Source organism: Sander vitreus, chromosome 24, assembly GCF_031162955.1.
Source record: "Sander vitreus isolate 19-12246 chromosome 24, sanVit1, whole genome shotgun sequence".
NCBI classification, from domain to species: Eukaryota; Metazoa; Chordata; class Actinopteri; order Perciformes; family Percidae; genus Sander; species Sander vitreus.
Window position 1 is genome coordinate 4,141,264 of NC_135878.1, and position 273,930 is coordinate 4,415,193.

At 40.3% G+C, this 273,930-nt stretch overlaps 9 protein-coding genes across 25 annotated transcripts; 3 read left to right on the plus strand and 6 right to left on the minus strand.

Annotated features, from left to right (window-relative positions):
- Nucleotides 1-5,109: 5,109 nt before the first annotated feature.
- Nucleotides 5,110-17,497, minus strand: pspc1 (paraspeckle component 1). Its single transcript, XM_078243835.1, has 10 exons — nt 17,051-17,497; nt 16,308-16,457; nt 16,014-16,165; nt 15,688-15,783; nt 14,900-15,096; nt 14,330-14,414; nt 14,105-14,210; nt 8,843-8,900; nt 6,504-6,640; nt 5,110-6,003 (listed from the first exon to the last, which is right to left on the minus strand). The coding sequence occupies exons 1-10, from the start codon at nt 17,429-17,431 to the stop codon at nt 5,791-5,793; spliced, it is 1,575 nt and encodes a 524-aa protein (XP_078099961.1). The 5' UTR covers nt 17,432-17,497; the 3' UTR covers nt 5,110-5,790.
- A 6,724-nt stretch (nt 17,498-24,221) lies between these two features.
- lypd6 (LY6/PLAUR domain containing 6) lies at nt 24,222-25,982 on the plus strand. Its single transcript, XM_078243831.1, has 4 exons — nt 24,222-24,349; nt 25,247-25,345; nt 25,579-25,709; nt 25,815-25,982. Exons 1-4 carry the CDS (start codon nt 24,229-24,231, stop codon nt 25,980-25,982), a joined length of 519 nt encoding a protein of 172 aa, XP_078099957.1. The 5' UTR covers nt 24,222-24,228.
- Nucleotides 25,983-27,652: 1,670 nt separating this feature from the next.
- Nucleotides 27,653-32,460, minus strand: mmadhca (metabolism of cobalamin associated Da). Of its 2 annotated transcripts, none has more exons than XM_078243907.1 (8): nt 32,400-32,460; nt 31,839-31,880; nt 31,494-31,629; nt 31,028-31,245; nt 30,437-30,542; nt 30,192-30,310; nt 30,016-30,102; nt 27,653-28,875 (listed from the first exon to the last, which is right to left on the minus strand). In XM_078243907.1, exons 2-8 carry the CDS (start codon nt 31,848-31,850, stop codon nt 28,657-28,659), a joined length of 897 nt encoding a protein of 298 aa, XP_078100033.1. In that variant the 5' UTR covers nt 31,851-31,880; nt 32,400-32,460; the 3' UTR covers nt 27,653-28,656. The 2 variants fall into 2 exon arrangements, with proteins under 2 accessions (XP_078100033.1, XP_078100034.1); XM_078243908.1 differs by lacking the exon at nt 32,400-32,460 and adding an exon at nt 32,274-32,370.
- A 41,888-nt stretch (nt 32,461-74,348) lies between these two features.
- rnd3a (Rho family GTPase 3a) lies at nt 74,349-87,636 on the minus strand. The gene is made up of 5 exons (XM_078243792.1): nt 87,366-87,636; nt 86,906-86,993; nt 78,630-78,739; nt 77,280-77,414; nt 74,349-77,027 (listed from the first exon to the last, which is right to left on the minus strand). Exons 1-5 carry the CDS (start codon nt 87,513-87,515, stop codon nt 76,779-76,781), a joined length of 732 nt encoding a protein of 243 aa, XP_078099918.1. The 5' UTR covers nt 87,516-87,636; the 3' UTR covers nt 74,349-76,778.
- Nucleotides 87,637-106,874: 19,238 nt separating this feature from the next.
- LOC144512735 (uncharacterized) lies at nt 106,875-110,125 on the minus strand. Its single transcript, XM_078243634.1, has 3 exons — nt 109,747-110,125; nt 108,778-108,872; nt 106,875-108,644 (listed from the first exon to the last, which is right to left on the minus strand). The coding sequence occupies exons 1-3, from the start codon at nt 109,979-109,981 to the stop codon at nt 107,712-107,714; spliced, it is 1,263 nt and encodes a 420-aa protein (XP_078099760.1). The 5' UTR covers nt 109,982-110,125; the 3' UTR covers nt 106,875-107,711.
- Nucleotides 110,126-110,544: 419 nt separating this feature from the next.
- On the minus strand, nt 110,545-157,015 carry LOC144512732 (R3H domain-containing protein 1-like). 9 transcript variants are annotated; one of them, XM_078243620.1, is made up of 26 exons: nt 156,858-157,015; nt 148,387-148,546; nt 141,848-142,046; nt 137,972-138,061; nt 134,085-134,208; nt 132,583-132,661; nt 131,962-132,021; nt 130,724-130,864; nt 130,346-130,454; nt 130,097-130,192; nt 129,631-129,656; nt 129,287-129,340; nt 128,205-128,437; nt 126,278-126,547; nt 125,572-125,726; nt 125,059-125,172; nt 123,785-124,132; nt 123,472-123,598; nt 120,428-120,585; nt 119,946-120,124; nt 117,226-117,329; nt 114,926-115,107; nt 114,107-114,266; nt 113,028-113,125; nt 112,729-112,813; nt 110,545-111,789 (listed from the first exon to the last, which is right to left on the minus strand). In XM_078243620.1, exons 3-26 carry the CDS (start codon nt 142,004-142,006, stop codon nt 111,473-111,475), a joined length of 3,468 nt encoding a protein of 1,155 aa, XP_078099746.1. In that variant the 5' UTR covers nt 142,007-142,046; nt 148,387-148,546; nt 156,858-157,015; the 3' UTR covers nt 110,545-111,472. The 9 variants fall into 9 exon arrangements, with proteins under 9 accessions (XP_078099746.1, XP_078099748.1, XP_078099747.1 ...); XM_078243622.1 differs by having other exon boundaries at nt 119,994-120,127; XM_078243621.1 differs by having other exon boundaries at nt 119,982-120,127.
- Nucleotides 157,016-157,103: 88 nt separating this feature from the next.
- zranb3 (zinc finger, RAN-binding domain containing 3) lies at nt 157,104-228,836 on the plus strand. 5 transcript variants are annotated; one of them, XM_078243630.1, is made up of 23 exons: nt 157,104-157,312; nt 158,203-158,272; nt 158,539-158,727; nt 165,690-165,708; nt 165,984-166,162; nt 168,960-169,191; nt 173,471-173,556; nt 175,285-175,456; nt 180,777-180,911; nt 184,992-185,111; nt 188,083-188,202; nt 188,833-189,012; nt 190,423-190,596; nt 191,199-191,673; nt 196,753-197,028; nt 202,150-202,304; nt 209,247-209,351; nt 212,619-212,761; nt 218,794-218,934; nt 221,602-221,760; nt 222,776-222,968; nt 225,446-225,577; nt 226,265-228,836. In XM_078243630.1, the coding sequence occupies exons 3-23, from the start codon at nt 158,582-158,584 to the stop codon at nt 226,361-226,363; spliced, it is 3,441 nt and encodes a 1,146-aa protein (XP_078099756.1). In that variant the 5' UTR covers nt 157,104-157,312; nt 158,203-158,272; nt 158,539-158,581; the 3' UTR covers nt 226,364-228,836. The 5 variants fall into 5 exon arrangements, with proteins under 5 accessions (XP_078099756.1, XP_078099759.1, XP_078099755.1 ...); XM_078243629.1 differs by lacking the exon at nt 157,104-157,312 and adding an exon at nt 157,625-157,697; XM_078243633.1 differs by lacking the exon at nt 158,203-158,272.
- Nucleotides 228,837-241,326: 12,490 nt separating this feature from the next.
- ccnt2b (cyclin T2b) lies at nt 241,327-249,297 on the minus strand. Of its 4 annotated transcripts, XM_078243397.1 has the most exons (9): nt 249,064-249,296; nt 248,427-248,508; nt 248,208-248,336; nt 247,236-247,296; nt 246,863-246,925; nt 246,465-246,510; nt 244,366-244,529; nt 243,502-243,572; nt 241,327-243,388 (listed from the first exon to the last, which is right to left on the minus strand). In XM_078243397.1, the coding sequence occupies exons 1-9, from the start codon at nt 249,219-249,221 to the stop codon at nt 242,345-242,347; spliced, it is 1,818 nt and encodes a 605-aa protein (XP_078099523.1). In that variant the 5' UTR covers nt 249,222-249,296; the 3' UTR covers nt 241,327-242,344. The 4 variants fall into 4 exon arrangements, 1 of the variants encoding a protein (XP_078099523.1); XR_013501020.1 differs by lacking the exons at nt 241,327-243,388; nt 243,502-243,572 and adding an exon at nt 244,931-245,027 and having other exon boundaries at nt 244,438-244,529; nt 246,136-246,510; nt 249,064-249,297; XR_013501018.1 differs by lacking the exons at nt 241,327-243,388; nt 243,502-243,572 and adding an exon at nt 245,749-245,802 and having other exon boundaries at nt 244,440-244,529; nt 246,136-246,510; nt 249,064-249,297.
- Nucleotides 249,298-249,382: 85 nt separating this feature from the next.
- LOC144512590 (transmembrane protein 163a) lies at nt 249,383-269,933 on the plus strand. Its single transcript, XM_078243398.1, has 8 exons — nt 249,383-251,967; nt 253,328-253,447; nt 258,742-258,785; nt 258,897-258,988; nt 262,525-262,621; nt 267,500-267,611; nt 268,062-268,203; nt 269,033-269,933. Exons 1-8 carry the CDS (start codon nt 251,775-251,777, stop codon nt 269,091-269,093), a joined length of 861 nt encoding a protein of 286 aa, XP_078099524.1. The 5' UTR covers nt 249,383-251,774; the 3' UTR covers nt 269,094-269,933.
- Nucleotides 269,934-273,930: the final 3,997 nt, after the last annotated feature.

Here is a 273,930-nt window from a genome sequence, read left to right on the forward strand (position 1 = left end):
TGTTCTACATATTGGGCATTAGGGGCAAAAGGTTTACACATTTTGTGGCAGCCCAAACTACAATAAAAAACACAAGGGTTCAAATCAGTGCCGATAAACAAACTAAAGGGAATCCTGTGAAGATTCTCTAAGCTAAAAGAATTTATTTAGATCCGTTATCAGATTATGGGTCTGATGCTCACTGTCAGTACAGTAGCTTCAGGCTCTCCATCAGTCTGAAGACACATTATTAGATTCCAGTGTCTCTGGGAAACTGTCAGGAATAGTACTGACTGCAATGTAGGCCGTAAGGTTGTAATGTAGGACACATTCAAACTTTAAATAAATTGATAATCTGTCAATTAACTCTACAAAGAGACATCATTTTTGATCTGTAAAGCAGATATTAATGCCCCAAAAGCTGTAATAAAACACTTAAAGTAAGTAATTATTCATTTAGGTCTATACAAAATTGATAAAAGTAAACCTGACCATATGGAGGGAGGAAATCTGGACAAAGAGATTTTTTAAAGGACATATTCATAAGGAAAAGAATGTTGCCCCAAAATCGATTGTCCTTCTAGAAACAGAAGTGGGCCAAAAACTGGGCTAAAGCAGAACAAGGCCAGAACGTGAAAGACACAAAGTATTCATTCCCCAAATTGGCCACAATCAGCCCCGTTAAAACTGGATCACTTTAATGATTACGTTCCCTTGTGTTGATAATGAACAGCCCTCGGCATGGCAAAGAAAAGCAGCGCGCCCCTCCTCTCTGACTCCCAACCTTCCTGCTACAAACACACTATTACCACCCTTAAAGCATCAGTCTGTTTGCTTTGATTGTATCAAACAGGCAGTCCAAATGTTGGAGGGAAAGGTTATCATTCATGTCTCACTGCAACCTATACACAATCATCCTCTAAGAGCCCAGTGAGTTTGAAGGATGAAATGCCGATTGATTAAATAAAAACAAAAATAAGATGGTTAGTGATCAATGACCTTCACCGGAAGAAAGAAGAAACTTTATTATTTGTCACATACAATCAGTACAGTACAACTATACCTCTGAGCCGCAGCCATCCAACCGACATCGGCTGTTGCCCCAAATACTTTGGTTTTTTTTACAACTTTTGCTTGCTAATAAATATAACACAATACAAGTTGTTCTGTTTCTACAAATGGACCAAAAACTCTGAAAAAAAGATCCTGCCACGATATAACAATTATCTTTGTTCATCAATTACAGACATGACCCAATTAACAAATCAAATGTTTGAGGGTTTCATCTAGTTTACTGGTACAGCATCCAATCTCTTTATCTGTTATCGGTTTATTATTACACGTTTAATAGGGCAGGAAAAAGTGATCTACAAACAAGAAATGTTTTAACAAACTCAGGAATTACATAAAATCAATTAGCAAATCATTTACATCAGTAACAGGACAAAAGGTCAAAATCAGAGGCATCAGAGACATGGTTTTTATAAATCTTTATTTAATGTGGATACAATACAATGTTTAAAAACCTACCTGTGGAATTACATTATGTCTTGTATAAATGTCATCTACTTGAACTACGGATTCCTCTTCTTTTAATAACGATTTGTACTTATGAACAACAGAGATTAACAGCAGTGGAACACTGAACGTTGAATGCGGAATGCCAACTGCTACTATTTATGAGCTGCTAGGAACCACAATGACAAAAAATGTCTTAATTTCGTGGTGATTTATTGTATCAAAATGTAACAAAACAGTACAGGGAACTGACGATGGTCCTTGACTTTTCCGGGACAGTTTGTCGGTGCTGACTCGTCTCTACTCTCTACTGAAATTATGTTCAAAGACTCATACATACAGTACATATGCTCTGACTTTGCTTAAAGTTTTGAAAGATTTCATCCCGTATGCACTAGTGAATATTCAATATGAGATCTGCCTAAAGGTTTGTGTAAAAGTGATTATGTACCTTCTGAGGTTCTTTATGGCTGCAAGTAAAAAAAACCAATAAAAAAAAAACCTAATGAGCCCCTCTCCAACTATACTTCATGGAAAATATGACTTACAATGTTTAACTATAGTGAGACAAGGGTGAAAAATACTGGATGAAATTGTTACTCTCAGGAAATAGACACTGACTTTAACCATTTTTCTTCATTACCTCCACCAAGGAGGTCATGTTTTCGGCTCGGTTTGTCTGTTTGTTTGTCAGTCCGTAAGATTACGGAAAACCTACTGCAGCGGATCTGAATCCCGGGGCGGATACACAAATTATTTTTCACTTTCATTAACACTAGGCTCGTTCCAGATGAGCCAAGTCTGTGCAGAATCGATCACCGGTGATTGCCGCCCAATGCATGCCGGTTAGATTTGTGTCCGACTTGATCCCGACGTCATGCAACGTGGGCAACGATAACCTCACGAGATCAAGGAGGCCGCAGTTCTGAGACGCAGGCAGCGCAGTTGTTTTTCACCAACTGCAAGACCCAGGCGGACCCAGGGCATGCTGGGAAACGCCGGCCTCTCAGCTGATCTAACAGCTGATTGGTTCAGAATCGACTCAACATGATGACATTTTATATAAACTTTTTATTGATTTTGAATTGGAGGGATTTTAACTGCTATTTGTCTGATTTAAAGGCTTATTCTGTACAGAACACATGTGTGGCTGATGTATGTTTAGAAGTCAGAGAGACTAAATCTGTTCAGATTACAGATCATCTACAGTGTGTTGTTAATTAAAATCAGCAACAGATCACATGTAGAGCCATTTTGAGAGCTACTCTGTCACAATTAAAACTGGAGACTGTGTACAAGCTGATATATGGGTCTGATAACATTTAATTAAATCGGACTCGGACTACAGTGTTTCTGTGACCTCCTGTTCAGCCTGAAGGCTGCTAGAATCCATAGGAATCGGCTGGAAACTGTCCAACTTGACAGCCGATTTTTGTCACCGCCCCCGGCTGCTGCCGCCTGCTCTCATCCACTGTACAGGCGGGGCGCAGTTCATCTCGAACGAGCCTATTGTGAGATAGGGCATTTGTGCTGCACTCATGTGGTGTTGGAATTATTGGAAAAATGAGTTCCAGACTGGGAAAATACACACTGCATTAACATTGTGAGATAGATTATGCCTTGGCGGAGGTCTACGCTCTCCGAGTGCCCTTCTGGTTTCTTTTTTGTAATACCAAGAGGTAACGTTGACGAAATCCCTGTGTATCTGTACCTGTGTATTTGTCTGTTTCATTGATGACCTCATCCTAGCCCTACTGTTCTTGTTCTGCATGTCACGTTTACTTTCAAATTACAAGAAAAAAAAAAATACATACACATTTTATATTTATTAATCATTGTCTGCTGTCTGTAGGCCAAATTGGCATTTGAGGACAATAGCTTTTGTATCAACCCTAGGTATTTATTAATGGGGTCTGAGGCTGCGGTACAAAATTATATCTTATTAAAAATATTGATGTCCACATCATTTAAAATACAATACAATGGACCTGCAGAGTTGTAAACACTGTGTGTGTGTGTGTGTGTGTGTTTACCTATTCCTTCACTGGAGGCAGGACACAAACAGGACCTATAGCAGATGAGAAAGAAGACCATTTCAAACAAATATTCTGTTGAATATTCTGAGCATCAAACTAAAAGTGACATTTCATAAACTGTTATTCAAATAGCCTCTCAAATATATATTTGTGCAAAACCTGTAATGAGCAATAACAAATAAAACCAAAACTGGCTCATCAGATGATGCAAATCATATTTTGGTAATTACAAAATATTAACGATCAAACTATGCTTCAGCAAACAATGCATTTGATACCAAACAGTGATTTCCAGGAACCAGTGGAGCAATTCCTGACAAAAGACCAGCTATTCCAAATGATCAAAAGATATGATTTACAAAATCCAGTGGCAATTAAACCTGGCCAATTTCTCAAAGGCTGCTCTTGTTAAGACATACAGCCTACAAGATCAACTTTTCTTGACTCAATAAGCAATAAGCTCAAGTCTAAAAGTCTAAAAGTGCAAATAAGATCAAGTCTTACTTGCTCTTCTATCCACAATATCTCAAATATTTGCCTTTTGGCTGGCGTGACATCCTTGAAATTACTTAAAAAATACACAGCCTTCTAACTTCCAACTGAGCAGCAATAGAAAGCACTAAATTCTTTTTGAAGTTATTCATGGTTTACCAAATAAAAGTAGCCTACATATGTGGTTATGGATGAAATCTATAAACTGCCTTTGCAGTACAAATAACTTGAGCCTTTAGATTATCATGATGTGAGTGACCCAGCTTTGGTAATGGGCACATCTCAGTCCGTAGTCTGAAATTGACTCACGACACGATTTGCTTCACAGAAATACCTTATAAAAACAAATATAACTTATACATGTCACATACATACACTCCAAAACATCCCACAGCAGTTTTCTCTCATTTTATCATTTAGCCTTTCTGGCTGCACATCATTAGGCTTGCAGAAGTGCTTTGTGCATGTGTGTGTGTGTGTGTGTGTGTGTGTGTGTGTGTGTGTGTGTGTGTGTGTGTGTGTGTGTGTGTGTTTTACAATGCAAAGATACAAGAGAGGAAGAAATTAAATGTAATTACCTGTTATAAAACTATTCTTAGAATCTGACACCTGGTTAGTGTATATCACATTTCTCAGATCCAGTGAAATGAAGATCTTGTTTGGTCACGCACACAGAAACCCACGTCACACACAGCAAATATATCTGGACACTCACATAAACACTATGGAGATACCATAATGTCTTCTTATTATTTGTTTAACATATTTTGTGATCACCTGATTAGACAAAGTAAAATATTGTTCATATAAAAAGGTGACCACACCTTGGTGGTGGGGACATTTGTGGCATTTGATCAGCAAGTCATAAAATTTGCATGTGCAATGTGTGTCAAGTGCATTATTTTCCAGATAATACACTGATAAACACAAATGTTTGCGTATGCTGTCAAATACAGTTATTAGAAAGAAAGAAAATCAGAAAGGGCCAATATCGGAATTGGCAGGTCAGACGTAAAAAAACGTATTATTCAGTCAAGAAAATTGTCAGAAAATGACAATTCTTTCAAATGACAAAGAGACAGAACCTACTACAAATGTTTTATTTCTCTTAACCATCAAATACAGGATGCACTGAAGCTTCAGAAACATTCACTTACTGTATGATTGAACATCCAATTAGCTAAGAGTAACAGTATTTTTAATGTGAGGACCACAAACTACTACCTACTCCCAGGAAAGTATTTTTAGGTTTACTCTACTAATCAGTTTCAGAGATTAGCAATCTTGTTTTGACTCTAATCAATGTCCAAACTAATTCATCTTAATTTAAATTTAACACTCCCATACAGCAGCTTAATAGAGTGTATCCAAGACAATAGTAACCACCACCAACTGCAAAGTTGTCTACCCACAAAGGGCTTCTTGACATGCTTTGAAACTTGTTTGCACACTTAATATTCAGCAGACAAAAAGCACAAACCGTGTCATTTAAAAAACAGAGGGGAAACGTATGCTGGGAAAAATATTGTGTATAAATGTTGCAAATAAGTGTACCTACAAACCATTTCTCTGTAGTTTTATCAATCACAAAATAGATGCCTCTCAGTGACAACTTTCCTTACAGGAAAAATAAAACTGGCAAAAAAAAACATATCAAACATTTCCCACAGGGAGGGAAGTGGGTCGATGTAACACAGAAAAAGATGATCGGCTTGGGGCAGTAACAAAGATCCACGAGAACTGTGTCTCCATGATCAGAAGTATCTTAGTATCTGCGGCGTTTGTTATTTGGCCCATCAAAGACTCCCCCTACTGGACTCCCCCTTCCGAATCCTGGGGCTGGTCCAACTTGAGGGCCTAATGGCGGCTGCTGCTGCTGCGGCGGCGGCTGCTGCTGCTGCTGCGGCTGCTGCTGCTTTGGGGACTCAACTTCTGGTCGCCCCCCCACTGATCCACCCTGCAGGTATCTATCGTTTTGCTGGGGTGTCATGGAGTCAGGGAAACAAAAAAGACGGAAATGGTGTCCGGGGGTCAGACACGAATACAGTGTATCCAGAAAAGCAATTTCAGTGTTCATCAGTCAGGGTTTGATCCAAGTGTCGCCATCCGAAAGTAAAAGGGAGTGAGGTGAACCAAGCAGACAAAGGGAGACACAGGAATAAGACTATTAGTTAAGTCTACAGTTTTGAGATAAATTGTCAAAGCTTAATATAGGTTTTTACAAATATAGTAATAGTTTACTTCTGCTTCAAAATAAGGCTAAAGGGAGGCCTTTGCTCAAATTCAAGAACTACTTTTTTTTAGGAATTCCTTAGAAGCCAAACAATGACTTTTAATTACTAAACAGACGGTTTGACTAATGTGCTGTTATTAGGCCACGTTCTCGTAGTATGGTCTATAAAGAAAATGGCATTCAAGTTGAAGATAGACTAATTGAGAGACAAGCTATATCTTCCTAATTCTTTCCTGATACATTACCATGGCTCCATTCTCTGACATCAATGGTGTCCCCATATTTGCAGTTCCCTCTGGGCCAACGGCTCCTCCCCTTCCACTCATGCCCATCATTTGACCCTGGTTACCACTGGGTCCCGGAGACCCCTGGTTATAGCCATCTACACGCAAAACAACGGAGCATTGGTTTGTTATTTGGTGGGTCAGTTAAATGTACCCCAACGCCCCGCAAGACCTGTGGTAGCTGAACACTACAACTAATCTCAATGACTTCAAAGAAAAATTTAACGTTGGCTTTTGGTCGACAGCTTATAGGATTTCTGTCATCTGATGAGGACTATTATTTTATTACTTTGCTACTCATTTAAAAAACACATTAACAGTACATTCAATTTATCAGTATGAAGTAAGACCTTTACAAAACCGTTCTGTAAATCAACATTTATATTTATATATATATATGCTAGGGGTGCACAATTCAGAAAATGTCACGGTTCGATATCGCGGTTCAGACTCACAGTATGTAAATGTAGTTACTTTTCCCATGTGATTGCAGTAGACATACAATTAAAAACAAATAAAAAAATATTAAAACGATTTTTTGAATTCTATGAATCGATTTTGAATCGGTAGAGCTTGAATCGCGATTCGAATGTGAATCGATTTTTTTGCACACCCCTAATATATGCCAACACAACTAAAAACCAACGTTCATTTAAAGTAGTAAACAGGTCATATATTATGTTGAAGTAGACATTACAGACAGAATAGACCGAGACAGCAGATTGTGTAATTAATAATGAGAGGTTCTTACTTTGACACCTAAACTTTAAGGCCAAGTGCCAACATCCACATCTTTTGCTAACTAAACCTTGGATTGCACATCATCTTAGTCGTGAAGCGTTCAGAGTTGTAAGGAAAAAACCGTCAGACCGGGACAGACATCAAAGGTTATATCCCATTCAAACAACAGAATTCTCCACTTCCATTCAGATCTTCAAATGTTAAATAATACAATCCCGACGTGTTGCAACATGACGACTGATGTAAAACTATCATTTGAACTGTAATTACAAGCAGCCTCCGACTTCGAGTCAGAGATATTGGAAATTTCTCAAACCAACGATATCTCCCACTTTGTGAAAAGCGCTACAGACATAACACACTATACAGTGTTGGATATTAACATTTTATAACATAGGAAGGAATAAGGAATGAGGTAAGAGTTTGGATTCCATCCACCTGTTTTTATGTGCATTTTCAATTTGCACTTTAAAAAAAACGGAAGTGGGGTGTAAATAATAAAAAGTTGAAAAAAAGTTGAAATATCACAAAAAGGTTTTCATGCTTGGCTGAGGTTAAAAAATAAATAAATAAAAAAAGGTTGCTGCAATGGAAACAGATTTAGCAAATAAATCATGACATAAATGAAGTATGTGGCTTAAATGTCCACTGAGGCAATGAAAAATCACAGCAGAGGGAAAACCTCTGAAGATCTGTGTGGCGCAATGAGACTGTAACCTTCCTGAGAAATTATTACATGACACAAACAGCAATGCCATATCTCCCTCTCACATTTTAAGTAAAAATGGGATGCTACTGTTTGTGCAACAACAACAAAAATACAAATGGAACAGAGCAGTTTTGTTTATATAGATGATGTGCAATCCTAGGTAATAATGTATGGTGAAGAACCACCATGAATATCTAACAATCTGTCCTACATTATAGACCAAAACCTCAGTCCCCAGCCCCTCATCCTGCACTCCGCACATCAACATTTACTTTACAATTTTCATACCCGATCAAAGTCAACAGACGTTTGTCTTTACTTGTTGATTTTTGTTTATTTCCAGCTATGATTCACTTAAAAATCATAAGCGCTAAATAAATGCTGCAGCCTTTAGGTTTCTTCCTGAAAATGTACTGTAAAAACAAACTCAAAAGGCCACAACAGTTAATAAATATCACAGTTAAATAATTCAATTTCAATTCAGGATGAGAGCTCAGGGACCAAATATTTCTCAAACTATAAAAACCTCGCCCCAACAAAAACAACCCCGTTCAGTACACTGTATATTCTGTGAGTACAGACATTATGTTGTCATGGGGTGTATTATGGTTTTGTTTTTCTTTTGCATTGCATCCCCTGTAAGTCCATTTTACACCAAAAAAGAAGTCAAAACATACAAAGTATTACTTTAGTCATTACAAACATGTGAATACATCTTGTTGAAAAGGAGCCACTGGGGATGCAAAACAAATAATAGTGATAAATGACATTAAGGCAGTAATAATTTACTCATTATCGTCACTTGATCTGGCTTTTGAATCAACCAGTCTTTACACAATCATGCCCGTACCTCCCATATTAATGGCTCCACGAGGGCCCAGCTCACCCACTCTCATTTCCTGTTCTCTCTGGAAGAAGTGAAAAGGAGCCTTCAGAACAAAACTGCTAAAGTACAATTCTTCAGTGGATAGGCTTTCTGAAAAAGTATTAATTTTCTACACAAAACTGATGATAGAAATTGCCCGTGGCATTTAAAGAATTTAACAGTGATGGAAAGGGTGAACTTAAGGTTCAGCTTCAATGCTTCTTCGCCTCTACTCAAACTTTGGCAATGCAGAAACATTTTCCATCCTCCTGCTGGTCTGTAGACTTACTGGTCTCAGACAAGCTTAATGCACACTGACACTTTGCAAATTGAGGCTACTAATCAAATCAGCTGGAGCAAGCATATCAGGCTATTTAATTCACATGTTTTTTTAGGAGTTTAAAGCATGTACTTTTGTCAGCCTCTAGACCCAACCCAAATTAAAAGTTGTGTAAAACAATCTGTACAACATTCGCCCAGGATCCTGAACCACCAAGTTGAACTAGATATTAGCGACTTTTAAGATACTTTTAAAACGGTGCCTGAACCGAAATATATATCATATATTTATAATGTATATAACATAAAATATAAAAAAGGAGCACAAAACGACAGTTGGCGACATTAAAGAACGGCTTGTTTATTGCTAAGGCCATATGGTCAAAATGAAATGATTGATTAATAATGTAATAACAATGACTTATTTCACCAGTAAATTGCTGGTAAACGACAAAAACAACCACCAGATGGGAAAAGGGTATTTTACAATAATGTAAAATGCACCACAAGGCTGGCGAGTTTCAAGTGAACGCACCGTTTGTGTTGTTTTTCCGACAACGGCAGCTGCTGACTGTTACGTCCTGGTGTTGGAAATCTCTACAGGGAAATACAGTCACACTTTACACCGCTTAATGCAAGCTGTCAGCATTTTAACCATTGTGTTTAATCCAGCTACTAGCTAACGGTAACGTAGCGTCCCGTGCAGCGATGCTTCTGAAAAAAAAAAAAAAGTCAGGCACCGAAACGAGGAACCGAAATGTTCGTTCTTATTCGGTCTCGGTACTACCGTTTACGTCAGAACCGGTGCCCTTTTGGCACCGCGTTCAGTACCCAACCCTAGCAACAACAAACAAAACAACCTCATAGCAAAGACTACAGCTGACCACCAGAATGCATCTGTTAATCTATTTTAATGTACTTGTTTTACTCTTGAATACATAAACAGTAGTATTATGTCTGTTCTTGTGAAGAAGGAAAGGGTGAAGGCAAAAAAAAGATAAAGATAAAAAACACTAAATTAGTGACGGCCTCTGATGCAGATTCAACATGCATTAGCCCCACGTGTGCTGATAATGGTTAACTATAGTAAATGGTGCTGGGAATAACGCAACTGCTGAATGACGCCTGTCAGCTTGGTGTTTCAGGACCCAAACACAAAACCAGAGATGCTCCATCATCTGGTCATTCATTCATTCTCACAATAAACACAGTTATGAATACATTTCATTCACACACACAAACTGACACACAATCCTCTCTCTCCGTTTCACACATACAAAATCTTGCAAACACACAAAGTGAATACAGTTCAACAATATTTCACTGACCTGTATTGAGTCTGCTTTAGGACTAACGTTTTTTTTAAAGAAAATGAACCAATTAAAACATCTAGACAATGCGTAATCCATATCATTGAAACCTACTGGACATCAATGACCAAATAAACTATTTTTAAGAAAAATTATAAACTCACTATAATGGGTCAGTGAATGTTATCACCACAGTATACATTTCACCATCTTATCACAAAGAATAATGGTGGATTGAATTTTGCACAGTTACAACCTCTACCTTCTAAAATGTGTATATACTCTTATGTTGGAGGTAGAAAATGTAGACATATCACAGAGATCAAATTGGTAACCCATGGTCAGGTATGGAACTTTAATTTGGTGGGCCAAAACTATACAGTTACAGAAATGGCAGAAATTGTCCCACACAAACCTTAAGGAAAATTGGGACACTATGTTAAATTACTGTGCAAATATTGAGATGCTCGACCTTTGTATCCTTAATATACTTACCTGTTTAATGGTCAATATGCTGCAATTAAAATAAGTAGTAATGTGAATGTGCTCAAAGTGTGATAACACCTTATATCATTGTTCCACTTACATTTATGACATGGCAGATTCAAATGTGTCTGTGGGCAGTAATGCATGAGCTGCAGCTAATGGAAGCAGTAGATTGCAGCAGATAGCATTTATATTTTGGGAGTCATCAGTCTTTAACAATTATCCTGCACAAACTAGTATAACGCCAGAAAGAGCAGGTTGTGCTCTAACAATTAGTTAACAGCCCATGATAAACCATGTATATATATTTTTATTATACCAAAGTGGTCTACCAATGTGTAAAATACACCTTTAAATTACATTTTATGATTGACAGGACGGCAAAGGAAACTAATGTAGAGTTCATAGTATCACTGTTAGGGAGGTCAAATTTGACATGTACTCTATTAATATATCAATCCACACCAACTGTATGAGACAACACACATGCCACTTCAGTTTAAAAGAAAACAATACAAATGAAACTTCTCATGTATCTTACTCAAAACTATGTGTGTTAATTGATAAGACTAATCATTAGTGTTAGATGGGGGCCATAAAGGAGTTGGTATGAATTGGACAGATGGTCCTAGATGAAAGTTCTGAGTGTGTGCGTGTGTTACATGCATGTAAAGATGCAGACTCCAACAGGACCTCTAAACAGAGCAAAGGATTTGAAGAGAAAAGTTATCACACAGAAATCAACAAGATATCACACCAACAGACACTCATACTGACAGATAAGGCACCTGGAATTCACTCAAACTTTTTTTTTTTTATCAAATAAAATCATACAGATTACATACTGCCTTTTTCTCACTGCAAATCCACTTGTATGAACTAGCACTTGAATCCTTTTTGTTTGTTTTTTTACAAACCTGCTCATTGATCTTAGAGCACTGTGCCAGTAAATTAATTACCTGTTCCATTAATCATTATTTATAAATTTATTAATTACTAGGCCCTAAGCGAGATGCTAGAAATGATCTAGGGTCAGAAGCCAAACTGTTATTTGTAAATATTTTTAGTGTGACAGCAAAACATTCCACTCTCATCCACGTAATCAAAGCTCCATCGTTTTTGTTTCCTTATCTGTTGGAGTGGCTGGTTCTATTCATATATCCCACCATGTTCCTGTCAAATTAACAGGTAAAGCTGGCAATACAAGAGATCTATACTATCATTATTTAAGGGTAACTATGAATGTTCATCAAGGAAAATAATGAATACAGAGTCCTCAAACTTACACAGAGAGGACAACTGCAGCTACTATAAAAGGTGCAGTCACATCACAACTCAGAAAAACACATTTATAGAAAAGAAACTACACACAAGACTGTAGAATTCTAAGCCATGAATAACCTGCTTTACCAGCATGCATAAAAGTGCTGTTCCAATCACTGATCTTTGATTATGACCTTGCATTGGTTTGTTTCTTTTATTTGTTCAGGGGGTGGAAACAAAAGCAACACCTGTAAAAGGTGGTGTGCATAAGCATACAGTTCTGAAAGATTCTGAAAAAACAGGATCATGAAAAGAAGAGGCCTAATATTGATTTAGTATTCAACTTACAGATAATAGTAATATATTACTAATAAATAAATAAATAAATAGTCAAAGTGAAACAATATAATATCTGTGGTTAGTGGAGATCCCATGCATTGTTTGACACAATGAACTACAGTATTACAGTGATGTGTTACTATGGCAGCCTGACTATTACAAACTATTACAAAACCATAACAAATAATCAACAAGATGGAAAATGTTGTCTATATAGACATGACTGAAAGCTGCTACAAAACTATGAGGAAATAAGAAAATCCTGCACAGGCAACACAATTCAGTCAAGGTGCTGCTAAAATGTAGGAAATGCAAAAGAAACAAAAATGAAGAAATGGGGCTGCTGCTAACCTAACACTGGGCTCTGGACCAAGTTAAATCATTTTCGGCAAGTGGTTCTTGTGTACTACACGTTTAAAAAAAATCCCCAAGATATGCCTCAATGAAATAGATTTATAGATTCAGACTAAAAACTGCTAGAAAAAAATAAACTCTGCAGCTACTGTAATACCAAAGACCAATAACTGAGGATGCTGCCGTAACTTACAAACGACACTGCTAAAGTATGTACACTATACAGGCTGTTGAGATCCATTTCACACTATGGTGCATAGTATATGTATATACTGTATGTATATGCTAAATATCATAGTATATACTATGATATGTAGCATACCAAGGCAAATAGGAGGCAAGTATGCTTAATTATGTATTTCTACTTTCTTTTGATTTCTATCTAAAAGCTCTTTATCGAGATGAATTGTAGATGAGAATTTGTTGTTTGAGTGTGGTGTGTGTGTGTGTACGTGTATATACATATATGTATGTGTATATATGTATATATTTGTATTCATGTATTTCTCCGAATGATTTGTATATGCGACAGGAAGATGTTTATTAAATAAGTAAATTTGTGGTGTCTTGTAATCCCATGTGGGATGGGCCAAAATGTTTGGCATGACACAGAAATAAAACAAACTAAAAACTCTATCTAGAATTAAAAAGATCAGTGTGTGCTAAGGCGATGTGCAAAGTAGAGAGAAAGGGCATGTACGCATTTGTTGAATAATAAAGTATTAACCCAACTTTTACTCTTTGATTGGTGTGATTCTTGATTGTTTGCGTGTGCACAATACTTTAATATGTATCAAAAGTGCAAATAGGGCTGGACAATATATCAATATTATATTGTGATATCATGATATGAGAGTAGATATCTTCTTAGATTTTGGATATCATAATATAAGTGTTTTCCTTTCCTGGTTTTAAAGGCTGCATTACAGTAGTACATTACAGAAGTGATGTCATTTTGTTCTAGCTGTTCTTATAATTGCCTTTAACCACTTAGTCATTATATCCACATTCCTGATGATTATTTATCACAAAAATCATTGTGTAAAAATGTGTGAATTGTCAACCCTACAATATTGATATTGAGGTATTTGGTCAAAAACATTGTGATATTGGATTTGCTCCATATCGCCCAGCCCTAGGTGAAAATGTAACTGGACAGTCTTTAGTGTGTTTCTAAGTGTGTTTGACAGCATATATGTATTCCAGCTGTACTCACATTGTCCAGGTAGTTTGGTTTGAAGCCATCTGGGTGGCGTCTCAGGTCCTCCTGTTCTCTGTGTCGCATCATCTCCTCCTCTCTCCTTCTCCGCTCCTCTTCATGCCTGCAGCCAGACAGAGTAAAGACAGAATAGTCAAATAAAATACAACCAAATCAAACAAGAGGGACTCTCAACAGCTCTCTCACTCTGTCCTAATGGTTTGCTTAAGAAAGGAAACACACCTCATCTCTATCTGCTTTCGCCTCTGCAGCTCCTGGTTGCGGAGCTCCTCCAGTCTCCTCAGCTCCTCCTGACGTCTCATTAGATCTGGAAGAAGGGAGGAAGACAACATGAGTAACACGAACTGGCAGAGGAATGGATATATAAGGAATAATAAATGCGAAAACACAAAACAAAAGGGCAACATGCATGAGGCAGTATTTCCTATAACTCAGAGATCACAATGAGCAACACGACATAAGCAACCAAATTCTAACATTTATTCAATTGAGGCGACATAACCCATTCCCCCTTTTCACCCATCATTACTCTCTAAAACAAAATGAATGAGAGAAGGTAAAGATGATTACCTTGGGTATATAATAAAAGCATAACACTGCCGGATATTATATATGTATAAAACATCCATAAAGAGTCAGCTGGCTAAATCCTACGCTGACCTACAGTTTAAATCAATCACCATAGGCAGCTACACTGCAAACAGGTATTGTTTTGATTTCCCACCTGAACAAATGTGAGATATCAAGTACACTAAAGTACATAGTACAGTAAAGCGGGCCCACAGCCCCTACCTTGTCTCATTAACATGAGCTGATGTTCATGTTTGGCCGCTTCTAGCTCAGCCTCCAGTTTCTCTTTGGCCTCTTTAATGTTCTTGTCCACCTGTTCTCTTTGCTGTTTCTCCATCTCATGAAGAGCTTTCCAGCGAGACGAATATTCAAACTCGAATGTCCCCGGCTGGGCAAAATGCGGCATCTGCTCTCGTTCCCTGGCGGAAAAAAAGATAATACAAAAATAAACAACAACTCCAGTGGATTACGGTCAGCCACCCTAGACCAAGAGACAGAATGAGCATTGTGGAGTTCAAAATGTTCAAAAACCAACAAACCACAGTATGAACAAACTGAAGCACATTTTAATGTAACAAAAATCTATGCATGAATTTGCACTAGGGCTGGACGATATGGAGAAAATCAGATATCACGATATTCTTGACCAAATACCTCGGTATCGATATTGCTGCGATATTCTAGGGTTGACAATTGGTGCTTTAACAAAATATCTTCACACTTAGATTTTAGATAAATAATCATCAGTAATGTGGACATAATGTCCAAGTGAGGTAAAGGCAAATAAAAAATCAGCTAGAACAGTTTGGTAAGTTCAGAAAAGTACATCACTTTACTGTAATGCAGCCTTTAAAACCAGGAAAAGACAAGACTTCTGTCATATCACGATATTACGATATCCAAAATCTAAGACAATATGTAGTCTCATATCATGGTATCGATATAATATTGATATATTGCCCAGCCCTAATTTGCACTATAAGATAACTACAAATAACTTGTTGACTTACTTGTAGTACTTTGGAGTCTTCTGCAGCAGTTTTTCAGGCTGTCCATCTTCATCATCAAAGTGCTCCGAGGGCTCCACAATGGCTGGACAAGGTGTGCTGAAGAAACAGAAACAACACTGAATTAAACCTGTGATATTACAAGAAAGATGATGCAGTAGAAAAGGACAAAATGCCTCATAAGTAATTAGTTTTTGTACAAGCATAAGGTTTAACTGATTTGGGATGAGTAGGTAAAAACTAAACCTTCATTATGCAACTAAAACACCAAAACCACAAAGTCATTCAACCCCAGCCAGTTCTGTGTTCACCATGCCCACACTCCTTACGTGGTCAGCAGCAGCGCTCCCTCTTTGCAGCGCTCCAGGGCCTTACGTGCAGCTGCTTTGCTTGCAAACTCCACAATGCCTCTCCCAGTGGGACGACCACGGTCATCTGTCACAACAATAGCCCGTTCCACTGGCCCAAACTCAGAAAACGCCTGATGGTAGAGGGTGGATTTCAGATTACTTATCACTGCAAAGAAATCAGCAATTCCACAGAGCAGCAGACACAGGAAGTACAATTGACAAACATCCCAATCTGTTGAGTTTCTGAGATTTTATAGCTTTTGTCCAGTATACCTGTTCAAGCAGTTCATTTGTTACTACAGGCAACAGGTTGCGCACTGTAAGCGCAGCACCGTGTGTAGCGAAGCGGATCCTGATTGGTCGATTATTCAAAATAGTCCCATCCAGCTCAGCTTTAGCAATCTCTGCCAGCGTCCGGGTTTCCTGAAGACAAGAGAGGGGGGGGGATGATGACATTATGGCATTTGTTAGGGCTGCAGATAAACTGTATTCAAATTGTTATCCTAAAGATATTTGACAGTCCAGAATTTGCACCCATGTAGGGCTGGGTGATAATTCAATATGATATTTTCTTTTTCGCCTTTCAATAGAATCGTATCGTGATGAAATCATATATTGAGACATCGTGATACACAATTAAGTCACTTCAACTGATAATAACCAGCATATACTAACTCCAAGTTTATAGAAAATCTAATGTGAAATATTTTGAGCAAATATTTAAAGATTGCAGTTTGTTTTTACATCACATTTTACGGATGAATGTAAGATGAATGGTTATTATAATATGGGTGTCAAGCATATGGTGTCAAGTCGTGACAAATAACTTGATCGATTTAAAGTGCTGGTTGATAAGTCAACCAGCACTTTGTGTGTTTGCTAACATAGCAGCTTAGTTCGCTCCTCTTAGCCACGAAATGTCGGTCCACATATTAAAACCAAAAACATATACTGACGTTAACGTTAGTTAGGGGAGGTAAGTTTCAGAATAAAAAAACAACACACACAGGACTTACCAAGCGAACGAAGCCGAAACCCCGGTCTCTGTTGATGAAAACCTCGCCAATGTTCCCATACTTAGCAAACATGTTTTTGAACTCCTCCTCCGGGATATCCACCGGGAGGTTTCCGACAAAAAGACGTGAGCGCTGGGTGAACGTCTTCTCACCGGGCTTCCGAAAACTCGTAATATCCAGAGTCATTTCCTCCCGGCCTTCTTCGCTTCCTTCTCCGGCTACTTCCCCTTGTTCGGCCGCGGGTGACTGCTGCTGCTGCGGCGTTGGGCTGTCTTTGTTCGCCGGTGACTGCTCCGGGGCCGGGGAGTCGGTCCCGCGCTTCGCTTGTTGAGGAGAATTACAGCTTTGCATGTTTGCTTGCTGCATATTTCGGTTAGCCATGTTCGGACAAAGTTGTTTATGTAACGTTATCTTAATTAAACTAACTTTGGGGAGAAGGATTGTGGACCGCTGATGCTGTGCTGTGCACACACACACCTCCTGATTTTCAAAGATGGCGGTGGTTGCGCGCGCAACGTCCTATTTTGATCCAGCCAAGGGCGTAAATACGTTCTCTTAATACCTCCAATGGTAAATACCTCCAATGGTAAATACCTCCAATGGTAAATACCAACTGGAAGTTTTGTGACCCCCTTCCAGCCATGGGAAGCTAGAAGAATCATCATCAACCTCCACCCTTCAACACACTCATTAAAATTAAGGGCTTCAACTAATGATGATTTATTTTTCCTTAACAATAAATGTGCCAATCTTTTCAATCAAAGGCAGCAAGTCCTCACTAGAAGTGGGAGAGTTGCTTTAAAAATTAGTGACAGGATAAATCGGTTTTAAAAGTAATTGCTGATTAATGTTGTGTCGATGGACTCATTGATTAATCAACTACAACATTGCAGCTCTAAATCCTGCTATTGTAAACGCCTCATAGCTTGAAAAGGGTGCCTCTCCAGTAGTGTCAAGTCATTTTTTATTTATATAGCCTAAAATCACAAATTTGGCTCAATGAACTTTGCAATTTGTTAAGTGTACAACACCCTCAAACCCTAGAGCCACTTCTCCAACACACACTCTCTCACTCAGTGAGTTATTACAATTTGCACAATGGGATCCAATATATAGCCTAAATTAAAGCCCCCATGGCTGAACAAAACCAGGAGACCTGTTACAGCCCCTTAATCCCTTATATCCAACATGAGCATAGCCTACATTTGACTGATCCTTTACACAACAGGTGTCTTTTTCTGTCCGTTTTTGTCATCTGAGCAGTGCAAGTTTCTGAGGTGCTTGCTGAAAGCTTTTCTCATGATCGACCAGCCATCTGTCCAGATATCATGGCACATCTGTGTGCAAATGCTTAAATTCCTCTGTTTGACAAGGGTAGTTATCGTCCTCATTGCTCTCCTGTCAGGGATCCCATATCCAGACAGGTCAGAGGGCTGCTGCCTGTCGCTGATAAGTTGCATGAGTCTGTCCACACAGGCAGCGTAATGTTTCACTCAGGGAATGTGAATAAGCAAGCGGTTTGAAGGGTCTTGTTGTAATTTGCCTACAGGAATAATGCATGCTCATTATAGTTCTCTTTTGATCCTGAGCAATATCCCTTAAGCATTCATTTTACATATCTGAAAGACCCTGATTTTAGCCTTAAAATGAAAAACGTTGATGTTTGTTAAACATGTATTGGTTGCATCACTCAATGTTGTGTGTTGTAGAAGCAAACTTAAACTCTAAAAAGGTGAATTGCAGAGTGTTAGGCCTATATCATATATTATGTTTGTGGTTCATAGGCTTTGTTAATTATTAAAACAATATGATTGTATTTTTAATGTGTATTATTTTCTAGTATGGGCCCCTTTAAACAAGCTTTAAATAGCTTACCAGGGTGTCCGATTTCACATACAGTATGTGCATATTGTCTTGTGATTGTACTTGTCTTTTAACTTTTGTGAATAAATTGAATCTGAAGGTGAGGAACCTGAAGGATAGTTAGCCTAATACTGATGCATTAACATCAGTGTGTAAGAAGACTATTAAGGTTACAGCTGGTAGAGGTGGAGCAATTTCTAAGCCTAGCGTTGGATAGTTTAATCTAAAAAGATGTTTTAAACAGTGATCACATGTTTTGTGTGTAAAGTATCAATGCGCCAAGTAACATCAGATACATGTAGTTGAATAAGAAGTACAATATTTGCCTCGGTAATGTAGTAAAGTAGAAATATAAACTAGCAAAAGGGAAACAATTAAACTCAGGTATAGTACTTCAAAAAAAAACGGCTTTGCTACATGACACCACTGGATTATAAAGACAATGTCAGTTCACTTCTTACTGATGGAATCCATAAAAAGTGTAGAAAACGTAAGCAGCATCTCTGATCCAGCTGCATTGTTGCTGATGGGAGTAGTAATGACGTGCCAGTGACGTTGCAGCACCCTCCTCTCTCAGGTCGGAGCAGTACAGTAGTTTCTGATTTTCATCTGCGCTGCAAGTCGTCTGCGGGCTTATCGAGGAAATAAAGCCGGTGAGTTGTATTATAAAGTTCCATAGAGTGGCTATGTAAGCATATTAAGTCAGTGTTAATGCGTTAGTAAATGTCACGCTTCGGTTTAATTAAGCGCGCTAATTTAAGATGAATCGAGGATATTATGTTTGGGATCCACTTATGAATTGATCGTGGGATTCAATTCTGTTTGCAGTCATATTTCTGAGAATAATTATTAGGTTTAATAATCGTCATGTATGATATATTACATTACATCATTAGTGTGAACATCAAATGCAGTTTAATTGTACTATTTAATAGCGCTCGGGTAGTCACATAAATAGACTTTATTAATTATTTAGGCTGATTTCATTTATGTGTAGAGTAGTAGAGATTTGGAGCGCAGTTTGAGTAGGCATCTTTAATCACATGAACGCTGACACAAGAGTGCATAGAGTGTATTTTTCTAAAATTAGTTCCATTTAAATGTAGTTGACACACATTTGTATATGTAGCCTACAGTATATTTACACTGTGCATTGATTGTGAGGTTGTTCATTAGGACTTTGTGTCAAAGACTTATTTATAATGAGTAGATGTAACTAAGTACTGTAAGACACATTTATACGAATCTTGTACTTGATTTCCATTTTATTCTACTTCATACTTTATCTCCCCTACAATTCAGAGGAAAATATTTTTATATTTTCCACTACATTTACTCGACAACAAGCTACTTGTTACTTTGCAGATTCAGAATTTACATAAAACACGTGCACCCTATAGAATATGATTCAACTACCCAGCAGTATAAAAATACTTTTTGTACAGTAGCCTTATCTCCAACTACATCAAAATACTGCTTACACTGTAACACTAATAGCCTATAGTATATAATAATATAACACTAAGAGGACATTCTGCTGCATAATTAGCAGTTTTTACGTTTTTATAACTTCTACTTCAGTGCATAAATTCAGGACTATCATTTGTTGCAGTATTTTTACATTGTAGTGTTGCTACTACAGTCTGTGTATTTGTGTGTACGTTGGGAGGCTTGACTTCACTAGCTAACACTTTAACCACAGGTCTGAATAAATCTTGGGTTAGGGTTAGTTATCATACACTGTACTGTGGTGTTTCAGTCAACAGTGAAGTGTTAAACAGCTTAAGACAGGAGAATTCAGCAACACTTACTGTCATTTCTCTGGTGCAGTCATGTATCTCTGACCTCAGTGTCTAAGTGGAAAAAACATGAGCAGTTGTATCACAGAAGTTAAGCCCCTGCCATATGAGAGCTGCTGATCGGCTGAACTTCAAAGGCAACCCTGGTGGCCTAAATCTTGTATTCTTTTGACACGCATGACCAACATGGAGCAATTTTACATCATCAAAGGAATGAAATAGTTCACATTTGTCATTTTGTTTTACCGTCTAGATCACTTTTTAGTGATCTTTGCTCTGTTGGTAGGGTCTAACCAAAGCTACCAACGTATTTTACTCTACAGTTATGTGATGCATTCAACTTTGACAGAATGAGTTTGAACAACTACAGAGGCCTCAGGGTATTTTAACCCATTTATCTGTTTCTCTGTGTGGTCCATCAGTAAACCTGCCTTTATCAATTCCTTATATATTCCTAACACCATACCTTCTAAGTTGTAAACATGTGTTTCTGCACATTTAAATGGTTTCCATTTCTAAGTGAGACAAAATGCACACAAGGGCAACTGATGTCTAATAAACGTATTCCCCAAATATTCCCAAATACGAGCAATTAACACAAATAACACCTCAGCATCCATGCAAAAAGAGTCAAGAATTGGACGAAGAGGACTTACCCAGTAATATTTACAATGTTTTGGGTTATTCATGTGTGTTTCAGTCATAAATATGATATCTCTGACAGCACTTGAAGGCATAGCATTGGACTTGGCAGATAAGCCTATAACTTATCTCTGGTATGAAGAGGTTACAGGCGGGGTCATGAGTCAAACAGCAGTTTAAATCACATTCTTGGTTCTTATTTTCTGGATAAAAGAACAAAATGTGACACTGAGATTGCTGCATCACCACCAAACTGAAACTACAGTAAAGAGCAACTTTTCAGATATTATTGCAGTAGTGTCTGCAAAATGCCATCAATGTGTCAGCCACACTCATCACTTTTACACTCACAATCTGCAGACTTTATCCCCCGTTGTCAGGGGTGACAGAGAGATTTAAAACCTGCTCTCCTTCAGATTCTTTCAGTCCTGCGACCCAAAGGAGTTGGTCGGTGCCGATTGAACCCTGAGTGATATAAACCCTCTCCATCCCTCTCCAGTCGTTACAGGGAGCTATTGTACCTAATCCCCGCACTCCAAATTTACTACAGGCAAGACCCGGCATCTCTCAGACAGCTCAAAGTTAGAGAGCTAATCTCAAGTTTTCCTTTCAGCGTACAGAATATCATTATGAGCTATACAGTAGCACTGGTGCTCTGAGGAGCTTAATGAATGCAAGCCCATGGACTGAAATACTTCTCTGAATACCGTATCATGTATTTTACGTTTCCAGAACTCAACTTCTGTAATGCAAGGTAGATAAAAAAAAATGTGATTAATTTTTTTCAATACTGCAATTAATAAAAATGTATTCCAACAAGTGACACAGACATCAACTTACTTAAGCTTTCAATGAAAAAGTTATTATACATGTGTTTATACATTCATTCCCCTCAGGTGCTGGGTTGTTTATTTTCTCGATAAGTCGATTCATTATTTGATCTATAAAACGTCAGAAAAATGTGAAAAAATGCAAATCCCAAGTTTCCAAAGCCCAAGTTAACCTATTGAAATGTCTTGTTTTTCGGTCCAAACCGCAATATTGTCATACACTAAGAAACCAGCAACTCTTCATTTTTGCTTAAAAAAATATGAATATGAATTGATTAATCTCTTCAGCTCTAGATACTATCAAGCTGTCTTCCTGAATATACGGTGGTTTTCTGTGTTCATTATAGTCCAATTCATTTGCATAGCATTCAAAGTCATTTAACTATTAAATATTATGTATTGTGTAAAATTCTTCAATGTGGTTGAACTGATTATTTTATAATCAGAGCCTTTGATACCAGAATTTAGAGTATGCCGTGTGCAGCACATACAGTGTGGTTATTCTGTCTGCAGAAAAGACATGGATCAACGTTATTGGGGCATGTATAATGCTAAGAAAACAAGTATTTACAACCACACAGCCAGCACAACGCCTGAGGACAAAACATAAAATGGAGTCAGAGGCATCTGAACTTGCTGATCTTACGCTACCGATCTCAATTCAGAGGCAAAACCAGGTCATCTGGTATTTAATTAATTGATTGACGTCTCAGTGAATCTAGAAAGAGCATTTTTTTATAGAGAGTGTTCTGCCTGGACTGTGACTGAATACTATTAGATGTTATCAATGAATATAGAATATAAAATAGCCTGTGTATGTCTAATAATCTGTTAATAATAATGAAAAGAGTTGCTGAAGCATGTACCAAAGCTAATTTTGATTACATTCCAATTGTACATCAATAACAGACACTTTTTTTTCTTGCATACAAACAAATACTGCTTTTAATCTTTATAAATCAAGGGCACATGACTGTATGTGAATTATTTCTCATATGGTCACAAAGCATGCACATATTTGCGAACAGGAATGCCACCTCTTAAAGTGTATTTGATCTGCCGGCGTTGAAATGATACTTTATACTGTTTGAAGTAATAAGCTGTTAGATGTTCTGAATGTGGTTCACACCTTTAGGCTATGGAGAGACGTTTACGTTAGGGAGGTAGTCGTTACACAGTGCATGTTTGTCACTGACTTGTCAAATCCTTCTTTGGATTCTGGAATTAAAAACAAATTGTTTCCTGCCGAATAAAGATGGGCATAGTTGCACCTGATTTAGTGATGTTTCAAAGGATTACCATGGCAGCTTAGAGGATATTTCTTGAATCCCTCAACAAAGTCAGTCTCAGAATAAGGGATGTGGGCATTTTATTAATGGAGCAGTGAATCTGTTTGGCTAAGTAACCGATTTGGACGTAAAGAAGGTCTAGAATAGGACGATTTTTCTTTAGCAGACCTGCTGTTGTGATCTCCAGTTTAAAAGGAGTCAGAGTAAAAGATAATAAACATGCTGACTCGGTTTTACCAATAAATGACCCATTGCATGACAGAAAAAAAAAACCATCTGGCAAGCAAGGACTAATGGCTAAATTCCCAGAGGGCAAAAAGGTCTTGTAATTGAAACATAACTCACATTTGTGTCAGAAGTGACAGTGTTAATAACAGTTATAATAGATGTCTTTCTGTCATTTGTCTGTAGACTGGCAGGGTTCCTTTTGACATTTAAATAATAAAGCGAGCTCACAGCATGAGCAGCACACACAGCTGATCACTTTTATAGACTAATTCCTTCTATTATTAGATGTTGGCTTCGCTTTTCTCTCAAGAAGACATTTGTTTTCATATTCTCCATTCAGTGTAACTATGAAATTATAACAAAAACACATCTTTTTTTTTTTAAATTAGTTTTTAGTTATATTTATTATTATACTGTTCCTGAGGATGTATTTAAAACCATTTCTGTGATGTATTTCAGCTGCTCATGGTCCCTTCTCTCCCATATTTTGCCTAAAACAGAAAAGTGCATGAAGGAACTTTAGGACAATGATGGAGGCCTGGCTAACAGTGGCCTGGGTCCTGCTAATGACCAACATTGCTGATTGGCTGAAAACTGTCCAGTCACGGGACTTCACCATGACGGACATCATCCTGCTGCATCCCTCAAGTAGGAGCATAATATTACTATGTGCATCATGTGTGTTTTGAATGTAAAACATTTGTTCAAATCTGCCTCCAACAGGACCATGAGACAAAACATTTGGGAACTGAAAGTGATAAAGATGTGTGTGTGTATGTGCGTGCGTGCCATGGCTTTGTCCTGTGATTGAAAAGTGGCTGACCCCGAGACCTATAGCTGTCCCAGATGAAACAGTACCCAGTACAGATGTGATTCTTGCCAAAGGGAAGGCCAAACAACTCCTTGTTGGATCACTGTGTCGGAGCAGTACAGTAAACAGATGATCATTCAGAGATACTGTCTGGAAAACAAATATTTTATGTAAGAATTTGACATGTTACGTGGGGCATGAGAATAGTTAACAGCGTCTTGTTATTGTCCCAGAGCATGGAGACAGTCACAGCGTCACGCCAGCAATCCCATTAATAAAGAGCAAAGAAAACAATAGTGCCATTGAGCAATCACACTAATGAAACAGTCCTCACAACTATAAGCTAGTTTGTATAGTTCTTTTCCTGCCAGGGGGCCCCTGCTCGTCACACAGATTTGCAGAGCCCAGGTGTGGCAGGATCGTAAATCACAATTATAAAATCACAATTATAAAGTCAGACAACTGAGAGGAGGTCCTGAGGTGGAACTTTCAGTTTGCCCACAATACCTTTCACTCATTATTAAAGGCTATTTACATTTCTTTTGCACATCTGTTAGCAAGCAAACACATATAGTGAGCAGTTTCTGGTGAGCTTACGTTTTGTAACACACATGTAAATATACTCGTTTCAGAAGGGCTCGAAAATGTTCAATGAAGACATCACAAATGTTTAAAATCAAACCCTGAATGTCGCTATCAGACATCATAAACTCTGAGAACTCTGTTCTCCACAGCTACACCTCATCCTGGTGGCTTTAAGTGCTTCACGTGTGAAGACGCTGCAGATAACTATGAGTGTAATCGCTGGGCACCGGATGTTTACTGTCCAAAAGGTACGTTAGCGCTTTCTCATTTACTTCTATGTGTGCATAGTGGGATTACCAGAATGGAATTTTGGGACATCAAACTCTACAATTTTTCTAAAATATGAAGGAGAGTGTAATCTGAATATATGACATTTTAGAGGGGTTTGATTTTCTAAATCCACATCACTATGTTCTGATACTGTCTGAGTGACATGAGGTAGTAAAATAATCCTCAAATAAAGGCGTGTCATGTCTTCCAGATGCCAGATACTGTCACACACGCCACATGATGGATAACCATGGCGACAGTGTGTCTGTGACAAAGCGCTGTGTGACCCTGAAGGACTGTCTGTTTACTGGCTGTGCTGATGTCACCGATAATGGCTATCAGGTATGTAGATTAAGATTAAGCTGCATTAACAACCTCATATTGATGTTGCGAAAAAATATATTCGAATATTTTACGCAATCCGAACATTTAAATCTCATCCCTCAGATGTGCTCATCCTGCTGTGAGGGGAACATCTGTAACATGTTGGCGCCAAGGAATGCGAGCAACGCCATCTTCTCCTCGACTTCTCCCCTGGTCAGCTCGAGCAGAGGGTTTCTTCCTGCAAAGCTGAGCTACATCATCATCGGCATCTTTACAGCTGGACATGTTTGATAGGGAAACTGCATCTGTGAGACATAGTGCACATCAGACCCAGCTTTATAAAGGACACTTTTTGTGAAACTGAAAAATTTGCTAAAAGTGAAGAACAGTAATAAATGGATTTCCTAATCTCATGGTATTTTTTTTTTACAACCCCGGTATAATTAGCATCTGGGATTCATGTTTATTTTATTTTTATAGGATGTTTGAACAAATAAAAGACTGAAAACCTGTGTCCAGGACTGTCACTACTGCACCATGTTTCCTTCAAATTAGGTTTCCTTCCTCCTCTCAGACACTTTTACAATTTGTTGAAGCTTTTTTGTTAATTTATTTACGCTAAGTTTTTTAAGTTGTATTAATGTGACTGTGTTGTTTAACAATGTCAATGTGTATTTTTTGAGGTTTTGTCAATATTAAATTGCTTGTGATTCAATTAAATTGCTACAGGAGTACATACAAAATGGAGATGGTATAACTGCACTGAACTGTTTGGCAGTGGGGACCCAAGGGGTGACCTAGCCCCCCTGGAATCTGATTGGCCCCTACCAGAATCAGAAGGTGATAGGTAGTTGGCTTGTTAGAATGGATTAAATAGGGCCTACTGCATGCAGGCCCAGGGCCACCAGACTAAACATCTGTATGAAGAGACATTTCTTGTTGTAAAGCTGGTCAAAATGTCCACAAAGAGAAAAAAAATGACTACAAACGATAGATCATTTGTGTGTGTGTGTATATATATATACACAGTAGAATCTATACAGGCTAGATTGATAGTTTGACAAAGTAGAGCTGAAGCTTGTGAGTTTCAGCTCTATTTTGTCAATCAAGTCTGGTATGTCCTAAAACAATGTCCCTTTTAAGAGCATTGTGGCTCAGTGTGGTCAGTTGAGGGTCCCGTTTATGGCTGTGGCCTTTTCTGTGTGGAATTTGAATGTTCTCCCAGTGTTGACATGGGTTTTCTCCAGGTGCTCCTGTTTCCTCCCACATTCCAAAGACATGCAATCAGAAGCTCTAAATCATTCACAGCTCTGCATTTGATTCTTGATGTGAACTGCATTCAAATTAAAACCAAATGGTTGTCTTTTTTTCCATCATGTATTATCAGAGGTAGAATAGGAGTCAAAGAACATTTGTCAAGTTGAAGGTAAATGAGTCAGCCTGTCTGCAGTAAATCTAATCAACCACTAGATGGCAACAAAATAACTATCGCCATATCTGCATACTCCAGTCACATTATGACACTACATTGTGACATACACGATCTCAATTTACAGGCACGGCAGGCAGGTCCCCAAAAAACAAACTGGGGAAGGACATACAACAGTCACTGGTTGTGTGGTTGCAGATTCTATAAAATCCTCATCAAGGCAAATGTCTTACTGGATATTTTGCAAAATCAAAAATGTATTTCTGTAGATCAGTACATCTTGTAAAAAAGACTAATCAGTTGTGCCTTGCTGCAACCAGCAGTCAAATTCAACCATTCAACCAAAGTACAATTCTCCCCTGAAGAGAACAATTGGTCATTTGTTGACATCCATTTTCTATATGTGATATATCTGATAATGATGATATGATAATATCTTTGCATTGCATAAAAAAAGACATCACTTTGATAGAGAAACATTTGGGTCTATAGCCTCAACACACTGGCAATTTAAAAAACAGTGATGCCCAAATAATGTAAATAAATAATTTTATTTATATAGCCCAATATAACATATTTGCCTGTGTTAGATACAAAAGTTGCAAGGGTTTGGATGAGGCATTTGGTAAAACTGCCTCTTGACTGGGTCTGATCTGTGTGTGCGCCAGGCAAATTAAATGCCTGGCTTCATTGTCAGAATATTTTTGTTGAGTTTGTCTTTTTTTCTTACAGTATCTCAAAGTATTTTTAGATTGTTTTTGAATCTACAAACTATTTTATTTTGTTGTATTTCCATTTTGGTAACTTCATTATGAAAAATACATTTCAATTTCAGTAATTCGGTTATCCATGTACGACGAATGGGGTTGAACATTTGGGAAACATTTCTGTGAAGGAGCCCACACTCACAGCTACAGGTGATAGTGTCACTGCAGCCTGATGAAGTCAGTTCATTTATTCAGCAGTTCTGACTGCCTCAACTGTAGTGCTTCAACTGAAAAAGTATCCATATTTCTTTAGATTATGTACAACAGATAAGAAGAGAAAAAAGTTAGTTAGTATGAAAAGTTATTGTCCTGATATACAGGGTTTCCATTTAAAATCTATGGTTCCAAAAAACAATATCTTTAATAAAAGTGAGGTGATGTCATCCTCAAGTGTTAACAGTCTACCAACTTTTCAAACAGCAGATATTACATGTTGAAATGTCTTTTATTTGTAGTCCGAACCCTTGCCACTGCATTGACTGTGTGTGTGTGTGTGTGTGTGTGTGTGTGTGTGTGTGTGTGTGTGTGTGTTTCTCCCTGGATGCAGTGCAGGGTAAGCTGGGTTGGTTTCCTGTCAGTCAGGCACAGCATGGAGGTCTACATTAGAGTCTCAGTCCAGTCCTTGTTACAGTAAGACAAACTTTGCACAACCTTTCACTGATACAACCATGTGCCAACACTACCATATACCATATATATGTTCCAAGCTTCTTCAAACCATAAATAGAGGCCTTGTTTGGATTGAGTTCTGTGGAATATTTAGAAAAGCCTATTCGTCATCAGCAAGTACATTTGAAAGTCCTTGTAGTCTTGCGATAGCAGCACTGTGAGTGGGTGCATTGGTGAAAACAGTCCCCACAAACAAAGGCGTTCCTCTCAGGATGTGGCGAATAACTGTGCAGGAGCCTGACACTTCGATGTGGAAGCCCAAATCTCTTAGTTCCTCCTCTGTCTGCAGTTTGGTTTGACTTGATGGAGATGCAAAGAACTGTTGGGACACATAAGGTGATGGTGATGTACTGGAACGCATTATACTGGGGTGTTTCTAATAATCTGCCCCCTCATGTATGTAAATAAGGCTGACAAAAAAATTGAAAAACTCCTAAATATACAAAGCATTCAGAAATAGGTATGGGTATCGAGATCCGGACCAGTCAGTACTGAAAACGATAGCCATCCCTATTCAGAAAGTATTCAGACCCTTAACTTATGTTGATGCCTTATGCCAAAATCATTTAAATTAATTGTTTCCCTCATCCATCTTAGGGCTGGGCTGTATATCGACTTTTTAAGGTATATCGATATATTTTTCAAATGAGCTTTGGGATGAAAAAAAATACCGTTTATATTGATATAGGTTTGATTTTGCGTTACAAAGCCATGCCTGTGTTTGCATCTCTCCTCTACCACTCTCCGGGCAACCCCGCCCCCACTTGCTCACAGGCTCTCCTGCAACATGGAGGAAGACACAGCACCACATTTACCTATAGTTTTGATTGTTATTTGCACGGCTGCATATTTTATTAAAGCAAGAGAGGAAAACCTGTAAAAAGTGTATCGCTGGTAATGTTCTGTCACCACGGCTTTAAAGCGAGTGAGACGGACTCTGGATGCGGGCGAGAGATGTGACCCATGACCGGATTATCATAGTTCATAAAAATGCCCCGCAGTGACGATACAGACGTAACGCCGCTGACATGCGATTGTGCACACAACTTGTGCTGGACCAGTTCATATGAGCAGCCGTCACTCTGTTAGTAGAGAATCCATTATCACTAATAAACCAGAGAAGTGTACAGTAAGTGTTTTAAGTACAGTATGTGTTGCAGCTGTATATGTTCAAACAGGGAAGGAAACCCTGTCTTTGCATTTTATTTTGATTAGTCTGTTTTCATAAAAGCGCTCTCAGATGTGACATATAACTGAACATTTAGCCCACTTTGTAGAAAATATCGAGATATATATCGTGTCTCGCCATTTAGCCGAAAAACTCAGAGAAACGATTTTTGGTCAATATCGCCCAGCCCTAATCCATCTACACTCAATACTCCATAATAAAAAAATGCCTAAAATTCCCTGGTATTCACTGTTAATACAATACATCACTACTACAAACAACATAACTTACAGGTGCTCCTGTTGTTGGGTCAATAAAGTCTGCCCAGTAGCCTGCAGTCCACAGAGCGAAGCACATTTCCTTTGCTCCACTTACAAACTGCAGTCGGGAGAAAACACAATCAGCAGCTGTTCCTAACATTAGGTCATATCTCCAAACTTCTAACAATAAAATATCACAGGACTCACTTTGTGGAGCAGCTGGTCTCTGTCCTGGTCTACTGCCTCCTTCCTCTGACTGTTACTCTGTGTGACCGTCACAACCGTGATGGAGGTGGTGGGCGCTGCAGGGAACATGAGCTCAAGATCTGACACACACACACACACACACACACACACACACACACACACACACACACACACGTTATTTCATGTTATAACTGTATAACACAACACTGTAAAAGATGAGTTAAAGTTAATTAACCGTCCCTTACCTTTCCTTAACAGCTCAGGGCAGGAATTTATGGAGCAGTCTGCATCCGTCTGATTAAAGTACTGTTCAGCTTTGTGGACTCTCATGTCTATAGTACCGCGGTTTCCCTGATGAACAAACACACAATGACGAAGCAGCTTTGAGGCTGGAAATTTTATTCTGACTGATAATATGAATACCTTTGTGAATTATACCTGAGATAAAAATGTGGATACATGCAGCGTACAAAGCTGTTTTGGAGATTGTTTTGAATAGTTTGCGTTATTGAAAAGTGGCTGTACTGAGCAGCATACCACTCCACTAGTTTCACTAGTGGCATAACATCAACCACTTTTTGATCTCAGCGCTACTGATTGATGTGCTAACTGTCAATCAATTGAATAATCTATCCAAATGAAATAGCGTTAAATGGCTAAAAAAGTATTGGTAAATGTACCTTGTGTACATTAAATGTGAACACCCATGCTTATTCTTAGAGAAAAACCTACAAATTCACAAATAAATAAATAAACAAACGGAAACATAACCTTACTGTAGTTACAGCCCTGCCGAAAGTAAAAAAAAGAAATACTTGAAATACTGAAATACTTACTTGGAACTCATTAACAAACTGGGCCAGTATGAACTGGTGTCTCTCTATGCAGCTTGGGGCCGTCAGTACATCAGGCACCGTTCTGTGAACTGGAGTTTTCTTTTGGTCCTCCATGCCCTCAAGGTGGCAGTCAAACCCAGCGTTACCCGGTAACTGAAATCGCTGGTCCTGAGGTCCGAATGGTCCCATGTTCTCATCAGGCCACACAGTCCTGGGGCCTGGAGGGGGATGTGACAAAGAAATTTGAATGTGTGTGTTTGCTCTTTCATGTTTGTCTTTGCTTTATCTTCCCTCACGTCCATCATCTTGTCTCTCTGTACATGTTGTTTTGGAAACACAAACAGACAACAAACTAAAATCTAAGTCATAAACTCCCTTCAGATCTAGATCAGAACCTTTTGTAAACTGTAGACTACGGTCACATTTACCAGTAACTGGTGGCTAATTCATTTACTACTTGACTCACCTGAGTCTCTGGGTGATACAGCTATGTAAGGCTCATCTGAGCTTGCAGCAGAGAAGGTTCTGCAGACATGGAGAGCCCCTAATGCTTGATGGCCAGTGGTCTTATATAGGACCAACCTGCCTCGACCACACAGCACCTACATACAGCAGAAACAAAGGCAAACTCAGAAAGTCACACAGCTTACTACAAGTGGGATATAATTCGTGAAATGTTGAAGAAAAAGTGAAAAGATAGAAGACATTTAATGCTTGATGCACTGAACAAATTTGTATGAAAATTTGCCTGATTTGTACATTGGAGACAATCGCATACAGTACAGAGGTTACAAGTTGTTATGTCACTTACACTAGTGGACATTGTGGTTGGTCTCCTGCTTTTAACTTCAACCTGTTGGATATAAACAACAACAATTGGTACAACAGAGGACACCCCAAACTGTGTGTAGTAAGCTTGCTAGCTAACTTAGTTGTCTAGCCAGTTAGTTAACATATGCTAGCTGACATGATGTAACTTCTTGATTGCATGTGTCATTCACGGGGAAGCAAAAGCATCAGGGGTCGAGTCTATCAAACATTTGCATCAAAAGCGGTAAACTTGTAACGGATATAAATCGTCACAAAATGTGACAGGTTCAACACATGGATGTATGGTTCAACACAAACAAAACAGCTAATTAGCTAGCTACCGTTACTACCGTTAGCAGTTTGTTTGCTAGCCCATATGTCAGCTGATATTCTATTTTGACACTCCCTTTTCAGACAGTATTGTATACTTCCTTACTTGATATCACCTTGCAAAAAAATTCCTGACAACGTGCACAATGCACGTGTTAATTTTCGTTATAAAAAAGGACAAATATACATCTGTTAATGGGATTACATTATGAAAAGTACATGTTGTTCTTACCTGTCAACTTGCACGTCCGCTGCTCTGCGCAATAGCAAAACAACGACGGAAAGTGACGAGGGACAAACAGTTACGCAAACTCCTGCGGTTTACATAACTGACATTTTAGCGTATGTGATGTAACCTATGTTTGTAACGTTAAGTGATAATTGTGCTTTTAAAAATGGCTTCAACAACACCATTATCTGCCAGAAATTGCATTATTGAGACAATATTCATTTTATAATAATTCAGCCTTTCTCCTTAGTGCTGAACATAAATATATCAGGCCGTGTTTTCCATGACTCGCCACAAGATGGTAGCAAATTAACAGATAACACAACCACGGATTTTATTACAACAGCAGTACTGCCCTTCTTGCAGTGTGCCCTTAAAGTAGGCTAGGTAGTGTTTATGACTTTGAATTTAGTGTTTAAAGTTTTCATTATGTTGACTTTCATGTTATTTGTTCTCTAGCTTGCTTTAAAATGCAACATAATGCTGTTGTAATACTGTAGCTTGTAAAAAGAGTTATTAGGCCTACATTAAGACTTACTTTTGTTGATATGTATGTGTAGAGGAAACAGCAGCTAATCAATACCAGGTGTGACAGGCCGATTGCTCAGCTGCATTGATAAGGCTGATGATATATGATATCTATCAACACCCAGTGCTCTCAAGATCATGTAAACAACTTCAGAGGACAGCCCCCTGTGTAAATTATAACAACCAGGGCAGGGAAAGTGCATTAATAGCACTTACACTTAAGGTTGTATAGAACTCCCTTTAATACTATTTAACTTTACCTTGGCTAATCTTTAAATAGTATCCAGAATCAAAGTCTAAGTGTGTTTGTACTGGACAGTTCCCAGGTGGGAAAGTGTGACAAAAATGGTACACATGCTCAGCAAAATCCTCTCCCTTGATCAATAAAGTTAAAAACTAGAATAGAGGAATTGTCCTGGCAAGAACAGTGTTTTCTGCTGTCAGAAGTCGTGAAGGACAGCTAGTAAATTAGACTATATTGTGCTGGCGTAGACACATCTCTTTAGCTGACTTGGGCAAGCTGATTGACACTTTCTCTGAACTGACAGAATATGCACTGGGAGTTTACCCTGGGACCAACATGCTTCACTCACTGGGGGCTGCTCCAGCAACGTCTTATGCGCGTGTGTGTGTGTGTGTGTGTGTGTGTGTGCATCACGCAGGGGCTCCATCTAGGGTGAATGCTGCGTGGCTGTTACAAATGATCCTGTGGGAGACTTGTTTACAGTCAAGCTCTGTGAGGACACACACACACACACACACACACACACACACACACACACACACACACACACACACACACACACACAAGCAGCTAACAAATTAATTCTTCACCTCAGGCTCTCTCAACAGTGTTGTTATTTATATTATTATATTGTGAAAAGCAATGAATGAATCAAGATGAGTTGAGTCTGGTGGAAATTCAATATTCTGTGTTTCAGTGAGATAATATGCAGCTTTACTGACATTAAAGCTGCAGCTTATGATTTTTTGAATTATTATTATTATTATTATTATTATTATTATTATTATTATTACTTGTTCATTGTGTTTAAAATGAATCCATTTGTCAGTAAAAAAAAAAATCAGAAAATAGTCAAACCATAAATCACAAGTTCCCAAAGCCTAAGGTGTCTTCAAATAGCTTGTTTTTGTCCAACCAACAATCCACATTCAAAGATTAATTTACAAAAATTTAAATAGGCAAATGGATACAATTCACTGTGTATTTTTCAGTCTATTTATCTGTGGCTGTGTAAAACAATAGTCCATTATCAGTCTCTAATTGTTTCTATGAAACACTTTTCCCTGGACAGCAGTGACTGGTTCACGAGAAGAATTCCTAAGTGCAACTAAGCCTTAAGACCTCCAGACAAAGCCATGAGTCAGTCAAGGTCTTTTTATTGCTGCGTTGTCAGGCCACATCAGCTTGTCTGGGATCAGCACTTTTCTACCATTTCATCCAACGACAAAAAAAAACACATTTCCATCTCACACATTTTGAGCTACCTGCTGTGTCAGCACATTAACTGTGCTCACTCCTAAACTAATGGTATAGTGAGCGCCATTAAAGGTCTATTTCCCATCTTCTTGGCATGTGAGGATGACAAACCTGTTAGGATTGCAGAGTTACAGGTTATGGTCATGTTTCCCACCCCCACCACCTCCACCTGACTGCTAGATTGTGCTGGATTTAAAACCAGGCAACCAGACAAAATAAGGCATTAAATCCTGTATATCTTCAGGCTGCTGTCCAGTCCTCCATTTCAGCCCTTATTTTGTTCTTCACCACAACTAGAAACTTAGACCCTATGGCACTGACATTTACATTCCTAAGTTAACAGTCTTTCCTAAAGTCTCCTGGCTGTAGGTTCATATTTAGCATACAGACATGAGAGAGATATCAATCATCTCATCTAACCCTCAAGAAAGCAAACAATTGTCAGTATGCATTTTAAGCTATGGTTCCAAGAATTATATTTTATATGAACCAATTACATTCTTAATCATTTAAAAAGCCAGACAGGTTAACACATGTCTACAGAGTCTTAGCCGCTGTGGAGCATCACCATCTGGACCCCAACTGCCTGCTAACACCACAGTGAATGTTTTTTAGCTGACTGAATATATTAAGTGTCTCTGTATCTGGGTAAATGGTAAAAACATATATAAACTGATTTAATTGTTGGTGGTAATCTTTTAATTATTAAACCCAACATCCATTTTCTTTCTTGTGGTGTCTTCCCTGTTTGACCTAACTTTGTGAGCATGGTCACAGTGGCATTCATGTAAAATGCATGAACAGCCCCTCCTGAAACATGCATAATTATATGAATACAGAATAACAGCTCATACACAGCGCTACCTCATTAGAGACCGTAAACCCCAGGCTTGCACACAGAAAATAATTGAAGAGTTCAGCACTACTGACAACACTCTTTTTGGAATCCATTTTTAGGAAGAAGCACCAGGTGCAATATATGATAATATTTCAAGAAAATCGCACAGAGGGGTTAAACAAGCAAGTGCAATAAAAGACGATTTCTGGTTTAATTCAACATGCCAGCTGATTAATGTTGCCAAAACACCATGGTGACCTCACATGATCTACAGCCATGCTAGCAGCTCCGTGAGGCTCCACATAGGCAAAGCAGTGCTTAGAGCCACCAGCATGCTAACATGCTGATGTTTAGCAGGTATAATTGAATTAAATTATATTCATAATTGCGAATAACGTATTTGAAGAACATCCGCAAAGTGACTGCCACCTAATCAGTCCAACTTGACTTGTTCACTCTCTAGTGAGCTTTGTCTTGTCCCTTTGTGCTCCAGAAACTTCCAGTGATGCAGTATGAGCTTAACTTGGTAGTTTCAACTGTGACAGGTATTGTCAAAAATAACAGAATATTACTGTAGGTGCTTGCACCTGATGCTCATTTGTTGAAGTCTGTTCCAAAACGCTCTGAGCGCTGTCAGTGCTGCTGAACTGTGCAATTAGGCTTTTTCCCATTTGTAAGCCTGGGGGCTGCAGTCACTAATGAGGTAGCGGTTGGTGTGTGTCTGCTGTTGCACCGTGCGCATAAAATTATGTATATGTATAGAGCACCCCGGGCTATAGATGCACATCCAGCACCAACCGATGCGCGACTGGTGACTGGGGGTAGTTTAAGGCCAATTCTGATGGTAAATCCCTGAGAGCCCTGATCACTGTTTGCTAAGTTCTACTTTGTTCTGACGTCATACCTGCAAACAGCTCCTTAATGCAGCAAAGGGTTCATTAAAATTCAGGCGAGTGGTAATTATGAGGAAGATAATTACTACACAGTTTGCATATGAGAACACTCAAGCATGTGGAACCCTGATCATTTAGGCCATTTTACATATCATGAATGCAAGCCTACAGAGCAAAGGCTCACAAAGTGCTCTAATGGCATTCTAGTTCAAATGATCTTGCCAAAACGGTTCCTTCTCTCGTCAGGCTGAAAAGATGAAAGTAGCCGTAACAAATAGAAATATGGTTGTATTTCTGACCATCCTGATAAGCGGTTGTGCTGGATGCTGGTTGGAAAACTATTATTGAACAGTGGAATATAAGTGTGTGGAAGGCCCCAAGGTTCACACCTCATATGTGTGCATAAAATTAGAGCTTGAAAGGTACAGAGCAAAATGTAATCAAAATGTATGAATGCAGTTTTATTTAGTAGTGAGAACAGCATCCCTGGTCGTGGAAGGTCAGCAGGAGCCTTTGGTAACAAAAGCTACTACAGCAAGATGAAACACTGGTCAGCCAAGTAAAGTAGCAGGATAATTTATTACAGACTGTATGCTTGCAGTTTGAAGCAACAGTGCTTGACTTCTTATTTCCTCCTCTCTTATCTCTTGCCTTTTAACCAGGCCTCAATCCAACATTTTCTTAGTTGGAGAGACTGTGCTTCAGTCCACTGATATTTAAATCAGGCAATGAGATTACTACTGCCTCCGGATCAGCTAAGCCCGCAAGAAATGTTTGTATAACTAAAACTCCTATTCTCATGTACATCCGCATGGCATCTGGGCAAGTATGTGTCGGCGCTCATCATTTTTCAGGGGCCGGAGGTAGGGTGACATTTCTGAAGGCACGTAAAACCTTGCCACTGTCTCACAGCACTGTCTGTTCGGATTACAGCAGCAGTGTGCGCAGTGTGGACAGGGAAAGCTCTCTGAAAGTGTGTAAAAATCCCCAACTTCTGTCATGTCTGATACACAGAAAATGAAAATAGACAAAATGACTTCATTGCGTATTAAAAAGGGGCTGGTGAGTACCAGCTTATGTTAAATTGTGTATGCTTCATATGCTATCTAAATACAGGAAAACAGCTTGAATGCTAATGAAGTGATTATCCACAATTTGACAGTTATGGCATATTTTCTTCATGCTTAACTGTAATGTCAGCCTTTGAAGCAATCTTTTGGAATAGCACTGGAATAACAAGATAACTTGTTTCACAAAAAGTTAAAGCATCACTTGGACTAAACACTGGTGCACTGCCATTAAGTCTCTAAAAGTCATGTCATACTGTTTGTTCAATGTAAATTAACATGTTTCAGATATCTTATACTATCAAGTTTAACTTTTTCTGTTCTAATTCTTTCTTGTTTCAAGATCAGTCACTAATTTCTAGAATTTCCTGAGTTGATTTATATTTGAAACAAGTTTTTTTTCTTTTTAAATATTGTGACTTAATTTTTAAATATTGTGACTATTCTGACTTTTCTCAAAATTACAGCTTTATTCTCAAAGATTCTTTTCCTAACATGCCCCTCACACCTTGATTAACAAATATCTTTTTGCACATCTGTGTCTAATAATGCAGAATGTTTTGGTGTTAAGTGCTGAGGTTTTAAGATATCTGTCTATCAGGCAGCAGAAATCGGAGGAATACAGTACAGGAGTGTAATCCAACAACATCCACCCAGGCCATGTGAGAAACCCCTCCACACCTTCAGGCTGAATGACACAAGACGGCATTGTGATGACTGCACGGTGCACAAAGGGTGTAGATGGGGCTCGGCTCAAAATGCCCTTCTAACCTGTGCTTTCAGTTTCCATTCAAAACAACAGAAGATCTGGCATCCCAGTGCGAAAGGCGACGACCCTGTAACTGTAATACAGTTTGATAGAGGGGATGGGTTTTCAAACTTAATGCCCAACGGTAATGTATTAGCTAATCTCAGTGTACAATGCTGCTGTTTGTCAACCCTTTGGAGGGTGAAACAATTCCTCATAGAAACAAATCTCTGATAGATTTGTGCCCAAAAAAACCATTTTTCTCAAGACAATAATAGCACGAGAAAGGCCATATTATAAAAGATTCATTTGATGCATACACATCAGAGCAAGAAGCTAAACAAGTTCACAGTATGGAGCCTAATGTGTATTGATGTGTTCATGTCAGCTGTCTCTTTGGCTTTGTCACACGCTCTGATGATCGCCTCCATGCCTGAGAGCCACCTACACAGACCAAATGGGGCTTTGAGACAATAGTTAGCTTATACAATGTATAGGAGGATGTGGCAGTGTTAGGGTTTCACCACTAAGCTATCTCTGATTAATAATTATTGTTGGTTGTTTAGAAAGGTCTACAAGGAAGGCCATGGTCTAAGGTTTTTCTGCAGCTGGATGGAAAGACTGTGTGAAATGTATCCGTGACACACATTTGCACTCACACCAACCAGGTAGCGCTAAAACAATTAAATGCACAAATTAGCCTCCAGAAAGCTGACCAACATTATTAAACAGCAAGGTGGATAATGGTGGCAGACAGCTGGACGTAATCCAATGAGTTCATCACACAACAGGCACCCCAGGGCTGATTTAACTCTTCATGGTTGGATTAAACACAGCAGCATGATACTGTACTGAGGGGCAAAGCACCTTTGAGAAACACTGAGTGACCACGTGAACTGAGACAGATCTCTGAAAGGTCAAGGGTTGGAAGGAAGTTTTCTACACGTGTTTGCATTTCAGGTCAAATAAAAAGGTCAAAGAGAATGCTAGTGTACACAAAGAATACTTTTTACTCAATTCAATTCATTCTTTTTTTGTTTTCTTTTAGCAGGTATAATGATTACCATGTTAATCATCTTAGTTCATTGTGTAAACTGGAAGAATACAAACATCCGAGGGTGAAGGAGAAGGGTCATTTACACAAAGACGGCAATGAAAATGTCTCACTGGAGAGAAGACAGGATTTGGGATCTTCTGTCGGTCAGGGCCGAGATCGTCAGACAAATCCAAAGAATGACAAGAGGTTGTTTATGACCAAATGACGAACGGGGTATGTGACCGCGGTGTGAATACGCGCCATGTTCTTCCTCCTCTACCCAGGCGCCACCCCTCACCTAAACCAAAGAGATTTATTTATCTTTTTCCAGTAGATGAGAACGTATCTGACACGTACAATCTCCCTTTTAGTGCAAATCCATCCAGTAGATGTTGAAATATTTCACAGTATAGGTGAAAACTTTGACCTGCTGGTGGTGCTAGAAGAAAAGTCAAGGGATCACTAAAAGGATTAATCCTCTGGGCACCATGAATGTTAGTACCACATCCTGTCCTTCCAAATGGTGGAGCGACCAGCCAACGTTGCCATCCCTAGAGCCACATCACTGAAATGAGAAACACAGAAAAACGTTAATGTTGGGAAACAGGGATGAGGGACATAGGAGGGAAGCAGCCTTTTCATAGGTAGACACTTCACAAAATGTAAATAAATCAGAGTTAGCCAAGATTTTCTCATGCAGTAGCTTGCCAGAATGTTTAATGAAGCGGTCTCATATTAGTTACAATTACACTCACTGCATATACATGACACATTAGAAAGTAACAGTAAAACAGATATACCAGAAAAGGAATTACAAACAAATGTAATATAATGTAGAGATGACATGTTCAAAGACAGAACATTGTTTCCTGAAGTTTCCAAAGACATTCAATACAAATCCATACATATTGTACAAAGTACAAAGTGAAGGGAACTGCAGAGTTGGGTGCCATGTCTCTGTAGGTTCGACACTACCTTCAAGCCTTTTCCCATTTCATATAGTCATTTGATTCATTGTACCCTAAACCCAATGTTTTTTAATGCAGAAGAAAAGGCTGGCAATCAAACACAGGTCCAACTTATATCTTTGTAGTTGTAATGATCTCCACTGCGTGCTTCACTGTTTGCTGCCCTGTAGTCCTGGTAACCTTTGCTCTGTCTGCAGCATCATTAAATAAAAGCCTTGTGACATATCAAAGTGTGCACATGTCCTTTCCTCTTTTAATGACTCACACTATAAACCAGAACTCCGCCACACTTCACTAGGTTTTGTGTTTTCCAGTCTGCGGGCAGGGTTACAGTGGCGAGCGTTGAAGCGTGAGCATATTGCTCTGCTATTGCTGACTTTGTCTCCTGGCTTCGTGCCTGTGTACAGTGCAGGAATGTGCATGTGTGTGGCGCGCCAGACAAGGTGAGAGCGATGACGACTCTCAATCAGACAGGGGCAATGATCCAACAAGCGCTGACCTAATTTGGTGGGGTATCTCTGATCTGCTCATGTTACCTTCAGCAAACTAGGTGCCGTTTAAATCCCCTGCAGCTGTTAGTCGTGACAGGTGGAAAGAAATCAGGATGGTGTGTTAGCTGATCCAGGTCAGTGTTGTAGCTTTTCTATAATATCTTTTTGTTGTCATGTTGTCAAATGAAATTGCTATAATGTTTTAATTCCTATTTCAATGCAAACACCAAACAGATGCTGTATGAAGTCTAAGTCATTTAAGGGAAATAAATCTGCTCAACACACTCTTACTTTGTTGTAAATTCAAGTATCAAGGAAGGAAGAAGGAAAGTTAACTATGCATATGAAAGTAATCTTTACAATGTAATTCACAAGCCGTTAAAAACATTAAGTTTGATTTTTGAGACATTTAGGAGCTTACCAGGCAGGGAGAGTCGAATGAAAAGATGGTATTAAGATGCATTGTGTAGGATCCAGTTTTTTGGAGCTTAACTCATAAAAGGGACCAAAATCCATGACCTACAGTATGTAGCATTGATTTTGACAAATTATTTTAGCCATGCTGGTTCTAGTGATGGCATTGTTGGTCTGTAGATTCTGCAGACTGAAAAATCTCAACAATTACTGGATGGATCTCCATGACATTTAGTACAGACATTCATGGTCCCCAGAGGACGGATACTCATTTTGCAAAACTACTATTCCCATGCCTCAGCTGTGCTTTGTGTTAAGTGCTAAATCAAAAATGACCATGCTAACATGCTTAAGTAAAGTTCCTTTTTAAATGACATCATTGGCTAACATTTTGACTAATTCCTGAAGGTACGGTCGATTAGATTTGTTGTCACATTGTAAAAGAATGTGTACTAACCTTCACATTACAGACACACAACGCAAAAAACCACATTTAAGACTCTAAAGCCATTTTATTAAATGTTATGTGCATTAATTGTTATACAATGGTCAGACTACAATAGGCTAACGTACAATACTATGCACAGGGCTGCTCCTTCACTATTTGGGGGCCTTGTGAATAAAGATGAACTGTATCTATTATGGTATTGATTGAGCAGTCCTTTTAAAAGGTCAAAATATCCATCTTGAACAGGTGTACACTGAATGAATCTGACTAAATAGACAAGTGGATACGATAAGATTATTTGAGTGCCAGAAAGACAGGACATGTATGTCCAACAATTACCCAGTCAAAATCATTTCCAACTTATCAATTAAAACATAAAAAATAAGAGAATAGATCAACCACAGAAACAGAAATTACTTTTAACAAAATCCTATATTAATTACACATGTGTTATTGTGTCACATAACACTAAACTAGAGGATATTTTGGGACCAGTCCTCTCATTCTTTACTTCTCCCACTGGATTAAAACCATTGATTCACCCTGTGCACTTCAAGGTCAAAAATTGGCTGTTTGCCCAATCAATGGTCACCTTACCGCCGTCTATCGGCCAATCAATAGGCCAATCAATAGGCCTACCTGCTTTAATCATCCCACAGCTCCCACTCAACATGTAACCCAGCATCTCTCCTCGATATAGCACTGCATCCTCACCAGCAGCGAAAACTCATAACGGAGCTCAAAGTGGTCAGGATCAAATACAATGAGAGAGAGAGAGAAGCTGTGATGAGGATTGTTATGATTCCCTTCCAGTGAGACAATCATAATCCCATCGCTGTTGCGGATGTTGTGGTGGTTATGTGGAAAGTTGATTGCAGAGAGATCCAATGGACTAAATCTGAAATCTGATGGATAGAAATCTCCTGCAGCAGGCGCAAACATTATTTTGAGACGTTACAAAATACTTGGTTCTCTACAAGAAACTCTCATTGTCTTGTAAGTCTGTAATGTTGACTGGACTAGGACGACTTACCCCTAAATTCCACCAGGCACGTCCATTGTTATATAAAAATATTAACTAGAGCAGCCTGTTTTGCTCCCTGCTATGACTGATGGAACAATAGGAAGCTTTTTTAGTTGTTTTACAGGAAGTGATGTGTTTTGTTTGGAGAGGAACAGGGTAGTATTAGGAATGACAGTCAGAACCAGCCACAAACTCAAACTAAATACATTTGATTTGACAAACGATCTCTGGGAATAAGAAACACTGCAGCAATAAACAGCTTTACTAGCAACGATGGAGTCAAAAAAGAAGAAAAACGATCTTGTGTATTACCACACAGTGAGAGACAATGACAGATAGTAGCCTACCAAGCCCACCACCCCCACCGTGCACTTGTGGTGCGGCAACATAGCCAGATGAAGGAGGTAAATAGGTTTTGACAGCACATTACAAAGCCTCTCTGCTGGGCTCGGCGCGCAGCATCGTGTGTTTTAAAGGATGGTGAAGGACACACACAGAGACATATTCAGGGTCTCTCTATAATCCAGATACAGTGAGTATAAGCAGGTACAGGTGCAGCATGATGCCAAGCTAGGGACACTTCAGCAGGAGATGAGGGCTGTGAGCGTGTAGCCATTTATTTAAAGATGCTACATATAGTATGGTTTTCAGGAATGTAAAACATTGTTATCTTTTAAAGAAATAATTATACAGCTTATTCATTTTCTTGCCCAGAGTTAGATAAGATTAATACCACTCTCACTCTGTCTGTATACCAAATACATAGAGCCAGGAGTTGATTAGCTTAATTTAGCTTAGCATAAAGACTGGAAACAGAGGGAAACCGCTAGCCTGGCTCCTTCCATAAGTTAATAATCAGTCTACCAGTATCTCTAAAGCTAAATACTGTATATCTTTATCAATCTTCTCATCTAACTTTTGGGGGGGAAGCACCTAACTGTATTTACAATAATGTGGAACTATTACCCTAACACATTCAAAACACAGTACACTTTTTATGGATAGTATATAATTTCAAAGAAATTCCAACTCTCTGCCAGCACAGGACGTGCAGGCATGTGTTAATATTTTCCTCTCTGAGGGACCTTGAAAGATTGTTGGTGTAAATTCTGTGATGCAAAGCTCCTCCATCTTCTACAATCTCTTTGAACCAACCAGGATTCAGCTGCTTTTTCATTCACTCTGCTCTGCAAAGGTTAATAAAACTCTAGCCTTTACCTCTACACACAATGTCACCCTCCATTGCTTATTCATACACACACAGAGACAAGCAAACACACACACTGACAGCAGAAGATGAGGGTCAAGGACAGGTGGGACCTCAGAGAGACATTTTTGAAAGCTGATGGCCTCTCCAAAACAAACACAGAGGCTGGATGCAAAGAAAGAGAGGGAGAAAGAGGGAGCGGTAAATGAAAGAAAGCTATCAGAAGTAGCAGCTGGATTGGTTGTGACAAGGCACTGATGGGATAGAGAGGCTTCTGCAATATAGAAAGCCCTGCCATCAGCAGTTCTGTGCCTCCAGGTAATGGACAAATAACATGAATTCACTTCCTTGCTGATGCACTCTCTGCGACAGTATGGCACTTTGGTTCCTGTGAGAGTGCTTTCCTTTGTCGCCTTGCAAAGCAACAAGGGTTGGTGGGAGAAGCAGCAGCAGCATCTGGTCGCATCATTCCTCCCAGCAGATAAACTTCCATCTTTGTCTTCCTTAATGTTGCTGCATGTTTTTGCTGAACATCCAAAATGGAAAAAAAAAACTCTGTAATTTCAGGCTGCTTCTGTTCCCCACTACACAAAACCAGCCTTGATATGAAATAGCTCTGATTAATTCCCCCCCCACAGATGAAGGTGAAGCGCCTTTTTCGATTTGCAGCTACCAGCCGAGCTTCACTCAATTACCCAGTGGCATTTTTGTGACCTTGCACAAGATGATAATGACCTCGCCGTCCTGCTGAGCTCTTTTTTTCCTCTCTCCTTTTTTTCCAAGGGGACAGCAAGTTCTCCATCACATCACGAGCTGATTGATGCCTTCGGTGCATGACCTGATGTTAGACTCGGATGACGGCAAATCCATTCTTCTTTTTTTTCTTTTTTTTTTGATGCAGAGCAAGTAGTTTTTTAAGGGCCAGAGATTTCTACTTTTTTATTTAGAAAAATGTTCACATCCTAAATCGATTTAACTCAGTAAGTAACTGAGATTTTTCCAGTTTAACATTAACCAAACCACACATTTGCTCTCCCTGAGTCTAAAAAAAACACCATCTGGTTGGATAATCAGAAACATAAGAAGATACTAAAGCCCTGATTTGCAAAAGACGACATGCAAACTGCTCTGCTCAGATGTTTTACAAAGAATAAAGCTCTGTCTAATTAACACTGAAAGCAATAACCAAAGATCATGCAACAACAGAACTGCAGACAGGATCATTTAAACATGCTAAATTGGTGTGATCATGCAAAACATGTCACATTCAAGAAACTGCACAGTTAAACTGAAACTAATGGTACACAGGGAACAGAACATCATATATGTAGGGTGGCTAGGATGCATATTAGCACTATGCATGTATAATCATAACATACCGCTGCTGAGTTTGTATCATCATTGTAAGGCTTGCAGCATTCACTAAAAAATCCTTACAATTTAAACAATGACAATGGAAGAAGTCACATATTGTTGCATGCCAAGCACTTATTCTAATAAGATTAGCTACCACGCAGAATAAATCGCATTTTGCATCTTTCATTGTCTCATTATAACAATTTGTTCTAGCTCTGAGATGAAACACTGCCCTGCATACAGTCACGGAAAAAAACCTTGACATGAACAGATGAAATTCAAGCGTTTGTGAAAAATACTTTTTGACTTTGTCCGTTATCATACAGAACGTTCTCTTTTTTTATGCTGTTGGAGGAGGAGAAAATCATTCGGAGGTCATGATGCATGAGCATGACGGAGGTCACATGATCTTTGATCTGGTTTGAAGTCAGCTGAAGCTGCAACAACACAACAGCTGATTTTTCTCCTCAAAAAAACATGATGCTATGCTAACAATGGGAAGTTGTTTACATGACAGCAAGTAATTCACTGATATTTTTCTAGTATCTGAAGCACCTCATCGTTTCCTTAGTGGTTGGACTCTGAACAGTTGTGGGGTCATGCTCCACCACCTGTGCCTCAAAATAGAATCACATTGATTAATGAAGGTGAACTCGGGACAAAAAACATCCATGCACCCAAAGTCATTTGGAGCACATATGGTTTCATCCTGACACCTGCAACTGTGTCATTCTGTCTCAGCGAGTACAGAATATAGGATTTGTATTAAGAAATCATAATCATATTGAATATTCAATGTGTTTGACTGATTATGTCCACACAAATGTGATATTTATGCACACAAGTAAAACAATGACCAATATCTTATATATGTTTAAAACCTTGTTAAATAGGCAGTTATCCATCTAATTAGAACAAATGTCTCCTTATTAACCTTTTATTCAATACTTGATTTCCCAAGAAGTGGAAAAATGACATAATTAAATGCTAATCAAAGGGAAAATAGAGACAATGTTCTGAGACAGTATAGAAAATACCCGCTAACTTATGAGTTTGCAAGAAAGAAACAACAAATATGCTTGCATGTAGACACATTACATGTTGCATGTTCAGCTGGCCTGCTGTGAACTTAAAAATGACTATCTATGTTATGTTTGCAATTAATTGGAATTAATTATTTGAAAGTATATATTAGTTACACTGTCCATTTAATCCGACCACATAAATGCTGTTAGATGGACTTCGTTACTACTTCATCCTCCTCACATTACTGCACACCAAATAGCTCCGAGCTGCACCAACATTAGACCATGATGCCTTGATGTGTGGTGACAGTGATCAGATTGCAGCATCTGATCCACACACGTAACCGTTGAGGAGCAGCGATATGAGCAGTGACAGTCATTGCTGTGTACAGTCTAATGAAGTATCCGTATTTAATATGCCAGCTGCGTGTGTGTCAGTCTGGGAGTAAACGGCTGTGAATCTGAATACGGAGCCCTGATACAGCAGCTGTTGAGCAGCGCAGCACTGACACCCTGAGGCCTTTGTGTCACTCGCTCTCTGCACCATGATGAAGTCATTCATAGAGTAGATCACAGCTATGTCTTGTATGACATCACTGTTCAAAAAAGTTTGCTATACATGAACTAAATGTCTTTAAGTTTTGAAAATGCAGATGCAATTTGGAATAAGAAAACAAATATCACTTCACATTTGGTATAAAAAAATATGATATTGTTTTCATGTAGGGCAATAAAGCAGTGCATGCACCAAATTCACTCTGTACTGATGAAACTAATTCATTTAAAAGCAATAAGCGGCCTTATCAACATTTTACAGAGTCTGCAGAACGTTGGCTCAGTGAGATATTTTCAGTTTCCTGGGGGAATATGCCACTGTTCATTTAATCTGTGGCTCCCTGCAACACTTCCCTCAAAGAGGCAGAAAACATAGGGAGCTGAGAGAAAGGAAAACACAACTCATTGTTTCATTAAATCAGTAGGAAACCAGAAAGCAATCAATGCAGCACACTTTGCCATTTTCTTATCCATTGACTCAGAAATCAAAGAATAGGGAGTCATTTGAAAGCTTTATCTGAATCCTGTTTGAGTGACAGCTGCTGCAGTTTGTACGTATACAGTATATGAACCCATACATGCGTGTAAAAGCGCACTTCATTCATCAATATTGTGTCAAAGGTGATTATGTATTACCATTTTGTCCACATTCAAAGAATAAACACACTGTCTTATTGATTAATTCAATTCAATTACATTACATTTTTCAATTCAATTTTATTTATAGCATCAAATCATAACAAGAGTTATCTCGAGACACTTTACAGATAGAGTAGGTCTAGACCACACAATTCCAGTAATTCCCCCAAGAGCAAGCATTAGCAGGGAAAAACTCCCTTTTAGGAAGAAACCTCGGCAGACCCAGGCTCTTGGTAGGCGGTGTCTGATGGTGCTGGTTGGGGATGTGATGAACAGTGGCAATTATAGTCACAATAAAGACAATGGAACAGTGACTACAAATGGTAGTCGTAGTAGTTCATGTCATAGCAGGGCACTGCAGGGCGTTACAGGGTGTAGCGTGGCACAGCAGAGCATGGGTGGACGTAGCAGGACGCAGCCGGACACTGCAGGGCATCTCAGAGTGTAGCAGGGTGTAGCAGGACCACAGCGACAGCTGCAACCAAGGTCTTGGTGCCACCCTAATCCAAGGAAATATTCTGGGCGAAAAAAGAAACATAAGGACTCCGGGGAGTAAACTCCCCAGAGCTAGGTTAGTAACAAGCATTTCTAGGACAAGGATGCACACAAATGGAAACAAATGGAAAGAGAGAGGAGAGAGCAGCTCAGTGTGTCACAGGAAGGAAGGAACTTCCCCGGCAGTCTAGAACTATAACAGCATAACTAAGAGAGACAGGTTAAGGAGCGGAGCCTGGTCGGGCTAGAACTCTCCCCAACCGGATCGGGCTGTACTGGCCTGCCTCCCTCTACTTTTATGATATTATTGATTATATTTATCAAAGAGGAGGGTTTTCAGTTTATTCTTAAATGTGGTGACGGTGTCTGACCCCCGAACCCAGACTTGGAGCTGGTTCCACAGGAGAGGAGCCTGATAGATTAAAAGCCACATCGGTGAGAGGCAGCTCTACTAAACACTATAATGTATTTTTATCTTTTTTCGACTGGAACTTGATAGATTTAGGAGATTATGAGAAATAGGTGTCAAATCATTTTAAAGTTCTGAAATGGAAAAAAAGAAAAAATATGTAAACCCTATGTTTTTCTGCTTTTCTGCTTTTTGTGCACCATTTCGTTTCAAATCAGGCTGGGATGGGTTTATTTAATTTTAAATTTAGAATGATGGAGCAGTAATATTACTGTATATATTCGGAATATTTCAAAGACATCTCTGCTTTGCAGCATCTACTGAGTGTCACAGGATGTGACAGGAGGCTGCATAGACCACGGTGCTCTGCAGTGACACTCTGTCCACTCGCATCAACAGCATTGTTCCCCACAGTGGCATGCCACTATTCTGCCTTTAACCACATGCACAGGGGGGGAAATAAAGCAGCTATGGCAACACCTGCCCACATCTGGCGCATCTGCAGCCACCCGGTCACTGTTTTTATGGGTCACGAGATGATCGCTGGTCATTTTTCTGATGGCCGGGTACAAAATGCTGGCAGGCTCTTGATGTGGAGCAGGGGTTGGTTTTAGGAATGCTGTATGTGCACTTGCACTTAGAAAATGTTTTGAATGATCGAAGAAAAGGACTTTATTACTCAGTGAAGATGGTTTCCTTGAAAATAGTGCGTCAAAGCTACGATAAAACCCTTGACAAAACAGTTTTGACATTTTGAGAAATACACTTGATCGCTTTCTTGTCAAAAGCTAGATGAGAAGATTGATACCACTCCCATGTTTGTATGCTAAATATGAAGCTAGAGCCAGGAGATGATTAGCTTAGCTTAGCATAAAGACTGTAGGCAGGGGGAAACCGCTTGCCTGGCTCTGTAAAATAAATCCTCCTTCCAGCACCTCTAAAGCTTATACTGTAATTAACATGTTATATCTCTGTACAAAACTGAAATGTAAAAACAACAAGCTTTATGGAGAGTTATGTGCTCGAAATCTTGGCCGTGCCAATACCTCTCTGCCACAGCTTGAACGAAAATCCTACATTTAAGCTGCTCTAATCAAAATGGTCATATCAACAATGAGTCAGGTGACTATGTGGCATTTGAAAGGGGTCACTCGTAGTGACAATTCTACAGAAAATCAACATCAACTCTGCAGCTTCCCTCCCCTGTACGGAGTGTTCTAACATCTTTCAGCTCATTATTTTGGTCCGTGGCTAACTGGTGAACATAGTGGAGCATTTAGCAGCTAAATGGCCAGATGATTCCTCAAGAGCTGGTTGAAACCGAGCAAAAAAGGAGAGTGAATATTCGACATCTACTCGTCAGGTGGCCAGAAACACGACCCCAGATGAGTAAGTAAGGAAAGTTTAGCACTTATCACAGACCGAGTCACAAAGTGCTTCACAAGCAAAAAACTAAAATACAATAAAACAAATCGATAATCATAAAAAACAACAAAAAAAACACAATAAATCACAGTAAAACACAAAAGCATAAGATACAAAGTAATACAGTGAACAATGTGGCTAAACGAACATCTGACTAAAAAGATACGTCTTTTGCTTTTTAAAGATCAACGTCACTCTTAAAAACATGTGGCAAAGCGTTCCACAGTCTAGGAGCAACTGTTTGAAAAGCTCTGTCACATGAGGCAAATAAAAAGAGAATTACAGTAATCCAAACGTGAAAAAACAAAGGCCTAAGGTCTACCTCAGCATAGGATACAACACGCCTGGGTTTTGCAGTGTTTCTGAGGTGGAAAACAGTGCGGGTTAAAGGGGCGCTATGCAGTTTTGGCCATTTCTTCGCTGTTTTCTCGTTTTTTGCTCGCAGGTTTCTCTATAGAGCTCCCCCTACAGCTCCAGAATAGATATTTGGCAGCTCTTATGTTTACTTGTGTCTGACTCCTCGCTTGGTCAGTCTGCCGTTTCCTCTTTCTCTGTTCTTCTGACAATGCTTTCCTAGCTTTCTGTTTCTTTTCTTGGGCTCGCCGGCCCAAAGTTGCAAGGGTGTTTTTTTCCGCTCACAAGCGAGACGACCACCATTCAATCGAAAAAAGTCATATAACCATTCCAATCACTCCGAAGCTGTTCAGTTAAGGTAAATTAATCTAAAAGAACTGCATAGTTCCCCTTTAAGGACTTCACATGTTTGTCAAGGCTCACAGCCTGGACTAAAGTCCCACCAAGAATGAGTGCTAATATTGCTTTGTGTCTGCTGGATGTTCCATCCCTCTCTTCAATTGTTATTGTATATTTCTTGTAAATTCTACTGTATTGTTATACTGTATACCTAACAGTATTTTTTTATATTTCTTACTGTCCTTTCTGTTTTTTTTTTCTTTATATGCTAAGTGAGTGTTGTACTTTGAGAGCAAATAATAAAGCTGATTCTGATTCTGATGTGTTAATAGGCAACTGTTTGCTAACACATTAGCCACATCAACTTCATAAGGCGATGGATAATATGTCAATGTTGTAGCTAAGGTGTTAAATTGCATTACATTGTCAGGTACTCCTGTTATCTTGACACAAAACATTTTTGATGTTGCCCGATAAGCCTCTTGTTTGCGTGTGATCACTGCAGTGGGTGATGGTGATTAAATTACAACTCCTATCTTTATCATTACTATCACAGTTGTGGCTCGCATTTATCAGAAGACTCAATCAATTTAAATGTGAACTGATCTAACTGCAGAGAATAGATATCAGTCTGCCGTGTTGTCAGACACACACAGAATCAGACGCTGGGAGATAAAAAGCGTAACATGAACTGATTTACTTTGTAATGAACTGGGATATATTGAGTGTTGTATTTATCAAGTCAGATCGTCTCTGCGGTATCTTTCATGTTCAAATATGTGAACAATAACAGAAAAGAACAAAAAAAATGTGTGTACATATACTTCCACAGCTGTCACTTGGATGACCTGAAACAGTCTGAAGCTCTGTAATCATTTTTAGCCAGATGACGTTTCTTTTTTTAATTACAGTTTTGTCTATCACGTGGGGGAATTAAAGCATCAAATAAACTAATTGCGCAGCAGTGTGTCCTGAATTTGTATTCAATATTGAGTGGAAGTAATATCTACTTGTTTATATTGACAAAAATAAAATGCTGCCAGTTTTTAGAGGAGGAGTTTCAGCATTCATTTAAAGGTCCCATGGCATGAACATTTCACTTTATGAGGTTTTTTTAACATTAATATTCGTTCCCCCAGCCTGCCTATGGTCCCCCAGTGACTAGAAATGGCGATAGATGTAAACCGAGCCCTGGGTATCCTGCTCTGCCTTTGAGAAAATGAAAGCTCAGATGGGCCGATCTGGAATCTTGCTCCTTATGAGGTCATAAGGAGGAAGGTTACCTCCCCTTTCTCTGCTTTGCCCACCCAGAGAATTTGGCCCACCCATGAGAGAAGCATCATGGCTTTCAAACGAGCAAAGTGGCAGTTGGTCAAGGCCACACCCCCCCCTCCACCTCCCCCCCCTCTCTCCTCCTCAATAGCTACAGACACAGAAATGGCACATACTAAGGAAAGCTCATTGTGGGACTGGCTCTAGTGGCTGTAATTCTGCACCAAGGCTGAATTTTGGGAAAGAGACTTCAGATACAGTATTAGGGGACCACTAAGGTCTATATAAAAGAGACCTCAGATACAGTATTAGGGGACCACTAAGGTCTATATAAAAGAGACTTCAGATATAGTATTAGGGGACCACTAAGGCCTATATAAAAGAGACTTCAGATACAGTATTAGGGGACCACTAAGGCCTATATAAAAGCATCCAAAAAGCAGCATGTCATAGGACCTTTAAACACACAGAGGACTTCATTTATTTGGAGCACGTGTGTTGCTGGGGAGTGCCTTGGTAGCCGAGTGGTTACAGTGCTTGCCATATATAACCGTTACGTACTGGGGTCGATTCAGGCCTTGGGACCTCCCATGTATGCCGAAAATGTACACAAAAAAAGTAATTGTGTTGCTGGAAGTATGCTTTGGACCAACACATCTCTCTAAAAGTTTCCAAAGTTTTGTGCTTAAGAAAGAAGTTAAGAAAATTCCATAAAGAAAAGTTCCACTGCAAAATCTGCAGTTGGCTATAAAATGTCAAAAGACAAATCTAAGTTCTAGTAATATCCAAACTATGAATGCTATGAAGCAATGTAGAATAAAGGCAGGGAACAATATACTGTATGATGTCTCGGGATCATAAAACTTTCAGGCAAACATTGCCAGAGTATATTTAATTTAAAACTTTTCCAATTGCAGAATGTAAGTGCACTACGGGTTTTGGAGGCAGGTAAAGAGACAGAAACAGGAAAAGGTCCAAAGTTGCACTTACACACAAAAAAAAACATGGTTACATATTTGAGAGTTACCCTGCTTTCCATTGTTGTGTTGATAGGATGGAGAAGGCAGTGGTTGTGCAGCACTTTAATTAATGCACTATATTTGCTCGTCAACCTTCATACCACTTCAGCATCTGGCTGCTCCCCCAGTTAATATCATGAAGACGAGAAAGTGAACAACTGGGACTTCCACACTTCAGATTCTGCAATTTCACATGTAGTTTGAAGAAGAAATTCATGAAATCTAATTTCCAAATCTAATTTGCTTTAATGGCACTCAACTGACCGGTGACAAGAACAGATTAAATGGAGCCAAACCAGATGTACAGCAATAAAGTAGAAAATCATGGAGATTAAATTCACTCCTGAAGTTGCACAGCAGTAAATTACTTTTTAAGCTTTGGTAAAGTTTAATTGGTAAAAACACAACCCATTTTAAAGTTGAAGTAATAGTAATTAAATTTACTTTTGGCCACACAGGCACAGTTAACTGGCTCCAGACCAAGGTTGTTACTACTTTGCACATTACGCCGCACGTTACGCCGCACTCTGCAAGTTACTCAGAGGGTTGAAGCTTAGACGCTGTTCCACTAATGTCCAAAAACAATTGTATTCCCTTTTGAAAACTGGAAACATATGCACAATATATTTACTTTCACAAAAAGTGTGAATTCAAATTTCAGTTCAACTTTACACATCGGTCACAAAAAGTGCAAATACACAGGTGAAGTCAAGAACCGTGTTTAAAGTGTGTCAATTCCTTATGTAAATACACTACACTGGAAAAAATGACTTCTGCAATGGCCAAGTGGTTACTGGTTATTACCGGTTTGGCAAACAGCAGCAGCAGAAATCAGCAGATCACACTGAGCTGCAGCCGCCTCACTGATAACAGCCTTGTAACACCACACTTTGTCTTTTCTGTGTGCATCTCCTCATCAGACTGTGTGTGGCTCTTCTTTCCTCCAGGGCACCCAACAGGTTAATAATGAGTTTGTTATTAAAAGCCTGGGAGCTTTTATGTGCAAAAAAGGATAGGGACATTCACGAGCCTGGAGACAGAAGCCTGCTGCCTCTGCAGAGCTGCAGGAGAAAATAATCTGGAAGCTTGTTTGACTAAGCTAAAATGTCATAACAGTTTAGGAGAAAGCTAAAGGTCTTGTATGATTATGTGGCAACTGATGGGCACATTTCTGTAGTTTTTTTTTGTTTGTTGCATGTATGAATTTTATCTTATCCTACACAGTAAACAAGAGTCTAGAACACCTCCAGATGCCAAAACACTGGAGGTGAAAAGCACCGAAACATGTCATTCTGTAAGATGCTTAACTCCCACACAGCACCTGTTCTTTCTGTGACTCAGCCAATCGGCTGGCTCTGTTCTATCTGCTGTGTGTCTCTCTGAGGAGCCGTATAGGTACGTATGCCTGATACACACATGATCAACACACAGAGCTGGGTGAACCCTCTCTCTCTGACTTAATCCTGGTTCTTTTGCTTGCAGAAAACAAGCCATACTGATGACTTGAGAGATGTGCGTTGTGCTTTAGGTAATCCTTTGCCTGTACCCGAAAAACATGCTATTTTGCCTGAAACTACAAAAAGAAAATACCAAAAGAAGAAAACCACAAAGATTCTGAAGCGTTGCTGGTTGCTTTTATCATTAAAAGGCTGTGTCTGGACTTGAAACAGAGACACATTCAGGTATTATGGATGACAATGCTGACAAAGTACAACTAACTTCTTTTTTCCCCTTGATCACAATGAGTCATAGCTTTGTGCCTGTCTGTCTTTTCACCGCCAGTCTTTGCCACCATGTGAAAGAAATAAGCACATTAATTCTGCATTCAGTTTACCATTGATGCCGGCACTAGACTTTTGTTCAACTTTTGAGTTTCATATGCTTAGAAACTTCAAGGGAAATAAGAGGTTTTTTTTTTGCACTTTTGCATAAGTGCCAAATATAAGTGTCATGACTGCAGGCCATACCATTTTATTCTTATTTACAAAAGGAATGGGTACTTCAATAGGACTTGCCACCATGTTTTTTGTCTGCACACCTTGAAATAATTAGATACAAATATTTTCAAAAATATATTACGTTGTGTCATCACAGAAAAAAAACTCCTTGGCGAGCGTAGAAGATAAGATTTAGCTGTCCCTCCTCATTGGCCAAGTACATCAGTAAAAAAAACACCACATTCACTGTTAATGATACATCTGGTGCTAATGGATGGATTATGAGACAATGGGTCCCTGTGCACAGTCGCATGCATTAATCTCAGTCATTTTGTGCCTTTTACTCTGCTGCTTTCCAGGTCAACCATCACACTGAAGTTCTGTTGGTGAAAAAACATCTCCCGGACCTGAGTATGTTGTTTACTTTAGAGATAAAGAAATACATCTCTCCATAGATATCATACATAAAGGATAAGGCTTGTGATATTCTATAAATCCCATGAAAACACTAAAACTACTGATCAAAATAATCAAGCAAGACGAGACAATAGAAGTAACTGATAATATAATACAACACGTGTAAAACACGCACAGCATTTTTTTCCCTTTGCACTTCAGAAGATGTTAGCTTAGACATGGTGGTTAGGCTGAATGTTCTTGAGAGACCCATAGACAGATTCTGCAAAGAAGACACAAATCACACAAATCAACTATAATTGACTATAATCAAATATTGCAGAAATTTAAAAAAAAAAAAAGGCACACAACACGTGGCTGAAGTCAAAGAAAGAACAGAAAGGAGGGATGCAACATATATACCAAGGCCCAGATTAGAATAAGGTGAAGTATATGAATAAGGTAAAAGTCTAAAAATAGATCTCAACATACTGCATTCCTCTACTCTACTTAGACACATTAATATATATGTACTACAGTAGAGGTACGCACACACACGCACGCACACGCCCATCCAATGACATTGTCTACAATAACCAAAGGGCAAAGTGTGTGTGTGTGTGTGTGTGTGTGTGTGTGTGTGTGTGTGTGTGTGTGTGTGTGTGTGTGTGTGTGTGTGTGTGAGGAGAGGAGGACGTCATGTTTACACAATCTGACATGCAAATCTATGGCGAAGGAAAAATGCTCAGCCACTGGAGTAAAAGTCTGCAGCTTTAGAATTTGAAAAGATAAATCTTCTTCAAAACACATCATAGATATGACATATCTGGGTCCCCACCAGCGTGGAAAAAGTGTCTCAGACTCGCACAAGTGAAGTCACAACAACTCGCTGTCATACTTCTGCTCTGTGCCGGCATCAGTGAGTCAGTTGTGTTCAGGATTTCAGGTTTAAATTAGTCAAGCAGCTATTTCTAGACATAAACAGTTACTATGCAACACACCAGTCTGTATCCAGTCTTTCGGTTTGAAAGCTTTTACTTGATTCATAGTTTAGCTTTGTTAAGTTTAGTAATCATTTACAACCTCCCTGAATTCAAAAACGCAAAAAGCCAGATGTGTCAATGCCGATGACAGGCTCAGATTGTTATTATAAGTGGCTGACAACAAAATGGAAAGAACATACAGAGAAATACGAAAAATACACTTAAACACTTAGACACTTAAAATAACAATCTGAGTCAGTGGCAAAAACAAGTACTTTTAATAGACACACATTGACGATTGCCCCATAGGATTACATTGCAGCCTGTTTCGTGGCTGCAGGGCTCTTGCTGAATACTGGACCAATTTTAAAAAATGTGTCCATATTAGTCACTTAGACACAAAAAAAGGGAAAATAGTGCCTAGGTTGAAAAATACAGAAGTTCCTCTTTAAGGTTTGGGAAAAATAATGATTATGGATAATAAAAAGGCAAACATTAAATCACGAGGTACAGAATTATAGACTTCATTTCCATGTATACTGGACTGAGGTCAAAAAGTATTGGGAGATGGACTAACACATGGTTTTTGACTTTTCATGGGAACAAAAATATAGTTGTGTTATATAAAGAACAAATGTCCTCACAAAAAAAGTTAAAGATGTGAGACAGACTCAGGCCTGCTCTGTTTTAACAGCCACCAAACTGATTTTAAAAACACCCTCAAAGTGTATTCCCAATGGTCCTTTTGCTTATTCAACTCTGCCAATGCACACTTTTCCAACATGTCAGCAAGTTTGCCCGTCGCCGCTCTATCGAGAGTAACCTGAAAGAAGCGACTGACTGCGACTTTGCTCGCTAAGCCTCTGGATAGACTCCCACTGCCATTCTCTGGCTTTCACATCCACACAGAGAGAGGGAGGGCTTCTTGTCCCCCTCCCCCCCCCCCCACCCACCCCTCGCCTTAACAGTGTGTAGGAAGCCTGTGGAAAACACACAGGAGATAATAACTAATGTGTCAAACCTGGAGCGAGATCAAAGCAGCCCGGCTGACAAGAAAACCTTCTTACCAACACTGCAGCAGTACGTAGGGGTGGGGGGGAATTGAAATTGTTATGCAATGCAATAGAAAGCAGTGGCTGTCGATTTTACATTCAAAACATCCCCAGAAGTTCTCAGTGAAATGTTCCCCTTCCCTTAAAATCCTTCCACATCAGTAATTCAGCATTGTGGGAAAGATGCAATCTGTCCGCAACAGTATTAAGAGATGTTATTTCCAAAAGCCACTTGCTTTTCAGTTTGCTCTCTGCAACTGAAGACGTAACTGTTTGTTCATCAGAGCAGAGGGAATAGCCGAAACGCACCTGCAGCATTTTTTTAATTAAGTAACTTTTCTGAGGCAATAATAAAAAGACTAACCTATGGAGTCTCATTATGTTTGCCTCCTCACTCCCACATGGGTTTATACAGAGAATGTGAGGTAAATAAAGTGTAAAGGTAGAGGGATGGAAGAATGACAGCATGCCAGATGTTTTTTTCCTTTACTTTGGCACACGCCACATTAGTCCCACTTCATCTGAATGAAGTTTTTGTATTACAGTTTCACGGAAACCAAATCAAGGTATCTCAGAGTATCTCAGCAACTTCTAATTTTTTTCTGAAAGTCTCACAACCTTCCCTTTTTCCTATATTCAAATGTATCAGTATGGACAACATTGTTTTCTTTAAACTTGTATTATCTATTATTAATTCTTGGTACTATTCTGTCAGTGAATTTAATGTTGTGCATTGTGTAAAAAGGAGCCAGCATGCTTAATCACAAATATACATTATATGTCGTTTAGCTGACGTTTTATCAAAAGCAACTTACAATTGGTATATATCAGAGGTTGCACACCTCTGGAGCAATTAGGGGCTAAGTGGCTTGCTCAGGGACACGTTGACTGATGTATCTTAGTGGGAATTGAACCCAGATCTCCCACACCAAAGGCATGTCGCATATCCACTGCACCATCATCACCCAACCACAACACAGAATTTTTTGAGTTCTAAACATGGACGTTGTGGCAAGATGACTGACATAGGACAGGTGTTTCAAATAAGGAGCTCTCAGGGTAATCAACTTGAAGGACATAGAAACAGAGGCCCTAGAAAGGCTATTCATAACCAAGATTGGCCTGCACAAAAACATATCCACATATCTAGACTCACAATGAAATCAACAATAAACATTTTAGTGCAATGAATCCATGAAATACAAATCTATATCCACACATAAAATGTTTACATTTAATTTACAATGTCCAGTAATTAAACAGTGACATTGATTTTAAATGTCAAGTTAATGTATGAAACAAAAATACAATATAAAAAAAATGGTATTTATATTTGGCATTTACAGGAGGAGGAATAAAGGTCTAACATTCTGAGCTATGCACTAAACATCTTGTGCAGTTTGGCAAGTATGTAGCATCATCGAGTGAGGCTTCAGTGACAGAAATGATGTTTCATCAATGCCAAAGTCGAGCACAGTTGACGCAAAGAGGAGTCATTGTTTCAGCAAATCAAAAGATATATCATTTGATTGATTGTTTGCGAGTATTCATATCAGGAATCAAATGTATTTTAAAGGGAAGTCAGCTATCAGGATGTTTAGAGAGACCAGCCCTCTCCTCTCTGTCTCTGTTTCCTCTTTGAGCTCCGCCAGTTTCAGTACCAGCTGAGAGGAAGGAAAGACGAAAGGAGAGAAGAGGAAAGAGAACGGAGAAGGAAGATGGGAGGGACGGTGGGAAACCTTCAGCAGTTAAGGATCTGAGAGGAGATGAGCTCAGTTCACAGAGTGAGCTCCTTCACACAGCGAACACACACACACACACACACACACACACACACACACACACACACACACACACACACCGCTGCAAAGTCTCATTACACATAAGGTCAGAGTGTAAAAAACACATCCTCCGTCTACAACAGGGGTCTTAAAGTTATACATCCAGTTTGTAGGAGATTGGACTGGTAAGTAACAAGAACAAGAATGGACAAGGCTGCTCCATGATAACTGTTGTGAATATGTTACATTCTGTTCTGTAAAAACTATAAACAAAGCCTCTCTCATGTTTTAATTGGTATCATAAATTGTTACACTGAAGATGTATCTGAGTGAGCCTACCTTGAATCCATCCTCCCTTCCTCTAGTGCCATTTTCCTATCAATCTGCTCTCACGTTATCAAGGTGAATGAAGCGTTTGTTAGAAAAAGTACCGGCATATATTCCTGTGTGTCTCATTAAACCTTTAGAAACAACATTTCACTTCTTCTGAACATGCAAGTACTCAGTGAAATGACACATAAAGTGAATTGAATGGAATTAGAACACTGTGAGCTATAAAGTAAAGTCACACAGGTCGAGCATGTGGCTGGTTGTGAACCACAAATTGTGAATTTCCCCATTGTGGGATTAATAAAGGATATTGAATCTTGAATCTTTTGAAAACAACTGTTTCTTACTGTACTTCATAACACTAACATGAAACAATTGTTTATGTTAGTGTCAGATTATAATATATTAGAGATATTATTCTTGTCGTTGGTTTTCAGATTTACTATCCAGTGAACACATATTGATAATATGCTTTAGCAAAAGATAAAATGAGTCTAGGCAGGATGTGGTCAAACCACTGTCATCTGAGACAGGAGATGGTCGGAGGAAATACCTGTATTGATTCCTCTGTGTGTGTGTGTGTGTGTGTGTGTGTGTGTGTGTGTGTGTGTGTGTGTGTGTGTGTGTGACTGAACCGTCATACTGAAACGAATACTTCAGACAATTCTAATATCCATTAATATAACAGCTCGGCTTTGCTAGGGCTTTCACACAGATGGGTGGTAGAAACAGTCTGAACACTTACATCAAATAATGTTAATATGCAGTATATGCTGTATGCTGTATGTAAGTTGATTGTAGTATTGTTTTCTTCACAAAAATACGTTTTAAATTCAGTTTGACTTAAATTCAACCACATGACAATGAAAGAATGGATGTGAAATTTTGAATGCAAGCTGGTAAGCTGGTTTTTTGCTTGTTTTTTTCATCAGCAGAGCCTAATATGGCATTTCATAACTTGTCAAAGGCCTCCAGGGTTTGTTTCTATCAGGAATAAATGTAACCTTTAATTTTATGACTAAATAAAATCCAAGAATGAAAACCAATCATGCAGCTTTTGTGCTTTATGTCTATTTAATTTGATGCATTGGAGAACAAGTCATACATGTCACGACACACGCCAATTCTTTAGTGTGGACTCAATGGATCAATGTCGAATATGAGATGATCTTTGTCCAATCCACAAGGTCACGTATCAGTGCTCCTCATGCACCAAATGCTTCACATGGATCAATGTAAAGCCAACGTGGACGACTTCCGGGGTTACATGGTCTCCTTTGATCCATTATTAATAATGCTGAGGTACTGCTTTTTGGTGTGTTCTGAGTGTGTGTGAGAGAGATTCCTCAGAGGAATATTTGGTGCACACAGCATATATTACTGGCAGTAGCTACGAGACAAATTGTCCTTGGCAAATTTCCTGGAAATAGTTTTTAGTGTCATCATTTTGGCTTGTTATTAATGTAATTGTTGATTAATGTTGCAGCCTTTAAAGTCGTCATCAATATCGTTGTTGTCATCAACCTCCTCGTCTTACGCCAGGAGGAAAACGCGTTGTCCTTTTGTGTCATCGTGATGTTTTTTTTTAATTAGCACAGTTAAAATAAGGAAACATTTTAGCAAAAAATAATTTAAAAAGAAACTCAACAAAATTAAATGAGTCATTTTAAGTTCACTGCTATTAGGCTAGACTGTAGTCTCTTCAAAATAAAAGCCTTGACCTCCACATTGAGTCAAATCAAAACTCCTCTTATGCTCATTCACATAAAGAACTAATTCCTTTTAAAATATGACATGGATGTGACTCCTAGATTTAAAAAAAAGTTTTAAGTATTTTGCATAGATGTGAAAAATCAGTGCTGACAAAAAAAAAACCTTGACCAGTTTATCCTTGTGTTTAAAGCAGGTAAAAACAAGCTGGTGAATTAATTTTAAACAATAGCCTAGGATTAGCTCTATGCCTGCAGATGCGCTGCGGTCAACATGTTTGTTGTCCTCTCTCACGTGTTGCCCCACGCAGCAGATGGATACGTTGCCTATTACGTGTTACGTAGGTTAGGGGGTTATGCAGAGAGGGGAATAAGATTCAACGTCAGCTCATCAGACGTTTCCTAAAAATAAAGATTGTCCCGCATCTTAAGTCCCAGTTGAGTCTGAAGTCTTTTGAGGGCGAGTCTCAAGTCAAGTCTAAGGTCACTGTGTGTGGGACTTAAGTGCGACTCGAGTCCCAGTCTCAAACTCGGGTTCCCATCTCTGCTAAATAAAGAGCAGGACATAGCCTTTAACGTTGAACTGTGATAGTAACATGTAGTAGAAGAAAAAAGGGTGAATTTGGATATAAAAACACAAGAACATGTTTTTGGTTTTCCTCATACTGGGTTCAGTAAATGCAACCATTTACCCAGGAACACAGGGTAACAACACAAAAAGGCATTTTTCATTTAATGGGACCATTAAGGGATCGCTAAAGGGACCTCTTTGAATATCTGACATAAAAGCAGCGCAAGGCAATTTCACATACTGGCAGCTGCAAATGGAAGCAAGAGATAAGTGCTTGAAATGTAATGAGTTTAGTCGCCAGAAATCCAACACTGTGACTTCAGTAAACTGCACTCTGTATGCCCATGTTAACCTGTACAGTACCAGAGCAAACTCAAGGACAATCGAGGTCCAACGTTGGTCCAGCTTTCTCAGAAAGAACTCTTACTGTACTTCCTGTAGGCTTCATTCAACATTCACCATAGAAAGAAAGATTCTCGATGCTGTTCAAGGCAAGCTCACACTTCTGTGGCCCCAAGTGGCAGCCAGAAGACGCCCTTTGAAACCCAGAAATCATGTAATATTAAAGTGACTATATGTAACTTTTAAATGTCTCTGAAACTGTGTAATTTTTCATCTGAGGATCATAAATGACCTGCAACAGGAAACGAGACTTACAGTGAAAAGAACGCTGTTTTTATATAGTTTTTATTAATGCCTTTGCGCGGGTCTGATTTTTCCCACGAAGTCACAAAATGATTTACGGCAGGTAGACGGCGCTACAGAGCACACATTCTGACGGGTTACAGATTTTGCTGTAACACCGTACAGTACATTTCATTTTTGAGGTTTCCTTTGTGGCTTCTTCTGAGTGGAGACCATTTCCCATCACTGTCCATATTCATCACTTAAATTGAATTAAAACAAACAGTCCAAATCTGCTTTTAAAAAAACATTATGTTACCTGATTAGATGATGATGTAGGATGTTCTAAAACGGCTTCAGGATTCCAGATGGTGGGGAAAACCCCCAGAGTTTGCCTTGAAATATGCAGAATGACAGCGGAGGTACAGTGTTCCGCTTGTTTAATTGAGTTTCAGTTTTTGGGCCCCCACCTCGCAGGGACTTTAAGTCATCCATAACCTCGCTGAGGTTTAATTGCTTTTGGCTGTCGAGCACCTCTGGGAGAAAAGCGGCAGCTGAACAGGATTCCTGTGTTAGGACGTACTCTGGCACATTTTCACTGAACTTAAAAGGCTTTTTTACACCACCATCTCTTTATTCACGTAAGAGTGTCAAAATGTGTTAATTTACCAATTAAAGAGTTCAGTCAAACCCTATACCTCTCCTTCTGTTCACGAGTGTATGTGACAACAAATTAAAAAGGCAAATATGTTACATTTCTAACCAATGTAATCTGTCATGATTTCATAAGAGAAAAGCTATGTGCTAACAAATGTCATCTTACTCACACATTCACTTTCTTCTCCAATGAATTGCTGCTTTAACAAAGGAAGCTGCTTCACGTCTGTGTGTGCCAATGTTAAAAGATGCCAATGCCTAGCATACTCTTTTCTGCACCGATGCCGTCAACAGAGGTATCTCTTCAAATACACAAAGGACTATTTTCTTCTTTCACCTTGATTCGAATGAGCACTCTTGTTAAAAAAACTAACATTGCAAAAAGCAAAGATGAACTCTGGTTTCCTCTCTGCTCAGCAAGCTGCTGGCTGCCATCTGGTAGCATGCATGCGACTGTTTCTAATAAGGTTTCTAATAATGGTGTTGCTGTGTGTGGCTTCTTCCATCTGAGAGCCATCCTCAATCATTGGCTTTGCTAAGAGATGACTGATATGTGAAGAGTTGGGAGGCTGTACACAGCTGATAAGCTGCACAACCCTTACCTCTAATCTCCACACACAGTTTGATTCCAGAGGTTTCTGTGTGTGTGCAAGATGTGTGAGTGTGTGTGTGTGTGTGTGTGTGTGTGTGTGTGTGTGTGTGTGTGTGTGTGTGTCTAGGCAACCTAACCTTGGCAGTTTCATTTTTGAAAGGCTGAAGAGATATTATCTAGCTAGCTTAAAGTGGAAGAGCATAGACAGACCTACGGGGTGTACACTTTGACCCTTCAAACCGCTAAATGTTAACAGCAATGGCTTCAGAAAAAAAAATCTTCAGTGCATTAGTAGCATTTGCTTTAGCCCTACTGATGGAACAGATCAATGTATTGCTTGTTAATTAACATGTTGTTACCATGTGCATGTAAGAGCAAACAGCTTTCAGAGTAAAGAGAAACTTCACCTGCCTACAGCCATGCTTGCAGCTGTGAGGCTGTGTTTAGTCACATGCGCTTTGAGCTCAAAGCTACGCTAACATTCTGACGTTTAGCAGGTATAATGTTCACAATGTTTAATTCAATTCAATACAACTTTATTTGAGGGCAATCATATGCAGCAGCTCAGATACAGTAGATAGGAAAAACACAATCACACAACTAAAAACATTCAAAGGCTTTGAGCTTAAAAATAAAACTGCATGTAGCCTAACAATAAATATCTAGAAACAATCTAAAAAGGATACCCAATGTAATGCCGTACAAAAGCATACCATAATGAAAATAAAAAAAACACCCTATGAGGAACTAGAAGGCAGACAGCAGCGGGGATAATGGACTTAGAGTAACGATTTGTTTTAGAGCCAGGCAGAGCGTAGCAACGTCCTGAAGGCAGCAATGAGATTTCACCAGCTAAGACGTGCTCAGGTAGCTTCACTGGACTCGCTGATTTCCTCATTGGTCACAAAAAAAACTTGGATTACTCTGTGTCTCTCCTTTCATTTTCAATATTGTTCAGGCTGTTTCCGTTCCAAAGTACTAGACAATTGCTGCTCCAAAGAGCTGACAATTCCCACTCTCTTGTCATGTATGATGCACAAAAATCTGTGCCATGGAAATAAAACAATATCATTCAGAGATTCAAACCAGATTGGTCCGTATCTGACCTTGGCAGGAGGTTGATCGGCTTAGCTAACATTAATGCTAATGATGCAGCATCTCCACCCGCTGCTCCATCAGCAAATGGAGAATCCCAGAGGAGTTCTCCTCCCCTCTACCCCACCGCTGAGACACCAGTCCCCCAAAGTTTAAAGGCGGGTGGAGATGCTGCTAGCTTTCTACCAAGCTGTAATCAACTATCTAACTATTTGTGTGTGTACTTTCAAAGTCAGGAATGTGTGTGGCTTGGACTGAAAAGTCTCCCCTCTCTCATTCAAAAACAATTTAAGAGGCTCTCTGCTGAGCTAATGCATCTGAATACGTTACAGTCATTTAACAAACAGCTGCTGCAGGGATGTAATTGTGATTTAATAGGCTGAGACAGGAGAGGTACCAAATGGACAAGACAAGTTTGAATAAGAAGATGATGTGTGAACCATCTTTGAAATGTGCATAAATAGTATGTTAAGATGACGTTTGGCTTCAGCTCAAGCTTTTCCAACAAATCCAAACAAATCCTAACAAATGTTCTGACTCAGATGTTTCTCTAATCTCATAAAAGCGTGATTTCCTTATTTTTTTCTGTATACAGCTCACACTTGAGTTGACAATGAGCCTGTTTGCACGGTACTTGAGGCAGCATTTTCATCCTGTGACAAGGAAAACTTGTCATAGTTTCCATTTCATTACTAACAAAATTGAGATCTTAAGACATCAACTCATCAGAACATAATGTCAATGAAGTGAAAATAAGATTTAGAAGCAAATTGAGTTACAGCTCTGCAAAACAAACGCACAGCGGGGTTTCAGCAACGCACCAGGAGTGGCTGACAACTGATAAGCGTCTCTGGCTCAATGTAGCATCAGTGGCGCAGTAGGGGGTTTGTGGGGAGGGTTGTTGATGGGTGGCAGGGACCCAAACGTTGCTGATTCATGCTAATCGGGGCAGGTGGGACTCCTGGGTGTTTTTTTGTTATTGGTGAAGTAAACACACTCAGCAGGAGGGGGGGGTCTCACTCTCTGTGTGTGTCTCTCTCTCGCGCGCGCACACACACACACACACACACACACACACACACACGCACACACACACAATTTTGTGATGCTCCAGTTTCTTTAATCTTTAGGGGGTCTTTGGCTCATGCAGATACTGTAAATGAACTAATAAATTAACAAAAACACACTCAAAGGCGTTAATGCTTCATTGAGAACAGCTGGAATTCGGATTAGTTGTGACCCAAGTGTGTGTGTGCGTGTGTGTGTTCTTGTTTAACTACATTTGTGGGGTCCAAAAACCAGGAATACAGTATACTTGTGGGGTCTGGACAGCTTTGTGGGGCCAAAATGCTGGACCCCAGAACTTTAAAGGGCTGTTTGAGGGTTAAGACTTGGTTTTAGGATTAGGGTTAGAATTAGGTCAGGGTAAGGGTTAAGGTTAGGCATTTAGTTATGATGGTTAAGGTTAGGGTAAGGGGCTAGGGAATACATTATGTCAATGACGGGTCCCCACAAAGATAGTGAGACGCCCTATGTGTGTGTGTGTGTGTGTGTGTGTGTGTGTGTGTGTGTGTGTGTGTGTGTGTATGTGTGTGTGTGTGTGTGTGTGTGTGTGTGTGTGTGTGTTTAACAAGGTTAAAGCCCGGAGGAGAGGCTGCTTATAAAGATGGAAAGAAGAGAAGAGACACTGTGTAAATGGCTTTGCCGGCTGAATCATCAAATACATATTTGTCTAGCTAATGAAAAAGACACAAGTGCTGCGCAATCATATACCTGAATTAATCGTGTTTACTTTCTTTCATTCACAGTAAAAGAGCAACGGATTTTAAGGAGGAGAAAGTTTGCTCTGGGAATGGCTTCGCTAGATCTTTGCTAGATCACTTTACCTGAAAAGGTAAAGGTAACTTCTGTCGGAATTGGAAATGTGTCGGAGATCCCAAGCTGATGTTTTTCATTGGACTTAAGATGTAAAATTGTCCTGTCGGTTATATTGCATGTTACAGGAGATGAACACAGAAACAATTGTTTATATGTCCCTAATGGATTTTTGGCTCCAGCCCACAGTAGCTCTATATCCACAGCGTTCCACTTCCGGGATTGCTCTGGTGCAGATGGAAATTCCGATAGATGTCCTTCTTTTCGGCCTGGATGTCCTTTTCCTTCCGCTTTCTTTGTGTTGGCATTCTAAACTCCAGTTGATTTCTGAGGACTATGGTTAACTGCTCCTCAGATCTCTGCAGGGTAAATCCAGACAGCTAGCTAGACTATCTGTCCAATCTGAGTTTTCTGTTGCACGACTAAAACTACTTTTGAACGTACACATGTTCCACCAAAACAAGTTCCTTCCAGAGGCTATTTTGCAGAGGCACCGGGACTCCGTTGGGGGCTTAGCGCCGCCCAAGACGATTGTGATTGTTTAAAGACATGCCAATAAGCCAGAGCACGTTTTTCTCCCATCCCGGAATTCTGTGTGGACTAGCCAGACCCTCCTCCGTGGCGCTGTGGAGGAAGGTCTGGCAATGCGAGACGAACATGATGTTAACTGATATTATTGCTATGAAGAAGATCAATTTAGAGCTTAAGCAGGCGATGAGGACTCTCCCCTGACAACATGCTCAGACATGTGTTGAGTTTGGCCCCTAACCAAAAAGGCCGAGCCGGGGAGCAGATGGAAAGGAGAAGCGAGACAGAGGAGGTCAGTGGTCTGGATGTAGCCCACGGTGAGGATCAGACATATGGCAAACCAGACCGGAGAAGAGAGGATGTTGAAGAAAGAGGGGGGAGTCCAGTTCACTGGAATATAAGACTCTGTTGTTTGGAAAGGTCAAAATAGTTTTGAGCTCAATTCGTGCCAAAATCCACAGAAAAATCTGGCTCTAGCAAACTGTATCTAGTAAAACATGAGTCAGGAACTTTTCTGGTGATTTGGCAGCTACTCTGCTGTTCACCGCAGAAACATTCTACCAAGAAGCATGAAAAGCTTCTCCTGTCGTTGCTGTTCCCACAGTCTTCTCCAAACACAATCCCCCATGGAGGGCAGCAGTGAGCCAATGTGAAAAGGTTTTCGGTTTTCATTGAAATAAGAACTGATTGGTGGATTTCATAATGCTGAAATGAAAAGTGGTACTTATAAGTACAGTGTCTTTACTAATTTACAACAATTACACACTATCAGGTAATGCTCCAGGCTGAAATAACATATTTTCATTGTATTAAAAGTTCTTAGTTTCTTTTTTTTAAGTGTTTATTTTTTTTTTCTTCTTCCAAAAAATAAAACGTTTAACTCATAAGCAATAAAACTAACCATTGCTTAGTTTAAAATACTGCCACTACTACGTCTTATTTGGTCTGGTATGACCAGTAGGTTACGGTGGCTAATGTTACAAACATTACAACTCATTTTAAAGTCTTAATTAATTATAAATAAGGATGCTTTTTAAAACTTTAACTTTGACTGTTGCTTATTCAGTCACGAAAAGGTAATTTTATAGAGAAAGACTGAAGATTTGAAACTACGTTTTAGTTGTTTTTTTGCTTCATAAACTTCAGCTAAAGCATTATCTGACTATACTCTTGTAAAGGCTCTACACTGTTACTTTGCCTAGCTGTGTCAGCATTTTAGATTAAGCCACATCTTTCCCATGTTGCACCAGTTCATTCATAATGAACCAAAAGCTTGTCATTAAGCTCAAGCCGTCTGCACGCCTCAGAGCCACAAGGAAACACGTTCTTCTCTTCATCCTCTTTTCTCAAGACCTTCAGCCCGAGTGGGGCACAAGCTTATTCTGTAAAAAGTCTATTGTTTTGCTTTCAGCCTGTCTCTATTTTACAGCTGTGCATGACTGATTGTCTGAGGCAGAAGGATTTGGGGGGAAACAATGCACCACCAGTTTAGACCTATTGATCTACACGCTCCCAGTCTGTGTCCGTCCCAGCTGGTCCTGCAGGAAAATGGAAAACTGTGGGGGGGCTGCTCTCACACACACACACACACACACACACACACACACACACACACACACACACACACACACACACACACAAACAAACAACTTGGGGAAGCTTGCATTTACATTCAGAGTACTTAGAGAGTGTGTGAGAATATTCTGTGGGCGAGCAGCGATGATGCCTGTTTTTTTTGAGCTGTTACATGAAACATAGCAGCTCATTTCCACCTAAGCCTTGACTTCACCCGGTTCAATATCAGGCAGTCGATTGCACATAAAAAGCAATATGTGGCTGATAGATGATCATTCCTGCTCAATCGAGTTGTTGCTTTTGCCAAAACAGTTAATCCAAGCAATTGTATTTCTTAATCAAGATGAAAAAAGAGCTTCTTCACTCCTACAAAGATGAATAGGGTCCATCTCTCTCTAAGCCTGTTACTGCAGACAGATTAGGAAATGTATTCTGTTTTGCACTGGAGAGTGGGAAAAGGATATTTGGCTTAATATTAAAACTATTTATCAAAACTGGACATGCAGGAAATCCTGAGTGATTTAACATTTAAAATGGTCTTGGGATAGTTTTTTCCCCCATGAATCAAAGTCAAATAAGCAATCAAAAGCTTTTTTTTCATGCTGTGATCCACTTATGTGTGTGAAACTAAGAAAAAACGGTCCAATAAGAAATGGCATCCTATAAAAAGTCTAACACCTTCCAGCTCCATTTCCAAGCACCCCGTTTGTCACCTGTCAGATTAATGCACTGGAAGGCAGGTGTAAACAAAAGAATATGATGACAAGATTCTCTAATTCTCTTTTCTTCAAACAATTTTTGTCTTTTGGGACTGAGCTACTGAAGGCTACAATGGAGCTCAACCTTTCCATGTGCCAGATAGGAGTGGCTTCTTGTCATATTTCTCTCATAAAAATGCCACCACTGTATGTATGTGTGAGTCATGTCTGTGTCAGTCAATTTTAGTTTTTTGACCTGATGATGGTGCTAGATTAACAGTTAAGGGATCTCTATATTCACCCTGTGAGGAACATTAATGTCTGAACCAAACTTCATGGCAATCTTTAGAATAGTTGACAAAATGTTTCACTTTAAACCACAAATGTCAACATCATGGTGGTGCTAGAGGATTACCTAAGTCAGTAGGATTTATCGTCTGGGAACCATGAATGTTTGTACGAAGTTTTGTGCCAATCAATCGTGTAGATGTTGAAATATTTTACAGGATAAGTTAAAACTTTTACATGCTGGTGGCACTAGAAGAAAGGCCATGGGAGGGGATTACCAAGTCATGAGGATTCATCCTCTGGGGACCATGAATGCCTGTACCATATCGCATGCCAATCCATCCAATAGTTTTGAGACATTTAACTAAAAAAACAAAAATGTCAACCTCATGGTGGTGCTAGAGAAAAAAAAAGTAAGGGGATCACCTAAGTCAGTCGGATTCATCCTCTGGGGACCATGAATGTCTGTACCAAATTCCATGGCAATCCATGCAACAGTTGTTGAAATATTTCATTCTAGACGTGGTGGACTAACCAAAATTGCCATTCCTAGAATCACAACACTAGCACAGCTAAAAAAAACATGCTCAATGAATCTGAACAGCTGCAAATCATAAGAACCCAACCTTGGGGAAACTGCGGAAATCACTAACAGCACATCTGCAATCAATGGATTAGGTCACTTCACCTCCCATACTTCTACAACATGGCTGGGTAAAATGAGGCGTTGTGGGACACATACTGTACAAGGCAGGGTGGACTGCAGACTTGCTCAAGACTGATTTTCTGCCAGTTCAGCCCACCAATAGGGAGTGTTTAAGACCAGAGGCGCTCTGCTTTAGTAGGATTCCTTACTTATTACAGTATCTGGGATAGTCTAAATACCATTACAGTCTGGACCCAGCTGTAGAATTAAGGTTACATTGCCACAGAGATGTTTTGTTCTTTGTGAGTGTCGGTGTTAGTTTACCACTGATATCATAGTGAGCAAACGGTGCACAACTTGTGTTGTAGAAGCTGCTTGGGGATAAAGTGTAATTCAGTTTCTGTGGTTTCCCTTCTTCTCCACCCTATCTCGTTCTAGCTGAATTATGTCCTACATTTGCCAAATGCATTTCAACAAGCCTCGGAGAACTTGCCTGGACATCACCATTCAAATAGGTGTGCATGCAAGAGAGAGTATGAAAAAGAACAACAATGGTGGCAATAATGGCAAGAAAGCAGGCTTTTCCAGTTGAGAAAAAACTGAGCAAGTTGTGTGCTTCACTCAAATGCTCAACATGTCAGCAGTCTGGTTTATGAGGCTACACTCTGAGTGGAGAGCATGTTATTTGATCTACAGACCACTCCCCTGTGTGTCTGGGGAAAATATAAGCAAAACCAGCTCTAGAAGAAAACCTTGCTGTTTAATAGTTATTAATTATTGTCTCCCAACTTTATTTTGCAGGAAATAATGTGATGTCACTGCAACTTCATGAAAGCAGGAACAACATCAGATAGCACCTAAGGCTAAAAGGAAAATATGGTTTTTGCTTTCTTACTGAAAGTTAGATGAGGAGATCGACCTCACTCACATGTACACTAAATATAAAACTACGGTTAGCTTAGCTTAGCATAAAGATTGTAAACGGGAAAAAGCTAGCCTGGCTGTCCAAAGGTAACGAATTATGCCTCAACAAAATATATAACATAGGTCTAGTCGCTTTTAGACCTGTTAATGCGGAAAAGTTACACATTATACTTTTAAGTCGCAACAGGAATAAACATATTTCCCAAAATGTCGCACTATTCCTTTAATTTGGCTAGTAAAAAGAATAAACTTACATACAACAGTTTTTTATTAGGGCTGTTACTCTATATGGATATTGTGGCCGCGGTATGTCAGTCCAATCAGAAATATAAGAAATGAGTCTCAAGACTATACAAATGAGGCTTAAATCTAATATGAATGGCTGCTACTTGAAAAAAAATGTTTCCTCCATGCAGAGTCTTTCATCTCTGACATTTATTTTTCACCTGACAGCCCTGTTTTCCTGCCCCTGACAACCTCATACATCTTAGACCATATATATGTGATGAAGTCATTGTGTGATATATAGTCTTGCTGTGTGAGGAAAAGCAGTTTGCATGCTAGGCAGCCCCGGGGAATTTACCACGGCCTGTACGACATTGTCTGCTTCCAGTGATATTGTAGCTTTTCAAGCCGACGGGACGATGTAGGCTGACTTACAATGAGCTTTTTGTTCCGTTAGTACAAAACCAGCTTTTCACTGACATGTCAAGACTGTCAAGGACTCAAGTCTAACTTGTTTTTCCAAAAACAAGGACATGTTGTCATACTGTAGAGCTGAAGAGGTGATAAGTTAACTCTGCTGTGTAAAAACTAAACTATTTGAACCCATTTAGTAATGCATCTACAGTTCTTTCCTGTGTGTTCAGTAAGCTGGGCCCCCCTCTTTCAGCCAACGTTACATTAGCAAGCTGAAATGATCTTGTTCACTCTTATCCACCTCATTTGGTTCTTTGAACTCAGCTCCATATTTGATTTGTTAATCTTGGATTAAGTAATCTTGAATACCAATGCACTCTTTTTTTCTCTAAATAAAGGCAACATGAGCAGAACCAAAATCAGCCCTCATGTGTTTAGCACACTTTAATGTAGCCGCACAGTAGTTCATTTAAAGCTGAGAAGGCATCTTAAACACATTTTAACTATGAAATGAAAACGCCAACATTTCTCATAAAGCTGATTAAACTTAATTTAAATTGTCAAAATCCCCAGTATGATAACATTCAAACTTTGGGTTAAATAAGCTATGTTTCTTTTTCTCATAAAAAACTAAATAAAATTTGGATTTGCTCTATTTTTTAACTGTGCTATTGTAGCCCTAACTAATGATTGTGAGAATTAAATTGTGATGATACTTTTGAAGAATTATATCATTTTTTAATTGGTATATCTGTATCTGAAAATTACTTAATGGCCAGGGTTTAAGCTGAAAAGTCTCGATCCAGCTAATTGTGAATAAACTGCACTTTTGCAGGTTTGGGCTGAAGGCGACGACAACAGGTCCATTTAAACTTTAAGCCAGTCTTGAATAATTGAAAGAAAACAGGCTTTTTTTCCCCATCAACAATAAATTAAGCTAATGCAGTGATCCATGTACAAAGAAAAGGGCATAGCAGAGGATTTACAGAATTGTTAACATGACTAATGCTCATTCTCCACCCAATTATTCCACGCCCAGGCATCAATAAACTTTCCTGTCACAAGCTCACATCTCATCTTTATTAAACTGGATCATTAAACATTTCTTTTTAAAAACACCCTAAACAGTCTGGATGAGGGCGCAAGTGAACTTGGAAAATTGGCTATATTTCTGGTTTCTAACATAATTGACTCCAGGCATGTTTGTGTAATGCACATGTAAAAAGCTGTTGTCAGAGACAGCAAACAAAGGCTAAAAACCACCATCACATTTTAGCTGCATGGCTTTGTCTGCGTGCTACAGACCAACAGGCCTTACACAGGCTGCACCTGTGTGCAATGACAATACATCACAGGTGTGTCCTTTATCCTCATGAGCCAAATTGAAGAATGAAGGAAAACTAAATATTACTCAGCCAGTATGTACCTTTTCTGAGTTCAGGTGTCTAAATTAGGTGTATAACCTCACATTCAGAATGAATAAATAATACCAAAGCCTCTTTTTGTGCATTTAATGTGAAGTAGACAACTGATGATGAAATTCTTCTCCTAAAGCAAGACTATTTTTGCAAAAGATTTCCTGTTTTAAATGAGGAAGTTGATTTTTGTCCCTTCTTCTCCTTAACTGCTGTATAGCAATTTTTTATATCCTGAGCCGGTGCAGTGGCCTTATGGAAAACATTTTGCATTCCTTCATGAGGCATTGCATGCCCAATTTTACTCTCATAAAAACCTATGTAGTATTTCTATGATTGCAAAGCTCTTTACATAAACGCACTTACAGTGTGTGTCTGGAATTAAGTTGTTTACACCACAGGTGTGTGTGATTTTTTTGTTGAGAGCATTTATTTTACCTGCTTTGACCCATATTTTTGATTCCTGTGTTTGCACAAGATCCCTATCGTTGAAACAACCTGTATGCATACACTAATTTATGTGAAGGTAGATTCAAGCCATTTCTTTCTATATGAATTCAACGTTGAGATACGAAAAAGTATCCTTGACAGCAGCCTAAACTTGTGCAGAAATGATTGCCATTACCTCAGCTCAGAGGAAAGTGTGACATCTTGTGAGAACCCAATGACGCAATGTTCAGAAGAATACGATCCGTGCCAACATCAACACAACTAATTTGCTTTAAATGGAAGACAGGTGTGCTTCCTATAAGTGAATTAGGTGCTCTGGTAAAGCGATAACGTGTGGACTGAAAGGTCGCACTACTATGGCTTCAGTTTACTACTTGACGTCATGTTTTCTTAACCTCCAGATGGTTTGGTACTCTTTGGTTCAGAACTAGGGCTGCACAATATTTAGTTTTTTTTTTATCGTCATTGCAATATCAACTGGCGCAAATATACGCAGGTTGCGACATATTGCGAAAGACACTCCGAGATTTTTTGCATTAGTTGAAAGAAAATATCAGTAGAAAATTGCACTTCATAATGTATATCTTTTTTTTTTTTTAGAGGTTCAATGTTCAATAAAAGAATGTTGTAAATGATTTCCTTTCATTAATTCAACAAGCAATTTGTTGTATTGTAGCAGAATACTGGAAGCAGCAGAAATGCAGAACTGAGTACACTTTATTAACCGTTTATTTATCCCAAGTAATATCGTTATCGCGATATTCAACGATATCACATATCCCATATTTTTCTCATGTCGTGCAGCCCTACACAGAAACATCTGAGAAGCAGTTATTGGAAACTGTTTGGAAAAGGGCCGGCACTTTCAAAAAAACACCTGGCAGGTGATTGGATGAACCATCTGTCTATCACGTATCGTCTGTCTAACGAACAGTCGCGGCGGTCATACACACCTAACCACGCCCAGAGCTGCCAGTAGCTCCTCACCGGACGCTGATTGGTTCGGTCCACTGCTGTTCAGACACAAGGTCTTTCACTTGAAGCCTGACTAGAGGGATTTTCGTGTGTATGTGATCTCGTGAAAATCCAGCTGCTGTGCAAGGTACATGTTTTCTCTCAATGAACAGAAAACACACTTCTCTTCAATTCCATTTACATTTATTCTAAAGGGAAAATATATAATTCAATAAATATTGCGGCAACAACATTGGCAAAGACATTTGAAGGGGACATCAACATTCAAGAAAACATGATACTGTACACAGGGGAGAGACAGGTCAGAAAATCAAGATAAGAGTTGGGCCACTGAGCTGCCAAATGTGACAGCACCGGCATTTGCAACAAGATTATGGGAAGTTACATTAAAAGTGCATCAATGTCTTTGATATTTAAACAGCTCCTTAATTGCAGAGGAAAGAAAACACAAATTTACACTGTAAACAACACTGTTTGTCAAGACTTTAGACAAAGTCTCATTTTCAAATTAACACCCATTTGTTGTTTACATGATGACGTATTTCAAATGAAAGTTAATGGAACCCATACACTTAAATGACCTAATTTTGAGCCACGTAAGGAAAATAAAACTAAACTACAATTTAAGCGAAGGCCCGGTCACACCAGAAAGTGAAACAGCTAAATTATTTTCCTCGTCTTCGCAAAATATGTAACCTCTCAATAGGGCTGCAACTAACGAATATTTTCACGATTAATCGATTAGTTTGGTCTATAAAATGTCAGCAAATGGTGAAACATGTAGATCAGTGGTTTTCCAAAAGCCCAAGATGACGTCCTCAAATGTCTTGCTTTTGTCCCCAACTGAAAGAAACTGAAACTAGAAAATATTCACGTTTAAAAAACTGAATCAGAAAATAGTTACAGTTTACTTAAACTGATTAATCGATCATCAAAATTGTTTGTGATTAATTTAATAGTTGACAACTAATCGATTAATCTTTGCAGCTCTAAACCGCTAACAAGCTAGCCAGACAGCTAACGCCAATCAGACACATTAGCTCCATGAGCTTCTTTTCATTTTTTGTCTGTGTCGTTTACTCCCCCTCCGCTCAGTATTGTACACCATGTCATTCAAGGAAGTAGTGCTAACGATTATTTTCAGTAACGATTAATCTGCCGATTATTTTCTCGAGTAGTCATAAACTGTTAAAAAGTAGCATAAAATGACAATTATTTGATTATCCAAATAGTTGCTGGTGTGCCCGGGCCTGGGTTAGGATTTTAGTCTGAACACTTCATGGAAATGCAAAGCAAAGAGCTCTGGTGTTTTCATAACCTAATAAACAAGCTTTAGTTGTTGTTTTCATTTACACTCCCTCCCTAAAGTGCAGTGGAAAAATGCCTCATAGCGCAAACTGGCTGTCAGCCTGTTAGGATATTCACATTTTACATAATTAGTCCATGTGTGTTGGTCAACTAAAGCTTTCCGACCCATTAAGGGTCCATTAAGGGTTTTAAAACTTGTTATGCAAGTTATTTTTCATTTCAAAACAGTGTCACTAATTAAAAGGGCCAAATTGCCTTCGTTCATCACAAGGACTTGAGAAAGTGTTGGCCATATCCTGGAGTCTGACTTCAGCTTTGAGTCATTTTGCTTACAGCTCCACAGTGATACAGAAGAGTCCACAAACGTGTCATTGTGGAGAACAGTGTGGATAATCTATCTTCAGTCTTTTTATCTATAGCTGTTGAGGTGAAATAAACGGGCACAGAATGACTGTCTGACTGCTACAAACAAGCTGTTATAAACTCAAAGAACCACTCCTAGGATTAGCTGTTCAATGGTTTAAACTCATCAGGATTAAGCTAAAATTAAACAATGATGCAATAACACAGCATTGACTTCACATTATACCGACGAGATATCAGAGACAGGGGACAAACAGCGTCAGGTTTCCTTTGTGCAGGACTGAGAAATTGCTCTTCTAATGTCCTCTGCACACAGACTACACAGTTACAGGAGCGGCGGGGGGAGAGAGAGAGAGAGAGAGAGAGAGAGAGAGAGAGAGAGAGTGAATCAGTTCTAAACTACAGTGACAAGTTGGTCTACAAGCCCTCCGAGCAAAAAGTCTCTGATCCAGCACAAACAGCAGCTCCTCATTTTTTTTCTTCTCCCAGGCAGGAAACCCCCCCCATCACCGACTTTGGCTCTCATTCAAAAGATCACATGTTCTTAAACCCATTCTTTACAAATGAGCGTCTCCTTAATGACATCACTCCTCCTGCTCATTTCCTGCTGGTGTGGAAAGCCTTGACCGCTCTGTCCTCCCAGAGGAAGCAGGTCACTTCCCCGAGCAGGTAGCTCGCTGACAGATAGCTTCCTCGTCCGGTGGGGCAGGGGGGGGCCACATGGATTGGGACGCTACTACGTATTGAGTTTTCACTGGTGCAGAGTATTCCAGTAACGTGTACATGAATTGAAGCTTATAAAACCCCTTTCTAGACAAATAAGGGGTCTTTAGCATGCAGGAAAGAGCGTTGCCCCATAGCTTCCTGCTTTCACTGTGCGCTGTCCTCATTCTCAGTCTAATCCCCCTCAGTCTGATCAGTCACATCACTGAGCAACTTTTGGCTTTGTCCTTCCGGAGGTCTGAGGCCACAGCCGCCAGGTCGGGCCTACTTGGCATGTGTGAGATCCTCTTGTTGCTGCGGGTGGCCTTACTGCGCTTGACGTTTTTGCTGTTTTTGTTGATGCAAGCCAGCGTGGCCACGTGGAAAATGTCTCTGACGCTGTTCTCCGACTGCTGAGCCGAGCACTCGATGTAAGGCGCCGAGATCTGCTTGGCCATGTTGGAACCCTGGGGAGGAAGAGGTCAAATATGGTCACCAGGGGAATAAAAGGCTTGCGGGTCAGGTTGACGCATTTTTTAAGTAGTACTCGTGTCAACAATGACAACAGGATCTTCCCTCTCAGGGATCAGACATGGCTTAAATAACAATAAGCGATTATTCATGAATGATTCCAGTCACAAAACTGCTTTGCTAATCACATGTTACATTCAAATCTGCCGTTTAAAATCTGTCATCTACAACACTTTTGATCTGCATACCTGGTCATAAGAGACTGGTGTCTGTCTGTGGTTGGAAAGCTCCACCAGTGTGCTCAGGTCGGTGCGCAGGTCTGACTTGCATCCAACCAACAACATCTTAGTGTTGGGACAAAACTCCTGGATCTCCCCTTTCCACTGTGGAGAAAGACAAAAGCTTGCATCATGCAACACTTGGAGAGAAAACTATGTTTCCTCTTAATTGATTCAACAGGATAAAGCAAAATGGTAAATTATCTAGCACTGCTGCTCAAAATGTAGCTCCATTTTCTCGATAGACCACATATGAAAAAAACCCAAGCAAAGCCAAATGTTTGAAAAGTATTATTTAACTGCAATGAAGTGTTCAAATATGCATGTTGGCCAGAATGACCTGACACAATATCCCATGAGTCCCCCCACCTCCGTCACCCGTCCTTTAAGTACAAAGGTTAAAGCTGCCACTTCCTGGAAGGGAACTACAAATAATCCCCATGTTTCCTCCCTGACAACAATAAATGCTCTGTGATCGATGGTATTTCTCCAGGGGCTTTAATCTGAGGCTCATGTGCCTCAGGGCTGGCTGGCTGGCTGGCTGGCTGGCTGGCTGGTCAGGGGATCAAGTTCATCAACATTCAAAGAGGAAGTTGCTTTGTAAAATGTGTCTGTCCCTTTCTGTCTGCACAAACACCACTTGACTAAAAGCCTATGAGACCAATGCTAATTCTAATCTAGACCCTCATTGTCTGAAACAGGACCTGTGACTAACACAACGTTACAGTAAACACAGTGAACTTGCTCATATCGTAACTTTTAAGGACAGCTACAAAAACACGCCATAAAAACAGGAAGTTCCTTACAAAATTAGAGCACTACCAGGTGCGTTTTACTGTCGAAAAACAATGATTTTACATTTTTAGCAACCTTTTTTTCTGAGTACAATCAAAGCCTTCTACCAGTCAGATGACCTGTCTGATGCTGCATGTCTTGCTTTATGTTCAGTACACACATGTGGGAGTCAGCCAGTGTGACCACAGTCATCAGACGTTAGTTCCATGTGAGTCACTGGCGGCTACACCTAAAAAGTCGGTCAGTGTGTGAGAGCGTTACTTCTATCAGCCGCTCCGGGGATTCAACCCAGCGACCCTCCAGTCACACTACGGCTTTACATCCTCACATCACAAGATCTGACGTGACTGAGGCTACAGGAAAATCTCTTGACTGTAGACGCGGCTTTTGTCAGCGGATCAAACCAAATCAAAGACTTTACAGTGGTGGAATATTTAGAGTTTAAGGGCTAAAAGACTTCTATTGAGCTTATCAAAGGCTCGATCAATGCTTCACGAATGAATGCGTCAGTAAAGAGGAACAAACCTTTTTCAGTACACTGTCGAGTGTTTCAGGGCGGCTGATGTCGAAACAGATGAGGACAGCGTCAGAGTCGGGATAGGAGAGAGGCCTCACATTGTCGTAGTACGGAGATCCTGAAACAGAGGAAGACAAGAAGCTCAAACAGTATTCACACACAATGCAGAGCAACTGGTTTGGGACATGGACACACACAAATGTACATACACCCAGGTTTAACCAGGTACAGTACTTTTGTCACAAGGATGGATTAGCACATTTCCCAATTCAAGACTGTGATAGTGGAAGAAACTTTTTTCCTGGGAGGCCTAAAAGTCTTCACTGCATTAAAGTGAGGGTCAGCAACAAAAAATCTACAGAAAACCACAAACATTCTTTTGAATGCATGAACGCAGCCAAATCATCGCTTTTAACTCTAAAGCATTTCTGACAGTTATTCTCATATGGCATGATTGCAGCTCAGCCATCCATAGTAACCATTCGAGAAAAACAAATAATGCCGCATCAGTCGAAAGAATGTGCTGACTACGACGAGATGACTTGTTGAAGAAATCCTCTCCCGAGAAACGGAGAACTTCAGAGCGAGGAAATGACTCCCATACTCAAAATTAATACCATATGTGAGGGAGACGCCCAACTCTCCGGCAGACTGAAGGGTCTCCAGAGAGGAAGGGGGGGGGGGAAGGGTGGCGTCATGTCAAGGTGAGTCTAGATCCCATGACAAGCAAGAGCTGACCACACACAAACAGCTGCCAAGAATCTGGAGAATTTTGTTTTTGGTAACTGAAGGTTCCCCTGGGAGGTCTTTTCTAAACACTGCTGTGGAGAAAAACCAGGAATGCGCCCCACACACACACACACACACACACACACACACACACACACACACATCTAGTGTTCCTAATCTAAACAGTCTGGATGGGAGACGACACCGTTTATACAATCTGCGCTTCCTTCCAGCCCTGGGCCTCGCACAACAAAGCATGACGATAGCTGATGTATGCACAATAAATGTACCGCTGCTGCATACAGAAATCTGAACCATATCTATGTCCACACATTCCCAGTGTTTGAGCCAGAGTTGTCTGGGAGGGGGTCAAATGGGCCGGTTAGGTTACTGCTCCATCCAACTGGGACAATAAACAATACTGTGAAAACTCTACACCCATTGAGTGCAACAATACTTAAATGTTATACAAATTAATATTAGACTTCTCAGTTTGATCAGGGTTGTGCATCTAACAATCAATATTTTGCCCGAAGGTCAACTGCAAAGAACTTGACAATTAATCTGAAAGTAGACAACCACACCCCACACTTTATGTACACCAATGGTGAGTTCCTAGACCCAACATCTTGATGTGGGTCTGGCTTGTCAGGCTAGGTCATTGTCTCAATTGGCTTAAACCATGAATTCAGTGTTACATTCCCAAATGTTGATACACAGGCCATGCAAGATGCAGCTAATTTCTGTTTCTTAATGCATTTTACTATTTCAAAAACTATGTATCAAAGTATGGATGCCAGGAACTACACAAAATAAATGATTTTGATGTCTTGAGTTAAACATAATGTCTTAAAGATGAGAACAGGCTTGTTATTTCCCAATGACTGTGTGCTTTCCCACTCAATCCCTGAGGATCTTTTGGAAAGCCGTCTGATAGGTGACACCACCTAAACAAAAAGACCCGACTCTGGGCTGCAATCAAACACGGCAAAGGAAGTACAAAGCGAAGAGGAATGTGGGACCCCCGCCACAAGAATTTATTTCCCATTTTTCATGGCTGTCTCACAATCAATCATGACCGCATTGCATTGTTTGAAGGTTTTTCTTTTTTTTTCTGCCTGGAACCAATCACTGGAAAAATAAGACTGCGACTGAAAGGGTAAGCTGTAGAGTCGGTTGACATTTAACAATGAATTGATTGTTTTTACCAGACCAATAAGGGGAAAACACACATATCTGAGTTGCTGGGTGCAGTGTGTGTGGTCTTGGTTTCAATGTGTCTCTGCACATATTCCTGTTAATTTACCTGGAGATTAAAGTATTTATAGCTGCAACTCCTCGGAGTGCATCTCTGCAAACCACTTCAAACTGGAAACTTTCACAGAGGATCAACATTTGCATGTGGCTTGTTGAAGAGTGTGTGTGCGCAGGTCTGTTAATGGTTTTCAGGAGACTTTTAATCCGAGACATTTTCTTTCTTGTCTGCTGTTTATAGCGGAGTCTTACTGTAACTGAATTAGGACTGCTCTGAGACTAAACTCCGCTTCAAGGTCATCTTCATGCCAACCAGAAAGATAAGAGGAAATCCCAGAGCTAGCACACACACACACATATACATATACACACATACATATATATATATATATATATATATATATATATATATATATATATATACACACACACACATACAGACAAGACCTGGTGACCGTCATCTAATTAGCTCCTGTCATTGTTCTCCCACAGGATCTCTAAATCTGGAAGGAAGACACACACCCTGTCCTCCCTGTCCGCCCTTTAAACACACATCGACACACACACTCTCCAGCCCTCTCGCCTTCTCTTAAACAGCTCCTTTGTGTCTTGCACACAGCAAATGAACGCACAATGACATGAGACGATACAGTATACTGTGAGACAATGCCAAACTTCCAATGTGGTCCTGATGAAAACCTAAAGGACTTTCCATAAAAAAAGCGGAAACTCTTCCCAAATGTAAAAATGTTCTTCCTTTCTGGTTTATTAATGTGCTTTTCCAGGCTGGTTTCCACAGCAGCTGGAATGAAAAGCCCCACTTAATGCAGTAAATGCACATGAAACAAGTTGGAAAGTACATTCTACTCTATTCATGTAATGTGACTCAGAATTCAGATTCCCAGATGTTTCCTGACTTCCACCAAAAAAAAAAAGAATCTGATATTTCCTGATGTCTGGAAAACTAGGGCTGTCCTCGATTAAAGAAATTCTTAGTCGACTAACACTGATACGATTTTGTTGACTAATTGATTAAATTGACAGAGCTGTAAAACTGAGTTTCTCCACAAAGAAGATGCAAAAGCACCATTTTAAATCTCGTTTTTGCTAGAGATGTGCTCTTAAGTTCTTGAAACTAAGTCATTCAGCATGAAAAATGACTACTTGACTAAAGAAATCATATACGACTAAGATCACAACAAGGGGGTAGTAGCCCTGTGGAATACAGTTCTAAAATATTCCATGATGTTGAAGACATCCCACTCTGTAGGAAGCCTTCTCACAAATGGCTTACAGACATGGAAATGTACAAATGCACAAAGTCCTGAGGTAAGCCAGCTGCGACTGACAGTCTGGAGGTATGGCAACAGGTCTGCAGGCCTGCTGGTTTACTACATAGCTAACATAGCTGAGCAGAAGTGAGCAGAGGGAGGCGGTGAGAGCGTGTGTGTGTGTGTGTGTGTGTGTGTGTGTGTGTGTGTGTGTGTGTGTGTGTGTGTGTGTGTGTGTGTGTGTGTGTGTGTGTGTGGAGAGGCGTTAAGCCTTCAGGGACACCTGTGGAAAGAACAAACTGCGACAGGCACGTCCAGCCATCCCACATCACTGAGCCTAAATATGTAACCTCTCACCAGCCAGACACATTTAACACAAACAGAGGAGAAGACAGAGCAATTTAAACTGAAGTAACCTGAACAAAGATCAGCTGTTGTTGCTGTGGTTACCAAGTTAATTGCTGCTGCAATCACTGCTGTGTCAAATGTGAAAAAGGTATCTAACAGCTAATATGATATGAATACAGTAAGATATGATGTGTTACATTACAATGAATTACTATGATGATAAATATTACGCTACAATATGTTACGATGTGATACGTTACCATAAGATATGTTATATGTTACTATACAATGTTACTGTAAGATAAGATATTCGTTACTATATGTACCGATACAATACAATATGTAACAATGTAATACGGTATGTACCGATACCATAATATGTAACGATGCAATACGATATGCAACGATACAATTCGATATGCAACAATACAATACATTACAATATGTAACGATACAACACGATATGCAACGATACAACACGATATGCAACAATGCAGTACGATATGCAACGATGCATTACGATATGCAACGATACAACATTTTATGATACAATATGTTATGAGTGACAGTATATGTTACAATATAATGTTATAATAAATAATCAGCAAAGTTGTGATTGATCAGGCAATATCGAAACAAAGTCTATGTAAAAAAGGAACACTCAGCCTTAGTGTAAACGGTTGTTTCTTCCATAACTCCTTGATTTATGATTTAGTAGTTACGTAACTTCAAGACAAACATTCATCTCTCAGATCTCTAACGTAAAACAAAAACCCTCCTAACATCAACATGTGAATGCACCTAAAACACTATAAAGATCTACGTAAATGAGCTCTGAGGGTGTTAATGACACTTGAGGTCACATTAACAAAGTGTGAATCAAGTACGACTCCACATTACAACACAATTGAAGTTCAACATGTGCATTCAAACAGGAACAGAAGGACACAGACGGCCAAGAGTGCAAGGTGTTCAGTGTCAACACCGGACAGAGATTTTAATGTCAGGTGTAAGATCACACAGAAAGTCCTTCCGTGACATTAGCAGACAGGAAGCCTATTAATCTCTCCCAGGATTCCACTGTCCTTTAGTTCATATACTGTATCACCACTGTTTGCTCAAGGCTCTCTCACCAGTCGGCAAATTCCAGTGTGATTCAATTTCCCTTTGGAAACGAGGTAAGGTTTTAGTGAACCACGCCACTTCTCTTTCACTCCGCTAAGGATCTGGGCCTGCTGGGTACAATAGGGGTCTTTGTAGAGGAGGAAGTAGAAACCTTTAGTCTGAGGAATGCCAGACATGCGGCTCCAATTCGCTGAGCCCAGAAATGTGATCCAATGCAACAATGGCTGCCGACACAAGAATGGAGGGGGCACAGTGTGTATGAGCAGCAAAGGGGGCTTACTGAGTGCATGAAAAAGTCCCATAGTTCAGCTCATGCAACATGCTCTAGAAGCTACAGAAGGAAATGATAATCCAGACTGCTCTATCCTCTATCATTATGTATCTTCCTTTAAAAACTCCTTTATCTGAATTTCTTCCTGTTTCTCAAAGTGGGTCATCTTTTAATGTGCAAAATTGGCAGCTGTTCAAATCAGCAATAAACAAAAAACAACAAGAACTTTCCCTTTAGGTTCCACGGGATAAATATTATCAAATGAGATCCATGGGGTCTAACACGTAGGTCTCTTTGGGATTCCTTGATGTGAAGATGCCTGAGAGTTCCTGTTTTTCTTATGAGATTTTATTGAAGCTTTTATTTGTCCTAGCTTTGGGAAAGTGCCTAAGAAAGTTGGAACAAACACCAACCTCACACTGATTTCTGGAGAACTAAGTTCTTTCGTGTAGTCCACTGCAACATAAGTACCTTGTGAATATTTCACTAGTGCAAAGGTGTCAAATCTGATTGAACCAATCTTCCATGAGCCTGGGATTAGCGCTCATACGATTAGTTGATTGACTGAAAAATTAAAGAACACCGTTTTGGTTTATTCTCACCCCTCACGTAGCGTTGTTTCCAGACGCAACAAACAGCTGTTTCCAGAGTAAACGCAGACACAGTTAGAGACTAGCTTGTGAACATAGTGGAACACATAGCAGCTAAAGAGCCAGATATTTTCCCCAGTTGCTGATGAACAACAAACCAAAGCTAAAACTAGAGTGAGTACTGGATTTACATTTATACAGTGGTCAGACACATGACCCTAAATGAATGCTAATGTTGCTCCATATCTGCTGGATGTGTAAATAAGCAACTGTTTGCTAACGCGTTAGTCATTAGCCATAAGTATGTCAGCGTTGTTTTTACAGCTTGTTGTGCTGCCCCCATTCAGCCAAACAAACGTATGCCGGTTTAAGCATCAATACATTGTAAAAAGAATTAAATTGTTGTTGCCTTCTCAAATGTGAACCTTTGTAGCTTTTCTCTGTTGTATATGACTGTAAATTAAATATCTTTGGGTTAGACCCTTGGGCTGGGAAAGTGTGATGGGTAGGTTTTATGTTGTTGATAAATGGATATTTTAATAATGGAAATAGTTGTTAGTTGCAACACTGCCTGAAATTATTTACTTACAGGTTTTGAGTTTGACTTTTGCTCATTTCAACTCAGGACAATGAGAAGAGGCCTCAGGCACACAGGTACTGGGCCATAGGGGTTGTTCTGTTTACCTTCCTGTCTTCCTATCCTCCTGTTTAACTCTTGCACAAACACCTTTGCAGCTCATTTAGACATGCAGGCAGACAGCGTAAACCGCTTCCTCTACCGCTGAAAGACATGCAAAGCATCAAAGGCTGCTCCTCGGCCCCGACGGGCCCCACCCTGAGGCCTGGGAAACAAAGCTTGCAGAGACAAGCAGGGTGGGGGACAAATGGAAGGCAATGCAACTGGCAGGCATTTACCTTAATGACCTGAATTACTCCCATCTCCCTCCCTTTTAAACACACTCACGCGCCCGCCATCTCATTAGGCCACTCATCACTGCAGAACAAAGACCACCACAGTGTGTGTAGGCGAGTGTTTGTGAGGGAGGGGGTTGGCAGTCCAGAGTGTTTGTCTTCACCTCTCTCTTGTATAAATCCTCCTGGTCTTTGTCCTAGTGCATGCTGGGATCTCACACACACACACACACACACACACACACACCCCTCCCCAGCACACCTCAGGAGATAAGGGATCGATTGGATTGGCTATGGCTGTCTCTACAAAGGGACCAGTCAAGCCAAGAGCTGTATCAATCAGTCACTGTGTGTGTGTGTGTGTGTGTGTGTGTGTGTGTGTGTGTGTGTGTGTGTGTGTGCGCGCACATGCTGGGTGGGGTTAAGGATTGAAGGGGGTGGGGGGTCTGGCTCCATCTCAGACCCACTGATCTAATAGGAATGGCGTCCCCCCCCCCCTTGCTGTTTTATGAAGCAAAGAGAAGAAGAAAAATGGCTCCAGGCAGTCGGCCAACACACTGTAATAAAACAAAATTCTCACTCTAGCCGACTTTCATTTTTTTCGCCTTTCCACTTCCACAGTACGCACATGCTGTAGGGGTGAAAGAATTTGAAATTTGACCTCCTTATTTTGCTCGCTTGTAGTGTTACTAAGCCTGGAAATAAGGGTTACTTACTCTGAAGTATAAAACACACCAAAAATGTAACTTTGTGCTGCTTTTGCTGTTTAAAGGAGGTTCAGCTGTAACATTTGTGCAAAATCATGATTTGTAAATTGACTCTGTAGTTTTGCTTCGTTTCACGTTGATCTTTAGAGTTCGACAAAGTTACTCAGACATCGCTCAGGAATTCCAGGCTAGAGACCCGCAACAGCTGGCTGTAGGCCTGTCCCCGCCCATCACACACACACACACACCACATGCTCACACACATGCAACATACGCCTCACTCACGCCTGACTGCTGTGCTTTTCACTGCTGGGCATTGATGGATGGGAATGTGGGTTTATTTACACACACACACACACACACACACACACACACACACACACACACACACACACACACACACACAGCAGCTGGTTTGGACCTTGAACATAAAGTCCAACCAACAAGCAATAAAAGCTGGGGAGCCAGTACACGTGTTGCACAACAAAACTTTCCCAAAAAACCGCAGTGGGAAGAATTTCAAAGTGTGTTCTCCAGATGTATGAATATATGCTCCATTCAGCTTATCATTATCTTTCCTTTCCGGTTTCTGCTTTAGCTTTTCTCAGCTGGGAATAATTCATAAATCAAATCCAGCACTTTGATGCATTTCTGTGTTAACACTGAACTATTATACTAAACGTTTCCATGTAGGTAAAAGGTGAACCATTTCCTAATCTGAGGGGGAACGTGCCTGGCTTGTAGGAACAGCAATTCCAGACTATGAGAAAGGATTAACCCAGCTTTATTGATTAAAATGGGTCACAGATTAATTTCATAAAATGTAAGCCTGGGTCTGTTTATATCTTATGATCTGGACATTTTAGGGAAATACCTCAGCGTTAGTGTTCAATTTGGCCTCTATTTGATCATCTCTCTAACCAGAAAGAGAGCACTTTGCATGTCCAGAGGGGTAACATGGGGTTTGTGCATGTTTGGACATGTCCGAACATTTCACCAGAACTGATTTTGCAATGACACTGTCATGAAAGACATTAACATGAAGCACACAAGAGAGGTGATGGAAGGCATAATTACCTGAGGTGTCCCACAAACTGAGCTCAATCCTCTGCGTGTCGATTTCAAAACTGGCTGTGTAGTTTTCAAACACTGTGGGGACATAGCTCTGCAGGAAACATGAATAAAACAAGTGTTTGTATCTTAACATTTTGGATGAAAAATGACCAAAATGAGGCTTATAACAGAGAAGTAATACAACAGTATTACCTTTACAATAACTAGTGTCAATGCTCAACTAGTATACAGAACTGTTGTCCCTATTTTACTGCATTTATTGTAAGCATTACAGCTACACCGCATACTAAATATACATATAAAACTCAATGCATGCCCTTCATCATTATTGGAGCACCAACCCATCTGACACATCCAGCTCCATAAAAGCATGAGCTGTTTAGTTTAGTTTAGTACCGTGTATTAATAAAACCAGGTTAATTAGCATCATGTTAATCAGTGTGCGGGCTTTGCAGGGTCTCACCTCGGGGAAACAGTCCTTGGCGAACACGTGAAGCAGGGCAGTCTTCCCGCACTGGCTGTCCCCCACCACCACTATCTTACACTTCACACTCTGACTGGGATCCATGCCGGATTTCAGAGATAGTTTTTGACACGAGCGTCTCTCCTTCATTGATTTCCGTCGGAATTAAGAATAAAAGTCCAATCCTGTGTGCATATGTGTGATTTGTCGAGATGTAAAGTGACAGAAGCGCTACCCAGCTTGACTGCCTGCCTCCTCCGGTGTCTCCGCCTGTTCTGAGCCGTTAAAGGCCATTTGCCTCTATTTATAACGTCGCAGGAGCCAATGGCAGCGGCTCTCCTCCTGTCCGGATGAGACACGCTCCATACAGCAGCCTGCAGGGCCTGTCCTCCATGATGGCGCCCCCTTTTGGACTGCTCTCTGAACACCACTTTTACATGAAATAAATGACATACAAATTAATTACAGTTTTTGACGATTGCTCAATGCTCACATACTGAAATCAAAAGTATTACACAATTATCAAAACCCTACACTCAAGAAGCAAAACATTGGCCCAGATGTGCACCTCTATAAACACAATGTCAGCTTCACACTTTTTGCAAAAAATACACAGTGATTTGCAAAACACTAAACACACTTATTCGTATACGTATTCATTAGACACAGAAGTATATAAATTCCAAAGCACTGACTGTCAAATGACCACAACTATGAGCCAATCTGTGAAACACAGTCATCAGGCGCGTAAACACATGATTACTTAATTGTAGACACACCATTCAGGTTTAAGCACTATAAAAATGCAGCAAGTAAGTTCACCTGCCTTCAACCAAAATGAAAGGAGTCAGAAGAAGAGGGAAGGTGAAAGGGGGAATCCACAGAGGAGGAGAAGGCGTTAGAGGAAGAGGTACCCCTCATTCAGGCCATGGAGGACGCCTGTGAACAGGTTGACTTGCAGCTGTGCAAGGATGGATTCGACATTACAGTAAAGACGGTTCTTCCCACGTTGTCTTGCCAATGAGGATATATCACCTGTGACGTTGATGAAATTCTCTGGCCAGATCCAGCTAGGCGAAGAGATAATGTCTAGTATTTTCTGTACTTTTTCAGATCTTTTTTTTTGTTTGTTGTATTTTACTGTAATTGTAACCTGTACTGGATACAGTATTTTATGTTTGTCTGTTGTTTGCTGAGCTAACAGTGTTATGCGTACTACTGTAGTAGCTACTGGGACATGTTTTGTTGTGATTTTCCATGTTGACATGTTGACTGATTTGGGTATATGGAGGGAAATAAATTATATTTTGCAGCATTGGTCTTGTGTAGTGTTTGGTGAACTTATTGTATATTTGCACCTTCTCTGTGTACTTCATTTACAGTACTCTAATCACTGAGAAGTAGAATTGCTAAAAGTGTTTTAGGTTAGCAACAGAAGTGTGTAACTGGTTCAAACTGAATTAAGTCATATGACACCTGTGTTTCATATGGTAACAAAATATGGTTTTTATAAATTAGTGTATAGTTTTTGCAAGAGTGTTTCATTTTGCAAAGGGTCTGAGGTGTTGTGCTAATTGTGTGTGTGTAGTTGTGCTAATTGTGTGTAGTGTTTTGAAAAATCGGTCCCTGCTTTCAAAATAGTGCGAATCGAAAAAAAAACTGTAACATCATAAGAAAGTGAATTTACTTTAATGTTTGCTGATGTGTAAAAATGAATAAAAGATACAAATGTCACGTGTTTCCACAAAAGGACCTGAAGTCAACTCATAGTGCTATAGCTTGTTTGCTTAATGGATGCTTAGAGAACCTATGTATACAGTCTATGAGCATTCATTTGAAGAAAGATTGGCGAAGAGTATACCATTATTAACCACAAAATAGTCATAGACCTGTCTTACAAATAAAGAAATGGTAACAGAATTGAAATTTTTGAAAAATTGTTTGGTTTGAGGCCCAAAGCCAAGCTAAAGTAGCATAATATTCAAAATGCCTTTTAAAAATAGCCTATTTGTTTTACACAGTATAAGTTTGAAATCATTAAAAAACATATACTCTTGATTAGATAGTATTCTTTATGTAGGCCTACGTAAATTATAAAATGGGAAGATATGATACCTAAAATCAGAATTACTCCCGGTCAGGGTCAATAGGCCTACACTAAAGCTTTTCTTTGTTGTTGTTCTTTTATTTGCAACAACGAAACCCCTAAAACTGGGATGCTTTATTTATGACCATCCTCTAGATACTTATATTATATATAACACCTTTCTTTGTAAACATACAATATTTAAATTGAGGCACATTCTCTTGTCTTACGTACATATATAGACAGACAGAATAGGATATGATTAAACATTCATGAAAATAGGCTATTTATTACATAAATAAAACTTTAAGAATGGAGTTAGAATATAGTTTTGAATTACTCATGTTAATTTACTAAAGCAATAGCTCACGCTATCAGTTTGTCAGTCTCATGTTTTTTTTTGTCAGACACAGAGTGATACTTATTGTGCAAAGTAATTTGAATCATAGCCGTTGTATATGGTTATTATATCACCAATGAACCAATCAGATTGCTTATTTTGAGATACCCGTTTTATAATCCTTAATATGTTCCCTACACTTTATACAAAATGTGCTTTAAAAACGTTTTTGCTGGGTCAGAGCACAATGAAGGGCCTGTCAAGGATCCTGCTACTCATGTGGGGTTAAATTTGATCCCAAAGTGACACGGAAACACACCTTATTATCATCATTCTTTATGTTGTATACACATTTCACCGGATTCTTACAGTGAATGAGCCCCCGGGCTCTGTATTAGCTGAACACTGTGAGCAGGTATTGATTGAGTCACACACATGGAGGTTGTTCTTTAGGAGCAATCCAATTAGGAAAACCAATAAAGCCAGTGAACCCAGTACCAAGCGCTGCTTCTTTCTAGTAAGCAGCTTTGGGAGTTCCCTCATTATCTGTGCATAATACACTTACGTATCGGGGCATACAAAGCCAGAGAAAACACATTAGCTTTCATCTAGATCCTTATGAGAAGACACAGAAAAAAAGTAAAATGAAAACTAGATTTCCCTACAGGCTCGATAATGCACCACATTCACATTTTTCTATCTTTTTCAGAGTGTGAACAGACACCTTTCTGGTCTCAAGGCCTCACCTCTCAGCCTTCAGGCTACCTCCCCAACACGGCAGCACTGCTATTTATTTATTTATTTTTTTTACAAAAATGGGAAAACAGCAGCGTTCTGCATCAGCTCTCTCCTCTGTGACAAAGTGATTGGACTCTCTGTGTTGCTGGCAGCGTTCTTTTTTTTTCTTCTTTTTTTTTTACAGTGGGACAGCTCCACCCTGCAGGCTGTGTGGTGGGAGTCCCGTCTGTTGTGTGGGAGCTCTGCCTCCAGGACACAACACTGCCAGGAGAAAAGGGACGGGGGGATTTTACACACTATAGCTCTGCTATTTGACTGCCATTTATGTACCATATGCATTTGACCTCATTTAAATTCTGGCTGAATCAGAAGGATAAGGAGATATTACCTGGTTGAAAAACAGCTATGTTGTGATTTTTGTATTTATGTGACATAGAAATATATATATATATATATATATATATATATATATATATATATATATATATACATATATGCTCATCATCATATATGCTCAATCCCTAAATCCTTTATCCTCTGATCTTTACCATTTATTTATGTCCAAATAAATGCATCTTGCTGAGACTGAAGGGGTCAAAACAAAGGAGACAGTGAGCAAAACCACATTAGCTGAGGTGTTCACACACTTTGGTCCTGTGCCCTTCTCCAGTTTTTTTAGGCTGACTACTGTGTGTGTGTGTGTGTGTGTGTGTGTGTGTGTGTGTGTGTGTGTGTGTGTGTGTGTGTGTGTGTGTGTGTGTGTGTGTGTGTGTGTGTGTGTGTGTGTGTGCTCCCTGCATGCTGCTATAGCCTGCAGCGTTGCCAATCTCACATTTGGGCCAAAGTGAGATTTTGCAGAAACATCTTAAAGGATAATTCTGCCCATTTATATATAAGATATCACAGTGTTTTGGTTTATTATGTAAAAAGAAAAGTTTGATGATGGTATGGTTTACATTTTGTACTACGTTGTAATCTGCAACTGCCTTTATCATTTCAAGTGTTAATTGTAAAAAAAAACTGACTTCCTCTCAAAATGCCTTGCAATAAACCACAGTAAAGGGGTATAAACTTGGAGGAAAGAGTCTAATAAAGAAAAGCTAAACTAGACACGTCTTGTACTGCATTCTGGTCTATTGAGTCTTATGTCAATATAGACATTGGTTCCCTGCCCCCTGCATCTACATCTATGTTTTAGATAGCTGAAATAGATAACAAAATGGACCCAGCTGAACATACAGTGTAGTGGACATTGAAATTGGTCTTTATGTTCATAGAACTGGCAGACAAGTGCAGTTGCCCAAATACTGCGCATGGTTCCCAGAATAGAAATGAGGGTACCACCTGTTTCTGGTCACATGACGCTGTCAACATCCTGCGCATGCAGACACCAACTACTTCTAATCAGAGCTTATTTTCATACTATATATTTTCATACAATATATATAGTCAATTTTATAGTGCAGGAAATCAAACCACAACAGTCTTATTTTGGAGATATGTTAACAGAACATGTAGCTTAGCATCAGTTGGGTTAGTGTCAATAAGCTCAAATACGGTATCTCTCCTTTGGGAACCCTTTCACCGTGTATGTAGCTGCCTACCATCCTCACTGCCTCTTACATAAAATATAATAATGCAGAGATGCCCTTGGAAAGTGAGGGGTTTTCTAGTAGCTAGTAGCTTTGGGTCCCTGACTGTGGGATTTTGAAGGCTAATTTATAATAACAAAATAATGATATACTGTACATTTTAATTAATAGACTCTAATCAAATTTGAAGCATACAAACTGTATGAGATGAATACTGGATGACGTTGCTCTGTATTCCCATAATGCTTTATTACACAACTAGGTCAGCACACGTCTACCTTGCAGTATTTTTTAAAGCAGTTCAATGTGTTGCACATATTTTTATAAATAATTTGAACTATTCATAGTGAAAAAAGTTCCTCAAAGCAATACTGAAGTTTCCAATGACAAACTCACATCTGTGTGTGTTTTATATGTCAAGCACCTATTTGCTATCTGTAATATCCAGCACAGTTCAGGTCTGGGTCACGCACCGGTGCACATAATTCTTCCTGTGTGCGACAGCTTCTTGGAGTACCAAATGAGAGGGATTTGTCATGTTGTTGCAATGATTTACAGAAATTTCAGGCAATCACAGTTATGATAATCATTTGAAAATGATGATTAAAAAATATGCTTTTCCAAACAGGTCACAATGGAAGAGGATTAGAGCCATATGTGGAAATTGTATTTGAGTTCTGAGTTTAAAGTCAAAATTCTGAGTTTAAGTAAAAAAAAGAAAATTCTGACTTTATGCTTAGAATTCTAAACTAAGAACTTAAATAAATTCTTCTCATGTGGCCTCTTTTGTAACAAAATGTTTAAGAATGAGTAACAAATATTACAATTTCAAGTGAATCTGAAGTGGTTTGGTTTTAGCTAGTAGGCCAGCAGTGCTGGGGGGGTGCGATGAGTGAGTCTAGGTCACTGGGCTGCTCCTCTGCCCTGACAGCATGCTGCCCCACAGTTATCTCTGTCGGCGTGCATTCAATCAGCGGAGCACTGACATTTACTGCAGCACATATTCACTTGTTTCATTTTGAGAGGGATTTCCTGGACGGTTAGTCACCGTGACTGGGAAATTAAGGGCAGATTCAAAACAGTTCAGGGAGAAATAGCATTGGACGTCTCTTTTTGTTCTTTATTAAAAAACCAGTGCAAGCACCATGGAGGGATTATAGTATATTTTTGCTGCCGTCTTGGCCTTGGTACCCATAAAAAGGAGGCTTGTCATATCAATCAAAGTTAAATATATAATAGATCATTTGTAGTGTGTGTGTGTGTGTGTGTGTGTGTGTGTGTGTGTGTGTGTGTGTGTGTGTGTGTGTGTGTGTGTGTGTGTGTGTGTGTGTGTGTGGGTGTGCATGCATGCCTGTACATGTGTTTTCACACACAAATTCATTTTGGTGGTGACATCATTAAAGAGACATAAGGTAACTGCAGTTATTAGAATGTTACTTGTGACTAATGGCGTCATTTGAAATATGTCATAATGTCAACATCACATGGGTGTCAACTGACTCTTTGCTAAACCACATCCCCCTTAGATAAGGCCACTACACCTGTCAAACTTTTGATTCTAGCACAAGCACATGCAGTAGTCTTCCAGTCAGCATCCAGTTGAGGAAACATGTAGAAGACATGGTAATAAAGAAACTGCATTGTTCTTGTTTTACAGTGTGGAGCTAGTTAGTCCTAGTCTAGGCCTAGACAGGCCTGCCATGCCAAGTTGGGGTTGCTATGATTAGCCTTCACTTTTCGGTGATGGTGGGGTGTTTACAATCAGGTGTACCTCAGACTGATCTCATGAAGTGGCATATGTATGACATGCCAATTTGTATGCCATTATTGGCGTGCCATCAAGAAGCATACTCGCTTTTTAGCGTGTTTATCAATGCCATTTGGCCTCCATTGACTTACATTACCTTGCGATTGTGTGTGAATTGACGCCGTAGCGAGTAGTATGAAAGGCCGAAAATCCGCATAGGGAGGTTAGTTGGGGTAGACATTCTGGGTTTTCACAGGACTTATGGGTAAAACACAGGACTTTCACCCAGGAGAGCAAGGATCATGTCCCGTGTGTGATGTTTCCTTTCCACGTTTGTTGGTTTCCTAAACCCAACCCAGTTGTTCTTTTCCTAAAGCCAACAGGTTCTGGCTTGCGACATTTCCTTTCCACATTTTTTCTTTTCCTAAACCCAACCCACGTGTGACGTTTCCTAAACCCAACCATAGCCCCGCGATAACACGTAGCCTCGCGATAACACGCCACGTGGCTTTAGAAAGTGGCGTGTATGTTTACTCTGTGACATTGCAGACTGCCGTCCACTGTACACAGCGTAGACATACATGCGGATAGCTCGGAATGCGTACAGATAACATACCACTTGGCTTTAGGAAAGTGCCGTGTATTGTTTTTCCGACTGCCAGCGTTCACATGGTCATCCCAACCATGTTCTTCTCTTTTCTGTTATATTGGCGTTATATTGGCGTTTGGCGTTTGGCATAACAACTTGTTGCATGACTGCCACCAACTGTCGTTGCCGTAGCCTAGAGCATCAGGTGTGTGAAAACATGGAGGCCACAATAACAAAGATTTGCTGCTGTTTTCTTATTCAAGCATACAAACAGCACATGGACAGGTGTTTGTGTAATCTGCAGGACAACGGACGGGAAAGGACAAAGATAAGGTGTTGTTTTTTTTATACATAGGCCTATTTATGAATAATTTGAAACACGTTATGTCTGTGTATGTTTCGTGGCAGAGGCGTTTGTCCACAATTAACAGTTTATTGTCATTGAAATATTTTCAGGTAACCAAAGTCGCCTACATCAAACGTCAGTTGTCAACAATGCGTCACCAACTGGGAAACTGTTAGCAAAATCTAGCCCCAGTTTCCCACCTCTGATTCCCACATGAAGGGACTGATGACGTTTTCAATGGGAAAAATGTTTTTTCTGATGCCCATGAACGCACAGTATGTTTACGTGAAGTCATGATGTCATGTTGTGTACCTACTATGACTTATCTTTAGTGATTCTTTTCATATGACATCACTTTCCAAAGTTTCACTATGAGAAACTGTTGTGATATCACTGTTGTTTCTTAGAAATCTTAGTGGAGCAATTGTCATATTTAGAACTATGCCACTGTTGTGTTATTACTCAAAATATACCATAGTGACATCACTGTAATGGTAAAATCACTGTAGTGACATCACTGTACTGTACATCATTTCGTCCATTGTGACATGTTTTTTTGGGTGTGTAGATCTGGTATAATATAAATTGAATGTGTGTTGGAACATCATGAACATCACTGAACACAACTGGGATGATTTCCAAAATTTGGAAATTTTTCCTGTTTCCAGAAAGCCTCTTAGTTCATTCTGTTCTTTCATTTTTGGCTCAAAGCTTTCATGGAGTAAAAAAGAGGTATTAGGTGAAATTAACATCAAAACCTTGTTTTACATATTGCTGATTTGTTAATTTTCTAATGTAAACTCTGTTGTGGCTAGTGTATTTTCCTTCCATTGCTAGTAATTATGAGTAATATTCACCCCCAGTCTGTTCAAACCTGTCATGGGAGTACACAGTTTTACCAAATACAGTATGAGTCACCTGCTTTCACTAAACATTGCATCAGATGGAACAGCAGAGCCAACATGTCTCATCATTTAACAGGTAAAAACATCTACACTACGACATTCTGGGTTTTCTAGTGCATGAAGCAATGGTAACTGACTGGAACACCTAATGAATCCTAATAATCCTTTTCCTCCCCCCCTTGGCTTTACTGACACATGACATTTTGTTTTAATAAACCATTAGCTTAATATCCTCCTCCACTATACTGTAGGGCAGAGAGGGCACAGCACACACACACTGTGACGGGAAAACACAGAGACATGCACACAGACAGGCAGAGGAGAAAGGCAATGGTGCATACAGTAGAGTACAGTAAGTCTGTGGAGTGTCTCCCATCAGTCATTAGGTCTGTTCAGGCATGGATACACACGCGTATGTAATGAGGCACAGTGAATGTGTTCAGTCTGTGTGTATGTTTAGATTGAAGGATGAATCATTTCAGGGATGACCTGATTGAAGTTTGAGTGTGTGTTTGTGTGTGTGTGTGTGTGTGTGTGTGTGTGTGTGTGTGTGTGTGTGTGTGTGTGTGTGTGTGTGTGTGTGTGTGTGCGTGCGTGCGTGCGTATTTGGGAGTTAATGGCGCATGAAATGATGTCTTCATTAACATCTCCTCAAGATAAACCACATGAAGGGACAATAATCATATCTGTCAGTTACATACATGACAGGAACAAAGGATATTTGGGAGTCTAATAATTACAGTAAATGACTACATTGAAAAAATTATTAAACTTTTCTGGTCTGATCGGATAACAAAAAAAGCTGCTTGAAAGTATGCTAACGTTACACCCACATACATGGCTCTATAATGGAACGTTAACATTAGCTTATCTTTTTGTGGCCTGCCTGTTTTTGTTGTTCTTTTGCCTCTTAACTATTTTTTGTGTGATTGTGAATGCATTTGGTCCGTTAATTGTTACTTTATTAGTTCCATGAAGCGCTAACGTTAGCTAACAGTACTGTAACATTACTGAAATGTAAGCTCTCAAGCATCTAAATCAGGGTGTTAAATACTAGTTTACAATTTAGGAGCTACAATGTTTTGTACAAATTTTGCGGACGCATGCATATGTAAACTATACATTACAGTTATTTTATCCATTCGTTTATCATTCACAATGTTATTTAGTTAATATCGTTGGTGAAAATTTTAACTGTAGTTTTGTTACCACATGTTACTCTTTATTTTGCTGGTTTGTTTTGTCTTGCAAAAAAAGGTTGTTAAAAAATGATTTTCGTCGATAAAAATAACACTGTAGTTTACCCCAGTTCTGGCTGTATCTTGCAGTCATGTAGTCATGCTCCAAACCAGAGCCTGCTGTAAATACCTCATGATCCTCGGAAATGTGTGGCTGCTGTGCGAGGATGTGGTTTTTTTTATTTAACAACCGTGCGCAGACCCACCACAGTCACCCCGATGAGTCAAATCACATCACAGGGCAATCCAGATCTGAAGCGGTGTGTGTCTGTGTGTGTGATGTGTGAGGTGGAGATGAGGGTGACAGCCAGGAAATAGCCTCCAGTGTCATCCAGCTCTTTATCACAGTAATGATAAATGAGAAGCTCCATATGTGTTGGGAGGATTTTAATGGCAGGACTGAAATTTGCCCTCAGATATCAAATAGGCCTACACAAAAGGCAACAAAAAAAAGGATAATGCAACCACTGCTGCCTGATCAAAATCTATGCAATATTAATAACCATTGACAATGTTGGCATGATAGTAGGGTGTGCTCTTTAATCGCTTTCAGGCGACATAATGCGCTCCTGGCTACTTTATAGAGGTAGCTGATAATCAGCTCAGCTGTTAATGACATTTAGTAACTGATTGTATTCCTTAATGACCAGGGGTATCATGCATCTAATTTATTTTTAGGTTTCAAAACCTATAATAAAGACAGTCAATTACTTAATTATACAAGATAAAACATCTTATATATATCTGGGTGGCTGTGGCTCACCTGCCTCTCCAGCTGTCTGTGCTCTGCTACAGTTTCCTGGACGCCTATATTAAAATGAAAGCTGACATAAAACATGCATCTCTCTGGCTACTTTGCATACTTCACTTAAAACAGTGTGTGCTAAGTGTTAGCATCCTTAAAGTATTATTTGTTTTCTTGCTGAGAGTAAGATGAGAGGATCGATACCACTCCCAAATACAGTAAATGTGAAGCTAGAGCCAGGAGACTGTTAGCTTAGCTCTGCATAAAGACCATAGACTATATATTAATAATATGCAGTCTATGATAAAGACTAGAGGTGGGTGGAAACAACTAGCTTGTGTCTGTCCAAATATAAAACATCCACCTACCAGCATCTCTAAAGTTCACTGATTGACAAGTTGTGTCTTGTTGTTAAATCCGTGAATGGTAAAATGACAAGCTACAGGGGGTTATGTGCTGCACTATGTTTTTGGTCGTGCAGAATGCTTCCAGTCGTCATGCTAAGCTAAGCTAACCATCTCCTGCCTGTAGCTTTATTTTTAGGGTGCAGTAACACTGCAAAACATAATGCAAAAACAACCAATTCTATCTTTCAACGGTAACTTTAGCTAACAAGAATGGCCTTGTTTTTTTGACACATTTGATTTGAGGTGTTATTAGAAGTTGGTGGTCGCTCTAAATAAGGCCTCTACATCCACACTAAAATAACCTTCTCAGATATTTCATGTTCTGGCTAAATATAGCAACAACAAGCAGGCCATCTCTCTGGCCTATATATGCATGATGTGTGTCACCTTGTAAACAGACTTAAACATTTTTCATGATACGCTTTGACAATGTTTTGCTTCGTCTTTACATTTAGTTGTACAGTAAGAATAAGAATAAAATGAGTGACGGCTGAATTCCATTTAGCTGCTTCATTTTCAGGGTCCTGCATACTGGCTCATGTTGTTTTTAATTGGGACTTAAAATGATTCTCCTTATCAATTGATAATTCTTCTTTTTGCTAAATTAATTTCATTGATTAACAGTTTGTTTGATCGTGAAACCAACGGTCAGAAATCTGAAAATTTTTGAATGATACAAAATTTCACATTTGAGGAGCTATTTTCAGCAAATATATGGCATTTTCGCTTAGTAAATAACTTAATTACTCGTTCATCTAAATAGCTTGCCTCATTCAAGTGCATGTCATGTTGAGATAAACGGTTTAATGTGAGTATGTGAGAAAGCAGAAAGTAGAGCATCACTGTCATCTGGATTCCTCACAGCGGTGTGCCACACAGTCAGATGAGAGCATCATAGAGCTTCCTAATAGCTCAGTGTCCCCTTCTCTTTGTCAGCACTGTGGTGATGTTCATGCGATCTTTGAGCTCTTCCCCAGCTCAGCCTGCAACCCCCCACCTACTGGCAAGCCTCGGCCCTGTGGCCTGGAAATCAGCACCAAACGTGGCGAGGATGCAGTGTGCGAAGCCAAACCGTAACGCTGCCCAATGTGATTGAGGGTGCTTGGAAGGGGGGGATGGGTGTAGAAGCAGGAGGTGTGATTGTGTCAGCATCTGTGAGTGCGCATTTATGTGCAGGAATATCAGGAATATGGGAATCCTGCATACAGATATGAGACTGTAATGTCCTGTATGTGCACAGAACAGCCAACCTAAATATCAAACATGTTTCATAACGGTTGGGTTATCCCAGACAAGGATGGAAATCAAATGGAGGCACGCTGACCCTCTTACAGCTGGGTCTTTCAGGGCTTCTGTTAGGGCTTCCTGAAAGGGAAAGAGTACTTAAAGCAAGAGGTGTGTTGTGGACTTACTTTGAGCCACTGTGGTGCTGGGATTTAGAGGTTTTGGGAGGCGGGGGGTTCATACCAACATTTCTTTGATCTACTGAAGTGGCCTGAGGTCTAAGCAGCCTGCTGTGAGTGGGGCGGGTGGGTGTAGGGTAAGTAGGTGGGGTGGAGGTGTGTGCGTGTATGTAATTCAACTGATAAAAGAAAGGTTACACATAAAACACTGTAGTGCATAGCCTTGTATTGAAAGGTAATTGTTTTAATGAGATTGTGTGTCGGGTGGGATTAATATGAGAGGCTGTTTAGTTCATAAATCACAGCACATACACCATTACAGTGTGGGACAGAATACTGGTGTGTATCATACAGAATCACATTGTTTTAATTAAGAATGATGGAGTGGGTAAGATGAAGAATATTTCTGTGAGAGAATAGCAGTGTGTATAAAATAGAATTATGATCTGCGTGTGTGAGACAGTATGATAATATGTATGTGTGTTTTATTGGACAGTAAGGCAGGTTCAATTCTGAGTTCCGGATTGGTTCACAGCTTAAACAGAAGTTGTTTGAATGATAGCAAGATTGTCACGTTTTTTTTTTTTAATTATGTTCCTCATTGTTTTCTCAATGTATAAGGTGTAAGTAAGCCAATCACAAAATGTTATGATTTCAATTTAAATCAACCTCACATATACTATTATCAATCACATATATTAATAAACTATGCTATGTGATACAATCAATAACATTCCACGAAACATAAAATTAAAGGTACACCGTGGAGTTTTTGACCACTTGTAGCGCTGTGGAGCAATGTTTTAGTAGTATTTTAGTAGTCAGTAGTATAAACACATGCAGAAGAACACACTAATGCAAGTAACGCCATACACATTCCTGACACCTTTTACACACTATTCTGCTGATCGACAAATGGTGGGGGTAACATGCAAAGAAGAATGGTAATGTGCCTGCAATGGCAGTTAAAAAGAAGAACATGGATGTATACAATGCGTGATTTATTTATTTATAAAAAGCCGGCTTTTGAGTGTATGAGGAAGGAAATATCTTCATCACATTTGTTACGCTTCAAGGACACACACAATGACTTTGGGTGTAAACAGTGAATTGAAATATACTGTAGCTGTGTTTGTTTTCAAGAAAACTCCAAAGGGGGGCTTTAGGTTCATATCATCCAATTCTTAAATTGTATGTATATTGTTATGGTTGCTAAGCTAACCTAGACTGGTTCTCCTAAGGACCCACAAACTAAAGGCTAGCCTAGCAGATAACATCAATAAACCTGCAGTCTCTTTTCCCTGTGAGCCACGTTTGACTTGAGAATGAGACCTAAGCTAGCCTGGGTAGAGTGAGACTCAACCCTACGTCTGAGAGGGGTTGTGCTGTGTTTGTGACTCAACCAGCCACTTCTTGTCCACGCTCCGTAACGGCCTGCTCACTCCGGTGTCTCTCAGCTGAGTCCGCCAGCCCGCTCGGAGTGTAGTTGTTCAGTTTTAAAAAGGTGTACAAATCGTTGTGGTGTGTGGGAAACAAGACCAGCTTCAGTCTTGTCTTCAACAGTATCCTCCTCCAGCGTGTCAGCCTGCAGCTTGTTGGGCTTAATTGAGTCAAACACCACACCCCTCATATGTGCACGTCAGTCAGACTCTGTCAATCAAGCTACAGCCACACCTAACCATAACACTATAGACTTAGGGCTTGTGTGTGAGAGTATAGTGGTGTATATGTGAGATCATAATACTGTGTATAATAGCAAGTATGATTTATTGGCCTCTCACAACATTACTGCACTTACTTTACTCTCATGTTGACTAAATTTGGCTGTCTACGTGCAAAACCCACCATTTGTCCAAACATGATACATTGCTTGCTATGTTGAACGCAGGACAGGACAGAGATGCTCCTTCTCTTGCAGAAGTGGTAATGCACAGAGAAAGTGCATTAATGTAATATATGGGGGAGGCAGCCTGAGCAAACAAAGAGGAATTCCTTGTAAAACAAGCGCACAAGTACATGTGACACTTCACTACTGCCATTTGCAAAGGCAGTAGAGGGTTGGTGGGCCGAGGGTGTAGCTACGAGGGAAATGTTACTTGTCTCTCCTCGATTCCAGTCTGTCTCCACTTATAATAAAACTCCCATAAAACCAATAATGTTGTGCAGATGTAGACATTTTACCCGTGAGCTAACTATATAGAAGGCGCAATATGTTGGGAATGGCTTTGATCAAAGCTTTATGAAGGAGACGGACGCTTTGATGATTTTGCTGACATTTCCAGGAGACTTTAAAGACTTGAGTCGGGCTAACCAAATCAGTATGTATTCTCTCTCTTCGAGGTTAATTCGCATGTATGTGGCTAGCCTCTCAGGAGTTTGGGTTTTTTATGGTTTGGAGATGAGGAGACATTGTGTCTAAGTGCTTTTTGAATGAATTAAAAGACATTTGCACATTCTGTACAGATACAGTCCTTTCTGCAGACTTCTTAATGTGATTTTCACACATATATGCTGAAAATTCTATATTTGCATTTTTAAAGTCCTATGTACAGAATGCACAGCATTGTATATTCTGGTATATTTAGCTGTGGCATGTTGGTTTACATGATCTGTGTAAATGTCTTTGTCCTTTGTCTAAGCACTAACTTTTTACTTAAAGCCAGTGCCATTCATCTTCACCACACGACTGATTTCAGATGCCGACAGCATATAAATGCACTCATCACACACACCTGCATGTTCTAACACACCCATGCTGGCACATCCTGTTGGCTCAGTAGGCCACTGATGTATTCACAACCTTTTCTTACACGCCGTCGCCTCTCTCTTCTCCATCTGTCCCTTCTCTCTTTACCATTTAGTCCAGACAAACCAGATAACACTGGGGTGGGTAGAGAAAACCAGAGGAATGAATTATATGGGGATTCTTTTTATGTAATCTGTTCACAGTGTAATTATGTAAATCTTTCTATTGTCAAGGGGGGACTGGGTTTCTCTGCTTGGCTGTCACAGATGGCAAAGTTCTCATTTTGTTTGCATCCAATTCATTGCAGTTCTTATTCATAACACAGGGTAAGTGAACTCATTACACCTATCACATCTAAAACTTCAGGGTCACAGATTTTATTATCAAACCGGGGTCCTATCAAGTTCAGTGCAGCATGTATAATTGCAGACAGAAGACGAGATAGTGCCACTGAAGCCATTACTGTGGTGGCTTCAATTCTGAAAAATGTCCAAGCCATTAAATCTTACAGGTGCTTTCACACAAATATCAATTATTAGACCTATTTCTGGAGAGTTTTCAGCTCCTGCACACGTTCATGTACAGTTTAAAATGGAAAAAAGTGTGAGAAAGTGCTACATCTGCCATTTGTTGAAATGTGCCTTGTGTGGAAGTTTCTTTTAAATGCTTTGCCTTTTTGGGAAGCAGAATGCACATCATTTTAATGTTTTTGTTTTGTTTTGTTTATGCTTAATATACTTTTTAGTTATTTTTCTTTTAGATTTTCTTTTGCTTTACATTTCCATTGAGTGTTGTTTTTCCCATCCATCCAAAGATGCACTTTATGGTTTCCTCAGTAGATCCCCATTGACTAACTATCTTGTAAACAAGGTTAGTAATAATGTTTGATTTCAATTCAAACCTGATTTCTTATTAGCTTAGAGGGTATGATTTCAATTTCAATTTTGTTCCATGTTTATTTTTCATTATCTGCCCGAGATTGTTCTCGTTGTCAGTGTTTTGGTTTATTTTGTAAAAAGAAAAATAGGTTTGATGAAATCTTAAGAACAGATGTAAAAATGAAACACCATGGTATGGTTTACATTTTGTACTACTTTGTAATCTGCAAGTGCCTTTATCATATCAAGTGTTGAAAAAAGGTTATGAGTGCCTCATATAATCTAGAGCCACACACATCATTTGATGCCATGTGGTGCCACCTGAGAAATGTGCCTCTCAGGATTCTGGTATCTTTTGTCAGTTAATGGAGTTGAGAGATGAGGGCTGAAATTGAGAAGCTCTCCCTGTGCTATTGCAGCACATCGGCATACTGAATCATATGATATTTTGGACCAGCTGCAGATAATGAACCAGTTGGGCCATTAAGCCTCTGTCTACCACAGCATCACTTTCTCCACAACGGTTTTATTGTCTTCATACTATGATTTCTATCTCCCAAACGCCTTGCAATACTGTTATCTTTAGCACAGATCAGTCCCAGAGGCCCTTGTTTGCACAGGAATCATTGTACACAGCCAGCATCAGACTCAACTGCACCCCCGTCTTTAAATATTCAAGTACAAAGTAATAGTTAAAGGGGGGCCCACACGTGGCGTCCGTGTGTTGAGCCTTGCGGCCAGCGGTGTCAAGGTTTAACAGGCAATTGCGTTTCTTCTTTACACCCCGCTAACTGCAAGCTTTTTGAAATGGTCAGAGGAGAGACTGATTATTTTACCGCCACTTCCTGGATCGGCTCGTAAGGGAGGTTGTGCAGATGGGACGCTGAAATGTGAGAAAGCAGGAAGACGGAGCAGATGATCAATACAGTACACAGCATGGACTTAAAGGATAATTCCACTTTATTGCAACGTGGGTCTTGCTCAACAGGCTTTCTGTGCATGTAGGTACAGAGTTGTAGTAGTTCAACAAAACATATCGATAAACGATGAGCTATATTGTGAAATTATCATTCTTCCTCCCACAACAGAGCCACAAAGGAATTATCTTGCTATGGTAGGTACAGCATCTGTATGTGCTGGAGTGGTGAAAGAAGTATTCAGATCCTTCACTTAAGTAAAAATACTAATACCACACTGTAGAAATACTCTGATGTGCTGTGGGGGTAGTGAGACAGGAACGAGGGACAGGTGCAGGGAGGTGCAACGTCACAAAGGCGGGAAAATTCTCAACTGGCGGAGGCATGGGGAATGACAGCGTCAACAAAGAATAGAGGAAAACAAGTAGTTGGAGTAAAACGCTTAAAGAGCACCACAGTAGATGGGATCACTGGGTTGATAGAAATCGGAAGACACACAGTTTATATCTACACATTATTCATTAGTCACACATGGGTCACTTTTGTAAAAATTCAATGGGATCCAGTGTGTTTACATTATGGGTCATATGTTGTGAGTCCAATCAAACACCCTTCATCCTTTTTTCCACAGCTAACACACACAAACTGTTTTCTTGGTCTGTTGCCCCCAATTTCTCCTACATGGCTCTTCTATCACAACTCTTTAACACCCATGGGGGGGGGGGTTGGGAAGGAGGGGGGCAGTGGGTACAACTCGTATCCCTCCCTACCTTCCCCCTCCTGGGAAGGGTGATGATCTGTAAAGAGAATCATTAAGACGCAATTTGTGACTGCAGTGTGCACACACACATCGCCTGGAGAAGACTATTCATCACCAGCAGCTTGCAAGCACTTGCTGCTTGTCTGCATGATCTCTGACTTCCAAGATATGTGTGCCTCAACATGACCACACGCGCATTCACACTCAGAAATAGAACAATAGGTGGTCTGGTGGTGACAGGCACCATCCAATCCATGGACGGACTGGTGTGTCCCCACCAGCCTTCCTACATATGAGCACGCTTTGTAATCGTTTGGGGGTCTTGCTTTGTAATTGTTTTGCGTTTCTCTGTAGTTGCTGTGCGTCTCTTGTGTGGTTGTTTTCCATCTCTTTGTGGTAGTTTTGTGTCTCTGTGTGATTGTTTTGAGTCTCTTTGTGGTCATTGTGTGTTTATTTGTGGTAGTTTTGCGTCATTTTTTCAGTCATTTTGTGTCTCTATGTAGTCATTTTGTCTCTTTGTAGCCATTTTGTGACTCTTTGTGGTTGTTCTATATCTTTTTTCTGTCATTTTTTGTCTCTTTGTGGTCATTTTGCTTCCCTTTATGAGCATTTTATGTCTCTTTGTACTCGTTTGATTGACTTTCCAATAAGAAATGTCAACAGTCACAGTCACTACCGGCCTGTGCCCAGTTAGACCCGTTAAGTAATCCTTCCATATTTCAATCACAGCTTTGACGCACAGCAGACCCAATCCCCCATGAAACATCCTTGAGACAGACACTCAGGCTTCCTTTTCTGGCCTGCTGCTGTTCTTGACCTCCATCATGAAAGTCATACATGTTTAATATATTCAAAAATGCAATTACCTAATTATTCTTTATGCATAATGAGGACAAAGAACCAGCGTCAAGACCATTTCAGGAAAACAAATTCATGCTTTCTGCTCGTTGACCCTCCTTTCCATTTTAACTTCAGCCCCCACCCAAATAATGGGTAATTGTTCAAGACGTGCTATCAAAGGGGCAGCAGAGGGGTCTGGGTGTTAAGAGGCATCACTCTCTCCTCTGTGCATCTTTGATGAAGGGTTCTTCTGCTATAATGCAATTCCTCCATCCTGGATGTTTTCATTGTATTCGAGAGCTTCCCCTAACAACGCCTAGCGCTGCAGCTCAGCAACCTCTCCCACTATGTTCCTATGGTAACAACCCACAGTGTGTGTGTGTGTGTGTGTGTGTGTGTGTCTGGGAGATGAGTGATTGTCTGTTTGTGTGTGTTCATTATGGTTGTGTGGCTTCTTTTTACATAATGAATCAATTATCGAGGCTGTGGAACCAGCTCATTTGAATAATCGCAGAGAGAAAAAACGCTCTCCACACAACATGATTTGACTGAACATCTTAACACAGCACATGCACAGATCAGTATTTCCCTTGGTGAAAGTGCAACACTGTGTGTGCGTGTGGAGAGGGTGTAAAATGGGGCGTCCAACTGACATTATTTGCCTGCCAATCTGCACCCGGCTCGCCAAACCCAGCCTCCATAATAGAGAGCCTATGGCAGCTACAGTGTCTCTATTTTTAATCATATGGGAGAAAGTGTCATACTGCCCCCTGCTGTTAAATGTGGGTCCATGATTCTGATCACAGCAAAACGACAGTAGGATTTATGACCATATCACAGGTTTATCTGTGTTTTTTGCCCCCTCTAGGATTAGGCACTGGTTATGGTTAGGGTTAGGTGCCTTGAAGTCAACGGTCGCAGCGCTGCCTTGAAGTTAATTAGGCAATGGTTATGGTTATGGTTAGGTGCCTTGGAGGCAGCGGTCGCAGCGCTGCCTGGAAGGAGCCATTGGGGGCTTAAAACACCATCGAGCATATCACAGCCAAGCACAGAACATACTATATATATATATATATATATATATCCTCAATGGTGGAAATGTGCATTTTCAATTCTGTATTAAAATATGTTAAACAGAGAAAACTACGTTCTCTTCTGGGAGTTTTTTCTTTCGTCTGTCTGCCATGAAGACTTCAGTTTACCGGATTAAAAAAACTAAAAAACACAACAAATACCTCAAATAAAATGATTTATTCCCATTAAATGATTAAAGAATCTCTGGAAGAGAAAAGGAAGATGTGATTATGTGAGACAGGTTGTCATCTGTCATTTTTTGTGTTTATTTAATTAAAAGTAATAAGGATGTGAGGAGGTTAATTAAGACTTATCCCTACTGCTGTGAGAACATTGTTTGGATTAAGACCTGTTGTTTAAAGGCCTAATTATTTACTCATGCATAAACAGGAGGAAAGCTTCACCATGGAAACAAAGAGAAAAGCAAAAGCATTGGGGTTTTATAATAATAAGAGCACTAGAGTTTTCGGAGTAATGGACACATATATTATGATAGATAAAGTATTAATCACTTCTATAGTTCTAATTATTAGCCAGGGAAAATGAAAAATAACTGTGTGAGTGTAACGCAGGAATCAAAATGCCTTTTGTGAAGCCAACATGCAGCACAACTGCACCACCCTGTGGTCGTAGATAAAAGTACATTCATTTCTTTTTGCTTCATCTATGACATTCTCAGAGTATGAGTCAGAGAGGGGACTCGATACCGAAGGACCGATGACTCTTATGCAAGAACCCTCCAACATGTACAAGCACGTTAGTGTACAGGAAATTCACATCATTGCAGACTTGAATCAGTTTCTGTTTCGCAGGCTGCTCCTCCTCAGCGTAGTCGATCTGTTGAACTTCTAATATTGACAGCCAAAACTCCACCAAACTCTTGAGGTCCTCCGGCGCCTGCTGGATTCTTGAGGCCGTCTTGGAGGTTTGCCTCTCAGACAACACTATCCGCGTGAGGTCGCTACCTTCACACTCAACGGACACATCAAGACCTCTCAAGCATCTGTCAAACGCCTTCTTGTCAAATGTTTCATTGTGTCGACCCAGATGCACGTATCCTCCTGATCCTCTGGACAGATTGCAGACAGCTCTTTTGTATCCTCAGTATTGCTCTTGGAGGACGTTGAGACATTTGTAAGTCTGGTCTGGAGGATCTTAGCAGTGAAGACTGAGCTGCTCTGATCTGATCCCTTCAGAAAGTCAGTACTGCTGTAGCAGGAGCCTGTGTGATTCTCTCTGATCTTGGTTGCTGAAATCCTGTCTAGGCTGCGGTGTTTTTCGAGAATGTTGTCTTCGCCTGGCTGTTTTGCTGATATTTCGTCTGCTAGGAGCAGGTCCTGGCCTGATAAGACATGTCTAACCCCTGTTTTGAGCATTTGTCTGGTGTTGACCTTTGTTCTCTCGGCCCTATATTCTGAGGGCATTTCAAAACTTCTCTCCTCTTTATCACTGTCGCAAAAGCTCCCGACAGCCAAACACTCATGGGAAACTTTTTGCCTTGAGGAAACGTTTTGAGTTTTTGCATTGGAGAGCAGGCTTTGGACTTCAGTCGCCTCACCTGTAGTCTGCAGCTGCGTTGATAAGCAGTTTGAGCTCGCTGGTCCCAGCTTAGCTTTAGGACCGCTGCGGCTTACAGAGCTGACAAACTCCTGATGAGCTATTACCCTCGGATTAGGAGGAGTTTCTTTTAGTTTGGCGGCAGCAGTTTGGGCTGAGACTGTGGATTTAAGCCGGCTGGCCCTGCAGATGAGGTCCTGTCTCAGGGCCTGGACGGCAGCGAAAGGCCCTTCAATGGTGGCTTTCATCTGCTGATGGAAAGGCTGGAAACGTAGCGACCTGTGAGCTAAACGCAGACTCTGAATCAGCGACGATTGATCTCTGCCGAATACGGAGAGGTCAACCATAGCGCTGGGGACGTATAAAAACACCTGCAGCACAAGAACATATCTGAATCAGTATTTTATACCATCTGAGAAAAATTGTTACTCACATAAGTTACAGATGAGCCAAACTCTCATGAAGTTAAAATTAAAATTAAATTAAAACCAAACCGATACTTACATCTCTAGTGAAGGGAAACACTGTAAGAAGGACGTCGTCAGGAAACTCGCTGTCCATCATGATCTGTTGCTTCTTTCGCACGACCCTCTCTGCATCTGCCAAGAGTAGTGTACTGTGTTCTGCTATGGTCTCCATCCATGTCCACATTATAATGTTTCATGATGCCATCAGAGCACAGAGCCTACTTATTATCCATCAGTCTGATACTGGCTTGCTGTGACTATAATTTGGCAAATTAATCCAGTCATCAGCCAGGCAGCACTTCACTTTGCTACATATTGCATAATAGGTTCCCATGGGAACCAATTAAGCATAAAACTGGAGATACTTAACAATGACTATAGTTGGTTTAAGGCATTTATGTATTTTCATTTCCATTCACTGATAAAGGCAGCCTCACACACTGCCATTACATTAGAGCCACAGCTACTAAGCATAAAAAATAAACAGACGGGAAAAATAAATACAGGGCTAGCTTTGAAAAAAATCCCAGAGAATGCTGAATGTATATCTAAAACGACTCTTCTGGCCACCTGGATTAAAAAATATTCAGTTAATTTTCGACTGTATTTTCTGATCCAGGTAGCCAGAATATACCTCCTTGCTGTTCTTTTTTGGATCACAAACAAAACATTTGGCATTACTTTGTAAGAAAGTGTAGGAAACATCAACATACCAATAGTAAAATTTTGTTGTTGACATTGTACAAATTGAGCAAGATGTCATTTCCTGCCACCCACCATCTTTGATTGGAGAGTAGAAAATAACATTTTGTAAATTATATACTTTTGATCCAGATGGTTAGTGATGCTAAATTACCTCTGTGGTTTTGAAAGATGGCTGGTGATTTATTAATGCTCTGTGACTGAAATTTAATAATAAAGTTATTACATACCGTTATACATACACACACAGTAACGTTGTACTATTAGCTTGTAGCCTATGTTAGCTTTAACCCTGTTAATTTACCTTCAGTTTTGTCAAAAGTGACAAAAGCGACTCCGTCCATGTTGGTGGGATATGTGACCACCTGAACGTCTCCTCCACGACTCCTTCTGCAGCTTTGGAAATGAATAGTCAGCTTGTCAGCCATCCTGCTAACGGGTAACACGTCGGGTACACCGGACACAACCACCGTCCTATGTCCCTCCCAGGAGTCGGTGTTCATTATAGCCGCAGACATGAACTCTTGCATTGCAAACATCGCAGCTAACTGCTAACCATGCTGCTAACGCGCGTTTTTTTCAACCTCTTCCGCCGTTGCTATAAACACAAATTCAGTTACCTGAAGAGTCAAAGGTTTAGTTCAGTTTCACTTTCACTCTTCTTGGAGCTGTTGGTTAGAAGATGTATCAAAAGCCTTTATCCACTAGGCGTCTCTGTTTCTCTACATTTCAGTGACTGAGAAGAGGGTTTATTCAAAATGGCTAATTTATGCAGCTGGAAATAAGGCTGCTAAGCAGAGCAAATATATCTGCAATGCCCAAAAGACAGAGATCCCAGCCTAAGGCAGTTGCCTCATTATGCTTTTTTTTTTTTTTTCTTCCCACACTTAAGGAATATCTTGCTCCAAAAAAGAAAAAAAAGAAAATACACCCTCAAATTTTAGATTATTGCTCACCTTTTAGTATTGGAAAAAGTTATGTCAACACATGTGGTGTAAACATTTATTAGAGTCAAACCAAAAAGAAATAAAGAAAAGCCACACCAGACACATAACACCTCTCATGATTCACACAAACAAAATCCCCCAAAAAAGAAGCCAAGTAGAGTGACAAACTCGATTGTATTTGTCTTGTGCATATAAACATTTTAATTAAATATAAAAGAAAGAGGCCTGGCCGAGTGCAACAAACAGGCACGGGGGGGGGGGGGGGGTGTCGATAAAAGAAAATCCAGGCCTTGTCCGATACTAATTAAATCTTCATCTCGTTCAACACTTCAGTGCAAATCCAACATTCACTGTGTATAAAAGTGACTTTAAATAATTCAGGTAGTATATCTATTATTCAGTGTTTATTATTGTATGGGCTCACATTGTACAAGTGTTGCTGCATGTTATTGTTAGAAGCATGTTATACAAGAGAAGTAACCCATTCCTGTGTAACTAACGGAAGATAAATGCTGCTCAGTTTTATGAGTCAGTGGCTAGCACACAGATGATGGAACTGTTGATGAATGTTAAATAAAATAAAACACTTACTTTGATATGAATGCTCAGTTTCAATGCATTAATATGGTACGGAGCCCCAAATTCTAATTGTCTAATGGGCACAAAAACATTGTTGAACCAGAAACAAGTAGAATGTGTGTATGTTTAGCACGATATGGTGCTGTCACACTCATACACCTGCTATTAAAAGAGCCACAGTGGAGTCACTAACAGCTGGCAAATGAAACCCAAAGCTCTCCAAACACATTCACTTTTAAACAGCAAACTAGATTTTCAGAATAGAGAGGGGCCAGCTCAGTAGCCACGGACGCATTTCACAAACAAAACAAAACTCAGACCTGTTGGCCAGAAAAAATGATAAAATGAACTAAAACAAAGTAAAAGTGAACATTCATTCTTCAAACATTTGATACGTTTTTTTGATTTGGACAGAGTCTGGGACTTGATCCGAGGTCCAGACTGAGGCAGGTGGTTGGATGTGCGTTCATGTGGCGCTCCTTAGATGCACCAAGATCTTAGCAGCTATGAGCCGGCCTTGTCCGAGTCACACAGCTCCCCTTTGTGTCTGGTACTAGTTCTGAGTTTAAAGGTTGCCTGGGGGCTGCTGTGGTGAAGCGCGGTGCTCGGGGCAGCATATCTGGAGGGTAGCATGGCAAATATGGAGTATGGGGCCAGGTGTCCGCTGGGAGCGTCTCTGGTTGTGTTGCACAGCCGGGGCTGATGTTCCGACAGCCGCTGGATCAATTCGCTCCCTTTGCAGAGCTCTGCCAGGAGATGGTGGGAGTCTGTACAGCTGATCCCCTCTGGAGGATCTGTCACATCCAGGATCTGACTGCTCACTGCAGACACACAGACACACGCAGCACTGTGAGCAGCAGAGCCAGTAAGTAAAACAACTGTCATGGGTGAAGAGAAAACTCAGACCTGCACCATCGGGAGGCTTCAATAAACTGCTGCTGTCAGCTTTAAAGCTTTAGCTGGAAGGTCAGTCAGACTGTTGCAGTGTGATCAAGCAAACCTATATACAAATATCACTCACATTTTGTGTTGTTACCGTTTCTTGATAGGTTACATTTTCAAAAACTGTCAGTCTAAAGATAATGCTGCTTTTCTTATTTCCAGAAAGTGTGACATTTTAGAGGCAGCGCTGTAATGTTGAACTTTCCACCAAGCCTTAACGCACAACACACTGGGCTGCAAACGAGCCCCCTACTTTTGATTGTACTAGTGGGATTGTTGACAAGAGCACCTGAATAATGCAAAAAAAAATACCTCGGCAAGTGCAAAAATACGACGCCATATTTGAAATAATCAGCACATTTCTCTCGGCACAATACCGCCGGGGCTGCAGGTTCCACTGCCAGGTGTGAATTCCGCCCCGTTTGTAATTTATTCTGCTTACATTCACAAACAGATGCTTTTCTCCACAGCTGCGGAACGCAGCAAGCATATTTTGACACAACAAAAACCTGCTGTTATTTCAGTTAATCTGCTAAACTGACTACACAGCAGCTGAGCTGATCACGTGATGATGAATTTCCTTTTCTGATTGACATCTAAAACCTGATGTTTCACTCTGGACTGCATGTTTTGACAAACCGCTTGCCTGAATTCCTAGACAACTGTATAGAAAGCATTTCATAATATACCAAATTTCTATTTGGTGCATCTTACAGTAAAGGGAAGGTCAAATTTCGGTCAGAAGCTCTGAAATTAAAAATGGCCGCTGTCATCTCGATGTTCACTAAACTCAAGCCTCCCTCTGGACTTCCTATTACCTGCTTCACCTACACTGAGATCTGAAGACAGAGATTTTCTGCTGGCCTTCCTCCCATGACCGCTACGCCAAACCCCCAGTGGACCCTGAGGATACAGAGGACAACAGTTAGGGTATCTGTGGAGGGAAGTTTCCTCACCTGAAATGTAATATCTTTTTTTTTTTTTTTGATAAAGAGGAAGAACTTTACAACTGCAAGCTCAGAAAATAACTGTTAGATTACTGATAGAAGACTCTGAAACCACCCCCCCCCCCAATTCAAATCAAGCGTAACACGCGGTGAGAGTTTGTGTGTCTGACCTGGTGTTTGGCCACCATGTGGGCAGTGTGGATCAGCGGAGGTCTGATGGAGGGTTTGTACTGCAGAGGTTGGCCCAGTAGAGAGTAGTGTGCTTCACCTAGACAGTATAGCCAAAACACAAAGTTAGCACAAACTGTGAATTTTCACATCAGTGGAAACAAGAAACTGAGTTTATATGGACTTGGATGTGGGCCTTGATCCTGAGCGAACAATGGAACATTTGAAGATATGCATTTTGTATATATATTTATTTATTTGAGCAAACAAAAATGTATTCTGTGCTAAATAGTATGTAATTTCTGAACTGAAATGTAATTTGTAAATTAGTCCGTAGTTTATTGGCTTGCAGCCTAGCCCTCTTTTTAGGTAGCTAGCCTTCTTCAGCCAGATAAGCAGCAGCAGCTAGATGGCTAATTTGATAATTCCATTTAAACAGCCAAGGCATTAGAGTTTCCTTAAAAAACATTAACTTTGACTGTGTCTCTAAATGTAATGCAATTTCAATCTAAGATATGACATTTGTTGGAGAGAGTGAGCTAAATTTCAGTTTAAAAGCATGCTATTAAAAGGTGGTATGTAACCAATATGGTATTAACTACCCATTTGTGGCTGTGGAGTACCTGCTTACCATTGTCCCACTGCTTCCATACCTCCTTAGTAACAGATAATCTAGTAGCAATTGAACTGGAGACAAAACAGCCAATCAGAAATGACCTACTCCAATTTTCCAATTGGCTATAATTGTGGCACAGTACAAGGCTGTGTGAGCTTCAGTGAGAGGCAAGGCTAAGCTGAAAGTGTACAGACCAGGGATGCTGAGAAAGGACAAGTGAGTAAAACTGAGTGAGAGAGGTTATCATTATATGCTCATGTGGATAATTTACTAAGCTCAATATTTTAGTTTGCTGAAATGAAATCAAATTTTGCGTGATAACTTCTCTACAAAATAAAATGACTATGCTTGCAAAAAAATCTTTGCACACTCAGGATTAAGAAATACAACTGCATACATTTTGATGAGCCTGCTATTATCAGTCAGTGAGTGAGTAAACACCCTGGTGGCCTATGTGCCTCTGACCTTGTCCACTGTGGCAGAAGGCTGTAGGGAGCGGCGGGGGGTGGTGGTGGTGGTGCGGGTGGGCCATGACAGGGATGGACGAGATGCCTGATGGGAGGCCCTTGACGCTGGGTGGCTGGCCTGGCAAGGGAGTGAGTGCCGGAGACAAGGACAGGCTGCTCTACACACAACACACCGGCGGTGCGGTGAGAGAAAACGGGGAAGAACAGAAACACTTTCATTCAAAAAAAGCAACAATCTCAATTTCTCTCTTTCGTCAGTTCTGTCGTTCAAGTTGTTGCTTTAATGTACCGTTTCAACCACATTAGTCCCCCAAATGTACCATTACACCTTAACGCTAAGGACTATTTTATTCTCATTTTCAGGTTACGCCAGCATTGACTTCATTTGCAGAGCCTATTTACTACGACATTTAACCTGCCTGGAGCGCCACGGAGGCCGTGTTTGGCAATTCTCGCGTCACTGTCAGACTCAGACGACCAAACTAAATTGGCTTTCTTGCGACAGTCTTAACTTTCTGACACATACTGTATTGTCCTATGTGGCAAACATTACCTGAGCAGATTTATAATTTAATTTGACATTTTATTATTATTATTATAATATTTGAAATAGTTGTCAAGTCAAAACCTCTGGGCCATTGAGCTAATTAAATCTTCTCAAAACCATAAGACAACCTCAACAAGGTTATTAAAAGGTTACATACAATCGTTTGACATTACAACAATGCAGTTTTATTTTAACTCTGAAACTCTGAAAAGTGGTATTGTTTTGCGTGACTGTCTTTGCCTAATCGATGCACATGGGCAGCGTTTGTACCTGGGTGTTGTCTGGAGGTGGGGGGAGCTCAGCAGGCCTGCGGCTGCGCTGGTGCTCGGGGCCCGAGTGTTTGTGGCCAGGCTGTTTCCGCTGGCAGGGGGAGGGAGCCCGGGGCTGCTGGCAGGAGGGCGCTGTCATTTGCAGCATCACCATGCCGCTGCCGTGGGCCGAGGGTAACAACCCTGCACAAATACCAAAATAAATAAATAACACAAGCTGGAATTGAAATAGTGTTGACAAGAGGCAAATCAGGTCACGCAGAAATGGTAAAACACACTATATAACTTATTTTCATTCATTACATCGGTTTTTTTTGCCCAAAAAGCTTTCTTTCAGCAATTTTGTTTAGCTACACATCAGTGAAAACACCGCTCTCACACCGTTAGCCCCAGAGCAATTAGGTTCTAAGTGCCTTGATTATAAGGGCACATCCGTAGCGGCAATAACAGTCCATACCATTTTGCTGCTAAACCTTCTGCAATGATCCGGTAGATCCAATTATCTTATTAGTTTGTGACGCATGAACGTGACTTAACCCCCCCCCCCCCCACCAAAAAAACAATCAGAGGTTGAGAAGCAACCTTCTGCTCCATCAATTCAAAAAATATATATTCCACCTAATTAATTTCTGTTTACATAAAGCTCACATTAGGTGAAAATCACATTGGAAACTTTGCACAGCCGACACCAATGTTGATTTATGAATTATTACCCAACAGTAGCAAGGACAATGGATATTTGGACTTAATCTGCAGATTATTTCTGGCCCCGGCCTAGCCAATTAAAAATGTTTACTGGTGACGCTGTAGGTGAGGCCGCCGCGAGACCTTCATCTGACCTCATTACTGACGGGCTGGAAATGATGGCTCCCGCCATTGCGCTCACATAATAATCAGGCATGAATAATAAAGGTCATTAGTAAGGAGACTGCCCCACCTGGGCCTCTGGACAGAGATTCTGTGAGCCCTCGAAAGGCCAACACAAAACAGGCAACACAGGAAAAGATGGAGAAAGGTTATTATGGCAACTTTTTGTATTTATTTTTATATTATTTCACCCCTCCCATATCTGTGTGACATCCACTCAAGCGGTCTCCTCACACGGGCTACGGAAGAGCTTTTTTTCCACAGAGCTGTGGACAGGTTGCGGAAATCAACCCCCATCACTACTATCACCACCACCCAGCCCCCCACTACACAATCACATGCACAGACACACACAAACACTTGCGCAGATAGAACCGTCTGCTTAATGCTTAATGACGCAATAACTTTTGTGTTCATTGCTCCCTACATTTATATATTTTGAGTATTTATTTATATCATGGGTAATATGTGTAGGTGGTCATGGGCATGAGTGAGGTGTGTGGGTGAGTGTGCATATATCTCATTTTATCTTGTATTTTAATGCTGCAAACTGGATTGCTCCAACCAAGTTTTCTTGTGTAAATATATGCAATGACAATATCTATCTATCTATCTATGGTAGTTTCAACTATCTATCTCCCAATTTACCTATATATATATATCTATTACAACTACACATATATCAACAAGGTCCATATATCTGCTGACTTATTAAAGAAATGCCTTCACCTCATGCTTTCTGTACTGCTGATATGATATCAGAGCATGAATGAGTTTACATATGATGGTCTTGTAGTGAACAGCAAGCAGTTGTTCATTTAGAATCATCATTTAGGAGTAGGACAGTAGGGAAACTAGGACTATTTTTTTTACTTAAAATTAGATTAACCCGTGCCCAACCATGTAATAATATATCCCAATACAACCATTGGAGCATAACTCACACTGGAGCTGCCAACGACATCATTCAAAGATGCAAAACAACATTTGGACGGAAGTTGTCAACACAACATTTGCAGTGGTCGACCTACTGGCTGTTTAATCTCCGTGCAGCTTCAGAGGAAGAGGAGAATGGATGTGCAAATCACTTTCACTTATACACACACTCCAGGGAGCCGTCATCACCACGCCTCACTCTTTCTCATTTTGAAAATCCGGAGTGTAAATCTAATCATGCTTCCGACGCACATACAACTGCAAAGTGAACCCAGGGAAGATGATTTCATTATGAAGCCCGGGTGGTAGCTGTGAAGGAATACATTCTGCAGTTATTGAGATATGGGGGAATATAAAGGATGTCGGAGTGCTGGCAGTGGTGGGGAATCTCCAGGGCAGCTAATGTCAGAGACTGAAAAGTGATGCTGCAGCACATCACTACGCGCTTAAATCTGGACCTCGGATTGGGCTGTGGTTGGCCGTCGGAGGGGAGTGTACCTGCATACTGCTGGCCTGGGTGCTGCTGGGAGACGCAGGGGGACGAGGTCTGAGGAAACTGGAGCTGCTCCATCATCTGGGCAGGCAGGAAACTCACTGTTGAACTGTGAATGAACACACAGAGGAAAGGGTTTTAGAACAGCGTTCAAACTTTTTTTTTTTTTAATAGCACAATTTAATACTTGTATAAAAAGGTGATAGGGATGGATCACAGGATGATAAGGCCTAGAAATGTTAGCCATCTACATTAATCTATTGACATTTCCATCACATTTTTGTCAGTACTCAAGCAGTATAGAACAATTAGAGCGGCAGCTAATAGTCTGCAACTATTTTGATAATTGATTAACCGTTTTAATTCTTCAAGCAAAACAATTGATGGTTCCAGCTTCTCAAATTTAAGAATTTGCTGCTCGTTATCGTCTTACAGTATATTAAATGAATGTATTTGGGTTTTGGACTGTTGCTTTGAAAACAGAATTTGATGCCATCAACTTGTGATGTTTGTCTTGTATAGAAAAATAAAAAAACTAATCTGCAAATAATCGACCATATAAATGATGGTTAGGTGGTTATAGTTGTAGCCCCACTACCAATACTTCCTAATAATATCATTAATTCATCATTAAACACCACTTACACCTGGATAAGCAGCAGAAAATTAATGGGTAGATCATACCCTGTATAAGGTTTAAAATGTTGCCAAATTTGTCAGCAGAAGTGCTTCTGGCACTCCAAAGCCTGAGCACCTCAAGAAAAAAAAAAAGTCCAATATGATGCTTACACCTCAGAAGTGATCAGAGAATCGCTTCCAAACCTGCACAGACGTAAATCTCCAGAAGCTCAGCGATCTTAACACTTCAGCTGGGGGTATTACATTTGAAATTTAACTTTAAGTCAATCTGCAAAGCAGGTGCTCTGCTCAGTAAGCAACCTGCCCGCAGGGACTCGCGTACAGCTGGTGAAAAAGCTGGCTGCAGGTGGACAGTCGGGCCTCGCGGGAGAACACTGAGCCGTTCGAACACTGACGCATAAATCATTTCCACACTGACTGCCCTACTAAAGCAGCCTCATTTTACAGCTGGGAAAAAGAGAGAGTGACCTCTCTTCTCATGTGTATGTGTGTGTGTGTGTGCGCACACATTGTTCTTCTGCAGGTGATGACTACAGTACATGTCTGTTTCATGTCTGGTGTTGATGTATACGAGCATGCACAATGGTCCCAGTAGTGCTCCCTCTCACCAGTATCCAGATTGATTGGGTCCATGGAGGTAGAAACTAATTACATGTTTTGCTTTCTGTGAACTAGTTCTATCAATCAGCTTATAATGAGAGAGAGCACAGCGCTCACCACTACTTGGCACCAGCAGTAATGGACGACGACGACTCCGGCTCTTTGAGAGTCGAAATTCATCACCAATACGCAGACCCGAAAAGCATCACCCAAAGCAGCGCGCTAATAACCCCCCCCCCCCACAGTGAACAAAGATGACCTTGGCTCGGTGGTGCTTTGGGGACGCACTCATCATGCTTGTTAGGTCTATAAATAAGAGGCACCTTTAGGAGTGAGAAAAAGCAGCTAGTACCTGCAAATCGGTTTCTGGGACAAAGTACATCCACAGGCGAGCTAATCATTTCACCTAAACCTGATTAAAGCAACTTCAGCTATTAGAAACTGGCATTATAAAAGGATGAACATAAATCAAAGTAAGTTTATTATCAGTGTAAATGTAACTTCATTCTGGAGGAAAAAGGCTGAACCAGAAAGTGTTTTTACATTTTAGACAGCTTTATGCCTTTAGAATTATTATTGAATTGATCATTGAAACTGGCTTATGAAAGAAATCATAAACATAAAATGTGCAATAAACTAATTACTCCCATATATCAAAGTACTGATGTGCATGTACACTGCTGCATTTGAACAATATCTTTATGCAATAAAACAACTTAAACTTAAATCTAAAATACTATATCATACTGGGCTCCTTAAAACGGATTGAGTTACAAAAACTCAGGGTTCAGATGCATTTTAACCAATACTTTTCCATGACTTTTTGGCAAATTTCCATGACTATGTATTCTTGAAAATGTCAGTCGACATTATACAATAAGAACAAAAATCTGTGTTAAAGTTTACCCTCAGAGGTTTAACAATAAAATGAATGACAATTAATGTAGTTCATAGTGGGATTCGTAGTATCGCGCCCTGAATAGAACGTTGAGGTTAAGACGACGTGAAAATACATTTTTTATTAAATGATTTTTCTTTTATTAATCACATATTATTATGCTGTGTTAAAAGAAATTCCATGACTTTTCCAAAACTTTCTGGGTCTTTATATTTTTCCAAAACCTTCCCAGGCCTGGAATTTGCATTTTTCTAATTTCATAACTTTTCCAGGTTTTTTCAAAACGTATGAACCCTGAAAACTGTTAAAGAGTTGACATGGATGGATGGATGTTCAAATAATGTGTAACCAGTACATGCTTGTACTGTATGTGTTCATTTTTGTGTCTCTTGAAAAGAGATATTGATCTCGATGAGACTTCCTGTTTCAATAAAAGAATAAATAAAAAGACAAAAAATCATTCATCTTTTATCTTTGGTGAGTCACATGCTCTTTCTGTTGCATTTGATGCTGGTACAGTACATTCATTTCCATTCACATTTGAAAAAAAATAACTTGATATATCGCATAATTATGCTGTTTCATTACTTTTGGAACATTTGCAGAGTGTCCGTGTTGTTTAACCTGAGATGGTACCTCATGGTGGTGTGCTGGTTAGGGGGGAGCAGGCTGTAGCAGGGCTGCATGCCAGCAACAGCCACCGCCCCCTGTCCTGGCTGACAGGACACAAACACTGGCTGCTGGTACGTCTGCTGTGGCACAGAGACCTGCTGCAGGAAAAAAGGTTGGAAAACAGCGGTTAAACATCTACACATTTTTTGTATTCTCCTTACTGTTAAAAGACGAATAACTCAAAAGTTTGTTTTCTCCATTAATCTTAGGCACACTTTTATTTTGGAAGCTCTCTTCTCTTCCTGTGTCTTGACAAGAATAAAGAGCTACCAGCAGCCTCCTTTGAGAACAATTCCATTCATACCAAAATGAACTGCATGCTCTTTTTCATCTTTACACTGTTAATATTAATCTGACACTCAACGGGAAAGCTTGCAGGCATCTCGTCATCTAAATACCTGATAAGACTGCATTGGAGGGTACTGGACCATCATGCCTTGCATCTGGTTACCCATATTGCTTTGCTGGTTGCCAGTGAGAGCGACGGTGGATGTTGGCTGCATGCCCACTATGGTCTGGTAGCTGGATGCTGGGTTTGGCATCATGGCTTGGTGCACTGAGGCAAAATTAGAAAAAGGCACAACGCTGTGACCGAATGAAAAGAGACTCCTGATAGGAACATAGTGATGGTAACACAACACTGCAATTAATATTCACGACTCCTATGAAACACAGCCAGAGACAGCACTGATAAAAGCTTGCTTATCAAGACTTTATAGATTTTTTTAAAGGGAAATTTGTAGGAGAACAAAAGAAGGAGATTCAAAGATTGTCGAAGTCTGAGCTTGGCTCGGGGAGTAGAGCTGTTACAGCTAAGCAGGTTTGAGGCACTCGGAATAAATGAGAAAGTCAATATATTTGATTTAGCCTGCGGTGGCCTGAACCTGCAACCTGAGTGGCCGAACCGCTCCTTCGCCGCAACAAAAAACAACTTCCACTTCAACGAGTGATTAGGTTCAGGGGTAAACGGAGAATGGGAACACATTTCTCCAGTACTACTTAAAAACCCATTTAGAGCGCCGGGAGAAGATGACACACACGGATCTGTCCATTTTCCAAAAGGCCTAAAATGGCGGCGCTTATTCCTCGCCGGAGGGGAAGGGGAGATTCAGACACTTAAATGTCAAGGTGACAAAAAGAGACATTTGAAAATACGGTCCCTTGTGACACACACACATGCGGTATTCCAAGGGACAAAGGAGAGGACGTCCTTTTGTGAAGGTGTCTTTACAGTCTGCCGCCCTGGGAGAAAAGTACAACGAGACAATGAGAGTGCTCAGCGAGGAACAGAGAGGGGGAGGACTATTTTTATCCAGCCTCATCTCCCACCTTCACTCACAAACCAAGCATGAAATGACAGTAATATCAAAAACGCACCCCATTTTATTCCATTCCAGCAGATGAGGGACGATTTTGACTTCTTTACTTCGGAAATTCCTTCTTATGTCTGTGGATTTGAGCCATCCAGTGAGGACAGGCTGAGACCAATTAGGAGGAAGTTTTTGCTTTGCATGCACACGCTCCATCCTCCGCGCCTTGTGCCGACCGTCTAGCAATGGCGGGATTACTGCATATTCTGCATGTGAGGAGTGAGGGGCTGAAAAAGAGACCGGTTCACTGTGAGATTCATAAAGGCCTCTCAGACAGCGTCCCGGCCCCGCATTCCGCCTCTCAAGACTCAATGTGCTTCCTCTTTGGTATTAAATCATACTTCAAAGCCTGAAAACCATTAAGATGAAAAGGAATCCTGTCTTGAAAGGCCCAGGCAGCTGACTATCTACCTGCCTCATTTGTAGGGCTGGGTATCGTTCAAAAATATTTCTACCGGTACCAATAACAATACCGTGACTTCGATACCGGTTCCTAAACAATACTTTTTTGGATACCAATTGAATAAAACAAAAAGAAATTACAACATTACGGCACAAATTTTTGATTTATTTTTCAGCTCCTACTACGTGAGCCCAGTCTCTACAGCGCGTAACGTACAGTTTTTCTGTGTGCTTATTGGCTCACAGACGCAGATGAGATTTACTTTAGGTATTGAAACTTGAATGACGAGGCATTTTTCGATACTCGATACTTTAGATGCAATCAGGTCGGTGCCTAAAAAGTATTGAATACAGTACACAGCCCTACTCATTTGACCCATAATAGATACTGCAGGCTTTATATCCAGTGTCCAATGTTTTAACCTGGCTGCATGTGCATATTTTATGTAGTGTTTTAACTGTTTGCTAGTATGATTCAAAATGTGAGGTATCTCAGGGTTTTCCCATCATGGTCATTTCTTTCATGTAACTTCCATTGAAAGTAGGATTGTGGCATTTTCTTCCCAGCGGTGACAAATCAACTCTGGCATCACCAAACGGTAAAGAGGAAGGAAGACAAATCCCAATGACCATGACTGAAGCCGCAGCAAAGAGTGTAAACACAAGTACATACATACAGTAATACATAAGTTTCTCTGCGGACCCTGATTGCGCCATCAGAGAATTCCCACTGACTACTTATTTATTATGTGTGAACCCGCTACACTATATGTACCTTTAGTTGGTCGTGTGTGTGTGTGTGTGTGTGTGTGTGTGTGTGTGTGTGTGTGTATATATATATATTTTCTTAGGCACTGAAGTCATTTTTCTCAGTTTCCCTGAGAAATAATTGCTGTCCTGTCTTTTGTAGGTCAGCTTCATTTGTCCGCTGTCTGTTCCCCGGGTCCCCAGCAGGGAAGACGCATTTGCAGCCTACAGATGACAGAATAGTGCCGCAGCCACTTACAGAGACGTGTGTGTGCACCAGCGTGCGCGTGTGTGAGAGTGTGAGAAAGACTAAGCAGGAGCTAACAATCTCAACTCCTGTGGTGAAGGGGGGGGAATCACCAGAATAATCAAGTGGATGTCTCCCGGGGAGACATCTGAACTCGTAAAAACGAATAAACTGAGGAAAGAAAGGGAGAAACATTTGTCCTTCAGTAGAGCAGTCGGACTGCGGCTGGCATAGCTCCCTTGTGAAGAAACATACAAGAAGAACAACAACAACAAATAAATACTATCTAAGAGCTGAAAGTGAGAAGTCAAACTATCTGTTTAACAGCAAGGCTCTTGGCAACATGAAGTCTGAAAAATCAAGGAAAAATCCATTGCTTTACATCAGAGAGTGCAGACCTCGTTCATTAAAACATCCTTTGATTTGTCTTTAGATCCACCATGTAACTTTTTCAAAGCCATGTTTGAAGAAGTTGAATAAGCTTTGGTCTATCACAGAAAACTGGAGAAAAGATGGGTAACCTGCTATTTCTTTGGCATCCAGGTGTGTTTGTTATAAAAACAACTTTTACCAGTTTATATTGACAATTTAATGTATCAAAAGAAAAAAAGAAAAATTTGGGGGAGATTCTCTCTTAAAAAACATGGATCTTCTTTAAAAACGACCGTGTGCATACCTTGTTGCTGGGGCAGGTGTTGGCTCTGGGGGCAGTTATAGGACAGCGGGTTGACAGGGGGCCGGTAGTGCTGCTGCTGGCTGGAGCAGTGGGGGTGGTGGGCTGAAGAGCAGTAACACGCAGACATCTGGAAGAGACACACAATACGAGTTCAAGGACTGTGTGACAGATCAGCACTCCCGTTTGAATCCACTTCCCAGCAAGAGGAGAAATTAAGGATTAGTCATAAAGCTGGTTCTCCACTGCGGGAGTGATCCGCGGTCGACCAATGACCACACTTTGAAACAGTTAGCATGATTTTAGACGTCCCTACCTGCTGGACAGGCTGATGGATGTAGGTGTGTTGCTGGAGCAGCTGCTGGTTCAGGGTGGATCCAGAAAAAGCAGCAGGGCCCGAGGTGGAACTGGGATAGGTGTGGTTGGGGCCCTGGGTCGGGACAGGCTGACCCTGCAGCACCCCTGGGGGTCCTCCTGATGGCCCTGCCACCATGTAGCTAGCAACCTGTTGCTGCTGCTGCGGAGCTCCCTGCAGTACCATCTGGGAGGGGTGGTGGTGGTATACAGCCGGATAGTGGCGGGCGTCTGGAGCTGAAGCCCCACTGTTGCCGGGCGGCTGCTGCGCCAGAGTCATGTGACTGAACTGGGCGTTGAGGGCGTCAGGCTGGAGAGAGAATTTAGTGTTGAAACACATTTTACTCACTCAATGTGCTCAGAATTTGGATCAATACAGTTCCGACCTCCTTGGACAGTCAGATGATTCCTAAGCTAAGCGTTGAATCAAAGCCACTTGCTAAATGAAGGTTCAAACAAACGCAGAGAGTTTAAATCTGACCCAGGTCTGCAGAGACCAGCAGAGTCTAAAGTGAACTATTTATGTGCATCACCACCGCACGCCAGTTCAGGTCATTTCTGACATGTTGGAAAAGTAGTGTTTTTGGTCATGGATTATTCAGCGCTAACATCTGGTGATGAATTAAATATTTATGGAACTTTCCACAGGCATAATTAGTCACAGAGGCATGTCTTTCACTAAAACCGGGTCAAAAATGAGGTTAAGTGAATGCATGATCTATATATGTGGGTACTGGCTCCTGCTGGATTTAAATACACCTTCCCACTCAATAAAACAAACTGAATAGTTAAGTGGGGGAATAATAAGGTGTTTTGAAGTTTGAAAAGGTGAGATAATGCTTGATTTTAGATACCATTGATAGCAATCTTGTTGAGCCAAACCTGTTAAAAACACTGAATGGGGATAGCAAACTCTGCTTGCTACGTAGTATTGAATATAACATAACATATGTGGCCAATAATGGATCTAAATTTTAAATATATCACAAAAGATAATTAATCAAGGAGCTCATTAAAAAAGGCAAATAGATACAGTATGAAGATCTGAGTCGAAATAGAGCGCAGAGTATTTCTTTAGCTCGACACAAGCTTCCTGGACATCTGTGTCAGTTTCATTTATTCATTTAACTGCTCAGAGAAAAGTCTAGAAATAAACTGTTAATGAGCCAGGTCTGACAGGAGAAGGAGAGCGGGGGAGGGGAAGAATAATAAAATGGAAGAAAAGGAGTTCTGTACCACAGTGTACTGTTGGTTATGACAGACGGGCAGGAACTGAGAAGGAGGAAGAGGATACGAGACCGTTGGGTTGTGAACAGGCTCAGAGGACAGCTGGAGAGGAGGACAGATCGGCTGAGGAGGTAAGAAGAAGAAGAAATGGACAGAGGGACAGGAGATGAGACTGGAGGAAGGACGCTAGTAAAACGGTGGGAGCTTCAATTGGCCATTTTACCGAACCCCGTTTAGGTTTTCACTTTTAATGTAACAAGAGAAAAAGGCCTTTAGGATGAGGACTGATGGGTTTGGCGAATGTAACACTATCTCAGGTAACATTGGCTGGTGCTGCTGGAGGGGTTGTCGATGGGTCAATTAAATAGCTTAAAGAAGCTCCTACCAACCTACTATCAGCTCCCATTTCAGCACAATAAGTTAGTGAGGTTAGAGAGAGTTAGAAAAAAACAACACTGGAGTCTTTACAGGATTTCAATTTGAATGAGTCCTGCTGAAAAATGTAGCCCCGTCCCCACTGACCTGAGGGTGGAGGTGATTGGTTGGCTGCTGCTGTGTCGGGACAGGGATTGGCTGCTGTGGGGTTTTCCCCTGCTGTGGGTTCCTGCCAGCAGCGGGGGCGACAGAGGCCGGGTTATAAACTACGGCGCTGCCATCGGGGTGGATGAAAGGCTTGCCTGTCAAATTTAATTCATAAGAGACCAAAAACCACAGTGATGTGAACTGCGCAAACACACACTAATAATGAATCATCATCACAAAAAAAGGAAACACTTGAATTATGCTCATGGTGACAGGGAGGGACACACCCAAACATGGTCCATGAGAGGAGAGGCAACAGGAATTAACAACCTTGGCAGCATTTGAAGTTCAGTTTGCAGCTCAAAAGTGTACAACTGGCCCACGATGAATATTTACACATTTCTCCCATCTGTTCAGTGCATTTTGATCAGCGTGCTCTGGTCGGACTACTAATTTGACAGACAAACCGAGTGCAGCCCCATGCCAACCTGTAATTCTGTCCCCGAGTCATGGATAATTCATTAGTAAACCAAAATTACAAGACATGAAAATGTATTTTTTTGCTTCGATTTAATGCAGCAGATTGAGATTGGGTCACCGCCCCTCAAGAACAAAATCCTGTGCCTTTGTGTGATTTTTGATTTTAATGAGATGGACTTTCACATTGAAACTTTTCATCTTCGCATGGAGGTATCCCATCACCCACCTGTGTGTGGGTTGACCAGAACGCTGCCGGGTGGTATCCCTGAGGCTTCCAGCGGCAACACGTAAAAGTTTGTTGCGTCTGTAGCTGATGGTGGCTGTGACGGGACGCTCTTGATCATCTCAGGGTGTCCAGAGCTTCTAGTGTCAGCGGCTATGTGGATTAAGGGTGCGCCGGGGATGTTGGACCAGGACGGGGCTGAAACTGGGAGAGGCAGCTGGGGACGGGATAGAGAGCTGGACGAGGAGCCGACGCTGCTGCACGATTCTGAACCTGAGGAACGGCAGAACAATGAGATTATAACATTCTTCCTACGTCTCCCAGAATGACTTCAAGATGGCTTTTGAGAGGAGGAGCATTAACGTGTTGCTTTCAGCTTGCTAGTTATTCAAGTGGGTGAATAGCGTTGATGGTGATGATGAAGCAGTCTTGCTAATAAAGCAACCTCTCTGGTGGCTGCACAAGCAACTGTTGATGGAGAAATTGGTATCTGTGCACCGTCTGTTATGGATTTCCCCCTGTATAATTACCGAATGGCGATTGTACAAAGACGTTTTTTGGGAGGAGGGATTGGCATCGCAATCTAGTGTTTAGAAGAGTTTAGAAGTTTACAATTGCAGGAAATGGAAATGAAGTGCCTTAAAACTTTACCTAAGTATTTGAGTAAATTTAGTTCCCACCGCTGGATTTAAAATGAGGGAAAATTAATGACAAATGTCATTACTTTGACATTTTCAAATTTCAGTTGATTGAGAGCAATTTTACTTTCATCATATATAAGCTCCTATTTACAGGGAGAGATGGTGTGAAGAGGTTAAGAGATGTTATTCAAGGGCTTAGGCGAAGGGCAAATGCAGCCGAACACGGCAGCACAGGAGAAATGTCTCCTCAACTCATACTCCCAAAACACAAAGTGAGGGCAGCCAGCCGCCTCGTAAACAACTTAAAAAACTGCTCAGGCAAGAAGCCTGCTGCTGCTGCTGTTACACCTCTGTGTAAAAAAAATAAATAACCAGGAGATTAGCAAGAAGAGAAAAACGCCAGACAGAAACGGTGGCGGTAAACAAAATGGAGAGCAGAGGCCAACCAAGGACTTCTACCCTGCATTCACTGAGATAAAGAAGACAAATCCACAGTAAAGAACACTTTCCTCTAATCTTAGCCAATCTAGTTACAAATGTATCATATTGTGGAGTAAGTACCTGCAGCCCTAACTGCATCTCAGTGATACTTTGCACATTCTGCAGTAACTCCTCACCGCTAGGTTTTACACTATTGCTGCTACAACACTTTTTAAAAGGGCCTCTTCCATCACCGTGTTGCTGTACGGTCATTAATTTTGACAGCTGCCCGGCTACAGGGCGGCCCACAGATTTTACTAACAATGGGAGGACAACAAACATTTGCTCTGAAGACAACTCAGAAGCCCTGAATGCCAGAGGAGTTTGCTTGGAGCTCAATACGCAAAATGCCTATTTTTGCTCCTCATTTATCCAATTAGGATACTTCGTCATGCTGGGACACAGAGTTTCCTCTCCCTTCTCTGAGAGACTGAATGAATGAATGAATGAATGAATGAATGAATGAATTACATGCACATGAGAGAAATCCTTCCATCTACAATCAGAAAATAGCTGTACAATGTAATCTGCCTCGTTTTAAAACAACCAATCACGAAAACAGCTGAATCTGAAAAAAACATGGAGGTGGTTTCTCCTCAGAAAAACAGAACAATAAAAAACTGTATATGGCAGAATATTGACTGCTACACTTTGAAAGTGCAAGTAGATGCAGTTTTTTTGCATTTACGGCGGCCTCACTAAGGTATTTTTTCACAGTTTCATTTAAAACAAAGTGAGGACATTATGAGGTAAATGAGTCTCTAAACATTGTAGTACAGCTCTACTCCAGCTCTCTCCATCCCTCTTGCCTGTTTTGGAGAGCCTCCCGGTGCTCTTGCTGCTGGCCGTGCTGTCCCCTCGGACCAGGCCGGGGGAAATGCCGCTGAAGCTGCTGGCCTTTGTGATGGGGGGCCGCGGGGCGAGCCGGTTGGAGCTGTCCGAGCTGTCGGTGCTGCTCCACGGCCGAGGCTCGCTGTGCCGCGGCATCGTTTCCGTCTCGGAGCTGCTCTGCCGGCTGGCGCCTGACCGGCCGGCCCTCAGCCTGGAGAAAGAGAGAGCATTTGATTTGAAAATATTGAAATGCTAATTTTAATCTCATTTTATAATTCTGTTCCTATCTATAATGCAACACGCTCAAAAATGCTAAATAGTGTAGACCCAACTTCTGCAACATGTCCTAAATCAGAAAGAGCTACATCACTGATCATATCACAGTACCTGCACACACATCTTGATGAATCGTTTGATCCATAAATTGTCAAAAATAGTAAAAGAATGTCCATCACAAATTCACTAAGTTGACATGTTTAAATTGCTTTTTTTGTGACCAAAGACATTTAGCCTTAGATCATAAAACATTTAACAGCATTTGCATTTCAAATGCTGGAACAGCAGACTTCTTTTGGCAGTTTTGGTTTTAAATATGACTTTCAATTTAATCAATTATCAAAACAGTTGCTTATATATTGTCCAATTGCTCAGCTCTAATCTTAAAATTTGTAAGTAACTAATAAGTTAATCTTTTGCCACAAAATTACACATGAAAAAGTGGGGGGAAAAAAAACACAAAACAAAACCAGACACCTGCATAACACTGTTTAAAAGAAATATGGCCTGTGGTCTTCCTGTTGGACCATATTCAGCAATGTAGATTTAGCTATAACAAGACTGCATCTTCTCCCAACAAACATGGTATAATTGCCAAGCTTTGGTTGAAACAGGCCATCCCACATGGGCAGCAAATCCCATTTAACAGAAGCTTTCCTGAGCAGCAAAAACAAATCCTCAGATCAGCACGCCGATTAAGGCAGACGGGCGATTCAAAGGGTTTTCTCTGCCTGCGGTTCAGCCTCTGAAAGAGCTGAATGATGTGCGGCGGGGGCGGACCTACCTGAACATTTGCCGCCTCTGTTGGGTGCTCATGCATGCGCCTTCATCCTGAGCACTGAAGGGAGAAGAGAGGTATTACAGAACAGGCGCTGACAAAATGAGATATCCACCATTTTAAAAACATGACAGAGCTGACGCTAATTGCTGCTCTGACAGGAACACTATAAAAGTGATAGAACATCATTTAAAGTAGAGCTTTAGTTACACTTTAAAAGGATCTATCGGTTCTACTCTGGCCAATTAACTGACATTTCTTCATCCATGTTAGCTCTTTTTGAACCAAACTTATTGCTCAATGAGAGGTGAAGCAAAGTCAGTGGTTATTAATGGCATAGTACGACTTACCTTCTATCTAGTATGAAGTGATCTCCCTGTGGGTGGAAATGAAAGTTAGTCAATTCCAGTGGTGCAGATGATTAACAGGACAGTTTGTTCTTATTGTTATCTTGAATGCTTCTCTCTTTGCATTTACTGAAAGCCACGTTTCATGGCTCTGTGCATTAAAAATCCTCCTGAATATGACTACAGCATTGATCAATTTATCAACAAATATATATATATAAAAAAATAAATAAATGTTGTTGCATTGACAGGTGCTTGGACCCCGGTGTACCCTCTTACAGGTCTAGTTATAAATTGGACTTTATTCATTTGGCTTCACATCAGAGGGAACCTAGTCTAGAAATTCATAAATCCAGCAGTGGTAATTGGTAGCAAGAAATCTACTGAATTTGCACATGAATAGAAACGACACAAAGATTTGTGCAACATGCCCCCCCCCCCCAACCCCGCCTACACAAACAGCTCTCACATCATGTGCAAATATCCTTTCTCTGGCTCGCTGGTACTCCTCCTCCCTCTCCTCCATCGATTTGCTCCTCTTGTCAGCTTTCAAACGCATTCGAATCTGGCAAGGACACACAACACACAACACACACACACACACACACACACCTTTAGCAGCTATGTCAGGGACGCCAGATTGTCCCACTCTTACCAACATGTCAGAAATGAAAGTAACAGCTTGGTGAAAAACACACATGCGCACGCAAACACCTACCGTGCTGTCTTCACGATCAAAGCTGGAGTTGTCTCGTTTTAGAATGTAGCGTTTCTGAAAATCGTCTGCCCTGTCATCCTTGATGTGCTCTGAGAATTTCTGATCGGGTCTGTCGGTGGGGGATTTCACACGAGTTTTAGTGCCAGCTTAATTTCAGGCAGATGCAGACAGCAACATATGTTAACCAACAAGCAGGGCAGGAAAGTAACTGATCTGTCAACGGATTGCAACAGCTAAAAGTTCACCACCAATTAACTAGCTAAGTGATAGTGTAGTATAATGAGAGGTCTGATAATAATATAATTCATATAATGATTTTACTCTAATACGGTCAGTAAACTTGGAAGAAGATCACCAAAAGACCAAAAAGAGGCTCACATTCTAGTGTTGGTGGTTTTGTTAATCACCACGGACTTTCCACTGGGGTCCACATTGTGGTCCATGCCAAAGTAGGCTGCCACCCGATGTAGCAGCATCCTGTGGTAGGACGTCATGGGTGGGAACTTTCTCTTTTGGCTTCTAGGAGGGACACACACATGGTTGAAAAGTTTAAGTGATGTTGATATGCTTGGAGAAAAAAAAACATCAGTCGCAATCCCAGTCTGAAATGAGGAGTTAAGCAAGAAAGGCTCGCCTGTTTTATCTGGTAGGAGTCCATTGTCGTTTTACCTTGTAAGGATATCTGCTCTTGGGTTTGTTTTAAGAAATGTTTCAAAGCACGTCAGAGTTCACTAGAGGAGAACTTAAAGCCCTCTGTTATTTGAGATCAACATGACTAAATTGGTAATGGTGATCCAAACTTAACATTTCATACTTCCAAACAGGGTTGGAAGTAGTGTTCAGATCCTTTGCTTAAGTAAAAAGTACTAAAAAAAAATACTCTGTTACAAGTAAAAGTCCTGCATTGAAAATATTACTTAAGTAAAAGTATGCAAGTATCATCAGGAACATCTACTTAAAGTATTACACGTAAAAGTACTCAATGCAGAAAAATCCTCACATTTTAGAAACTGGAAACGATCCAAACAGTTCCGTCAATCACCTAGTGTTTAATCGTCTCATCATTTCAGCTGGTCTAAATATTGTTGGGTAGTTTAATGTATAATAAAACATTGTATTTTAAAAAACTACATGTGTTTTGTGTACTTAATTACTAATTTGTAAAGTAACTAAAGCTGTCAGATGAATGTAGTGGAGTAAAAAGTACAATATTTCTCTCTGAAATATAGTGGTGTAGAAGTAGATAGTGGCATGAAAAAAAAAAGACTCAAGTAAAGTACCTCAAATTTATACAGTACTTGAGTAAATGTACTTAGGTACATTCCACCACTGCTTCCAAAAGACACTAAACGGAGAATTTGATGAGCAGAGCCAAAAGTCTGACCATAGACTCCGCTTTAAAATTGATGCGATACATCCAAACAGGGCTATACTCTACAGATCAGCTGAAATGACGAACAGCTGTTTGTCTTAATTGTGTAACATCAAGCACAGCTCATCTGAAAGAGCCTTCTGAGCTCGTATTCTATAGAGCTCTTTGGAAGAATATTTGAGCTGGAGGGTTCACTAATTCAGTCTGGTTGAGAACCTGCTAAATGGCAACAAATATGTCTTACTCATTATTGCTGATGAAGTCCAAGATGTCCTGTTCCAACTTCAGTAGCATGATTCGATCCCTAAATAAATGACACATATTAAGATTGTTTTTTGAGACATCCTGAATGCAAAATTGGGTTCATAATCAATATTCTTTTCACTTCTCAGGTCATAAGAAAGATCACCAATGTTCAAATAGTAATAACACAATCTCTAAAGGCCTGGTCACACCATAAAGTAGCACAGTGAAATGCAAAATATTTGGTTAAAAAGGCACAGTGACATAGGGCTACTTGGTGAATACTGTAGTATGCAAGCTAACCACTAACAGGCTAGCCAGCAGGGAACTCTATTACCTATCCAGGAAGCCGGAAATAACGTACAACAAAAGTTCATAAGCTACGATAGCTGTCTCCATTTGGGACACTCTGACTCTCTGTAATTTCAAATGTCAGCAGTGAAAAGACAGCTTGCTATTGCACAATGGCGGGAATTCCTGTGTCAAGCTCACCAAGGTTGAGCAATTCTTTTTCTGCGAGTGAGTCCACTAATCAAAGTGATTGCATTGAAATGGGGTGAGCAGGCCTTTAGGCTGGTGATTGACTGAAGCAGTGTGTATGTTGTTGTGTATGTATGTATACCTGGGGTTGCCCTTCAACGTGTTGACCAGGAACTCATGGAGATCTATGCCAGTTGAATCGGTGTAGTCTTGGCTGGAATCTAACCAAGAGAGACACACGTTTCAATGACCAATGAGGTTACCTTTGAAATGAAGGCAGTGCATCACAGGTCTCATTTATCAAACGGAGACTCCACCCTTAATGTTGCCTGCGCACAAATTCACTCCAATATGTCCCGATTTATAAAACAATCCCCAAAATTACATGCATGTCATTTTCTGGACATCATTTCATTTATATAAATAATAAGAAACTTGAAAATGTTCCACCCCGTTAACTCCCCAAATTATTGATAAACAGTTAATGAAACGCCCATTGTGATTATTGATATGCTAATTAATCAGCTTGTCATTCAGCTCAATTTGGGAAGAAAAAAAAAGAAAGAAAGGAAAAGTCAGACTGCTCATGTCAAAGAAGAAACTTCACCGACAGTGCTAGGCACTAGCGGTTTGGTGGTTGTTATTGGTGTGACCGATTACAAAAAGAAATTATCTGGCAGCTTGTATGAGCAGCAGGGAGCACTGCCAGCGGAACCGTTTAAGAAACGAAGAAGTGGTTGGATAACAAAGTTGACACCGAAAAAGCTTGTTCCTGTGCGCCAACAAAGGATGGGAGCCATCAGTGGGAGTCAGGGGACACAGAGCTCGTTCCTCTTGGTGGGTGTCTGGTTTCTATAATTGGAGGCTGCCTCATCAGTGGCATTTTCTCCACAGAGGGAAGCAGACACCTTTATACGCCTGTGGGAATCCATATAATTGCTTAACACCTTGAGCTTGTCACAATTAACTGAATCACGCCAATTATCGGCCCATAATGAGATATCATTTAAAACGGAGAAGTGCTTTTGGACAAACTGGAGGGCACTGTGCCGGGAAAAAAAATGTTTAGGATTGGTTGTTGCTCGTGACATGGTAGAAGATATAATTATTAGGAGGCTGTAATTTGGCTGAGTGACATGGATTGTGTGATAAGTATCATTTAAGCATTTGGCTGAAATGAAGCAAAATGTTGCCTTCAGTGTCGCCAGTGACACACAGCTAAAATATTATAAACATATAAATAATCTATAGTGAGGTTCATTTTCAAGACGTGCACATATCCTCCTGCCAAGTTTTCTAAATTAAATCATAAAAATTAAATTTTTGGGGATGGGAAAAGCACATGTATCTTTCAACCTCCTTTTTGGAAGTAGGCAATGTTTAGAAATGAGGCCCCAGGTGTTTATGATGTAAAGAAAGCTGTGGTGTTAATGGAAGGATTTCAGCTCCTGTGACTGAGATGGCAAGTCCCGTCAGGTCTTCTTTCTAACCTTAAAATCTAACCAAGGACAAAAATGTTAAAATGTGTAAGAATTCAGAAGACAGGGTGGAGATATTTCAAAAAAAATAAAAATAAAAAAATAAAAATATCTATATAGACCTTCTGAAACAACACTTCACTATGGGTTTAATTGCTTTTCTTACCTCTCGACAGCATTTTTCTTGGCGTTTTCTCAGGTTTGTCCACCTTATTGTAGCCGTCCTCTTTCTCAGCCTGGTCCTGTGTGGCTCGATCTTCCTTTTCAAAGGGCTGGAGAAGGAATCCATCCTGTTCAGGGAGTAAAGAAAATACAGACTGAAAAACTGGTTGAGGTACAGTATGCGTGTGAAACAGATCTTGCTGATGTCCTATTAAATGCCGGATTTTGTGTGTGTGTGTGTGTGTTTGTTTGGGGGACTGTCTAGTTACCACACACAAGTGCAATAATGTCAGCATTTTACAAGAGCTTCAAATACTAAATGTGACCTCTGATTAAAGAACAGACATGAGACTTTAATTTAGAGAGGCGGCATTAAATATGAGGCGTTTCATTCTCCGTGATCTTGCCTGAGGTTCTAGGTTAATTAGAGAATAGGATGGGCAAGAGAGGGCACTGCAAGACACTTAAACTCTCCTGGTTTATCATCCGGACCCGTTTCCTTGCTGGTCATAATGCACCTGCGTCCATGAATTCCAAATCACAATGGCAATGAATCTGTCAGATTAGCTTGTTTTTATTAAACCACCTGAATAAAACATGAATTTGAGCCCAGAAAGAAACAACACAGCACATTTCATTCCTTAACATTCAACAGCATGAGGAGTTAGCTGTAATCCCCCTCCAACTGTAAAATTCTTAAAAATCGACTGTGCTGCAATCTTAATGGAAGATGTGGATGTTTTGCGAGATCTATTAAAAATGGCCTTGATTTACCCCAGCCGTGCTGCGCTACGCCACCCACACACACCCACCCCAACACACCCACCCACACACACACACACCTCAGAGCAGTATCTGATTTGCATTTCAGGCAATTCTACAAAAGGCTGAAAGGAGAGCTGAAAAGAGGAGAACGCTTGCCAGTGCACGGTAAATGGATTAAACACAACTCTGGGAAGCTAACATCAGAGAGTCTATGAGAGTGTGAGTGTGTGTGTGTGTGAGAGAAAGAAAGAGAGAGAGAAATGAATGAAGGAAGGAGTGAGAGAAGGGGTGTCCTAGTGGCGGGAGAGCAGCTCATAACCAAAAAAGGTCACAAGTTGGATATCTGTAACAGCTGTGAAGCAAGATAATGAGACGCTACGTTCTCCTTCATTTCAAGACGCTCTTAATATATGTGAAAATGTAATATGCTAATGAGAAACGTGACTGACTAATTGCCTAAGCGAGACTGGGAGAAAGCGAAAATGAGTCTAGGACTGTGTTGTGTAAGTGACAGCGAGTTTATATATATGTGTGTGTGTGTGTGTGTGTGTGTGTGTGTGTGTGTGTGTGTGTGTGTGTGTGTGTGTGTGTTTTCGTCAAAGCAAAAGGATTTTTTTCTGGCACGAAGCGGTGATGTTTGCTACTTAATGCCACCCTCGGCATCACATGGAAGCCGCCCGGTTGATGTGCAGCTGTTGCGAACCGCCTCATTTGTTTCCTGACATCCATTTACCTCGAGATAAAGAAAAACAGCGTGAAAATGATGGTCCTCTGAATTTGTAATGACCATGCTGTCAGTCTAAAACAAAAAGTGCAGCGTGTATTCAGAGGCTCTCGACTATCGGCCATTGATTGGAGTTGACAGCCAGGCATACAATGTGGGGACAGATGTAGTTTTTCAGGATGCAGAGAAAGCATCCATACAGCTCTTTGTTAATGCTTACAATCTGACATCGGAGATAATAACGTAAAGTGGTGAACAATGATAAATATTTAGATTTGATACATCAAGAGGTTGAATGGGAGTCAGTGATCTTACAGCTGAATGTGTACTCCACTTCTGCGTTTTCTCCTTTTCTTTCTTTATTGCCTTACCTCGCCCCTTTAGGTTAGTTTGCTGCAGAAGGAGTCTCGTCTCCGGGCCCAATAACAGTAGCGGGGGAAATATCAAGAGTATTCAATTAGAGCGCTCCACAGCTCTCTGTAGCTGACGTGTGGAAATTGTAATTTCCTCGACATGATTGATGGCCGTAATACAGGACGTTGTGCGAGTGCAGACGATGCGAGACTGTTGTGGGAATAACACCGCCCTCTGGTTAGGGAGCTCGGTGCTGACTGGCTGAAACGCCTGGAACAAACGCACCTGTGTGTATATGTGTGTGTGTGAGTGTGAAAGCATGCCAGGAGCGGTGCACAGTGGCATGTAATGGAGAGAGTTTGATCAGAGGGGGGGTTTTGCCCAGAGATACGCAGTAAAAGGAGAGTTGATTTAGCAAACTAAACGTCCGGCCCGCTGTTGGCGCTCTGTACTTTCGGTTTTGATGATGTGATGTTTTCATCAAGCGGCCACGGGCAGGTATTTAATCATAGCTGTCAGACGAAGGCCGCTAATCAAGCATCAGAGATCTACATGCTCAATTGTAATGAGCTGAGATGAAGAACTGATCCCTGGTCAGCACTTCAGCGCTATGCGTGTGGGCTTGTATCTTAACAAACTGAGCCGAGGTGTCGGACATGTCACATCGGGCTTGATGAGATGACTGGGATGAATTCTACTCCATAGGAACAGAGTGTCCATGTGAATTAGGGATGTACCGGCATCACATTTTCATGCTACGATCGTTGTGGCCAAAAATGTCATGATGGACTGTATTTAGGGTTGCACGATATTGACGAAATGTGATACTGCGATATCGATTATGAATAGTGCGATCAAGATTAATTTCGATATTTTTTAAACGTATGTAAAATTACAAAAGTTACGGGAAAACGCATCAAAATAGATTCATAACAAATTAAAACAAGTTTTCTTACAACACAAGGTTTATTTCAACTGACGGTCATATTGGACTGGTCCAACATGAATAAATAAATAAGGACCATGTCTACAGAACAGGACATGTTTTACTGGTTGGACAGTATAAAATAAATAAATAAAGAGAACAGGACACAACTTTTCTTTCGCTTCTCTGATTCGTTCCGTTTAGTTGTCTCTATTTCTTCACTTACACCGTCACTCTGTCGAAATATGCACGCACGTGGTACGCTCCATAGGGTCGACACGTAGTGGCCCTGTGCGCTGATGCACGGTAACTGGCCAATGAAACATGATCATTATAGTGTTTCAAGCGGGCTCTAAATCAAACACAACTAAGCCACACAGCCAACGGACGGGACGCAGCTCTCCACAAAATAAACTAAATATTGCATTCTTATCACAACACTTTCGATATAATGCGTAACGTGATATCACCATAACAATATTGAGTCGATATATCATGCACCCCTTACTGTATTATCACGATAACCATCAAGCTTTCCAGAAATACTATTAGACCTGAAAATTACCTCAAACCTGCATTTTGTGGAAAAATCATATCACGTGCAACAAATTGTTCAACGCGTAGTATTTTTTTTTTTTTTTTTTTTCCATGTCTTCAATAATGTCCAGAAGGGGTCTTTAAGTTAGTTAGTACTGTAAGTGTTTCCTGCTGGGTGTTATAAGTAAAAAGGCAGAATGTTAGATGAGTTTCCTTGTTTGTCACGTACTGTAAAAAATGCATGCTCTCTCTCACGGAACATTACGACTTGGGCAGCCATGAACTAGCTATGCTTAGGTTAACGAGTTAACATTAACTAATGTTGGCATAACAATTCATGGCCAGAGTAGCTAGAACTAGGCAGGGAGGCTGCCTGGTTCCGTCAGTCCAGCGCTGACTCCGTTTGGCTGGTAAAAAGGCTAATAGCTGCTAATAAAGACCGGAGAGCCGTTTTTGGTGCCCTCTAAAAACAGCAATGGTCATGGTATTGACAGTAATTGTCACCATCAGAATATGGTGTACAGTAAAACTGGTAAACCAGCACACTCCTAATGTGAATACACTCTGGTTATTCAGAGATTGTTACCTGAGGTGCTGCTGAAGGCTCAGGAATAGAGCAAGGAAAGGACTCTTCACACACTGCCAGGCTCCGCACCAGCTTTAGCCTGGTGTTGGACTAAGGGGGAGGGGGGTGCAGGTAGGTGGGCACAGTTAAAACCATGCGCACACACACAACCGCATCAATATTATCACGCATCACAGTGACAAGCCAAAGTAAAACAAACAGCCAGCGAGCACAATCGATTCTTGCAAGCAAATCATACAGTTTCAATATTTCCCATTTTAGCTGTCAAATCTTTTCCTGAGTGACGCAGCTCTTCGCAGCTAACATGATTGTCCACCAGTAGCTGCAGATCCTCTCAGATAACTTGATCAGAACAGTCTTAAATAAAAAAATGGAGTAAGCATTTTCATATAAACCCAAGCCGTCTAATTTTTTTCCCCTGAACGAACCATCTACAGCATTGCAGCAGGCAAACAGGAAACGGCCATTTCAAACTATTTGTTTTTTTCAGGCATAATACACACAATAGCCTCCACTATCATTCATTTAATGGCATCAAAACATATTGCACTGAACTCATTTCATAAATTCCGGGAGCAATGTGTACAATGACAACTTGCTTGACAGGAAACACAGGTACAACTTCCATCTTATTTCAAGCAAACAATGCAATCCAAGTGCACATTACACAGGTGGAAGCATCCTTGCACAACATGCACATCGAGCGTACCGTACCTTAGAGTACTTCACAGGCTGTCCATAGGTAGGGGAGGGGTGCAGGGGAAAAAGTGCACAGGAAAAAAAATCAAACAAACCACAGAAGTTTGGTGGGGGAAAGAGGATTGTTACTTTAAGAAAGTGAAGAAGTTTGAATTAAATATGACTGGCCTACATTTTGTGCATGCGTGCGTTACTAGTGTAGCTCTGCAGAAGAGCAAAACAATTTATACCAAGACAGCAGAAAAAAACAAATAACCTCCTGTAATGCCGGTGGTTTTACATCTGTTCCTAAACTGAAGAATGTAAGGACACAGAAACAAAATTTAGCGGCATTGATCTGCAAAAAGAAATAGAAAATTCCCTGCGCACCATGAAATATCAAGTTAAACATTTACCATTTTCCTGGGAGCATGAATTAATTTTGCAGAGCATATGCTACTAAAGCGGCCACACACACACACACACACACACAGTCTTATGCGCTGCTCTCAGCTCCATTTAGCTGTCATGTGAATCAAACCGAGGCGCTGGAGGTGAGATGAAGAAAGCAGAGAGAGACTGGCCACCCAACAGTGTGTGAGACAGCTCGCTGCCTCTGTGCTTCACGCACTGGTGGCTGTGTGTGTGTACGTATAAACAGAAGGTCTCTCAGTAGCATGCATAGAGGAGGAGGGGAGAGAGGGGGGAGGGGGGTGAGACCTGGCAGGAGCCAAAAAATTGTAACAGAGCCCAGTCCTCTGCTTCCTAATCCCAACATGCATCCACACACACACACACGTGTACACCGCTCTGTCCTTCACCACCTGTCCTCTGAAATCAAAAGGACAACCCCCACCCTCTCTTATTGAGCTTGAGGGCCAAATAACACCTAAAAACACATTGAAATGGACCGCTGTTTGCCCATCTCCAATGCCTGTGACCTGCCGCGCCCCTTTCTATATCAGGTAATATGGATGTGGATGGAGGAGAGGAGGGGGAGGAGAGGGCTGGGACTGTGAGCGCACCGCTACACCAGCTAATTGAGCGGCGTGGGGCCAGTGGGGAATGAACAATGCCGGCAGGAGATAAAGGAATGGGAAAGGGCTGAAGTCAGCAGAAGTAGGCCGGCCACCAGCCACCTGTCCTGCTGCAGGGGACAGAGCTGGAGGCAGATGGTGGCAAAGTCACCCAGTCTCTCACCCCCCCCCCAGCCCCCCTTCCACTGTCGGAATGCTTTTCCACGTTACACCTACTGCTGCCCCCTCCCCCGTTTCTTACCCAGTTCCCTACCTCCTCTATTTCTCCCACAATGAACACTTCAGGCATTTAACCAACGCCCTTACACAAAACGACAGAATTAGCTCCACCTCCACTGCTGAAAATTACGAGCAGAAAGGTCAGGGGCTTCAGGGCTGTCGGCATATCTTGGCATATGGTCCTGTGACCACGGAATAATTATGCCGGTGATGGGGTGAGTTTTAGGACAAGGAGTAGAAGGAGAAGTAAGTCGCTAAATACAATACAAAAAAAAAACAGAGTGATACATGCAAAGTCAATCTGAGGTGAGATGTAAACGGACAGAGTTTTGCTTTAGGTGGTAAGAGCTGTAAGAGTTTGCTTAGTTTAAAATTCCATCAAAAACACTGCTAATTTCAATCACTAGTATCAAATCGATTCTTGTTTAAATATAAGACAACGGTATGTCATTTTTACTGAACAGCGACCACAAGTTGTAATTACAGGATAATGGCACGTTGAATTTCCCAAGATGCTCTCATTTCGGTTGCAAAAAGAAATAGTTTGACACATTGAGAAAGCAGCAGAACGAAGTGTGTATTGAAGTGAGCAATGACGCGTTTTATTGCTTATGAAGTCAACTTTATATTTCCAAGAGGAAGATTGTGTTAATTCATCTTTTAAAAAAAGTTACCTCATCTCACAGTCTTTCGGTTTCCTTTTTACTCCGTCTGTTCTGGACAATTACTGCAACCCCTGTCTACGTCGTTTCAAATTACTGGTGCTGCATAACTCTCAGATGTGGTCAGTGGTGAGTAATTTTGACCACACTTACTTTATCATCTACAGTAGTAGTTAGGTGTTCAGTAGATTTAAGGAGGAGAAATCATTCCCCCGCCTTCATCCATATGCTTCTTTTTGGTCTTCCCTCTGCTTTCCTTCCTTCAATCTTCAATACCATGTCTCTCATGCTCCTTCACCTTCCTTCTATCCTTGCTCCCTCATTCTTAACCTCTTAACCCATCTCTCTCTTCCTCCTGTGTCCCCTCCTCTCACCCCTTCAGCTTCCCCATGCTGGTGTCATTCTGTTCCTCTGGGCAACATAGACACAGGAAGTTTGTAGGTAAGCCAGGATTTGAGCTCCAGATTATCTGCCTGCCTGCCTGACTTCCTTGCTCTGCCTGCCTCCAACCACAAGGCCAGATTGGCCTGAATCCTATTTTTAGGCTGCAGCCAGAGACAATCCTTTTCCCTTCCTGGATTTTGTTTCCTTGACCACAATCAAAGACATTTCACATAATTCTGCCATTTGGGAGCACTAACCAGTCAGCACCGGTTTTACTATTGAAGACAAATTAACAAGTGCAAATTGTCTGCGGTCCCAGAGCACATTTGTTGAAATGACATGGAGAACTAATTAACTGGCAGTTTATTTGAAAGTGATCTCAGCTGCCCTGAATCCCCAATAGATCCAGTGCTTTAATGTCTCCCATGGAGGATCCATAAGATTCACTAGTTTCCACGACCAAATGATCTCAGTTTCAGTAGTGACCGACCGACCGACCGACCGACTCGGTGCTATGGCAAGGCAGAGTCAGGCACCACATTATTATTTCAATGTCAGTGCAGATGATACTTTTCAGGAATCATTTTTCTTGCTGCCTGGAAAAATCATCTTGAATGCCGCGGGTGACAAGCGATCCCCAGGGCAGTTGGTGTTTGACGCTGACGCTTACTGAATTTTTATGGAGAGGAGTGTGGAAGAAAAATGAAAAATCACTCCTGGTCCGGTCAGGTTGCTGACACCTCTAACCTCCCCGATTAGACGAGTATGTGACATGTTGAGGAAACGTTTAAAAAAAGACAGTCAGTTTTGATCTATACGATACCGGTCAGCATATGAAAGGGGTGTTACCGGGAGGATTTTTAGGGTGAACATATATATCTCATTCAGTTATTTACCTGTACGTCGCTGTTATGGTTGCTGCCGTGTTCATCTCTGCTGCTCTGGCTCTGGTCAGTGATCTCAGACTTGGTGGCGTTGTCTTTTGGAGATGGCACCGTGTCGGCAGCTTCGGAAACTTTCATTGTTTCAGTGTCAACTGTATCGGACATTCTCATTGCAAAGTCTTACTCGGAGATGCAGGCAAATGCAGAGAACCTGAAAGAGACAGAAATGTCCATGAGGGGATGAGTCATGTTACAACGAGAGGCTTCACGGAATGAAGTTCTCCATTATTATAATGTAATGTCTTTTATTTAAGTAGCAAAACCTCAAATAACAGAAACATACAAATAAGATATACCACAAAGCATAACTATTCTACACATTTCCCCCCCCAGGTATGTACTGTATCTGGGCAGTTCAATAATCAAGTAGTTTGAATTGGCCCAAACACTTACAAGTATAACAGATATATGGATGATTATTTGGGAAATAATCAACAGATTTTTGAGGTCATCTAGAAACACCATACATAGTTTGTCCACCAGAGAGTACTGGAAGGTGTATTATTCTATTACTCGCATCGTACATATAATGATCAGGTTTCCTTAAAAAAAAAAAAAAAAAATGTAAGCGATTAATTCAAAATGTTAGTGTTAATTAAATTAAAAAGAAGAACTGATGTCTGTATCAGCCTTAAAAATCCTGTACCAGTCAGGCTGTAATTCAAAGTTTGTTTTAATCTTTTATTGCACAAATTCTACTACCTAAAATACTCACATATTAGCAAGTGCCAAGGTGATTGTATATACAGTATACCAACACAATGTGCACTTTTTCCACTAGTCATTTTTTTAATATATATTATTTCAGATATAACACAAGGTAACACTGAGAATCTGGGGTGTGTCCAATGGTTGTGGAGGCCACCAGTCATTGTCCTCATCCTTCTTCCCTACGCTGTGAAAGAGAAACAGTTTATCATCATTATGTTAGTGATATAAACTCATTTTAAGCCATTTGTGGATAATGCACATTAGGAAATAATGCAACAATAAAGAAATGCAATAGCACAGGCCTACATTATTAAATAAAAAACAGAATTATAATATATAGTGTCTATATGGAGGAGGATACTGCGGCATTAAGGTCCATAAAAGTAAAAATAGTAAAACAAATTTGACATGAAGAAAGCTATTTAGCCATACAGTAATAAATAAAACTTACTTGTTCACACTGCATCATTGAATCAGGCCCACAGCAAAGCGCCTGCTCTTCATCCGTGGTGTGGTCCATATTGTTGTTTGAGGAGTGTTTAGTAATGACCGTTTACTTTGTCTCAGTTTTTCTTCTGGGTCTTATTTAGAAAGTGGAAGCAATACTGCAGCAGTGGTAACAATGATCAGTAGTAACAAGTGCACAGATGCCAATTTGCCACTGAGCAGCCTAACAAATGTTTTCATGGCAGACATTTGGAGTTGTGGCAGTAGAAACACAGGTATAACTTATAACATTACTGATGTCTCCATATCTAAATGGAAATCAGCCATTTACTATGTCATTAGTTACATCTGAGTTTGACAACTCAAACTCAATGTACGCTGTGGGAAAAAGGAGCGGCAGTTTGTGTCATCAACACGGTCTGTGATCATCCGTCACTCCTTTCTGTCCGTCTGTGCTGGCTCACAGTTTTGCAGCTGTTCAGCTATAGACGACGGACGTGATTGAACAAGACACAGCAGGGGGACAGTTTGGTCCTGTGAGATCCAACAGCTTCAGATTACAGGGTCTGTCTCCACTTGGGCCCAAAAAAAATAAACCTTTGACATCGAGGTTCCAAAGTGTTAAAGGAGGCGTGGAGGGTCACAGCCCCCAACCTTTTTTGGAGCACCATCAATTGGTATATATATATATATATATATATATATATATATATATATATATATATATATATATATATATATATATATATATATATATATATATATATATTAAATTAACAAATTAACTAAATTACCTGATATTAAATAATATGATCTATTATCAGCAAAAATGTGGAATAGCCTAAATAATTTCAAACTATATGAAGGTTTATTATTTAATTGTGTTTTCATTCGATTAACGTCGCAAAGGCAAAGTTTCTGATTGCGTACAGCCATCCAAAACCTGTATCTCAGCAGGAAGATATGAAGGTGAGAGGTCCACATCTCCCCCCCCCCCCCCCCAAATAAATCTGGATTACACTCCAGACCCAGAGTTTGGTTAATTTAATGACTCTGGTTCAAACTTTGTTTGGATTGATGTGAGCTTAATTTGTCAGAGTTAAAAAAAACTCATTTTCAAAATAAAAGAACTTTACATTATTGCCAATCTTGGATCATTAGTTGCTTTGCACCTATGGTATGTTGTATGAAATAACTGTAATGCCATGACCTCCCTATGTTGAAGTCATGGTGCGAGTTGATCCTGCTGATATGACCTAATTATGTAGTCAGGCCCCAGGCGCGCACACACACACACACACACACACCACACACACCCAGGCAGACATCTGGTACATGAGAGCTATGATTAATAGGTTAATTAGAGATGGGCTCATCAAATTCACTTTGCACATCAAAGCTGGATCCACAAAAGACAGCACCTACTCTGTGCTTGAGTGTGTACGTGGCTACGTGTGTGCTCCAACCATCACCAATCAGCGGAGCCTCAACCTATTTGCCCCGCAGTGATCAGAGCCATTTTCCTATCTGATCGCTGAGCAGCAAAGCGGCTGGCTAAGACTTGATTGTTTATCTTCGTCCCAAAAGAGCTGAGACAGCGAGCGGAAGCCGCTCTCTTTAAAAAGGCGGCATCCAATTCCTCTATGTCAGAGTAATTGACTTCTAGTGAGGTCCGCTGCTCTCCGGAGCTCTTCTGCTGGGCAAATGTACTGCTAACCTAATGCTGTGCAAGGCTAGGAGGTTAGCTAAAATGGGGCTGGGCACTGGAGTCAGATGTTGAATTTCAATGACCTGTCAGAGGTTTGACAAAAGCAACGCCGGCTGCTGCTTTACATTATTTGTACATTCTGAAGGAAAACAGCTTAATACTCCAGGGTGCTGTGCACGCCTTTGAATATTTAGTGTCTGTTGCTGACATTTTGATGAGTGAAGTCTCTTGAGTCGCTCTGTTGAAGATTTGCAATATTGGACAGATATTTTCAAGAGCTGGGCTTGTGATGGACAGTTATTTTGTCCCTCACCGAATCATTCATTCTTCCAAAACACATTTTATCATGGGACTGGAGTGTTGGACTAAATTTGGCTTCAAACTTTGATGCGTTTGAATTTCACCATCTCGTCTCTCATGGCAAAAGGAAATTGCACTGTGTGCCTGTTTAGAATCCCTGATGTTTTGACTGCATAAGTAATATAGATCATCATTGGATCCTTAGTGTTACATTAAGGAAACGTCTGGGAATTTAAGGAGTAGCAAATTGGTGTCTTATGAGTGAGTATGAAAACAAAATCAACATATTTTTCTTTTAAAAATATACATCTGAGGCTAGGTTAATATTGTAATGTCACATCATGGATGATTCTCTCAATGTCATGATTGCTATTTTCTTTCATGCTGCAATACTGTAGCAGGAGAGAAACTTCTAACTCGAGTCACAACCAACCAAGTGCACTGAAGAATTGCGCAGCTTCATTTTAAAAGGAATTTCTGCTTTCTTACTGCTCCACAAGCTAAGTCAGTAGTAAAAAACAACAACTTTATTACAGGTTGACACTGTACCTGTGTTTAAGACTGACATACATGTTGTTTGTTTAGTTGAAAATAGAAAGCTTGGCGTTCTGACATTCCATTAACACAAGAAAACGTGAATAAATAATGTGGTTAATCCATTTACAGTACATGTATTTGAGAAAACACCAGAGTTTCTAGAATGAGTACACTATGCCAGTGATAGAGATATGTGAACAGACTCAAACTGTAGTAAAAAGAAATTACAGGTTTACTCAAGTATTGGTCATTTTTTAACTCAGAACTTGACATTGCACTACTGTACAACTGATTACTAATAGAGAGCACCATGTCAGAATAACAGGAAATTATGTCATGTTTATTCTTAATGTTTCAATGGAAGTGAGAGCTGGTGCGACAATGTGTGACTATGTAGGTCTAAAGGAAATGAATGTATCTTTTTAGGACTTCATTCTTGAATTGCAAAATGATTGTGCAGCACACAATAGTGAAACGGCAAAGTCTATTTTTGAGCTCTTAATGGAAATGTGTGTGTGTGTGTATATATATATATATATATGGCTGTCAAAATAACGCGTTAATTTCAATTAATTAATCTGAGAAAAAATAACGCGTTAAAAAAAATAACGCGTTAAAAAAAAACAACGCAGATTAATCGTATTGACCTTTGACCCGGAGCCGTTTAGCCACCATTTGACTGTAAAATGAAGGAGGGAGACGAGAATGCGCTGCCTGGATCATTAATTGGAACATTTACTTATGAAAAACGGCCTGATGGAAGTGTGGATAAAAATAAAGTCGCCTGCAATGTCTGCAGCAAGGAATTTGCATATCACCGGAGTTTGTCAACTCTAAAGTACCACCTCAATGCAAAGCATCCAGGAGTTAACGTTAATCCGGAGGTAGGCTTACGACCTAGCACGTCCCGTGATACCGACTGTAGCAGTCAACGTCATCTTCAAACCACACTGGATCAAACACTGAAACGCAAACTTGGCAAATCTGTATGTGACCGACTGAGCAATTCCCTTGCTAAATGGATCGCAATGTCCTGCAGACCAGTTTCGGTGATAGAAGACAGGGGGTTAGCAGAGGTTTTGCAAATAGCCTCTTCAGACATAACCCGCCATCGCGAAACACCATTATGTTAAAAATCCAGCAGCTGTAAGACACTGAAGGAGATTTATTGGTGGGAGCGGAATATATCGCGCTGACAGGGGATCACTGGACTTCAGTTAGCAATCACAATTACCTTGGTGTTACGGCACACATCATTGACTGTGAGTGGAAACTCCAGTCATTTGCGTTAGACACCAGGCATTCCGCCGATGCCTGCACCCAGCAGTTTTTGTCTGTGGCGGAGGCACGGGGAGGTCAACAAAAGATCACCACACTCGGCACAGACAGCGCCCGAAACATGATTGCTGCGGCGAGAAAGCTTCCATATGAGCACATGCCTTGCGTTGCTCATATGTTACAGAGAAGCATCACCGTTTGCCTCGCAGACAGTGGGTTTTGTGACACATTGGCAAAGTGTCGTAAGATAGTGGGACATTTTAAACATAGCCCTGCTAATACAGAGGAGCTCCACCAGCAGCAAAATCAACTTGGGCAACTGATAGAAAGTCTGATTCAGGACGTTCCCACAAGATGGAACTCGTCACTCGCCATGATCTCTCGTCTCCTGAAGAACCAGGAGGCTATCAAGGCTACAGTGAGCAGACAGAAGCACAAGCTGACTATGTTGACTACATCTGAGTGGGACAAACTTCAGAGGCTGGAAACCATCCTTGAACCATGCAGGTAAAAGCTTACACACAGATACACTGATATGCCTGCACTTCTCTCTGATGCTCTGAAACAGACGTTACAGGAAACGGAAACATTGCTGCACATGATGCTAGTTAACACTATACTCGACAGCAGCCTGTCGCTAGCTAGTAGCTGGATTAAACACGTTACAATGCTGACCGCTAACGCTAAAACGGTGTAAAGTGTGACTATTTCACTGTAGAGGATTCAACACCGGCATGTAACAATCTGCAGCTGCCGTTGTCGGAAAAACACAGAGGGTGCGTTCAATGAAACTGGTAATTTACAGCCTCGTGGTGCATTCAAAGTTGTTGTTAAATTCAAATGTGTGACTAGATTAAATATATAATAAACAAATACAAATCTTAAAATCAAGTTCATAAAGTCACTTTCTTTGCATTCATTTGATTCCCAATCAAGATACACTGGTAAGAATGGCTTTCAATTGTTGATATGTACTTAAAAACTGTTCGGAAATGTGAAATAATAGAATTTTAATCATGTGATAAAACATGCGATTAACTATAGAAATTCAACGATTAAGAAAATGTAATAATTTGACAGCCCTAATATATATAAAAATATATACACATACATATATATATATATATATAAAAATATATATAAAAATGTGATATAGTTCCATATCTTACTCTGAGCATCTCAGAGGCTGGGTTGTTGGTGTCGTTTAATAAGTATGGAGCTCTTTTAATTACGTCATCATGTTGCGCCCTTTTCTTCTGCAGTGGTTTATTGGCAGCTGACAGGAGAATTAGTGCCACCATACTGTTTATCTTGATGAATCAACTTCTAACATTTGCATGACAGTAGCGGAATAAAATGCACATTCATTTGCATTTCCTTTTGCTGACTTTCTGGAAATTTGGTTAAATTTTGCACTAAAATTTGTATTGAAACTTGACTTTAATAACATTAAGATCCCCAGAAAATCCCATATGACTATTGTCAAACAGAAATAAACCCGGAGACGTACTTGTTGCGTAGCCAGTGGTGGTTGTGGCGAAGGACGATGTGGCTGGTGAAGTCGATGAGGCTGAGCCTACCGATGCCATTTGAGACTTCTTTGCCCATATCTGCTTCAGCTGCTCTGAACAGCAACCGGGGCCTCCGACACCCTCATGACCCCTGCTGACCTGCAACAGAGAGGGGCACGGGGTTAGCGCTGTGGTGTTAGAGAGGTCAGAGGTTAGGAGCGACACTGACAGCGAGGTCGCATGGACTGACAGCAGTCAGGATGTCAGCAACTCTGAAATATTTGTGTATTGGAGCAAAAAGTGTGGCGAGTGTGTATTTCTGGGCCCATGCGTGCCTATACGCAATAAATAATTGATGTGCACAGAGATGGGAGTGCGGCGGAGGCAACAGGAGAAGGCACCCCTGCCAACCTCATAAAAACCAACCATTAGGAATTCAGAGAGCAGCGGGGGGAAGATAGCATTTCTCAGATGAAAATCCTCCGCCATTTGTGTGCACATACATTTCAAATCGTCTAGCGTACAACCTCTATTTTCCAGCAAATCCCTTTCTAGCTGAACTACAGGATGACACTGGCTGGGCAGGGCCAACATACAACAACAACAGAGCTGCATACTGTAAATGGGATTTCCAGCTTTCTAACCAAATTAGTATTTTACCGCCCGCTTCCCTGGACTATGCTGTTGAATTGCTGCCTTAATTGTAATGTGCCAACGTGACATTATTGCTCAACGTTATTGGCTGCAGTTGGTCGTACTTCCCAAATTAGGATGATAAACATCAGATTAGGACTGCAAATAAGTATTTTCATTATCATTTAATCTGCTGATTGTTTAGTCTATTAATCAATTATTCTTTTAGTGAACAGTAAAAAGTGCACATTATAATTGCCTAACACCCAAGGTGACATCTTTAAACTGTCTTGTTTGACTAGCAGTCCAAAACCCAAACTTAACCAATTTTTGGCATTTTTGTCAGAGAAAATGAAACGATTAATCAATTAATCAAAATAACTGCAGATTCATTTCCTGTCCAACGACTTATCCATTAATCAATTATTTGTTGTAGCTCTTACATCACATTACTTGGTGCTGTGCATTCCTTTACAGCAACATATATAACTGGTCCTTGCTCAGGCTTCTCATTGTCTCCCTGCGTTTCTCTCATCCTCTCCCTCCTCCCCTAATCTCCGTCTCAGTAAGCGGGCGAGGTGCCACACTGACTCTGGCACCCAGCGGTGCCAAGGCCTGGCTGCTGCTCCCAACATGGCCTTGGTTAGACCCCCGTGCCAGCCAAAAAAGGTCAAGTGGAATCCCTGCTCACTTTATAATCTTCCTTCTGACTCCTCAGAAGGAAGATTATTCAGATGATGATGGGTGGGAGCGATGTGCCATGGAACAGTCGCCATTTGGTGCATTGCTTTTGTTCAAACAGCCCAACCATCCACAAATACGAGTGTTCATATTTACTGACAGTAACAGGACCACTCAATGTTATTTAGTGTTAAGACAATCTAAGGCTCCACAACCCCTTAACATGAACGTCGTTTGACATTTTAGCAAATTTGTGAGGAAAATGGCTCCTTCTGCCTGTAGCATTTCTCCCTGGCATTGGCAGATGGACGAGTGTGAGGCCCGAGGCAGGATCCATTCATCAATGTTGATGTCATGTATATAATTACTTACATCTGGAGAGTACACAATCTAGTATATGCAGTTTGTAGCCAGTAATCTATTATTGCATGTTGGTCATCTCTAGATAGCATATAATTTTTTTTTTCCGAGAATCGTCTTATCTCTGCCCTTCTGCTCTTCTATTTGCCTCTTATCACTTTCTGAACGCACACAGTACCTTTTACATGGTTATTCTGGTGTGACAGAAGTATAATTTTTGCTGCTGTGGCTCTAGATTTTGCCCTTCTTGCTTGCAAAAGTGGTGCCAATTCAAGCCGCTGCAAATACAAGTGCCAGCTAAATGTCTGAAATGGAGAAATGTGGAGCACTGCTCTGTAATTCAGTGCTGGTCCTGCAGCTATCACACACGCAGAGTGGAAAAGTTGTTCCGACAGTGGTGTGGCTGAGTCTGGCCATAGGCGCTCCAGGTTTTATGGCCAGAGCTGCTGAACAGGCTTCAGGACTTCACACTGAGTGTGTTTATGCAGTATGGTGGAGACTGTCTTATGAATGCTTATGCCGCAAACAATGCACAGCACCTCCCCCAATTATTTTTTACTTTGACAGGTACGGACACAGGGAAACAACACCGTTGGACACACACACACACGCGAACTTGGCGAGACTCTCCGTCTGCCTGTACATCCTCTAGTATTGCGCTGTAGCTGACAGGGAGTGGTTCATTGTATTACAGTCGCCGCAGAGCGCGGCAACGTTAAAGAGGCTCCCTCAGGCATCGTTCAGTGTTGCACCGCCCCTATACACCACCTTTATTGCCATGCCAGACGGCGTATCAGCAACATCGCTCTCATACACACACTCATGCATCAAACCTGCCCATCTGGACACAATCAGAACACAAATGCATAAATGTGTTAGAATGCAGATATGCTCAATTAGACAGATTACAATACAGGAAACAGAAATAATCGTCACAAAAATCAAAGATGACAATACAACCAATACGGTTTGATTACTCCGTAAATCATCAGCTGGATTGGTGTAAGTACCACATATGCAAATGTACAAACACACATTCTCGTATATTCTTGGTGGAAATTATTTCTCCAAAAACGCACAGTGGGCTCATAAGGGTGGCCGTCAACTGAGCCGAGTTAATCATACACCAGGCTCTTTACGGACTACTCACACGGACAATTACATTCAATGGCAAGCTAATGAGAATTTTTTTCAATCACTGTGAAGCGCATTAGAGCCTACTGGTGATGGCACTCACACACACTAACAGGCGAGCAAGCACACTCCAGTATACTTATTGCCATTCCCCTTCACATAAGCATTAACACACACACACACACACACACACACACACACACACACACACACCAGCCTCTCTCTTGCTAAGGCTGACCTTTCCCTCCCACATCTCCGCTCTGTTCTGTTCAGCTCTGCGTGGATCAGAGCATTTGTCTGGGCTAAAAACCAGCTCAACTGGAGGTGAAGGACCCTCAATCCCTCCCTCCATCTATTCTCGGTAGAGATCGAGGAGATGAGTCAACCATGGGGCGGAAAAGAACAAGCCATCACCTTCATATGCTTTTTCCAATCACAAAGTCAATCCACCGATGATTTCTAAGCGCCTGAGCAAAAAACGAAGTGGCAGCATTCTCCTGCACGCAACTGCAGATTACGCGTTGAAAAATATTTCATGCTGTATTGCTGCTGATGAGCTTTCGCAAGTGTCACACAAAAAGGACAACGGTAGGAGCGGTGCCAAACAGCTGGGATATTGTCTGCAGAGATGTAGAATACTAAACAGAGCTCTATTCAGTGGAGAAATGTGAAACAAAAGCTGAGACTCAAATGCAAAAGGTAATGCCATGTCCGAGGGCTACAGCTTTGAGTCACCTGCTCGCCATTTCTGAGTCAGAATTGCCACTGATGCTTGGCTTAAATTCTCAAGCTGTACATTTCAACCACAGGAATTACAGCAAGTGCAGCCACACATTTTACCACAATTAAATGCTGACTTCCAGACACACCAACAAAAAGACGGATTTAGAATAAATCGGATTCAGCAGAGTGCAGGACATGCACCCTGATAAAATCAGACATCAAGTAAACAGTTGATTAGGTTACTAATGCTGGTTCGCACTCATTGCGCTGCAAAAAAAATTCTTTCAGCATTTTGCTAAACTGAGTAACTAATCTCCCATTTTCTCCCCATTTCTGCTAATTGCAAAGCAAGGAAAGCACTGACAGGGGAGCTATATAATTGGACCAGAATGCGATTAGTATAAAGCTTATGAAATTATATCACTTTCATACACTGCTTGCCTCAATTTCTGAGGCGACTGAGGCAGTGTCAGTTTAAGAAACTGCCTGTAATAGCTCAGACTGAATTAACTGAAAAAAAGCATCAACAGGCACAAATGAGCCTGTAATTGCGCTTCTCGCTCTGCCTTCAGGTCATATAAGGCAGAGAGCGCGGTGCTGCGAAGCTGAGGCGCAGTCAGCCAGCATTAATAAATTAAATCCACAGCAGAGCATGTAGGTAATCCATTACCTATCCCATAGGAGAGCTCCCAGGGAATATCAATCTAGGCAATTAGAGGAGAAACAATAAACACAGAAAACAAACATGCAAGTCTAGCAGTTTTAATCTATGGAGCCTTATGAGAGGAGAATAACTCAAAAAGTCAGCCAGACTCATTAAAAGTCCATTTGCAGTCAACACCTGCAGAACAAACAGGGGGAGAGGAAGAGCTTGGCTGGAGAACAATGCAGAGCGAAGCCTCTTATTGGCTGATCTTGGTTAATTATCCTCGTAATGAAGAGCAGAAGCAGCATTGGCAAACTAGCGAGGAGATTTGGAAAGCTCTGGCTCAGCTCACCGAGTAACACGGCACCGACAGCACACCAAATGTCATGTTGCGCTTAGTTTAACAAGCCAAAGAAAAAGACTGCACACTTGCTTACTGACTTGCTGCCATGCAATGTTAAAAGAAAGAGAAAAGCTGATTTTCTCATAGATTAACATGTTGTTGGTTTAAAAACAGCACTGAATACAACATGTGCTCACCTTAGGCAGAAATCAACAGCCACAAAGGCACATGACAAAGAAAAAATGAAAAAGCAGAACAAAATAATAAACAAGAAATATGAACAGGAAATCAGAAAACGCATGCGAGATTCAAGTGGCGCGAAGCTGCAGGACCTACCTGCCCGGCAGCTCTGCCCTCCATCCCTCCTGCTACTCAAGCGTTTAGTTTCCATTGTACAGGAGGCACAATTTGCTGGAGAGGAGGCTGGAGTCACCTCCCAGCTCGCTCCTCGGCAGCTGCCTGCTGCCTCCTGTTCGCTCGCTCGACTGAGTGAGAGTGTAAGACGGGGAGAGGGGAGTGTAATGGGAGAGGGTGAGGGAGAGTGGGTGTCACAAAGAGAGAGAGAGAGAGAGAAAGAGCGACAGGGATGGAGGGAGGGGGGGAGAGTGCTGTGCGAGCACAAGTCTACCTGCCACAACCCATCAAGCCAGCCAGCCTTGGAGACAGCGCCAAATCAACAGCTGGCCCCTGTGTGATGTCAGAGCCTCAACAGCCAGTCACGGCAGCCGAGGCCGGCCGCCGCTACAGAACCAAAGTCACCGGCTAAATAGGGCTCTTCATTAGCTACTCTGCTTTAGGATGGAGGCGGGGGTAGGAGGAGGAGGAAAGGGCAGCCAGGGACATGCGATGGATGGAAGGAGACCGCGAGGAAAAGGAGAGGAAGATGAGAAGGGTGGGAGGTAGAGCGGTAAAAGAGAAAAGGCGAGGAGGAGCACAGAGGAGGTGAAAAAGAAAGCGAAGTAGAGAAGACAAACAGGGGAGGAGGAGCGGATAGGGGACAGGATCGACATGTCTGTGGCCAGCTAGGTGCTCAAAGAGCAGGTGGAGAGGCAATGGGGAGGCGCTGGCCGCTGAGAGGCCGAGCTGTTCACTGGGCTACCTTCCCATTAAAGTTGGCACCCTGCTTTTCACACAAGAAGACAAGGCTAGAGCTAATCCCGCAGATTTAGAGAGAAAGCCACCACCTGAAATACCACCCAATACTAAAACACAAGAGTAAAATACGGCAAGAAAACATTAAGCTTTAGGCAAATCTCAGATAAGCTCATCTTGGTGGACCAGCGAGAAAACAATACACTGACTGCATTAGGAAGAAGAGCAGCTGCCTGTGCATGATCAAACCGCACCCCTAACCTCCTCCATTTCAGCTAAAGCTGCCTTTTGTGATTTAATAGGAAAAAACAATAAGGGATCATAGCCTCCACCAGAATTTACTTGGCTTGTTTATTTCATTAAAGATCAAGTAGTCTGTCTCCTTTGTACATGCAACGAAAGAAAGCGTGGATAGGAGCGATAATTGAGCTCTGATAATAATCTACTTCACGAAGCACTTTCATCACTAAGTGACTGACAGACTATCAAAGACACAGGAAGTCACAAACAGGTCCGATGCAGAGCCCAAGTCTAGACTGCCATAATGTGATTGTTTTTGTCCTTTTCAGTCACTCAGACTTCAACAGCAAACACAGTGGGCGGAAAAGTTCCTGCTGTCACTTAGCAACCAACACCAGGCTGCGACGACCGATCCGATCCAATCCTGCCTCATAATTGTACCATTCGTTATGCCAGGTCTCTGAAGAATGTATTATTTGTGCTTCCTTAATCCCATGAAAAGGTCACCAATTGAACAAACAATTTATGGATAGGCGGATGAATTATTTAATGGCCCAGACCAAATATTATAGGAAAGAGAGATTTTCCCCCTGGAAGGCGATTAATTATTTAGTCATTGGGCCACATCTTTGGTGAAAGCTATTACACAGGATCCTTAACCTCAATATCTAATAAAGTCATCAGCTCCAAATATGCCCTAACCTGCATAATGAATGGTCAACAGAGTAGCAGCTGCAGCGGTGGGTGAAACAGTTATGGCAAACAATTATTAGCATTTCCTTTAATGCCATGGGAGGGGTGTGCCACAGAGTGCAGACAATTACAAGAGAGCTTCTGAGCAATAATTTAGTGTACTTTTCTGTGACTGCCACTACCTAATGTACTATATTTCACCCAGCAGGTACAAACAGATATGCATCTGTAATAACCATATCACCCTAACATGGACGTAACCTGATTAAGAACTTCTAAACCTGCATACACAATGACTAATTATGGTCATAATTCCCCATTAAGTATACTCACACACACACACACATCACACAAATATGCGCAGCTCTGCAAAGATGAACACATCATCTCCACTCTCTAAAACAGCAGCCGGAGGGACTGAGCCAGCATCCACTCTCCACCTACTAGACTCCGCTGGTACCTTGACGAAAATGATACAATCATGATGCTCAGCCTCAGTGGTGGCAACGTGAAAGCTTTCAGTTCCATCTCTACCAAGTCTATGGAGGCGATAATTGTCTGGGTTAGTGCATCGGAATTATAGTGGGTATGGATTACTTATTACACAAGTTCCAAAATGAGTTACAAGTATGATTTATGGCCTTTTACTAGCATACATCTGGTGCATTAGGTTTCACTGTCCACTTTTATAATCTCTCTGGCAACACTAATGGAATTGTACTAAACTATATAATATGTCAATGTTAAGAACTATACTACTATATAAAAAGTTTTTTTTAAATCTATTACTTCAGCAATTGAAAAAATAAAACATTAAAATCTCTGATAATGCTTGTGGTTGATAGTGCACAACTACACTGCATCATTCATTATTTCATTAATATTTATAATTAAGTTGTATGCGACAAGCCCTGGAGGACTAGTTTCATTGATAGTGATTGGCATTGATACATTTTATTTGTCACTCCAAATAAAACATTAAACCCCTTTGCCTCTAGCCTATTTGGTAAACTCTGGCACTTCTGAGGTATCTGCGCAACGTATCATTTATTATTTACGTGGGTTTGATTCATTTGCGTGTGACTTGTTTTTCTATGCATCCATCGACCAAGAAAATGTCACATTGTCAATCATGTATCTGCCATAAAGACAAGAGATTACGATTCGTAATATAGCATAGAGGTATGTGTGGAGAATCAATCCAAAGTAAATGCATTTGAGTAATCATTTAGAGCAATGTAACTTAAATGCTATTTATCGTTCGCTATTCCACCGCGAGCCCGTTAACACCAGACTCCATTACAAATTTGGCTATTTTAAATGTTTCCTTGGTAATTGCAAACCCACAAACCCCGGACAACATGTGACATTTCAATCTGATAATTGATACAAGTAACTCAAATTCGGCCGTTAAAACATTTAAGCAGGTAGCGCAAATATTCAATCAAAAGCTTAGTTTATGGAAATGGCTAATCGTTAACCTTAGTACACACTGTTCGTTGCCGCATATTACCGGGAGAGAAACGGAGTCGAACAGGCCTAAAAGTTAATGAATTATGCTGCATTATTCAACTACTGCCTTTTGCTTTTTCGGACATACGCCGAACGTAAGTATGGCCGCTTACAATTTGGAGACGCCGTGTACTTGCGAGGTGTGTACTTTTGCCGTAGAGCAAGGCAACATTATATGCCACATTTGGCGTTGGATCGTGTCGGGGCTAAGCTAACGATTATTACCTGGCACTGTGGCTTGCTAATGCTTGAAAACGGCCAAACACCGGTGCCCTCGCTGTCACGCACTAGCAAGAGAGATGTTTACTGCTAACTAGCTCGTGTTACATGATTACAACAATCCGGTTGACGTTTGTTTTCCGCAAAACGGTAACCGTTGGACACGATACTGCAGATATGTAATGTTGCCTTACCGCTTTGGTTTACAATCGGTGCACAGCCGTAGTCTCTACCGAGGGTGAAGTAGCTAGTGTTTGTGGCGAAGTGAAGGAGAGACGGCGGAGTCCAGAAGGCTGGGAGAGTGCGTCAGATCCTCACGTACGACCGTTCGATACGTAGGGTGTTGAAAATATGTCACGTCTTGTCGTCGTTTTTTTTGCGTTATGGCAGCACGCATGCACACAGGGTCAATTTCTACATTTGTCTCACATATCCTTTAACACTGATTAGAGTCTTTGTACTTTTAGGTGAGTTGTGAGTGGATTGAACACTCGTGATGAAACTAAGTGCTGCGGAGCCTGCCGGTGCCTGGTGAAATAAACCGAGTGAACCTTAAATTTGCCGCGAAACTTTTCAGTCTTTCAGTTCAGTCTGCTGTTTCATAAACTATGTGATTGCTACGATTCATTCCACTCCACCTTCTCACTGGGTAGGCAAAGTATGCATACGCTACCACAAAAATAGCGTTGGTTTGTTTTTTCTTATTTAGATTTGCGAACATAAAACTATTACATGTACGCTGTACGTTACTGCTCCTCAGTCACGATATCATTGTAACGTTAAGTGGCAGAAATATGTAATGTAACATAAACACAACGTGTTGCTTCTATTTTGCCATGGCTTTTCCACTAATATGGTAGCTAGGTACCAGAGTCATATGCAAATATTACAAACATAAATGCATATCCGGTATGAAAAATAATGAACGAGTGGTGCTTTTATTTGTATAGGCAAGTCTGTTTACTTCCGGTTTATGTTGCTAGCTTCAGTGCTATGCGCTACAACCAGGGCTACATCCATTCTGACTTCTTTAGGTGGGGACGTTATTAATAACTCAAAATGTCTTCTTTGCATACTTAAATGTGTATTAAGTTGTTGTCAACCCATAACCTGGCAACCTGTTCTTTGGGCAAGTTACTCCGTATAGCCGATAAAGTTAAGTTTAAACTCAATACATAACTTTAGGTAGCATAACTGCAAGAGTCTGTCTTCCTTCCAGATCAGAAGATCTTACCTTGACGCATTTAGGTGGAAAATTAACTATCAAATGTAATTTGTGGTTGTTGTTATTACAGAGTCTTTTTATTGTTATTATTTGTATTAGTATAAATGATCCAAATATACTTATATTTAATATAATAAGTAAATAATATACATGCACAAAATATATGACGTTTGCCATTTAATGTAGACACAGCTTGCTCTCTGACTTCTATCTGAACACTGTTGTTATTGGAAGTTGTTACTGTTTTAGACACAGTGATTTTGTGGGGTTGTTGTTGTACACTCACCAATATCTGTCATTACATGTGGAGGCAGGATTGATCAGGACAGCGCTGGGTGAGGCAACACAAAAATATGCTGTTGTAACTGGGGACAGCTGAGACAGGCACGTTTTACATCTCATCTAAATTCAGACTATCTTTGTCCACTATACTGCATCATCCAGCTTCCAATAATGGTATTCCTGTCAGTGCTAGTAGGCAGCAGAGGAAAGCTTCTCTCCAGTATTATAAAACATGTTTAAATCAGCAATCAATATGGTAAACAAAAGTGCTTTTTAACATCCAATAGATGCTCTTGGAATTAATTCAGACCAAACCTTTATTCAGATGTACATCTTGGTTTACCACTGTTTTTTTTCTTCTTCTCCAGCCTAAAGTCAGAGCCAGCTGACTGAGCAAGGGCCGAGAAACGAATGGAAATGGATGATAATGACCTACAGACCGCTTGCTGTGATACAAGATGGTCACAGCAACTGTCAGGCCTTCCTCACAAGCTCCTGCAGCGCCTGATGCCTTTCCAAAGAGAGGGAGTGGAGTTTGCTTTATCTAGGAATGGACGGTAAGCCAGTTACGTCACAGCTTTGTTGTTTACTAGTCAAAGGTCTAGTTTTTCCATTAAAAAAAAAAAAAAAGTTTTTTAAGAAACATCTTTGATATTGGAACAACACTCACAAATAGTTCAAAATCTAGTCTGAGCATTTTATAGAAGAATTCGAGTAGCTTCTTGTATCTTCACTCAGAAGCTTCACACACTGGTCACCACCAATTACAGGAAGAGGCAAGGTATTAAGAAAATGTCGGTCACTGATGCATTTAGATTTTCCCCACTTTCGAACGATGAAGACTTTCAGGTTGTGTCCATACTTGACAGCAAAACCTCCATAACACCCGTAGCAAAACAGTCTAATAAGATGGATCATTTGCCTAATGGAGCTTTAAAGTAGGCAGTCCCACCTCACCTTTATAGTTCAATGGGAAAACGCAAGTCAAAAGTCAAGAATGTATGTGAATATATTCTAAAAATAGAAGGTCAGATAGAGTGCAGGTTGTATCTTTGAAAACAACTACCCGTCCATGCAAAGTTGCCCTTAAGTCCGTAAGCGTTTGGCTGTGTTGAGCATTAGCAGCAGGAACAGACCAGGACTTGCACATTTCCTCCTCCCCGACCAGTCGATGTGCGCTTGGGCTCTCGGGAAGGTCAGCGCAGGGGGAGCCAATCTGAGCGCTGCTGCTGTGATGCGGAGAGGCCATATTGATTCAGGAACATTGGGAGGCACTGCTTTGTTACACGGGTGGGTCAGAAGTCAATTGGCTCTGGCTGCACCGTGTGGACAGCTACCTCAGTCAATTGGCATCAATGTGACAGGAAGAGCAGCGCGGACAGTGCTTCTCTCTGGAGACCAGAAGTGGCATTAGCACAATATATTATATACTATAAAAGTAGTAATGTAAGATAATACAGTGAGAGGGTAAAATGCAACATTTTAAAGCCCCCTTTACCTCACCCAACAGACAGACAGACAGACAGACAGACAGATGGTAAAAGATGATAACAAGCTAAACATTTTATTGACAGTAATCTTGATCTTTCGATGTATTTGAGGCGCCCTGCTGTTCTTTATTTGTTCATGCCATATCCTTGAAAAGAGCCTTGAGTTAAAGCAGCAGTGTCTTTTTTTTTTTCCACTGATGCTTAACAGGGACCGAAATGCAACGTATGACTTGTTGGATTTTTAGGACAGAGTGTAACAATTCTGGGAAATGTAGGATATCAACACATGAAGTGGAACTAGACGAGGCAGGCTGACTGAATAAATGGCTGCCCTTCATTATTAAATGAGGCATCATTGATGTCGGATATCTAACAGCATGGGAGGATTCTTCCTTTAAATCTCATTGTTGTTGTATCTTTCCACATCAAGAGCATCGAACCAAAACATCAAATGTTGTTGCAATTCAAATACTTATGGAACCCGCTGTATCGGTCTGTGTAGGAGGGTGAGTGAATTTTTAATGGAGTTAGATGAGGGATAATGTGGGAAAGCTGTGGCACAGTACGACAATAAAAAAAAACCAGAGATGTGGTTGACGGTATTGTTTGGAAAGTTGGGCAGAAGTGTGCCATTTGAGTGCTGACATCTGTATATATTCAGCTATTCTAAAACACACATTTACCCAGGGTACATCTGTAAAATGCAGTACTCTGATATAGACCTCTTGGTTGCTTCCATTATGGTGTTGACCGTAGCTTGATGCACTGTATGTCTGCCCTGCTTTGATTTGTCCAAAATATTATTGTAAGTGACTGCCTGTGTTTTTATTGAATAAGGCCTGCTCTGCTGCTGTGAGAGGAGATCAATAAGCAGACTGTGTTGTCTCTCCCTGTAATGGTCAAATTACTGAGAGAAGTCCTTTCCAGAGATGTGTCTCTGTACACATACGAGTTGATATATGTACACCCATCATTATTGTTCATCATATAGACACTGTACACAGAGTCGTTCCATAAAATCATTTGGGCTATTCAGCAGTGCACTGCTACACAGTTACAGTACTGGGAGTACAATTCAGCTTATTTCCAGAGTCTCTGTTGAAAGGCCACCTCAAATCAGTGAGAAGAAAACATATGCCGCATTTCCACTGCATGGTACGGCACGGCTCTATTCAACTCGACTCGCTCTTTTTTTGGGTTTCCATTATCAAAAGTTGACGCTAGTACCTGGTACTTTTTTTTTTGGTACCACTTCTGAACACTGCAGGCCACTGATTGGTCAGAGGAAATAGTCACTGGCGCGACACAGGACATCCAGCACAAACCCTCCATTTTTAAATAGTCAAGCTACCGTCAAAAGCAACCGTAATTCACTCGCCCGGATTTAAAAAAAATGGCAGCCTGCAAAAACTACAATTGATGTAGTTCAGACATTGTTGCAGATGAAAGGATCCAGTGTGTGTCGCGTTAAAGATGATGTCACGGCTGTTTCCCGCTGAGAATCCCGCCTACGCTGAGGGGGTATTATCCGCAGTGGAAAACAAAATAGAGAAAAGCTGGTACTAAAAGTGAGCTGAGTCGAGCCGTACCATGCAGTGGAAATGAGACCATAGAAAACCAAACAAAAATACAGCAATGTCTCATGCCAAATAACCAAAACAGTTCTAACTTCGGCAGAAAACTGTGTGAACCTGTAAGACCAGTAAGAAGCTGATTGAGAAAATATGATTTCAGGGCCTTTAATAGTTTATGCGATGTCATTGATTCAGTTAGTTTGCCTGGACTATTTCTTATGAAAGCGGTACTTTTTTTGTGTTGCACTTCCATAGATTTGGGGGACTTGTGAGAGACAGATTTTAAAAAAGAATGGTCAAAATGGAAGCAGCAGAGGCCGAGATCTCCTGACTTTTCTGGTATGGGTTATGCAATGTTAAATCAGATCAGTTTCAGGTCACCATTGAGATCCAGCAGTCTCTGGACGAATCCCATGTACCTGAGCAGTATCTGAGGAGGGACTCTGGGTCCAGTATCAAATTGAAAATAAGGAAATCTCTCTTTTTCTACATCTTTAAAGTGCCTCGATTACAGTATTTACTTTCTAAGGTGCTCGAAATTCCATTTCTTCCTAATCAAGTTTGCTCTAGGTTTCAATGTAAAGGGGTGTTATATTTTTGTGTTATGAAGACGGCAGGAGATGCATTTTATTATACAGCATGAAAAATGACATTTTACTCGCCATCAGTAACCCGTAGCCTTAATAGCCGCGTTTTCATTATCTAGATAGTATTAGAGGCTTTTATAGGAACCTTTAGGCTGCACATGATAAATAAACGTTGTAGCATGCTGGGTCAGTTTGTGTCTTAGAGAGAAGAATTATGTTGGTGGGAAACATTTTTAACAAGTATTGTTAAAGTACAACATTTGCTCACTTGAAATCTTCAGAATAAATGCATCATTAGAGATGCATTAGATTATATTAGATAGTTGCATTAGAGCCCAACATTCATACATCTTTATGTACATCCTACTGTAATAAATACAGGAGGATATGGATTATGATTTAACGTAGCAAAAGAAAGTATCAAGGGTTATCTAAGGCCATAATGCAAGAGAATAGACACATAGCACACACACCCTTAGGCAACATATTCACAATATATTCACTCTCTGCATTGAGACTGGCCTTTATAAATACCCTGATTAAACCTCTCAGGGTTTTCTTGCTAACTTTAGCTAGTATTAGCCACAATAAGCTACTGGTCAACCCAGACCAAGTAAGACTGTAGCAGAAAAACTCCTGAGTGCACTGAAATGAGCAATGGTGCATTTTATAGCTTAGGAATTCTTTGTAATTTGTAAGAGGAGAATTATGGTATTTTCTTCAGTCTCACAGCTCTTCCTCTGCAAACTCACATGCTGGACAGTGTTGTCTTTCTACAACAATCGGCAACCATAAGCCGTCGTCACAAGTCTTAGCTGCGGCACAACTGCGTATTAAACAGGTCATTGTTTTTTTGTTTTTTTATCTGGTTATTTATGTGTCTAATGTGTATTTCCTTTCTTTGGATGTGATTAAAAACAATATAAAAATGGAGTTTATGTAAATCTCTCCATGTGGGGGAAACATTATGAAAGATAAATGGTAAAAAGAATCGCTTTCGGAACCACAGGAATAAATTTAGGAAGAAAAAGAAAGAGAGCTTGTGTGTGTGTGTAACTATTGTCAAAGTCCAGCAAGTACAAAAAGTTTTTGTTTTGTTTTTTCTATTTCAAGCACCACTGAAAACAAATAAAGGAGCTCTCTGATAGATTTGGGTGTGATTAAGTTAGGAAAAAAGAACTTACTGTATAAGCAAAACACTAGTTGTGGACTGCCCCATATAGCTAGTGTTTAAACTTTTTCTTTTTTTAGTCACACACACTGTTTAAAACATCCTCCATCTCCTACTAGTAGAAAAAAGCCCAAACCTTCTCCACTAAAGGCTACTCTTTTGAGTTTGAGTTCATTCACAATGTACAGCAAAACTGCGCACCGAACGCATAAATTGTGTGTGAGCATGGCACACTGTAGCACCCTTTGAAGCAGCCTTTTGTGCAGCGTCCAACCTCTGAGCAGCTTTCCGACTGACCACAGCACACTACAGGTCCAGTCCTCAGTAGTGAACCTTAACGGAGCTGGAAGATTGGGGTTAGACACCGGGCCACACAACACATCACTGTGCACAGGTCAAACCCATCAAATCATCGTAGCCAGCTTGGGAGGTGGGGGAGCCCATTTCCTGACACTTTTGGGCTTGTGGGTTTCAGAGATAACATTAGAAAGATGGGGCGGCGGGGACCGTGCCGTCGTCAGGCAACAGCACTGCAGCATCCTCGCAGTCTCAAACCGTCAAGACGACACTCAGGTTATTTAAAGGTGGATGATTAATGTGTTGGGAAATGGCAAGCACCTGCCCCAGCAGCACTCTCCCCAGTCTGTGAGTGTGGGTGGATGTGTGTGTGTGTGTGTGTGTGGGTGGGTGTATGCGCAAGCACATATATGTGTGTATGTGTGTGTGAACACGTTTACATGCGTCCGTGTGTGTGTTCGTATATATATGGTGTCTTTTCTTTTGTGTGCAATTTTTCACATATTTTTCGGCTATTTTCGCGTGTGTGTGTGTGTGTGTGTGTGTGTGCGCGTGTGCATTGCGCTGACTGTGCCAGTGTGCTGGCAATTAGAAAAACCACCAGTGGCAAGGTGCACATTAATCATGTTCTTCAGCTGAAAGAGAGAAATGGGGCGGAGATGGGGGGGAGGAGGTGGAGGAGGAGGAGAAAGAATAATGAGAGACTGTGTCTGAGGTATTCAGAGCTTTTTCGGTTGCACTGTTTGCTCTGACATGGTGTTGGAAGCATTTATGAATAAGCAAGGTCATGACAATAGGCCCAAATCCACTGGGCAGAGAGAACCAGAGGTTGGTCTATCTGTACGTTTTCCACAGGGGACTTTCATTGTTCCTTTATCATGTATAGTGTAAAGGCGGAACTAGTAAAGGAGGCTGTTATAGGGTTGCCAAAGTACCATATCAGAGACAGCCAGATAGGTGAGCTGTTACTTTGATCCTAGTTTAAGGTTCAGTTGCAGGTGAATCTTACAATTGTCTCACAAATCGCTCTTAAAAAATATGAAATTAAAGGAGAAATTTAGGATTGACAAAGATCGATATAGGCTAAAGGTCTGTAAATATATCATCACCATTGTTCACACTACTGCTGTAATTATTAATCAGTTAAAGGGCTGCAACTAATGGTTAGTGTTACTATCAATTATCTATTGATTTTGTTTAACTGTTTATAAAATCGTTTATAAAATGTCATTGATTTTTACTCTTAAATGAATGTCAACACAATACACATATGGACACTTCTGCTTTGAACGGAATGCAAGCAGGAAAAAAAGCTGAAGCTGCAGATGGCTGGAAGATGCTATCAAGACTACAGTAGTCACATCATGTAAAATACTATATTAAAAAATCTCACTGCTATTTTTAAAGGATCTTTTGACAGCAGCCGCTTGGGAAATTGGACAGTGAAAACCCTTCCAAGACAGATTTTCCACCAGAATGTCTTGACATGCAGAATGTCCAACAGCCAGATAGATTCTAAAATTAGTCAGGGGCCAGTTTGTGGTTAAAGTTGGGCTGAATCCGTACAGTGTGTGCCTGGCATTAAATGAACTCACATCTGTGCCCAAGATCATTTCTTTTTTATTTAAATTTTTTTATGGAACAACAAAACTCCATAAATAAGTCCTCCTTGTTTTTGTCACGTTGTCAATGGAAGGCTGGCTCCACTGCAAAACTCAACTGAACCTTAAATGTGTGATGCCACTGCAATATTAAAGCACTAACTTGTACGAGTTCCTAAAGGATTACTTGATTTTGTCAAACCTCAACAGTTCTAAACAAAGGACATAAGATTTGATGTCTTTTCTAAACTGAAAGTTTCCTCAAAAAATATTATTTAACTTGGGGAATTAAACTTTAGCTTCTGATTCACCCAGCGTATTACTATGAACCCAAACACAGTGAGCACTCCCCAAAGTCTCTCCGAAGACACTCCGCTGCGTCAGACACAGAACTATTCAATAAGAAGAAGAACAACTACAACAACAGCAACATAAATATTGAATAGCAACGACAGCTCTCACACTGAGACAACAAAGCACCAGTGCAGACCTAAATTGCAAGTGACAGATTTGTAATATATGTCCAAGAGCAGCTGAGTGTGAGGTGACATTGTGTGTGTTTGCTGTGGCCAGAACGGTTCGAGAAGTCTGGTTGTGATAGGAGGGTTTCTGGTGTGGCTCCTTGGACAAGCCAGAACTGTCTGGACAAAGGAAACAATAAATGCCTCTCTAATGAATGATGTTGTGGTGCTCTTGAGCCCTCATGCAGCACATGCTGTTTTTATATGTAAGCTATAAACTTTTTGTACTGTAGCAACCAGTTCAGCTCTGATAAAGTTTTCTCTGTTTTGTTTTACAGATGTATGATCGCTGATGAGGTAAGCAAATGCAACGCTGGCTCAGGAAATCTATTCCCCCCCCAAAGAAAAGAAAAATGAACCTAGGACTTCGCTGCATGCCTTCCAAATTAATTTGTCAGGCCTGTGCAGCTCTCCCACGTGCCTAATCTCTTTTGACACAAGAATCATTCTGAGACCTTATTACTCATGGGCCCTCACATCAGCTCGGCCGTCATATGCAATTTACCGCAGAGTCGCAGCACAATTGACTTGTTTTTCTCCCCCTCCGCCGGGTGTTGATTTGGTCCGTCCAGATGGGTCTTGGGAAGACGGTGCAGGCCATCGCAGTGGCGTACGCTTTCAGGCAGGAGTGGCCCCTCCTGGTGGTGGTGCCCTCGTCACTGAAATATCCCTGGATCGAAGAGCTGGAGAGGTGGATCCCTGAGCTGCAGCCCGGAGACATCAACCTGGTGGAGAACAAGAGCCACACCATGTAGGTCATCCACCTTCATCCCTCCGAAACTACCTCAGCCACAGTCTACACACACACACACACACATACACATACACGTTATTACCTAAGCACATATGAGTAACTTGTTAGCAAACAGTTGCTTAACTACACATTCAGCAGATATGAGGCAACATATGTATTCATTTTGGAGTCCTGCTTTTGGCCACTTGATGAGTGCAAGTCCATTATTCACTCTCCTTTTAGCTCTGTTTTGGTCTCCACCAACTCCTGAGGGAAATATCTGGCTCTTTAGCTGCTAAATGCTCCATGAACATGGATTAAAATGTACAGTTGAACATTAGATAGATATGCAAAAACACAACACTATACTTTGTAATATAGACTTTATAATAAAATGTGCACTGGTTTTGAAGAATCATCATTTTATTAAAATATGTTTTGATTATGGGCTTCAAATGGATGATAAATATGTAATCGGCAGACTCTTCACATCAGTTGTGGATGACACTGACTGGCCAATATGTTTTTTAATGAAAGGCTAATATTGGCAGAGTGATAAAGCCTCACTGCTGCCAAACGGTTTATTAAAGCTGCACTTTGAGAGCCAAAAAGTCAAACCTTGAGGGGAATTAATTTTGAGTACGACTCATTTTGGTAAAACACTAGCTGCATTTAATCCTACTTTTGGTTAAAGGTCACATCATCAGCAATACAACCAATAATAATTGAGGTACAGATGTTAAAGAATAGGAAACCATCTTTATTTCTGTACAAAAAAAGGTTGTGTTGTTATTATTTGATTGATTACTATTTTCCTGATTAATCTGTTAATGAGCTTGTCTATAAATATCCATATCCATCATCATTTTCCTGGAGCCCAAGGTGATGTCTTCAAAGAACCCCAAACCTAAAGTACCTAAATATACAATTTATTATCACACATGACTACGAAACCAGCAAATATTCAAATTTTAATATTCTACATTTTCTCCATGTTATCGAGACACATTTTGCCCATTCAGAGCCACAGTCTTTAGAGCATAAATATGCTTAGGTTATCGAAGCAAAGCACATAATCCTGTGGATTATGTTTATTTTACACAGGATTATGTAAATGAAAAGGTTGCAGCCATTATTTGAACTTCAGGGGAAGTTGTGTCAGTGTCTTGCTTCACATGCACGCGATAATAATTAAGGAGCTGGAATAAATACATGAACACACTTTTGGTCACAGTGTGAAAGTGTGACAGTGTGATAGACAGAGAAGTTGCGGCTGACAATTTAATCTCAAAGTGTCCCTCTGTGTCAGGAGCCAACGGGCCGATTTTTGACAGCTCTGACAGACAAATCATGTCAACGCAGCGTGTGCAATATTGAACAAGAGCTGATTTTTTTTTTATGCGTGAAGTGGAAAAATGCTGTCGTAGCAAAATGTGTCTCCTTTTCACAGCTGTTTATATTGATTTGGTTTTCAGTGTATCTCTGCACGGTAGACTGTAGATGCCGCGTATAAAATACTTTTATCATCTCAACTTTCCCATAGTTCCCCCTAGTTTTTATTTTTGAATGAAACAAACTTTCTCTATCTATGACTTGGAAGGAAAAAAAAAAAAAAAAAACCCTCTCCACCTCACACAGATGAGGCGCACAGAGGTTGTGAAAGCCTTCTGGGGAAAACGTGTCCTTGAACTGGGATGTGTTAATGACTGAACGGAGAGGCAAGAAAAAATTATGCAGCATCTCCTCTCAGTATTTTGACTCACTTGTTCTTTTGTAGAACATGAATGGCACCTTAGGTGTACTTCAGCTTGGAAATGTGTGCGTGATGAAGGCAGAGAATTAAAAGCTGGCAGATGCTGGAATGGTTTTTGATTTCTCAGAGATTCTTATTGAGTTTCATGCAGCTGAATGCCACCCCTGTGTTGTCTGTGACTGTGTATCTGTGTGTTTGTGTCTACTGGAAAATATAGAAATTGCACTACAGCCCAGGAGTGGATTTCTTAATCACTAGAGAAGAGGACATGTACAGTATATTAAAAAAACCTGCAGCCCTAGTTTGTGCCTTGCATTGTCCGTGTGTGTGTCCTCCTTTAACATTAAGTCCACACACCCTTTTTAAATAGTCTGGTTTACATTACCTTAAGGGTTCAGTTTCTAAGTCAATAAACACTAGAACATTTGAACAGATGTTGAGTTTGTATTTAGTTCTAGCTGTACACACACGTGTCAATGTTAAAAGTGACTACTGTAAGAACTACTTTTTATTTTTTATTTTTTTAAACTCAATCCCAATCCTGTTCAAAATCGGGTACCTGCTATGAAAGAACACACATTTTGGTTACCAATTGTTGCAAAAATATTACTGGTTCCAGCTCTGCAAATGTGAATGTTCTATGATAGTGAAATTAATATATATATTTGGGTTATATTTGACTGTTGGGCAGACAAAAGCAGCAATTTGAAGATGTCTTTAAGCTTTAGGAAACTGTGATGGACATTTGTCACTGTTTACTGACATTTTATTAAACTAAACAATTAAATGAGAAAATATTAAGCAGACAACGAAAATAATCATTTCAGTTGCAGCCGTAATCAATAGATAATGTTTGTCACGTTAGTGTTAATGTGTGGTATATATTTGTATTCTAAGGAAATAACATAGGAAATAGCATAACTTGTGATACATCACTAGAAACATCATATGTTTGATCAGCATACTGTGTGTGTGTGTGTGTGTGTGTGTGTGTGTGTGTGTGTGTGTGTGTGTGTGTGTGTGTGTGTGTGTGTGTGTGTGTGTGTGTGTGTGTGTGTCCAGGGGTATCAGCAGCAGTAAGGTGACGGTGCTGGGTTACGGCCTGCTCACCACAGATGCCCGCCCCCTGGTGGAGGCTCTGAGCAGGCAGCGGTTCGCCGTGGTCGTGGTGGACGAGTCCCATTACCTCAAATCCAGGAATGCAGCGCGGACTAAGATTCTGGCGCCTCTCATTCAGAGCGCCAAGCGGGCCATCCTGCTCACCGGTACCCCGGCCCTGGGACGGCCTGAAGAGGTAATAAAATCTGATTATATGAAAATTGACTGGTGCTCCATGGGGAAATACCTATTATGGGAAAGAATACAAATGTAAGTGGATTAAGCTGTTTTGGCTTCTTCCCAGACGACATAAACCTTGCCACTTTAAAACGCTGCTTTGAATTGTTAATTACATTTAAACAGTGGGATGGACAGGAAGGAACAATGTGGACAAATAACAAATCTCATTCAACAGATTATAAAAATACATACGGTACGTTTGTTTCAAAAGGGTTTCTGAGCCCACACTCATGAAGAAACATTAGTAGGCCACAGAACTAATTTGGGCCTCAGCGCTGGCTTCTCACAAAGGTGTTTCACAATACAGCACAGGTATATCGCCATGGTAACTTGCTCCAGGAAAGGTTATACTCCGATCCAACATTCAAAAAGCCAATTAACTCACCGGCTACACTTATCCTCGAGGATCCCGTGGACTTATTTCAATAACCTTTGTTGCAAAAACTTCATTTACAAAGCCCGATATGAACAGACACTGCACTGCAATAAATGAGACAAGTAATAAAAAGAAGCGCACGGGGGGGGGACTATTGAATTTAGAAACAATAAGAAGGGCTGTTCACAGGACAACGGTGTTTGGAGAGCGGCGGAGCCATTCCCCTTTCCATAATGATTTATTATATCATTTTTATATATGGTATATCGAAGGAGCAAATTGCAGTCGTATTCCATCACTGCCGCCGTGGAAGATGAAGTGCACTTTGTGAATGCAAAAATCTTTTCACAGTCTTAATGTCCACTCTCTAATGATAGGGCACTGATACAGCTTTGTGCTTCAGCATTTACACTGTTTCTACTCTTCCTCAAGTCATCCTCTTCAGCCTCAGGAGCAGCATCACTTTTGGCTTTTACAAAGTTCAAAGTGTTGTTCTTAACATCATTATGATAATGATGTTAACTACTATACATTTATTCACTGTATTTACAAATTATACAGTTGATTTGGAGAATAATTCTTATCTTTAAGATAACCTCTGCCTTATTTTGTCATTTTTTTTTGTCATCACAACCATGAATTATCGCTGTTCTGTTGTATATTGAAAATAATACAACTTCATGTATACAGAATGTTTCTTTACAGTGTTAGAAAGGGGCTTTACAAAAATGTATTAAAGATGCATAAAATAATTGAAAGACCAGTACAAAACAGAAACTGAACAGAGGCGAGAGCCCCTAAAAACTTACTATCTGTCTATAAAATTAAATATTCATGACAAAATGTGTGTGTGTGTGTATATATATATGTATATGTGTGTGTGTGTATGTATATGTGTGTGTGTGTGTGTGTGAATATGTGTGTGTGTGTGTGTGTGTATATATGTGTGTATGTATGTGTGTATATATATATATATATATATATATATATCTACTATCACATCCTACACACACACACACACAATAGCAATACGTCATGTTTAAGTTTGGAAAACAACATCCATGGATATTATTTATATTGAGTTGAGTTTAATATTCAAAAACTCAACTAATTTGCTTCATCAGGACTCTGTGGGTGTCTGTGTGGGTGTGGCAAATGTAGCTTAATCCTGACTGGTGCATAGAAGTACGTGACGTCACCTTTTTCCAACTGAGCTAGCCCTCCTCACACAGTTGAAAATCATACAAAAAGCAGTGCATTAATTAGGGACTTTTTTTTAGCTGCGGATTAATACACATACAGTGTTTTCTAAGGTGATTTAATCTTATGTCATACTTTGGTATATATAGGGTCAGGATCTGAGCAGTATAGCCTCGTGCGACCGTAAAGAGGCACTTGTTAGAGTAAAAACGTGTTGTGAAACAGAGTGAGCTGGTTACCAACTACATAACTAGTTTGACATCATAGGTTTTGTGTTGACTACGTTTAAGTATCCTTGCAAGACGGTACTAAGATCCCACTGTCATCTAAGTGCCACGTTGCTGTGAGGAAAACTTAATTATTGCCTCGACTCGATCATGATAATTACCTGATGAGATTCAGGCAGCTAATTAATTCCAAAATGGAGCAAAGTTAGTACTTGTAAGAAATCTGGAGACGGTGTGTCATTGAGACTGTGTGTGTGTGTGTGTGTGTGTGTGTGTGTGTGTGTGTGTGTGTGTGAGAGATACATGCCATCCTGTTTTTGCCATTGCCTTCCTGCAGTGTTGAGGTGAGTTTTTAGATATCATCTCTCTCCCTCTCCCTGCCACTAGAATCTGAAACTGAATATAACATTTTATCATCCGCAGCATAAACCTGATAAGCCCTGTCCCTGCCTCTGTGCCAGTCTCCTCACTGCCATCATTACTCACTGTGGCTCTGACATCGAGTTAGCACACAGCTCAGGGCATGCTGCACTGTTCATGATGTGCCCTCATTCCACCCACCTATTATATCAACATTGTGAGGGGGGGAAATGCAAAGTTCCTGTTGAACAAGTGCTGAATTTAGAATAGTGCTCTCACTGTGGCTGCTTATTCAGATCACCTTGCTGATGATTACCTGTCATTACTTCAGAAATTGCTGCAAATAATTACAATTGACAGGGATGTTGACGTTTGCACGCACACATTGTTGGAGCTTTGTTACCTGTGATGCATACACACTCTTTACCTACTTACTGTACAGTTTGTAAGTTTTTATGATGCAAAGATCTTTTGATGACTCAATTTTCATGTCAGCAGTTATGTAGCAGCAGTAGGTCTATTTTTTCTATCCATATTAAATTAATTTTCAAATCGGTTAAATTTTTTTTCCACCTAGTCTGACTGCAAGTGGGTTGACCTGGTTAATTGGGGCTGACACAAATTACCATACAGATTCCCAACACAGGACTAGTAAACTAGGCAAAGGACAACGGGACCTTGAATAAATTGCACACAAGACACACTTCTTGACAGTAGACTAATCGTGAGCACAGGTATATGGTCTGTGTTAAAAGCCAAAAAAAGCTCTTGCTACTTTTGAGTTATTACATGCAGCTTTCAGAAACTAAAAGGTGATAAGTTGTGGCAACTGAAATTGTATGCAATCTTAATGATTTGCTGATAAATCTGACAGTTTGGTGTAGTAGATTTTACACAATATATGATACTAAAATAACTAGAAGATTGATATGGTTCCAGATCTGCCTGTTGCTACAGCCAAGACAGTACAGTGCGCTAAATATGAAGCTACTGCCAGCAGCTGGTAATCTTAGTTTAGCACAAAGACTATAGAAAGTGTTAGCACGAAGCAAGCAAATTAGACCGATGAAGCAAGACTATGTATGTGGCTTTTGGTAAACAGTGGCTAAGTGGCAACCACACAATGAAACATGACTCCTGGTGAGGTGCAGTGTGTTTACTCTTTGTGTAGCCTTTGTGATTAAAATCATTGAGATATTTATCTGTGATATGAAAAAGTGAAACAGTAGCACAAATAGAAAAGAGTCACAAACTTACTTTGCTGAGTTTATGACTCTAACTGAGTTAGTAATATCATTTACACAGCAACATTTAGCTTAAGTTTGCGAACATTAGCTAGCACAAGCTACATGTACTGGCCATACCAGACCAAGTAAGACTGCAGCAACAAAAAAGTACTGAATTGAGCAATGGTGAGTTTTATTTTTCATTAATTCAACTTATCATATGTAAGATAAAGGATATTTTATATTGATATATTTCTTTGGCTCACTTGAAGCCTTACAAGTTTGCTAACATTAGCTAAAATGAGGCAGAATAAGCTACTGTTCATACCATAGCATTTTTTCTTTTGCTCACTTTTTCAACTTTTAATTGGAAAAATGTGTTATTTCTTCTTTCTAAATTTGCGCAGTGTCACACTGTGTGTGTGTGTGTTTGTGAGAGAGTCATGTCCATGTCAGTCAATTTGTGAGAAACTTATATTAAACAGCAGTAAGAGCTTACAGCCATGGTACCTCTGTGAGATGGTATTAAGGCAAAGTGGTGTTTTGAGCTTAATGCTAATAGCGGCATGCTAAATTGCTAACAGGCTAGTGTAGCTGTCTATGTTGTCATCATTTAATGGGTAAGATGACAAATATGACAAATCATACTGCATTTTGTTTACAGGAAATAATTTATTTGGGAGGGAATTATATGCGAGATTTAGAAGGATATTACAATTACAGTAGTCCTTAGTCTCTGTCTCTCTTTCCTAATTACTGACACAAACATGTACACACCCTGTAATGTGTGGTTTTAAGCTGTACTGAGTAGCTGTTAATGTCCTATTCTGTCTCTGTATTTAATAGCTTTTCATGCAAATTGAGGCCCTCTACCCCAAGAAGCTCGGAACCTGGACTGACTATGCCAAAAAATACTGCAACGCCCATTACAGGTGAGTCTTTAACACACACACACACACACACACACACACACACACACACACAAGCTGACTCACACCTCGTACAAATTGTTCTACTTTTTTGTAGTGTATCCTAATGCTACTATATATTTGATTCACATTTTGTGTGTTATATATGTCACTTAATTTATATTCTGCAATTCATATTTTCCGTGACATATTTACTACTTTTTTTACGTTTGTTAAATAAAGTAATTCACCTTCTTGCCGAGAGTTAGCTGAGAAGATTGGAGGAGACTGTAATTGTGTAGCGAGACCCAGCAGACAGTTAGCTTAGCCTAGCATAAAGACTGGAAGCCGTAAGAATAGCTAGCCTGGATGTCTAAAGGTGAAAAAACCCCACCTACAGTATCCCTAAAGCTAATTTAAAACCCCAAAGTGTGAAAAAAACAAGTTGTGGAATTACATGGAGAGCTGGACCGATTCAGGCTAGCTGTTTCTTCCCGCTAACAGTTTTAATGCAAAGCCAATCAACTGTCTCTGTCTTCTGGCTTCAGCTTTATATTTAACAGACAGACATCAGAGTGGTGTCAATCTTTTTATCTAACTCTCACCAAGAAAGGAAATAAGCATATTTCTCCTAACGTCAAATTATCCTTTTAAATGTATGTAATATCCTCATTTTGATATGTTCTTATTTATAAACTCATCATTCTTTGCTTAGTGAAATTAGCAGAGTTTTAATAGATCTCACCTACCAATACATTCTCACTCTTTTCAAGTGTCTGCTGGGATAAGGTGGACTGTACCTGAGTCTGGAGTGGTAGTGTTGCTGAGTTTAGGGTTTGTTGTCAGAGCCAGAGCACAACTGAAGCCAAGCGTTAAATGCCAACTGGCTGCCAGTTGCCAGTGACGATCAGTTACATGTGTGAACAAACACATCAAATGCATTGTTTTGGATGTCCATCAAAGTCGGCGGCTCGGTCAGGGATGGGCCTGTCGCCATCAATGATAACACTTTGTATACAATAGCACTTAGTGTGGCTGGGGAATGCCGTGCTGAGCCACATAAACACATTCACACAAAAGATTATAGACACAGAAGGGCACAAGGCAATGTCATATAAGCAAAGTCTTCCCATTCCCTTCATAATAGTGAAGTTATTGTGGGAAATGGCAGCAGCTCAGGAGGCAGAAAAGCAGCCTCACAGATGGAAAGATGCTGGTTCAAATCCCAACACCAGGCAGAAGCATCGTTTTTGAAGGAGTGAACCAGTTTCCCCCCTTCCTCACCCACTACAAGTTTAAATATCGAAGTGTGAAAGAGCCATATTTTGGCAGTGGCTTGTTAAGTTTGTCCACACTTTCAGCCAATATGGCAGATAACCAGCCTTTGTGTGGAGGGCCAGTTCTATTCTGAAAATCCATTTGGCAAATACATGGTGAAAGTTGCCAGAGAGTTTTGGGATAAAGCTGCTGCTGTGGCCATTAGAACAAATAGTTTCCTGCTCTGCAAAGTGCCCTTAAGCAAAAAACTGATCCCCTGACTGCTCCAGCAGAGCTGCTCAGCAGTAAATGATGGAAGGCGGTTGTAGTGCCGGGCAGCTCCCAGGTGGGAATGTTTAAATGTGTTTAACTAATCCTTCAGGGCATCGCCATAAACAAGTATGTTTTCTTAGTAAGTTTCTTTCGGTTAGAAATGTGTATAAAAAACAAATGCATCAGCAGCCACAGCTTTACCTCTCGTTCACTCTCTTACAGGTACTTCGGGTCTCGCAGGCAGTGGGACTGTCGCGGGGCTTCCAACCTGGAGGAGCTGCACCAGCGGCTGAGTGAGATCATGATCCGTCGTCTCAAGGCTGAGGTGCTCACCCAGCTGCCCCCCAAAATCCGCCAGCGTATCCCCTTCGACCTGCCTAAGGAGGCTGCAAAGGTACATGTTTGGACAGATGACAGCATGTAGCCTTTTGTCAGACATTCATTTCACCCATTATTTGCTTGTTATACACAAGTGATGTATCCACATTTTCTAGGGCTGCAACTAAGAATTGTTTTATTATAGACTAATAATTAAGTGATAAATAATTCCCAATCATAATAATAAGATGCCCATCATCATTTCCCAGAGCCCAAGGTGACATTATCAAATGTCTGGCTTGAAAAGATGACTAAAATTATTAATTAACTATCAAAATAGTTCCAGAGTAAGTTTCTGTTGATTGACTAAATGATTAATCGTTTCAGCTCCAACATTTTCATACATGCCGTGCACAAATGCAGAAGCATTATGTCTAAATATCCAGGCGAGTGTCACACCTCGATTAATGGAGATGCCACAGATCCACGCTGTTAAGTAAAATTAAATTCTGTCATTTCCAGGTTTGTATATTTCTCACCACACAGGGACTGATTAAAGATAATATAGAGACGATAGTCTCCTACTCATCACCATTTTATATTTTGCTGCGTTAACTTTTGTCTCAACTAATTTTGAGAATCGATAATTGTTGATCATTAATCAAGCAAAAATGCCAAATAATGGGCTCATATGAACAGATTCTTAAAGACTTAAATACCGATTTTCAAAATATACTATTAAAAATATATTATAGAATAATGTATTATATTGTACATTATATTATAGTATTGGATTGTAAGTATTGATGCATTATTGTGTTCATCACTTCAACGTTGCAACTGGTAAATTTGGCGCTAATTCTTAATGACTTTATATACTGCTCAATAAAGTCTTCTCTTATCTTAACCTATAATAATGCATCATAATGGGCGCCTGGGTAGCTCACCTGGTGGATCGCGCGCCCATGTGTAGGGGTGTGCTCCTTGACGCGGCGGCCGCGGGTTCGACTCCAACCTGCGGCCCTTTGCTGCGTGTCATTCTCCCTCTCTCCCCCCGTTCATGTCTTCATCTGTCCTATGAAGATGAAGGCCTAAAATGCCCAAAAAATAATCTAAAACACATTTTGAAGTACCTCAAAATGTATTGTATGATAACATGTACAGTACTTAGGTAAACGTACTTTGTTACTTGACAATTTGCATGGCAACTTCTACAGTTTTGTTGTTGGGGAGATTCTCTTACTCCAACAGCAACGTGATGCAAGTCTCTGTCAGGGGAGGACATAACAGATCCGTTATAACAGCTGACAGTGTAACATACTGTATAATATTCTCTCGTCCATTTCCGTGAGTTTCACCTCCCCTTGACTGCCTCCCATCTACTGTAAGTCATGGGGCGTGTTGCTTTAGAGCAGGGGTCTCAAACTCAATTTACCTGGGGGCCGCTCGAGGTAGAGTGTGGGTCAGGCTGGGCCGCATCAAGTATTCAACAAAAGTATTCTTTGTTTGCTTTCTTAAATAAATCTTGTTTCCTCAATAGACATTGGCGACCCGGTTCTTTCTCTCATCTCCCTGGTATTTTGTATACTCCTCAGCATGTCTAGTTGAGTAATGACGTTTCTCTGTGCATATGAGACATGTAGGGGTGCCCCTGTGCTCGAAAAACAAAATATTCCGTCTCCCACTTTCACTGAAATTGCCTGTGCTCGTCGCCAACCTTTCTCTTCACGGCACGTTTTGAGAGAGACATGACTGGAACTAGGTGAAGGCATATATTTTCCGTCACTCCGGAACTGGTTTCAACCAACGTTGATACTACCCCAGGTACTTCGCGGTTGGCTAGCTTGACTACCGTTGACAACAAACACCGCAGTCACGAGACTAGCTATCCCGTAAGTGATAAAAAAAATAAAAATAAAAGCGTGGCAAGCGCGGCACACGCAACGACTCAGCAAAAAGGTGCGTTTCAGAACAACGCGCGGGACACTAAACTTTGATGTCAAGTAGGGGGGCCACAAAATATTTTGAGACCCATGCTTTAGAGAGACGTTTCAGCTTACTTCTTTCGTCTTACTCAGTGTGGTGCTGCTCTGATAATAATAATATTAATATGTTCTTATTGTTTCCACTGCTGACACTGCTTATAAGTTATGTTTTCGTCAGCTGACTTCTGAAGCTCCGCCATGTCAAATTCTACTCTCTACTCTCTGGAGATTGCCTTATATAGACAAGTTTGGGCAGTTAAGAGAGTTTGGTGAATCCGACTTGGAACACTTGTATGAGATAATCCTACAGAAAAAAAGTGAGAGAGAGATAAGAATAAGAGGGCCGTTCTCTTTTGTCGAGCTTCTCAAAAGGGATTTTCAAAGTAAACTAAAAATGTTTTGATTTTTTATTATGGGTTGAACCAAATAAGCAATTAAGGACATCACCTTGGCAATTTTCTTTTTTACTATTTTTTTTTTTACATTTTACAGACTAAACAATCAACAGATTATACCAAAGATTATAATATTCCTTATGTGCAGCAGCATGACCGGTCCGTGATGCCAAAGGAAACCAAAATAATGATCAACTGCAACTGAGTGTGATGTTTGCAGTTAACTCATCCATTCATACATGATGGCTACTGCTTCCATTTAGAACTAATACTGTGAAAACTGCCTGTTGCTGCTTTAGGATTAAATAACTCCCCTTCAGCCTACGCAGAGATGAACTGAGGGGTGTGTGTGTGTGTGTGTGTGTGTGTGTGTGTGTGTGTGTGTGTGTGTGTGTGTGTGTGTGTGTGTGTGTGTGTGTGTGTGTGTGTGTGTGTGTGTGTGTGTGTGTGTGTGTGTGTGTGTGAATATGTGTGTTCCCTCTCCACTATAGTAAAGATGATACCACAGTATTTGTAGAGTAAATGTCATGTTTCGTGTGTAGGTGTTTGCATCTTTTCTAGCCTCCTTAAAGTTATGGTTGCGGTTTCTGCCTCCCACGCCACACTGGATGCATGTGTGCACGTGAATTCTAATGTGCCTCTGACCTGGCCTGTGCGCCCGTCAGTGTGTCTCCTCCACTCTCTGCATTGGGTCACCGGTGTCAATGCTAGAGGGGGTTAGCTTCCCACTGGGAGCAACCGGAACCAAGAACAATACACATTTAGAAGCATCCACTTTATTATATTTTGCATCATATCAGCAGAAGTGGAAAAAAAAAAAAACACTGTAGGAGCTCTTTCAGCGCTAATTACACACCGAGCCACTATCCCAGAAATGACACAACAATAAGGAAGTTGCTCGGAAAAGTGATGATGCAGCATTCTTACCCCAATCTCCTTAAATGTTAACGGAAGCTAAATGTGGTCAGTGTTCTACATGGTGCCAATTAGGCCACCTAATGTGCGCGTACAACTGTTGGAAAAGTTCACGTCATGCCTTGCAGTTGTTCTCACATTGCTCTCTTATCTCAAGTTGGATGAAACAGCAGCTGTGAAGCGTAATATGCTTAGATAAATGAGCTCTGAGATCATTTGTCTTTTGTGAGAAAAAAAAACTGCCTGTAGCTGTTTGGCTTTACAGTTTTGGGTTTTCTTTGTTCATGAGATGAATGTGGGAGTGTTTTTAACAGGTGTTTATCCTCTGAGAAGAATAGACAGGGATTTTACCCTCCTAGCTAAATGGACTGGTTTTGAGAGACGAGAAAGGGAGATGTGAAGTGGCCAGCGACGGCCATTGTACTTCCCACAAGCACTAAAATATGAACAATATAAAACATAAAAGACTGGGTGGACATTAGTTTCCTCCAAACGAACTGTCTTTTAAAGCACAGTTTTGCTAACTGACGATTTACACTGTATACCAGGACCACTCACCAGCACAGCCTTGTTCTTCCTGTTCCATTTTCCTCCCTAATGATGGCTTTTATCTTCCACAGCAGACATTTTTAATACCCCTCCTGCCCTTTGCGTTTTCAGCCCTGGCCTTTTGTCAGTGTTAGTCTAGTGAATATCATCAAGGGTGGGGTGTTTAGCCACTCAGCGCCCCCACCCCCCATCCCCCACCCCACCCCCGCAGATTATAAAGCAATGCTTGAATGTAAAATCTTTAATTAGAAATAGACATTGAGCGACAGTCCAAACTGTGTTTATGCAGGTGCTGCTGAGTGAAACATCTGAGAGAAAACATAAAGGAAACGCAGCTTTGTGCTCCTGCAATATGATACTATTTATTCATTCAACTGTCCTTGACTTTGACGTGGTTTGAATCCACTGAAATGCAAATTATTTCGCTAAATAGTGTAAAGCTTTCATGTTTCACCAAAAGTTTTTCATTGTACCAGTCCAGAACGCGCAGTGAAAAATGCAGTTGTGAAACTTCCTTCCATTATGTATGCGTGCGGTCGCAATAATAAGGCTTCTTTCCATTTCTCACTTTTTTTCCTTCCCCTCCGACTCCCGTCGCTCACTCATCATTATGTGTATGTATGTGCTTAATCACGCGTGGACCACCTCTTCCTTCAGCTTGCCATATGGTTCACAGTTTTGCATCGTTTGATATGCAGCGCTTAAAGAAAGTGTTCGTTCCTGTTGAATTTTTACACATTTCATGGTTTCACAGCCTGAATTCAGACCGATGAATCCGAGAGCTGTGAACAAAAGCCAGAAAATAACCTCTAATGACAAAGTTGTCTGAAGTTAGACAATTTTGAAAAAGTCAATGGGGTTTATCTGAAGCACTTTAGATTATAGGCACACTGGAATTAATGCAGGAAAATTGAATCAAACCCAAGCTTTGCAATTATTTGATACAGCATGCTGCTTTTCCTTCCACATTTCTACATACGTTGCAGTGTAGTACAAAATATTGAAAAGAATGTGCTGTTAATTCACTAACTTTCATATGTTTTTATGACAAATAGGGCTAACCCACATGCTGACAAGAAAATGCACGGCCTCTCTGCTTGTCTTGTTTATGAACAGGAGGTAGCATATGCTGCTCTTTACCGGCAGCCTCTCCCACTGCGATCCTGTCCGCTCTCCACTCCCACCTTAAATACTTCTCGCCAATCACCTTGAGAGCACGCGAGGCGTCTTTGATTTATTGTACCGGCCTGGCTGCTTCTCCATCTTCGACCCCAGCTTGTCACAAGCGGCTATAATTGGGAGATGCTCATGACCCACCTAACACAGCAGCCCAGTTGGAGGGGGTGGTATCCTTGGGAATTCTCCATATCTTTCTGTCTCTCTCTTCTCCCTCTTTCTTTCTTTCTCTTTCAGGGAAAGTAGGACACCCAGCAGCACCATTAATTGTTTTGCCCTTTATATCTGAAAAACAGTAGAGAACAAGAGAGAGGGAAGGCTGGATGAAGAAATTAGTGACACGGCCTCACTGTCTTTGCGCTCTTCTTGCTTGCAGGAGGCCTCAGCCAGCTTCGCAGAGTGGGAGAGATTGATGAAGGGAATGGGGTCGGGGGTCGGCGCCACGGACAACCCCTTCACTCAGGTCATGGGCCTGGTCACACAAATGTACAAGCAAACAGCTATTGCGAAGGTAATGGAGTATTTCTTGTTTTAACCCTAGCCTATGTCATTATACAGTATACCTTCAATGTATAAGGCTGGAGATATTCTATGTTTCTCTGAATCCTACTAACAAGTATACTCAATGTGTCACAAAGCCTGATATGTTATTCCTCTGTGCCATAGAGCTCCGTTTTTGTCCAAAAACACATCAATGCGACAGACTGTCGTGAAAAAATACCAAATGTGGATTAATCCACAGCTGACAATAGTCCCCAACAAATGCAGTATTTCCTACTGCTCAACGTTTGCTGAAAACTAGAGTACCCATTTGATTTAGTAAAAAAACAGTAAAACTATATATTTATAGTATTTTTAGACCTTCAGTAGGGAGCTTGGGGCTGAGTGTTCAGAAAACAGGGTCAGAAAGTATTGAAAGGCAGACTAACACATTGTTGGTCTTAGTCTTTCATGGACTTTCAGGGACACAATCCTTATCCTTCAAACATCATAGTTTAATGCCGAGATCCTGCTTTCACCACTGGCCCTGCTCTTTGTATTATCATTTCAAACCACAGGAAAAATGTTTGCTTTCCAACAGCTCAGAAAACCAACATTGGTTTTAGTTTGACTGCCGAGCATTATGAGTCGTCATGAGCCCCCACAGTTTGGGAGAGCATTGTGTCTGAAAACTGAAAAAATATGTCTCCTTTTTCAAGCTGTGCTGTTGAGCAGTTAAACAATGTGATTGAATTAAAGAAACAGTTTTGGGAAATAGCTTGTTTGCGTTCTTGCAGAGAGTTAGATGAGTAGATCAATGCCACTCTGATGTCTGTATGCCGAATATGAAGCTACAGCCAGCAGCTGGTTCGCTTAGCTTAGCATAAAGACTGGAAATGGAGAAATGGCTAGCCTTGCTCTGTCCAAAGGTAACATAATCCACATACCAGCACCTCTAGGCTACGAGAGTGTTATCATTCTTCTCGTCTAGCTGTCGACAAGAATGCCTATAAATAGTGTTTCCCAAAATGTTGAACTATTTCTTTAACTTGCATTTTTTCTTTGCACTGTAGTAAGTTAATGCAAGCATGCACATCATGTTCTTCTTATTATGTTATTATAATAATTAAGTTTTAATTAGTAATTAGTTTTTTTTTCTGCCTTCAGAGAGGGGCATGACAGAAAAAGTTTGAGAACCACTGACCTTAATGTTTTAATTAAAGCTGTCCTGAAAATATCTCATATTTGGGTGAGCCTCATCTGGTCAGTAACCATTAGAATGAGGAAATATGACACCTGGCAACAAATGAAGAAAAAGAAAAAATGTAACAAACTCCCCTAATAGTTTTGTGTTTAAAAGTATGTTGAATAAAGCTACCCACAATTGTACATTACCACACAAGCTGAGAAAACGGACAACATCACATCATTAGGGCCATATTGTCAGACTTCTCTAGATGGATTGGAAATGTGTCCTGTAGTTGAACTTCCAATGGTTTTTACCCTCTATGACTCCTCCGAGATCAAACGGTTAAAAAAATCAAACTACTTGTATTATCCGGGACAGTTTAAATAGCTTAGAAATTGGCAAAAGACTGCAATTTTTATTAATTTTCATGTTTCAGGAAATGGTGAATTGATGGTACAGTACAGCATCATGTTCAGAGCGTTTGGCCAACCACTCACTAAGATCACATGGAAAGGCATTGCCATGGTAACAGAGCCTAATGGTCGCCAGCGAAAGCACTTGGATAAAGTAGGGAGTTATAACTGAGGTATTATTTAGTTTCGTCCAGCCTGGCATGATTACACCTTATCTCAAAGTTACACACCGCACTAAAATAGCATCTCTGTGATGTTGTTGCTATGGAAACTCAGTCGGCTCTCAGTTTGAAGTGGCGCTTTTATTTTAATGAGAGAGAAATAAGCAATGTGGGAAGGTGGCTTGATGCACACAGTACGAGGAAGGTTGGGGTCAGAGCAGCCGGTGTTGAGAAATCTTACAAGCATTTACATTTCCTGTTTCTCAGTGGAAACATGTGTAACACAGTAATATAGATTTCAACCTTTGATCAGTTTACACACTTATATCCGTTTCTCAGTAATCTTGATGCTATGAAAATAGGCAGTTCCTCAATCTCTTATATTTGTAGTTGAGTAAACATTTCCACCAAATTTAGTATCCCTCTCCAGTCATCTGCCATGTTCAAGAGCTGGCATTCCTCTCAATTAGCCCGACGCCCTCAGCCATGAGGAGCGTAGCCCCGAGGTTAACGAAGACCGGAGATAACCACAGAATGCAATCATTGACACGTTACTCGCTCAGCCTGCCTCCAAGCTTGGATCTTTTCTGCGCTCGGCGTTGTTTGCTGATTGGATTTCTGCTCAGTTTAGCCTAACACTGGACCTCCTTTCATTACAAAGCCCCCCTGCCCACTCACCCACCTCCATGCCGATACTGCCAGCCCAGTCTCATTTCCTCTCCTATTGGTTTTTAGAGCCAGACACACTTTCTACTTCAAAAAAAAAAAAAAAAACAGCATTCTTTCTTCTTCTTTTTGGATCATCAGGAGGGGTGGACTGGTGTGATAGATTCACACATCTATGTCACTCTGACGGGCATCATGGCCCCTGCCTGCCAGTCCGCCTGGCGACGGAGCTGCCAAATGCCTTTGGGGTATTTTTATTGCTTTACCCGCCAAGCATCTGCTCCCAATTACCCAGAGAGGACAGCTCTGATGCTGGACTTTAAAGCAAGCTAACGGGCCGCTTCAGACAGCCGAGAAGTTTGTGCACTAATTAAACTCAGCAGAAGGAAGCCGGCGAAGCCAAGCCGTCAGTAATGAGGACCCCCCAGATCAGAACAGGGTCGGTAGGCCTGGCGGAGAGATTCATTATCAGGCGCATCGGCTAATTATCAGCAAGGCAAAGCGGAGGTTCTCCCACCAGAGCAGGTGTGATGGCAGCAGAGGTTGTCAGGTTGCAGGAGGTGTGGAGATTATAGGGGTGTGATTCACAAGACGGAAAAAGACCTGTCTCCAAAACCGTCTAGTAAGGGCTCTGTTTGACTCAAATCAAAACTCAGTATTTCTCACTAGTTGGTGCTATTCTCGGCTGCTTTTTGGCCTGGGGCTCTGAAATGTGCTGAGCCTGGATGCTCAATGACACGCTCATACAGCACATCCTCTCCAGCTTTGCAGAAGGTAGCGGGGACGGCCACAGCCATCACAGTGTGATCGCTGGGCAGCAGCGCATGGTGAAATGATAGATACGGATACCTGCAGGGTACAGTTAACTCACTCACACTTCTGCCGCTTAGCCTCACACTGTCAATCAGGGCCGGAGACGTCAGCAGAAACCAGCAAGATCTTGTTAAATTTGGACTGTGATGTTCTTTAAGCATTGTTACCATTTGACTTCATAAATAAAACAAGACTAACGGGTAAAAAAAAAATGCCAGGCATGGGTTACATAAGAATAGACCAAGCAAATAACTCCAGAATGAAATAGTTGAGAACTGAACTTTTACTTATTGCAGTAATTTGGGCTGCAGCTGTCACTTTGACACGTAACCAGCCTAATAACGTTTTTTTAAGGGACGTTTGCAAGTCCTGAAAAAAAATCTGAAGTTCTGTAGTGTTGAACATCCAGTCAAAAAGAACCATATGTCTTTATTAAGTTGGTACATTCTGAAATTCATCTGGTTTTGTGTGGATCAAAAGGTTAATTTTGTCCAAAATGCGAAAAGAAAGAGCACACACCAATCATACCTCGATGTTGTGAGTTATTGATTTGCTCTCACTATCTGCGAGGTGACAAATGTGCCCCAGTCGCTCTGTGTGCTCTCTCTTTTTTAAGCCTGGATTCGTGGGATTCAATAGAGAATCGATCACACAGAAAGGATGCCGCAGTGATTAATTGACTTCTTCACTGATCTAGCCGATTCCTCTGTGTGTGGTCAACCAGTGAAGTGATGGATTCAGTAGCTCTCTGTCATCTGTGTCTATTTCTGTATCTGTATCTGTATCTGTATCTGTGTGTGTGTGTGTGTGTGTGTGTGTGTGTGTGTGTGTGTGTGTGTGTGTGTGTGTGTGTGTGTGTGTGGGGCCAGGCGGGAGCTGTGAAGGACTACATAAAGATGATGCTGGAGGCAGAGCAGCTGAAGTTCCTGGTGTTCGCCCACCACCTCACCATGCTGCAGGCTTGCACCGAGGCCGCCATCGAGGCCAAGGTAACCTCAGGTGCTCCGCAGGCAACTGGATCTTCTTAAAAGTGTTAAAGGGCCTAGTAAGAAACTTCATACAGTAATAATGAGTTGAACTTTTTTTTCAACAATTAAAACAGTTTCTAAAAGCACAGTTTTTCCACCATGTCTCCAACAAGAACAAATTGTTTGTATCACACACACTACCTTGGAAATCATTGGCCTCCTCACCCCCAACCTTTCAGATCTCAATAAGAGCCATCACACACATGACGCTAACACATGACCCGTGTTACCCACCAACCGATTTTTCACACAACTCGAATCCAGATGCAGGTACAGGATACTAAGTCTTTGCTCGGCTCTGAACACAATATCCTGCTGGTTATAGGGACACACTTATTTATTTATGGATGTATATGGATATGTATGGCACATTGATGTTACTATGTAAGTGTCTGGTTGTATGTACTGAATGGATGCATCTATGTCCCTTTTCCACCGTAGGAACTTAACGAAATGTAATGTAACCATTGTACCATGTATTAATGAAAGAAGATTATAGAAAAATAAAAGATCACAACGAGCGTAGTGGAGCAAACCAAAAGTAGTTAGAAAATCAGTAACTAGTAATATTAGCTCCACTTCTTCCATGGTTCAGTCCCATAACTGATTACCTCACTCACCTACTGTACAAATCACATCTTGCACGTCTTGCTGTCACTTTTTTAATTACTGAAATGTCCCGGTTTGTAAAATAGGTCACAGGTTGGTGACCTAGTTCCTGCAGTGGAAAGGTGCTACTAGTAAATCTATCTAGCTATCCAGACAATTTCCTTGCTAGCTAGCCATCTACCAATCTCCTTTGTCGATCTATCTACCAATTTCTCTTTCTCTATCTATCTACATTTCTTTCTCTCTGAATTATCAGAATGTGAAAGTATTTAATTGCCAGTACAGTCACTGAAGGTTCTTGCCATTTCATGCTGCCTAACCATTCATTTTCTTCCTTATTCTATGCATAATTCCAGGGCTTTTGTCAGCTATGATCACCTATGATGCTCTTAAAAAGCAATAAGGTGGTTTAAAAGTGCTAGGATTCTTGCTCTATCAATCCCTTTGAAACGAGAGGGAGCACTCTTTCTACATGGTTGATAGTTCATTTTGGCACAAATGTTCAATTCTGTCATTTCTATTTAAGATTTGAACTTTTTTTTTTTCAGCTGCAGAGACCTGAATTACCCATTAACAGTAACCTGGAAGCACTAAATGTGCAGAATGTATTCATATTTCACTGGCTAACCAGAGGTAATTGGCTCCATTCTAATTCTTTCATCTATAGTCCTACTGTCTTTATAAGTCAAATCCTTGCCGTATCTGTGATTTACTTAGACAGAGTACTGAGCACTAAGCTCACAAGTTGGACTTGTGCTTCAGCAGGAGCCATAGAGCAGATGTTAGCAGTCATGATTTATTAACGTCTTCCACTTAAGTGCTAAATTCAGGTGTACAGTAAAGTGTAATGCAGGTACAATATTTAGATAATTATATTTTGAAACACATTAGAAGAAGTTTATTATTAAGCATCTCTTAAATTATCTATTAATCATCATCTAAAGAAAGAAGAAAAGTTTTTCTTTTTCTCTCTTCGAAAGTAAACTTTTACCTCCACAGCTAATCTCCCAAGGCGCATTTCACAAGTCATCACAAGCAAACGATATTAGCTCGGTGCCAGCAACCTGCGAAACAGTTCAAGTGTGTGTGTGTGTGTGTATGTGTGTGTATGCGTATGTGTGCGCGTGTGTTTGTGTGTGACGCAGGGGTCGCGGAGGTGTCGTTGAATGTAATGCAGCGGTACGACGTGTGATCGCACATTCCTCCCTGAGACGCTCACTCTCTGGTGTATTCACACTCACCAATTAACAGAGGGCTAAAAAAAGGAGCGCCAGGCAACGCGCTGTGGTGAGGGGCTTGGCAGAGACAAGTGACTGCGCTCCCGTCACATGACGTTATCACTGCTCTCCTGCTCACACTTTCCCATTTCTCACCTGCTGTCGAACTGATTGGAGGATTTGTTTAATAAAGCTGTGAGTGTTTAAAACTAGTAACTCTGACGAAACGGCAGGTTGATTTCAAAATGTTTTTATGGCCTTGAGATGTTGAGAACCTGGTTCTCAGTAAGCACATTTATTTGCCCTTTATTTTTCTCGGAAACGTCAAACCGACCTCTGTGTGTTCTTTCTCAGCAAGCTTCCGCTTCATATTCATGCAGTTAGAGTTCATTCACACATGGGAGCCGCACAGTACGAACAGACTCTCCTACTGTCGGCCACTGAGCAGCTCTGCAGGACTGATGGACCCAAATCAAAAGAGTGCAGTGGCCACAGTGCATTAGCAGCTCAGTGAATGTCAAGTTCAGGTTTAATCAACACACAGCCACTGCTTTCTTTGTTCGGTGTTATAACACGAAAATATTGTGTATATTGATCTCATTTTCTTTTCAAATAAGCTATTTTATTTGCTGTAACTAGTTCATTGCGGCTCCTCTGTTCACGTTTTCTACGGTGTGTTCATTCACACATCTGTCATTGAAATATCTCCAGCATAGAATACAGGTTAATGAAATGTTCCCTGCCTTTAATGTTCCCGCACAAATCTGCTTTTTAGAAGCTGCCCCTCGCAAACTGTGTGAACCTTTTTAGTTCATTTAATGGAACTTACAAACAACCACTCTCACATTTTCTCCTCCAGTATTTGCAGGTGCACTTCAGATGACTACGCTTCTAGGCTAATACACCTGTGATAAATAATTATATAAGACTTGGTTTGTCTAGCCTTAAAAGTTGGAATTATGTTGAAATTTAAAGTGAGACTATGTAACTTTTGAAAAGGAGAAATCACACATTCTTCCTCTTACAAATGAAAGAAATGTAGATATTAGTGCAGCTTTAAGGCACAAAAGCTTAAATATTTTGTTGCCTTGCCTCTGTTGTTCCAGGCTGCTTATATCCGTATCGACGGCAGCGTCCCATCCTCGGAACGAATCCAGTTGGTCCACAAGTTCCAGAGTGACCCAGAGACACGGGTGGCCATCCTCAGCATCCAGGCAGCCGGTCAGGTACTCGCACACACACAAACACACCCACAATCTATGACCCAACATCACGTTTTGTTCCAGTTGAGATATAGAAATATAATATAGTGCATTTTCCGAGCTGTTGTAACCACTGAAAACTAAATCTGCTATTCAAGTAGTCACAAATCACACTTAATCCTGGCTTTGAAAAATTATTGAATTTCAACAAAAACAGAGTTGGTGCGAATACTTTTTAATTAAATGATACCTATGAACACTGAAGAAATAAACTAGTGATGTACTATTAATGCAACAATAAATAGCTAAATAGAGTCATTTGGTGCATATTAGTCATACTGATGACTGTTGCTGTTTGTATTGAATCATAATCGAGGTTGGTGCAAGTAGAAAAAAATGCTGAACATGTATTTTACTCTTAATAATAAACTTGACATTAATTATTCTGGGTGACTGAATATGTGCACAAATGTTATGCATTCCAATCAAAGGAGATCGGTGCTTGATGTGGCAATTAGCTGCTAATATTCAGTTATTAAAAATAATTCACCATTTCAGTGGATGTGGACTGGAGAGCTCCATTTGAAGTGGTTGAATAAGGTGTTTTTGCTCTAATTGGGCTAGTGTGTGTGCGTGCGTGTGTGTCCTCTTTAGGGTTTAACCTTCACCGCAGCCAGCCACGTGGTGTTTGCCGAGCTCTACTGGAACCCCGGCCACATGAAGCAGGCTGAAGATCGAGCTCACCGTATTGGACAAACGTCCTCGGTCAACGTGCACTACCTCATTGCCAAGGGCACCTTTGACACCGTTATGTGGTCCATGCTCAATAAGAAGGTACTGTGGGTGATGTTCCTGGGAAAGATTTTTGCTCAGCCTTTGATTTATCACCACCCATTCCACCAATTAAGCATTCATTGATGTCATGTTTAATTTGAATGATAGATCACTGGAAACTCTGCACAGTCTCACCAAACATTTATGACAAGGACATATACCTAATTAATGATCAATTTAATTGAATGTGATCTCACGGATATATTCCTCTTGCATTGATCAGCTGATCTATGGGGAATGAACATAGTAACATAGCTGAAAACATATCAACTGCTTAAATAACACTTTGCCTTATACTCACTGTTCCAGTATGCGCCTGTCTACTAAAAAATGTAGCTTTATATACTGCATGCATTCATGAACAAACTTGTGAAATTGATTTGCATGTGAGAACAGGCTTCGGGGATTTACGTTAATAATCACATATGTCTAGATTTGTAATTAAAAAGGAATTATTCCAATAATAAATGTCCTTGGGATACTGTTCATTACAGAACATGTGATTTGGGAAAGAACTCATTTGAACCGAACCGAAACATGAAAAGAGGAACACAGAAGCCAGAAGTACGTACATTTGCGAATGTAGCGTTATCAGCGCCATGGCCAACCCGCAGAAAGCACACGCTGTGATACTTCAGTTTACGTCGTATTTACCAAACCTGCAGTTCATCGGGTAATCAGCGCCTTTCTCCGCCCACTATACCGTAAATTGCGCTGTAGCAAAGCGTTAAGTACTGGTGCTATGACACGGCTGAGTGCAGACTGCGATATTCCCACTGCTGATGCTATGACTGTTTGAAATGATCCTGATGCCAGTATTTGTAATGTAGCGAGAAGTTTAACAACTGCTGGAATGGAATGTGAACGCTGAGTCGGAGATTCAATGTCATCTTTGATTTCTTCCAGTAACTGTATATAATATTGCATGGCTGTTTAATCTGTAATGCTTAATGATTTCGTGTTCACTCAACTGAAAAAGTGTGATCCTTGTGGCAAAAATCTTTTCAGCTCGTCTCCTTGACGATATGTCTTCGTCTTGCTCGGATTACTGCTGCCATTTCACCAGGAGGCATATGCGAGGAAACCCGCTTCCTGGTTTACACCTGCTTTTAAGAGGCGGAGAATTTTCACCGCAAAATAGAGGTGCGCTTTCAGGGCGTTTTTTTGTACATACCGTGAATACATAATTAGGCGCACTTTACGCTTCCCCTCCCATCTCTTTATGGGAAACTCCCACTTTCTCATTGACCCTCCCGTGCTCCACTGCCATATGCATGACACGGAAAAGAGCAATTTGCCATTTTCAGTTCCTCACCATGCTTTTACGCGCACGTTGCGAAACAAATACGCCTGAAGTGGTCGCAAAAGTGTTAGTACATCTGGCCCTGAGCGTCCTATGTGTCCCTGTAGGAAACGGTGACTGGCAGCACTTTAAATGGCAGAAAGGAATACCTGAAGGCGGACGAGGGCGACAAGGACAAGTGGGAGTTCCTCAACTTTGCCGATGCGTGGACGCCGAGCGAGATGGTGCTGCCGCTGGAGGGAAACACAGGAAATGCCAAAGATGACGTGTTTTTCACTCATGTGAGTCAGCTGGAAGAGTTCATCAGGAACATCAGTAGTGACGAGTTAATTTCACCTTCATTTTACCTTTTTTTTTAAAAAGTATTAGTTTTTAAAACTAAGATGACATTTTGAGTGGAGTAATCATGGTCATGTTGAGATTGGCGTTTCAAGGCTTTCTTTTTAATAGATGCAGTTATATGCCCTAATCAAGAAAGAACCAAAGAGCTCATCTGTTTTTAAATAATAATAAATATGTCTGAGGGTTGTGAGATTAAATGTTTTAGTTTTAATAGAAAACCTTAATTCAAAAAAAAACTTAAAGTCAAAGCAGTCTAAAGATGTGTGTCAGTGTCACAGGAGACACTAAATCTGTGTTTCTTTATGTCATTTCTCATAGTTTTCTGTACCTATTCATTATTTGTCATCAGGTAGTTTTCATTATTATTTCCTGTGTTACCGGGATACAACTTGGCATTAGAAAATGTTGCTTTTTATTTTTATCTAAGGGGAAAATGATTGCCTTGTGACATTTGTGTCATGTATGCTCTGTTACTTTACCGGTAGATTAAGATCTATTGTTCATGTAGTGTCAAAAACTAACTTGTATCTTTTTTTCTTAGTTTGAGAAAGAGAAGCAGCACGACATTCGTTCCTTCCTCTCCCCGAGCGCCAGCAGGGAGAAGAAGAGGAAGAGAACAGAGGATGAAGAAACATGTCCCTCCATCTCCTCAGAGAAGGCTGCCCAGCCGACTAGCAGTGGAACAAACTCTGAAAAAAGAGAGGAGAAGAAGTCCTTCTGCCAAACCTCCTCCACACCCGACCAGGACTTCTCTCCCCAGCTGAAGAGGCTCCGGACGCCACAGCCCAGCCCAAGCCCCAGGTCCCGATACAGTGGGAAGCGGCAGTCGACAGCTACTGTGATTGGCTCCGGCAGCCCCAGCGCCCTGGTCTCCTCCATGGCCCCGCGGAAGCTGTCTGAGCCCGACCTTTCCACTGAGAAGTGGAGCTGTGGGGCCTGCACCTACTCCAACAGCAGCCTGTTGCCTTACTGCGAGATGTGCGAGTTTCCACGCTCTTCTTCTGGTGCCCAGTCAGGTAGGATCAAGAAACAAGTACTAACAAATTATCTGGTGTGTCTGTGTGTGTCTTTGTGTGTTCCACTATTTATTCTTTTATTAATTCACAAACTTCATTCCACTGATTGCAAACTGGATTCCATTAAGAAGAAGACAACATTTCCATCATCTCTTGCTTGAAATGAAGCACCTGAAGCTGAACCCATTCATTTCTTTATTTTCCTTCCTGTCAATATCAATCGTAGCAGTCTGTTGACATAATACTTTTGAACAGCATTACAGATTTCACCAGATGGAGATGCGTGATAGCGAAAGATGGAGGCAGGCTTACCAGAGTCTGAAATAGCTCTGCTCGGAGAATAACAATATTGTCTCTCTCTCTAACCCTCTCTCTCTAATTGAGTTTTTTTAACTTGGTTTAAGAAAAAAAAAAAAAAAAAAATATATATATATATATATATATATATATATATATATATATATATATATATATATATATTCTAGTGCAGGTACAGTAGGTGTGATTTTGGCCAGGCTAGCTGTTTTCCCCCTTCCTCCAGTTTGTATGCTTAGCTAAAATAAGCTAAGCAAGGCTAATCAGCCTCCTGTAGGTTCATATTAGCATATACAGACATGAAAGTGGTATCAATCTTCTCATCTAACTCTAAGCAAAAAAGTGAATAAGCGTATATCCCAAAATGTTCCTTTAAAGACATCATGTTTTATAAGTGCTCAAAACCACTAGTCCTAATAGTTTAAAGGAAACTATAAAAGTTAAAAGGTCAGGAAGGAAATTTTACTTTAAATGGATCAGAATGCAAAGATATTAAGATGACTCATGACTAAATGACCTTAGTCAACACTGTGAGCTTGAGGAAAACACTGCTAACAGATCTTTTACCCCTATTGTCTGACAAATTGCCGGCTTTTATATTTCATAATGCAATCAACAATTTGTATGGAGGGGAGGTGTGATTAGAGAAAAGAAACGAGCAATAAGAATGATTTTAAACAAAGTCATGAAAAAAGGTTATTGGAAATGTTGATTGAATGAGGACTAAATGCTTTCTAAATTGAGTCTCATTCACCTGGATTTCCTAACTAACCCTGTGAATAACATGGTTAAATTGCATAAAACCACAATATTCTGGTTATTTTACATTAAAAGAATGTTACCTAGCTATGCAGATATATAGACAGATGTGCATGAATCTCTAATTCAAGATTTTTGGCCATAAACACACACAGTATACACTTGAGTTATCCAGTATGACATTTAATTTCTCATCTGTCTGCATTAATGAGGCTCATTATGCAAATATAAAATCTATATTTAGTGTAAGTAAAGAGTAAATATTGGCTGTGCTGAAAGTTTGTTTGCAGCTCAGTCCATTGGAAGTGAGGATGGTGCACTTAAACACACAGTTCAAACATGTAGTACCTCAGCCTTTGAGCATCACCGAAAACACACACCCACACACTCAACCACACATATTTTTGAACAGTATTCACCCCCCCGCCATTTCATTCTCAGCTGCAGCAGATGCTTGATAACCATCCAGCAATCACACGCTCTTCTATGTCACAAGCGCCACTCTGCATTCACAGCAGCAGGCTGTGTCAGCTCACTAGACGGGGAATTCAACAACCTGCTAAATTTGTAAATGACAGACTGTGCTGAGAAATAACAACTGTATTTATGGAGGTATCTCTCAACTTGGCAGTGCAATCCTCAGCTCGTGGAAATGTAAGAAAATAATCAGGTCAGAGCTTACAGTATGGCATGAGAGATGCATCTTCAAGAGCAACAATTTCTCACAATGACAGTAAAGTAAAATTGCGACACTGTCTCACAAGTTGTGTCACTAGTATTAAGAAATGTTGCACAGAATCACTGAACACTGACACATGATGCAAGGACATCAGAAGAAGTATCATTTGGCTTTAACTGTCTGTGAATTTGAGCAGCATAGCAAAGACAGCAGCTGTAGAGGAAGAATAGTAAGCATGCAGAAGGATATTAGTCTGCTGAACCATGAGGCTTTTGTACCAGAATGAAATGTACCAGAATGTAACAGAATAAGATGCATGAAATGAGAAAGGAAAGTAAGATTTTTAGGATTCCTTGGAAGGTATTGAAGCTTGATGTGGGAAACAGAAATGGCAGATTAGAAGCTGGCTAGCAAATGTCAAAGTGACAAATTCACCCTTTGCTAAGCCCCTTTCCCTTAGCTACTGTTGCCACGTCTGTTAAGCTTTCCATTGGGGAAATGCACGTGAAGTTTACGGTGTTTATGGTGGTAGATTTACCACTCAAAATTCCTGCAAGTTATTGCCCAGAAGTAAACAAATGCAGCCTCTCGTTTCTGGCCGACCACTGTGGATTTTGTTGACTGAAATGACAACGGTTGCTTGCAGATTTTATCAGCTGTAGTTAGCTAGCGGTAGCTAATTTGCCCTAAATTCGTGAGCTATTTGAAAACGCCTTCTCTGGCTGACTTTTTAGTGTTTCCACCCTTTTTAAAATGAGAACCCTGTGAAAGGGTCTGAAATGTGCACCTGACTGCCACATAAATTATGCCATGCTAAAAAACTTGCTAAAGCTCCCAAGCAAAACTTAGCATTCTCCCCAGGTCATTAAAGATGTCGAAGACATCTTAACAAAGGAGACATTGTTCTTGTATTGCAGTTAACATTTAACAGGTTTGACTGGAGTAGCTGTTAGTGCAAACTTTCCTATACCACACAAAGAGCAGGACAGAGCCACTAACATTAGCCTAAACTCTGATATAGAAATTTGTACCCCATGCAGCGCATGTTACTCTTACAATGTCTTTACAATTCAATCTTTACACTTTTGTAATGTTCTAAGTACATAGGATAAATAGGTTTGACAATAATTTTTACAACTGAAATAATTGTTTTGTAATTATAGAGGGAAAGTACCAAAAAAAAGGTACCATTGGGTAACGGAACCGAATTTCAGGTATCGGTTCAGTAGTAGCCTAAACAATGCATGTTTAATTTTAAGTTGAATTCATTGTAATTGTAGACTACAGCTGGTATATATATATATATATATATATATATATATATATATATATATATATATATATATATATATATATATATATATATTTTGTTTTTCATGACAACGATGTTGCTGTCAGTTAACCTTCTATGTTGCATCTTCAAAAGTGATTTTGGCCTCTTGAAATTTTCGGGTTGAATCGGTGGTGTCGAGTTCCTGTGTTTGCAGCTTTTTCAGGCCACGTGTGTGGGCACGGTTCAGTCCTTCAGCTCTTTTACCAGTAGACCAGCAATTTGTCTCTCAGCACCTGCTGTGTGAGAGTATACAGGATGAGGGCACTGGCTCACTTTACCTTACACTCTATCCTTGTCCTGTCTTTTGACAGATTTTTAGCATTAAACAACAAAGTCCAGTCAAACCTTTAACTGTTTTGTTATCACACAGTATGTGAGGACCAAGTACTTTCCTCTTCTTTGATACTTTTTTTTGCCACAGGCTGCAACTGTTTCACTCGCTCCGCCTGTTTTATTTAACTACTGGAGTGTGTTATTTGTCATGTGAATCCTCATAAGCTTATGCTATTGGCTCACATGCTTTTTGAATGTGTTTGGGTGTGGTAGTATAGTTTGTGTAGTTTGTGTGTCTGGAATCGAGACTCAATTTTGGAACCTAATCAAGCCACTACAGACATAATGGGGCCCTGATCTGAGGGAAAAGAACGGGGTTGACTGGTAAAGTTGAGGCATAGTGTCCCCCCGTTAACATCTTCCTCGGTGGGGACAGCTTAACACAAATTGAGCCGTTTCTCTGTGGTCTCGCTCGGCTTGTTAGGGAAGGGGGGCGGTGGCGGGGCCAGGAGCCCAGAGATTCAGATGACATTTTAGGGAGCCGACTAGAGCCTGGCCTTTTGAAGAAACAAGCCACAGAGAGGCAGGATCACTAATTAGCCTTCTGCGTCCCCAAGTCTCACAACTTACTGTCTTGTTAGATTTCACACCTCAAGTTCAACAAATAATGTAAAAGGATATAATTTAAATTTAACTAGGAAAGTAAGGAAAGGAAATTGTATAGCACTTCTCTGAATGAAGTTCTGTTCAGACTGAAAGTGACATTTACATTTGGTTATGAATAATTGCCTTCTTGTTTTTAGCAGCTAATCTGTCTGTTAGCTTTACCTTGATGATTAACATTTGTACTGCCAAACCCTCAGTTTGTGAGTGGCAGTGCCTTAGAAGCTTGCCACTTAAAAGTAAAATTTTATATATTAATGGTAAAGGCATAATCCTTGCAACCATTAACATTGTTGTGTCTTAGATTTCTGCTTGACCTTCACAGAATTACAACATTCAGTATGAATGAAAATTACATGAATGGTTTAAGAGCAGAACAAGCGTGGTTGCCATTTTACAAGGTGCCGTAAGCTGATTCTCTAAAGCAAGATCTGTGATTGGCATTCTGCCATCATCAGCTGTTTGAATACCGCTCACTGCACCCGGCTGGAGTGCTGTACAGATGCAGCAATCGCTGACAATTATTTTGTTTAGGTTTAATTGCACACATGATGCAGGCGGGCAATTAACAAAACAATGTGACACAAACATAAATGATTCTCCCGGCAAATTATATTGATTTGAGAGCTGGTGAAAAGGGGGACTGGCAGGTGTTCCATCTGCAGTGCTCTGCTTCACTGCCGATGTGCTACTGAGCAAGGATCTAAAATCTGAAATGTCCTCAGCAGCGTAGACCTTCAGTTAGTGGTCAGTATGTAGCAATCAGACAGCTACCTAGAATAGATTTTGTTTAGACATTCCACTACATCCCTGCTTCTGTCTATCCATTTTACACAATCTTCTAAAATTGTCAGTAAAGGACTTATGATAGGTGATAAACTCACTAATGAGCCATATTGAGTTTTCTTTCATGTCAGCAGTCATTTTGTCACACTCTTCAGATGATGGATATCTCACTAGGGAATGAAACTCTTCAAAGTCTGATTACACTGTGCAACTCGGCCAATAAAGTAATCTTGCTCTCTCTCTCTCCCTGCCTCTTTCTCTGCTGGCTCAGAGCCACCCAGGCCTCAGCTGCCCCCCTCCACCGAGAGGGACCAGGCATGCGTTGTCCTCTCTAGCTCCGACAGCGAGCCGGAGCTCAGCCGGCGAAAAGACCAGACTCCAGAATCACTCAAAGACAAACAGAGCGAGGAGGATGAGCCTCCGAAAGACAAACAGAAACCAGGAGAAGCAGAGGAAGAGGACAAGTTGCAGCTCAAAGGCAAACAATCAGCGGGAGAGCGATGCGACAACATCGCTGGCAGCTGCCTCCCCGCCGACCACACACAGGGTAATCCCACCTGCAATCTTCTCCTTTTCATATCCAGGGAAATTGACTGGTGCTGCATTGTCACCTGGCCATATAATGCTGTTTAATATCATCACTTCAAACCAATAAGGGACTATATCTAATTCCATATAGGACTGGGTATTATTATTCTTACTATTATTAGTATCTAGTTGGGGATATAGCCTATTTCTCCACTCAGGAAGCTATTGGAGATATTGAGTCAAACTTTACTAACCTCCAAGTGCAGCTTGTTGAAACCAGAGACCTTCTTGGAGCACCAAAATACACACAAGGTGTTAGGTTCAATCACTGTCCGGTAGGCAACTGATGAGCTTCTGATTGGCTGTTTTTTAATAAAGTGGACTGAGGTCTAATTACATAAAAGGCCCAAATTCCCTCCCGACACCAACCTTGAAACGCAACCTGCTTTCCCTGTCCACTCTGTTTATCTGTGTACATGTCTGCAGGTCTCTGAGGGATGTGAAGAAACAAATTCCCAATTACACAGTGTGTAATATTGCAAATTAAGACCTCTGTGTTCAAGTACTTGTGTCTCAAAGGGATACGCAAAGCAATAAATTGCGCTAATTACAAAGAACTAATTACACTGTGTGTAATATGAAGAGCTCTAAAAACAATTGCCAGACTAGCAGCGTCTAAGAAAAGCCTGTGACCTGGCTGTTGCTTCTGAAAGCGTGCAGACATTTTGGTTGAGAGTTATTGAAGGATGAAACTGAGCTGAAAGCAGTTCAGGGCTGTTTTTAAAGCTTCTTTGCAGAATACTTAACATAGCAAGGAATATTGCACAAGCCATTTAGGTTTTAACGGGCAAGCTATCAACCCCTATTACCCTTTAACATCCTTAGATCAGTGTGCAACAACTTGGCAGATTTCTTTCCTTTCAGACACACACACACACACACACACACACTGACATCTATTAGTGGCCAGAGATTGTCGAGTGGTTAATTTCCCGTCTCTGTAGCTACCTGTGCCCCCCAATGGTCGTCTAGGATTGAATCCCACTGCAGCTTCCCCTGCAGTGCCTTCTGCACTCTATGTCCCCCCTCCCTACTCTCAGGCTAAGAAATATTAAAGTTGAGCGAAAGGCCCACTTTCTTTTTTGAAAAACGCCTCTATTTAGACCGACTCTCGGGGAGAGATAAAAGCTTCACTGTCGATCAGAAATGGCAGCACTAAAGAGACACTGCTGGATGCCAACTTGGCCCCCCACGTCCCCTCTGGACGTGTACTTTTCCCTTGAGACAACTTATATCTGTCTGTGTGTCATCTATTCATCTATCTGTGTGTCTATATTTCTATCTGTCTATCTATATGTCTATCTTTCTGTCTGCCTATATAGCTAGCTAGCTAGCTGTCTTTCTGTTTATTTATCTGTCTAGCTATCTAGCTACTTAGCTAGATAGTAGGGCTATTTGGATATCTTGCCATCTAGCTATCTGTCATCTATTTATCCGTCTATATCTGTCTAGCTAGCTTGTCCTACTATCTAGATAGAAAGATATCGGTCTATTTTTCTGTCTATCTATATATATATATAGGGCTGTCAATCGATTAAAAAATGTATTCTAATTAATTACATACTCTGTGATTAATTAATCGGAATTAATCGCATACATAATTAACGGTGCCTGAACCGATACTTTTTAAGAAAGTAAGAAAAGAAAAAAAAAAGGGTACTAAACAACAGTTGGTGACATTAAAGAACGGCTTGTTTAAGGCCATATGGTCAAAATTAAATGATTTAATAATAATGTATAACAATAACAATAACTTATTTCACTAGTAAATTGCTGTTGAACGACAAAAACAACAACCAGATAGGAAAAGGACATTTACAATAACTTCAAATGCACCACGAGGCTGTAGTTTACCAGTTTCATTGAACGCACCGTCTGTGTTGTTTCTCCGACGGCAGCTGCAGATTGTTACATACCGGTGTTGAATCCTCTACAGTAAAACACAGTCAAACTTTACACTGTTTAGCTTTAGCTGTCAGCATTGTAACCGTGTTTAATCCAGTTAGCCTACCGCTAGCTAGTAGCTAGATTAAACACGGTTAAAATGCTGACACTGCTGAAACTACAGCCTCGTGGTGCATTTGAAGTTATTGTAAATGTCCTTTTCCTGTCTCGTTGTTGTTTTTGTCGTTCAACAGCAATTTACTAGTGAAATAAGTTATTGTTATTGTTATACATTATTATTAAATCATTTAATTTTGACCATATGGCCTTAGCAATAAACAAGCCGTTCTTTAATGTCACCAACTGTTGTTTAGTACCCTTTTTTTTTCTTTTCTTTTTTTACTTTCTTAAAACGTATATATCGCTTATCTGTCTGCCTGTATATCTATCTATCCATCTATCGCTTATCTGTCTGCCTGTATATCTATCTATCCATCCATCCATCCATCCATTCATCCATCCATCCATCCCGTTGGTGGTTAGTCAGTTTGTTAGTTACATGCCTGTCTGTCTCTGGCAGTGTGGGTTTTAGTATGAAACATAGTGGTTGTCCAATAAAAGTGACCTATGGGGTCAGGAGTGGTGCCTAATGATTTCCCTCTACCTGCCCGTGGTTTTAGAAGGCGAACTGCAGAGCTGTCGGCCGCCCCCACCTCTTGATTGCTCTGAGATTACTTTCCTCACAGCACAGACAGGCAATCACTCCTCCACTTCTGTCTGTCTCTCTCCTTACTGTCTGTCGCCTTATCTATCTGCATGACCCAACCATTCCAACATAGAACATCTATTTCTTTGGGATGTTAGTTCAAACCTTGCAGAGTATCAGCTGCACTAAACCTCTTCAAACTTAAATGGTGCAGTTTTAATTTTTTTTTTTAATATCTTTTGTTTCAATCCTGCAGAAAATGAGATGACTCAGTCCAATTAGGCGTTGTTTTCTTTCCCTCGCAGTAAAATAACAGATACATCCCTTGGGGTGTTTTGAAGGCACTGTTCATACTGTGTAAGTGACAGTCTAATAAGACGGCTTTGTAAGATGAATTGCCCCCATCGTATAAATGGCCCACTTAATGCAGCTGGCGCGTTCCGCCACTGCAAACAGGGGATGGGGGGGGGGGGACTGCTTACAACAAATATAGGGTGTACATTGCATAGCTGCTAGGTTTCATTACAGATGTAGAAGGACAGATAGATGGGATTTTGTGAAACGGTAGTGTCCTAAAAATGGCTCTAGGTTTGTAACGATGCACAATGCCTTCGCCTGGTCGTCTTGGTATTTTCAGACACAAAGTGGCCTATTCCAGCTGATGCTGGGCGCAGATCAGAACAGCATGTGCCAGACCCAGGGAAATTACACTTAATGAGGACGGCAAACATAAAAATTGAAAGATATGGACATTGTACAGGATAGGTCAAGGATGATCTGACCTTTAAAATTTGTAATGCAATTTGATGCTAAAACTTGTTTTGTTTAGACTAATCAGTGGTGGAACGTTGAACCATAAATTCTCAATAGCCATCTGTGCAGGAAGTACTGAGTTTCATTGACGGTAGCTTAATACGGATCATAAAAATGGGAAATTTTGAGGAACTTTACTTGAGTATTCACATTTTATGCTACTGTATATTAACACTGATAGGGCCATTTTGCATCTGAATGAGTACTTGTACCTTTGATGCTTCTGTACTTTGGAAAAAATAATCCTAAAATATGCCGAACTGTTCTGACTTTGGCAGAAAATGTTGTGTCCACTTAGGACCCCATCACTTATAATAAGAAGAAATTGAGAAAATGTGTTTGCAGGGCCTTTAATAATTTGACATTGGAGGGCATGATGGGAGGGATGTTTTTGGTACATGACAGCACCTGTTACTCGTGTCACAGACATCAGCCTGTGTCAGTATTTTCCCCCCATTAGCAAGCCAAATGGACACACACTTTTTCATGAACACACGCACAGACAAGGCAGACAACTGGCCACGCGAAGTGATTTAAGGCAAGTATTATCAGAGTGTTATAGGTCATTGTTTAAATGAAGCGTGGTCGAGCAGCGGCGGTCTCATTTCCACCGCCTGACCTTTTCTTGCTTGATGCTGGCAGGATGAGCGAGCTACATGGCTGACATTAATGACCTGCTCTCTCTCTCTTTTTCTCTCCATCTGTGACTGTCATTTTATCACTCTTTCTTTCGCTCTCTCTCGCTCTCTCTTTTCTTCTAGCTGCGTTTCCATCCTGTGAGAAATAAATTGGGAGGTTTCTGTTAAAGAAATGGGCTTTCTATTTAGCTGCACAGTGTTACACAACTTTAAAGGCACAGTTCAGCATACCGGTAAATATCCTTATTAGCTTAAAGAAAAATGTAATCCAACACGTCTGTTGGATCAATCATCAAACTAGACGGAGGTGTTTAGATTACGACATGTCTGACTGCCTCTGCCACAAAGTGTTGTAGCTCACAAATTAGCATGATTCTGCAAATACATTGCTCATTTTTTCACCCTAATATTTATTCAGAAATTTGGGTTAAGACCAGTAACCAGCATGGGGTGTGTGTATCCAATCAGGTCCAATTTTGAGATGCTTCCTATCTTTATTCCATGCTCATGTCTGTCCACCATTGACAATGTGGCACATTCAAAGTGATTGCAGACACGGCTCTTAAACTCACAAGCTAAAAAACAAAGTGTAATTTAGGATATAAGTCATTTTAAGCGCTTATATGCTGCTTTTATAAATTTCAAACAGGAAACATGTAATGTTGCTATATTAACTGGTGACGGCAAGAAGCAAAATTCACTTTCCTTTATATTTACATCAAAAAATGTCAAAGATAAACGTTTTCGTTTCAGAATCTATAATCAAGTATTTGAAAGCAATAATGCTAAATACTTTTTTCAAACATGCGCTGTATATGTAAACACATTTAATGATCTGCTACCAATGCCATTTCGTCTCAATATTGTGCTCTGTATAATAAATCTGAAAAGCTGCTGGGGTTTAATGTCTCTGCTAGTCATTGCATCACCAGAGGAGCAAACAGTAAAGCCAATAACCAATAAAGCTGTGAAAGCCAATAATGAGCCAATAATATATACTCAGTGAGATATTAGCCAGCCTCTTCCTCTCTCCCTGCAGACGGGGGGGCTGCAGCGTGTCTGTCTTCTGCTGCGGATGCTAATGACAAGGATGAAGGCAATGATGGAAATGATGCCAGCGCCGCCCATCCCGTCTACCCAGGCCTGCAGTTCTGCGCCAGCCAGTACACAGACAGAATATATCTTTACTCCAAGGTACCGTAGCCAGTGTGAACGTTTGTGCATATTGGAAAAATGATTAGACACGGCTCCTAATGGGACCAGAGATGTTTTAGAATATCATTTTAGCTGGCTTCTCTTTTTTGCCCCTTAAGGTTGCGTAAAGGTAGAGTTGTAATGTCTTGTTCTTCGGTTTCGTCCAGTGTCACTTTGGTCCCTTTTCTACATTTGAAATTGTTTTTTGTTTTTTTTGGTCCTCCTAAACTGCCATACAACACCTGAAAAATGCAAGTATTGCATTACATGTGTTTTTTTTTAGTCGCTTTGACTTGCAGTTTGCGATGTGCAAATGTCTACACTTAGGATTAGGTATCTAGTTTAATTTCCCATAGATACACACAACAGGTAGTTTTTTCGTTGTACAGTTTCAAAACCCTTCACATTTCCTTTAGTAAACTGCATTCCTGCCTGAGGAGATGACCAGTGTAAAATCACAAACAACTAGCATGTAGGCGTGCCTACAGTATTTGAAGCTGGGCCAAGAGGCAAGAAAATACCACATAAAGAAAACAAATATCTACACACTTTTTGTTGCCCTGAGGCCTGAATGAAAAAAGAAAAGTGTTTACTGAGCATTACTGAAAGCCCTGCACACATAGACAACTAAAAATGTATTAGTTTTCATCTTTTAATCAGCGCTACGTGATATTTTCATGTGGCCACACTTGACATTCACATGTCAAGTGTGGCCACATTCACCAAATATGACATTACAAAGTCACCCGATTTAAAGTGCTGTTGGTTGTAAACACAATGTGCCCACAAAGTGATGCATTCAAAAGTTGAAATATCCTAAGCAACTGCATCTAATTGATCCTTCCATTCAGAAAAAGCTAGATGTCATATTTATGCTTCTCCTGTCCTTTTAGTATAAAACTGCATGTGATATAATATGTTAGGTACTGGGTATTACATTTCAAACTGTTATTCCTCCAGCTATTTGAACGTACTAAAGTGCGAACACATCAGGACTGTCAGAAAACAGAAGCCCTTTCTACTTTCTAAATGAAAGTCGGAAGTCTAGAAGTCTCTGATGTAATAGGTTTTATTTCAGGTCTCAAGGCAGTAAGAATAAGTCAAACTGAAAGGGCATGTAGAGTATCCACTTGATGTTTTGTTCTTCACCAGCTTGTTTCTGACAGATTCAACTGAGCAGTGAACAAAGCATAATTAATTCCTTCTTTTTCTTGAGTGGGAAGTCTCATTGAGATCAAGATCTCTTCATCAAGATAGAGCTGCAGACAACAATACAGTTAAGGAAATATGAGACGCGCAGTTCTATCATGCTTTGCCAATTAGCAAACAGAACAGATGTGAGAAAAAAATTACAGGCAACATTAAGAAAGTCAAAGTTTAAGATTGAAACTAATTGTGATTGAAAGAGCTCACATTTATTTCAGTTACAAGTTGCACTTTGATTAACTAACTCATAGCATGTTTTTCAAGTCTAATTATGTCATTATAGGTTTAGAACAGTATAACATAAATACCATGATTGAACAACCTTAATGCTTTAGATTAACATTGATTGCCTCCTGTCTATTACCAGAGGAACAAGAGGCTGTTTGAGTGATTTCACATTGTTTTTTTTCTTCTTTTTTCTGAGATTGATCGAGCTCGTGTGGTAAAAGAGGAAAGAGAAGCTCTTCAAATCCAGTCATATTCTTTGGTTTAATACAAATTAAAGGTTTAAGAATTACCAAAAGATTACCGATGCAATTTCACAAGGATCTGCCCATCTTCAAGCCTTTTCCCAATGTTTCATCTTTTATCTGTATTTACCAGCTCTCAGGAAGTCTAACATTTTATTTAATATATTTGGTTCACAAATGTTTTTCTTATATTTATGTATATTTAAAGGTGCAGTCCACCAATTTTACATATCAGGATCAGTTTACTTGTCATGGGAAGTACTACTCAGCCTGTGAAAGTAGCTCTATGATAACTTGTCAAGTCTCAGACGATAACCCTGATGATTTCATAGTGATGTCGTCAGAGTTATCTTGGCTTGGGCTTGGAGACTGAAAGCCTGCATTACAACTTGGGGATGACAGACATTAAGGTTAAGGTAGAAAGGGTCTTGCATTATGCATTATGGGAAATGTAGATAAAGTAGATCTAGACCACACTATAATTTACAAAGACCCAACACTTCCAGTAATTCCCCCAAGAGCAAGCATTTAGTGCGACAGTGGCGAGGAAAACTTCCTTTTAGAGAGAAACCTCGGACAGACCCAGGCTTTTGGTAGGCGGTGTCTGACGGTGCCATTAGTTGTAGTAGTTCATGATGTAGCAGGGCACTGCAGGGCGTTACAGGGTGTAGCAGGACGTAGCAGGGCACTGCAGAGTGTAGCAGGGTGTAGCAGGGCATAGCAGGGCGCAGAGCAGGACCACGGCAACTGTTGCAACCATGATTTAGGTGCCACCCTAATCCAAGGAAAACTGCTGATAGGGAGCGGATATTAAAAAAGTAAAAAATCTGCTGGCTTGTCTGTCTCTCGCATGTCCCATAACTTTATGGAAGTGTGCTGTAATACTAAATCACTGGAGTACCCCTTTAATACTACTATTCGCTGTGTTCTTGACATACCTTGGTACAACAGTGAAAAATAAATGGATGCTAGCATTGCTCAAAATATGAAAAAACAATTGAACACCTTGCTGCTTTGTTCAAATAGTAATGAACATCAACAATGGCAGCAGTGACAGAGCACTGCAGAACGCTGAGGGAAGTGTTAGATCAGTCATACATTTGTAGATATCCCCTAACAAGCTCCAGTCGGTTCATTTTGAAAGAGCTGACCAAGAGATAGCAAACAAAGGCACTGAGCCAGAAAAGGAAGTAAAGACAGTTTACCTGCAGCAAGTAATCACGTTATATTTTAAACCAACTGCAGACGGTCTCTCGCAGGGGGCTTTTATGTGAAGACTATTATTATTATGTGAAGACTTCACCTATTTCATTCAGATAATGAAATAGGTACCACTTGCCAACAGACCTCTGTATTGATCGGATTGTGATACTTAACGCCCTTTTGTTTCATTCATGAGGGATCAAATTCCTTCCCCACTAACGTAGATAAGAGACAAGAGGGTTTTACATAGAGAGGACCAAAGCACTGAACTGAATCACCAATAGAATATTACCCTGACAGCAATAGACAAGTGTCATGTACGCGTGGCTGAGACGATAAGCCGCGGAGATAAATGTCCCCCGCTGTCGTTTAAATGATGAACTGTAGGAATTCTGGCTGAAAAGCTGTCACATCGGGATAATCCTGGACCAGGCGTTGAATTCACACTGGGGGCCGCTCAATGCACAATCGGAGGAAAATTTGTCACCGGGGTTTGAATGAGAAATATTGAGAGTATTAGTAATTTGATGTCCATTTTCTGTTTTATTCAAGGATTCAGTGTTCCTGCTTTGTTTCATGTCAACACCAGGAGTAGCAGATGGCTGGGGTTTACCACGTCAGGATGATTCAGATGTGCATTATGTTGTGCTAAACTTATTTTTTAAATCCTTTGCTGTGACTCCCTTTATTTAGGGGTACTCATTACAAACCCCTGACATACTTAATGAAAACACTATAGAAATCCTTAAGGTCCATATTTATAGACGATATACAATATCTACATTATATCTATAAAGGTCAACATTAAGAGTTGTTTATGTGTTTTTAAACCGATCGCATATATATATATATATATATATATATATATATATATATATACACACACACACACACACACAAATACACTATAACTATTATGTGAAACTCATGTATGCCTAAAATAAGATTGAGTTGTTTTCTTTACATGAAAAGAAATTAACCTCTTTTTTTGAAAATTCTAATTCGTTTCCCTTTTAAATGATTGTTTTCTTAATTTGTAATGCATGTATGTTTTATATATATATATATAATTTTTTTTTTTATATATTTATATAAAATATATATTTGTTACTATGCCATTGGGAAGGATAGCACACCTCTTTTTAATCACATCTAGCGAGGCTCTAGTCCTCCTAGCTCCATGCTGTAATGGCATAACCCGCGCCACCGTTCCCCTGACTCTCCATGATATTTATTTTGCCATAATCCAAATAAACACGTGAGCCACAGTGCACTGAGGATACAGCACAGAAAAAACTTCCTAATGTTGATTTGTATGTCCAAATCCCTGTGTCAGCTGCCGGCAGGTATTAACCTTTTAAACGTGATCCTTTCTCCGGTCTCATGCCTGTCCTCTACGTCCGCCATGTCCATGGCTGGAGTGGCTCTGTAAGCTGATAACTAGATTGTAGCTTTACCTAATTTCACTCACTGGTCAGCCTCTCTCTTGTAAAACGTCCCTGATGTTTGGCACAATCACTGTTGTCTGGGTGAAGTTAATACTGAGTGTAAGTGGCTTCTCAGACTTCAAATTGGCAGTAGTTAGTGCTAATGAAAAAAATAATAACTGGGAACATTTTCTTTTATTGTTGTTTTTACAATGATTCTGCAGATACCTCTTAGCTGCGGCAGTATGATTAGCCATAATCACAGCAAGGTTCATTCTTGTAGGTATATGCAGTTTTTTTTTATACTCTTTACTGTATAATCCTCATTTTTTTTGTTACTAATGCATGCTTACTGTCACGAGAAGCAGGATCTTCAAAGTAGTGTACATATATTAGAATAAAAACAAAAGAGATCACTAAAGAGCTCCTTGGTTACCACAGGAATTACCATGGCAACCACAAAAGAATTAAGTGTGGCCAGATAACAGAACTTGAATGTAATTGGATTCAAGTTCTGCAAGTTAGTTATTAAATATGTGATTGCTTGGCTAAAAATACCTATAGTTTAATACAAATGAAGCTGCAGAACACAATGAAACTAATTGCATGTAAACTCTATAAAACCGGTTATTTGGCTCCTAATTGTAGGGTGACAGTTTTGGAGCTGCAGGTGCTATTGGCATACATTTTCCATACAGGACCAAACGGCTATTTTAGTTTATTTAAAAAATGACAACTTCTTTTGTACTTTAAACCCTTTACAATATTTTCTTTATGTTCTCAGTTGTCTTTCAAACTAACAATCAAGGTTCCCATTTCACATTGTGTTATTATCTGCTACCTTTGTTCACAATATTATTCTCATATGCACATGTACCAGATGTTCATTAGGAAACAATACTGAGAGTCTACAGCCATTCTAGTATTTTTCTTTGAGCCTTGTACAGCGGTGCTTTGAGCTACATGGGTTTGCACGTGTGCGAACATGCTCACAATGACAACATGCTAAAGTTTAGCAGGTATATGTTTACCATGTTCACTAGAGTGTTAGCATGCTAACATTTGCTACTTGGCACTTAACACAAAGTACAGCTGAGGCTGATGGGAAGGTCAATAGTTTGCAGGTATTTGGTCATAAACCAAAGTATCGGTCAAATACAAAATTGAACCAGTTGACGGTTCATGGTTAGATGACTGGATCACCAAAGTTCTAACAGTTTATCATGAGAGGGACATGAATGTCTGTACCAAATTATATGCCAAAACGTCCATAGTTGTCAATGCATTTCACATTTTCACAAAAATGTCCACCTCATGAAAACACTACAGGACGCACAATTTCAGCCAGGTTATTAGCATGGCTAAAAAACTATGAAACGTGTGTTTGATGCTAATATGTGGGTAAACTCTTAATAAGGATAAAATACTACAGTTCACACATGAAAATAGATAATTGAAGTCAAATAACTGTCACACTATAATCACTGTGAAAGGACAGTATGCATGGATTATCTAATGCCAATGAAATTATCCAATAGTAATGTCAAACACATTACACAGTAGTATTTGACTTTATCCTGCTAGTTCACAGTAACATAGCTTTATCTTCTGCTATCTGAGAAAGAAATCCTTCTGTTGTAGTTAATGACAAAAAGAAAGATGCCCACCTTCTCTGACACATAACACATTTATTTGACAGCGTCAGAGATGTTTTGTTTGCATTCCACCCCTCACAAAGTTATATAACTACAATATTACCCTGACATTTATTCTTGTCAGGCAAGTGAAACAATATCTCTGCTGCGTGGTCATTCACTTAGAGGTACACTGAGTAAGTGAACGTGCATGGTTGTATTTGTCTGCTTTGGTTACACCAGTGACTCAGCAGCAAAGCCCACGTCTCACCAACTGTTTGGGCAAACACGAGGAGCCTTGTGAGTGAGACTGAGGAGATTTTAGCCAAAAATAAATGACTACATTACTAAATCACTTGGGGTCAGTTCACCCATTCTGGTATCTATAGCCATACAAATAGTTTTTTTTCTGATTTAAATATTTGATTGCTTTTTTTCGGAATAATATAATTTACGTTTACAATCATGTATGCAAAATCCATATCTGGGATTAAGAAAAAATAATTATTATGTGTAGTACAGTATATCCCTTTAGAATTTCTGACTCAGGTTTATGAAAGGACAAAAAAAGAAAGAAGAGAAGTACAAATAAAAAATACTTTATAATAATACGTTTTTTTCTACGGGTTGTGTTTTATCTAGGATCAGATTTCTTTGGAACTACTTTCTAACGATTAAATCTCCCCTATAAAAAACGGTTGACAGCATGCTTTGTAGATTACCTAAAGTAATGGTTGCACTAATTCTGAAATGAGATGTTTATGATGAATTTTGTAAATGGCAGTAGTTACTGCTATGACAAAAAAAAACACCAAAATATCCAAATGACTTTATATTTGACACTAAGGTGTAAATATGCTGCTAACCTGTTATCATGCAGACCAAAGATTCTCATCATTAATATCAGTAGTAGCTCTAGTAAGAGTGATGGTGGTTCAAGTAGCAGTAACACATCTATTTGCTTAAGGCTGTCTTCTTCCTCTTTGTCTTCTCATGTGTTAGGACGGGACTCCGTTGAACTTGAGCTTCGTCCCTCTAGACATCAAACTAACCAACTGGGACGACCTGCCCGAGGCCTTCAGCCAGCGCCGGGAAAATCAAATACAGGTCTGCCCTTCCCGCCAGGCTCGCTCTCTGTGTGTGTGTGTGTGTGTGTGTGTGTGTGTGTGTGTGTCCTACATGCGCTTCGATATTCATAAACGTGTGTGGGTGTGCATGTGGATTAGAGTGTTTACACGTGGGACATGTAGCTATTTAATGTGTCATTACTGTAATAACGCCTGAAAGGGGAATTCCAGTGCAGCTGACTTTTAGGCTGTAAAATGTGCCGATATTTCCGTCTTTTGAATTATTAGAAAGATATCAACCACATGACTTTCCATCATTTCCAAGATGACAGAAAATCTACATATGCTCATGCCTTAATTTTAGACTAAGATGATTTAGTTTGATATCACAGTCAGTAGGACTGTCTTCCCAATTCCACTGATCCAGTGAAAATGAGGCACAAAGCTGTACAGGGTGATTAAACAGATATCGGATATGTGTGTGTTACAGCCATGTGAAACTAATGACACCACTGCGCCTGATAGATAGATAGATAGATAGATACATAGATAGATAGATGGAGTGTGGGCGCCCACTTCCACCACTGCAGGGCGTGAAGGGGGAGAGAGAGAGAGAGGAGAGGTTGGGGGATGATGGAGAAGGACGGAAAGAGAGGGGGCGGTGTGGGGGTTTGGGCAGCCAAGGAGACCAGCAAACGAGAAAGTGCTATTTTATGACACTCGTTAAAGGAGACGGATCATCGCCTCAAACGACCCCGCACGCCAACCAGCTAATATTAAATCCTGCAATCTGCCGTGGCAGTAACGGAGCCACTGACAGACGCCCCACCTGTCACGTTGTTTATGTTGGTTTGCGAGACGAAGGCGTGCGCTGCATCCATCCTCTGACCCATCATTTACGCCCTGTTACACTCCAATTGTCCATCAAAATCAATAGTAAGCAAGCGGTTTAATGTGGGCTGCAACACGGCTTGGAAGGGGAGGCAGTGGTGTGTAAACAACCAAAGAGAGGCTGCCCAAGCAAACATTTTGTAAGAGAATTTATGGGGAAACTATTATAAATGATATCAGAATAATCTATATTTCATGAAAATGGAGCCTTTTAAGGGATGAAACATGAATCATAAATTTCTGAGAAGATGATTGTGAGGTTGCAGAGTGTACATTGTCATCCTCTTACATGTTCTTACAATTCTGTGCTGACGCCTTTTACAGGATTCAAGTCTGGCATTATACTGTATATTTCTTAGTGTCAGCAAATCCCATGAAAAGATGAAAAACCAACACTGTGTTACTTAGTCTGTCTTTCCAACTTCCCTACCCTGTCTGTGGCACTCAGCCCCAAGCCCATTGGTTCCTGCTGTAGACGTTAATCTTTTAAAACGGCTTGCCTATAAAAAGGCTAAACTAATTCCTAAAACAGCTGGGAACTGTATTTTTTATCAATTGTTACTCAAACAGGAGGAAGTAGTGCATTTTTTGGGGACTATTTTCATCTTTGCATTAATACACATTTGTTGCTTTAGTGAGAATTAACAGCAGCAGGATGGTGTATGTGTGGGATAGAGTCAAAATAAACTACGATTCCCATGTTCATGGTAATGAAGAAACATGTCACCCAGTAAAACAGTGTGGCTCACTGATGTGTTTTTAATAGTTTTTGGACGACAATGGAGTACGGAAAGCCATTTTATTCAATATTAAGTAAATTAATAAATACATAAATTAGTAAATATGCCTATGAAATAAATCCTGAAATAAATAAATGAGGCAATAAATATATATAAAAATAAGTAATTGTGGGCTAATGAAATAAAAGTTCCTTGAAATAAATCAATGCATATTTTTTAGCTATATTGACTCATTTATATACTTATATTTACATTTATTTATATATTTATTGCCTCATTTATTTATTTATTTACAGATGTATTTCCTAGGCTTATATATTTATTTATTTAATATTGAATAAAACAGCATTCCATAATGGAGCTCTACTCAGAGGAATAAAATATATCAGGCTTTGGATACACACACAATAGATGTTAGAAGGATACATTTGTTGTTGTTATTTTTTTTATATAGGATTTATTTATTTATTTGGCAATAAGACTAATTCAGAATATCAACAGCCTTATCCTTTAAGCATGATTAACAAACAACTATATCCAGCTTCACAGTGATAAATCAAAGCCCTCCCACCCACACAATGTCACCTATTTAACCTATCTGACCTTTGGAGACGCTGGAAACGCCATCGCACTCTCCTCCTCAGTCATGACTTCTGACATCTGATTAGACTCCTTGACTTTGGGCTAACCTTTGATGACCTCACAAAACAGTTACCATCTCAGGATATTTCTAAATCTTCATCTGTACCAGACAATCCAGTGTATGTAGAGCAGGGTTTCCTCGATCAGTGAGAGCATTACATCCATCCTGACTGCAAGGCTTTGACCCCTGATCTCCTCCTGGGCTAAATACAAACCTCAGCTTCACTTCCAAGTGCTTCCATAGGAATATCAGCCTCTAGTTACCCGGGTCTCACAATTTTGTATTATCATTTATTGTCTTTAAGTTACACGTTTGCTGTGCCATTTCATTTATTGATTTCAGAAGATGTACTTAATTAATAACGTTATAATCATTTTTAACCATATCGCCCATCTCAAACATGTGCATCCTCATGTGAAGCCACTTCTTTTCCTTCTTATGTTCCTTTTTTCATTTCTCTTGTGTTTTAGCTAATTTTAATGAGTAGTTTGTAATATTTCCATCAACATATGCACAATTGAACTGCAAAAACATCAACAAAGAATACCTGGGTGTGAAACTGTCTTTATAATGCATATTGAGTTTTATTTGCACACAAATAATCCTTTTGCGTGAGTAGGTATCATCCATGGAAAGAAAACACTCCTCGAGTGTAATATACGCAGGTAAATTGCCCATTAGGCCTTGGTGCTTGGTTGGCTATTTGTTGTTTTGCCAGTGGATTTTCTTTGAATCCTTGACTTGGCTGAAAGCATACACAGCACTCTCTCGGTTTGATGGGTTTTATATAGCTATGTGGAAAACTGTCTCCTTGTGTGTGTCAGTGTGTATGTGTGCTCTGCAGGTTTGGATTGTTTTGTTTTCAGCTAAAGTGTATATTTCAAAATTGAAAAACGAAAGAAATGTTTTTCTCTTGAAGAGGCTCCAATATTCAAAATATCAATTTGTGTTGAAGATGAAGGCTCCAGCGGTTTTGGTTTTAGCTTAAAATTGAATATGATGTGAGTTGTCATGCGTTCTTCCCCCCCTGCAGGTGCTGAGGTTCGTTCAGGAGTGGAGCAGCCTGGCAGCCATGAAGCAGAAACTGCTTCGACGCAGCGGCCTCCTCTGCCACAGCCCCACTTTAGGCTTGCAGCAGCTGGCCGCTGCCCAGCGCCCTCACTCCAGCACAAAGAGGTCAGATTTTTGCTGGAAGTATGTTCTTGAAGGAAACATGCTACTTTGACTTTCAAATACTTAGCTGTGAGTAAACATTCTGGTGGTAATTGACCATTCGCTAAACCCCTCCCCAGAACAGCAATTGGTTATCATAGCATAGCATAGCAACCATAAACGAATCAGGGCTGGCCTGTGAAGTGTCCCTACATGTTAAAGAGGTGTGCATGGTACTGTAGTAAGAGTGAGACCTGTACTCACAAGACCAAAAGGAATGGATTCATTGTTAATTCATGTTTATCTGCTCTAACGTAAGCTGCAATTGTTAACATATCCGGCTAATACCTACAGTAAAACCCCGCAGGCCACACAGGGTTATGTTATACCCCTTTCACACCAATGGCTCAACCAGGGTTATACCCAGGTCGACTGTGTTTGAATGGGTTAACCCTCCTCGATCTACTCGGCTTCGCACCCCTTCGTACCGGAGAGCAATGTGTAAGATTCCACAGAAAACTCTGCAGATTTGTAAATACTAACTGCCTCAGGCGTCATGGAAGGCTGAATACTATTTGTGTGTGTGCATGTGTGTGTGGGTGTATCAAAGGCTTTCAGCTGAGGCAAAAGAGAGGATGGGATGAGCGCTGTGTATGTGTACATGTGTGTTTTTTGACAAACAAGCATTGTTGCTGGCACACTAATTACAGCTGGCGTGGCTAGAGGCAGGGAGAGTTTGCCAATTACAGGGTAGACCCGTGTGTGTGTGTGTGTGTGTGTGTGTGTGTGTGTGTGTGTGTGTGTGTGTGTGTGTGTGTGTGTGTGTGTGTGTGTGTGTGAGAGAGAGAGTGTTTCTCAACTGGGGAACGTGTTTGGGTGCATGAACCTAATCAAGGTGTGAGTAGGAGGCAATTGGCCCAGCTTGATTTGATACCTGTTTGATTTATTCACTAATCAGAACCAATCAAGCTCCAGCTTTGGCTCAGCGGGGCGATCACGGCTTACCTTCCCAGCACTGAGACGCTCCGTTTTCAACTACTTCAAACTTAATGCACTTTGCCTGGGCTTCCAACACAGTGGATGTCTTCGTCATAAGCCACTCATGGTGATTTACAGTGATTTTAGAAAAGTTTAGAGGATTTTAATCTGGTTTGCATCCTGCAAGTACGCTTTATTGCTAAGATTACTCCAAACATTGGCTATAAACGGTTTACTGTTTCTATAATACGCCATTATAATAGAATAAGAATGCACAAGAATTTTATTTCATGTATATATGTGTACTAATTTTCTTCACATTGGTTGCTAATCAATTTGGTTTCTAAGCAACACACACAAGTAGCGATGGTTAGTAAGATTCAGTTAACAATTTCATGGTTTTATTAACCATAGTCCAGGGAAAATCACCCATCCAATCATAACTGATCAACTGAACACTACAGTATTCAATTTTTTCAAATAAAGACTGTTCTAAAATGAAAATGTACAGGTGAGAAATATTTTAATGAAATTGGTGAAAGATACTTTACCGTAAGCATATACAAAATAATTGGAAGATATTATTTGCACAGATTGCTAAAAGGAAAAAAAACGTATTACATTGAATAGTACAACTCTATTGTAGGATAGAATTGAGTGGATAAAATTACTTTTATTAACATCCATATAAAAACATTAATTCAGAAATTATATACTATAGTACAACATCTAAAAAGATGGAAAATGGATAAGGAACTACAACATTTGGCTGACAAAATGAAGAGTGCTTTTTGACATCTTGTCACTATGGCAGCTTATATTAAAGCTTACCCAGCGATTCAGTATTGCACTTCCATAAAGTTTAGGAACTTGTGAGAAAATGATTTAGCAGAGGCCGTGATATACTGACTTTTAGCCCCAGGAATAAGTCACACAGCAAAAAACACTAGATCCTACACTTCCCATTATGCAACTTTATAGCGTCTTTCATTAGACAGTCCCTGCCTGATAAACACCCACATTTTTTCAAACTCCACTCCTCCAATTTGTAACGCAGGCTCCCTGCTATAAATTTGAAGTCTCAAGCTGAAACTGAGAAAAGACGGGGTTATTTTCTCAGACTTGATCGAGCTCCTCCAGAGCCACAGAAGACATTATACAACTGTTTTCACTGGCTGAACTTGTACTCTAAACTTTATGTGTAAAATCATCACTTTAAAGTAATAAATCTTAAGATTTTCATAATATCAGATCCCATTTTTTACACTATGGCCAGCATTTTTATTTGCATGTATTTATATTCTGTAATAGCCTCTCCATAAAGTAGTTTTTAAATGTTACTGGTAATGTTCGCCTTTACTGTACAGGAAGTGGCCACAGGTGTCTCCTAATCAAGCAGGACTGGAATCTTAGGAGATTATAGCTTTAAATATGGTATGTTTTTAGTCCTCATAATACATAGATTTCTATATACGTCATTATGTTAACCTACAGTTACCATAGCATCTATCAGGTCAGTAGTTAAACATATACATTTTAAATTTGGATTTGTGGCTCCATGTTTCTTCCTCTGTTCTTCTGGGGTGGATCATAGAGCTCTTCAGTACTTTTTTAATGGCTGTGGTTCCAGAAGTGTCTAAGAAGTACGCCTAGGATTGTGGAAAATGTAGTATTTCTCCATTAGATCGTGAATAACGCATGCTTTTCTTTAAACAAGGTTGATTTCATACGGACTTCTAGCTTTTACGGGAGAAAAAAATTTCGTTTCACAACCTTGTGTCTCATGGTCAGTCTACCTCAGATGGTTTAGACATTATGGCTGATAATCAAAATCCTTATGGAGAAAATCAATGGGATTTTTACTTCTGGAACCACACTGTTGGGCTCTATGGCAGTGCATTTAATTTCCAGCAAACCAGCTTGGAGTTTCTTTGAATTGAATAGGCCGTTGCTGTAGGAGCTGTGCTTCTCTGAGGCCAGTGGAGGATAGTAGCCATCAATCACAGCAGCTTCATCTGGGCCAGACCACAGCATTAGCTCGTTAGTTTAATTTTACACAGCTGAGCAGGGTCTGGCCCCGGCTGCCACCACGTCTGCAGCAGCACTCCTGCAGCTGTGCATCAAATGGCTACCAGCAGAAAACCATGTCCACTGTAGCTGTTGCTAACTTGTCTTAAAGGCATAGTTTGACATTTTTTTGGAAATTCACTTATTTTCTTTCTTAATTAGATGAGAAAATTGGTGGTCAAACACTTGTAGTGCAAAAAAAAATGATGCATAAGGAAGGAGCAGCAGTCACCTTAGTGTACAGAATCACTGTCAAAGCACCCAGCTGCATAAAAAAAAAAAAACAGTACATACACACATCCAAACTCTCCCAGAAGCGCAGTTGGACTCCCGTTTAGTGTTAGGTATCTTGTTTCATCCAGCCTCTGTGCTGGGACTGTTTGAAGCAAAGGAAGCTCATGTGTTTGATGGAGACTTACCTTCTTCCTCATCTCCCCTCAGCTTCCAGAGAAGCTTCTCCTCTTTGATGTGTCCCCCTCCTCCACTTTCTGCCTCCTGTCATCTATCTTTCCTTTATTTTATTTTTTTACCTTCTTTCCATCTCCCTCCCAAATAAGTATTATGTCCAGATGGAGGTGGTTGAAATGCATAAAAAATGTCACTGCATAGCCTGCAGGGCCAAGTAGAAATATTAAAAGCTAGTTTAATAGTGGCGAAACCTTCCTGTTTAAATAGCAGAAGCTGTGTTCTGTACCGGTCCCTATCACGGAAATAGTGCACTATATAGTGTGTTCGCCATTTTGTAGTAGTGTTCGAATTCTCCGCGGTTAATTTCATTCACTATATAGTCCCCTATAGAAATAACCGCAAAAACTAAAATGGAGCAGGCTTTTGTTTCTAAACAGTGTAAATGTAACATGCAACATATATACAACCTTTTACTTTCCTCCTGGGTTTGTTTCAGGGACGTATTAGAAGAATTTTTGTTTCGGTTTGTTTACATGATGCTTGGTGCGCCTGCCTCTGTCACACAAATAATGGGCTCATCTCCTGACGCAAGTCACGCAACGATGTGTTTTCAGTGAGTGTCCAAAATCTCGTTTGGTCGTTTTCTATATAGTTCACACTACTTAATAACAATATATAGGGAATAATGAGTGAGTAGTGAGGCTAGTATTTCATTAGTAATCAGGGAAACAGCGCAGTCAGAATAAAAACACATCGTGTAACCATTTAGGTAAAATTAAATAACCCATAATTACATTTCTTTTATTTGAAATAATAAGCCTTTGATACTGGCAAATACTCCTGTCAGCATTATATATATATATATATATATATATATATATATATATATATATATATATAATTTTTTTTTTGCTGAAACATCTAATTTTGATTTTGCGAGCGGCATCAACAACCTTTCACGAAGATGTGAATGAAAAAGCCAAAATAGTTAATTCAACATATAACCGCAGACAACTTGTATCTGTCTTTTACTGCGTAGTTAGTTAAATAGTGTTAAATGTATTTCCTGCATCTATTATAGGTCTACGAGCTGTTCCAATTATTGATTTTATTTCGATGGTAGAAGTTCTACTGTTTCATCATCCTAAAGTTCAAGAATTGGCAAAGCTGCCAGAGCTGCTATGAAACTGCCATACCATGCAGTGGCTGCCTCCTGTCTCTCCATCCATCTTTCTTATCTCATGTTTTTTTTTTATTTATTTATTTTTTTAAAGCTGCTGTTTTGCTTTTCACTTCTTTAAAACCTTTTGCTCATTATCTGCACCCTAATCAGTAACTACATCTGGCAGCAGATTGTTGCTTTGCTGAACTTAATCGCTTTCTTTCTAGTCGATACAAAAGAAACCTTTTCTGTGGGTATATCATCTTGACTCACTAGCTGACTTACTAAAAGAGTCATCTTTATTTAACCAATGCCTATTGTCACAAGACCCAAAGGGTGACAGCACAGCCTTTACATACTCTACACAAGGAGGCTAAATCGTTCAGTTATCCAATAAGAACGAGACACATGCTGCACCTCTAACACAGAAACGTTCAAATAAAGGTACACAACAATATGTTACGCAAACCGCAAAAATCACCACATGGCCACAAAATACTATCGTAAAACCTTCGATAGTAGCTGGGAGTTGGCAAACATCCGCTTTGCCAGAGTGTCTTTGAGCAAAACACAGAGTCTCTACCAGCTGCAGGACTGGTGTTTAGTAGCGAAGCCTGATCTCTGACCTCCCTGTAGAGGAGGACAGAGAAAGGATAATTGCTCCACAGGGAACATTAGGGTGTTGTATCATCCCTCTGTCGAAAGCCTTGCTGTTACCTGGGGGACGTTTGGTGATTGGTCACTTTTCTCTCAAGACCACAGCTATTTTCTTCCACCTAGAACAAACAAGTCAAAAATTTATTTTTCTCCCAAATCCTCCTCTCCTGTATTTTGCGTCAACTCTGACACCCTGAGGTCATTTTAATCCTGTCCAGATTGACGTGTAGTGTTTCATGCAATTTTTCGACTTCACACACCTAGCATCTGTATTACAAGGGCCATAAAAACGAGTGTCGGGGTAGATGGATTAGATCAGGTGATTGACGATCACTGTGTGGAAATTAGATTGCTGCAGCAGCAATAGTGATAGGATTCAGCAGGGGAAGAGGACAAACAGAATATAAGCACACAAATAACACTGAAAATAAGCAATGAAAGTAAGAATTTGCGCGTTTAAGCACATTTTGGTGTCCAGAAAAGTATAACCGCACATCTGGCATTGCACTGAGGCGGTTTGTAAAGTGTTGCTAGTTCTGTGGGTGTTGGTGTGTGTTACATTTATGTGGGTGAGTCCCAGGATGTCAAAGATTACGGATATGCTTGAGCAACATCAAATTTTCTATTTTAGCTGCTACTAATGCTGTCCAGGAAGAGTTTCTGAATCTACTTGCACCAACTCCCACGTTCTCTACATGTGAATCAGCTCTCTTCAAGCTCTTTAGTTATATAACATCTGCAAATCCTCCATTCCTTCATGGCCCTGCTTATCCCATTTCCACAGGTACATCAGTAAAGACGAGGTAGCCCAGGCCTCCCTGAGCAAGGCCCAGCGGGAGGGAGGCAGCGTCCGACTAGTCACCAATGAAAACTTCTTCACAAAGAGGAGGTCTGCTGCTTCACTAACACCACCTGCTTCAGAGAGGTAGGTTACAGGGCAGATATGTGGGTGGATATTCACGGCAGGAGGAAATCAACTGAAGATTAATTTGCATTTGCTATATTCTGGGTTTCTTTATTTGTTTGGTTTATTACAAGTGCTAAATCCCCACCAACAGTATTTAGATCTACCTGATCATGTCCAGCCTGGTTTCATGGTCTCTACGTGGAAGTGATTTGTGTCATCACGCGGCTTTGTCTTTGGGGTTTGGTGTATTTTCATTTTCCTGCCCTAGGCTGTCTCCATGGAGATCTGTGTGTGCCTTGTGGGAGAGGCACAAAGGCCTGCTGAGCGTGTTTGTACAGTAAATCTAGACCATAATACAATTTACTGGGTAAGATGCAACCAGCTCACCCAGGAGGGAATATCACTATGGAAACTTGCAGCAAACACGCACTCTTTCCCATATGTACACAGCAACTGGTGTTACAAAATGTCTGTGATATACCATGAAGTGTCTTAAAGGTGCCATCTGAAATTTGTGCTTGTATACACTATACTTCTTTGAACAGCTTGGGGAATACAAAAGTATCCCTGAAAATATAAAAACAAATGTTTCCCAAAAGCCAACATTGTTGTCAAGCTAACATGCTGACAACATGAAACTAGCATGTTGTTTAGCAAGAGACTATAGTTTTCTCTAAAAAGCTAAAATGTGTAATTGCTAGCATGGTAACGACATGAAAAGATAATTGGATAATGTAGCATAGTTTTCTCTTCATCACTGAAAGAAACTGTTTTAGTGTTTTGTATTTCATAAACTATAAGCCAATATTGATTTGTATCCAAAGTTGAATTTCTTTGTTCCATTTTTTAATTCAGTTGGTGTACTGGTGACTGAGGTGATATTTGCCATCCATACCTCGTCAACCCAGTGTTGAATATATCACAGGAGTTTGCTTTAATGTCACTGTTAAAACTGTATTTTTTCTAAAATAAATCTATCTGGTATTGCGGTTTTGTCTGCAGGAAGATACCATTTAAAATGTATAAAATATAATTTTTTTTCCCCCTGCAAGCACTCCACTGACAGCTGGACTCACCAGCGTCAGATGTCGTTCCTCTCGTGCATTTGGTATAAAGCATCAGAGATCAGCTCGGTGGTAAACATTACAGGCTGTGTGCCGTTTGCTGAAAACATGTTGCATGATTTCTGGGGTTTCAAGCATGAGGTACCTCATGCTGCGATGTAGAGCTGCCAACATGCTCACTTGCTTTGCGCATATATGAATTTAAATAACTTGAAAGCCAAATTTAAAGTGACAATAATAATTCATTTTAATAACATTGCAAGAATAATACATTCTTATGTTATATGTTTTTGATTTATTTTCACTTTTATGGCTAATGCATTCAACATTTACAGTTACTAGCAAGCCATGTATTTCTGGGTTACATTTTTTTTTCTAAAGTGCCATGTTTTAACAATTTGGGCAGTTTGGGCACACCACAAAAAAGTCTATTTCTGTCTTCGTTTCATCCACTAGATGTTGCTGGCACAGCATTTGTCTCTTGGTACTTCCAATTTTTTGTATCTTCTCAACTTTGAAGCAGCAAGGTTCCTTTTTTAGAGCAGGGTTTTTCTTCTCCATTTCAATGATTAAATCTCACTATGTAGTGCTCTGTCTCTGGCTCTTTGTTCCTCTCTCTGTCTGTCTAAATTGTAAACTATGGGGAAAGAGAATTTAGTCCATCTGTCCCCTCCATCGTGGCAATAGCACCCTGCTGGGACAACATGGCAAATGCCCAAACTCGCTGTCCTCTGCCAAAAGGACAGGCATACACATACTTGAAATGTTCTGCAGATGCATCACCATTATATATATATATATATATATATATATATATATATATATATATATATATATATATATATACACACAAACACACACTATATGTCCATCAACTCTGCAGCATACAAAGCAAGCAGAAATGTTTATATTAAATTAATATTTATTGAAATGTGTTTGCTGTTCTGCTGATGTTCAAAGAACTGAGCTCTACATTGAATCTGGCTGTTGGCTTACAGACTGATGTCTACCACATGGGTCAAGGTAACTTCTCTTTGAAGTTAAGTGCGTAAAGGGCTTAAAATCTGCAGCAGCCATGCTGCTTGAATCAAAAAGATACAAAGAATAGATTGCTTGGATGGAATCCTTTTATTTAGCAGCATTTTGTGCCCTATCTTCTGACATCGAAATAGTTCTGAAGAATGCACATTTCTTGTCTATACGTTACACACAAGTGTTCAGCCAGTAGTCTGCTAAGTTCACATTTCGTCATATTAACATGTCCTGTTAGTTATCTAAGCATTGCGTTTCTTAACATATTTGAGGCTAAAGTGTAAGCATGGATACTGGACAGAGATATAATAGAATTCTTATTTTATAAGAAACTTTCTTTCTCTCACCTCTACATTTTCTATAGATGTTTGCTGTAATTGCAAACTCAAAACTCCCTACCTGTTAACTTAATAAATTCTGAATAATGTACATTTCCACATCACTAATTCTATCGGTACAATAACATCATGAGTCATGACACACTCACTCTGCTGCTCTGATTTTGTCTTTTTTTGTTTTTTTTAAAGCAGCCAATGAATGAACTTTTTAATCCTGAGTAGTTGTACTACATTTGCTTTTCAATCTGCAGCCTGGACAAGAAGTCCTGTAAGACAGTGGAGGAGCAGCCCTCATCAGAGTCTGGCTACCTGCAGGCAGTGGACAGTGAGGGTGTCCCTTTGTGTCTGTCCTGCCATCAATCCTGCTCTACCACCGGCGGGGCCTGGGACACACGATTCTGCAGCCACAGGTATGTAGTGACACTAAATACATTCAGTTTCGAAGCTGTACACACATGGCTTTAGATACACGTCGATTATCATGGTCAGCATCCTCCAGGTCCTTGTAAAGAGTTGCACAAAAAGTTCCGAAGACTTGTGTCAAATAGCAGATGCATGTAAGTCTTAGCATTCCTTGCTTGGAGCACCAGATGGGTGGGGCTTACTGCAACGGGTCAATCCATCCATCTTTGGAAAAACATCTGTCAAAAAAAGCATTTTAAATTAACTTTCAAATAGTTTGTATCTGTGATTGCTTCAACTTTCCTGTACCAATTGTCCTCTGTGCCAAAGCCCATCCATCTGGCACCTAAAAATTCAATTATACCCCAAGCTTTAAGAGTTTTTGTGCAAAACAAACTCAAAAACTTTAATGTTGACTTCACCTTGTTTTTTTTACTGACTTTGCTTTGCAGCAGGAATACGGTTTTCTGATGACTAGAATAGATTGCTGTTCCCAGATTAGACTGCAGCTCCTGTATTTATAATCGTACTTTTCCTATTTTTTTCCTGTTTCCTGTTTTTTTCAAGATCAATTCACTGCATTTTAACACCAATATATATTATATTTTTAAGTGGAATAATTCTGCTAGTTCCGTCTCTGCAATGTCTTGCTTACCCAGAGCAAGACGCTGCACCCTTTCCTGCTTACTCCCATGGTCACACTGAATACAACCGCCAACTAAATTCTTATGAATGAAAATATGTCTCTGTGTCCCTTTAGTCTAACTACCCATTTAATGTAGAATTTCCCTAAGTTGTTTTCACGAGCTAAATTTAGGTCATTGAGTCAAGGTGAGATCCTTTACTCTATGCCTGGATTTGATCAAACTTCAACACATTGATGTGCACCCCTGCGCCTTTCAGCTGAATCATAACTACAGTAGAAAATGACAGTGACGACTTTCTTCTGTTGTCTGAAAATGAAGAATTTCACGTTGGTGTTGGTAAATGTAAAGGCAGATGTATATGTTTCCCCACTCATAGGTGCCAGGAGGAGTTCCAGTTGCGCTCCAGCCAGCCGTACATGCGCTCGCGAGTGCTGGAGGCGGAGCAGGGCATCTGTCAGCACTGCAGCCTCCATGCCCACGACCTGTTCCTGAAGGTCCGTGATGCCCCGCCCTCCCAGCGCAAGGATATGCTGGAGAGCACTTGGCTCGCGCAGCTGTCACTCAAACAGGTCAGACACTGAAGCAGAGGAAGAAATAAACCAGACATGAAGATTTTTTTGGAAGTGATGAAGTTTAATGGCAGTTAATAACAACCTTATTAGACCTTCAGTATTAGAAACGTTACAATAACACATCGTCTTAACATTAGTCCCCTGATGTGAGCTACATAACTGACCAGGAAAACCATTTTGTGTCTGTTTGTGGAAGTGCAAACATAAAAGCGGCCTGCACTGTCCACTCCACCTACCTATGCGCACACACACACACACACACACACACACACACACACACACACACACACACAGGTTGATCTGCACTCTAAGGGGCTAGCTCCCAGTAAATGGATTGCTGGGCCCATTGATTTTTTTTCCCAGTGCCAGGCCTCGACCAGTAAGCCTGTTTGATTTGGTTGGCTGTTATCCTGCAAAGCCCCCTGCGCACACACAGACACACACACACACACTCTTCCCATTTCCGCCAGCAGCAGCATCAGCGCCGATCGATGCACCGAGCTTTAGAGGAAACAAACTCAGCCACATGATAAGACGCCGCAGCGGTGGTGGAGCCTCAAGATTATAGGCTCATTCTTTGGTTCATACAGGGGGTTCTGGTGTGTGCGTGTGTGTATAGGGGTCTTTATGTGTACCTTGGGGTCTCTTTCGGTGTGTGCAAGTATGTGTGTAAAATAATTCTGCCATGTGTGTATTGGTATTTTGGTGGTGTGTGTATTTTCTTTATTTAAAATGGCCTTTGGGTGCGTTTGGTAGTATTGGGGCCGTGTGTGTGTGTGTGTGTGTGTGTGTGTGTGTGTGTGTGTGTGTGTGTCTTAGTCTTATTTGTTTTTATCCTCTTTTATTGTGAAGCGCATTGCAGAAGTGCCCCTGCAGTGCAGAGATTTGTTTAATACGGATGTGTGTGTGTGTGTGTGTGTGTGTGTGTGTGTGTGTGTGTGTGTGTGTGTGTGTGTGTGTATGTGTGAGAGAGACACGTGAACTCTGCCCCTGTGAGCAGGCTTGTTCTTTAAATCTGTTGGGATCAATTCTCGCTGCCTTAATGTCGACAGAGTAGCACTGAAAGCATGAAAACTGATGTTTTTTTTGCCCTGAACTCTTTCCATCCAGCTTCTCTCTTTCTTTGTATCTAATTCTTTCAATCATCTTTTGCTCCTCCACTTGCTTACTCTTAATATCTTTGAGTTTTGTTATAAAAAAAAAAGGCAATCTGTATCAGTTTAATAAAAAAAAACAAAAAATTGATTAATCAATAGTGTAATTATCATTAGTTGCACCCAACAGGTTATGACACCTACAGCGGCTCTTAGGCTATATTTAAGCACAGCGGAGCTTTGAGCTAAATGCTAATGTTAGCACGCTAACATCATTACAATAAAAATGTTACGGTGCTGATGTTTACCAGGTACGTTGCATGTTAGCATGCTAATATAAGCGCAATGACAATGTTATTATGCTAATGTTTAGCAGGTCATGTTTATCATGTTCATCTTAGCATGCTAACATGCTTGGTAATTATTACTAAATATAGGGCCTCAGTGTTGTGAAGTAGTATTTTAAGTGCATAACTGTAAAGTAGAATGTTACTAACATGCCTTAGTAGGTAATGTGCACCATGTTCATCTTAGTTTAGTGTGTTAGCATGCTAACCTTTTCCCAATATTGGTAATGACACTATTTTAATGGTTTTCACAGGAAAGTGATGGTATGGCGTTTACATATATGATTCTGAAAAGTTGAAAATACCAAATATTACAAAGTCAATAACAGCTTAAAAATTGCATTTTAGGTCTATGCATCCTTTTGTAGCATGTTATTCCCTCTGGTTTATTTAACCTCTTTTCGCTGTCTTTGTCAGACAGACTTTCATGTACTCAACAGTTGCCCATTATCTAGGCCAATACCATTTTGCTTGCTGCTTCATGGCTGTACCTGAAGCATCTCATGGTGATGGATAATAGAAAGTCAAAGTTCACTTTCATTGATTTGGTGCAATTATTGTTTCATCAAATTGTCTTATCCTCACAATCATACAGGCTTACATTAATCTCAACATTTTAAACCTTAATCAGATGCCTTATTCTGCACTTTTCTTTCATTATTTCCTATTGTAGATTTATGCGTCTTGCTGTCATTTGTACTCCTTGTGTCTTATTTGTTTTTATCCTCTTTTATTGTGAAGTGCATTGCAGAAGTGGCCCTGCGGTGCAGAGATTTGTTTAATACGTGTGTGTGTGTGTGTGTGTGTGTGTGTATGTAATAACAATTTAGGTCTCTTTAGCACTTGGAAAAAGATGGCGCTTTACTAAAGACATCACATTGGTTTAAAAAAAATGAACTTCAGCATAGATGGATGGTTTGGAAGGGCAGCGCAATCACAGCTTGTTTTTGGCAATTTGGAGCAATATGAGAAAACATCCAAGGGTAGTCATTGTACTGAGACGCTCACTATTTCATTCTGTGTGTGCTTCTAGCTGAATGAGATGATCCGCGCTCCGGTCGAAGGGGATTTCTGGCAGGTCGACCACATCCGGCCGGTCTACAGCGGAGGAGGACAGTGCTCTCTGGACAACCTGCAGACGCTCTGCACCGTTTGCCACAAAGCCGTACGTGCAGACTCCGCATCGCTGCACCCATGACAACCACAACACCAGCTTTTAGAGCCAAAGGGCTTAAGGGGCAAAAGCAATTTGTCTAACATTTAAGGTGCACCGTGGATGGACCTCTCCTTTATCCCCATATAAAAAGAAAGTCTCATCACTCATGTTGAGGATCATATGTGATGGCAGTAATGTGATACATGGTCAAACACATTCATCAAAAGTCATACCATCCCTCACAAAGCTATATATTGCCTATAATAACATCACATGATGTGCCTGTATGACATGATATATAGCATTTGTTGCCTTGGGAACAATTTTCCTTCTTGAACTTCTTCAGTCAATATTTCATAATCATAGACAATCCACTCCTTAAAAACAGAAGTGATCTGAGAGCAGAGGTTTTAAAATAAAATAGAGCTTTCATTGTAAGCTAAAATGTGCTTTACTTTCACGCCAGAATGCATTTTAGTCAGAGTGGGTGTCAGTTTGGAAGGAAACGCTTCATATGTCGACGTGTATAAACTGATGTGGAGAGCTGCTCGTTCTGATAAGGGGATCCTCTCGCTGTTTATGCCACCACTCAGACACTTTAATCTAGAGATGCTCAATATATTGATCTCGCTTTTCTCTTCAGCGCCGACTGCAGATTTAACCTCTTACATCATGTTCCATTTTTTTCCTCCACAGAGGACGGCTCAGCAAGCCAAAGAACGGAGCCAGATGAGAAAGAGTGTTGCTGCTTCCAAGGTTGCGTCAGACATCAGCAGGTTCTTCATCCGGAAATGAAATGAAGGTTTAGTAAGGGTTGTATAGGTGTAACATTTCTTGAATCACATTGTTGAATCCTCACTGGCATCAAGATGCATCATGATTTTTCAATGACAACACTCACATTTAAGTATTAGAAATGCGATTCCCTCTGAGAGATTAGGATTAAAGGCCTGGTTTCCTTTGATTCCATACTTTTCCTCTCCCTCACTTTCTGATGATATCAGCGGCGTCTTGTTGGACTCTGCTGCACCTGTGGAAATTTACCTAAAAAACAGTGATGACTGCATCAAATGCTAATTCAGCCAACTCCCCTCTCGTCCCCGAAACGTCACAAGTGTGGTAGTTTTGATTTATGACGGCCCCCTTTTGCTCGAGGCTGAAATGGAGCAGGTTGTTTAGAGAGATGCTGCTATTTTAAGATTTTTGCAAACTTGGTGAAAAGTAGCAGGTGAGAGATGAATTGGGGGCTTTGTGATTAAAACTTCACGGCAGAAAACACAACCAAGTGTCCTCATTGGCGCCCTCAACATGTGGCGCCTTGTAAATCTTCCTTTTTGGAAGATAGATGAGCGCTCCCTAGTGAAATAAAAGCCTATTTTCATCTTGTTTCTTGTTGCCTTCCTCGGTTCCTCTGCTGCTTTAACCACGATTTGGACTGTAAATACTCCAAGACGTTGGTTGTTCTGACAAGCTAGCAAATCGTTTCATCGCCTCAAGTCAGGAACATTATTGTCCATGTCCACGCATTTTCCTCCTCTTCAGCTGTGCTTGATGATCTGAACAGAGCTAAAGTCATTCAGGAGGGCTATGTTTAGAAAGACGGAGAGCAGAGTTACTATGGAAACAAGGCTTCAGGTTCAGCAATGTCGGGAATATTGAATCTCTTCCTGTGAGAGTTATACAATGAGCCAGACAGACATGAGAAACTCCAATCAATAGCAGCATGCTCCTGTGAAAATGAGGCCTTCACATTCCTCCGCAGCAGAATTTGACTTCCCTTCTCGCTGCTGAGGCTTCGCGGTTGACTTTGCAGATGTCGTCATGTCACGATTTGTCTGTCTGTCAAACTCCAAACTCAGCAAATTCCGCCATTGCTGAAAAGTTTTTAATTTTTCTGGCAGCCCCAACTTCTCTCAGCCTATACGAGCGCTCGGTTGGAGCCACAGCTTCAAACTTTTCTTGGAGCCCATGTGGGTGCGTGCGTGGGTGTGTGTGTATTTCCCCTACGGCTGCTCCAGGTCTCCACTTAATAAGACCGTTGTTCCTCTCCTGTCCAAACCGACAAGCTTTGTGAGTAATGAACATCTCCCAGGCAGCCTTCCAACAACAGCAGGTTTCAGTGTCAGTCCCTGTCAGCAGCCAATGACTCTGATCTGCTGTTTTATTACACCCAAAAGGTGTATGTGCATGTGTGTGTGCGGGAGAGAGACAGTGAGCGAGGAGGGAAAGTTGTGCAAAAGTGTAGCCGAGTGTTTTTCTGTGCGTTACACAAATAAAGCGTGCGTGTTTGGCAGAGGAGAAGTGTATATTGGAAGAGAGAGGAAGTGGTGTGTGTGTTTGTCAGACAAAGCCATAATGAGGCAGCGTCCAGATGAAGACGTCTCATGTTCTTCCCAGAGGGGCTGCTGGGTAAAGAGCAGCGAAGCAGCCGTGTGACACTGTTTGCATTGGACAACCTATCAGCCCAGAGGAAAAACATTACCTCTGTAGGTGATGACAGTAATAAAGATGGACTCAAACACCGACGGACGGCCGCCGAGGATTGCATGTTTGCTTTCCGTCTTACACACCCCTCCCTCCCCTCTTTCTTTAAAGCTGACATCAGAGCAAAAAATTCACTTTTCCTTCAAGTGCAATCAACGTCTTTGCCTCGGTGCCACTGCTGCAGAGACGTCTCAACAGGTTACATAGCAACACAGCACACTCTGAACGTCACATGGCCAAAATTAGCTGGGCAAATATGTAGCGGAAATAATGACAGAGTTAGAAAATCACAGTGTAGTGACAAAGAAAAGACAATAAGAAAAGAAAAGAGATATGGTGCCATCTGAAGAAAATCCAAGCAAATGGAATTAAAAAGAAGTGCAGTGCAAAAACACTACAGCAGTGAACCTGTCATATCAAAATGGACCACAAATTATTACAACAGAAATAGATTTTAAAGGATGGAAGTCTGGTCATATTCTTTATTTTTCTTATTTATAAATTCCATCGTATTTCTCTGTGCCATAGAGCTCCATTGTTGTCCAAAATAAACTAATTAAAAACACAGTGAAACGGCAGTTGGGGCTTTAGTCTCCGTAATGTAAAGTGTTGCCAAGGGAAATATAAAATGTGGAGAATATGCAGTTACAAGAGATTGGATCGGAGGAAGGTTTATTTGCTACGAGTCTTACATTTGTTTCTCAATTGTCGTTTTTACTTTTGAAAATGTTTGCATCGTTTGAATCACAATTTGTCAAAAGAATAAAAAAACGTGGCAAGTTGATTAACACGCATTACTGCATTTTTACTTTTGCTGTACGGAGTTTTGCAGACTTTCCAAGGACAGTTGTGTCGTGGTTCTTCACTGTTAACCTCAGTACAGTACAGTACAGTACACAAAATAACAATGCTACTGAGAAGTAGACTTTGGCTGTAGAGGGCTGAGGGAGACATCAATAAACCCATGATATCATTATGCTAGCTACTACAACCCATAAGCTAAAAACGATTTTCAAGGATAGTTAGGGATAGCTTATCACCCATCACATCTGATAGGATAAATTTATGTATACACCAAGGGTAAATCAGGAAGAAAAAAGAGAGGAATTTGTTGTATAGATAACATATATTTGAGAGAAATCAAGAGATTAGCAACTGAGACACGCCAAGCATTTATTTTGAGTCAATCCCATTTACACCGCCTTGCTCCTGTAAATCTTCACTAGCGCACCAAATGTGTATTAATCCGCGGCTTAAAATAGTTCGCAATACTTTTTTTTTTTTAAGTAAAACAATGTATTTGTGAAAGGTTAGGGAAGCCAGAAAGTACAGAGCGGTGGACTAACACATTGTTGGTTTTGGTATGCATCAAAAAGGAGAGAGGACCATTCACAGAGGAATACTGATTTCTGATAAAAATGAATGCTAATAGCAGAGTTGCAACATGGTTTCTCAATGTGGGTCAGAGGACCCCCAAGGGCCCTTTACAGGGCTCCTGGGGGTCTACAGCAAATTGAGAAATAGATTAATATTGCTGTAACTCAATTCCATAGGAATTTCTCTAATTACAGACATTACATTATGTATAATAATGATGATAATGATTGTAATTGTAGGTTTCATTTTCATTATTCTCTCCCCATAGGATGTGGTGTCTTTTTAGAGGTCTGTGACATGAAAATGTTTGAGAAGCTGTTCCAACCAGGCAAAACTTGACAGTAAACCATACAAATCATTCATAATTCAATCATGATTTGCATTCAGACAGCAAGGCGTTATATTTGGCGCCATTCCATTGGTTATTCCATTTCAGCCTTGCTTGCCCCCATAATCTACTTTGGCCTTTTCAGCTGAAGGAAGCGCTTCTACAAACCCAATCTTGCGTGACAGGTGTGATGGAGAAGGGCCAATAAAAGCCTGCGCAGTGCGCTGCGTGCAGCCACCGGCTCTCCAATCCGTGGCTGAATCCTGCTGTGGTTTGATTCCTGGCTGCCATATTCTCCACTGTGATCCCTCTGTGTCTGTGACCCTCCCTGCCCTTCAGCAAAGAAAAGGAAATAGACACGAGGGAGGTCGTACCCCGCTGCTCTCCTTCAGGAGTGAAAAACAGGAACGGCATGGTCTTTGTCTTGCCAAAGCACCTCTGATAGTCATTTGGTGGAATGTGAACTGCAGAACCTCATTATAGAAAAGGAATGGACCTCCAGTCAGACCTCTGCGGTGTTGTGTTACAACATCGAGAGAGCTTGTATTTGAAAAGGCTGCACCCGTATCATCTAATTGAACTCCGGCGTCTGCGTTTAGGAAGCAATTCTTGGCTTTAAATGGCCACAGCCGATGAGGCTTTTGTCTTTATCGTCATAATATCTCTTGGGATGGCGATGAGATGATTAATCATTTCCTGCTGCAGAAACTGCTTGCAGAAGGCTGGCACCGCTCGGCAGAGCGCGACGCCCTGGGTGGAGGGAAATGGTATTATGGCCCAGGTAATTGGTAGAGGACCATCACTCATAAGCGATCTAATTAATCTCATTAAAACACCCTCTCTGGTTGCACATAGATGTTTCCAAAATGGGCTTATCCATCCTGATGAGTGTCATGTACGTAAATTATATTCCAAGAGAAACTGCAGCTGAAGCGAGGAACAGAAAATCGATACAACAGTGCCATGTAAACAGTGGCTGGCTATTTCCTAAAGTCATTCAGCGTAGTAGGGGATGTGCAGTGGTGAATGGATGCTTTCTCATTGCTCAGCTGGAGGTGGCTTTTGTCAAGTCCAAATTCTATTTATTCAAGATGGCTCCCTGGTTGTCTCCCAAGATGCATGGCATGCTGCGGATTAAGACCAAAAATGCAATCAATTCACCCAACAGGAGATCAGGGGAAATAACAGATAAGGTTCTTAGCATAATTCATACAGTCCCCAATCTGGCTAGGATTAATGTATGTCTTGGCTGTAGCTCGCTCTCATTTGAATGTTGGAGCTTGTGTGGGGCTAAATTGGCGCGTCATGTGGCCCATTACAATCAGGCTTTGTTTGGAAAGACCCCTGAGGACTGGATCTGACCACATCGTTTTACAAGGCATCTGTACCTAATGCAATTTAGGACTGATGCAATTTCATCTATATTTTATTATCATTAAGATTTTCGCTTTTACAGCAGGCTGTGTCCGCATATTTATCTGTGAATAAACAAAAAAAAAATCAAGTATTCAATGAAGAAAGTCTCCATAAAAACACGTAAAGCTAAGGCAAAAAAGCATGCAGCATTAACTAAACATACAGTTCATACATTGAAATGTCATAAACAGTCACAGAGGAGTCCTGGTGGCACTTTACATAAGAGGAAGAAAGCCACAGTAAGCTACAGTATTACCACTTTCCCCTTTCATGTATGCTGTGTTCAGATGATTGAGGTTAAAAATGGAAAGCTGAACAAAACGCCCTCCAACAAGTTCCCTTTTCATGAGCCTTAAAAGACATATTTTCATCTCCCATTTTATTTTGTGGCCATTGATCAGCCATCTTTCATAGATTGCTTCCAGACATCTATTCAGCCGCTCTGTCGCTGCTCAGCATGCCTTTATTTCATAGGTCTTAATGGCAAGGTCTGGGCTTTTGTGCTTAGATTAACACCTGAATCGCAATCGTTTGAATTGCCAATAAATTCACAGGAAGTTGTCTTTGTGTACTTTCGTGAAAAGTGAACCAACAGCTGGGAAGGTTAGCACGCTGATGCAAAGCTGGGCAGATTTTTTTATTTTTTTGGGGGGGGGAGGGCAAAATAGGACTTCTCTTGCCTCATCTTGTGAAACTATTTATTTATTTATTTTTTTGGCGCATGAGCCAGAAAAAGGTCATGTCATGTGACAAGAGTGACAGGTCTGGGGCATCATTACTGAGACTTGGAAGGTCTGTGTAAGCACCTTTGGTCACCTCAGGAGAATAGATCCCTGCGCTGCCGTTGGCCTAATGAGCACAGACAGCTCTGCGTCTAATGAGAAGAGGGCGATTGCATCAGCCCTCTGTTCCGTCGGTACAACATCCCATAATGCCTTGAACACACAACGTGAGCATCTGAACAGCGACAGATATCTTGTCACACATCAATGCTGGGGCTATGGAGTCGGCCAAGGAATCTGCCAAAATGTCCTCATCACAGGTCCAGAGCTGGAAAAAAAAGTGACTAGCTTCCTTTCGGGTGACTTCATATTAATCTACACAGTCAAAAAGAGCATGTCTGGACAGGCTGCAAGAAATAACTTCTTCATTGCAGCCTGTTCTCTATGTGGTCTCTTGTTTCCAGTTGGCAAAACATATTTGGATTACATCTACTAAAGCAGTCTGTTTTCAGTTCCTACTCAAGCATTTTATGAATTTCTGGTATGTCGAACTCCTGTTCAGTTCGGTTTGCATTTCACATTAGTGTGTGTGTAATGCTTTATGGATGCCAGAAGGGAACCTCAGCCCTATTCACTTGCAGCTGAAAAACCGCTCAACTTCTACATGTTGCAAATCATCATACATCTACAAAGGAGCTACAGGTTTCCTTTTATAGTATGTTTACTGGAGCAATTAGCTCTTATATCCACCTTTATGTTTCAAACCCGTATGAACATCCTTCAGTGGATATTGGTGGACAGATTGGCTTTGGACTCAGCAACAATTGATTCGCCTTTGGTGGTGATCCAGATCTGGGATTTCTGCCACTAGATGATTATCACCTTGTAGCCATTATTATAAAACAAAAATAACAAAACAAAAAATACAGACTTGATTCCAAAACCTTGGGATAAGTTTGCAGAGGCCAAGTTTTAACTTAACTAAGTGTTAGGAGCAATTTCTTTGGGTGTAAGTTGGAGAGTTGTTGGCGGAGATTCTTAAGTGCCTCATAGTTTAGAAAATTAAATCAGGAAGGAGACACCTTTTCTTAGCAGCAAACATGGTTATTTACATTCTGCAGTTATGTTGGCATTTCAATTCAGCCTGTTTAAAGCTGTGATGTAAGTATAGCATCATTAGCAAAGAGCCTATTAATACAACAAAGAGCAGTTCCATTGCCATTCGCCTCCTTCCTTTTTGATATTTTAAATGTATTGTGGCAAACAAAACTCAAAACATATAAAGGTCATCCTCAAATTGGATTGGAAATGATTTCACTAGATGTCGCTACAAGTGAACAAAAATGTGTCGCCAAGTAAAATATGTCATCAATGTTTCATCATATATGTAAATCAGACTTCATGCAAAACCAATTATACCTGTGTCACAAATATCCATTGAAATGTATTGATGAGTACTTTCGCAATTGGCTCTTTGAGTGGGTTGCATTTGGCCACTCAACCGTGGACATCTTCACACCCCCATCATTTTTTTTTTTTTGTATATTCAGTTATGCCAGTTTCTCAATTACTGTGCGAGTGGGCTGGTGCAAAAAAGGGGGGGAAGTTGGCTATAGCAACATTCACCATCAGCCCACACAGAATTATTCTATGTGATGATATAAATCTTATTAAATTATGTGATAGCGGGCAGGTTTGCCAGGCGTGATGAAAGGAACGCGGTGTTCAGATATACCTGGAGAAGCTGTTGGACGATTTAACACACGGCAGAAGCATCAGCGTTAATCCTGGGAGTGTAAAAACTGAGTCAACACTGTGCCAGTGCTTGTATAATTCAACTTTTTTTTTAAGTAGTTTTGAACACATGATGTCCTAAATTCATATCAGGTGTATTAGTGAACAGGCAACACTGCTAGCAGCAAATAACTAACAGGAACTCTGGTGTTCAGTGTCTGGAAGCAGCTGGATGGTGAATGTTAGATGGCACATAACTCCCGTATACCCATAACGTGTGGTTTTTATACGAATAAATCAAACAAGATTTAACTTGTTAATTCATAAGCTTTAGAGGTGATGGTAGACAGATTGTTTTTACCATTGGACAGAGCCACTGTAGCTGTTTCCCCCTTCTTCCATTCTTTATGCTAGGCTAAGCTAACCATACCATCTCCTGGCTTTAGCCTCATATTTAGCTTACTAATAAGAGAGTGGTATCCATCTTATCATCTAACTCTCAGCAAAATCGCCAATAAGCATAGTTCCCAAAATGTTGAACTATTCCTTTAAGCATAGTTAACTGCAATCTTTCCCTTCCCTTTACCTTACCATACCGTAGTTTCCATGTGTAGATTTTGTAGGAAACTTCAACGTAGTCCGGGGTTTTGCAGAATTGTCTAATTTGTCCCACACACACTGATCACCTCTTTATATTAAGTCTTTCTCAAATAAAGGAAAACATATTAAAGCATGTATCAAATACAGTATATTTTTTTGAAAGACAGATTTATTCATGTCATTTTCTTGTTTAATTAGTGTAGACCTGTTCACGAGAGCTGCACATTGTTCTCTGACAACACGGGAAAAACAGTATTATTTGATGCATGTATCCATTCATATATGACTTCAGTACATTTCTTTACATGGTTGAGGCTCCTTTGTAGATTAGTTTAGATGAAATTGTAATAATGTCTGTGGGGAAGACAGCTTTAGCTACAGAGAAAAAAGATGCTGATAGAGAGTAATGAAGATTATACAACCAGTAAATACAACAATCAAACATTAAGAAAAATAAGGCAAACAAATAAAGATACAGCATCTTTATATACAGGTGTATATGAGTGTACTGTATAAACAGGCAAATATGCTTCATAATGGCCATTTTATAGTAACCGCAGCCAAGCTGGGGCACGCCATCGTGACGTCAAAATGACGTAGATCTTGCTGGCGTGCGACAAAGCGGAAACGGGAAGCATGAACGAGCTCCTGGGCAACCGGATGCCAGGACTCTCAGAGTGACTGCAAGTCTGTCTTGTAAACTTACTGGGTTAAGATGAGTTCTTTTATGGTGAATGAAAGGCTTGATCCGACGAAGTAGGTCATCGAATCAAATCGAAGCATTGACGTCAATGCTGCTGCCAGTTCTGCCGTTGTTTACCTTTTTCTTCTTCTTCTAGTCCGTAGAAAGAGCAAAGTCGGTAGCCTTTCCTCATTAGCGCCACCTCTGTTCAGGAGAAGACTGCAACTAGTGTTGCGACCACCAGCGCAGGTATAAATAGTTACGGCGATTCCATGACGTCACATTTTACGTGCGCCAGCTGGGCTGCGGCTACTGTGTAACACCCTTAAGCCATTCATAATGTCAGATGTACTGCAACGTGTGCTGGAATGAGTGATTGATTCTTTGTCAAATTAATAACAAGCTGATTCTAAGAAAGAAAATGAAGATAATATGAGTACATGAACACAAGATGGAGAAATTACCCAGCAGCAGAGGCATCTTTGAGATATTTCTTTCACACACACAGAGGATTAGCTTTGTTACACCCACAAAAGCATGAATTGCTGCCTTGCACACACGCACATCTGCTGTTGAGGACATGTCAATAGAAGATTAAAGATGTTTCAGTGTCAAATAAATCTTTTAGCGTCATCTAAATGTCAGTGCTGTAATGCTTGACATCGTGTCAAGGCAACATAGGTAAACAAAGAAAATGTTAAATATGAACACATATAAACCCTTTTAATATTGTGACTGCTTTTTATTTTACCTGCTGTGCTCAGCAGACATACAAATATATAGTCTATTTATTGTGTAATATATTACATGAAACTGCAGTAGTTATAAAAGCAAGATACCATTATTATATCTCAAAACTGAAACCAGAGTCACTATTTTCATCTGTGCTGCTTCACCTTAAGATATCAATAAACCCTTGGCAGCACCCCCACTGCTTCACCCTGCCACTGTGATCACAGTAAACCAGATTTCTATGCTCTGCCGACCCAAATCCTGCTATGGAAAGCTCGACTCCTACCTTTCCAATTCAGTTTTCTATGTAACCAACTCATCCTCCTCCTCATACTCCCACTCGGCTACATAATCCATAACGTTTTGTTTTGCTGCTACGCCGATGACATCCCGCTGTATCTCCCACAGAAACCTGATGATCCAAATAGCTGCTTCCGCCGTGTTAAGTACAGGACGTCTTAGAACTTCCAATAGCTTGATGGTAGTTATTTATTTCAACTGGCAGTCCCTCCCATAAAAGCATTATTGTAAGCAAATTATTTATTTTTATATTAGTTATTTATATATATTTTGGGAAATGAACGTCAATAAGGTCAAGAAAATTAGGTTAAGAAGGAGGAACAAAATATAGTTTGTCCTCACACACTCATGTTTTATATCACTTTGTTTAGTTAACAGTAACTCCTATACGCCACATGACATATCAAAACCAGTCTGCTTTTGAATTGATTTAATTTTACTGAATATTTTCAAATATCTGAAAGCTCTGTCCAGGCTGGTTGCACAGCGATAGACTTCATATAAACTTCAAAGCTCATTTAGTTGCACACAGTCTAATTTATTTGTCATCTATTCTTTGTGACTTCATAATTCTGTTATGCAAATCTATAAGCCAGCTTTGCCTCTTTTCTGTCATTGGTTGTTACTATGAAAACCTAGCTCTTTGATAGGGGTGAGGAAGCTAACTTTTTAGACTTTAGCATTCATTTGGTCCAATGTGCATTCACCTTTTAGCTCCGTTTTGGTCTCCACCAACTCCTACAAGAAATATCAGGCTCTTTATCTGCTAAATGTTCCACTATGTTACCATCTAGCTAGTTCACTGCTAAATTGTCTTTCTGCCCTTTGTTACTGAGCAGGTAGCGCACAGTGGCTTTATCAAATATTTTTTGCTGAAACTAGCTTCCTGTTGCTGCTATAAATGAGGTTGATGAGAGTTAGATGAGGAGATTCATACCACTATCATGTCTGAACACTAATTATGACACTAGAGCCAGCAGGCGATAAGCTTAGTTTAGCATAAAGACTGGAAACGGGGAAACAGCTAGCACTTGTTGTTTTACATGGGTTTAATGATATTTAACATGTTAATTTGTGAGCTTTAGAGGTGCTGGTAAGCCAATATTTTTCAACTTTGGACAAAGCCAGGCTAGCTGTTTCTCTTTGCGTCAAGTCTTTGTGCTAAGCTAACAGTTTCCACGCTCTACCTTTATATTTAGTGTACAGACACAAGAGTGGTATCGATCTTCTCATCTTACTCTTGGCGTATTTCCCAAAATATCAAACTTTTTCTTTAAGTGACGTCTGGCTAAAAACATTTTACCTAAAAAAACTCTGTACTGTATGTTACTGTATACCTTTTAAGTCATGTTACATTTTAGTTTACGTCAATCTGTGTATCATTCTTTCAGTTTTAAACAACAAAAACGACAAAAACAAAACTCAATTTTAACATGATGATGGTGATTCTTTTCTTTATTATTATTATAAATCCTTTCACAAAAGCCATAGCACAATATAAACCATTGGGAGGAAAAATAATTATTAGGGTAGGTATTTTCTTGGTGTTGTGATTGCAGGGTCATTATGCTCTCCCTAATGAACCAAACCAGCAGAGAGCCTCCATCTCGGCTGTAGCCGTTATCATCGCCCTTCAGAGAATATAAAAAGGAAAACACTTCAGCAGCAGGCTAATTAAAACCAGAGAGGTCTGGATGAGGAGGCCAAACAACCCACACAGGTGGCGGGCACGTCACTGTGTGTGTGTTTATGTGTGTGTGAGCTACTGTAGCACATCATGTTTATGCATGTCTATATGAGTGTGGGTGTGTGTGAAGCAGCAATTCATGTTTTTTTTTCTTCATTTGTGTGTTTGTGTCAGTGTGGTACATCTGTGTGTGAGTGTGTGTGTGTGTGTGTGTGTGTGTGTGTGTGTGTGTGTGTGTGTCAGAGGTGTATGATTGTTGGTGCTTTCCATTCATTTTAATGGCTTCAGCCTCCACTGCTGTCGCTTCATTCTGCTGCCTGCACCGCTGACAGGAAGGACCTAGAAACTTTCATCTGACAGGACCCTGCTCAAATAGGCCATTGGTGCACCATAATTAGTTCAAATGTCGAAGCCGGTGAATTATTGATGATTGGGGACGAGTAGGGAGGAAGACATTTCACATCAACTGTGTGTGTGTGTTTTTTTTTAGCCATTTCTTTTTAAAGGACAGCTGGTGCTTTGCGGTTCCCACCACAAACATGAATCTCTGGTGTTCAGGCCGCGAGAGGATGCATTTGCATGGGGCAGAGAAATAAACTGGGGCAGTAAAGGGAATAATTACAGAGGAAAACTGTGAAATAATGTCTTGTTTTTCATTGAGAACAGCTGGCTAAAGAGAGGGCTACAGCTTTTTTGAAAAAGGGATACCTTAGCACTAGTTGGAAACAAAAAGTAAACCACACCATGAAGACAGAGGCTAATTTATGCTCCTGCCAATCATTGGATATAATTGCGCTACCATGGCATAATGGCAGCCCAGGCCCAGTCATTTTCCCCCTCCGGCTCTATCTCGGGTGCTTAGAGGGGTTTCCATCAGCTCCTGATTTTTCAAGAGAGACCTCACAGACAGGAATGACAATGGACTTTCAATGGCTTATAATTATGCCACTTTCCTGCACAATTTCCTGGGCATCATTTGCATTAAGACTCATATAAGTGCACCATATGCTGCTCTGCAAAGGCCTATTGATCAACTCCACTGCTGAAATTACCAAGTGCCATGGCATTTCCTGGAATGTCTCTGAGCCTCCGCCGTCCGACAGTTATCTGAATCTGTTAATTGGATGGATCAAGTCCAAAGTTAGTGGCAGCACGAGCTGACACGTGTGTGAATATTGTGACCTAGGATCACAGTGTGTGCTGAGAGGCACCTTGGGTTTATGGCATGAAAAGCTGCATCCTCTTTCAAGGTTATTCAACACTGCGTCTTGTTTTGCTTCTTTTTTTTTTTATCCTCTAAAAGCAGTGAAAATGATGCTGGGTGTTTGCGGTGCTGCTGATCTGCCCTGCTGGCATTAAAAGGCCAAATGTAATACTGCCATCTAGTGGACATGAGGCAGTAAAACAGCTATGGATCAGAGACGCATCATGAAATGAAGGGGGATTTTTGCTGTACATCAGAACCTGCAATTCTGTGACAAATGGCTAATATTCTTGTCCCAAACTAAATCAATTGAAATGATGCTGTCATCTTGTTGCATCCCGGATAACATGGAGCATGAGTTGAGTCTTCGAATCATGTTTTAAAGTGTAACTTAATTATCCGTTTACTTGCTACCCTAGCTGCTGAAACAATCATAATGATAGTAATAGTATTTGTGTCAGGGACCTTTGCATTACATGGCTGTATGTCCCTGTCTTTTGAGTCGTAATTAGAGCTTGGACGGTGTTTTCCTTTCAGATGGCTCTTAATTCTGGGATTTGTTGCTCACAAAAGCCTCTCATATCTCTTCCTCTCTGCGGATTTTCGAACAGTAGGCGTCTCTTATTCAGCTCGAGAGGTTGCTGAAAATAAATCATCACCCTCCCACCAGTATGCGAGAATGTCCAGATGGTTGAATATTCACCGACATCCTCCCGCTGAATTTCCCCATTGTCTTCCACACTAAAATTAGAAGGTAATACTTGGTGAAAACGCTGTGTCTGCTCTGAGGGTGCTAGTTAATTATCAGGAACTGGATTTATGTTCTACCCACGGATGAAGCATCAGCGCTGTATTGTGTGAGAGTGTAAAGTCCAAAGCAAAACCTTGAAACCCCCTTAAGGTTTGTTGGAGGGACCAAATGGCAGGTTTCACTGATAAATTAGCTTTCTTTGGCAAGAACAAAAGAAAAAATGTCCACAAGGTAATTAATTAACTAAAATAAACAGACTTCGTAGTTTCTACTATTATCAAGACACAAAAGCATGTTTAGAAGCACAAACTAATTTAAATATTCTGCTCAACTTGTATTTCTAGTCATGCCTCATTAACTGCCATTAGCATTACTAATTCACTAGCACAGCATCCCAGCTACTAATCACTTCAGCTGTCTATTAGAGCTCCAATATGGCTGTTTTTAAACCTAGCATGTACTGAAAGATGGCCATTTAATGTAATCAGTATTGTTCAGTAAGTAGCCTGTAACAATCAATTAATCAATCTATATGTAAGCAGAGAGGCAGTGGGAAATGACCATTGTATATTCTGTTTTGATGAGAATTTCTTTTGGCGGCATTTGACAAATGACTGTTTTATCTTCAAATGCAGCGAGGGCTTAAATTCATTGGGAAATAAATCCAATGTTATGAGGCTGGGATTAAACCATCTGCATGATTTGGCAGTTCTTTTCATTTTTGCATGCTACATGTGCCTTCCAGGCCAAAATTAGAGGCTTACCATTTTTTTTGCACCGAGGACTGCATTTTACTCGAGTCAAGTACTACATGTTGACTGTTCAGATTTGACAGGGAAGAGGTCCTTGCATACAAGTTGGAGCAAAAATGGAAAATCAATGCTTTCAGAGGCAACAAAAATAAGCAAAACTGTGACTAATCATTACATACCAGTAACTTTACTGATTGTATTAGTATGTTTAGGTAGGTTAATTGTATTAACACTGCCTCAAAAACAGATTAATATTCAGTGTTAAACTAATTTAAAAAAAAATGGCAGTCTACTTTCTGCCAAGTTATTTAAGAGTCAATGAAAATGATGGAAAACATTGACAAAAGTAAATTAATTGGAGATCAAGCTTTTGCCTTGAGCCTTTTGCTCATCGTCAGCAGATGGAGTCTGTGGTCATCTCAGGTTTTATTATTACTCCATTGTTTTCCCCCAGAGAAAGACAGCGAGTTGTGGTTAAAAGCCCTAGAAAAGCTAGTAAGCGGACCGTGAGTTTACTTTTTGTCACTTTTAATCTATTTTTAAGCAAAAATGTCTGACTGGTTACCACTTCTCAAATGTAAATATTTGCTGGTTTTGTATGACCGTAAACTGAATCTCTTTGGCTGGACAAAATGGAGACATTTGAAGATGTCACCGTTGGGTCTGTGAACTTGTCATTGGTATTTTTCACTATTTGCTAACATTATATAGACTAAACGATTGTGAAAACAAACAAAAAATAGATCCTTCGATCATTAAATTAGTGGTTGGTCCGACAGCTTTCCATGGAAAATTTAGCTTTTTCAAAAGTGAAGGAAAACAGAGAACATTACACACTCTTTAAAGCCTTGATGAGTAACTCCTTTCATTGTTCAAAAGTTTAGGTTTTTGTTATGTTCATCATCACCTTACAGAACCAACCAAATGTAATCAACTCAAATGGTAAATCCATGTTTCTGGTTTCATGTCAGACACTTAAGAACAGAAAATCGCTGTGATGTGTAAAAATGAATTTTACACCTTTATTTGGGCTCCCAATACACAAATCGAGGATAAATTCATCAATATAGAGTCTGCATTAGATCTCATGATACACTGAATGGAGGAAGGTCTGGACTGATGCAATAAACCAACAGATTGAAATCTGAACTACAGTCCTATATACACAATCTTATTTAAGAGATCTGTATTTTCTGATAGTTAATAACATTTATCATACTGTATAGCGGTTGACAAGGTACAATCACAAGGCCCTTTTGCAATTTTAGCCGATATATCCTAAATGCACTTTCACAGCAGATGTTACTTAAACTTTATTTGTAGCTCTATAATGAGTCTGCACATTAAGTTCAGGTGCGGCCTTGGAAGTCCCAATAGACGGCAAATAGAGTCTGCCTTACATTTGTATTGTTTTCTTGTTTTAACTATTGATGCACTCTTTGAAAAGTAAGCAGACCACGTTTCCTAAGACAGATACTGAAGTTCTGCCGTCATCGTCAGCAAATGGACGAGGTGATACATCTCCACAGATACAGGTAATAAACCCAAACAGAGGAAGAGTCGTTCTTATATCAAAAAAGTTCAAGACCTGAGATTTTCAGTGGAACAAAATGTCTTAACATACCAAAAAAAAAAAAAAAACATTAACCATCTGTAAACTGTCACAATAGCTGTGAACACTAGCTTTGTCTTCCCTTTTGTGACTTAAAACATGCACATTAAAATCATAATGTCGGCTCGCGTTAAAAGAATGTTTTAAAATCTCATTATTCCAGCCGAGTTGTTAAAACTTCTCATGGTTGTTTTTTTGTTGCAAGCTAGTAGTACACAGCTCTATCCATATAATTTTACATTTTTGACAGCTGAACGAGAATCATCAATAATCAGTGTGTAGACACGACTGAGGGCGATGCAGAATTCAGATAACTTAAGACAAATAAATTCATTTTTTAAACTATTAAACATGGTAATACCTTATTCTAGACAACACTGTGGCCTCTCCGAGGGTTACAAGTTCATTCCTTGGGCACTTAGTAAAGAGTCCAGCATGTCAAAAGTGTCTTTGTAGTCAGTGTGTTGGCCGTTGGAGGTCAGCATGCCGTTGGTTCCGTCGTGGCCGTGGTGCTCCATCATCCTGCTCCCGCTCTCGGATGAGTAGTGGGCCGAGCTGATGCCTCCTTTGGAGCTCCTGCTGCTCTTGGACGAGTGGTGGTGGTGGTTGTGGTTTCCGGCGTCAGAGTGAGGCCTTTTACGAGACGAGCCGGAGGAGCCAACGTCGGGCGCTCGTATGGATAAGGAGGCGTTCTCTATTGTCCCTCTGCCATTTCCGCTGAGGGAGTAAGGGTGCGAGTGGCCGTGTTTTGAGTGACGATGGGCATGCTCTTTGTGCTTGTCTTTTCCAGTCAGAGTCCCGCCCTGCTCCGAGCCTCCGTGACGCTCTGATGAAACTTTGATTCTCATCTTGAGCTCCTCGCTCGTGGCGGAGCCGTTCTCGGCATAAGAAGGAGGCAGCCGAGCCTTTTTAGAGCTGGTCTTATCTCTCCTGCTCTCACCTGACTGGCTGGCCTGCTGTGCCTGAGAGCGTTTCTTGTGGTGGTGCGAGGAGAGAGCCGGAGGAGGTGCGTACATGTCTGTGCTCGACTCCTCCTTCATACCGTTCTGCGAGGCCAGGTCCGCCGCATGTTTCTCTCTGTACTTTTCCAGGGTCAAGACTTTCTGTGGCCGTGAAAAAGTGGCGGTGTTTGTACTGAGCTGCGGGTGTTTACTACTAGATCCGCCTGCAGCTTTGTGTTCGTGTTTCACCAGTGTGAAGTCTGAAAGGTGAGGCTCGGAGAACTGGTCGTAGTCGCAGCTCTTTGACTGGTCACACAGTGGCTGGTAGGAGGCATAGGAGGCTGCGATGCTGTTAAGGGAGGGCATGTCTAAAGAGTCTGATGAGGTGGAGGGGAAGTAGGAGTTGGAGACACCAGAAAGGCCATCTAAGGACGTCCCCTGGAAGGCACTATCCACTGTTGGGCCCTCTGTCTTTGGCTTCTTAGCTGCTTGAATAGCCTACGAAACACAGAATTCAACATGAGCTACTGACACTTATTGGGCCTAACCTGTACCAGTCACACTTTATGTGCTGCCCTCATATAGTAGCCTGACAAGAATTAATGACATACCCTCCAGTTTCGTATCCTCTTCAGTTTGCTGGGCGTCTTTTCCAGGATCTGAAGAAACTCATGTGTGAGCTCTGAAAACAGTGAAGACAACTTTGTCAGTGAACACCTCTATACTGTAGGCTCATTACTAACATAATTCTCATGCTATCTACTGATAGCTTAGGATAATGGCTGAGACTGCAATACTTCATATGATGAGGCAATGGCAGTAGGGAAGACCAGAGACAGCCGCTTTGTCGCCCTACTTAAAAATAGAGGAATGGTTTGGGTCCCAGTGCACATATTTAGTAGCATTCACTTGGGCTGCAACTAACGCTCGATTAATCTGACGTTTATTTTCTTGATTATTCTGTGAAGTATAAAATGTTAGCAAATAGTGTAAAAAAAAAAAAGAGACAAGAAAACATTTTACATTTGAGAAGCCTGAAATGAGGTAAATGTTTGGCATTTTGCTTGGAAAATGACCGATGATTGTAGTGACAGACACTGTTGGCCTTGATCAGTGTAGATACGGTTAATAAATTAACGGATATTTGTCTGATTTGAACAGCCGTCTATGCAGATTACACTTTACAAAACGCAACAAAAATGGATTTGAAAAACGCACGAGTGACGAGTGTCAAAAACACTTTCTAAAAAAGCTTTGTGTAGATTGGCCGTAATGTAATCCATCAGCAAGTTTTTTTAAATTTAAAAGCTGTGATATTTAATTTGCAGATACATTCACAGTTGAGGATTGGTTTAGGGGAAAACATTTGGATTATTGGGTAGGTGAAAACGCCGTAGTCGTCCCCCCCCCCTAAAAAGAGCATGAACCTTTCTATGACTCCAAGAGAAGGATAAACCAGCGGTAGAAGTTCTTACCATCCAGCAGCTGTAACGTTACGGTGCGGTCCACGTACTCCCACCAGTGTTTGCTATCTGTAGACACGGGGATCTCCCAGTTGGACCACTTGCAGGCCAGGTGGATGCAGACACATGCGACTACTGTGGGCCTGTACTGTAGGCAGAAGGTGGTGAGGTGCAAACTGCAGGAGACAAACAAAAGAGAAAGATACAGCCGTCAGCTTAAGGCCTTTTATTCTAATACATATATAATATGCATTTGAGGCAGTTTAACAAGGCAACATTAACATGTGTTCAAATTAATAGCAGAACATTAAAGCATTACTGAGAATCAAACTAATATTTTCACATCACATACACACATCCTTACCTCATAATACTGGAAAAAACATTTGTAAGAATATGTTCCTAAGTGTTTCATATGATGATATATTGAACCTGTATTTGGCCACATTAATTGTTTTGATTTGAATTTAAAAAGAGGGAAATTATGAAACATTAGAAATAGTGTTTCTTAATCTCTTAATGAGCAATAATTTCAGGAAATACCAATTTATAAACAAATTAAATAAAATCTACTCACTACTTGCATTAGTAAAAAATGATTGATGACAGCACGTTCAGCACCATCATCACTGAAACTTCGACATCAAACATGGGAACTTTCAGAATGAGAAACACTGGTAGCCAAGACAAATGATTAGACTTTAAGTTTTTTACGGTTTATTTTCTCTGCACCCTGAATCCCAAACTACACTGCAAACTGACTCTAGTGTGTTGAAGCTAAAACTGCTGAAAATGACCAGGGCTCACATTTATCTCAGAATCACACTGAAAGTTGAACTAAGATTAAAAACCCTCCTACCTCTGATTCCACTTTCTACTTTTAATATCAGCAAGTAGAATGACTCCACCTAAGCCAAAGTGCAACATTGCCGTTTTACAACAATTTTAGCTGCAAAGCCGAAATTATAACATGTTTTAGTTTTAACGTGAGTTGCATTTAAAGATATTAAACAGCCTTGTAATTCAAAATGCATAACAAAGTGGGCTTAAAGTGTAAAGGTAAATATAACGAGTTATCTATATTATTTATAGATATATGCAAAAATTCTGACAGCTTATAGCATAACTCGCATGATTTAAAAAAAACAAAAAACATTAAATATACCTATAATTAAAAAAACACGTAAGAGTGCGACATCTTTTAAATATTGTGCAGTATTAGTAGTAGTATAGTATCTGTCATCCAGCCTTGGCGATACACCGCGACAATATGAATATTGCTCTCATATATTCTTTTAATACCTTCATTATCATCAATAAAGTTATTACATTCACCACACTTTAATCTGGACTTCATTCTTTGTGCATAAACTGAAATTAAGAGATCCTATCTACCATCATTTGTTGGGAACATCAATCTCTCAGACTTGCATATCATACTAGCAGCCTCTGTAAAACAAGTAAGATAAACACCTCAAAAGTCAGTTACTGAACAACAGCACAGTAATATCAAAATTAAGAGCTCAGTGTATATAAAGTGAAAATTATTTTGTAGCGAATCTTTAAAACATTTCTGCCACCATATTTCCTCTTCAAAAGACAATAACCCTACGATGCACATGCATTATACAACTATGTTAGATTTCTGAAATGGTCATAAAAACTACATTACCACACAGAACAAGCATTCAGTTTGCAGCATAGTTTGGTGTTTCAATGTTAGCTCTTTTAGGGTGAAAAATGTGCAAAAAGTTAAAAAAAAGAACTGTAAACTATACTTACCAAAGCACTCTATAAGTTTAAGAATCTTTAGTGGCAATCTATATTCAGGCTACCATTTGAGTTTTTTTTTTAGACATGTGCACTCCGTACCAAACAACCTTGAGAGGTAAACAGCACCACTACACTCCACATAGTGCATTCAACCCCTATGTGCCAACACAGAGCCCTTGTACAATACACCGCACACAGCAGCCTGGTCGGTACTTCCCCACACCGGGGGTTCCCGGGGTTCAGGCGCAAACAGGGCGTTGGACACAGGAAGGGGGGCCCTGCAGGACAGGAAGCTATAGTGTGCCATTACAGTGCAATAAGGGGAACAGGATAATAACCTGTTGGTAGCCATGAAATAGGAAGTCTGTGCCAAATCCTTGCTTGCTGAAAAAGAAGAAGAAAGTTTATTTTAGAACTAAGTTGACACTCTGAAATAGCATTTTTATATATATATATATATATATATATATATATATATATATATATATATATATATATATATATATATATATATATATACCATTAATGTAAATTATGCAGTACGATTCATGTAGCTGTATAGATGCAAATCTTGGTTACTTGGGACCAAAGTAAGAAAAAGTGGCACTTTAAATTATTATGTTGTTAAAAACACTGTAAATCAATTTCTTTAGAGGGAATTTAGGATTTATCATTTTTGAAAACAATTCTTTGGAAGTACTATAAAGTGATGGTAAAAAGAAAAAGAATGTTATACCTCGTACTAGCTGGGAACACCTCACAACATCTGTGTGTGGATGATCAACTGTTATTTCAAAACCTGCAATAAAGATGTTGAATGAAGATGATCAGCCACTCGTGTTAGCAGTAGCAGAAATCAAGTGGGATATTGTGGTTCCATATTTGTTTAAAGAGAAAGGAACTGAAAGAACAACCTCAAGTGCTTTCCTAAACATTTGAAAAGGTAAACTGCAATGTCAACATGCCTATCTGGTACTGTAATTCTGTTTGCACGTATTCCTTCGACAGGAATAATGCTGCTATAATGGCTGGCTGAAGCCAGTAAAGCTATTCAACACAGAAAAAAGTAAATACTGTATGTACAGTACCGAAGCTTTAATCACACTCACCCAGCGTTTGCAGCACTATTGTTTCCAGTGCTACAAGCTCTTGTGTCTGCTGCTGGAATGCCTGAAAAAGATCAATCATTGAACAATTTAAAATCTGCTTTCCAGCAGCTATATACTGATGATTCAACTTATCAGCATTCCTACAAAATAAAAGCATTGCCAGCAGAAAAGTTGGGTTAGTGGAGCTACTACACCTTTTAGCATTCTGATATAAGAGCTTAACTGTGTGGGCATAATAGACCCTTATTGGTCACCCTTGCATGTTTGTTTTCTTCTGGTTTCACACCAGCCCCTTGAGAAACATCAACACGCTCACTTGCTTCCTGTGAATTCTTACATACAGCCTCTCCGGGTAATGTCTAGATAGGTTCAGGGTTGCAGCGCATGTGTGAAAGGGGGCTTAAATTAACCACATTATCCTTATCCATTCTACCCACAACAAATTATGTGAACGTGGTTTTTAATAAGGCAGACAAAGCACATGATTAAAATAAGTAGATTCAACATTGGACTTGACAATGGTCCCCCCCCCCCCCAAATCTTATCTGCAACATCACGTAAACGTATGTCAAATTGTAAAAGGTGACTTCACAAACAATAGACCTATATTTGAACTGTTGATTATTCATTTTGTCTATTAAACCTTAGAAAATTGTGGAAAATGTCCAAAACAATTTCCAGAAGGGGACATCTTTTAATAGCTTGTTTTGTCCCAACAACCAGTCCATAACCCACAGATTTTAAATTTTACTATTATACAAGCCAAAGAAAAACAGCAAAATCCTTGGTGTAAAAACGCTGGTATTTCTGCTTGGAAAACTAGTAGCAATTAACCAGTTATTAAAATAGTTATGTTGTTGCTGCTATACAGCAGTTGAAGATGTCTTTTCTCCCAAAAGCCTCACAATGGCACTTTAGTCAGTTATTAACTGAGTAAATTCCATGAAAACCAAAAGTACTCAGTTTTCTTACGTTGCTCTTAGTGTCTATGGCAGGCTCTTGTGGGTTAGTGCAGGCATGGGCTATTTTAATGACATGCTCCAGCTTCCTGGGCTGCTCCTCAACTTTTGCTGCCAGGAACAACGTAGTCTGAGAAATGACCTAGAGAGAGAAAAACCTCAGTCAGTTTTCATAGTCGGTACCACCGGTAATTATGGTATCAGCCAACACTGCAGTGGTAACGTTACTTACATTTCTATGGAATTTGCTGAAGGAGTGAATCATATAAAACCTGTGCATATATACTATAGCAGTGTTGATAATCAGTTGAGAGCTGGTATATTATTAAGGCACAATACATGGATGATATACAGTACAAATAAATTGAATGTAACAGCTTTAGAGTAGAAACCTTGACACATTAGCATCAAGCTAGCATTGAGTAGAGACAGCTAGCAAAACGTGTACCATGCTATCGCAGAATAAATTCATTAGCTTTTACTTTCAATTACAGTCACTTTAAGCCTATTGAAACGTAGTAATATGTTTAACTTACAAGTACAACCAGTATTAGTAATCATTCATCACTGATATCATTAGCTAGGCACAAAGCTAACAATGGAATCTGCAGTCTGAGACAAAACAATAGCTAAGATAGCAAGCAGGCCTTAACGCTTCCAGCTAGCTAAATATTAACACCACGTTTGCGGAGTTAAATGGTCCATCTTATCATGGAGGACCCTGTACATGATAGTGAAAGATTTTAGGTGTATTGAGGGATACAATATTAATTGTAACAAGGCTTGCCATTCCGGCCTTTCAGTTTGCTAATGAGCTAACCCGTATGTCTGCTAGTTAACAGTTAGCCTTTGCGTTTCAGAAAGGATACACGTTGAGTCTCTGGCCTATATCTTGGATTAAGTTGGCGGCCTGTTGCCTGTAAGAAAGCTCCCTGTCGGCCTCTATTCCGCCGCGTCGAGACGGCGTGTTTTCGAGCTGCTCCCGGGTGAAGAGCCATTTCGTAGAGGGTCCCCGGTGCACCGCCATTACGCTCCCACAGCCAAGCCCGACGGTGTTAGCATCGGGAGGGAGTGGGGCGACGGGGGCACCGGAAGGACGAAATAAGCAGCCAAAGCTGATTAAAACCGGTTACCTATTTTCTGAACAGCGCCACCAGTGTTCGGTAGTGCAAATAGCACTCATTGATGCCACAATCAATCAATTTATTATTATACCTCATTTACGCTGTGACATTTTGTCCACAAAAACGAACGTTATTTCAGATGTAATAGCTAAATGTATTCAGCCCTTTAGCCAGAAGCTAACTTACTAAAGACGTTGCTTTCCTAGTTGATTTTTCAAAGAAATAGCGAGGCTATGCAATTAGGGTCGAAATATCCAGATTACCCACTAGGGGTCACAACTGTACTTTGCATTATTTTTAGGTTACTAATGTAAAGCCCCGAAGAGCCCTTAGAAATCAAAGTTGAATTGTTACCACTAGGCCTATTGCATTCAGAGTTGGTGCATGTCGATTGTAAAATCGCCTATCTCCCTATTATTGCCACCAAGCCTCTATAATGGCTGAATTCCCGGGGACATGTAAAGCAACGACTCAAGAGGTTCAGACATTAATATCCTATTTGATCAATATGACAAGAAAACCAGACCACAGCTAAAATTGCTATTCATTAAAATGTCGGTTTTATAGCCTATCCTTCTTCTGTTCTGATTCTGACATTTCCATGGGAGATCAACGCATGTAGACTACAATGAGACACCACATGGTGGAGCATCCTCTGGCCTGCATTACTCTCCTTCTACCACTAAATGGAAGCAGAGACCAAGACAAAAATCAAGCTCAGCGAGTGAAATCTCCGCTACAAGTGATCTAACAAAACTAGGTTTAGCTTACCTAGGCTGCTCCTGCAGGCTATAACAATTCTAAAACTTATAGGCCTGTATGCAACCATGTTATGCTAATTTAAGTGTGGTCTGTTAATGAAATGTCAGAATTGTGAATGTAGGCGATTTGTGTCCCCCTCACATTTCAATTAATTCACCTTACATGTGGACATTGTTTTTCAGGCTCAAAGTGGATGCTTTATCACTTGTAAATAGGCCTTCAATGAAAACCCCATATCAGTTCCGGGGTTTGACCCAGAGAAAGCAGAAAAAGCAGGTATAGCGCTGTATCTTAGCAACCCGTTACAGGAATCCCGTTACCATTCCCAGTGTAGGCTAGTGTAATAACTCCAACCAAAAACATAATTTCGTCACACTCAATCCTGAAATATAAGATTTGAATTGTCGTTGCCCTCTCACCCAGTAAAAATGATTTTGAAAAAAACAACAACATCCTCCTTCTCCTAATCATCATCATCACATCAGTGATTTGGCCACAGAGGAGGAAATAACTGTCTATTTGAGGGTGTGATGGCAGAAAAGTGAAGAAAGAAATTAGCTACTGATGGGTTGCCGCTCACGAGGACAACGCGTTGTTGTGACTAACTTATTATCACTATATTATCTTTCAATCACGCACGTGAAAGGAGAGTAACGGGTCCAGTCTGTCTGCAGGTCCTCCGGCTCGCTCAATCCACATGGGACAGATTCCTCGCGGACGCAGGGCGCAGATCAGCAGCTTTGTTCGACTCCAGCGCGAGCACAGCTCTCGTGAACTCCACCGGGATTTAGTAATTAGAGTCCAGGTGTAGCTATTTCACGACGTCGCGAATTGGAGCCAGTTGTGATTTTTTTCCCTATTGCTTAGGCTGTCCAGACTATTTGTCAGCATAGACACATCACGTAGGCTAGGTTACCGGTTATACCACCTTCAAAATAAATAGCAGTTTCCATTAAATTTAATGGAAACTGCAAATTTCAACTTGAAAACATTTAGTGATTCGAAGAATTAGCTTCTTACTTAGCCTAAGTAAAAGTAGCCTTCCAATTCAACAATATAAAAGTAGGCCTACTTAACATAATTAAAAGTAAAGTTCAGCATTAAGAATTTTACTGAGCAGTATTTTAACTGTAATAGACTAAATAGTGGAGTAAAAAAAATTAGGCTACCCAATCCTTTGTAAATGTAGGCTAGGCTAGTATATCAAAAGTATAAAGTAGCATACTCAAGGAAAGTTCCCAAATTGTAGCACACTTAATAGCCTACTTGAGTTAATTTTCTTGAGTATCACCCAAATTACTACTGCTTTTTGGGTAACAGGAGGTAATAAAAGCCATGTTTGATTCTTAAATACCGTAATGATAAAGCATAGACATTATTTGCAACAAAAAAACTAAACACAAAAAAACACACACAAAAGGCTCAGATGTATTGTATATTTGAACAAAATAGACATTTTCGCATTATTTTTTTCAGTTGGCAAATAGGCGTTTGTTTTGAAGTTCACATCTCTTAATTTCCGGCATTGTTTCACCTTACAGTGTGTAATTTGGCGCTAGTAGACCTGCAGACCTGCAAGGAGTCTCCCTCCTTCCCTCACTGTCTCTGGGTGTCTCCCCAGTTGAAAGTCTGCACTTATCGCCCAGGTGTGACATTTTTGGAGTGCCTCATTGGAACCGCAACCTGCTGAGAAGATGACGGACTCTACATTGCCAGACTCCACCGCAGTCCCGGACCCGGTTGTAGTAGACCCCACGGCGTTGAACGGGCAGTGCGAGGAGACGGACTCCCAGCAGCAGCAGCAGCAGCAGCCCAACACAGAAAGCCACGGAGAGGGTTTCAAGATGGACCAGGAGATGAAGATAACAGACAGCATAGAGGACGGAGGTAGGCGTTGTGAAATATGTTGAAAGTTTAGGATTCACCGGATGCCCCGTAGCCAGGGTGCACACTGTGCGTAATGCCATGGAGAGTAGCCCAATGTATTTTATGCGGTATACGCAGGAAATCTGTTTACGCTTGTATTCCTTCAACTATACTGAAGAAATGTTGCTATGGCAGGTGTTTTACATCTTAAATATGGCACAGATGAAAGTGTGTTTGTATGAAATGCTTTTCCTGCGCTGCGCCTGTACACTGCCAAGTAAGTAATCAGATATTAACCTAAGATATACGGTATGTCATGTTAATTCAATATCTTGAAACTAGTCACTGTAATGTTATGGGTGCATTTTTAAGACCCAACCCTGATTATTATTAGGATTCTAACCATAGGCTGTATAAATGTGCTAACAGAAGATTGGTTCTGTGATTTATGAGAACTGCACTCACAATTTAATCTCTGACTAAAACAAAATCAGACATGATGTTCATTTGAATGGATAACTTAAACACATTTCAAGCCTCTGCAAGTTCATTGTCATACCAAAGTGAAAAAAAAGTTGAAACTAGCTGCCTGTAACGTGTGAAAGACACCATTTAACTACATGTACTTCATAGATTTTTAACAGTTTTTTTTAGGGTCTAGAGGACAGAATTACTAGATTTTCTCTGGAATAACTTTTAACGACCACAATGAAATGGGACAAGTATCAATTGATAGTGTATTAAGTTAACTCAAAAGTGGATATGAATTACTCAACCAGGGAGCTTTTTTGGCTTGTGACCCTTACAAAGAAGCAGAGTTTAGTTGGGGTCACAGTTCAGATGTCTATGAGTTGTGAGCAGTTCCACCACAGAGACATTTCCCATTGAAACTTCTCACATGGTTTCATTTCAATAAGGGGCAATGTTGGTCAGTCAGTCAGTCAACCAGTTTGGTCCAGAGTGAAATGTCTCATCATCTATTGGATGGATTGCCATAATTGTGTACAGGCCTTCATGGTCCTGAGAGGATATCCTATTGAATGTGGTGTTCCCCTGACTTTTCTTCTAGTGCCACCATGAGGTTATCATTTGTGATTTTGAGTGAAATGTTTGACAAGTTTTAAATAGATTGCCATGCAATTTGGTTCAGACATTCACCAAAGGATGAATTGCAGTCCCTTTCATGATCCCATAACTTTTCCTGTAGTGTAGTGCCATCATCAGGTCAAACTTTTAATCCGTCCAATGATTTGTTTTATGACTAAACATCAGCATGTTGGCATTGTCATTGTTAAAGCGCCCCTCTGTTTCCCTGCCCTGCTTCCTCTCTGAGTCATGTCTGTAAATTGTGTGTCGCTGTGCCCTGTGTTGTTGTCTGCAGGTCTTCTGGAAAGCAGCATGCGTCTGAAGCCTCATGAAGCACAGAGTTACCGAAAGAAAGCTCTGTGGGTGTCTTGGGTGTCCATAGTGATCACGATCATCCTGGCCATCGCTGCTTTCAGTGAGTAACAATCATTTCCTTTAATGAGTCCGCTGGCTCACGTGAAGAGATGCTTTTTACATTTCTGGTCAAAGACTTCTAAGCAAATGAAATCCAAAGAAATACTGATGCCTGCTGTGGGTTCTTCAGTTGAAGGACAGGTTTGTTAATTACTGTGATACCTGTTAAACAACAGCAGGCTACTTAAACCAGAGACAACATGAAGGACAAGCAACTTATGTGATCACGCTGCTTTGAAAGTCCACATCCTGTTTCAAACACTGCTAAAACCTTTAGCCTCCCACTATTTCCACTTCAAATGACAATATCACTCAGTCAAAAAAGCAACATGTAAGAAGTTTTATGTTTTTCAGGGCCAAGTTTGAGCGCCCACCTTTGTCGTAAGAATTTTCTGCGTTGATACAATGACTCATTCTGCGTTTTGACATTGAGAAGAGAAAGGGAAGAATTAGGGGAATAAGTAATTCACTTTGTTGATGTAATTAAGGTTATTCTGACGTGTTTTAATTTATGAAATTGGATTTGAAGGCCCATTTAAAAAAATCCTGCAGATCATTTAGACATCTATCCATCTTTAAAAACATGACGTTCTGCAAAGTGGTGCTTGAGATGATGGAAATATCACAGACTCTGTAAGCCTTGTCTTGACCTGTCACCACCACATACTGCTATATTCAACTGTTGCTTCGTCCTCCTCTGCAGTAAATGCAGATTAGTGTTTGGCAGATGCATACGTAAAGAGGCTTTGCTGCTGTGTATCTTATCACCACATTGGTTTGCAGATGTGCAGAGATATGAGACATTCCTGTAATGCTGAAGACTGATGACAGCGAGAAACATAGCATGTCTTCCTTATGATCTTGTTTTGAAATGTTTTTGAGAATACAAAAGTTTATTTAGCCTGATTCCCACAAACCGGCCATTTTCTTCACTGAACATCTTTTCATGCAATTTCTTCATCAGCCATTTTTATCACATCTCTGAAGTCCTGCAGTGGTACCACTCGCTTGCAACATCATGCCTTTCTTACTCATGAATGAAACATGGCACTGCTTGAGCTGCAGAAATAAGCAGAGGAAGACATGAATGAGGTAGCAGCAGTAATTTCAGTAAACAGGGATCTGACTTGCTCTCACACCGGGCCAGCGTCATTACACACACATAATTGTTTGTTTAGATTCTGACGCTCTCTAGAGAAAAAGAAACAATCAATCATTAATTAGAGTCTTGTTTGAGGAGGAAATTAGGAATTGGAATTTTATCTGGGGTCAGAATTAGTGAAGCGACTTGGAGTGAAGTGGCTGAAGGACGGAGACAACAGAGCCTCTCCCTGAATTCAGCCCATGTTGTTTCAAACATTTTGCCCATTTCCTGCTAGGATAAGGAAACGCCGGTACAGAAGCAGGACTGGACTTAGTCTTACAACTTCCTTCTTTGTCGTGTGTGTGTGTGTGTGTGTGTGTGTGTGTGTGTGTGTGTGTGTGTGTGTGTGTTGCTTTAGCTATGTGTTTAATACATCCCACTCTGATGAAAAAGCTTTATTAATTGCAAATTGGAGAATCCAGTCCCACATAGTTCATTTGCAGATGCTTTGTGTTGCGGTGACAAAATGTTGCTTCTAGTCTGCTTTAATTATATTATTTATTGGATTTGTAACTATTTTATCATGTAATACAATACCATATCATTTTATCATATCAGCATAGTGTTATGCTCTTTTTGTGATTTGTGAAGTTAATGTGATGAAATCATTTATATTACATCAGTGCAGTTGATACCACATCTATACAGTTTTTCATTTCATTATTGCACACAGTTTATAACAACATCAGTTAGATTCACTATGATCTTATCATTGCTGTGCAAGCCTCCTTTTCTTTGTTTATCTGCAACTTCCTGTTTAATACAGTAGTGAAAATGAACATTTATTAGCAAACAAGCACTGCACCAGTTGCGTAATCACTCGTTAAACCTTCTGTGAAACTGTCACTGGGTGTTTGGAGATAAGCCAAGGAGTTGCATTGTAAATAATTTATATCTTATTATTCTACTACCAAAAGGTTAAATTCTCATGTGAAATTTGTATAATAAAAGATCGATACTTGGCGTCCGTGTATCAATACAGTCTTGCCACGGAAAATATTGCAGTACGATGCTGCATCGATTCCCCCCCCCCCACCCCTAGCAGCAACCACAGCAGCCAATTTCAGTCTGAACTGTTGTGTTTGGATCAAATAGAAGCAGATTTGTTGGCAGAGATTTGTTGTCACACAATGTCACATCCAGTAAATGTTTTGTGCTCCGCAACCCTTCCTAGAATGAAATGGGCAGAGTAGAACTTAGTTCAATAAATGAAAATGTAATAGAGCCCTCGCTGCTGCTTTAATAACAAGGCGTATGCATTGCTATAAGTACAGCAAGACAAACACCATTAGTCCACCAACTGTAAAAACAACCTTGACAGCAAAGTTTTTCACTGATATATAATGCAGCTCCAGAATCGGCCAATAAACCGGCAGAGCTCGGATGGTGTTTTATCGTGTGTGTGTGTGTGTGTTTTGCGTGTTACCCTGATGCGATGCTGGAGCTCCGTCCCCACTGACTCCCACCCAGCTTTCTTGAGAGCCAATTAGCCATCGCTGGGCTCAGCTTTGACAACTGCAGAGCCGCAGCAGCTTCATTTACACACAATTTCTTCTTTCTGCTCCTAATGAAGGAGCTAGGAGGAGAAAAGGGAAGGAAAGAGGGGCTGAGGGAGGAGGAGCATACATTTCTGGATTGGGATCACCAGCTCATAATGTTACGGGCAGATCTGTGGGGTTTCCATTCCAAATGAGACCTTTAATAACTTGCATAAAATTGCATGAAAGCAAACGTATTTTCAGCTATCTGCAGAATTTAACTACAAGCTGTCGATTCAGTGTTTTACTTGAACGTACAGTTCGGCTCCCTTGATGATTATAGTAGATGGTTTTGTATTTCAAAAATCAAACACAGAATCTGCATCCATTTTATACCTTTCTGTGAGGCACTTTGTAAAGTTATATACTGTATTAGCCCTGCCATATGTTCTTGTGTTATTTGCTCAGTTGGTGTGTCCAAACCCTTCACATGTAAACAAATAATGTGCCTGCTACAGTTCCCTTGTTATTTCAACTCTGGCAGATGTGTGATGTGTGTCCCTCCCTCTCTATTTACCTTCATTTGAAAAGCTGTCACGTTTTATTTGCTGTATAATATGTCTGTTACCACGCTAAGAGCCGAGGCACCCAGGGTTTGACGTTTCTTTTGACAAGAAGAATATCTCCACCCTGGATGTTCTAAAGAATAGATCAGTCATGCGATGTTCATTGTGTGATCTGTTTTCATTTCATATGCTCCATACAGTAAACATACACTATATGATGTACTATATGTAAACTATGTGATGATTGATAGTAAATAACAGAAGTTAAACTATCTTTTTTTCACTAGTTTTACAGTCCTCTAACCATATTTACCAGAAAACGAGGTCTTCACATGAATAGAAACATCTGGACATCACATTAAAGTCAAAATCAATCAAAAAAATGTCCTCCCATTTCATAAATTCAATTAAATATACATTTTCATCAAAAATTTCTATGAAAGAAATATAAATAATTGTAGTAACTTCAAGTCTTTTGATTGGTTGCTCAGACCTCGTGCGTCAGAGAGAGAGAGAAGTTTGGCTGTATCAGAGCACTAGCAAAGCTTGGATGAATCAGCTAACGCTAACTACACGTTAGCCGGGAGTAAAAAAAACAAACAAGTGTTTGCTCTGTGGGACTTTATGGATCGTTTTGTTGTTAGCGAGCGAGGTTAGAAGTTGACTGATGCAGAAAAACATAGGTGACGATAATCTGTCTGATGAACTTCACCTGGCAAAGCGCCATATTGGGGGAAAAAAACAGAATGGGGGTAACGTAACTTAATTGTCACTTGTGTCATTAAGGCCTCCCGGACTTATTCAAGATTGACCGTTTTGCAAATAATCACAAAAAACATATTTCTTTAAATTGACTATAAGCTGCCAGTTAACATTAAGGACCTTAGTGTGGGCAATTTAACGTTATGTGTTGTGTCATCGTTAATGTGTGTGCCACATGTTTTCTGTTGACCTTTGGTGATGATGGTAATGGTAGGCACTAATGTAGGCGATATGTGCAGTTTGACCCGGTCTTCCAGTTCTAGTTCAGCATAGTGTGCTTTCTTGTAAGTGATGCCATTCTGTTGATAGTGATGGTTGTCAAGTGAAATTGGTTGTTATGTGCTGGCTACACACATAACATGTATAAAACTGTATTAACAAATATTTCTGTAACTCTGCATGGCTGCAAAGTGTTTCTGCTAGTCCAAATTTGCTTAAATTGACTCAGGAAGAGTTAAAATGCTCTTTGTTTCAATTTGAGCCCAAACCTTTAATTTGTGAAAATCTGAAGTTGAAGTTGAGCTACATACTGAAGTTGGGGGGATAAGAATGTGCAGTATTCAGCTTCAAGATGGTGACGTTACGAACTGTTGCCCTTTAACCTCTATTTCTGAGCTTCTTTGCCATTAATGACATACTTTGCAAAAGCATGTAAAGGCAGCGCTCATTTCTGTTTTTATTTTGGGCTGGGGAAGTGGATGATTGCACCTTCACCCCGGAGAGAGTCAACGAAACAAGAAAGGATGAAGGAAGGTTTGGATGAAGGACGATGAAGAAAATGGGAGGGAATGGGGAGATAGAAGATGAAAGGTATCATGATTTCGCTATCCTTGCAGAAAGAAAATGAACGACTAAAGGGGAAGCACAGAGAAAGAGATACCACACAATGCTGTGTTTCTGCATGCAGGGCTGAGACGAGTTTCTGGCCCCCAGTGAGTGTCGCTAAAAATAAACCTGGGAAGAGAGGAGAGGATTCCTCCCCTCTATCTATCTGCATCTTTCTCCCTTTTGTCTCTCCTTCCTTCTCCTCTCATTGCCTGCCATTGCAGGTGTATGTGTGTGCAGAAGATTACACACAGTGTCTCTGGCTCAGTGTTTGTATTCAACACATCAACGGCTTATTATCATTTGGCCAAAACGGGCACATAATATGCCGATAACCAAATCGTTTCAGTCAACAAAATGCATCTTACTTGTTTCTTAATAACTAGAACCGCAATTCCTCACAATAATGAACCTTTAGATTTATATGATAATCATATATGATCAATATAATAGTTTTGAAAGCACATTGTTTGAGTTACTTGTTGTTCAGTGTGTCTCTCTCTCTCTGTTTTCTTTGCAGCTGTTTCCATCATGCGCCACAGTGCTTCAGCTTTTGGATTTGCTGTAAGTCGACTGTAAAGCCTCCACTTCACTAAAGCTACGAATACGATGGCTAACACTGTATGCTGTCGTAAAGAGAATGTAAAACATCTGTTTTATGTTTTCACTCTGCAGTTTGATGCCACGCTGGATGTGTTGTCCTCTGTCATTGTACTGTGGCGGTACAGCAACGCTGCAGCCGTCCACTCAGCACACCGCGAATACATGTAAGTACAATCACCGTTCACTCAGATCATATCAAACCTGGTTCAAAATCAAAAAAACGTTTTGAGTCCATACTTAAAAATGCCTTAAAAAGTTTATAATTCTATACATTTGTGGCATTAACATCACTAAAATGTTACGCTAAAAATAGGTAATGATGTGATGGCTTGCAACAAATGTAGCTAAAACATTCCTGTTTGATGTTCTGAACACCTATAGTGTTAAACAGGTCTTTCCCTGGAAAAATCACTTGCGTTTAATTGTCTTAGTGTAAGTGTTAGCCACCCAAATGAAAGTGAACAAATATGATATGCATCTTGCAGGTTATCATTAATGTAATATTTTTTAAATCAATGCTTAGGCAAGAATAGTGTCATTTTGACCTCTTGTTTTTGTATATTGTTATTTTTTTTGTCTTAAAATCTAATATTAAGGACACTTCTTGTAGACGCCCTGCAGTCGTTTAAGCTTTTGTTGGCTTGCCCAGATGATTTAGTTCCATCTATGACCAAACAAACCTAGACAAGTGATGAAATCCATTTCAATGTGTCCACAATCGTGTGTGTGTGTGTGTGTGTGTGTGTGTGTGTGTGGGGGGGTCTGCTTTGTCCTGTAGAGGAGTGTGTCAGATAAAGGGTCTCTTCAGCTTTGTCAGCCTCGGCCCACTGGGACCGATCACAGTCAGGCGCCTCATGTCTTATCTGTACCTGGCTGAGGTGTGTGTGTGTGTGTGTGTGTGTGTGTGTGTGTGAGAAGGTCAGGTGGGCCTGTTGAATGGTCAGGGTGCTGGCAGCAAGCAGGCGATCGAAAGAGAGAAAAAACAAAACGCGAGTGAAAGGCAGTTGTCTGTCATTTTATTTCTGTTCTGCTCTATTCAATGAGTTTTAACATTACCAGAGAAGATACACAATCAATTCATTTAAATAATAACCAGCATCTGTTTCTGATCATTCAGTCCCAGCACACACACACACACACACACACACACACACACACACACACACACACACACACAGAGGAGCGACTGCTAATTGCTGTGGAGGCGACAGATGAGATCCCGTCCTCTGGAGATTAGGTAGTAACACAGACAGAAAAAGACATTAATTCAACCGTTGATTCAAATATCTGACATGTTACAAACAATAAAATACCAGTTATTGCAAACAGAAAGGTACATTTCCCAATCAAGAAATAGTTAGCAAGTCACTCTGTCCACAAATAGTTGTTTTTACATTTCTGTTGGTGTTCTGTGTGTGTTGGTAGTTGCTAACTGTTTTCCCTTTTACAGTTTATGCTAAGCTAAGCCAATCTACGGTGTCCAACAGGGGCAAACGCACTGCATCTAACACATGCAAATAGACAAAACACAAGCAAATTAAGAAAACTTCTTTATTAATTTGACATTACATGCGCAGCATTTAGCAAACGCTCTGCAAATATACACAACACAACCAAATACAACGCGTTGCAAATACCGAAACGATGCAAAATGAAAGGCACACAAACCCCGAAAACAAATGCAACAGAAAAACGCTGCATCCAGTTTACACAACGGAAGTTCTCCACACCCCTAGGGGGAGCGCTAAGTGGAACAGCTTGATTTTCGACCCCATGGGGGGAGAGAGAGAGAGAGAGAGAGAGAGAGAGAGAGAGAGAGGTTTGTTTTGGAATCGGAAAGAAAAGAGTACTAAAGAAGCAACATTAAAAGGTGCTAATTCACTTTTACGTTTGGCCCTAGTCTTTTACACTATTATAAAAGAGCAACAGGTTTACGTAGCTACCGTGTTAGAGACTGACTTCTACAAGAGCTTGCTAGCTAACACTAGTTAGCCCATATATGTTACTGAAAAGTAGAACACTTAAAAATGTCATAAAAAAATTAGGAAAACTAAATATCCACTCTGAGATAACCTTGCCTTCCGTTGTGTAAACTGGATGCAGCGTTTTTCTGTTGCATTTGTTTTCAGGGTTTGTGTGCTTTTCATTTTGCATCGTTTTTGTATTTGCAGCGTGTGTGTGTATTTGGTTGTGTGTATGTGAAGTGTGTTTGCTAAATGCTGCGCATATGTTGTCAAATTAATGAAGATAATTTCTTAATTTGCTTGTTTTGTCTATTTGCATATGTTTTTAGACTTCCTCCTGGATCACACACACACACACACACACACACACACACACACACACACACACACACACACACTGTAAACACAGATATATCCATAAATGGTCTGAAACTCAGAAAAGTGAGAATTACCTGCAAGCGCACACACATGGAACACTCAAATACATATTGTAGCATTGTGTTTTTGATCTGCACTTCCAGCTGTTTTGTGTGGGTTTGTTAGACAGCTAGTGAGAAAACTACTGACAACTGGGGATTCAATATTATTATTATTATTCAGTTTTGTGTCTGTCTGTGTTTGATAGAGGAGATATGGCTGAATAGTGATGCCCGGGTTACAGACCAGTTGCCAAGGTAACAAGCTTGAGATGTCAAAACGAGACAAATTAGGGAATTTTGCTCTCAAATGAAACACGGAGCCCTTCTAAACAACAACACCTTAATTCCTTAATTTACATGACTGTGGCAAATGTTAGAATGAGATGCTGTTGTTGTGGCAGTATTGACATTAAAAAGAATTGACATCCAGATGTGATATGATGGATGTATTGAAACAGAAGCTGTGTTTTGCTGAAAACCTTCGCTGGTCTCTTTGCAGTTTTGTTGTTTTTGTTGTGGAGCCAACAGCAGCTCAGAGACACGGTGTCATGTTTACATCCACTGTGTGCAAGAAACAACAGGGGGCCTGTTAGTGTACCTGGCTGAGAAGTGTGTGTGTGTGTGTGTGTGTGTGTGTGTGTGTGTGTGTGTGTGTGTGTGTGTGTGTGTGTGTGTGTGTGTGTGTGTGTGTGTGTGTGTGTGTGTGTGTGTGTGTGTGTGAAAGTCAGGTGGGCCTGTTGAATGGTCAGGGTGCTGGCAGCAAGCAGGCGATCGAAAGTGTGTCCTGTGTCCTGCTGTGGACTTCCAATAGTGATGTTGGATGTTGCCTTGGTTACCTTATCTGGTCAAAACCCAAGACACAAAGTGTGGTTCGAGAGCAGCCTTCAGAATTGAACACACATTGGAAGCCATGCATGACAAGGGCATATGCTCCAGTTGTTTTTTGTCTCCTTCGAGACGTTGTTAATTGGATAAAGGTTTTTGAAGGACATCTGCTGCTTCTAACTAAGTCTTCACAGAGCATCTGTACATCAGGGTAACACAGTTAACTGGGATTCAGAATTGATTTGAGGTCACAGGAACATTTTAGTTTTAGCTATCTTTTTCTCAGCATAAGGTCTGAATGGTGCTAAAATGCAGCAGTAGGTTACTGCTGACTGTCAGCAACACTTCTGGCAATACATGTACTTTGATAGACAGCCACAACAGCTCTACTGGCTCACACAATCCAACTTGGAACTGGCACTGTAATGTGCGTTTGTGTAGATAGTAATATACTCGTCACCACAGTTTTCCTCTGTCTCTTTTCCCCTGCAGAGCCTGTGTTATCCTGGGCGTGATTTTCATCCTGTCCTCCTTGTGCATTATGGGTAAGGCCATCCATGACCTCGCCACCAAGCTGCTACCTGAAGTGGTAAGAATTTATCAACTACCAATACAAAAGCCGGATTCAAACAGCTGCAAAGACTGGTTGAAAATGTAGATAATATTCTATTAGAGTTTACTACCACATGTTGTTGTAAGATGACATATACATCTTACACTAAATGTCAGTATGCATGAAATGACTCTGACTGTGGTGCAGGGGTCAGAATTTGATTCAAACTGGAGATGGAGGAGATCTTTGGATTAAAGCATCTACCATATGGGCCAGATTATGTTATCCATTTAACCCTAAACACATTAACATTCTGTAGTACACTGACAGCTGTATTACTGTCAGCTGAACAGTCAAGCTGGGTCACTTAACAGTTTTGTCCATCTCACTGGAGTCAGGGTGCAGAATTTAAGCCAAACGTTTGGTGTATAATCAGATTCTTTTAGTGGAATTTGAGGCTATTTTTAAGGCTTGGCCAGATAGTCACAAACACTTTGTCCAGCCAGGACTCGTCTGCTCTCCCCGCTGTAATACCACCAGTCTGCCAGAGACGAGGATTTCTCTTAGAATCCCCAAAAAACCCTATTGACTTTGTGCCTTTCTCTATTGATATCCTCTCAAAATCTGCATGTACTTCTCAGCGTCCAAGACAAACAACATGCAGGTCATAATTTACATGAAGCTGCTGACGTAATGTGGCTGATTCTGTCTTTCCATTTGAACTGGAAGTACATCTAATAAGATGGCCATCACATGGTGCTGGTCACTGGAGGGTTGGTGTTTCAGGCCCGACTGAGGCCAAGCAATAAAGAGAAGCAGCTCAGTGTTGTTACTGAACAGATGGAGAGTTTGGGCTCTGGAAAAATCACAAATCACGTCTGGATGATTAGGTTTATTTTAATTTTATATCTCGAGGCTGCGGTGGTGCATTAGGTTATCTTGTCAAACTGCTATATTGCTTTATTCATATTTGACTGTAACAGTATATTTCATTTTCTTATTAAGTTAGCTCTTGCTCAGTCTGGTACAATTGTCAATGTTTTGTATCTATTAACATTAATCGATATTTGTAATAATGAAAATTACTTGCAGTAGTGATACATTAAGTCTGTCATTCATTACTCATTGTCACATTCAAATCCAAAAAAGGATTAGAAAGACTTATGTCCCACTATGTTTTTCAGAACAAACTGATTTTAAAGCCCCTGAAAAGTTGGCTTAAATATTGTATTGTTTTAATATGTATTTTTCTAAAATGGTAAGTAGTTTTGACTATACACTGCCCTTCAAAAGTTGGGAATCCCCTAACACAAAGGCTTGATTGTGTCCTGTCACATGTCTGAGAGGACCACTCTATATTTTTAAATGGTCTTTAATGCTTTTACGTTTTAGATAGGCCTCTTTACAAATGTTATGTTATTTTGTATGAAGGGTGTACAATGGTTCAACCAGACTGACAATTGAAAGGGCATAAAGAGGCATAGATCCCTCTGAGCAACAGTTAAATAAGAAGAGAAGAAATCAGCTGTCATTGGGAAAAGAAACTGGAAGCTTAGCATCAAAATGTGTGCAGATTTTAATAGGAACAGCTCCCTGTGTGTGTCAAGTGCACAATAACACAGCCTTTAACAAGCTGGAATAAACAGGCAACATGTTGCCTTAGCAAAGCTCTTCTTCAAAGAAAAAAAATGCAGAAATCTTTCATATGAAATAACCAACAACTGTCATTGCTCTTAGTAATAAGCTGAAAATCAACAACAACAAAGTTATTTTTGTCTCACACCAAGCTAAATATTTTCATTTAATGTGAGATCATTTCAGTTCCGAAACAAACAACCCATCTTGGAGAAAGGCGGATCGATTTTCACCTCAAGACAAACTGGACTGAAAACAAGAGAAATGATTGTCCAGCAGCTTTAATTGGTTTTCACAAAAACATGATGTTCAGCTTCTACATTCCATTAGGTTTGTTTTTCTTCTGTGTGTGTGTGTGTGTGTGTGTGTGTGTGAGAGACAGAGGTGTAACAGTAACTGCTGCTGGATGAAGAATGTGTGAAGACTCAGGAGCTTTCACATCTCCTGAAATAGTTTTAATACCCTGTTGCCAGGCAATAGTCATCCCTGTAGAAATGCAGTCGAGGACCTGAACGTAATGATGATGATGATGATGAAATATGAAAACATTATGCTTTGGTTAGCTGAATTACTGGCTGAGATTATTCAGGCTCTTCACTGCCTCTTTCTACTTTAGCTCTATGATCTAATTCACACTGGTGTAGTTTTCAAAATAGAAAAAGAATTGTTGCCGTCTGTTTTAGCCTCAAATGCACGATTACATCCATTATAGAATGAGCTGTATCTAATGTACAGCTCCCAGGCTGTTTCTTTTAGTTGTGTGAAGTTATCTAATTGCTAAAAACTGTTTCAAGACTCTCAAATGAGCTAATATCAGAGTACAGGATCTTAAAAGCTGGATATCTGAGCTACAGCATGACACAAGTTAAACTTATCCCATAGAAAAAGTACACAACACACATACAATTTTTAAAATATACTTTTAATCACATTCCTCAGAAGAAAACCTTAAGCTGTTTTATTTAAGATTGAATGAGTATACTGATTAACTTTTATAAGATCGGCTCAGGTTAAGATCAAACTTTAGTTATAATGTAAGTGTTGACTAAGTGGTGATTTACGTATCACTAAATTACTTATTATATATTAAATTACTTTAAAACATTAATATATTGTTAAATTTAAACCTCTCTAGAGCCAGTGTTTGGTTTGTCCGTTCTGGGCTACTGTAGAAACATGGCGGTGCAACATGGCGGGCTCTGTTGAAGAGGACCCGCTCCCTAAGTAGATATGATGGGCTTATTCTATTATGAATGTTCTATTCCATTGTTGCCAATAGATCCCTCTAAATCGCTGAACTTAACCTAAACTAAACCGCTAAATTTAACTCTGAAAAATAATAATTATGATTTATTGATGTTTTGGACCATCTATTCATCTGTGGCTGCAGTGAGGGGAAGAGACGGGCCTGACCGACAGCGAGCAGCAGAGCAGAAACAAAGGCTGTGGGAGCGGCGAGGCAGACAGATTGTTTTATTTTCTGAGTCAACCTGCTCCTCTTCAGTCACACAGTCGGGTTCTACCAGACTGCTTTCTGGTGCATCACAGTTTGAGTTATATATAGCTTGTGTATGCCTCACAGCCCTCCTCAGTGTGCAGATGCTGTAAATAAGGTTACTTTTCACAGCCTCCCTCTCTTCCTCCTCATTATGAAATGTTAATGAGCAGCTGCTTAGGTATGCAGGAGAGAGAGAGAGAGAGAGGACAGAGAGCGGAGGATGGAGACAGAGAGAAGAGGATGGAGACAGAGAGAGGGGGTGGAGGATGTTTGTTTTTTTGACACCTGACTGTTCCTGCTCTGATAGTCCTCTGAGCCCAATTAATGTCAGTTAGCCACCAAAACAGTTGTAGTCTTCATGCTCATCAAACTGAAACAAAATTTCAGTTCCTAAATGTATGTTTGTGTGTGTAATGGAGCTGCTTGGTAAACATTCAGACCAGGTAATACCACAGTAATTAAACTGTTTTTTGTTGTTTTTTTTACATTATTATCATTACAATTTTAAACTAATTTCTCCACATCCAATCATCATCATAAATGATACAGTTTTTGGCCTACCTGACTTATCAGAACAGTTGGCACTGTTTTCATATTCTGCACAAGAATCTCTGGAAGTCAAATGTAAATGTCAAGCACTGTTCACATTCTGTGCACGGTCGGTCTGTCATGAAATCTCTCTCGTGTGTATAATCAGATTCTTGCGTGCCAACCCACCTACTTTGAATGTTGATTTAAAGTTCACTGGGGGGAGATTCCCCCCATAAAATATTTTGAGGATAATACACTATGTATGTTTTACTATTTATTTTTCACACCTGAGTCACGGTACTGACTCAGGACTATGCAGCATGCTGAGGTTTTCTCTCCATCTCCTCTTTGGTGTCTGTGAGCTCGCCAAAGTTGCTTTACATGGCTCCAAGGCCATAGTGCAATATTAATGCTGCCGCAGAGGCACTGAGTGCTCCGCAGCCTCTCTTTCTCTTTTCTCATCCCTCTCTCCCTCTCCTCCATCAGTCCTTGTTCTGAGCATTTGCATTTTTGGCATTTAGCTGACGCTCTTTCTGGTGAGTCTCACAACAGGCACATAAAGAAAGTAATCTTGAAATTCTTTAAAACCAAAAGGACATGTAAGGATAAGGCAGAGCATTTGATGAGATACAGATAATTGCCAGGAAAGGTAATAAAATAAGGGCTAGGGGATTCAAAGGGAAACCTTTTTTGGGTATAATTTGAGTGAATGGTCGAGAGGGGAGGTGATGTAATTCAGTGGAGATGTAGTGGATGATTATGATAGTGTCTCTGTTTCGAACAATAAAAGTGCAGCTTAATTAGCTGGGATGATAGCTGACAGAAAGGGTGTAGGTTTGGTTTAAGAGAAGATGCCATGATTGTTGTGTTTGTGTTGGTTACACTTCGTAACTCTGGATTCAATGAGTAAAGGCGTAGCCCTGTTAGATCTGAGAAACGTCTCTTTCATTAATAATTAAAAAAAAAAGTCATATTTTTAGTCCACTAACTCACTGACTACCTAAAATCATGTTTAGTTACCTTGATACTGAATGATAGATGAGGTTGCATTTTTACTGAAAAGAACAGTTCTTTAGTATAAAATCTAATTGAAACTGTAAAAGTTTCTCACGGTTTCATGTGGATCAACCAGTAGTGCACATGAGGGACACCAGTAACGTGACCGGGCGGTGAAGACAGAGCAGATCATCAAATGAAAACAAACCATGACTCCCACTTTCTCTCTGTGCTTCTGTGTGTGTCTATGTCAGGATGACTTCCTGTTCAGCGTGTCCATCGTCAGCGGCTTGGTGTGCATCTCCCTGGCTGTGATCAAGTTTTTGCTTGGCAAAGTGCTCACGAGCCGGGCCCTCGTCACTGATGGTAGGTGCACACACACATGCTCAAATACCTCTTATATCAGTCTGTCCACTCATATATTTGTAGGAAGGTTGTTTTTTTTTTACTCATGAAGTACTGTCCTTTTCCTAGTAACAGCATCACAGTGTGACTGCAGTATGTTAATATTGTGTTTGCACAAACACGCTCACATGTCTGTAACACGTCTTACTCATGCTTACATTCCCTCCATGGAGTAGCAGATATGCAGCAGTTTCTCACCTTCATTTTGAGTATCTGTCAGATATTGTAGGCATTTCAAGAATCTGTAATAGCACAAGACACTTTGTATACTTAAAGAGGCCACCGCAGGCAATATCACATGTCCATGGACTCTTAGCAGTTTCCGAGGGAAGTCCAAAAACAACATAAGCTGAATTTCAACACTAAGCCGACAAAATCCCCATTAACTGACTTTTTGTTTTCTTTTTCCAGGATTCAATTCCCTGGTGGGGGGAGTCATGGGGTTCTCCATCCTCATCAGTGCTGAAGTGTTCAAGCATGAACCCCAGGTGTGGTACCTGGACGGGACAATAGGCGTCCTCATGGGTCTTATCATCCTCGCCTATGGAGTCAAGTAAGTGATTACTAGAAGTTATTAGAGGGGTGGTTTATTCGGATAACAGACAACGATATGTAAGGTTTGCTGGTAGTAAATCCGAATGTAGTAAGATTAAATGTGGAGTCCTGCAAGGATCAGTATTGGACCATAAACTTTTCATTTTTTTTCATTATATGTGAACAATATTTGTAAATATGTTTTGTTCTGGAGATGATTTAAAGAAATAGTATACAGTAATAGTAGAGGTATCTATTTTGGCCAAAGTATTTGAATCATAAACTCACGAATAAACAATTATTTGGCTTAATTTGTAATGTAATGATATATATATTTCCATTGATTAAAAAAACATGGCAAAGCTGTATTTGTTGATTTCTCCAGGGCTCTTGATTTTGTTGATCACAAGGTCTTATTATAGCACATTTTTGTTATTTGTTGATAGATCACATGTGTACCACAAAGTTCTATATTAGCACCTGTTCTGTTTTCCATTTTGTATAAAAAATATAGGAACAACTAGCCCAGATGATAGACAGTTGCCCCGCCTAAATCAAGCTATCACTGACCTCCAGACTGCCATCCACAAACAGCAGTTTAGCATTTAACCAATTAAAATGAACCCTAAAAAGCATGCACAAACATTACTCTTCAAACAAGTAGGCTTTCAGATGAAAGGTTTTTTCTTTGCTGCTGATGCAGTGAGATGTTCTTCCTTAAACACCCAAAATGAATGTATGTCCGTGTGCAGTGTCTCAATAAGTCGGAATGGAATGCACACATTTGTATATTAGGGGATCAAAGCGTTTGCATCAACTCTGTTTTTCCTTCTCTTCTTCTGTTGCAGGCTGTTGCTCGACATGGTCCCACGGGTCCGACAAACCAGGAACTACGAGCGTTTTGAGTGACGGACCACCGAGGAAAGAAAGAGGGAGAAGACGAGGGTTTGGGAGGGATGGATAGGGGGCTGACCGACTGACTGACTGACAGACAGGAGAGGGACCGGGGTTACAGTTCCTACAGTCTCAGACGATAACATTCAGTCCCCGAGGTGCCAGCGGAGGCTTCAGTGTCTGTACAGTCCTCCCATTCAAAGATTTGAACTATCCAGGCTGATGATGACAGTGTGGGTGGATACAATTCTTGGCGCCTTTTAAGTGTGTTACAATTTGGTGTACATATTATATATGTATCTGTCTTTTAATAGTGAATTGGGCAGTCTGTTATTTCATGCCGTATTTAAACAAGAGGGTTAAAAAGAGAGAGGGAGTTAACTGTGAAAGGGAGTTAAACTAACTTAAATATTTTTTTGACTCAGTTGTAGTATAGACTGAGATGAGCTTGGACTGCAGCGTGCAGGGGACATATGGACCCAGAGAGTCCATAACTCCTTAGAAGCAACAGATTTTTGTACAGCGAGTTGATGTACAGTACCTCAGTTACACCTCATCGCCCTGTCAAAACACAGCAGTTTATTTCTTTCCCATGGTTGTCAGAGGCCTTTGCTCAGCTGTGCTATAAATATATATTTTGTAGTGTGGCAGGTCACACTGATTGATGTAGCAGATGTAGCAGTGCAGGATTAATGGTGTTTTACCTTTTTATATGACCAGAGAGGATATATCAATACAAGGCCCATTTGGCATAGGGAGCAGGTATATAAGCGCGCACACACACACACACACACACACACACACACACACACACACACACACACACACACACACACACACACACACACACACACACACACACACACACACACACACACAAACACAAAGGATCAGTAACATGTGAGTTGCTCTTTGCAATATTTATCTAGACTGTTGTGGCGGGAGCAGAAGCCTGGAGTGGGGACAGTTTCAGCAACCTAATGCCAGCGCCAGCTTACAGTCCCGGAGGATAAAAATCCTGTTTCTGGCCTCCATTCACTAAGAGAGTCATGACCTGACTCGCCGTCCAATTCACTGTAACAGAAGGAAAATAGCAAAAGCTAGCTCAGCTACTGAGCTCCTGCTATTTTCCTTCTCCTTGTGAAATCTTGATTAGAGCAGGTTTAAGGTTATGAGAAATATTTTTTATTTGAACCAAATTTGTCTTAAAGGTTTGCACTAAGCAATGTAGACTAATGTGTAAACTTTATTGAAAAGTAAAGAGGAAAGGCAATCAGTTGTTGTGTGTATGTACACTCATTTCACATTACAAAACTAGATGAGCAAGACAGAAGGAAATAAGCATTACAGTGACTGTGAATAAAGAAAAGGAGAGAGAGAGCTGGTAAGGAAGGGACAGAAAGGAGTGATTGTGATGGACATGGAGTAAAAAGGGGCAAGCAGACACAGGTTGAACACGCTGCACAAATTATGGCTTAACGTTGCCACCTTTTTTGTTTTTTAAGTTGAAGTGACAAACCCAAGAATATCATTTGTACATGCACAACTTGCACCATCTACTGACCAGAAGAGGTACCTGCCACACACGTGAATATATTTGAATGTGTATTTAATACAGCTAATTACAGTTACAGACAAAGCTCTGCACCTAGTCTTAAGACACTTTAGGTCAAAGAAAAGCTTTTTAAATGCATAAGACAAAATAAAAAGTTTATTCCTGCACACTTACAGCACTCAGTTTATAAACGATACAACTTTTCGGTCATGGATCATCTTCAGGCTTCAAATGTACAATATCAAACAACTTTATACTAAAGTAAAAAGCTGCAAGAGCCAATACAAAGAGGAGCTAGATCTCAAACAGCTGTGAAAGTTACCACATCAATACATAAAAAAACATCCTTAAAATTAGACAAACAATATATGTCAAGATCTACAGAATCCTAATAAAATAAGGAAAAAGAATCTCGGAGACTATCTCAGTTACTAGTTACTAGGCTCATCACTTGATCTGGTTCACCTGGGCTCCTGGTCCAGGTGCTCACTACATCTCGGTCTCATGTCTTCTTTTTGGACCTGTCACACCTCCATAGAAAGTAACCATACATACATTTCTTTCATTGCTGATATTATCAATTCCCATATTGCCATCCCCATATTTTCTCTAAAGCTATAGTGTGTAGTTTCTGTCGCCCCCATGAGGAATTCTAAGTAATGATAGCTTGTCTTGATACCTGATGAAGGACCATGACCCAAACGTATCCCTAGTTTATATTTCAGTTTAATATCATACTGTGAATGATTCCACTTTCCATCTATTTCAGTACTGATGGTTCGTTATTGATAGGAGACGTTGGTCTTCTGCAGAGCTACTCAGACTGACAAGATGCATGAACCACTATTGGCCAGAGTGTCGCCAAACTGTTCTGAAGTGTACACTGAAATTGGACGTCTGTTAAACATTGCTTTGGTTTTGTCCCTTTTTCTGTTTTTGTACATGGTGCCTGGTGGTTGTTACCACTGAACACCATGTTGGCTCCCCATCAGTGAAAGTGGTTCCAACACACACTGCAGTGATGGTTTTGGACAACAGACAAGTCAACATTGATCTTAATATTGTGTCAATATGTGTCCTCTCTTATCTGGAACGGCTGTTTGTTTTGGTATTTATAAGGGAACTCTTTATTTTTCTGGTGATTTAAGTATGTTGACTTGTGGATTGATGTTAATTATTTACTAAAGACCATTTTACACAAGATTTTGACTTGTCTGGTGTTCATAGATCCTAAACTTGTCTTAAATGCACCATCAGCTCAACTCTTTCCCCCACTATGGCTGCCAGTTGGAGTGGCTCATTGTTCTGCTCTAATGGTGTTAGCTTTTACCCAGAAATTTTGATGTGAAATGGAAAAGCACAAAATAGAGTTTACTGAAGCACAGTGGCTACTGAACTACACCCAGGCATTGAGAAGGAGGTTGTTATTTACTAAAGTATGTCATCAATTTAGAATAACACCTGGAAATCACCTACCAAAGTTAAAATGGTTCTTTCCATCCCATCTGTGCTCCTTCTTAACTCCGAAGCCTTAATCGTACTGCTCAGTGTTCGGTGCAAAATGTGAATGTAATTATCAGGTGGATTTTCAGCTGTTTGATTGTCATAGGTTTCAGGAGCAGGAGAGAGGAGGTGTTCATTTTTCGGCGTTTTCATACATTTTCCTCAAGTCTGAGTTTCCTGCAGACTCGAAAGTGAGACAAATGTGCTTCAGTGTTGATTCACATGTAAGGACCTTTATTTGAATACAACAGTGGTATTTAGGTTATGAGAGTCATCTGTTTATGGAGTTCTATTTGTGACTAAAATGTGTACGAGGCCCAAATTTAACTCCATGTGTGCTCAATATTGTGTGACTTGTTAGACATGTGTATCTGCTCACACTGTGGGGCTCGAGCTGCCCCCTTGGCCTGTGCTGCTGTACTCTCGTGCCGATGTAAATACTGAATCTGTATCGCTGTGATGTAAAACAAATAATAAACCAGAGTCTGAGCCTTTTGTCACAGAAAAAAGGTTTATTTAAAAATAAAGTTATATCCTTCTTACTTGTCAAGGACTGTGAAAACAAAAAAATGTCATTGGGCAGGTGAAAGACTTGGGTTCCCTAACCCTTAGTTGGCGATGGGGTTTAGAGGTAAATCCCTCAAGAAAATCTGATGTTTTTCAGTAAAAAAAAAAGAAGTCATTTTGGACCATAATTATTACCATATATGTGTCAAAAACATGGAAATGCTAGAGCAGATAATAAACACTCAAAAAGCTTAAAGACATAGCTTGCTAAAGAAGTCCAACTACAATCATTAGGTATCAGTATTTCTGAGTATCAGTTTTGAAGCTCACATTGATTTTACATTCATTTGGCTCAGTTGCTGCCCAAAACGTCTGAACCTAAGTCTTATAATGCTAGGAAAAACGCTGATTGCATTTTTCACCTATCGCTCCTTGAAACACAATAATCATCACTCTGGCAATTCAGACACTGGATGCTAACTGACAGATTAAAAAACACAAAGATTGATACATATTTGTATGACCAAAAGTAGCAATTCTTCTTTTATTTTCTTTTTTTTTTTTTTACAATGGAGACATTCAATGCTGAGGTTAACAAAGAGATAAGGTGAAGAACCTTTTTGTTCTTTTGAAACCAAACAGTTGATAATCTGATGCTCAGAATAAGCCTGACTAACAGTTACATAATGCAACAGAACAGCTTTTAGTATTTTGAAAAAAGTCCTAAAAAAGTCATAGTTTAGTATGTCGAAAAGTCATAAAAAAGTCATTGTATAATATTTTGAAAAAAATCTGAAATAAGTCAAAGTATAGTATGTTGAAAATAAGGCCTAAAAAGTCATAGTGTAGTAATTTAAAAATAAATAAGAGTCATTTGAAGTCTTATTTTCTTATATCTGTTATTGTTTCATTTTAGATATTTTATTTTTAACTACTCGGACACGGATGGATTTTAATACTGTTCAACCTGCCTTGTTGGTGTGAAATGAAACAAAAACACATCAGTTTCCTCTGCTGAAGATGATGAAGAAGATGGCTTAATTAATAGAAGTTATACATATTTGGTTACATAGTGAAATAAATACTAAAACCAGAGTTAGAGTATTCAGATCCTTTACTTGAGCAAAACTATAATACCATACTGTAGTAATACTGGGTTCCAAATAAAGGTCCTGCATTGGAAATGTTACCTGAATAAAAGTATGTACAGTCAGGAAAAGGTATTTGAAAGTACATACGTGCCACAATAATATACAACTGAAAACATCCAGAACTACAGCACCCAAT

Bases quoted from the DNA above. Each gene is read 5' to 3' on its own strand.
- pspc1 (XM_078243835.1), bottom strand. From the start codon at position 17,431: ATGGCTAACCGAAATATGCAGCAAGCAAACATGCAAAGCTGTAATTCT. The intron at 16,166-16,307 runs GTATACTGGACA...CTCTACCATCAG, and splicing joins CAAATGAACTGCTTGAACAG to GCGTTTTCTGAGTTTGGGCC. The intron at 15,097-15,687 runs GTAAGTCAACAA...TTTTTCCGCCAG, and splicing joins AAGACTCCAAAGTACTACAA to GGAACGAGAGCAGATGCCGC.
- lypd6 (XM_078243831.1), top strand. From the start codon at position 24,229: ATGATGGAGGCCTGGCTAACAGTGGCCTGGGTCCTGCTAATGACCAAC. The intron at 24,350-25,246 runs GTAGGAGCATAA...TGTTCTCCACAG, and splicing joins CATCCTGCTGCATCCCTCAA to CTACACCTCATCCTGGTGGC. The intron at 25,346-25,578 runs GTACGTTAGCGC...CATGTCTTCCAG, and splicing joins GGATGTTTACTGTCCAAAAG to ATGCCAGATACTGTCACACA.
- mmadhca (XM_078243907.1), bottom strand. The intron at 31,246-31,493 runs GTGAGTCAAGTA...ATCCCCCTCCAG, and splicing joins TGTATCACCCAGAGACTCAG to GCCCCAGGACTGTGTGGCCT. The intron at 30,103-30,191 runs GTGAGTCCTGTG...TCCCGACTGCAG, and splicing joins GAGACCAGCTGCTCCACAAA to TTTGTAAGTGGAGCAAAGGA.
- rnd3a (XM_078243792.1), bottom strand. From the start codon at position 87,515: ATGAAGGAGAGACGCTCGTGTCAAAAACTATCTCTGAAATCCGGCATG. The intron at 86,994-87,365 runs GTGAGACCCTGC...TGTTTCCTGCAG, and splicing joins CCAAGGACTGTTTCCCCGAG to AGCTATGTCCCCACAGTGTT. The intron at 78,740-86,905 runs GTAATTATGCCT...CCTCTGTTTCAG, and splicing joins CAGTTTGTGGGACACCTCAG to GATCTCCGTACTACGACAAT.
- LOC144512735 (XM_078243634.1), bottom strand. From the start codon at position 109,981: ATGTTTGCAATGCAAGAGTTCATGTCTGCGGCTATAATGAACACCGAC. The intron at 108,873-109,746 runs GTAAATTAACAG...TACTCTTGGCAG, and splicing joins CACTTTTGACAAAACTGAAG to ATGCAGAGAGGGTCGTGCGA. The intron at 108,645-108,777 runs GTAAGTATCGGT...CTTGTGCTGCAG, and splicing joins TGTTTCCCTTCACTAGAGAT to GTGTTTTTATACGTCCCCAG.
- LOC144512732 (XM_078243619.1), bottom strand. From the start codon at position 142,006: ATGAGAATGTCCGATACAGTTGACACTGAAACAATGAAAGTTTCCGAA. The intron at 128,438-129,286 runs GTAGGTCCGCCC...CTCTTTCTCCAG, and splicing joins CAGAGGCGGCAAATGTTCAG to GCTGAGGGCCGGCCGGTCAG. The intron at 113,126-114,106 runs GTCAGAGGCACA...TATACTGTCTAG, and splicing joins CTTCTGCCACAGTGGACAAG to GTGAAGCACACTACTCTCTA.
- zranb3 (XM_078243630.1), top strand. From the start codon at position 158,582: ATGGAAATGGATGATAATGACCTACAGACCGCTTGCTGTGATACAAGA. The intron at 169,192-173,470 runs GTAATAAAATCT...TGTATTTAATAG, and splicing joins CCCTGGGACGGCCTGAAGAG to CTTTTCATGCAAATTGAGGC. The intron at 221,761-222,775 runs GTATGTAGTGAC...CCCCACTCATAG, and splicing joins ACACGATTCTGCAGCCACAG to GTGCCAGGAGGAGTTCCAGT.
- ccnt2b (XM_078243397.1), bottom strand. From the start codon at position 249,221: ATGGCGGTGCACCGGGGACCCTCTACGAAATGGCTCTTCACCCGGGAG. The intron at 248,337-248,426 runs GTAAGTAACGTT...TTCTCTCTCTAG, and splicing joins TCAGCAAATTCCATAGAAAT to GTCATTTCTCAGACTACGTT. The intron at 246,926-247,235 runs GTGAGTGTGATT...TCTTTATTGCAG, and splicing joins AATAGTGCTGCAAACGCTGG to GTTTTGAAATAACAGTTGAT.
- LOC144512590 (XM_078243398.1), top strand. From the start codon at position 251,775: ATGACGGACTCTACATTGCCAGACTCCACCGCAGTCCCGGACCCGGTT. The intron at 262,622-267,499 runs GTAAGAATTTAT...TGTCTATGTCAG, and splicing joins CCAAGCTGCTACCTGAAGTG to GATGACTTCCTGTTCAGCGT. The intron at 268,204-269,032 runs GTAAGTGATTAC...CTTCTGTTGCAG, and splicing joins ATCCTCGCCTATGGAGTCAA to GCTGTTGCTCGACATGGTCC.